Raw genomic sequence first — 286,013 nt, forward strand, 5'->3', positions numbered from 1 at the left:
CTATGCACACCCCCTTGTGCACCCCCCTGTGCACAGTCTGCACCTGCTGTGCAGATTCCAGCTCCCCACTGTGCACACCCCTGTACCCCCGTGCAAATCCTGCACCCCTCCTGTGCACAGCCCCTGCACCTCCCTTTTTCACATCCCTGCAACTCCTGTGCACAACGCTGCACTCTTGTGCACCCCTGCACCCCCCTGCCCCCTCCTTGTGCACCACCCGTGCACACCCCTGCACAGTCTGCACCCCCCATGCATCCCTTGCACCCCCCTGTGCACACTCCGTGTACACCCCTGCAACCCCTCTGCACACCCCTGCACTCTTGTGCACCCCTTGCACCCTGTCTGTTCAAACCCCTGCACCCCCCTGCACCCTCCTTGTGCACCCCCCGGGTACTCCCCTGCAACCCCTGTGCACCCCCTGTGCATACCCCGTGCACTCTGCACCCTCCCGTGCACTCCGTGCGCACCCCTGCACCGCCTTGGGCACACCCCTCCACCCTCTACTGCACCCTTGCACCCCCTTGTGCACTCCGTGCACCCCCTTGTGCACCCCTTGCATGCCTGTGCACACCCCTGCACGTCTCTTGTGCATCCCTTGCACCCTTGCTGTGCACACGTCTGCACCTCCCCTGCACCCTCCTTGTGCACACTCCGTTCACCCCCACCTCGCAACCCTGATGCACACCCCTACACCCTCTTGTGCACCCCTGCAGCCTCCTTGTGCGCACTCCGTGCACACCACTGCAACCCTTGTGCACCCCTGCAGCCTCCTTGTGCGCACTCCGTGCACACCACTGCAACCCTTGTGCACCCCTCTGTGCACACCCCTGTACCTCCCGTGCACATTCGGTGCACACCCCTGCACCCCCTTGTGCACACCCCTATGTACACCCCGTGCACACCTCGTGCGCACTCTGCACCCCCTGTGCACACCCCTTGCACCCCCTATGCACCCCCCTTGTGCACAACCTTGCACTCCCTTGTGCAAACCCTGCACACCCCTTGTGCACACCCCGTGCGCACACCCCGTGCATACTCTACACCGTCCCTGTGCACACACCGTGCACCCCCCTGCAACCCCTTGTGCAAACCCTGCACACCCCCCGTGCAAACCCCTGCATCTCCCGTGCACACCCCTTGCAGCCCCTGTGCACCCCTCTTGCGCCCCCCTTGCACACCCCGTGCACACCCCTGCAGCCCCTTGTGGAAACCCTGCACACCCCTTGCACCCTCTTGCACCCCCTTGCAATCCCGTTGCAACCCCTTGCACCCCCTGTGCACCCCTCTTGCGCCCCCCTTGCACACCCCGTGCACACCCCTGCAGCCCCTTGTGGAAACCCTCCACCCCCCTTGCACCCTCTTGCACCCCCTTGCACCCTCTTGCACCCCCTTGCAATCCCGTTGCAACCCCTTGCACACCCCCTTGCACACCACTGCACCCCCTTGCACACCCCTTGCAACCACCGTGCACCCCCTTGCACCCCCCTTGCACACCCCTGCACCCCCTTGCACACCCCTGCACCCCCTTGTAACCCCCGTGCACCCCCTTACACACCCCTTGCACACCCTTGCACCCCCTTACACACCCCTTGCACACAACTGCCCCCCCTTGCACACCCCTGCACCCCCTTGCATACCCCTGCCCCCCCTGCACACCCCTGCACTCCGTTGCACCCTGCTGCACCCCCGTGCACCCCCTTGCACCCCCGTGCACCCCCTTGCACACCCCTGCACCCCCTCGCGCTCCCCGCCGCCTCGCGCTCTGCCCAGGGCGCCCCCCAGCGGCCGCAGCGGGACCCGCCGCTCCGAGCGGGCGGGGCGGGGCGGGGCGGACACGCCCCCCCCGCCTCTCTCTCCCCTCCCGCCTCTCTATGGTGGCCGCTCTAGGCGGCTGGGAGGCCTCCGCCGCCGGCGGGGCGGGCCGTTGGCGGGGCGCGCGTCCCCTCAGCGGGGCGCTCCCGAGCCGCGCTCCGCCGCCTCTTTTTTTTCTCTTTTTTTTCCCTCCTCCTTTTCCCTTTTTTTTTTTCTTTCCCTCCCCTCTTCGAACTCGCTCCCCCTTTTCAGCCCCGTCCGCGCCTTCCCTCCGCCGCCTCCTTTCCTTCCCCGTTCCCCAGGGCCGGGACTCGGGACGCTGCTCGGCACCCGCCCGCGGCTGCCTGTGAGGAAAAGGCGGCCTCCCCCCCCCCCTTCCCCACACACCCCCGCTCCTCCCGCCGACCGGGACTCGCCCCGAACCGGGAGGGAGACGGTCGCTGCCCGCTCCTCCTCCTCCTCCTGCAGCGGGGGCCGCATCCTGCTGCCGGGGGGAGGGAATTGATGTGGAGACCCAGCGCAGCACCATGCAGCCCCCGCCGAGGAAGGTGAGGGTTCCCCGCCCCGGGGAGGGTGGGGGGGCGGCGGCGGAGGGGGGCTGGTTTGGGGTGAGTGGAGGGGGTGGGTTTGGGGGGGGCTGGGGGGTTATGGGGGGGGGGGTGTGGGGAGGGATGAGGGGACCTGGGGGCACGGGGGGGCAGCGGGGAGGGGGGCAGCAGGTTGGGCTGTGCAGTGGTGGAGTCTGGAGGCAGGTTTGGGGAGGGAGAGCGAGTGTTGGGAGGGAAGGGGGGTGGAGGGGGCTTGGGGAGGGTGGGCCGGCAAGGGGGGCAATGTCTGGGGTGGGGGGGGTGGAAACTGGACATGGGGGGGGTGGGTGAGGTCTGGAGGCAGGAGGGGGCACGGGGAAGAGCCGGTGGGGAAAGAGGTGCTGGGGGTGCAGCGGTTGGGCAGTGGGTGTTGGGGTGGCCATGGCTGGGGCACCCCCATACCCAGTGGAGGGTGTGCGAATGGAGGAGAGCAATGGCTGGGTAGGGCTGGAAGGGGGTCAATGGCTGCAGAGGTATTGAGGCGGTCTGTACCGGTTGTGGGGTTGTATTTTGGGGGCTCAGCTGCGTTCAGGTACTACGGTGGGTTGATACCAACAGCGATGGGTTGGTTGTCTCGGAGCAGAAGGTCACGTCTGGAGTTGATGCAAGGATGCAGGCTATCCCGGCATGTATCAGGAGCGTGGGCGAACAGGGGCAGCCAAAAATGTGCAACATATGTGTGATGGGAACAATCTGCAAATGCAGCGGGGAGGCTTTTTTGTGCCCGTGAGGTCCATGGGAATATGGGGTGCTTTGCATTAGGGGGGGGCTGGTGTGGGAAGAGACGTAAGAAGGGATGTAGATTTGGAAAAAAGGCTGTTCCTAGCGTGGCTTGTCTGTGTAGGCAGATTGTTATCTGGGAGACTTGAGCTGTAGTGGGGTCTTGAGCTACGTGTAAATACTGATACATGGAGATTTATTGGTTAGTTATTTTGAGGGTTGTATGCAGTGGTCGGTGTGTGGGGAGAAAGGTGGAGCTAGAGACGGAGAAGCGGGTCTCAGGATGGAGAGGCTGCTCCTTTCCAGGCACCGTGGATGGGAGTTTTGTGGTTTATGAGATGTGTGCGTGTTATATATTCTTCGCGATGCTGCCCGATGAGGGTGGTTTGGGCTGTAATCCTGTACAGCCTGATTGTCGTAGCTCGCCGTAGATGTTTGAGATTTCATATGCGATGTTGAGATGTCTGGGTGAGGAGAGGAGATTGCAGGGGTTTGCTGTGTGAGCTGTAGAATAGCGACTAGGAGAGATGGGGAGGGGAGGAAGACTTGAAGAGGGAGCGTAAACAGAAATCCCTTGTCATCCCCCGAGCTCCCCAGTAGCCCTGGCAGGCAGCTGCAGTGAGGATCTCTCCTTGGCTCATTCCTGCCTCTCGACCTCTTGTTTTGCGGCTGGACTCTGCTTTTGTTAAACAGTTCTTATTTCCCTTTTAGTTGGCATTTGGCAGCTTATTTATATTACATGTGTGTCATTCTTTGCCTATATTATTTCATTTGAGATTATTTCCATTACATGGGTCGTCTTGTGTGGGTTTGTTTATTTTCAGTAGGGTTTTTTTTCAAATACAGATAAAAACGAAAATGCTGAAAGTTCGTGTTAAAAATAGACACTTTTTCTGCTTAAAGTCAGGGGCATACATGTGATTTTTTTTTTTTTCCCCATATGTGAAAAACTTGTTTTTATATAATGTTGTGATTAAAGGGTGCTTGTTGCTGGGGGATTGTTTTCAGAGTTAAAATCAAGGAAGATCTTGCTAGCTGATGAGATCTAGATTTTTTTTTTTTGCTTGGCTAGTGAAGAAAAGGGAGATCTGTGTCTTCTTTCTCTCTGAATTTTTCATCTCTCTTCCCCCATTACAGTAACTGTTTGGCATTTCTGTCCTCATGAATGCATAATGTCTTCAGATACGCTGGCAATCATTTTTTAGGCCGATACATGGATTCCCTGTGATCACTAGAGGGCTTAAATGCCAAGACCTCTTGTTTTATAAAAACAAGAACAAAACAACCCCAAGGTTCCCTTCCAAAATCAAATCATTCCTGATACCTGTGCCAATGGTGCTACCTGCCCGTTATCAGGTGGGTTCCCAAACCATTGAAATTTTAGCTTCATGATCAGAAGGTTCAAAGAAAAATACAGTACAATACAAAATACAACACCGATACTAAAAAACGTAAGGCCAGCCTTCTGAAGCCTTTTATAGAGGGCTCTTTTGATCTGATGCACAATCAAAAACCAACTTGATGTTTAAGCTATCTTTAAATGATAGCAATTGTAGGACAGTTCAATAAATTTGAAAATTGTGTGACTTGCACTGAAGTGCTAAGTGTGTACACTATAATTTAATTTTTTTTCCTCTGTGGCCTGCTTTTTCTTTTTTGGTAGGCAAAACTCTTTTGTTGCACACAAGCTACCCTCCCAGGTTTTGGAATAAAATTGCACTGTTGTTAATGGTTGGGCATAAGCATGAGATTCTTGCCATGTGCCGCGTGAGCCTGCTGGGGTGACAGCACTTATTGAAATGAGCCTTTATGGATGTTGCGTAGGGTTAAACTGGACGCTTAACTCTGAATCTTCCACTGAAAGGTGCAATTTCAAAATAGATGAAGGACATGAATTGTTTTTTTTCTTGTTGAAATTTGACTTGAACTCTTCAGAAAACATATGTGGTCTGTGGTTTTTTTTGTAGGTGAAAGTTACACAAGAGCTAAAAAACATTCAGGTTGAGCAGATGACAAAACTTCAGGCCAAGCATCAGGCAGAATGTGAGCTACTTGAAGATATCAGGTAAGGTTACAGAAAGTGCTACCAAAATTCCTTTAAGATCCAGTTTTTGGAAGAACATTTGAGTTACAAAACTTCAGGAACTGACGATGGAATTTCCTCTTTGGATTTCCTGCTTTTAGGCTGTTAAAGTTTTGACACAGCTGGAAATTATAACTGGAGCTAACACAATGCAAAGCATTTTTTCTTCTCTTCAATGGGGGAAATGTTAAAAAAAAAAAAGTCACAAACAACATGCAGAAAGCATTGGTCTTTACAGCAATATTTCTCTATATAATAGACTAAGACTTTGATTTACCAGTTTCAAGAGGCTGCTAAAATTATTAAAATATTTTAAAACCACTGATGTCTCACTAGAGATAGCTTTGAACAGCACTTTTAAATTGATTGTATTTTTTATCAGAAACTTATGAGAAGGTATTTGCATTTATAATTTAAAACTCTACACAGGTTAAGATTAATAGGGAAAATCTGCATGACATCAATTGTGGGGGTTTTAGTATTAATTTTACCTAATGCGGTTGCTTCTCTCGAAGTTAAAAGTTTGCTTTTAACAAAATATGGTGGTAGGGGGTACCTGGCATTACATGGAGGGTTAATCATTCCATTTGGAGAGGATCAGTTTCTAAGATGGTTCTTCTGTAAAATACTCAGCAGTAAGTCCACTGCTGTCCTGCTCTTTTTGGCAGTGCGCAGTCCACCCGTTAATTATTTAAATGAGATCTCTTGCTTTATATTTGTATATAAAATGCAAATGTGGCAACTTTGACAGATGACATACTGTTTGTCTCACTCTCATGGTGTCCTCTCTTCATAAATCAGAATGTCGAGCCTTCGGCCTTCTCTCCCCTGTTTTTCTTCTGTGGGTGTTGAAACGCTTTTTTGTATGGGAAAGATCACAGCATTCATTTCCTTAGATTAAAATTAGCGGCTGTGCAGTGTTTAACTAGCAAACGCTGAGTAATAAGTAACAGGCTGATTGAAGGCATTTTTCCCCCTAGATAGAAGCTTATTTTTAAAACATCCAGACCAGGTACTGCTGCTCTAGTCCAGGCTTTGTGAGCATTTCCTATTTTTCAGGAGCTTATAATTACTTCCGTCTGTATTCTGCTGAAAGATGTCATAAGTGTTATTAGCCTGTGGATACGCAAACAGGAAAACATGTGAAAATGCTGACTTAAAATATTTTTCTTTAATGTAATTTAATTCCTACAGTTAATTTAATTTGTAAATGTTAATGTTACGGACTAAGAAGCTGTGTTAATATATTTAATTCACTAACACGGTCACTAAACATACACAGTCTCTGTTCAGCATTCTTGTTGCAAGCAATCTGCGTTTGCAGAATCGCTGTGTGGATTTACAGATTAAACATTCTTTAAACATGGAATGATGTGATAGGATATGACAGCTCCATCGTGTCAATAATTTGTTCAAATATCAGATAACAGAATAAGGGAGAAAAAGAGAATTTTTGCTTAAAAACGTTTGCTGGGAAAAAAAACTATCTTGGTTTGTGACGCAAAGGCCTTTTAATTGCATCTGGCTGTGAAGGAGGAACTGGGCTTTGAAGATGTGGTATCTGGATAACTGCGCCGGTCGGTGTGTGAGAAGTTGGCTGTCGACCTCGTCATCCCATTACTGGTGTATTTATGATTGTATTCAGGATATGCAGCCACCGTGATTCCGGAGTGTTCCAGAAAGCAACGCTCACTGGAACCACACACAGGATCTTTTTGTCTCTGGAACGAAGAGTTATTTTTATAGAAAGCACCCCGCTGTTATCCAAAAGTATTAAATTTTAACTGAATGCTGTTTGTTTATCAAGACTTGAGAGAGTGCGGGTCCTTTTGTAGCACTGTTGGAGCTTTCAGGCACTGCAAGAGCACAACTTCGTGCTCTTGTTTTATGCTGCTCTGAATTCTACAAACTTAACTGCTGCAGTGGCAACAAGAAACTCTGAATACGTGGTTTGCAAGCTGGTGATTAAGAACGCATATTTTAAAATGTTAAATTATTACAAATAATTACTGTGTTTGTTAGCATATAAATACAAGCATTCAAATAACATATGCAATACTTACAAACGGTAGTGTTTGTATAGGATTTAAAGCTCTTAATTACATTTTTTTATATTATTTCAGTTCAATTTCGTATACAACTAAAAAGAAGCAATACTAGGAAACGATCAGAAAGTTCTCTTATGAGTTCTAGCAGAATACATCATTGTCTAGTATATTAGCAGATGATTTTTGGCAGCCTACCAGATCGTGAGCATACTTGCCATTGCAATAGCTTTGATATCTTTATGCAAAACCGAGCACTGCTTTAAATATTTGTAGTTTGAAGGCTTAAACTATGTCATTTGGAGAGGATGAAGACTGAGCTACTGTTTATTTCAAACGGGATTTTTCTTGGTCAGGAGTGAGGTATATAGGTGTAACTACTTTTTGTCCGGCCCCTCTGAAGACGCTTAATCTCCTTGAGGGCTGTACATAAACAAGCCCACCATGTTTACTTAAATCTAAAATATGTCTTCTTTTTGAGTGATAATACAGTGTTTTGTATGCAAGGATGCAGATTCAGGTCCTGGAGGCCAGGAAGAAAAGGCAACGTGTTTTTTGCTTGTGGAAAGCATACCTGGGACTATGTGCTGATGGTTGAGTGGAAAGCTTTCCTGGGAGCTGGATGGCTTTTGACACAACGTAAAATTCTAATATCTGTTAAAAAAAAATCAAATATCCACTGCAGTCTAACAAACTGCATTTGTGTTTCTCCTCTCTGTGGGAGCTTAGTAGCAGTAAAGCTGGAGTATCTTTTTATGACTTGACAAGACTATAATAAAAAATGTATTTTGAAATGTGTTAGCAAATAGGTTTAAAAATACATTTCTGTGTTTATAATTCTATTTGGCTCTTCGTGTTACCTTTCTTCATACTTGGTGACTGGAGAATTTGTGGAACAAGTGATTCAGGATGCTTTTAGGATCATTGGCTCAGTTTTAGGCATGACATATGTTTATCTTCTGTAGCTCACTAAAGCTACCATATCCTTTCACATGGTAGATCTGTGCTGGCATTACTATAAAAAGATTGTCTTTCTGCAACTGTGATGGAGAAAGAGGTTTTTCCCCCGGAAAGGTAAACGTAGGCTTTGTTGCTGTGAACCAGAAATCCTTCAGAGTTTCTCTATGGCTAGAAATATTTCTTCACTCTATCCACACCTGGCTGCTTTTAGGCAGCAAGTTCCTTTTTTCCACCTCCCCACCCCTCCCTTTTTTTTTCTTCCCCAGGGGCCAAGTGGGTTATGAATGGCTGAATTTATCAGAGGTGTTGGCAATTTTCATATATTTTATTTTGGTTTTAAAGATTGCCTTATTTGATTGGTGGTGGTGAATAAGTCACACGTAGTGGTCTGAAATTGCCCTTAGTTTGCTGGGACGTAGGCATGCTTTCCTTTTGTGTGGGTGCACGTGTCTGCAAAATCGTGAAGAACTCTGTATGATCCACATCTTAATTCACCTGGGTATTTCTGTAACGTATTTGTATGCTCTAGACTTTATAAACTTGTTAGGTGATAGGTGCTTTACCTTGAATGTTATCTCAGTGCCTGCTTTTCAAAAGAACTTTATATACCTTTACGGTTTTTGCGAATGTATTCTAAAATGTCTTTTTTAAAACTTCTTTGCCTTCATGTTTTGCCAGAGAGAATGAGGTTGCGGTTACACGGCAGTTTTAATCTGTTCTAAAGTCTGGACTGCCAGGGCCAGCTCCGCTTGCCAACTATTTGTACTGTCTCCCTGTAGGAGCACAAGGATGGGTGAGCCATGTGGATTAGGGAACTCACCCACCTGAAATCAAACCTTCCTGGCTTTTCTCCCCAAAAGGGATAATTTTTGGATAAATCCATTCCCTGATCCCGCTTGCTGCATGGCTGCGCAAGTGCCGCTGCTAGTGTGAGAGGCGGGAGGAACGAGTACCCGCGGAAGGAGAGGAAAAGCAAGGCTGTGCAGTAGCAGCCCAGGTTCACGTGGGATTAAAGTCACCGTGGAACCACAGCCTGATGCTCCTGTAGAAGGCAGAGCTGCGGTTTAGTGAATTACAGAGCTGGGAAGGCCGCCTTCTTGAAGTCTTAGCTCATTTTCTGCTGTCTGGATGTGTTGATCTTATGTTGCTCTATCATTTTAAGTCAGTTGACTGTACAGGGTGTTGAAAATAGAGGTAAAGATGGCATGATTTCTGGCTGAGATGGAAGAGCAATACAATCCTTTCATTTGTTGGGTCCCAAGTTTAGTTTTTCATCATTTTCAACCTCCTTCTGGTTCTTTCACTTTTCTGTCCTTGTGGTTTCTCCCGCCTTACTTTTTCTTCTTATTTAAAATGTATTTTCATTGTTCAGTCTAGCATATATTGCAGTGTAATGTATCCTATAAATGAATATTTTTTTTCATAAAGCCACATTTCTTCTCTCACTCTGTTTCTTTGTCATTCCCCTTTCTCCTTCTGCTGCCTTGCCTTTGTGTGATATGTTCTGTCTTCCACCCTCTCTTCCAAAGCTCTGCCCTCTGAAGATCGCTTCTTCCTTCTAATTTGTCAACTTATTTTTTTTGTTTTTCCTCCCAAATACTTCACCTCTCCCCTAGTCCTTTCTTTATCCAATTTTGAGCTTGTGAATTTTAATTCATTCTTGGGTATCACCTCTGTTTCTGAGACGCTTTGGTATTTAACGTTCAGCAGTACCGCTTACGCCTGCTAGCTTTGTTAAGCCTCTGTGTTTATTTGCGAAGCGGGGAGATCTTCTTGTGGGTCTTCCTTAACAGCCTGAGCCCTTTCTGGTCTCGGCTGCTGTTGCCCTGTCAGCCGGGCTCTCACTTGCTTCTGCTCCACTGAGACGGGGCAGGTTGGATGTGGCATGTGTGGGTGAGGAAAGAAGGAACTTAACTGGGGATTTGTGTTTATGTGCCCGGTACGAGGCTTTGACGTCTCTAACTTGGTGTCTCATTCCTGTTATAACAAGCCTGAGTGAACAGTACAGATATTTAAAAAAAAAAAAAAGTAAAAGTATGAATGAATATGTATCTAGATAGCTAGTTGCTGCTAGTTTTAACATGTCATTTTATGTATTGAATTATGCTCCACTTAATAAAGTTGCATGTAACCTTTTGCAGTGAATATACTTTGTACTCTCCAGTGGAATTTGACTATGCTGCTGTAATCTCACTGATTATGTTGGTAGGTTCGCGATAAGGTTTTCGGCAACTTTGGCTGCGAGTCAAGTTACTGAAGTAGAAACTAACTGCAGTTCCAATTTTAAATACAGCGCATCTAATATAGCAGCTACAACGCAGATCACTTAACAGATACTGTGTTAGGGAGAAGCCTTGTCACAGTATGGATAGCGCTGCAGAAGGATCAGTAACTGGAAAAGAAAACTGTAAAAGGGTATGTATTTATATATGTATATAACCATGTATATTAGGATGCCATAGGAGATTCTGAAAAATTATGAGAAAGCTTTACTTTTCCTGGCCTGAGGCAAAGCGGTGGTGAGGAGTTTACCTTTCTTCCTGTTCTTTCTGCTCTCCAGCTGCAGGGAATGCAATTTGTTTGGATATTCTTGAACCCTGTATTGGGCTCCAGAGCATGTTTGCCTCTGGCTAGTGGGTATCTGATAAGGTAGTTTTTTTTTCCTTTTAAATTCCCTTTCAGAACTTTCTCTCTGCAGTTGCTGGGAGGTTTTCGTAAGGAGGTCATCTTTTTTTCCTTTATACTGCTCAGAAATTTGTCCTTCATTGCCACCTTTCCTTTTTCCTCCAAGGTCATTCACTGCATTCAGCAGCCGTGATGCTCGCCTCTGGTGTTCGTGGCTTTGTTTAAGTAGGAGCAGAGTGATTTTCTGTGCTTGCAGGTTCTGAATTCTGTAACCTGGCAAAGAGGAAGACAGCAGAAGAATTAGAAAAACTCATGAAAACTATGCATGGTCTTGTTTTAATCTGGGCTTGACGCACACTTGAAAATGCTTTCCTTGTGCAACTAGTCGATCTAGAGGCTTAATTTTTTTCTTTAAACCTTGCAGTTTTCTTAGGAGTTGATGACATTTTCTTTCCTCTTGGGCTGATCTTTCTCACCACTAGTGAGTATTCTGAGTTCATTTTTTATTTTTTTTTTTCAAGCTCTGTCCCCCCTGTTAGGGGACACGGCATAATTCTTTGCCCTAACGCTAAATATGCAGAAATTTCAGAAATTTTGAGAAAAGCTGGTGGTGTTACTTCTGAATAATATTCCATATAAAGACGCCACAGAATCTGTGGTCTGGGCATGTTACCTACAATTAGCCAGTCCTTTAATGAGATGCTCGCATTCTTGATGGAATTAAAATCTGGTGATGTTTTGACTGGAACTGTTTGAGGGAAGCTTGGAATGTACCTAAAAAAATGTTGCCTACTGGGTGTGGAAGTCCAAGTTTTGAGCGAAAAATAAATAAGTTTCAGTATAAACATAGCCACAGTGTAATGATTCAGGCCTATCTTGGCACAGTGAAATTGAGAAATGGACCACATTCCTTCCTTTTTTTTTTTTTTTTTAATCCCTGACATATAAAAAGTAATGGATCTCCTGTTTCAATATTTCTAAGTAGCTTTACAGTTTTTGGTTAACTGATGAAGGTTTGTTTTTGACGATTCTTTGGGGGATTTTTTTGTAGCAGAAGTAATAGTGTAAAAACCCAACAATCCGTTTCTCACATCAGAAAGAAAATTTTTTTTTCTCCACTTTAGCTTGAAGGTTTGCATTTGAATGAGCTTTTGTTTATTAAAGCAATTCCAGCGCATGCTCTGGAAGTCTGATTTTTCAGGGCTTGTGTTTCCTTAGAAGCTTTCAGGAGAAGTCAGGCTTGTTCCCTTAGCTGGTGAGCACTGTGCCTTTAGTACGCATTTGTCTTGGAAGACAGTAAAAAGATGATTCTGGTAATAAGTACAACACATGGATTCTTTGCCAAAGGTTGCATTTTCAGTTTTGACTCAGTGTCCCCTTTTTAAGAATGAATTCTTTAGTTTGCAGAAAGCTGTGTGGTTTTTTTTTTTTTTTCCTGAATTTTATCCAAGTATGGCCTTTCCTGGAGCTATCGTTTTTCACCCCAGTGTTACTTGACAGAGCTCTAGAAAAGCAGCAGTCGTGATGCAGTCCTGTCAAGTTGCCTTTGTTACGGATTTTTATGGTGGCATTTGCAAGGCATAGCTGAAAATCGACCAAGTTAGGTATGTATATTAGAATATATGGTACAGGAGAATTTTAAAGGAACAAAATGCTCTTCCTTTAATCCGCTTGATCAAACGCAAGCCTGATTCTGTGAGGAAGGCTTTCCCTTTGAGGCTCTAAGTATTTTTAATCCCAACACTTTCTTCCAAAACCCTGTATGTAAGGGGAATTGAAGACGTTCAGGACATACCACAAATGTCATGATAAGCTGTATTGGAAAGAGGAAGAGCATTCTTATCATTCCAGACACAATTAGTGTAGCCTGGCTTAATTTCCTATGGTGTTTTGTTTGTATTTGTTTCATCTTGTTTGGTGGGAAGAGGTTTATTTTGCAGGTTTTGCATCCTTTGCCAATAGTGCTTTTAGCATCTTTTGCAGACGGTGCTTTCAGCCTTTTTAGCGTAACCTACACAAAGACTTTTGTAAACAGTACCTGCTGTGGCTTGGGACATCGAGGCTGTTGATAGAGGCCACTCCACCCTTTTCATCTAGCTTCGTGGCTGAAGACACTATTTTTTCTTCCCCTCCCATCCGTGCCAGCTTTGTCTTTCCTCTGAAAGTTATTTTAGACATTCACAGGTGAACACGGAGATGTGCATCCGCTAGTAAAGCTGATTTCGTGTTAGTCCGGGTCATGGTCCATTATATTCTCTGTCTTGTGGGCACAGATTCTCGTCTCTTGCCTCTGCGAGAAGGGTGTGGTGAGAGCAGGAGACGGTATTACACCACCAGAACTGGCGTCGCTGAAGTGTTTTTGACCCTGTGTCAAACTGGCTCAGAACAAGTTCAGGTTTTGTCATGCTGAAAATACCCACTAGCACGCTGTGAGCGCTGATTCTGGGCAATGCCGATGTTTGTGCCACAGAACTGGAGTTAATCAGAAAGGAAAACCTTGTCCACGGTCCGTAATGCAAAGTGTCGCAGGTTGGTGTTTCTAAAAAATAATAAAAAAGAGAGTGCTTTTTATAGAAGCTGATATGAGTCGGAGAATCTGATGGTTGTTGCTGTATCTGAAGTGGCTTTCATGGTTTTACTAAAAGTTATAATTGGAACCTGTGTGTATTTTGTGTCTCGTAAAGGCTAGTTGCACTTTACCTGAAGGATGCTGAAGAATCTTTTTAGATGTGTACAGAATTTATGTTGCAGACCTGTTCGGCCAGTCTCCTGATGCTGCATTGTGTGAATTTCCTTTTAATATTTGAGTTTCTGCATTCGGATCAAGTCCGGCTTTGGAATCAAAAGAGAACGACTGGTCTCGTCTCCCGTCAGGAGACCTTGAAAACTTTGTGCCTTTTCAGTGCTAGCGAGTGGGAAGCTTGTCCTGCCAAATGAGGGAAATGATATTATCAGATTTACCTCATGTAAATGCTCTGCATAGGGAAGGCAGAGGTAAAAAGAGGGATTTTTATGGTTGTCGTCCCCCCCCAGATAGGGGCCGATGTAGCGTGGTTATCTTGACTGTAGAGAACTTAGTACCGCGTTACTTTGCTTGCCATCCCCAGCTGGGCGCTGAGATCAGCTTCTGCTCCTAGTGGACTCTTAACCTCGCTGTTATCTTGTATTACAGTTGGTGATTTTAGTTTTCTGATGAATATGCATCTGATTTTTTTTTGTCTTAGTACGGTCAGTGAGCTTGTTTAATCTTCTTAGTTGCTTACTGCAGTATGAAAGCGCACAAAAAAAAGTGTTCTGCGTTCGTATTTTTAAAAATGGGCTGTAAAAAAAGGGCAAAACCTAATCAAACCAAAGTTATTCCAGTCAAGTATTTGCAGTAAATGAAACTGGTTTATAATAGCTCAAAGTAGTGCTTTTCTGTTTGTTTTTTATAGTAGGTTTTAAAATTTTAATAACATTTTTCCAAAATGCATAGTAGGAATATGTTAAGTTAGAGGCTTTTCGTTGAATTAATGTTTGTAAGTGTTCGGTTGTGTTTATTTCAGAAATAAACACAATATTTCCAATTAATACTTGAGGAAAGAGTAAAAGTAACTAAAAAAAAAAAATGTATTGAAATCTAGGGTTTTTTTCCTGTGTGCTATTGTAAGTGTGTAGAGTCTATTCTTAGATTTTTAAAGTTGTTCTTAATGTTTGGAGATGTTCCTTGTAACAGTCTTTTGAGTTATTTTAAGTATTCCTTTCTTTGCGCCCGTGAGAATGCGGTTAGGTCCAATCTCCAGTGGCTACGAGAAGGTGGTTCACACACATCTCTATCCTCTTGTGCTTTCTCCAGCAAGCATCGTTTTAATGAGAAAGACAAAACGCGTCGGTGTCTAATTTTATGAGAAGAGCTCAGCCATGCAGAAGACTTTCGAAGATTTATGGTGGTAAAGCCACTAAGTATAGTTATTTCTAGCTTGTGTGCCAGATGCGAGCCAGTGTTAGTGAAGAAAATTTTGGCACTTGTGACCATGTTTAAACACGTACAATACCGACCATAAATAAGTTATTTTCTTGGCTCTGCTATATTCTGTATGCATATTCGGAGGGGAGAAAAAAAAAAAAGGAGGAGGTAAAAAACCAAACAAGCCACAATTTTTCTTGAGGGTGTGATATTCTAAGATGATCTTAGATCAAAAGTGCTTTTAAAGATGTTTGAATATAAGAAGAAATGAATTTGTATATTTTGTGAGACATTCCTGGCAATATTTGGAAAGGCTGGAAATTTGAGAAATTACTTAAAATTATTTTCTAAGGGTGTAAAAGGCGGAAGTACTTTGGCTTTAATTCAGAGTTTGAGAATGAGAGAGATGAAGGCCTGAAGTTCTAAAAAAAATGAAATAAAATTGACCCAAACATTTTTCGGACTTTTGGCAGCATCGTAAAATAGTTGTATTTTGATGTAATTGTGAATTTCTATCTTGAAACATTACCATATGTTAGGCTGCTGAATTTCTGTTAGTGTTTGATCTAAAAATCAACGTCTGTCCATCCTAAAACCAGGCAGAGACAGAGGAGAGGCTAGAATGACTTGTGAATTAAAAAAAAAAAATCCAGAAAAGCAATGATAGGCAGCATTACGGTGTCTTGATTTTTAGCAGCTGCCTTTCACGCTGTTGATGTCTACCCAGCCTGGTTTTAGCTTGCCTTATCTCTAAATGTACTTTGCTCATTTTCAGCTGTGTTGCCACTAGTGAAAAAGGGCGTAGATGGCAGCGGCTTTACATGTTATTTTAACGTGCTTGTTGTTTATGAAGTTTTCTTTCATGTTAATTGATTTTGTGTGATTGTTTCTCGTTATCTCTATGTGATCTAAGCTGACTAAATAAGAGGACAAGTAAATATAGCTGCCTAGTGACACCTAATTAGAAATAGGTCCTGCTTTTGAATTTCCTCTTTATCTTCTCATTCTTCCCTTGTTCTTCTCAGTGCTGTTAGTCCACATAGTTGTGTGAGAGACATAGTGCACAAGATCTGCTACAGTATTTATGTTTGGGGGAAACCAAGCCGTTTCTGGGAGTGCTAGCATTACTTTCAGGGTTCAGTTCCATCCGAATTACAAGAAGGAGAAGAAACACATTAAGAGAGGACCATCACAAGCTGTTTTTTAACATGAGTTGCAACAAAGTCCAGACCTTTGAACTTAATATTTCACCAGTTCCTGTGGTATTGGTGTAAGGTGATAAACTGAAGTTAATGCACTGTACCGGCAATACCAGAACACATAGGTGATTTTTAAAAATAGATGTGCCTCCGCTGGGGTGTCTAACCAGCGAGAATTTCAAACTCTGCCACACCTTTCTGTGCTGCAACTATTGCCTTGACAGAACCAGCTGTTTTCTACTTAGGTGAGGAAACTAAATTGCATACAGCAGTTGCTCTTGCTGCGTCCGTTTGATGTTATACCGCTCTCCGCTTGCACGTAGCACTGCTTTACAATTTGGCGTATGGGGGGTAACAGTTGTAGCTTGTCCTTCCTGATAGTAGATGGGAGGAAATAGTTGGGTGACCGGAATGATCTCTACCCCCCCGCCGAGTTCTGCGATGAAAGCTATTGAGGTGACTTGCGTTTCTTTAACGTGTGTAAGTCTGTATCTGGAAATATGTCCAGACAGGTTATTGGGGAGCAGATCTGGCTGGCTTTGCTCTCTAAATTGATAAAATGCAAGCTAACTGCAGTCCACAAGTTCATGGAATCATAGAACAACCCGGGTTGGAAGGGACCTCAACAGACCATCTGGTCCAGCCTTTTGTGGAAAAGGGAGCCTAGGTGAGATTGCCTAGCACCCTGTGCAATCGCGTCTTGGAAACCTCCAGCGCTGGGGACTCTACCACCTCCCTGGGGAGGTTGTTCCAGTGAGCGGTTGTTCTCCCTGTAAAAAATTACTTTCTTGCATCGAGATGAAACCTTTCCCAGTGCAACTTGTAGCGTTGCCCCTTGTCTTCTCCATGTGGCTCCTTGTGAAGAAAGGTTGTGTGACCATACTAGACAACAGGGAGTCAGAGAGGTGGGACCTTCTAGTTTAGGCTCAGTGGTAACACAGCCAGTAGCATTTATGCATTTTCAACTAGAGGACGATAAAACTCGGCGTTTTCTTCCCTCGCCTCCCTTCAGTGCTTCGGGAGGTGACAAGAGCGTTGAACGGGACTGTGTGTCTGGAGCAGAAGCAGTGTTGAAATAGCATCTCTGTAGAGCAAGGTGGTGTGGTGCATGAATGTGGGTTGTAAAAGCTGAATGCTGGGCATTTCAATACCTCGTAATAACAGAGAATTTAATTCTGTTTACTGAAACAACCCTTAGGTTGTTTAAAAACCTTTTGATACTAGAAGGTGTTTTTTCTCTTTCTCTATATAAAAGCAGCCAATAAATCTACTAGAGTTGATCTCTTTGAAATGTTGAGAATCCAATCAGGGAAGAAAATGCCTGTAGTGTGGTTTTTTGTGGTGTTTTTTTTAAGGGGGAGTTCTCTTTTTTCAGGTATGCCTAAGCAGGATAACAGAAAGGTGTGTGAATTTGTGAGCAAAACAACTCAGGGCTCATGATTTGATTTCCTCTCTGGATCTTTGAGCAATCTCATCTTTTCTTTGCAGTTAAAAGAACACTCAGATCTCAGTAGAGCAAACATATTAATGTTTTTGGGGTACTGAAGCATTTTATATAACTAATATCTTTGAGTCTGTTAGCGAGAGTTGTAAATATTCCTTGTATTCCACATTTTCCACCCAATAGTAGAAAAGAGATGAAAGAAAAGGAATTTCTGCAGTTTGTTTGAGCAGTTGCAGTCAGACGAGTCTGTATCTGCTTCTTAGCTATTTTCTGTGTGTTCCAAATATAAGTGGAGAGCTCAAAAGTGTAATGAGCTGGGAGGTGTTGAGTCTTTTGAATCGCTACCTCTGTATATAGGGAGAGACCTGGGAAGTGCACTAGTTCTCTTTGGGCATCCAATTTTTTCCCCGGGCTTGCTGTCTAAAAAGGCGCAGAAGCACTTGATACGATGCGGTGACCAGCGTGCAGGGTAGCATCTGCTTAAAAACTTCTGATCTATCAAGATGTATGCAGAGCTTAAATCATGTGTGTTATGTTCAAATAGGTTAAAACACCCCACCAAAACAAACAAAAATCAAACTTTAAATCTGTATTTGTATTAATCTATGTGAATGCAGATTTTGGTTAGTTACTATGAGCTGATCAGTTACGTAGAAAACAAAGAAGGTCATATACTCTGTTTTTTTCTAAGCATTTGAAGCTTAGGCTTTTCTGCTGTGGAAGGGAACGTAGCCTTTGTTATTACATGAGTCTTTCGTTTGTGAATCTGCAGAATTTTGATGCCAGTGTCCAAAGACTGGTTAAAGTTGGTGTTTCAGCTTGCCTATTGCTGGGGCAGAAACGACTTGACTTATCTCTAATGCCTGGGGAATTAAATCCTCTATGTTTCTATTGCTTCCGTAGCAGCTAGTGGACATTAGGTCCTCAAGAAATAGTATAAAAAAAATCTACGTATAGAGTTTGAGCATCTTCTAGTGTGTTGCTGAAGCCTGATAAAAGCGTTCTTTAATTCTTTCTTCTGCACGTGCTTCCCGTTAGCGCTCCCTTTTCTTTTAGTAAGAGGTGGCTGTCTTCGCTTTCATCTTTCCAAATGTGCAAGTAGGAGTGAAGGTATGTTTCTTTTCCTTGAAATCAAGGATGGTGATGTTGTTATTCCTGATTTCCTGGGGAGACTTGGACTTCTGACCAGTCGCGTCCTGTGTCCTGCAGCCAAGGTTTACCGTTACTGCAGAGCTCTGCTGCGTGAGAGGAATGCGGCTGTCGACAGTGGTCTTTGTTCTGGAGTTTGGGGTAGTCTTTTAAACACCCCGGGCCTAGATTGTGGAGCGCGTTGAGCTTTGATCTTCCCTGAAAAGTTCATTTTACTTAGCAGGGGTGCTTTGATGTTCTCGGCTTGCTGGAGCTGATTACTGCCAAGTCCTTCGCATGGAGGTGCACTGCAGTGCTGCTGTCCAGTTCATCACCGAGACCAGATCTTTTTCAGCCAAAGTGATGTTATTGTGAGTCCAGACGCATCCAACGCCCTTCTACTCTGAAGTGAGCAAATGGATCTCCCTGCTGTAGACATTCTTCTGTTGAAATTTTGAAAATTTGTTTCTTTCTAAATTTAGCAGGTTAGTTCAATATTATGCTCGCCGAGGGCTGGGCCCCGTTCTGTTGGCATAGCTAGCTGGGTGTTTGAAACGTGTTTTGCCTTATCTTCACCTAGCTGTGCTGGTGAACTGCCAGCGCAGAGGAAACCTGCATTAGCAACTGTGTTAGGGTTTTACTCTATCTTTTCATTCAGGAAAAACAGTCTAACTATATGATACTCCTGCTCCCCAAAAGTGCTGTTTTCATAAATGAATTTCCAATGTAGTTATATTAAAAACTGATTCTTAATTCCCAGTTAAGCACCTGAGCTGCATTTGCCCTTGGGGAAGATTATCCTGTGTTGGGTTTCCTGTTCCTTGTAGCAGCTGATGCTACTGCAGGTAGTAATGAAGATCAAGGAAAGCCAGTGGCAAGAAGAAAAGGCTTCTCGTACTCTTTCAGATCTCTTTTCCAGGAGGCTGGCTGGCAGTAGACTTAAGTTTCTGCTTTTTGGAAAAGGATGGGGTGTGTAGGAAATGATCAAAGCAGAAAAGACTGGTTGTACTCAAGAACCTTCCCAGGTGAAATGGGTAGAGGTAAGGAATGCCACCATTCCAGAAAAGGAGATAAGCTGAACTGAAAAAGAAACAATTCAAGGATATTGAGTGGTGGCAAGTGCCGTTAGTAAGAAAATACTAGGGTTCATTTTTTTTTTTTTTTCCCCTTTTCCTACTGAGGAGATGCTCTACCTACAGCACTTTAGCAGCCTCCACTCCTTTTCCCATTAGTTCAACAATAACACCGAATTCAGAAAGCATAATTCTGTTTCAGCGTCTCCCCTGTTGCTTCCTCTGAGCCCTGTCTGGCGCGGGGGTAACGTACATGAGCTGAATAGCAGGGAACCGAGCAACCTTTCCATTGCGTATCGGGAACAGGCAATTGCGGCGGTAGGGATGGTTGTTTTTCCGTAGTATGTGGACAGCAACCTGTAATAGCGATGCAGCATTGGATTATTCTGGCAGGGAAACGACAAGATGGTGGTGGGAAGAAGCATGCATTTTGCAGTTCTCGGTGACTGACGGATCTCATTCCTTCATCCAAGGTACGAGCAGGCTTAAATATCCTTTGAAGGAAAACTGTGAACAGTATTGTTTACAGAAAGCTATACGGTGAGCAGGAATGTGCTTTCTTGTTACGGCATCTGTGTGCAGAGCAGTGTATCCAGCTGTGGGTAAGCAGTTAGGTTGGTTCACCTGGCTTGTGGGGTGTCAACCATCCTTAAACACCTTAAACCCACTTGCTTTGGCAAAGCTATGAGACTTTGCACTGAAGTGGCTGAGGCGTGGGCACATTCCACGCCGACTCTTGGAGGTGCGGTAGTGTCTGGGAGAGGTGTGCAACAAATATCAGCTGTTCCTTAAACAACAACAGCTTTTTGTGAGGGTACAAGTGGGTTAGCACACAGAACAGTATGACTGGGGTGTAACTAGTGCGTGACAGTCGCCTTCACGCAGAGACACCTCATGAGCAGTATTTTACTGGCGAATGTGCTGAAGGTCTGCACGTTGCGTGAAAAGCAGAGATAAATTGTTTTCAGTTGCAGCTTGTTTTCTTGTTCTAAAACTTTATAAGGAATACTCCGAGAAATACCTACAGATATATTTTAGAAATTGGACCACGTGTTTGCAGTGAACTATTAAATTTTATTGACTTAAAAAATAACAGTACATGTACCATATTCTTATAAGAAAGGGCAATTCTGCTTTGGGGAAAAAACCATTATGGTAATTATTATTACTTGTGAAATGCATGAAAATACAGACTTTGACTTATGTCAATGTTAATGACAATGAAACCTTGTGAAGGGCATCATTTAAAAGTGAAGTACCTGTATTAAAAATATAGGTAACGAAAGGAGAAAAGTCTTTGTCATGAACCTGGTTGGCACTGTCAAGATTCCAAAAATGTGACAGGCGAGTAAGGTAAAAACTCTAAGGTGGTTGTTGCCTGCTACAAACATTGCGCAGATCCAGGGTGAAATAAGCTGCTTGAAGGATGAAATGTGTCTTGGCTTCTTCAGAGAGCTGTTAAGCAAATGGGGATCAAAGAAACTCCTCATATTCCCGTTTTCTAAAAACTCCTAGTAGACTGTCTGAATTATGCCAGTGTTTTTTTTCCTAAATAGGAAATATCTTGAATATGATGAATCAGGTTTGGGTAAGCTACAAAAAAGCCTTGTATTTGTCTAAATTGTATCTTTCACTCTTGTTTGCTTAGGTTCCCATTTAGAACAAAAAGTCCTTAGTGATCATTTTAAATACACTTAAGCTCTAAAACCAGTCTTCATATTTGTAGCTAATATATCTATAGCTAATATTATATATTTTTTTATATATATATATAATGCTATAAAGATGGTGCGCTTTTATTTTGAAGAGGGTGGATGAAATGTTCGCGCTCACCAGCAGCTTTCTGCTTGTTCTTTTTGTTTTCTTTTTTGTTCTACTGAAGGGAAAACTCTATTGTTTTAGTATTGTTTTGTGTCTGGATGTCATGTTTCTCTGATCACATGCTGGACTGCTAATACTTTTCTGAGACAAATTGCTGAAAGCATCGACTACGTTTGAGGTTACAAGAATTCTCTATATATAGTGACGGAATTGATTTTTTTTTGGCTCTGTTGCTAGTGGCAACTCATCCTAATCCCAAACTGTACAGTAATGTGATTTATGGTGAGTACATCACTCGCTGTTTAATGTCATCTGGAAATTTTTTCACTGTGCATTGCTAGAGGGTCATTGTTCAGGCACGAGGTAAAGATATTTCATGGTTTAAGAAAGAGTCGTTTGTAGTAGCTTGTGTGGATTAGAACATTTTAAATGATGAATAAAATCTTTGTTCAAAAGCATACTTAAAACTGAAACTTGGGAGAAAATTGCTTTGTCATTTTTGATAGGTTTATGAAGGAGAAGCTTCCGAGTAATTGGAAGCTTGTGCTGATAAAAATCACAAATATCTCCTGTGTAAACACCAGTTCGCTTGTGGGTTTGTACTAGCACACTAAGTAGTTTGCATAGATGTTAATGTTTTTGTTTAAATCAGGTAACTTTCACTGAGCGTCTTCCACAGACTGCATTAAAAAGCTTGTGTTATAAATGTTTGTTACAGATGTGTGTTATGCATGTTATAAAGAACACCTAAACTTGCACCCACTGGCCTATGCCGGTTGTGATGGACCTCTTAAGTGTCCTGGTCACAATGGTGACTTCGTAACATGTTGTATGGGGAAGCTGTAGATATTAAATACACCAGATAAACTACTGCGAGTAAGCAATTCACTCTGTAAAATACAAATGTGCTTTTTAGGGAGGGATATTTTTTAAGCAGCAGGAAATCGTTCATGTGTGAGAACTTCTAAGGTTGAGAAATTCAAAGTTAGACTGTCTGGATTTTGTGTTTCAAAGCAAGATCTTTATCTGCTCACTGTCCGTGGGCATGGAAGGCAAATTAGTTTTTTCCTCCTTTGAATTGAGTGGGGTTAGAGGAACAGTAGTGCCCTAGATTGCCAAAAATACAACAGTTGATCATTTTTTAAACCTGTCCGCCAATGCAGTGATTGAAAGGTAATGACAGAGCTGAGAGTCTTGAATTTTGTGATGGCGTGGGTGGCAGTACCCAACCGCTAAGAGCTTAGGGTCAGTTGGAGGGTTTCTATCTACAGAAGATAATGGAGGTTATTTGGCTTTCTTCTATTTACTAGAGACCTGTTTCGTAGTAAAATCGTTGAGAGAAATTCAGGCTTGTAAACACGCTGCCGCTTGTTTCTTGTATAGGAGGTTAAGCCTTCTCTGGGTCCAAGTCAGAATAAGCTTCTCCTGCATCCAGGAGAATGGTGCTGATGAAGAGCTGTCGCTGTCTTTAGAAACAGCTATACTTTGTGTCAGGGATGGGGCTGGGTGATAACCGAGCAGAGGCAGATCGTTTCCAGCTCTGCCTGTCTTCTAGGTTTTTCTAATTCCTCTGGGATCAATGCATAAAATATCTTTTTTTTTTTTTTTTTTTCTATTTCAGAGAGTTGCTTGGGGGGAGAGCAAGAGGATGATCTAGATAGGGAAAATTGTGTGTGAAAACTGTAGTAGGACAATTGTAGATGAATGCCAGCAGGAAAGGCAGGGGACTGCTTTTGCACAAATACACCACGCGCAACTTCGACTCCTTGATTTAGGAGGATCTTTGTTATACAGTTTGCTATATGCCGATTTGAGTTATAAGCAAATTTTCTGCAAATTGGTTGAAATATTTTCTGCTTTAATACCTCTGTTTACATTCAAGAGAATTTTCCTTTAGTGTAGTTTATCTCGGTTGCGAATAAGTGGATATTTAAAGAGTAAACATTCCAAAGGACAAATCGCAGCAAAGCTGCCTGAGGTGATTAGTTTTAGTGGCAGGAAAAGCGTACTTCTGATTGCGGCATCGAGATGCTGAATCGGATGCAGTTGGTGAGTTACTGTAAATCCTCTGTGTAGCAGAATAGGAGTAGAAAGATGCAGCAAGACTCCTCAGGGTGGTAAAATGTTCTGTAGTAGCTGAATCAACAAGGGATTACTGCGTGCTTGGCTATAAAAGGGACGGGGTGGATATTGTAGCTTTTATTTGCTTGGGGAAAACTACTGTTTGAAAATGGTGATCTGTGTTGTAGTAAGGAATTTATGGAGGAGAGAAGAGCTGTGATATGTTACAGGATGTTCGAGTTGTCAGTTCACACCTTTCTGCAGGAACTTATGAAGCTGTATTCAGGAGAGCTGACTATTTTAAGATTAAGACTAAAGAGGAGATAGTACAAAGAGTATGTATATTAAAATGACGTTTCAAAAAAGTACACTTTTTTTTCTTTTCATACTTGCCAGAGAACTGGACAAGTACACTGAGGTGAGTAGAAAAAGTAAGGGATGACTTGCCAACGAGCTGCACGAACAGTGCCCTACAGGGAGGATAGCTGAATTTCTTGACTGAGCAAGCAGAGAGTTTCTCGATGCTACAAATATTTGTGCTTTAAGAGTTGTAAAGATGTCCTTCACCCGTCTGCAGAGATCGGGCAGAGCTCGAGTTGATTCACAAGCAGGAGACGTCACTGGCTTCTCCTGGTGGGTCACAGAGCTTCATTGTGGGCAGAAGTTTAGGCTGTGGGTGACCTCGCGAGGGTGGTTTTGAGTTTGTTCTTCTGGCTCGCGTGCTTTCACAGCTGACGGGAACTTGGCCCACCCAGCAATGATCGTATTAGTGTGCTCTTGTTAAGACTCTTGGCCCGGAGGCCACATTCACACTGCGTTGAGATGCTTGTGGTATAAGAACTGCAAATTGTCCATACTTGTCGTGGGAGGAAGGCTGGTATTCGTAACTTGCTGTTAGGAGTCCTGTCCAGACTAGTGGCAGCAGCTTGGGCTTCTGTGACCACAAATTGACTTCAGGACCTAGAGACAGGCCATCGTGAGAGCAGAATTCAGCTTCTTCGTGTAGTTGGTGGGCAAAATCTCCTGCGAACCAGACAGGAAGGGGAAATATGCCTGGATTGATGGTTTTAGCTCAGTTTTTCTGAGGAAGACTTCCAGAAAGCTAAGGAGCAAACCATCCCGTTGTGTGGGAAGATCAGGGATTTCAGCAGAAGCCCCACAAAGCTGAGCAAGGAGCTAAAGGACAGCATACAACAAGTGAAAACGGCGGGCAGTAAAGGAGGAGTATTAAAGCTTTGCTTGGCTGCTGAAGGACAATATCAGTTGCACCTACAGCTGGTCAGGGACGTGAGGAGTAATAAAAAGGGTGCTACGAGAATGGTAGCAGCAAGACATTTTCAGAGGCAATGGGGAGACGGCCTAGCGATGGCTTCTAGGGAAAAGGCTGCAGTACTCAACATTTTTATTTTCTTCCCTCAGTCCTTGCAGGCGAAATCTTTACCTAGGCTTACGTGCTTAACATATCATTTGGAAAGACACTGCTCTGATATGAATGTTGATGAACATCTTTCTGCAAGACCTGGGGGAAAAATTGCACGTGTGTGTCTCTACGCAGCACTACATGGATGATGATCTTTTGCTAATGTATGAGGCAGCGAGTTTGGCTGGAGGTCAGACAAAAAAAGCCAACCTGAAATCTAAGCGGCAGAACTGTTTGGACAGTGCTATTAAATGCTCAACACAGTACAGTAACTTTATCTACAGTTTATTTAATAGGTGGTACAAAGTCTTCAGCGAGAAAGGCAATAGTAGTAGTGCTGATATTCAAACCTGACATGGAGGAGGAAGGGTATGCACTGAGGGATCTAGACTTTTGCTCCTTGATAAAGAAAATGCAATTCACCAGCATTTTTATCAGATAAATCTGGAAGGTAACAGTGCGCATATAAAATAGTCACCTTTCTAGGAAGAGATCGGTTTCACGCAGATGATATAAAATCATTGAACAAAAGAGAGTTTGTTATTTTTAAAACCGAACATAAAGGCTGTAACAGCATCTGGTGATTTTTTTTCTTGGAGTGGCTGAAAAGGAAGCTGAAGCCCTCTGTGGCAGTGGAGAGTACGGTCTTGAAAGAAATGGAAGTGACTTTCTGCTCGCTTACAACTTCTTGCTTTCTTCAGTTGCCTTTTTGCGAGAGCAAAGGCATGATGGCTACTCTTGGAGAGGCGACGTTGGTTTGACTGACATATAGGGATGTTTAAATTGAATCTGAGCAGGCAGAAAGTGACTGGAGGCAGTGCCCTCCCTGGTGAAGTATCTTTTGTTGCCAGTGACTTTCAGGTGGTCTGAGGGCGGAGAGAGTTGTAATAAAGGAGTTAATTCTTTTACATGTTCTGATTAAGGTGAAACTTTACCTTGGCCACGGGTGCTGAAAGAAGAACTTGATACCTTTTTGTCTAAAGAGCCTTTGAGCTGCTTCCTTGCGGGGATCTCTGTACCTCTGCCCTTTCCCCAGTGGATTCAGGGAGGAAATCTCCCATTAGCCTCCTTGGATAACAAAAACTTGCCACTCTGGTAGAGAATACTTAAAACAATTTGTCCGTATTTTCCCAAGACAGTTGAGCATGGCTCAGTTAGATCTGGAGCATCCAGATTGGAGCTGTTGGAGGTTCAGCCAGCTCAGAGGAGGTTGGAGGTTCAGGCCACGATCAGAGGAACGGTCAGATTTGAACCAGGTGTGCAGACCCACCTGTGACGCTTGGGGCATGCACCGTGCCTCTCCCTCCAAACCTTGCCGCTTTCCAAGTCACTTGCTTTGTTTTTTGTGGTGTATTTATGACCGTCTGTCAAAATAGAAGTTAAATTTGCATTATATTTAACAGATTTTAACTTTATTTGTGATGCTAGAACAATAGCAATAGTGAATGGACATGTTGGCACAAACTTGGTTTGAAAAAGCAGGCTGTTTGTTGTGATAAAAGCATTGCTGTAGAATTAAGGTTGCATGCTTTGTCCTAGGTGAGTTTTTCGATGCATAAGTAAAATATCATTAGCATTGTTCGGTGATCAATGTTGGCATGGTGGGGAAGTAGAATTTGTGCCAGGAAACATGTTATGGCTAGAAAAAAATAAACTAAACTGCACATGGTCACTTAATGCTACTTTCTCAAACTTTTGTAGGTAGGTGTGTCGAATACATTTCTTTTTTTGATGTTCATCACTGGATCAGTCTTTTGTGATCTTCATATACGTTATATACAAAAGGAGCACCCTAAAACAGAATGAAGAACCGGTGCTGTATGGATTTTTCAAGTTATACTTTCTTTATTTGAAAAGCAGGCAGGCTAATGACTTTGCAGCTGCGTAACTGTTAGGGCTGGCTGAAGGGGCAGGGAAATACACTGTTGAGGAGAGGAAAGAGGACTGCACTACTGTTTTCACTGGTAGCACAAAGCCTTAGCCAAAAATTGATGCTGGTATAATATCAGTTGTTTAAGAGTTCAGAATTCACTCTGTAGGGCCATTGAACCACGTCCACCGGACTGGTGTGGGGTTTCTGTTTTGCAGTAGATGTAATTTTGAAAGTGCTACAGCCGTCAACTTGCCTCAGCTTACCTTTAGCTGGGTGGTAAGGGAAAGAGGGGTCATTATCTTCTGCTACTTTTTCTTTTTTCCTGCAAATGCCATATTTGAACTTTACATAAACCTGAAGAAGCTTAAGGAGCTTTCCAGTTGTCTGTCAGATACTTGTGTTGAATCACAAAGCTGACAGTGATTTTTTTTTAGGTGCTCTAGGCAGTGAAACGGGTCTGTTACTGTATTGCAGGCAAGGCTGCTGCATTGCCTTAAGACGACAGCATTTGCTGTGTTCAGAGGAGTTTTGCTTGGAAAAGGGAAAGCCGATCTTTTGTGTAATCATGTGAACTCCCCAACCTACAGAAGTCTGTGAATTTGAAGCCGTGGGTACTTTGTGATGAAAATTGCTTCTGATCGTTCTGCCTCCGTTGTATGTAGTGTTTTAAATTGCCTCTTTGAAGTGGCGCGTTGCTCGCTCTTTTCTTTGAAGAACCGCACGTGAGCTTACCTGGTGGAAAGGAGCTAACAGGAGACCCCTTCTTACTAGAAGCATGTTTCTGATTTTAATAACCTGGGTTGTTGTGCTCTGGCTGCTGCTACGGCTTCTGAAGTCTGTATGTGGATAACTTTAGAAAATCAGTGCTTTTCTGTAAAAGAATTTTATCCTTCAGACACTCGGAATTTTATGCATATCATTTAAAATGCTTTGGTAGTGGTAATTCTGTTTAGTGTAAACAGAAAAACACAAAGAGGAGGCTATTACACGCAGCGTTTGAGAGTCTCGTCGTGATGAATGATTTCTGTAGATGAATTATTGCTCCAGGTATGTCGTCTTTGTCTCTGCTGGACATGGAAAGGGAATATTAATGCAGTCTGTCCCTGCGTATACGGGTGTTCCTGAAGTACCTAATTAGGCATGCAGCTGCTAGCGTGCTATGTTATCTCAGCATTTATTGCCAGCCGCTGGCCTAAACTGAGCTATGGTGATGATTTATGTTAGCTGACGTACTTTTGAATTCAGTTGTGCCTTTGTTAGTGACACACCTGTCCTTAAATTAAAAACCAGGTAAAAGCACTTGTTCAGTTGTATGATATTGATTCATTATGGTGCATTCTTCATGTTACTGGGGAAAGTGGGATGAGGTGAATTAAACCTCCAGATAAAGCGGTGAATTAAACCTCCAAACAAGAACGTCAGCATTCCTAAAGAAATCCTGCTTTCCCACAAGAGGGGAAAATGTTTTGGTCCCCTCCTTCCCCCCAAGTATTGCAGGATTGCTCCCCTTTTGATTTTGTAGTGGCAGCTGCAATTACAAAGAATGTTTTAATTCAATTATGACCATATCAAATGTAACTATCCATCTATTAAACATTAGCTGTTGTACCTTTGAAGTGTTAAGATGTTTCTTCTGGTATGCTGTGCCTTTTGCTTACAGATGCATGTGCTTCCAGTGAGGTTTCCCTTAGCATTGGCAAGACAGCGCAGCAGAGTTTGCTACTTGACGTAGCAGTTGGTGCAGCCGTTTTCAGGCTGCTGCTTCAGCGATCATCTTCTGGGCACTGCTGTTGGCTTGCTGCTGCTGGCTCCAGCAGACAGCTTCTCTTGGCTGTTTCCTGACAGGGGGCTACTTAAACCTTTTGTATTCGACAGACTGACCAGGGAGCAACTCTTTGACAGATGTGTAGAGAGTGGCTATATAGCTGCTAGCCTGGAGTACAGCGAACAGGTAGCAGATGGCACAGTGGGAACACAGGGTGGGCCAAAGACTCTGCTCAAGATGTGGAATTGCTTGAAAATGAGCAATGGTGGTGTTGGGAACATCAATGGGAGCAACTACCCCTGCACAACAGAGGTCTCAGCCCAGACAGCGGACGGGTTGTGCTGAGCTGACTTGATTCCTACTTGATATCTTGGGAGGTTTGGTGTTTGTTGGGGAGGTCGATCCAGGATACTGCAGAACAACTACAAAGGCTCATCCAGCGTGGGGACTGTTACCCCATGTGGGCTCCTAGGATGCTGCCAGAGGTGACCTGGAACGTGTAAATAGCGATGGCAGAACGCTGGGGACAAGTGTGAAGGGCAGGGGGGCCTTGGGGGTGTTCCTAATCCTGCCTATGAAGGTAAAGGGCTTGGGCAGGAGTGGACACATCCAGCAGGTCAGCACCTTGGCTGTGCAACGGATGTTGCAGAGAGGACTTTGGATCTTAGAAACATGAGAGCCTCATTGAAACAAGGGCTGCTGAGGAGGGATGGGATCCATCTGCCAAGGTGGGGCACCAGCACCTTTGCCAACAGCTAGACCTGGTGAGGAAGGCTGTAAAGTAGGTCTGCTAAGGGAGTTACCACAACCTGAAGCAAAGGCATTGGGTCTAATGAAGAAGTGTCTGGGGGACAGTGTCCTGGAAGAGGCCCTTCCCAGCCTGACTGGGGACCTGTCCCGGGTGCCTGTACGTGAGCCCGTGCAGCTGGGAAACAAACGGGAGGAACTGGAAATGCGTGTGCAGTTGCAGAGCTGTGAGCTGCTTGGGGCTACAGAGGTGTGGAGAGGTAGTTCACACTCTCTCATCTTTGCAAGGTTATGGCAGTCAGGAGAGGGTCCTGATGACTGGAAAAAGGCAAATGCCATACCCATTTTCAAAAACAGCTAAAAGGACGATCTGGGGAAGAGCAGTCTGGTCAGCTTTACCTTAGTTCCTGGGAAGATTATAGAGGAAAACCTCCTAGAAGCCATTTCCAAGGCTGCTTTTCCAAGAAGCCATTTCTTGAAGGGGCAAGAAGGTGATTGGGAGCAGCCAGCGTGGACTTACCAAGGGCAAATTGTGCCTGATTGCCTTCTGGGATAGCTGGCTACGTGGACAAAGTGACAGCAGGGTACGTTGGATGTGTTGACTTTAGTAGAGCCTTTGACACAGTTTCCCATAGTACCTTTGTAGCCACAGCAGGGACACACGGGCTGATAAGTGGCCAATAAAGTGGGTGGAAAATTGGCTGGACTTCCCAGCTCTGGGTGGTGGAGAGCAGTACAAAGTCCAGCTGGCAGCTGGCTGTCCCTCAGAGGTCAATACTGGATCAATGCTGTTTAATGACTTTAATAACAACCTGGGTGAGGGGATGGAACGTGCTCTCAGCGAGTTGATGAAGGGTATCAAATTGGGAGAGGACGGTTGATAGTGAGGCTGGAGGCAGGGCTGTGTTCAGAGGGAACTTGGCACATGGGAGAAATGGGTTGCCAGGAACCGTATGAATCATAGAATTGCGGAATGCTTTGGGATGGAAGGGACCTTTGAAGCCCATCCAGTCCCACCCCCTGCCATGGGCAGGGACATCTTCCACCAGATCAGGGTGCCCACAGCCCCGTCCAGCCTGGCCTTGGATGTTTCCAGGGATGGGGCATCTCCCACCTCTCTGGGCAACCTGGGCCAGTGTTTCACCACCCTCAGCGTGAAAAATGAAGGTCAACAAAAGTAAATGCCAAGTTGTGCCCCAGGGACACGCCGGCCTTGAGCAACAGGTCAGGCTGGGGCAGCTGGCTGGAAATTTCAATGCCATCTTGTACAGGAATATTTCAAGTGTGTGTAGTTCACCATCGGGGTTCCTCCCCTGTTGCTCACGTATTAGGATCTATTTCCATTGCTTAGAATAAATACATCTCATCACTGTAAAAGGCATTCTGGGTCTGTTTGTCAGTTAAGGGAGGCAGGGAATTGATATCTAACGCTGTATTTTAACTTGCCGCGTGCAGGTTTTTTCTTCAAAGGTAGACTGGGAGGATTTTTTCCTGCTAAGAGACTGTGCTCGTGCATGTGTTCACTGTTAGATAGGTGGTTTTTAGATCATTCAGCAGTGATTTTGGTTTGTCTCTTCCCTGAATGGGACAAAAAGAATGAACAAAGCCAGCAGTACAATTCTACTTTGATACATAATATAGGCTTTTGAGTTTTCTGGAGTTGCCCCCCCTTTTTTTTCTTTCATTTTTTTTTTTTTTTTTAATGAGAGCTGTCTATTTTAATATTACTAGGAAAGTTTTGGAGTGAGTGTATCCTTTCATCTTAAAAAAGAAAACCGATGTAGTATTAGTTTGGACATCATTGCACACTGAGTGTGCTAGCAGTGTCCATTGTAAGCACAAGTTGCAAAGTCTTTAATTTTGTGCTGGCATATGTTCTACAGGTCATGAATTATTCTTGATCTACTTCTTGTGAAGCTGGAAATTTTGGGCTATTTCATAATTCACTGATTCACCTCCTCGAGTGTTGGTGGATTGAGTCAGCTTAAAATCAGTTGCAACGTGCTCTACAATTCCTAAATAGATTTGCTTCAAGAGTTTTTTGATGGGATGAATTCATTTTTAAACTGAATTTCAAAATTGCCTTAATACCATATAAAATTAAAACAATGGAAAACCTTTAATTCCTCCACCTTTTTCTCCGTTCCTTTTCTCACTGTATTGGGGCTTTACAGATCTACTCTGTTGATCTGCAGCTGCATCACTTAATGTGGGTTTCACTTTTTGTCGACTTGGGGAGATCCGCAGTTGGTAAAGCAAAGAGAAAACGATACTTTATTATTTTGATTCTGTTAGGGATACAATAGCCTGTATAAAAAGGATTAAAAAAAAAAAAGGTTTGGGAGAGTTACCATCACCATGCGGCGTGTGCAGGTGTAATTTTTCCCCCCCTTCCTTTCGTCATCTTTCAGTTAAACGGCACTGAAAGTGTCAATTCTGTTGCTCTGTGTTCTGCTGATGGGGGAAATCCAGTCTCCGTAGGGCTGAGCACGTTATTTTCTCATTTGCTTCTCCTTGCTTTTGTTAGTGTAGCAGCTGGGGACTCTCTTAGGTCAAGGTCAGTTAAAACAGGTGCATTTCTTCAGTCTAACATTTTTGGATGTTTCGGATACGTTACTAATTTGTACATTTTCTGGTGCTTTGCTTCTAGTTGTATAAATTGTAAGGATTTTTTTTTTTTTCCATTAAAATTTCTAAACAATTTATCTGAAATGTCCATAGCCAAAAAATTGTATTAACACAAACAGCTAGGCAAGTTGTACCAATTTCCCAGTTAATGCATCTGGTTTTAGACCATTGTCGTGATCTGGTGGGGGGACTCGTTCCAAATGGGGTTCAGGCCCCTGCTTGGCTCATTGCTGAATTTCTCAGCCTTTAAATGGAAATACATTCACCTATGCAAATTTAGCCCCTTCTTTTATTCAAGAGACCTGTAGTAAAGTGTCTGTTCACATTTTTGCATAGCGCTCTACATGTAGTTAAATTAGCTTTTTAATATAGAGAGTAATTTGCTTTCTGATTTTCGGGGTGTCACTGTGTTTATTTTTACTGTGCAAGCTGCGACTTTCATCCTTAGATTTGTATGACTGGCTAATCTTCGCAAATAGAACATTGTTTTATATAACACTAATGTATATTTTAAAGTTAATATACTGATTTTTTCATGGAAGTGGGAGGTTTCGAAACTTCCAGCCCAAGTGGACATCCAAGTACCAGCTTGAGCCCGTCTGTTTCTCCCGACAGCTCTGTAGGAGAACTTCTAGGAAGTATCGTTCTCCACTGATCTGACTCCTTAGTTGACATTGTTACACTTATTGACGATGAAAAGTTAAAAATATACCTGAATATTTCATAACATCTGTTATCTTAAATTGATATGAGTCATTTAAATACCTAGCAGTTGCTGGAATTTGTGTTTGGAAATTTGCAGTGACAGTGAGGGTTTGGCACTAGTAAAAGCAGTATTGGGAAAGCGAGGATGACAGTGAGTGCAGTTTTCTTGCTCCCTTACAGTTCCACTGTTTCACAGAGCCCAAGGGAAGTTAGATCACACAACCTAATTTCTTTAATACAACAGATCATTATGTTTCATCCAGATCTTTTTTGTCACATAAAGTCATATGAATGAAGACCAAAGAATTTCCATCCTCAGGAAGCAAAGCGACCAGCTCATCCTCGTGGTGCACCTTGGAGTGTGTTACCCCAGGTCAGAAGCCTGGTGAGGAATGTAAGGAGGAGATGTAGGTGGGCGACGTCCTGCTACACAGCAGAAAAATCTCCACCCTCCTCCTCTAATATTCTTACTGGTTTTTAGTCTGACAAAGAAGTCCTTTCCAACCCCACATTTATTCCGTATTGTCCCAATGACAACTAATCATTTAGGAGCAACTGTTCTCTGACCTGTTTTCGACCAGACTTGGCCAACTGCTGACATTTCAAAGGAAGACAGCCCTTCTCGACGGAGCTTCTCTAGCTGTTTGTGCTTCGGAAAGAACATTCCTTCGTAATCCCTCCAGGATTAGGTTCATTCTAGTCACACGGAGCTGTAAGCCGCGGAAGGGGCTGTAGGCAGTAGCGTGCGAGGAAATGCTGTGGGTGGCTGGCATCGCCTCTCGATGTTAAATCATGTGTGCTGAAACCATTGAAATACTTCCCCGAGTGGGACTTTTCCTTTGGGCTTGCAGCAGTCTTCCCCAGCAGCAGGCTCTTTTAAAGAGAGGCGCCTGGTTGCACTCTGGACATGTAATAAAATAATGTTTCTTTTAAATGGCGGCTTCTTGTCCTGGTGGTGAGCGTAATTTTTTCTGGTTTTATTGGTTTTCTTTTTTTGGAGACTGAGTCAGGATTTTCCTGCAATGTGAGGATTGTGGCAAGTATCATACTTAAATGAAAAATGGTCTTATCTTGATTATATACACCAAATATCGTTGAATTTCTTTGTATTTATTCTTTCTCACTCTCTTTTTAAACTGTCAAAGACTTTAAATACTTTCAAATTACTTTTAGTGGGGCAAAGGGAATAAGCATATCCCATGAATTCGTTTGCAGCATGGAGATGATAGTTTTTGTTTCTGGGCAGTAATTCCTAAGTAAGACACTTTTTTGGGCGTGCAATTCTGGTGTTTCTTGCACTTAATTAATGGTTAATTTGAGAAAAAGATGTTATAGCAGATACTAATACATCCTAGTTTAAAGAAACCCGAAATAACGTTCCTGCTTTCTTGCAGACCCACTAATTCATTTCTTAAAAACTTCTCAGTAACAGTCAGAGCATTGTATTAGCTTACGAAACCAAATGTTTCCTAATACGAATGAAGTTGAAATTCCATCTTGAATGACAATTAGATCAAGAATATCCCAGCTTTGCACATAAAATCGAGACATACACATCAAAGCTTTCAGGTTTCTCAAGTTAAGAAACTATGATGCATTTGTTAGTCAGACTTTTTTTTTTTTTCCCCCCTGCTCAAAATAATTTTCTCCTGGGAAATTTGTCTACTTCAGTCTCATATTTCATCATGTTTTGTAATACATTTATGGTTGTCATAAAAGGATTCCTGTATAAACTATCCCGAGGTTAAAAACAGCTTTGTGTTTGACTAATGGAGGGAAATGCAGTCACAAAGCAGCAGAGAACACCAGCTTCAAGGAACGCAGATGGCTGATCCTGCCCGTCCTGCAGTACTTGCCACTTTCTTCATTCACCAAAACGTGGATCAAACACAAATTTAAGTATTGTGTAAATTGAATTACGTGCTGTCTTGCCAACGTTTTTGTTAAAACCCCATTTAAAATACAGAACAAAATCTAAACCAACTCTAAAATGTTTCTAACGTATGGAGCTGCTACTGTACAAAACGTTTTCTTCGTGCTGGAGCTTGTAGTCGTTCCAAGTCCAAGATTTCTGTCGGTTTTGCGAGTAAATTTGATTTGCATGGTATTTTGTAATTCTACACTAGGGCCAGTTGAATGCTTTTGTTTTTCTTCTCTAGTGTAAACCTTTTAATGTAGAAGGTTTTTAGGGGATACCTTAGGCTTCCAGCTTGTCACAATTACTGTTATGCAATTAGTTGAAGTGGAATTTGTTTTGTATGGGGGAAAAAACCTCGTGGTGAAATACACAGCTCCATATCCAGGTTTTGTGTAAACTGAGTATCCTTAACATTTAGCTCTGATTATATGTTTTCAAATAAGATTAGCTGAGAATTGGGAAATAACTGCCTTTGCCTAAAGTCTTCCCAGATTTACGTTTCAAAGACAGCTGCTTGTTTTCTTCACCTTTTCAATATTGATAACACATTTCAGTTATTCCTAGTAGTTATTTCTGCAATTATTTTTACTTTTTACTTATACTAAAAGAAAAGTAAGTTCCTGTAGAAGGATATTGTGGTTTTTTAGATGTTTGCTAAACTGACTGGGATATTGGACTTTGGAATGGGAGAGCCTAAAAGAAATTGTTTTGTAATATTAGATGAAATACTTTGAATAAATCTACTTTGTAAAGTAGATTTATTCATTTACAAGCATCTCAGACAACTCTACCTGTTCATATAGGGGAGTTCCGTATGGCACAGTCGTGCAGCCCTTTGTGCCCACCTGAGCTACACGGGGGGATTTAGGAAGACGGGATGTAATTATTGGAGTTGGAATACGGCCAGCTCTTCGGGGCTGTCATTAATCTGGAAAGAATTTTAAGCAATGACGATGCATTTAGACTTTTGTTTCCCATCCCGTTGGGGAGACTGCGCCTGTAACACCCTATCAGCGTGTGGACGCTCTTCATGGGTGAAATGGAGTGGACAGGAGTAGAAAGAGCCTGTTCAGAGCTCCTTTTGTTTGTGTTTATTGAGTTAACCTTATTATAGGATGTTCCTGAGGATTTTTTTTTTATTAACATGTCACCATAATTATTGTGTAACTAATGTAAATAGAATTAGATTTTCTTTTGCTGATGGCGTGGCCTTAAGCTTAGTAGTTTATAGTATAGCTTGAAGAAAATTACTCTGCTTTGGCTGTTCAAGGGATAAAGAGGGAATAGCTTAAGCTATTGAAGAGCGAGCCTTGACACATCTAGGTATTTGAAACATATATGTTTATTATATATATATTTGAAACTTATATATGTTTGTTATAATAGTGATAGCGTTCAAACCCTCTATTTTAAAATACGTTGAGATGGTACATCTTGAGCCGCTGCATGAGAGTACAGCGCTGGTACTGGTGTGAAACGGCAAGCTACGATTGGCACCGTTTGAGTTCAGTGGGTCTAATGTGTTATAGCTCCATGAATGGGTAAATCCGGATACTGCTGTGGGACAGCATGGTTTAAAGAGAGGCTGTCAGACTTGGGACTACAACTGTGAATCCGGTACGTTCAGTTGCTCTTGAGGAAACATGACTTTCCTTTTTTGTATTTTTTAATATCTTAAAAAAAAAAAAAAAAAAAAAAAAGTAAGTCTGTCTAGATGCATAAAACCAAATTCTGTTCTGTGCTACCAAATTCTTCCCCAGGCTATACCAGTGGAAAGCTGATGAGCCTTTAATGAAGTAAACTGCATTTGCACCGGTAGTCCAGGGAACTGAATTTATCCAATAAAACTTGGAAATTTGAACACCGCATATGTGAAGTCCACATGCGCTAGTTGCTAGGCTACTGATATACAGTTGTCAAACAATTTTGCTTTTTTGTTGCTCATTTAACTATAAAGACTGTCCAGCACAAAATCCTTTTAAATAAACTATTAAATTTATAATGTCCTGCTGTATATATTAATGGATTTTTTTGTTTTTCTCTTTCAGAGCGTTCAGTCAGAAAAGAGCTGCAATAGAGAAAGAATATGCACAGGTAGGTTCTGGAATAATTTTAATGTCTATGGCATTGTTCTCTTGAGGTAATTTATTGATTAGCAAGTTTTCCACAGTGTATGTTTTTTATCCTTTCCGTAATTCGTTTAGCATGAAAGTATCCGGTGGAAATTCCGCGTGAGAAAGTTTGGCCTATGCAGGACTTAGGCCCATTCTGTGTTTTTATGGACATTTTGACTTGAGGAAGTTTTTGGGTACAGAAGACATTTTTAACATTTTTTTCAAATTGTTATAAAGTCAATCAAGTCTTTGAGGTTTTCTCAGAAACTTGAGAAAAAAGTAAAATCAGGTCAATTAGAGGAGAGGAAACGTGTTCTGGCATACTCAGTCCAAAATAAATTTACATTCACATTCTTCAGTGAGAGCAGCTTCCCATTCATCTGAAATAAAAGCAGCCAGATTTGGCCTCATGCTTGTGATGGGGAGTGGAATGAATTTTGATTTGTCTGTGAGGAAGGAGGGAGGATTCATTTTTCTCCCTTATTCCAAAATTAGAAAGCATCTAATAAGGGGCAGCTGCCTGCTTAATTTACAGTAAAGGCTCTTGGAGCTTAAGTCCAAGTACAACAGATTAAAAAGACATTAATTTATTTTAAAATAGATTAAAGGTAGAATAAAATACAAGCGGGGGGAGCTCATGGAGCTCAATATACAATAAATACAACTGGAGATGTGCCTGACGTTACAGTTGTTGATGTTGGGGCGGTGACAGAAGTGAAATGTGAAAACACAAGCTGTCGCTAGGATGTTTCCAAATGCAGTTTGTAGGCTGTTGTGTTAAGCATCCTTTTAGTCATCGGTGCTGCATCACCCGCAAGCATACACAGAACAAATGTTTTCCGCGGGCCAGACTTTACTGTCGGTTTATGCAAGAGGATTTCTGTATACTTTGAAACTGCGATGTACACATTTTCTAGTCCTAGATTTTCTGCGTGTGGTCTCAGCCTGAAACTTCGCTAAAAACGCTTAGTAAATCAAAGGAAATTTGTACTGAATTTAATCCAAACGCTCACAATGGTGCTGTAAGGGTCTGCAGTGACGGGTGCTCCCATTCTTTCCTTGTACGTGAATTTACGTTAGCATACATTGATTACATCGGCAGTTGCACTTAATTTGATTAAATATAGCAATTTTTCAGGCAGAATCAATATATGCCTAATGAAACTTTGATTAAAAGTATGTATTCTTTAGCGATTTTTGCAATGACGTTGTAGAGAATTTAAGATGAATTCTTAATACATTTATGCGTTCTACCCTGGGAACATTTTTTATATGCGGAGGCACTTATAGCAGTCACTGCATTTAGGGAATCGTCTCGATAAGTTGGAAAAATAATTACGTTCTCAGATACAGAAGGCTCAGTCTTAACAACTGAGGCTTTCAGATACTTGCATTTAAAAAACCCCTCAACTTTCCAGCAATACAGCTGCGTCGTTTGAGATTCACTGAATGGCTGCTTACATGAATGAAGTCTTGTGGGATCGCTTCCTTGGGTTGCTGATAAGGGTGCAGTTCCAGAACAATGTTCCATGTTTCTTCTTGGGCCTGTAAAAGGATTTCTGGTTTTGAGATGGTAATAAAACTTCACATAAAGCCTTGTGGTGAGAGAAATTGTAATCAAAATAAATGTGAAGTCGTATTCATCGACAGTGGGAGATTCCTTTTAAACCAGTTATAAAGGGAACTGGAAATTCTCAGTAGTTAGTTTCTGAAGCAGGATTTCCAAGTCTTTCACAGATTCTGTCCAAATGCCTTTTGTCACCTGAGGGAACTCGGAATATTTTAACTTCTGACTTTTTTGGCAAGCTCAAAAAAAAAAAAAAGTGGAAGGGTGGACAGTGAAAATAAGTTTCCCAGAACTGAATGCTTTGTTGGTTTAAAAAGCTTGTATGCCGATGCACTGCCCTTGGGTGTCAAGTTTCTATACACAGAGTGCTTTTGTTTGGAGAAGGGGAACCTGTACAAATGCTACTGAAACACCATGGTTCGGTGTTTATAACTTATCCCTAATGGCATGGTAAGTGGCTTGAATGTGTGTATGTGATGAATTACAGGATCTGTGTGTAAATTGCCCTATGTCTTATTTTATCAAGGGATTTTTTACAGCCTCTTTTCACCACGTTGTACCTGTTGCCGTTGAAGCTTTTCTGAGCTGTTTTTCTGCTTATTGTCTGCCTCCAGTGGGTTCTTTACCGGCTTTTCTGGGCTGCGCCATGGTATGAATGGGAGAAGTATTTGACATATCGGCCCTAGTACTGCAGTTCCGCAGTCCTTTCTGGCTCTGGTGTGAATATACGCTAAGCTATTTCACTCGTATTTTCAGTACTGCATTATTTAATATACGCTTAAAGCTTACCTTAATATTCAGAATTGAGAGTATAGAAAGGCTCTCATTTCCCGTTAACGGTATTCCTAGTAATAGCATTTAAATTGCAATTTTGTATTATTAATCAAGGAGAATAGCTAATAATAATAAGCCAGCTGAAATCAGTGGCTAAGAGTACTCTTTTTTTTTTTTTTGGTGGAAGTAGAACTTGGTGAACGTGTGCTTTTGCTGCTACCTAGTAAAAAAGTGTTTTACCTAGCATGTTAAATAGGTAGAATGGGAAAAAAATTTTGAGATTGTAATTACATCTCTGCTGTACTTTCTATGATTATTTAACACCCTTAGCTTGACAGCAGTCTTGCCCAGTCTGTGTCACGTCCTGAGAGCACAGAGGCGACCTTCCTTGTCATGTTTTATGCTTTGTTTTGGCTCGATATTTAGCGATCGTTGTTCAGAGTAAAACGTGACTCCAGGCAATGGCGTATCTCTTCCAGTGTAAGTAACCTCAAAGAGCCTGAGCTGTGAAACGCGCTCCTCGTTTCAGTGCGTGCTAATTCACTTGCTCGCTGTAGTACCTACACTGAAGGCATCGATAACGTAGAAAAGAGGTAGGAAAGTCCATTCTGTGAGCTGCACAAGAGCTTTAAATTTGAACTGAGTTGCAAGTAGAAGTTTCTTTTCAGATTAAAAAAAAAAAAAAAAAAAGGCACGTTGTTAAATTAAACGTAAAATTAAATGTAAACGTTAAATTAAACCTACTTGTTACGGGTTTTTTTTCCTGTCTGTTTTTTCTGGAGGTCAGATTAACACTGAAGAGAGGTGTGTGCTCAGTAAAAACAGCCGTCTTATCTGTGATCTGGAGGGAGTGGACAGGTCACTTGGTGTCGATTGCTGCTTCTTGTTGCTTAGCTGGTCTGTGGCAATGGGAAACTTGAGACATTGAACACGTTTTAAAATATGGAGAAAAGGTATTATCATTTATATCCACACATTCCTGGTGGCAGCTGTGAGTGAAGTGCAAGCGCATCCTTTGGTGTTGTTCATCTAAATGCCAATAATGAGGAGAGGAGCCTTAAAATAAGACGAATGGCGAAGAAAAAAGCAGCCGCTGGTGGAGGGGAGAGCGGCGCGGTGAAGGCAAGAGGAAAGGTGGATGTAAGCAGATGGTATGATTGCCTTTCCCAGCTTCTCCTCGCCCCGTGGGTCTCACCAGACTTGAAAACACACTTCTTCCGAGACATCAGAATACGTGAATACCCGTTTTCTAGAAAAGTGATGAAAATGTGCAATATTCCAATAGCAATTTTTGTGTGTATGTAACGTGTGCATGTGTATACATTATTTATTATATGTGTGCTTTTATATATAAATATAATGTATAATTTATTTTATCTAAATAATATTTATGGGCTGCAGTGCCCAAATAGTTGCTTGATTTTTTTTCCTTACTGTATCGCTTTTCCATTGTTTAAAATCAGAAGATAGAAGCTGACCGTTTCTTTCACCATCTTCTGACAAGGCTGCTTTCCTTAAGATACAGTGGCCTTTTTAACAATTTTCCAGTGGATTAAAATTCCAAGTGTTACAATCGGAGATTTTCCCTCCATGTCTTACTAACTTGTGCTGTGGCTAACTTTTTTTTCCTTGCTGTTCTTTACCATGTAGTCCAACGCTTTGCAAATGTTAACTGATTTATCCTTGTACTGTGAAGACGGGAAAGGTGATAGTATTTCCCTAATAAGGAATTAGACAAATTGAGTGAATTTTAGCCAACATAATATGGGTCTTTTTGTTAGCATGGGAACTAGATCCCTGGTCTTTCAAATATTTTTTCTTTTACTTTTTTTTTAAACAGAAGCCTTTGGCAATTAATGCAACTTTTGCTTCAGCAATAGAATTCCAATAATTTTTCTTCCTTTGCCTTGTAAAGTGCTTTGAGGTTTATAGAGGAGGAGCCCTGTACAAGTATTTATTTGTAAAGTACCTGTGCTGGCATATGAGGAGGTAAGGTGTGCTTTAGTAGATTGCAGACAACTCTCTTGAAAATCATATTGCTCTGCTTGTAGTAAAAATAGAGTCTTTCAAGAAGAAAAAGTAAGGTGCTAGGTAAAGTACTTCTCTTTTGAAAATACATTGCTTTATTCCAGTGTTGCAGTATTAATGGTGGGAGCAGGAGGATGGCAGACACTAGACAGCAGCGGCAGCGTCTGTGAGGCTCGGGGAAGGTGCTAGAGAGCCCTGTAAATGCAATCACTTCAGCATTGAACGCAGGTTACCTGGATTGATTCAGAAATCCCACATGGCAAAATAACTGCAGCTTGGCAAACACAACCTTACAACAGGTTTGGAATAAAAAAAAAAAGTCAGGGTGAAACGAAGTCTTTGCTCTGACTCAGCAGCTAGCCAATGCCTGGGCTGTCCCTAAAATAAACTTGAGGTACCTGCCTTGAAGATCCGACAAGCAGCTTTCTATTAGGTCATTCCCTGTAGTCTGGACAGAATGTTTTGGTGGTGTTTTGTTTTTTTTTTTTTTCCCAGCCCAAAGGATACGGAAGGTTACTGTGGCCTTAGGGAGAGCAGGAAGAGATTGTAGACTTTAAGGGTGGGTCCCCGACTTGGGGACAAACAAGAAGCAGCCGTAGATTGACTGGTCAGTAGCCTGTTTTGTTCACCGATGAACTTAAATTATTTGTTTCTTCCTTTGAGGATGATATGAGATTCACCGCTGCAGTAAATCGCTAGAGTATTTGTGTAATATTTTAGTCATTTGTCTTGTTTTTGCCTTATGGCTGAAATCGATGACTTTTGTAATCAAGCAGTAATTTAAAAAATACCTGTGAAATTCACTTTCAGGTCACTTTAAGACTGAGGCATACTTTATCTTTTAGGGAATTCAGGGCTTTGACTTCTGTACTCCAGATCATGTGAGGAGGGGTTTAGTTAGTAATTAGTACACATACGGAAAGTAGTTTTTTCTCAGGCTTATCTTTTGAAGAAACTTGGCCGTCGTTCCACGGTTTCTCTGCAGAGAAACTTCCGCTTGTAGCAAGTGAGCAAGCTATGTAGAAATTTCCGTACTGGACAGTGAGATGAATGGTTGCTATATCTTGGAGGTACTCGATAGCAGTTAATGTGGAAGACAGCAAATTGCTTTGAAATCCGTCTATGTATTTATTGTATTTTCAAACTTTCTGTAGGAAACATGAGGAGAAATTCAGAGTGAAATCTTTTTCCATAAATGATCTCACTGCATGTCTGCAGGCGTTAGCTTTGTCATTGCTGTCTATTTTGAAAGACAGACAAAAAATTCTAAGAAAAAAACCCTTTAAATTTCTGCGTTTTCCTTATATAATCCTTCTCTTGAGATTTTCAGTATCTTTACTGTACTGTTTTAGATCTCTTTAGATCTCTTTAGAAAGCCACGTCCAGCCTGGCTCGCGCTGGCTGTGTGAAGTGATCCGGAGGCCTGAGATGGTCCCGTGTGCATTACGCAAGAGTATGTCTATAGGTTTGAGGTAGCTTCCTTCTGTTTTATCAATAGTATTGCATAACATTTTAATAATTTTTCAGTTGTTCTGAATATGAAGAACCACATATTTGTCCTCCGTCGCTGGGGAATGTTCTCCTCCCAAGCCAGAGCTGTGGCCTCACCGTCAGAGCCTGGAAGGAGACTTTCTGCAGGGCCTTTTTCCAGCTTCAGTTGTTTCCTGCAGTGGCTGCGTGAATATGGCACCTCTTTGACTTAGGAGAGTTCATTTCTTACCTGTACAGAGATAAAAGCTACTGAAACGTTATCATCCAAGGTCTGAATTGAATTTTCTGCCTTCCCCTTTGTAGGAATGTCTATAGGAAAAGTCAGCAGACCCACCGAAGCTTCGTGTGTAACTTTATTTTGGATGTTACTCCCTTAAGCCTTGATGGCACAGCTAGCTGGGGGAGGGGGAAAAGCCGTATGCAAAAACCTCCGGATCCAAATACAAAAATGCTGGAGCTATTCAGGCCTATTCCCGCACTGAATGATATTCCCGCATGGATACTTAGGGGCTGTGAGGCTCCTCTGTTTTTCCAGCTTTGGAGTCTTGCTCTGGTTGATCCCGTCTGTCGTAGAAAACCACCTCAGGCAGGTTTGTGTATAAACATGCCGTTCTGAAGACTTCTTCCTGCTTCATGAATAAAAATATGAAAAACGGAGCAGGTTTCTGGGAGGGGAAAAAAAGTGGAAAAAAGTGTGCTCTTCTATTAACCCTAGAAACTAGGGAGGACGCAGAGCCTTCAGAAGTAGCTGCTGCTTGCTGGGAGATGATGTCCTTGGCTGACATCCATGTCACCACTGGCACTTCAAGCACAGGCCAAGCTGTGAGAGTTCTCGCTTCCCAGCTCCAGCGGTCCTGCCTGGCGGCATCTCTTTCTCCAGAAGCACTTTACTGCACGCGTGCTTGATGCAAGCCTGAAGAACTGTATGAGAACACATTTTGTTTGAACTTTCCAGTTTACTGAGCAACTCGAATTCTTCTTTGTGTCTGTTTTGTCCTCTTGGTTAGTAACGCGTTTGCTGATTTTTGGTGTCTTTAGTTGATGAAAGCACAGAATACTAAGGGGGCCTTATGCAGGGGATGGAGGGCACCCTCAGTCAGTTCGCAGATGACACCCAGTCGGGTGGGAGCGTCGATCTGCTGGGGGGCAGGAGGCTCTGCAGAGGGCCCTGGCCAGGCCGGGGCGATGGGCCCAGGCCCCGGGGTGAGGGTCAGCAAGGCTCAGGGCCGGGTCCTGCCCTGGGGGCACAGCAACCCCAGGCACCGCTGCAGGCGTGGGGAGGAGCGGCTGGGAGCTGCCCGGCGGGAAAGGGCCTGGGGGTGCTGGTCGACAGCCACTGGACACGAGCCAGCAGGGTGCCCAGGTGGCCAAGAGGGCCAGTGGCACCCTGGTTTGTGTCAGGACCGGTGTGGCCAGCAGGAGCAGGGCAGGGATGGTCCCCCTGCGCTGGGCACTGGCGAGGCCGCCCCTCGAATGCTGTGCTCAGCGCTGGGCCCCACACCCCAAGGCGGCCATGGAGGGGCTGGAGCGTGGCCAGAGCAGGGCAGCGAGGCTGGGGCAGGGGCTGGAGCACAAGGCTGGGGAGGAGCGGCTGGGGGAGCTGGGGGGGCTCAGCCTGGAGAAGAGGAGGCTGAGGGGAGCCCTCATCGCTCTCTGCAACGGCCTGAAAGGAGGCTGGAGCCGGGGGGGTCGGTCTCTGCTCCCCAGGAACAAGCGCTGGGACGAGAGGGAACGGCCTCAAGCTGCGCCAGGGCAGGGTTGGGTTGGGTATTGGGAAAAACTTCTTCCCCCCAAGGGCTGTCAGGGCCTGGCCCAGGCTGCCCAGGGCAGGGGCTGAGTCCCCATCCCTGGGGGGATTTAAAAGCCGGGGAGATGTGGTGCTTGGGGCCATGGTTTAGTGGTGGCCTTGGCAGTGCTGGGTTAACGGTTGGACTCGATGATCTTAAGGGTCTTTTCCAACCTAAACGACTCTGTGATTCTGTGATTCTAGGTGCTGGGAAAACTCAACTGAGCATGGCCTAGATCAATGATTCCTTTGACAATTGTGTTTCAAAGTCTTATTGGTATCGAATGTTGTTTTTAAATTAAAATTTCATTAGGTGCTAAGACAAATGCTTCAGGAAAATGTGTTGCATCTGCCTCATTAATGCATAATAGATTAGCAGTCTTCACATACGGACCTATGACTCCATTCGCTATGCCACACTGACATATGAATCAAGTGGAAAAAATGGTTGGAAATGTTCAAGAGTGGGTCTCATGAAAATATTACTCGCTTTGTTTTTGCAAAAAGCAGAATCCGCTTGGTCCAAATGTTTATTAAATAGTGCTTTCTTACATGAGGAGGAGCATCTCCATGTACATTTATCTTGTCTTCTGATATTCCAGCAATTATAAAAATGGACGTCAGTGGGTCAAAAGTTTTCTCTTTTAAGATGTGAGTTTTATGGGTGTGTTGATTAGAAAGTCTTTTTCCTCATTAATGTCACACGTTCTCCATGGTACTACTGTGCTGGTTTGTGTTAAAACCTAAGCAAACTGCTGCTTTCCAAATAGAGAACATAGATCTTGATTGGGTTTGCTTTTTTAAATTCCATTTATAAACTTTTGGAGTAATTAATTTCTTTTAAAGAGCTGGAGAGAATTGTTGGATATCTTTGACACTTTCTCTGCTTATGCAACTTAAATCAGGTTAAAATCAGTGATCTATAAGGCATCCCCACATTTCAGTCCAAGAATTTAATAATCTGTGTTTGTCTAAATGAAAGTCTAAATAGTCGTCTTGCTGTGTGCTTTCATTTTCTGTTTAAAAAAATCCCCACCTCTTAAGTTAAGAACCTCCTTATGTTTTACTTTTAGAGGTGTCCTGCAATTAGTAATAGCTCTCAAATAATTCTTATGGAAGAAAATTTTCTACTGGGGAAAAAAAGTGTCTTTCGAGTGTCAGCTTGGCAAAATAAGTGTGGTTTGGTTTTGGCCTTTTTTTTTTTTTTTTTTTGTATTCTGTGCGATCATTTAGTTTATGATACTTCTGGATAATCCTTGGTGATCTCTAAAAGACCTTTGGATTCATTCAGTTAAGGTACAAAACTAAGAGGAAAACCTGTTTTTCAACCTGGATTATGAGACATATGTCTTTATTAATGAGTAATCACTCTAAATAAGTGTGTGTGTTCCTTGCCACTTTCCTGAAAAGGCTCCGATTTGGTGTGGAATGTGTGTACGCACGTGATTTCAGGTACAGCTGGAGTCTGGACCGTTTCGTTGGTTTGTCTTAAATCTCAACAGACTCTCTCTTAAAACTCGACAGACTTGCCGTTTTTCAGGAGAGGATCGGTACCGCTTCCTGGCCGCTGCCCGATGCGCAGATCATGCATATTGATGACCTGACTTGGGCCGTTACGCCACGATGCTGCATAAATACATCACCAGAACTTACTGGTTCCAGAAAGAAAACACCTGCTTGATATTACCTTTGTATTATATTCTCCTATAGTCGAACACCATTCAAAACACCAGGATATCAATAAGAGGTTGAAGAAAATGAAGTGTAGGACTTAGTAGCTATTCATGCCATTCTCTCCAACAAAGCATGGAGAATCAGTGGCCGTGAATGCTACAAAGACGTGATCTGCTCCATTTCATAAATGGTTAAGAGCACTATTGTGAATTTTAGAATAACTTGTAGAGACAAGTTTGACAAATCAGGTGTTATAATGGGATTATTGATACTATTCTGCACTTGTCACAGTTCAGCCTCTTAGTGCACGTTTCCCTTTTTACCGCAAAACAAGAAGCTCTTTAGAATTCTCTATATTAAATGTCCGTTTAACATTTAATATAATATCCTTTGCATGGAACAAAGACTATGGGTCTACGTGTGACATTCCAAACAATATTAGCGGTGACCTTCTCTTTTTATGTAGATTTTGTGTTCGTTTGTTTGCGTACTTTTTCTTCTCCAAGAAACACATGCCGGCACTGAAAGTGGGGAAGAAAGTCAGGTATCTGATTTAGGTCTTGTCTCACTGACTGTTCTGTTCTGTGAGATGAAAAATTAAAATGCCTTGTGCTGAAATAGTTGTCCATTTAGAAAGAATTTTAAAAGGCAGCCTTTTAAAAATGCTGAGCTATCTGCTACAGTTTTTATGGAATTTTTTAGGTTAAAATAATATTTCTCTAAGAACAGAGGTGGACTGTGAGCTTCTATTTTCAGTGAAAACATCTAGTTCCTTATAAAGGGGTTGCTAAGCTTAGAATTACGCTGTTTCTACAAAGAAAGCCCTTCATAAAGGAACTCCATTTTTTGCAGAACTGATGCAAGCAAATTTCTCTTAGCCTGCCTTTAGCCATTATTTTTCTTTCCAATTACTGCACTCGTAAGCATCCACTGCCTGGAATTTTGATACATGTTAAGTGCTCTACTTTTCAGATGAAAAACTTTATTCTTAAAAGCTGTGCATTTTCACTCGGTCTCTCAGTTTTGGTGAACCAGGCAGTGTGTCTTCCAGTCCGTGGAGTGATCTGTGAGCTGCTTCTGTGGCCATCACTGTTTTCTCTACTGTAGGTTGTCTGTGTTTGGTTTTTTTCTAACTGCATCAGCATTTCAGCTTTTTCCTAACACACTCAATCCGAGCAGTCATCCTTCCCAATATCTGCTTTTCTCTTTCCTGTGCTTTGAGAGGGCAGGCTAGTCACAACTCAAGGCTTTAAAAATAAACAAAGTGGAAACTTTGGGCCTCCGAAGTAGTAGCAACACCAGCACTGAGTCATAAGTCCGTACCAGCACTACGCTACCTAGGCTTTTCCACCTCTGTTTGGATTCCTTTTTCACGTGTGTCTGTTGACATACCTTGTCCTGGGTATACAAGAGGAAGGCTCTTCTTTATTTCCCTGCCTTCCATACCAGTATTCCTTATACACATCACACATTCATCTCAGAGTTATTTAAGTCTGGCTTTATGTTGCCCCCCTAATACAAATACTTTGTAATACTTTGTACCTGTTTCTTTTAAACCTTAGGAACGACTTGGGAGAAGGGAGTAGGATACACTTATGCAATATTTTGGAACATGTGAAAAATTACCACTAAGGCAAGGCATACGGTTTACAGTAAAAGAGCCTTCATCCTATTCTTTTTTTTTTTTTTTTTTTTTTTGAAAAAAAGAAAAAGATTATTCCAGCCGTGTTTTAATGGCCATTTGTTTCACCCTAGTTCTCATGCTCTTCCTTCCCTTGATCAAAACCTAACTCTTACATCCAAGGGGATGGGCAGCAGGATTATGCCTGCAGTGTTTCTGGGGTGCAGTAGAAGAGGAGATGGCCGAAGTGGGGAAAGACAAGGCAAAGTGAACGAGAAAAATGTGTTGGAACAAGGTGTCTGGGTGAGGTATGTTGTGAGAACGCTCCTGTGAAAAGCGGGGAGGGAGAGCAGGCAGCGGTGGTGGGTTCGGCAGTTCATGGGTCAGGAACGAAGGTGACGTCGCTGCCGTAGGTCATCTCTTTTTCAGTCACAGTCACGACTGCCTCTGCCTTTCCTGAGACCTTTGCTGAGTAATGGAGCTCTATGTCTACTCTTAATTTTAGAAACAGGATAATTTTGGGTGGAAGAGATTCCTGGAGGTTATCTGGTCCAACCTCCTGGTCATCGCTGGGCTAACTTTAAAGTTCAATGAGGTTGCTTAGGTCCTCATCCCTTTAAGTTTGGAAAATCTTGAAGCGTGGAGATTCCCAAGCCTCTGTGGGGCTGCTCCAGCATTCAGCAGCCCTCATGAAAAACGTGACTTCATTCTCACGGTTGTTTGCTAGCCCAGGCCCTACCCGTGCCACCTCTTTGCCCGCTGACCCCCCTCCCTTTTCACAGTCCCCTGGTAATGGCTGTGCCTCCCTTCCCACCCTTCGTTCTCTTCCTTGTTCTCGGCTTTGGGGCTGCTCTCGTTCCCTCAGGGGTGGGAAATGCATCCTGGTTTGCAAACCACCGCTGGGGATTTCTGTGCAGAGATCTACGAGTTGTCAATAAGCTTATGAATGCTCTGAATGTGGGTTGTTTGTTTTTTTTATCCCCAAAGCTTCTAGGCAAAAAAGCAAATATTTGGTGAATAAGCATCACCTATCATCCCTTCCTCATATTTTCTAACACACCACAGACAAGTCAAAAGCCATTTGTCTTTTAACTTTCTTCTGTCTTCTATTTGCATTTATGCACTTTCTCAGCCTGCATTTGTTCTGGAGCCATCGATTTAAAAAAAATCTGTTGTATTCCAACATAACGCTGCTCCTTTACCTAATGAGCACATTCTCTCTTACAATCAAAAGGCCATAATTTAGGGAAAAACAGCAGTCACTGAATTGCCTGAGAATGGTACTCTGGAGAGTGTAATTAAAATGAAAATGTTTGTTTAAAAAATAATCCATGCAGAAATAAAGGTATGTAGAGCTTCATTCTTTGTTTTATCCTGAAGTTCAGCTAGTTAATTCAGCTGATTAATTTTTCTGAAATTCAACTAGTTCAGCGGGTTTATAAATGTTAGGTAGCCAAAGGTAATTTATAAGAGCTGTTATTCCTTTCTTCTATAGGACTTAAAGAAATGTTTGATTCCACCTTCTGCACAGTAACTAGAGTGTTTTTGGACTATGTGTGACTCCACGTATATGAAGTAGTGATATTTCTGAGAAGTTATTCTTTCCGTATTTCTCAGATCATGTTACCTTAATTTTCCTGAGGATAAAGTCTCCATTGGTTAAAAAAAATAAATGAAAAGCTCATTTAACGCACTGTGCAATAGTTAAAGTACATACATTTGTATGTACACTGTAAAAATGCTTGAACATACTTCTACAGGAGCGGCCTCTCATCCTTGCAGTTCTAGAGCGGTCTCTGACCCCAGTGATCCAGGTTTTATGCTTGACACTTAACAGCTTATTAGATGGATGTAAGGTAAACTGGGCAGACCTTCTTGGCTGCTAAAGCTGTTTGTCTTAGACCAAGGATTACTTTAGAGCGTACAGTAGATGTGTTCTTAACTATTTTTAAAAACTATACTCCCTTCTTCCCCTTCGCAGCCTTGGAAGTTATGCTTTCAGACCTGTACAAGCCAGAAAGTGTTGACAGCTAAAAAGAAAAAAAGCAACCCAGAGAGAGAATGTTTAAGTCAAATCTACCGTAAATGACTATTCAGTATAAGACCCTACATACACAGTAGTAGACTTGTTCGGCTTCATACAGATAAAAGGCCTTTTATCAGCCAGTCCTGCCGACTCCCCCGAGGAAGAGGAGGGAGAAAGGAAACGTAAGGTTACGCAGGCCGGTGCAGGAGAAGAGTCCAAATGGCAGCTGCAGGGTAATAAAAGATGTGCTGCTCATCTGACAAATACGTGCTAGCAGCAGAGAAGTCCGTCTATATGATGCGGGCAAGTGAGCGTGTGCTGCCGTGGGTACGGCTTACTGCTTCGGGAAACGTCCAAGTAAATGGCTAGGATGTTTCTCGGACGTGTTGGGGAAAGGAGGCTTGTTCTTCATGTCCGCTCTGGAGCTACAACTGTCCAACCCTCTCATTGACGTCCATGCTTTATGATAAAGACACGGTGTATTTGTAAACTGTAGATGAGAAACTTTTACATCTTCTTATTCTTTACCAGTAATACGTAAGCTTTCCTGTACAAATAAAGCCGTTTGCCCATATTTAAAGGAACTACTGCAAAACATGGAACAAAAACTAGGTATTACATCAGCTTTTAGATCCTAGGGGATTATTTCTGGTAGTTTACCAAAAAATGGTTGTTCCCTCAAATATTATATATTTTCAGGCCTGTGTGGCCAGCAGCAAAACTCACCTCAGCTGGGTCATTCCCTTCCACATTGTTTTAGAAGAAATAGATAACAGTATCTTAAAAGCTTGGTGCTCTAGTTTTTTGTCGGTGCAGCTCCGACAATCTGTTGCTCTCCACAACGGCCTGAAAGGGGGCTGGAGCCGGGGGGGTCGGTCTCTGCTCCCCAGGAACAAGCGCTGGGACGAGAGGGAACGGCCTCAAGCTGCGCCAGGGCAGGGTTGGGTTGGGTATGGGGAAAAACTTCTTCCCCCAAAGGGCTGTCAGGGCCTGGCCCAGGCTGCCCAGGGCAGGGGCTGAGTCCCCATCCCTGGGGGGATTTAAAAGCCGGGGAGATGTGGTGCTTGGGGCCATGGTTTAGTGGTGGCCTTGGCAGTGCTGGGTTAACGGTTGGACTCGATGATCTGAAGGGTCTTTTCCACCCTAAACGACTCTGTGATTCTAAGATCTTAAAGATGCCAGTTTAGAACTGCTTTAAAAGAGTGGGTTTTTTTGTTGGTTTTTTTTTGTTTTTTGTTTTTGTTTTTTTAATACAAAGCCAACACTGATGAGGGAGCACTGATGAGGGAGCTGGATTCTGGAAGAAACACGTGGCCGGGTGTAAAGTCTGCGTCGATGATGTGCTCCCCTGTGGATCACAGTTTAGGAAACACCATTGGGGAACGTCCTGTGTTAGCGCTTCCAGTTTCTTCCCTCCACCATACCCGTTTCTGAACACAGTGTGGGTATTGTTTACTGGGTTGGCGACATCATTAAATTAATAATAATAATAATAATAATAATAAAACAAAAAACCCTGAAGTGTTTTCTAGAGCACTCCGTGAAATTTCAGTATAAGCCAACAGTTGTTTACTACTTAGGTGAAAGATTTTAGCCAAATCATGAAATTTTGGGCAGATAAATTCAACAAAACTGTTACTTGCCTTAGCTGTAAAAAACTGGGATAGAAGTAAGCGTGTGCTTGAAGTGCAACACTGAATTGAAGCCAAAATGGGGAAGAAATTTGTGTTATGGCATCCATTCTAATTCCATAGAATTCACGTACGCAGGTGAATCTCCTAATTACAAGTATGAAATAGTGAAAACATACTGCGCTTCAGCCTCTTGAATTTCAGTGAAAATGGTGTGGTGGTTATGTTCTTAATCTCTGAAACTGTTGCAACTTATTTTCGTTTAGTAGCGTTTATTGGTTTGTGTTCTATTAGTTGCAGCAGGGTACTTGAGAAACTGGATAGTATTTTTCAGTATTTTCCATGAAAAATAAAATTAGTCTGTGCAATTAGCTTTACATTGGGAGATTTCTGTGTATATTAAAATAAATTAACTGTGTACTTCTGTTATATTGAGCAAACATTTTAAGATACAGTTTGACTGGTAAGTTAGTGACATCGTCATCAGTAAACATGAATGTCACACCTGAAGTGGAAATCTAGTGTAAGTATAGAGCAGGAACAAATCCTTAACATTGATTTGCATTTTAATTTATATATATAAAACGTTCTTTTCAGTCACCAGAGTTGTTTTGATGATTGCAGGGGCTTATTCCTCCTATGCCTTCTTTAGCTTTTTAAACATTATTCTGTATATTCTGCTTGACAGATATTCTTACTGCTGTTCATTTCACTAGCAATATACTTAATACACCGCCTTTTGCAGTTTAAAGGGCAGTTTTGTCATATTTTCAACAAGAATAAAAGCATATTTCATACTGGTTGCAAACAGAAGCTAATTGAGTAGGAAGAAGCCTGCAGATTTATGAAAAAAAATCTCAGCACTGGTTTTCTTAGCTCTGATTGTGTACAAATGTGGCTCAAAGGTTTTTTTACCTTCACAAACCATAAAGAGGTAATTTAAAATAAAAAAAAAAAATAGTAAGGGCTGGTCACATTTTTTTGAGATGTGAAATTGTGAGCTACTAGGTTTCCTGGATTTATTTCTGGTCAGGATGCCAAGTACATCTGTGTTTGCTTTTTGATTGTCTATCCAAACAGGCTAGCGTGAAATTTGAATTTTTCCTATCAAATTATTTTTCTTCTGTTTACAGTAGTGTCTTGAAAGACATTTTCTGTCTGGTGGTGGTTTTCTGTTTTTGTTTTTCCTGATAATTTCTGTTCACTTAAGGTAGAGCAAAGCATCTGTATGAATGCCCTCCAGTAAATGTGGTCGGGGTGGGGTTCGTGAGTAGGATTACTTTTTCTGTGTGCTCATAAAGGTGTCGTCTTCTGGATAAGAAGGATAATACGCTATCTTCCTTGTTAAAAAGAGCTTTCAAGTATACAACTATTATGAAGTGTAATGACGATATAATTTTTTACTTAACTTTTATAAGACTATGATGAAAATTGAGGGGGAAAAGCAAACTTTTGGGTTGATGTGGCCATTTTTAGGCCTTTGGTTTTGAAAACATGGCCATTTTTACGCCATTTTTAGGCCTCTGGTTTTGAAAATATGCTGTAAATATGCACATGCTGCTGTTAGATGGATAGAAAAACAAAAAGAAGAAAGCTGAATAAATTCATCCAGGTTGTGGAGGCTATGACAGAACATGAATGGAAGCAGAATGGTGTACGCTCCTGTAAAACTGAGCTAAATCTTCCATAGAGAGGTTCAGATATGTAAAAGAAAAGAGTAAAGAAACATCTCTCTTTTGTAAGATCATCATTCACCTCTACTCTTACACCTAACGTCTGAGAAGTGAGGATATCCTACAACTGATCCTGCCATGTTCTGCTTCAGTTTTCTTTGCCACCGAGCTCGCCGCCATGACGGACTCATCGATTGCTCCTCCTGATCGGGAACAAAAGGTTTCATCCCAGTTGATGGCGAAGGGAAGGTTCTCAAGGGGATGTGAGGATCAGAGATCAAAAGTTCCTTTAAACACGGCTTTCCAGTTTATTCCATCATGTTGTGTGCTTTTAAACAAAAGACCTGGCATCAGCATGAAGATCTCTGTTCATCAGCTCTTTAACGCGTGCTCTCTCTTAAAAGGGGTTGTGTAGAGACAAACAGCTGAAATCTATCTGTTTATGTCTGATCATTCTTTTAACCTATAGATAGCATGTTAGATCTTGTATCTCCTCCATTGAGAAGGAAAAGCCCCCTCACAACAACCTTGACAGCAACAAAAAAAGCTCAGGAAATTTGAATCTAGGTGCAGACAACTTCTGGAAGGCCTCATGCAGAAGGCTTTTGGATGAGGACACCAGCATGAGTTCTTAGAAATATCTTTAAGAAATACCAAGACATCGCTAAAACTACGTGTCACTTTTTTCTTTCTTCCCCCCCCCCCCCCCCCCCCCCCCCCCCCGCAAAGAGACGTACCTCTTACCCAATGGCTGTTTCGGGGAATTTGATGCTGTGTGAGATCTGCCCTGTTCCCTTTTTCAATTTACAAAACCAAAATGGTGTTTCTTGATGGGAACCAGAAGGGCTCATCCAAGACATTGAGGAATTTAATAGTCAAAGAACTGAGTTGTGTAATTTTCATGTCGCTCTTTGAAGTAGCTCAAGATATTTTAAGATTTGAATGAAGGCTCTGCCTGATACGGTTTGTGCAAACGTGTCTAACTGGCTATTTTGGTACATACGTAGCTTCATGAAATGAGGAAATATATTTTTCATGTTTTGAAACTTGCTTTCTAGAATTAGGAGGCTGACAAGTTGAGATTGCACAGATCATCTACAAAAGTTGGCAAGGACTGTATGCCGCTTTGTTCTGTTGAAGAGTAGATTTAAATAAATCTATTGAAGATTATGAAGACTTGGGGAATTCAGCTGCCCTTTAATTTTCCTGGAAATTCTTGAAAGTAATATAAAATACAAAATATTAAATGGAATTGGATAGATCCTTCTTGTTTAACTTACTGTACTACAATGAAATATGCTTTCATGTAGCTTGCAGAGTTTTAAAAGTTTGCCCCCTTTTTTTTTTATTTTTTAAAATAAATTCATCTTCCTGGTACTGTAATATCTCTAGATAAGCATTTTTGCTCTGCATCACCAGTGCAAGACTTCACATAACAACAAAGGTATTTTTGCAGGTGTAAAAATCGGGGGGAGACAGAAGTCTTTATTTTTGGAAGGTGAAACTTCGAGCTGCTAGCAAATGTGAGGGCTTCATCACTACTGCAGAATTACCTTCTGGCATTGGTGCTCTTACTTTTGACATGGTCTCTATTCATCGCATCACCTTGCATTCATGCGGTGTACTCTTCAGCGAAGCCTTCAATCGCAGAGGAGCGTCGTGCAATTCTGTTCTTGCGGTAGGCTCCAGAGAGAAATAAAAAGGTCTGATTGCAAGGAGAAATCGTGGTACTTAACTAGCTGTTTTGATGCGCGGAGACTGCTTTGTAAAACCTAGAGTAAAGATGAGCATTTCAGTTCCTTCTCTTCCAGCCTTTTGTTTCTCTTGAGCTGTTTTTTTTCCTATGGCTGATGGCAGTGGAAAAACTGACACAGCGAAACCCTTTTTGATTGCCCATTTGAACATCTGTGAAGGAAGGGACAATAATGGCATCAGTCATCATAATAGATAAGGCATAAATTTTATGAGCATATTTTTTTCTAAATTTCAGTAAAAACACAAATTATATCTTCTTGTTCCTCTCTCTAATACTCCAAATGGCGAAAAACATTCGGATCAGTTGCTGTTGTCCTTCAGTGCTCCATCTCCTTTTCTTGTGGTTTAACCCCAGCTGGCAACCGCAGGGTTGCCCGTGATGCGTGCCACCGATGCCCTTTCCCTTGAACAGAAAAAGAGCTGAGGCCTTCGTTGGAGTGCGGGAGGAGGACCTCGGCTTGCTCAAACGTTTTTTGGGTCAGTCTGTCCACAGCTGAAACACGGGCACACATGGAGGGAGCGAGGTTATCTTCCTATTCCCGGAGATGTCTGGCCAGGCCATCTATAGTTGGTGCCTCCGTGTCTGTCCGGCTTGGTATCGCCAAGGGTGTGGGGGTGTGGGGTCGGTGCATTTCATACAATTTTTCACCACGTGGACCGCGTGATCCGTATTTTATCCGGGTCTTTGGATGCCTGGTTGTTACAGATCGCCTCCAGCACGGCTAATTCCCTCAGGTACGGGATGCCTCCCTCAGCGTTGGTCCGTTTGCTTTGGGAATTTGCAAGTTCTTCCTTGAAGGGACACCTGCCCTTCACACTTGGCAGGAGTCACCGCCAGAGACGGAGGACTCCTGCCTTTTTTCCAATCTCTTTGTCAATGACTGTATCCTTAGCAAGGGATCCCAGCCGCCGGGCTTCCTTACCCTCTAATTCCTGACTACTGGCCCCAATATCCCAGCATCGGAGTAACCAGCTGAGACTTAGCTCACGTGGTTGATGGCTAAAATCCTTTTGTGTCTCTCACAGCTCACTTAGGGATGGGAATCGGGTGGTTTCTGTCTCATCTATGATTTCAGTCTCTTCCTCCTCCTGTTCTTGTGACTGCTGTGCTGAACAGGCTGCTGCTTCTGCTGCTCCCTCTTAGGAGAAGCTTCTTCATCCCTTACTGGAATCATGGAAGTTACAGCTCACAGCCCTCCACTACTAGAATCATTGCATGACATTGAAAATTTGTCACCTGCCGGTTTTGGCAGCCGTATGCCGCCTGTCTCTGCTCTAAATGACCTGCTCATCGTGCCTGTTTCCCCGGTACTCTTTCACCAACCTTCCAAAGCAACTTAATATGAAATCCCTGATACCCTTCATGTTCTGGAGCCGCACAGACGTCACCTCAGGTTTTTTCAAAAGATGGAAGATGTTAGGACAAGCCTTGAAGAACACCTCAACGAGATGAGAGAATATGGAGAACCTATAGCCGTGTCAGTGACCCTGGTGGGGAGGCGGTGGGCTTTAGGCTTGTTTGCTTTAGGTTCCTGCCTATGTTCCCACTCTTACCTTGATTTTATTTTAGGGCATTCTTTACGGATGTACATCGTAGTCCACGTGCCAGCTTTCGGCTGGTCTTGATATCCAGCCAGTGTAAGATATTTTAGGTTGTCATTTTTTTCCACTTCAAATTTTAAGTGTATTTCTCTCTTTTCTTTCTTTCGATATTACTTCTGCATTGAAAGAGGTTTGTTGTTCTGCTGGAACTCCTGAGATTACAGCGCCTGCTGTTGTCGATGCAGCCTGCCTACGTGTCCTTTACTTTCACCCTGACTTCTGCTTGTTCCATCTGATGCCCTCAATTTATTGCAGAAAGAGAGAACAGTTAATTTCTATCGTCACTATATTGGTCATGATTTCATAAGCCAGCATCATTCTCCCGTCCCTTTGGTTGTCTGGTTTCCTACGAGAACCGGAGAGTCCAGGCTCCCTGAGCCGTTCCCAATGTGGCTGCTGATCTCTGCATTTTTACCATCCTTATTCCTTCTCCTTCTCCGACTCTTCTCTATTTCTTGGAGATGGGACAGAGGGAAAGACCACAACAGCACACAGACTTCTGAGATGGCACTCCATCTATTCCTGCAGCGAGGGCAATAATCTGCGTTATGTTCTTCCCTCCTGTCTTCCCTCCTATCGTTTTGGGTTTTTTTGACTGTTTATAGACGTTGATTTTTTTTCATGCACTTATCTGTTACAACCCCAAGATCTTGACCCTGCATGGAAATGGTTCACATTTTACATAGGAAACTAGGATGCTGGGTTTTTTTCCTTGTTTGCATCTTGTTACACGCTTTTGCCGCGACTGCTTAGTTCCTTTAAAAGCTTCTGGTGAGCGATCTGGGAGAGAAGGGTTGCTACTCTCTGTTAGTTAATTGAGCAATAGCTGTATCTTACTACTTGCTTTGCAAGCTTGTACGGTTTATCTAAGTTATTTTTTTTCCCCATGTGTCTCGGGCATTAAGAAGAAGTTAGGCAAAGAGCTTGTAAGGTAGAAATGTTGAAAACAACCAGAAATATTTTTCAGTTCCTAATATTTGTGCTCTTTTTGGTAAGCCACAGAGCTGAAGTGAGGCTTAACTTCCAAATTAAGATATTCAATGTAGCTCAATTTGAGTCACAGACTATAGCTAAAAATAAAATACTCTCTGGTTTACAAAAATTTCTTTTTACTAAAAGATGATGATGTTTTCTTCACTAAAATCATTTAGACTAAGCAAGCTGTAAAACTCTGCCAACTCCAAGCCTCACGGGGTTGTACGTAACAGGAATAAACGGAGATTTACTCTTTCAAACAATTTCTGATGTCGGGTTTGACAAAGTTTCTCCTTGATTATTCTTATGGTTTATCCGGGTTCGGGACTGTGAAATGCTTGATGATTCATGGCAGGATTAGGACGTGCTGAGGAAGCATCGCTGGAATTACGCCTTGCTGCGAGCACGCGTGTAGCCTGGCTGGCTGATGGTATCAGCCTGTGCGTTGGGCACTGTGGGATGCAGGAATAGCTCTACGTTAATTCCGTTGTTTAGATATGTTCAATGTTTTTTCTGATAATTTATGATTTTTCTGATATTATCTGCAGTTTTAAGTAGAAGCGTTCAACATGTTTTAAAAGTATCTTCCAGTAAAGACAGACAGGAGAACGTCTGAGGTTGGTCTGCTGTGCGTGCGTGTCCAACCCTGCTCATGTAGTATTGTCCATTTTCCCTTTATTTGAGTTAGGATTGAAAATACAGCGCCAGCTCTTCTGAAGGTATCGCCTGTCTCAGTTCTCTTTATTTTGCTCAGGCTTCTGATGGCGAAATTCACTTTGCCTTACCCGTTTTGGGAAGAGTCATCTGTTTTCCTCAGTGGGTTGGTGGCTGCTGCACTGAGAAATGGCCGGAGTGAGTTTCTCCGTAGGTGGTTCTGTGGGCTGGGTGATAAATGCCGCTGGACTCAGGTTATCGGAAAGGCCGGTAATTGGTTTGCTGAGGCTAAGATATGATTTCGGGTGTTTAAAACCATGACCAGAGGCTACTGATAGGATCAGAGATATTTTTCTACCATTTAGAAAAGACAAAGTAAATCCTCGAAGTAAAAAGAACTAGTGCATTCTTCAGCCAGCCACTTTTATCCCTTTATTATCCAAGAAGTGTTTACACACTCCATTGGTGTGTATCTCTGTACTGGATGTGTTTAATCAGCCTCTTTGAGCGCAGGAGATGTAGTTTAAATCAAAGATCCTTTTTTTTTCTTCCTTCTGATATCAGGCTTCAACGCAGGAATTGATAGCTTTGGCATTATTCTGGGAGAACTGCCTCTCTGCCGAAGAAAACGGGGTTCATTGCTTTGCCAAACGGTAAACTGAAATAAATAGCATTTGTACAGCATTAATGTACGCAATACTCCATTGATTTGGGGCTTTTACGATCTCAACTTTTTCTATATTTTAGACCTCTGAGTTTTGAAAGCAAACTGCACTGCCAGCTGTCTCTACACTCAACATCATACTGTCACCGGTTCTGTAAACACAATAGAAAACCAGTTTTATATTAAATTCCTTGCACTGCATAAATGGTCAATGGAGCTGGTAACCAGGTTGCTAAAAAATCAAAAGCAGAGTAGCTTTTAATTAAATATCATTTGGCAAGGTGCCCAGAAATTTCACTGTTGTGGGAGTGGAGAATGAAAAACAAAATGAAGAACTGCCACTGCTGCCTTTCAGGGTGTCTGGAAGATGTATTTGCCTGGACGTGCGGATACACTACCACATCCTAGCACTAATAAAAATACAAGTGCAGGGAGCAGCTACCATCTCAGGATGACCTTGTGTATGTGTTTTTCATAACCGCAGTACCAGTTGTGATCAAATTTCACAGAAGGCCATATTCGCAAAAGAATGGGGTACAAAAATAAATGCAGAAAAATCATGCATGTTTTTAGGACATTGTTGAAAGGTGAGAAGCAATTTAGTCCCATTAATTGCCCCTCATTTACATCAATATCCCATGATACCAGAATATTTTTTAATCATCCCTGCTTGCGTATGGACTTATTAAATCGTTCATATGCTGCTGCTGAGGTTGTTTTATGTATGTATGTATTTAGGTGGTGGTGGTGGTTGTTACAGTCTTTGTTTTTATGATGCTTGATTTATCTGAAAGCTTTTCCACAGCTGATTCAGTTTTTGGTCATCCCTGGGTTTTCTTGCCCACACACTGAATATCGCCGTGAGTGAGCATATGGTTTCAGTGAATCCTCTTTTGCTATATTCAATGTACAGTGTTGGGATTTCAGTCCCGTCTTGGGTAGATCTTCTCTGCCTTTAACCAGCACTATATTTGCTTTTAATTTCCAAATCTGCCCTTTCGTCTTTCTTTCTCAAACAAATTAGATTCTAATTTGGAAAACAGTGAGATATCATGTTTCTCAGGAATCATTTTTTCGTATTTCACATATGGTTTCATTCATTTTTGCCTCTTTATTATTGCCAGAATGTCTTTCTCAGTCGTCAAAGTACTAATATCCCTTATAGAGCAACCGAAATGATTTGTACAAAAGCTTACTTTCAATATTCATGGAAATATTTGATCTAGATCCCTGTGCTTTTCTTCTACACACGAGTGTTTTTCTGTCCTTTACCGCATTACAGTTCAGCTCCTTGTTTGTGAAGCTCTGAAGCGTCGTGCCCTTGTGTATTGCCTTGCCTCTGGTTTTAGTTTGCTTCTCTCAACCTCTTGACTATTTTGCCTTCGGTGGTACTGTGCTGTGCCCCTGAAACACTGCCTCATTTCTGCATCTGCCAGCTCACGACGCACTCTGATTACCCTGGGTATGGGTGGTTTTATCGCTGTGGTAAGCGGTTCCAGGTAGGAAATCTCCTTCCTTCTGTGTTTGTACAGCACTATGTAAATTTGCAACAATATATAAATGTTTTCTAATGACCCACTCCTGTAGAAGTTAATTAAGTCACATCAGAGCTGAATTTGACATCTTGCGTTCAGAAACACATGGTTTCTTTAAAGGAGTCAAAATGAAAAACGTGATAAAGGAAGGTTTGAGTGGAGAGATGAGACCAGACTGCAAATTTGAAGCTTGCCCTAGGCTAAATAGAAGGGTTTTTTTTAAAATCTATTATCTAGCAATGGTGATTTCAATATGAATGCGGTTCACTTTGGTTCTGATTCTGTTTCAGATCTTTTAAAAACAGATTTTGTTGGCTTTTCTTAGCAGAAATTTGTTCTTGATGCATTTGCTTCAAACAGGACTTCAGAAAGCCCATCTGCATTCTCCAGTCTCTATGTACAGTCCTCGCTGCTTTTTGGCTTCAAGCATTCATGTGAAGAGCATTTTTCTTTGCAGAAACTTTGAATTTTAGGCACACATTGGCCCGTGTGTAAAATACGGTCCCGAATGGAGTTAGTTTTATTTCTCTAAGTGATCTATTTAATTTCCCTGCTTTATCTCAGTTTTAAAGCTTTATTCACATCTTTGTGTCTGGGATTAATTTGACTTGGCACACTGCAATGTCTCTGTCTCCCAGGAGCAGCTGATTATTTACAATGAATTTCTTTTTCCTCTTCTCCCTATGGCTTGTAGCAAAGATTTTTCTCTACACAACTCCGAATAATACACAAAGAGCAAAAATATTTTAAGAATGAATAGCTGAGTTACCTGTAATGACTGGAACCTCAAACATGACTCACCTTGTAATGAGTCCAAAACTGTTATTTACCAAGACATCTTGGGTTTGCAGCAGAACCCTTTGAATAATGAATGGTGGCACTATCTGTATAGCTGTACAGAAAATATTGGGCTGGAGGCCTACAGTGAAACAAGGAGTTGACAAACATATGTTAATCATATGCTAAATCAATCATACGGGTTTTGTATGCCAAAAAAGGGGAAAGCGTGTTTTCTTTCCTCTCAAGTGTGTGTATAATAATGATGTGAATAAGAAGAAGTGGCTATTTGGATCTCATTTTCAATAGAGAATTTGTTATAATTTTTTATTAGCACTACCTTTTCTATTTTTTTTAAGTGCACTCTTATCTATTAATTTTTGGAAAACCTGAGGCTGTTGAGAGTGCCTGTAAGGGTCTGGGTGTCACTGGGCTGGGTGAACATCAGCTGGAGCAGGGGCACGTCCCGCGCCATGTCCTCTGCCGGTCCCTGGCTGCGTCCCTTCAGTCAAAGGGATTTGTCAGGTAATTGCAAAGGAGGATCGAGGGGAGCACCTGCGTGCCGGTCCCGTTACGGATGTGAGCCCGGCGATCCCGAGAGGGAGAGCACACGCAGCACCGCAGCAACTCCCGTGAGGTGGTTTCTGGTCGTGGATAAGGGAATTTTGGGTGGGAAAAAGGTGATGAGGAGAAGAGCGTGGATTGGACTCTTAGAGCAGGCTGGATTTGTTCCCCCTTTGGTAAACACTATTGTCTCTGTGAACCTATTTTTATATTCTAAATGCTTTTTGTCCCTCTGTCAACATATTTTCTGTATACCTAGGAAAAAAGATCAATAATAATTAATATATACAAACTACTAAATGAAAGATAGCGCAGAACTTTTAGTAAAATCCAGTTATGTATGGTCATATAATTACAGCTGGTAGTGGTATTCTCATATGCAAAAATTGTTCTAATATGCAGAGATAACCCCCAAAGCAATACAAATGCTGCCATGACCTGCAGGCATGCTTTAATTAAAATGGGAAACGTGTATATTTTTCTAGCCATGCTTGTGCTTGCCTTTTTAACTCTCTCTGAAATTCCTGATTATTTACATGAGCAAGTATATAGTTCAGTCTCAGAATAATCCCTGTCCTCTGAAGATTCAGTGAATTGCACATGACGGCGAACAAGAATTGATAACTCCGGGGGGAGTTTGCAGTAAATCAGGGCATGTTCCTAAGGCCACCGAAGGCTTCCTCTCTCACAGAATTACCTCCAGAGCTGAAGTTAGTGCTGGCATCAGCGAAACTAAGAGCAACCAAAAAAGTGTCAAGAACGAAGATCTACGATAAGCACAGATGGAAAGAGCCAGATACAGGAAAGAAAACAAAGGAGTTGGGGGGTGGAATTTTGTCTCTGGTGAAAGAAGAAATGAATGGTGAAGAGCTGTGGAACAGCATAAAAAATGAGATTATAGGAATGGCTGATCAAGTTTTGTGTTACCAGGCCAAGACAAAGAAATGGAGGTGGGTAAAGAATGAGGAGCTGCTGAGCTGGAAAGTGTTAGAAGTTGCAGGGGGGGGAAGAAAAAAAGAGATTCAAGAGATTGACCAGCTAGTTGGTGTTGAAAATGGGAATAGAGAAATGCCTGGGTAGGGGAAGAATGTTCAGAAGTGTGCGGAGAGAAACCTGAAATGCGTTTTATCGCAAGATAAGAGAACTCTGAAGTGGAACATTTGAATCGAAGATGTCAGTGCTGAAAGGCAAGTAATAATTGAGAACAAGCAAGCACACAAAAAGAAATGGGTGAAAGATATTTGGAAGATCGACAAGGCAGCCAGAAGCCAATAGGTAGACTGATCCTGGAGGAGCTTCCTACGAGAAAGAGCGAGAGAGACCAGGGGAGTTAATGGAAATGGAGAGCACTTGATAGCTTGGGAAAAAAGAATATAAATTCTAAGGAATGTCAAAATAATGGCGGAATAATTACAGACAGGCAGGAGACATGGTAAAGGCAGCGTGCGTATGGTGAACATAGGAGCAAGAGTCTTCACTCAATACTTGTATTTGTAAATTCTGTTGAATGAGGAAAAGTAGCAATAATATCAGTGATGGAAAGAGGATTTTATTAATCGCTTTAAAGCAATGGCACAAACTGCCAAGAAATTCTTTTGAATGGAAGGTCAGCATGAAGTCTTTCAGTTGTCAGGATCTGAATGGAGAAGAGGTAGTGATTGGGAACGGAAACAAACTTCCAGCAACTGGGAAAGCAAAGCATGTATGCTTTGGAAAGCTGGCTCAAGGATTAGGTGGTGTTGAGGTGAAGCAAAAAGAAGCATAAAAACCTAAGTTCTGAAAAGCTATGCTTTTAAAGGTAAAAAAAAATATCTTTGTATAGGAGGCAGCTTTTACCTTTACTAATTCAAATCAGCTGGGATAGGGGGAAAACCGGTGTGGCTTTACTTGAAGCGGAGGAGGTATTGGTCTTTAATCGCCAAATACGGATTATCCTTAACACTGCTCCTGTAAGTTATACTCAGCAAACTTTGAGGTGCAAACTATCACTGTAGCTCTGATTGCCATGTCTTGTTTTGGGAACGAGGGAAGATATTGATTTTATTTCATTTTTCATTTGAGCAAGGTTAACCAGACGATTATTTCTTCTTTTAGTCTCCTGATACCAGCTGTAGAAACCTGGTTCCTTTAGAATAGTAAGAGTAAAGAATAATAGCTAACTGAAGAAAAAAATAATGATTATTGACTCAAGTATCGCAACTTGCAGTGGTTGTCCGGCTCACACGAAACCAGTTACTGGAGTAAATCTCAATGGGATGCAGCTGGCTTGGCTCTGGTAGCTGGGGTGGATGGGGACTCTTCCCCTGCCTAACGCAGCCGCTCCTGTGCCCATCTGCAGCTGGGAAGGTTCAGCTGCGGAGCTGAATCCCCCACCTGTGTAAAAGTTAATGCTAATGGAGCAGGTTGTTTCTCTTAGCGCTTCTAGCCCATTAATGCTGCTCTGCATCCGTTTAATACCTGGTGCTTCATGGGAAGGGACAGTCATGCCCTTATAATTATAATTAGTCATGCCTTACTTATAATTAATAAAGTGCAGGCTGCTGGTTAGTTCCATCACGTTCGTTTGCCTACAGTCTTCTGTGTGTCCTGCTGGATCCTATAAGATCCAGTTATATAGGCAGAAGGATAGCTGAATTATTTAGATGGGTACTTAGGTGGAAAATTGATATTTGGGAGAGGTGACAAAGCATTTTATGTCGAAATGGGTGGTTTAAACCATGGGTTTTGAAGAGCTGTGTTTGAAAGACAAGAACCATCCTAGTACTTTTTAAGAATAAATTTTACGTGCCTTTAAGCTAGTGGTACAAGGTGCTGTATTTTAGTAAAACATGTTTAAATTAATAATCATCGAAGGGCTGAAGTGAAGCAAATGCATTGACTTAGATTTCACATTTGTTTTTGAATTACCCTCTGGTCGAGAAAAAAATCCTTCAATAACACGAAATCCGGACAAAATTCAGGCTCCCAGATAAGCAGGCGATCTGCTGCCCATCTTCTACGAACTTGCTGCTTGTTCTAGCAAAGCATCGCACGGCCCCACCGTTCACATGTAAGTGATGCAGTACAACTGAAGGAGAGTTACCATCTTTAAACTGCTTTGTCCCTCGGTAGAATACAAGGGAAAAAGGTAGAATAGCTGCGTATGACGAATACATTTCCTGGGCTCTGAACTCGGTGTCTGACCCCTGCTATCCGCGCTCCGGTATGGAAATCACGTTACCGTTATGATCATTTCAAGCATTTTTCAGCGAGAGAGAGAGCAGAAGACCGGCCTGGTAAGGGTATGTGTTGCTATCTCCCGTTCACATTCCCTCCCTTCTTTCTCTTGGTTTGTTTTCCACATGACTGGGAAACAATTGCTTCTTCCACATGGAGCCCTTCTCCCATTCCTGGGAAAATAGCAGGGAATAGGGAACATTTGCATAATCGTCTTTAGTGCTATTGTGGGCGGGCTTTGGATGCCGGCACGGAGTTGCAGACTGGCCACCTGTCCAGAACAAATGAACTTAGCTTTTGTATAACGTTATCTGGTTTTCCACAGTGTTATTTTTGTGTAATGAATAACTCGATTAAAATATTATAAAACCCCATCATTCAGTAAATGTTTGCGTTGGGTTTAAATCCCCCCTTTCAGGGGCGGGGGGGGAGAGAATTTCCTCTTTCTGTGTTAGCACAACTATATTTTCAAGCTGCCTCTGACATAGTTTTATAACTGCCTTTGTGAAATTATCCTCATGAATATTAATTAGGGGTGTGGGAAGAAAAAAACCCCAAACCTCAAAATGATTTGCATTCATCCTTGTATAAATGATAAATTAAGTGTTGTCTAATGTTTTCTAATGGTCCATTTCACCTATGTAAAACAATTAATGAAACAATTGAGTTCTTAGCGAAGGAAGAAGAGGCGGGCAGGGAAGGGTGCTGAGGACACTACGCTGCCAGTGCTTCCTCCCAAGAATCAAGCTTGTTCCCTTTACACATCTTTTAACTTCTGCATGTCTGAATGTTGTTTCTTGGTCTTTTCTACCCCTGTGACTAAAGACGCAGTAACCAATTTTAATTTCTGCCTTTAAGGAGAAAAATATAAAATATGTTCTTTGGTGTGGGTTTGGTGCTTTTGATAGCCCAGGTGTAGGAAGGACAAACTCTTGGTGCCACCTTTTATTGCACATCAACCTTTGCACCGAGAACGTCTCCGTACAGACAGATTGAGTTTCGATTGCTGCATTATGATAAAGGAGAACAAACCTTTCCAAGCTTTTTTGGGCAGTTTATACTGCATGTAAGATAAATCCGATAGCAAGATTCCCATATTGCTGTTTTTCACTTGTATCTTTTACTGCTGGGGTCTTTTGTCCATATTGAAAAACAATTGGCCAAGGCTTGGCTAAGTAATCGTTAGTAGAGAATAAAGCCAGACAGGGTTTTTTCTTCCTGTGCCTTTTTTTTCTTTCCAGTAGCAGTTCAAGGTAAGAGATGCATCGAGCCAATAGAACCTGATTATTTTAACTCTCTTTTTGAGCCCTTATTCAGTCCTCTGCAGTGTCCGTGGCATTTATGATTGCTGTTGGCTGGCAGTGGCTAAGTGGATGGGAGATTTCTGTCAATCATCAACTGCTCTTGCGATTACGTTCTTGAGACAAGACTTCCACCACGTCCATTTTACTACCTTGTTTTGCTGCTATCTTGTTCCTGATACACGTTTATCACCATGTGAGTGGGTATGGAGCTGCTGCTGCTCTTCTTTTTCCCTGAGTTAGCAATCATTTGGTAACACTTCCAATGAACGTTGCACGTTGCTATTTACAGGTTACGTGTATGTCAGTAACATCAGCGGTGCAGGTATTTGAATTATTGTGGACTTTGGTATGAAAACTGCATGGAAAGACGGGCTCATCCGTCCCTCAAGGAGCTGTTGGTCAGTAGTGCTGGTTTAAAGACAGCCAAGTGCGTCTGTCCGATCGCGTGTTTCTTTTTCTGAGAGAGAACACAAAAATCAAGCAATTGCTTGTTGCTATCAGGAAAAATAATTTCATGGCAGTGCAAGATGCTAGGCAGGAAAGAATAGGTATTTAACACCTGTAAATTCGGAAGACAAGAAGTTTCAAGCCAACACTTACGACTTCAGCAGTTAATGTTTTCACATATCTTTTGGTTTTGTCTGAGTGGATGATTTATTTCTGTATTTTAGAAAATGATGAATGCGGTTACTTACTATTACCCAGTAAAAAAAAAGAGCTGTTCTGTTTGATTTGCAAACCATGCTATAGTTTGCAAACCCTGAGTCATTAAATATGTGTTTCCTCTGCCTGAAATGTGTTGTTTAAAAACGAACAAACTAGTGAATTGGAAAATCTGTGCGTGTTGATGAATTGGACATTTTTTTTAATCTCGTGCTGTTTTTTCCTGCTTTGCCTCTCTCTTCCATAATAACTGGAAATCGAGTTTACTTTTTCTATTCTCATCCTCTGACTGAAGACGTGAAAGTTCCCTAATTCTTCGCTGAAGTTTCTGATTTACAGCCGTGGTTCAGAGCAGTGTTTATAGGAGCAGTTCTCCATATATGACTTAATTTGGGGGATTTAAAATCTGACTTTTCAGTGTAATCTGATTCCTTTCTCCATTACTTATTGATGAGGTTTCCTAGGTTTTCCAGTTGTCAGCTTGCTGATGTAGCTTCGAGATTTAGGATGTTATGTGAGTATGGGAATCTTACTCTTTGTTTTCTTATTAGGAGCCTGACCTCTGGTACCTCATTTTAACATTAGAGCGGACTCTTGTGAATAATGGTCTGTGTTGAAAGTGCATCCAGCTGGAATTGCGTCTTGGGATGTGGGGGTAGGGGGGACGGGAATCTTTGGACGCCATCATGAAGCAATTAGACAAGCTACTTAATAATTTATAGCTTGCTGCCTTAAGAGTTGTAAGCATTTTGACTGAAGAGGTTTTTGTTTAACCTTTCAGTGCTTTCTATGAACCCTATATTTAGGTTAGAAATGATTTTCCTTTGAAGAACAGTGGAGAATACAGAACCAGATGACTTTGTCATCTATTAATTAATGCTTTGTGCTGCTACCTAAATATAACAATTTTCTCAGATCCCTCAGAGCTGCAGTGTATTGTGAATACACAAAAACCTTTGTGAAGCAGAAAACGAACATAACAGTATTTTTTTGCAAATCTTGTCAGATACATTTGTTAAATTCCTTTCAGTTGAATTTGCTTGTAGCTTGGTGGCTTTTTTATATTCTATAACCTTAAATATTATATTAAACTAGGAAAAAAAAATAATACTGGGGAAGGGAGGAAAACAGTTGCATATCTGCTAGGTCATAATTTCAATATACTTGGTGTTTATATGAGTGATTTTTCTTACGAATTACATGGACCCCTTACAGCGAAATAATTTCTAGTAGTTTAATATTTAACAAAAGAAATACTGAGGTGCCCAACCTTTGCTACATCAAAGAAAGAAAAGCGCACCCGGGTTTTCGGGTGCAGGAGAATGAAGCGCTGTTAGACGGAGTTGTCTGAAGATGTGCAAAGGCGAAGGAGAACCAGAAATGCAGTCCAGAGCCCCTCGGACAAAATGCTGCCTGCAAACACTAGCTTCATTTTCATAAGTATACAAGTTTTTTCCATTGCTATGAATGTTATAAAATTAAAAAGTTAGGAGCAATTTCTAGTGATAGTCTCTTAAGCATTTGTCTAGCAAAGAAATATTTATAAAATGTATTGCTAGCGTTCTTGGATGTGACTCTTCCATCTCCAGCCGATGAGCAGCTGCTTTGCTCAGTTGAAATACGTCTGCTGTTTTTCTAACCTTGAAACCAGACAGACATTAGGAGACGTTTTGATGACCGTCTTCAGTAGCTGTTTCTTTGGCTTATTCCAGTTGTTGCAAGGCTATTATTCAAGATGTAGACCTGTATTTTCTTTCATATTGCTTTGAATTCAATTCTGAACAGCGGCATGGTTTCCAGAATTATAGCGCGGATTCACTTTTCCTTCCTTTATTCTGTCTGTTCGTGTTCTCCAATCAAACTCATCTCTTTTTTCCAAGGACTCTCCACTTTGCGGGAGCTGATCTCCATTGCACAGTCTCTTGCAATACCAGTGTTAAATTTTGGTGGTTTTTTTCCTAAAAACTTTCAACCTTCACATTTTAATTCTACCGGAGCTCCCTCCTCCCCACTTTAAGTGTGTTTAATAGCGCTCTTTGGCTAATATTATTTCTACTTTAAGGATTGGAGTGTGTCCATTTGAGTTGTGGTGTTTTTTTCTGAAGGTACTGAAATGCAAATATTCATATAAGAAATACTACCTTTGATGTACTGGTAGTCGTAGCATGACTGTGCTGGATGTAGTGCTGACGTTCATTGTTGTATGTATGGATAACTTAAAAGTCAACTCTAGGTAAAGAAATAGTGGAGCTCATGGTCAAGCTACCGTGCCGTAACCTGGTTCTGTGCGTCGGCCGAGCCTGGGCTACTCTTGGTTTGCTCGTGGCTGGCCCCGTTGGCTGCCCTGAGGGTTGGGTGCACCATTCTTCTGGAAGAAAGTTGTTGGTGGTGGTCAACGGCCGTGGTTGAAGCCGTGGTTGAAGCCGTTACCATTAACATCTTGCCATTTGCAGAATAAAATGCTCAACTGTGCTGCTTAGCGTAGGAAAGCCAGAGTTCCTCAGAGCTCAGCTCCAGCTGCCGATCACCGTATAGCTGCATTTGCCCTCAAGCAATGACTTTTTTAACACGTCTCCTGGATCAACAGTAGTGTTTGACTCTGCGCTGAATGAATCAGGTCTTGAATTTGTCACTGGTGAGACCATGGACACAGTTACTGCTGTTTATGTGGTGCATAGTAATCTTAATTTTATGGCTGTTTCATCATGATTATATCCTGAAAGTCTACTGAAATTTTTTTTTTAGCAGTGAAGGCACAGCCCGTGAAGGGGTTACCCAGTTCTGTTGGCCGCACCTTTGCAAATGCAGTTTTCCCCCTCCCTCCAGCTCATCTGCACCATCTTTGATAGGAACAATTTGTGGTTTTTTAAGCAGGCTTGTGCAAGGCTGTTCCTGTTGGACTGAAGTGGTGGTAGTTGCTAACGCTTAATCCTGGAAGTTGCAGATTTTTTTTTTATCCTTCTATCTTTTTAGATACAAGGATAGAAGTAGTACCTACTCATCTTTGCAAAGTGACAGTTGCTGCTAGGTACAAAAAATGCTAAATACTCATTAAGACATTACTTTGAGCACATAATAGCTGAACATATTGCAATACGAAATAGCACAGCTTCACATAACTGCTGTGTAATCTCAAATTATTTTAAGGTACTGATGTGCTGTGATCAGTGTTGTGTTGACTAATGTTGTCTCATTCTCTCCTGTGCTCAATTCATTTACATTAGATTAATCTTTGTATATATTTTTTGTCTTAAAATTTGAGGAGTTGTTACTATATTTGATTTTTGGAGGTTTTGGTCTCTGTATTTCCACCCTGCTGCTATGGAGTGCTGACCCATTGCGAGGGTACTGGTGTTCCCAGACACCACAGTCGTCTACGTGAAAGATCTACAGCAGTATGCATTTATCTCATTTAAATTGCTGATCTGAAAATATAATTAAGAACTTCCATTTATCATTGAAGCGAAACCTTATGATAAACTGGGTCGACAAAAAACCTGAGATGCTGTCTCTAATACTGGTGTGAGTGTCTGTGAAATACGAATCTGTTTCCGAGTAACTAATTTCAGTCCTGTACTCAGCTAATTTTACGTTAAAATATAGTATATTTGCTACCAGCATAGACTTTTAAATCTTCCATTTATGGTAATTTCAGACTTCTCTAATTTGTTTTATCGATACATGAGTAAACTCGGTGCTTGAGAGCTTGTCTTGTAACCATTAGTAAATATACAAATAAAAATATTAACTTTGCTCTGTTAAGAATAAACTTACTCTGAGCCCAAATAAGGTTGGCCCAGATAATCTCGGTATGGTTTTACTGCCATATTTCAGTCCTGCCCTTTTATTTTATTTTTGACATGACCTGGAAGCCGACTAGGGCATTTGCCATATCTGTTCTTTGAAAATAGCATAAGGAAGGTGTCACATGTCGAATTAGCACGACCCGTTCAGAAAGCAGAACAAATACCAACACAACAATTTCCAAAGGTTACAGACATTTTTCAGGCTTCCTTTTCCTACTTACTCTACTTCAAAATTACCCAAAAGGAAGAACTCTGAGGCTCTCTATGGTTTAATTTTCAGTACGGGAAAGCTTAATACAAACTACGCAAGGTCTGTTAAGGTTCTGACACAAGCTAAGGAAAGCCAGAAAGTGCCCGGTTGAGAGGAAACGTACCATATGCTTTCCAGTCCTTAGCTGCCAACCTCAACTCCTTCCCTATTGTGTTAGCGTGTTAGAGACCAGATGGTCCGCTTCCCCCGTCGCCGGGCATTTTCTGGCTTTTCTCAGTTGTACTGTTTGGCTGATAATACCAAGTCCATGAGTTTCACGTGTGAAAAATTATATATATATATATATATATAATATATATATGTGTGTGTGTATATATATATATATATATATATATATATATAAAGTTCCCGTGGGCAGACCTGTGCTTTGCAAACTTTGAGACTGAATAAATTTGTGTTGTAAATACCCAAAGACAAGCTCTCCTTCTCTTCTGGCTGGTTTTCACGAGTTTGTTTTCTGTGCAGAGATTAGCTTGATGATTTTTTTTTTTTTTTTTCCTAGATTGTTCCTGTTAAATTCTTTCTTAAATGAGCAGGAAGGAAATTTTTTTTTTATATGAATGAAGTCAAACTGAGTTGGACTTGGATGCTCTTGGCAGCTCTTATAAGAGCTGGCTTGCCTTATAACTTCAGAGAAAAAAATATTTTCTAATAGACTGTTTTTCCCCTTAGTGAGTGCTTTGGCACCTGTATCCAGGGCTGCGGAGGGGTTTTTTGCTGCAGATGTTTGAACACGAACACAACCTTTATCATCTCTGCAGCAGTTGCAATGGCCTGCTCTTCTGTCCTGTTAAAAAGATCTCTCTCTTTTTTGAAAGATACCCTGGATTCAAGGTACCAGGATACCTTGAGATACCATATTTACCCTTGGTAAACTTAAAATGTTAGTAAAGACAGTTTAAGGTTACTCAAACCTTACTTATAATTTTGCGTAGTCTGAATATCCATGGTCAAAGATTATATTGTGTCTCTGCTACTGTTTGATTTAAAAAGGACAAAATAAAACACAGTAAAACCCCTGAAATACATGCTAGTACTTTTAAAGGCCAGAATAAGGAATGTGGATGTCATCTCAAAATCTTCTTGCATGACCTGGGGGATATAAGAGGGCAGGCGTTCTAGGAAACTGCTTTGCACTAAGTAATATTACTGTTAAATTATATTCTGCTTCTACTCAGAGTTAATATGGAGTCTTAGAAAGGTGGGAAATTTTATGTTGTAAGGGCTCTCGGTAAGGGAAATACAAAGTCTGCGAACGCTGAAGATCACTGCTGCTTTTTGAGAGCTGGATGTGAGCTTTGGAGCCGCCTTGCTGGGGAATGCTGGTATCGGGGATCGCCTTTAGACCATGCTGAATTATTTGCAGTAGTGTTGGCACGGTACGTTCACCTGGGATCTTCTCACAGGAAGCTTTCTGCAGCTTCACAGGTAATACGGGTGTTGCTTACTTTTATTGCCTTATGGAAAAAAGCCCCCAAAGATTCTCAGTAAGCATTTTCATGGACCTTAAAGTGGATTTGTTTTAATTGCTTCCTTAAAAAAAAAAAAAATTCTATCAATCGATTTGCAGGGATAAAACAAGAGACATTGCAAAATACCGTGCAGCCTATGCGTTCAGACCTTTGCACAGTTGAATGTGAGTGTCTTTAGGGCAGACAGAGGAGAGAGCTGCCTGAAGCTGCAGAGAGCTGGGCAAGGGGCACGTGCAGCCCCGCTGCCTCTCCAGGACAGCTGGGCCTGCTGCTGCTGCCTCACCAAGAAGACTCAGGGCGTGCGGAGAAGCCGCCATCCCTTCTTATCACCATCAGCACGAGAGGAGCAGCAAGCTCAGTTCTCTAAGTTTGACTTTTATGTTCACCCCAGGAGCGTAAAATTCTATTTTGCCTTCAGCATTGGGAAATCTTGGCTCAACTCTTGTCATCTTGGGGTATGAATGTTGACAATTTCAGGCAAACGGTTAATTTCTCATCATTTGAAGTTGAACGCTGCCTTGGCACCTAGCGTTTCATGAACTGCATGTCAAGTACGTGATGTAGCAGTCCAGTGATAGTGGCTCAGATATTAACTGGAGTAGTAGACCGTGGGTTAAAGATTCTTGAGAATGTCATTTTTCATCTCGGCTCAGCTGAAAGATCGAAGAAGCTTCTCTTGGTGTTGAAAAATAGAAATTACAAAAATTTGAGCTGTCCCAGGTCATCAGTGGTGTGGTGCTCTGACTGATGCATAATAAAGGCTGAAGTTTGGAGTTCTGGGAAGGAAACAATACTTGCGTTTTGTTCTTGTTGGGAATTATCTTCCAAAATCTCTGGCCTGTGGAAGCAGAAGGTGAGATTTTTTCATTCTTAAAAGCCCATTAATCCAGTTATCAGCTCACATCAGCTTGCAGATCAGCTGTGATGAGCAGGCCAGTCCGAGACCAGAAAAACCTATCCTTGGCCACATTTCTCCTGAAATTATGTTTCTCGAGCTTCTTAGTTTCTTCTGTATTTCCCTGCAGGACACCATTGCATTCATTTTTATGTCCTTGCGTGAATATGGATTCTTCCGAAAAACCACTTAGGTGGCATTCCCCTCACTCGGAATGTATTTATTCTTCCTTTTCTCCACCACAACACATCATCTCCACTGAAATTATTGAGAGAGAGTTCAGCGGTCCCTTTTTGTGGGTCAATTTTCAAACTTCACTAACCAGCAGAAGAAAGTAGCTTTGGTGTCTGCTGACCTCGAATGTTGAAAGCAGTGTTAGATACGACTGGACTCATACTTACCTCCTCCTCAAGCTGGCTGATTAATCCAGCTGTTCTACTTAGGAAGTCTGAATCTTTGTTTTCCATAACTGGATCACGATGCCAAAGCTAATTTGCAGATGTAAGCATGCACGCTTTTCTTTCTGATTTCCAGAGAACAATTGGGTTGTTTGTTCAGCTGAAAGAGTTGACCAGCCGAGGTGAATCATCTTCATTTGTTTTTAAGAATTTGCAGATCTTTATGTCTCTTTGTCTCCTACACTTCAAATTCATAACAGTACTTTTAGTACATCCTCATTTGTTCAAAACAAACCAAAACTATCAGTCTAGAGATTAAATTTACTGGCCGAAGGAGCCTCTTGTAGTGTTTACACTACAATTAATTTTGTTACTGCTCTGTGCATAACTAGGCAAGCAGTGGCAAACCTTTCCTCCTCCTTGGCTCTTGTATTAGTTGGAAAAAAATAAGCTGGGGGAGTGGAGAAAGGGAAGCTGGTACCGAGCAAGACTTGGAAATGGCTGCTGTTGGACTGCTGAATTGGATAGGTTTGACCTTGTGCCTCCTCGCATCATTACATGTTATTGTATAAATTATGTGTGTTCATATTTAATGTCTATATTTTATAATAAACGTTGTAATTTGTCCTTATCAGGATACTCCTTTTCCAATGAGAACACGTGAAATACTCCCCAAACCTAAAAGGGGTCTGGCATCAAGGACACTTAGAGAAAATAAACATTTCTTGACGCAAACTGGGTCAGTGGGTTAGACCGTTGGTGGTGGCTGCGGGCAGGCTGAGGCGATGCGGTGCTGGGGCGGGCTGGGGGTACCAGCAACGCTTCCAACGCCTGAACGTAGAATTAGTTGATCTATTTTCCATGCGAGTATGTGTTTTCTGAGATACTGGAGGAAAAGGTGCTTTGCTCAATTAGCCCCAAACTACATAAGTTAATGAGTATATAGCTGTAGAAACAGACTGACTGTGCACAATCTTTATGGTGGTTATTATTATTATCATCATCATTATCATCATCATCATCTTGTATTAGAGGGTGTAAGATTTCAGCAGTGCTAAAAGTAGACTTTCAGGGTTTAGTGTTTAAAACGAATACTTGAAACAGAATGGACAAGAAATATTGGTTGAAAAAACCCACCAAGAAAACTGTGAAGCCTGAATAGCGATGAGAATGATTTCCAGAGTGAAATTTGTTCATGTAAGCTTTGCCAGACATACCAAATACCAAAATATACCAAATACCAAACCATACCAAATTCATTAAAAATACGGCATTGTATTTTCAGGCAGATTTTTGTGTTTTCCCCCTCAGTATGATGTACACATTGAAACTAATGCCAAAAACTGATTTATAAAATTTGAATACAAAAGATTACTGAATTGCAAGTTCCATATTCTGAAGATATAACAAGCTCAGAAGCTAATTACCAAATGCAAAATTAATTTTGACACTGTAGTGTGATAAACTTCAAAATAGTAACATTTTGGTTGTTATAAACAGATCAATAAATATTATGTGAAGCACAACAAATGTAATAGTTATCTGCCAGCTGTTTTAGGATGGAAAAAAAATAAGCTTTGTGCTACATAAAACATGGAGCTGGGTCAATGCTTTGTAATCATGTGAACCTTTAATTAAGAAGTTCCCACAGAATAGAAAACGCCGACCTGCTCGGTTGCGAAGGCACTTGGCATGAATAACACCGAGCAGCTTCAGAAACGGCTGGTAACTGCGCTTCGGAGGGTAACACAAACTCGGAGATGTTGTTTCCAACGCAGAAGAAAGCGATGTAGGATGTATTCCTCTGCAGATGGAGAACGGCAAGAAGTAATGTTTTGCAGTCTGTTTCTGGTGCAATAAAATACAGACTCTTTCAAGAAACGCTTATTAGAGATGAGCATTCTGATTCAGCAATTAAGAGCTCTAATAACTTGGAAGGAGTAGCTGCCAGAATCGTTTTGCAGTTCCTCACCTTACAGTGCTTATATATCCATGCCATTAAATGCTAGTATTTCCAGTTGTTACGCTTCTTCAAAATATTAAATATTCAAAAATTGAGTTCTCGTGAATGGCGTTATTTAAAAAAACAAACAAACATATTTATGGCTTATTTATAAATAAAAATGCAAAGTCAGACAACGATGATGAGAGAACTGTAAGTTTGCAGTCCCAGGCTCTGTGGCTGCCTTGGTGAAGTCTTAAATGCAATTTTCAGTAGCAGTCTGTCTCTGAAACAAGATAGAGAGGTCGCTAACCAGTCTTTGTTTTACTCCAACATTCCTATATGCTTTTTAGCTCTTTTAATACTTCACTGCTTTTTGAACTAGTTCAGAGTAACTTTAAAGCAGACAAATATATTAAGGTTACAAAGTGTGCTGGTTTGTGTGTACAGGGGACATTTTAGCAAAGTTGTTACCTTAAACTAGGCTAACTTGAGTTAGGATAAGAGATACCAAGTCTATATTCCTGCATCCCAACTCATAAGTAACTCCAGCTTGCCTATTCCTCTGTGTTCTTAATTTCTTCGAAACGTCGAAGAAACTTTGCCAAAGCATGCGAAATTCGGCTGTGCCGCCTGTTACCGAGGGCCAGTCATGCGAGTGAGTTGATCTGTAGTGCGGGGTGCTTGCCTGGGGGCCAAAAGTAGCTTTAACATGGAAACGGAATCTGTTGGGCTGGTATGGGGTTATTTGTCTGTGGTTTTTTAGAAAATACAATAACCTTTCAGATTCGAGAGATGAGTTGCGTGGCTTTATAAGCGAGTTTGGTGGCTGAGGTGCTGTTGCTGCTATTGATAAAGCCAGAGAACTGCTCTTGGCGTCGTTACACTCCTGTATTTATAGAAATACCTCTATATGATCGTCACTGAGGTTATCTACGGTGTTTATCCTTGTTGTTGATCTCAATAAATACTCTGTTTTGTCTTTATCCCAATATATATTTTTGCAACTTCTTCTGGCACTGTACTCAATATTTTCTAGCTGACCATTAATATTAATTTATATCAGTGGCAGCTACTGAATTAGAGGTGTTTTCAAGAACAATTCTTAATATGTTTTGGCTTACACTGAAAGACACTGTCATGCTTAACTTGTGTCTGCCATGCTCTTTTGTGTTAATATCTGCGGGGGCTTTTTTTTAATAAGTATATCAGATAACTTGCCTATTGCTGTACATTTATTTTCTTTAATTTGTAGCTGCTGGTTCTTTGGTGGGTTTCAGCTGTATTTGAGAATATAAATATTTAATTTTAACAGATATTATCCCCTTCTCTGTCTCCTGTCCCAAGTCTCCTAAACTGTTGCTCTTAATTGTATGCTCTTTCCATATACATCTGTTTTCTTTAACTAAACTGAAGATTAATACATTTAATTTAGGTAAGGTTCATACGCTGCTTAGTTCATAATTCTGCATTTTATTAATAGTCTCAAACAGTGACTGCAGTTATTAGAATATTTTCATCTTTCTGTGATACTGCACTTGCAGACTTTTAAAGTTGGTTTTAATTTGAACTTCCCATTTATTTAATTCCTGAAACTCTGTATTTCACCATGTCGGAATTCAGCTATGTGTGTTTTATAACCTTGTGATCAAGTGGAAGTAAAATTGGACTGTGGCATTTTCCTTAACCGAACTTCCTCAGTGAACATACTGCTTTGGTGTCATACGTGTTTTTCAAGTTTTCTTAAAATCCCCTCTCCTGCAGTCTCTGTAAATCTCTTCATTTTGAAGAGTCTGTTTTTATTGTCGCTTAATCTGTCTGTTGTGGGTGACTGATCTAGTATGTAATTTTATCAGCCTATTTTCAGGTAATTTCCAGCCTGTGTTTTCAATTTACGCTTTCTTTTTGTATCTTTCTACGCTTTAGTGTAATCACGTAAGAAAATCTATACATTCTGTAATGTTATATTCTACCGTGGCTTACTCGCTATGTTTTTAGTGTCCCATCCAGCATCCCAGTGTTTTTATTCTTGTACAGTTCTCTTCTTTCGCTTAATTTTTCTGCGCATCTGCATGAATTGGGCATCCTTTCGGCTCCCAGAAAATCGCTACGGAATTGATTCAACCATTAAGTCGCTTCAAAAAACACATTGAGCTTGCGGTGTGAGGATGTGCTTCTCCTGTTTTCAATCACTCCTCTGCCATCAAGCACTAAGTGCTATTTTGAAAGCAAAAGTTTTGATTTTCAGGTTCCTTTACAAACCAGGCTTAGAGCCAGGGTCAGCTGGCAACATTGCTTGGCCAGTCTCCTCCAAAAAGGGTTTGGTTAGTTTATTAATATGTATTTTTTTTCTTTTTTGGGGGGGGTAAAGGTTATTAATATGTATTTTTTTTCTTTTTTTGGCGGGGTAAAGAAAGCATTTCCCTTTTTAGAAGGAAAAAATTACAAGTATTGCCCATGACAGATTGAAGTTGTTGAAGGCAGGAGGCCCGCGTGAATGGGTTAGCAAATCTGGGAGGGTACAAAGCTATATTAACCTTTTTGCTACTTTCTTTAACAAATGTCTTGAATCAGAAACTGGTTTCAGCGGTGGTGTTGAAAGCGCTCATGCGGGGCTGTTCGCTGGTGCAGATCGATGCTGTTAGAGCTGTGTCACTCAAAGGATGATAAGGTTTTTCTCTCTCAGATTCTTCCATCTGGCAGGTGAACTAGTTAACATCGATTTTTAATCCCTAGTTCAGTCTTTGCCTCCGAGATCCTGTCCCGATTCCTGTTTTGTAGAGGAGTGGTTGCCGCATTATTCTCCAGGCAAAAATACTGTAGAAGATGAAATTGTTGCCATCCTCCATCAGCCACCCAAGATCTGAATTAGAGGAAAATTGGAATTTAAAACTACACTAAGTCCTCACACATTACAAAACTGGGAACTGCCAGGTTATGGTCTCACTCAGCAAAACAGAACTTGTGGAGATCATTATGGGGAAGGTGAGAATCTGAGCAGCTGTTGCTTTTTTTTTTTTTTTGGTCCTAACTGGGGCTTTGCTTTTTCCCCAGCACCAGATTGTGATCCTTGTCCTTCTGTCTCTCCACCACCACGGGGCTGCCACGTGGGCGGGGGGAAGGAGGCGATCGGCGTTTCAGGGGTCCGTAGAGTCAATTTTGTACTTGTTGCAAGTGATATTGCTCAGCAGTTCAAACAGAAAGTTGCGCGGAGAAGAAAAATACCTCTACCTGACGGCAGCGCTAGTTCAAACCCCGCATCAAATGCCTTCAAAGTCGTATTAAATATCACCTCTTTGTGCTTTTGGCTTATATCCCTTAAAAGGGCAGAAAATGCTGGTGAGGAAGCGATACAGATCTCTCCCACCTCTTCCTTCACAGGCAGTGCTTGCTCAGGTAAGGTTTGTGCAAACGGCTTGTTTGAGACAGAGGAAGGATGTGGCATTCGTTTCACAGAGAGCAGGGGAGACTGGCGGGTCCGGTACGTGTGAAAGTAGTTCCTCTTTTGAGTGAGTGATACAACTGCTTCTCTACCGTCACTCTTACACGTGGTATTTGGATTATATTTTGCATAGGTGAAGCTGCTTAACATCCAAACATTCATTTAAACATTCAAGACCAGGCTGGATGGGGCTCTGAGCACCCTGATCTGGTTGAAGATGTCCCTGCTCGTGGCAGGAGGGTTGGACTAGGTGACCTTTAAAGGTTCCTTCCAACCCAAACCCTTCTGTGATTCTGTGCTGTGTCCTGAGAAACATCACTTTGAATTAACGCTAGCAATCAGACCTGTAAATGGAGAAAAACAGATGTTTAGCCATGACTTCATTCTCTTCAGTCTTTTAATACCAGTTTTATATGGCCTGCACCTCAAAACTTAGAGCAAGGGAATCTTTATGAATCATATCTTTTGTGCCTCCTTGATTCCCAACTGTTCTGGAGCTCTGAGAAGATCCTGAATAATTGAAACAGTTCTGAGCGGCTGCGCGAGGTGCAGGAGCCCGCCGTGGCTGCGGGCGGCGGAGCTGGTAGCACTTCTCCGCTGGCGCCTGAGCACCTTCCTCCCAAACGCTGGTGGAGAAGGGGGTTTTGGAAGAAACTGCGCCCTTCCTCTGTATCGGGGGTTAGTTTCTGGTGCTGACACTTCTCACCTCTGCTTCGTGGGGTCTGAAGGTAAAATAGCTTCCATCCACAGATGCTGGGTTCTGCAGGCCTTTCTGTTGCAGTGTGGCACCTGATTTCTAACACTTGCTGACGGAAAGCACGTTCATCTGGCAAAAACTCATCATTCTCTATGCCGAACGTTCATGGAATACCAAATGCATTTCAGAGGCACTGTCCTTAACGTCTGGATGTGCTAGTCAAGGTCCAGAGTTGCTAAAAGTTTACCTGAAAGAATAAAATGAACTCAGCCAAAAATTGTATTGTCTACTGCAGTAGGACAGAAAAGAGATCTACTTTATAAGAAACTATGTAAAGCAATGGTGCCCCATTCAGTAATACTGTACAGGGCTTTGGTTTATCTATTAGGAGTGGGGATTTGCTCCAGAAACACAGACTTTTGAACTAAGAGGCAAACAAATTTCCTCTCCAGAGCTGTTAATCTGCCTTCAGCTACACAGAAAAGTGATGTGGTGGGAATCTTCTGGATTCTTTTAATATAATCTAAGGCTCTGCCCTTTCCTGAGGTTTTCTAACAGTTTCATAGGGACTTTAAGAAAGCTAGCTATGAAAAAGGACTCTGTATTTAGGTTTATGAAGAACAGCTTCACAATCTAGAAAAAGTTATTGCAAGTATAGGGAGGAGTGATGATATATGGTCTAAACACAAACCACTTACATTTTGAAGATGAAAAAAAATTTTAGCAGTTTCCCAAATCTCAAACTCAAAGCCTGGGGGGTAATTCTGTTCAAGCCGCTTCTGTCGGTGTCTCGGAGAGATGGGGGGTGTCTGCGTGGCGTGTTGTACCTGCCCGTGGGTTGTGGAGCTAAAAATTGCTGCGTCTGTGAGAAGAGAGTCCCTACGCTTGAAGCTGCCTCTCCGTACCAGTCAGGCAACCCTACAGTGGATTCAGTAGAGAAAACGTGTTGAAATACTCACTGGATGGTGCAATAAGACAATTTTGCATCAAAGTAGACAATTTTTAGGAGTAATTTAGCAAAAAGCCTTAAAGATAACCTGGAATGTTTCTGGCAATGTCTCTCTAGCTTAGCAATTTAAAATACATAATGTAGTGTCCTGGTTTTGGCTGGGATAGAGTTAATTTTCTTCCTAGTAGCGGGTATAGTGCTGTGGTTTGGATTTAGGATGAGAATAATGTCGATCACGCACTGATGGTTTAGTTGTTGCTCAGCCGTGCTTACGCCAGTCAAGGACTTTCCAGCTTCCCCTGCTCTGCCCGGTGCCCAAGGAGCTGGGAGGGGGCACGGCCAGGCCAGCTGGCCCAGACTGGCCCAAGGGCTATTCCATACCCTGTGGTGTCATGCCCAGTATGCAAACTGGGGGAAGCTGGCCGGGGGGGGGCAGTGATCGCTGCTTGGGGACGGGCTGGGCATCGGTCAGCGGGTGGTGAGCAGTTGCATCACTTGTTTTTCCTGGGGTTTGTTCCTCTTTTTTTGTTTGTTTTTGTTTTGTTTTCCTTTTCACTACAAAATATTATTCTAATTATTATTCTAATATTTTATTTTATTTCAATTATTAAACTTTTCTCATCTCAGCCCACGGGTTTTCTCACTTTTGCCCTTCCGATTCTCTCCCCCATCCCACCGGGGCGGGGGGATGAGCGAGCGGCTGCGTGGTGCTTAGTTGCCGACGGGGGTTAAACTACGACATGTAGAAAGTGAAAATAATTTATACAGATGAACGCTTAGCTTGGAGGTTGTAACTGGTTTTATTCTAGCTTGTAGCTTGCTCAGAGTTGGAAAGGTCTGCAGTTTAGTTATGGAGACGGTGCCACATCATGAAGATGACCGTTATTTTTTTGAATGCCTAAAATTTGGAAGCCAAAGACAGGAGAACTTGGTGAAAAAGCAAACAGTTTGAAGTTTAGTAAAGTATAATTTTATTACTTAAAATTTGTTGAACGAATCTGTCAGGATACTCTCAGTAACAGAGATACACGGATAAAGAAACTTCCAACATTTGGTTTTTGCCAAGTGAAGGAGAGCGCTGGGGGTAGATTGGCTCATATTAATCCCTGGGTTATATATCTCTCTTGGCCTGATGAAAGATCAGGAATATAATCGGTTAGAGAATATTTTGATGAATAAATCTGAATTGGCTCTAGGTCCGGTCAGCTTGGCTGCAGAGGATTTAGCTTCAGATAATTTCCCATCTTCAAGCTGCGAGCGTTGTCTTTGAAAACTTGGAAGCCTTTGAAGAAAGGGGCAAACTTAGTGGCAGGTTTTATTTCAAAGGAGTGCCAAGGGGGGAAGAGTTAAGTGAAATATCATGCAGGTTAGTTTAAATTCCTAGAAAAGCATTGCAGCAACAAATAGAAGTGTTAAGAAAAACCGCTTAACACCAGTTTGGTATAATTGTTTGACTTCTTTTTTGCTGTTACAGGGTAACAGGTCTGTAAATAGAGAAGGTGCTAGGTGTCTTGGCTTTAGGAGCTTATTGATTCTTTCATGTGGTGGCCTAAAATGCCTGCAAGGGAAATGTGGTCTGGGTAAAATGACAAAACCGTGATGAGAAACATTTGGAAAATCATGTAGATATCAAATAGTTCTTTGTTAAAATGAATGAGGTTTCTTAGGGCCTCTCCTTAATCGGGTAGTAGTCAGCGTTATCATTGATAGCTGGAGGATGGATAGGATGTATGCTTATTAAATTTACTGATACTGACTCAGGATGGGGCGGCAGGTGAGGCTGCCAACAGTATTGAAGTTCAAAATCAGCCCGGAAAATCGGTGTACTGGCCTTCAAGTGTTGGCTGCTGCGTTTTAAGGAAGATTTGGACCAACTGGAGAGAGACCAGAGGAGAGCCGTGAAGATCATCAAGGGCAAAGAAAGTAAGCAGGTTACAAATCAAGACTGAAAAATTCAGGTTTGAATGAAGAGGCACACGTTTACTCTAAAGCATTAAGTCGTGAACCACTAAAAAGAGTGTTGTAATTTTTTGGTTTATCCACTGTATAGCATGCTGCAAATTGCGGTACATGATATTAAGCACATTAGAGTAAAATCAGTTAGGGATTGGGATAAGACTCCCCAATCTTTCCCGAGCGGTCTTCACCGGTGTAGGATCATTCCTCCTCGAAGCTGGGGGACTGTCATGTAGGTGGCCTTTTGCCTTTCCTTTCTGCAGGATCTCCCAGCTCCTCCTCCTACCAGTGAATAAGCAATTCTTGGGAGTTTGTTTTATTTTTTTAATCTCTCTTATGGATTGAATACAGAAAAGAACGCTAAACTCCAGGAACAAGATGTTTTGGAAAGAATTAACAGGCTTCCAGTGAAGTAACGATTTTAACTCTTAACTTTAACTTAACAAAAGAGCAAAACCCACGAAGGATAAGAGATTTGACATTTCCTTTGCTAAACCTGATTGCAGGAGTGCCCTGGAGTGATATTTAACTGCTGTAAATTAATTTTCAGCTTTCCCCTTTGTTTTCCTTTGCCTTCTTGTCATGCTTCAAATATCAAAAAATGAGAAATGGAGCAGCTTGGAAAGAGATTGAGAAGGAAAGAATGAAACTCCGTGGTTTCTGGAACTGGAATCGTCTAATGGTAGGAAGGGAGACGCCATCTCCAGGAAGGAGAAGCAACATGATCAGCGATGCAGCTTCGCATTAGCTAACCAGCCTTTCATAGTGTTTCTGTGGAGTTTTACAATTGATGCTGCAGGCACACGGAAACCTCTTTTATCGATCGTTTAACTGTTTTAAAGGCAATGCAGATAAACAGTCCCGGCCTAGTTTTGATCTGCGCCTTTTAGAAAGTATTAGGATGTGCTGTAGAAGTCCATGTGCTGCCTGCTATGTGGTTTGTTTTCATTTTTATTTGTGCTGCGGCAGCGCTTTAGTCACGGTCTCGTTGCCTAAGGCCCTGGGTAAGCTCCGAGCAAAGTAATTGTGTTTGACAGTGTTTTTGTCGTCAGCTTATAATGTAAATTGGACCAAGTCATATCCTGCATGGAACCCCTGGATTGAGTCCGGAGTTCATTCTCATTAAATCATTAAAGGTTTTTATTGAATCTAGCTCTAGTAAATAAAATACCACTTTAAATAATTGCTGCGAAGGCTTAATAACTATCTTGGAATTTAATATTGAGACTAAATTGTTCTTCTGTATTCAGGAGCTGGAGTCCTCACCACGCAGACTGCATTGCGTTTTCCGCGCCCACGTGTTCTCTTCTCCCTGTCCAAATGTTGTGAAGAGATTGGCAACAGCGTAAAATATGTTTCAAGTTACTCTTCAAGCTTGTGAAAAAAACATCTGTATGATTGATAAAGTTGTCGACAAAATTTTTGGCACTAAGCATCTCGCTGTTTCAGTGAGTCAGACTCATTTTGCTAGCTGAAGTCATGTTACTGATTCAAGAAAAGAATCTGAGAGCATCGGGGAAGCGTGAGCATCTGAAATGTCTTTTTTGGATGCATCTAATTTTTTTCGTTTTTGTAGTAGAAGCATTCTTCAAAAAGTAGAAGTTTCACGTAGCTCAGTTGTGTGTGGGTTTGTTCTTCTCTTTTTGGAGGACTCTCTGTATATGCCAGTTTCTCTTCATTCTCAGCCAATCTTTCCTACAACTAAAAAAGCGATTTTAAAAATATCGGATATCAGTCAAACTGCTGTTTTTAAAACGGCAAGAAAGTCTTAATGTAACTCTCAATTTTCTTTTTGAACAACCAGTAGTACTGAAATAAAACAGAATTTTCCGTCTCAGATGCGACTCACAATAATAATGGTCCAACATTACAGAACTTTTTTTTCATTTAAAAATAAAACAAAGCTCTCTTGCGCATAAGCAATGGATGGGGCTGATAGTAAGAATTTATACATAATAAAATAATTACTTTTTCTTGCTGCTATTGGAGAGCCTTAATTTGCAGGTGTTGAATAGCACAACTGGCTTCCAGACTTCTGCGAATCGGGAGTAACCTCACTCCTCTCAGAGAAGACGTCAAGTAAAGAGAGAGATGCGAAAGACCTCTCCCTTGTGGAGTGTTTGCCTGCCAGAAGAGTACTTAGTAAACAGAATAATGCCATTTAGTAAAGCAAATAATGTCAGAACGCTGCTGCTGCGGCACATAATGCGTAGGCAGCGATCTCGAGGATCAGTCGAGCAAATTGCCGTGCACGCATCCGTGGGGGGAAAATAAAAAAGCAGCATTTTTTGTCGCTTGGCAGCCATGAGTGCTTGGAAAAGTTGCTCTTCAAATTAGAAAAATAGTGTGTTAACATCATGTAGTAGCTAATGAATATTAAACATACAGGACATCATCTTCCCAACTCGGACTTGGCTTCAGGTAGGGACTCTCCCCTTTTCTCCTGCTTTAATTCGCCTTTGCATCTTCTCCGTCGCTGCGGTTTCAGCGTCGCACCACCGCTGCAAAGGGCATGGCCGGAGGAAGCTTTTCATTCGCAGGCTTGTTACAGCAGCTGCTGGCCATACGCCCTCCTCGCCTGCCAGCCTCAGGTTTAGCGGGGTGCCCAAGGCCTTACCTTCTGGCCGCGCTTCTTCCACCGCCCGCTTGCTTTTTCCCCGCTCGGAGGGATTATTTGGGCCATTTGCTTACAGCCTATCTCGGAGTTCCTTGGAGCGCTGAATATTGGAGGTGACTCAGACGACAGTATTTCTCCATCCTTCTCAATTCAAAGTTCCTTTTTCCTGAAACAATAAGACAGCGTAGATTTATTTGTAGGAATAAAAGTTATAAGGGGTTGGTTGCTGGATTCTGCTCTGATAAAGAGAAAGGATCAAAATGATGCAAGATATTGCAACCACCTAAGTGAAAAAGAGCACTGAATTAGTCCTGTTGATAGATATTTTCTAAACCTCAGTGTTACATCAGCTAGTGTCTGCCGTGCTTTCTGCAATCAATAATAGGTTTTAGGGGACCTGGCTGTCATCAGCACCTCTCAATTATGGCAGATAAAGATCTTAGGACTGCTTTGAAAAGCATTGTTAATATGTCTTTTTAAAAGCCACATACTTTTCTATCAATGATCTTTTAATTTGGGACTTCTTTCTCTTTACTTTTCTGTCGGTAATTACTTACTTTCTGTTAATATTATAGCAAATATTTTTTTTTCCTCCCCCAGTGTCTGTCACAACCGGCCTTATTAGAAAATACCAATAAATAGACTTGAGGTGAGATCTGGTAACAGGGAACATCAGCTAGGAGCTGCGGCACTGGGAAATATTAATTTGAGCGTACATGAAACTGTGCTGATTTTTTGATGGTCTTTCCGTTCAGCAGAATTTCATTTCTAGGTGTTGATTCCTCAGATGATTGATTAGCACAATTTTATGTCCCATCCATCCGTTAGGCAGATTTGCAAGCAGTCGAAGTACCCACGAACGCGTAATATTAACGTGTTTGTAGCATAGCGATACAACGTGCGTTTTGATGGAGGGGGAGGAAGGGAAAACCAAGACATGGAGGAAGGATACGTGTCGCCTTCAGATGAGTTAAAATTCGATTTACGTGACAGCCCATCCGTTTACACTATTTTATATTTAAAATATAAATCTTTCTAAATCCCGCTTAATGAGGTGATAACACACACAAGCGGAGTCACCAAGTACATTTCTTTCGACAAAGGGTGAGCAGAGGTTGCACGGTGCTTGCAGGGGATTTCAGACATTTTTGACCTTTCATGTCAATAATTATTGATTAAAAGTAGTGTACTTTAAAACAAATCAATTGTTATTACCATTCAAAAATAATTAACTGAACTTGTATTCAAATTCAGTGCTCTAGACCTTAGCGTGAAGTGGAAAAATTAAATCAAAACCCCTTCTTGTTTCACAGCTATCGGAGAGCAGACTGTTATTGTAGTTTTGGTGAACTCTACGGTTTTCCATATTCATAGTCAAAATTGTTTTAGCGTTTCTTCCAATATCACATGTTTTGAAGGCAGGCCCGTGCCTTTGAGCACAGCAGGACACAGGGCTCACGAGCCGCGCGGCGGCTGGGGACGCCGATACACCGACCTCGCAGCATTGCTCCTCCCGAACCCCGTTTTAAGTCGCGACGCTCCGACTGCCTGTAGCCCAACGAGACTGAGAGGAAGGAGAGGTTTTACGGATTTCACGCAACTTTGGATGGGGATTTACGTTGTAATTTTGATAGCGCCTTTACTCCATCCCTTTCTCTAAAGTTCCTTTTAAATAAATACTAAGGAAATGTGTCGTCAAACAGTATTGAAATCAGGAGAACATTCTGCACGGGCTTCTGTTCTTGCCTCTCTACAAATTGATTCTTGCATTTAAATATCGTTGTCTCAAGCCCGTTAAATGTGATTGATGTGCACCTTCAGGGAAGAAACGAGCACGCTCCTAGGCTGCGGGCGAAGTCGGGCGATGCCAAAGGTTAAACCATCAGTTGACTTCCCCGCTTGAGCCCAACAGTGGTATTCTTTGTTCCGGTCCAGCAAAACAAGAAGTGTTATTGAGAACAGAACAAGGAGGATCTCATACAAAAAAACCTTACATTCAGCCTAAAGTTTAAGAAAGCAAACCTACTGTGCTGGTCTAATTAAAAACCATACGTTCGCCGACAGCAGTTCGGTATGAAATGCCAACGCGTGGTTCATCCGTTTTCATGAGCAAATAGTAAATGATCAGTCATCTTCACTACGCCGCTGGCGCCCTCTCTTCTGTGTTTCATTGGTTTCGGCGGTGAGCTTGTTCAGTTGGGAAACAAATGGTTAATCACGCTAGTTTTGCTGATTTGCTGACATCAGTAATAGTGTTTCTGTGTGCAAAAATGGCTTTCTTTATCCCTGCCGTGACCTTTTTGCGTCTTTAATTCTGGCACAGCTTGTCCCCAACTGCCAGCGAGATTTTTTTGTGGTTAGTTTTGTGTTTGCGAACGTTTGTTCGCATCTTGGGGCAGATCTTGTAGGTGGAGTCTGACACAGGTGGGATGGAAACATGAAAACAGCACCAGGTGGGGGGACCTAATAGAGCTCCAAATCTCCTCATAAATTGCTCTGCCAGAGTTAAAGGAAATGTTATTTTTCCTTTTATCTGGGGTTTTTAACAGCTACCTAATGCAACTTGTGCATCTTTAAAAAAAATTGAAGAAACTGCAGTGGAAATGTAAGAATTTCTAGTTACAGGCATAACTTTTACCTGGGAAAAGAATTGCTGACTGTATGCGTGAACAGGGATGTTCACGTCTTTCATGTTCCATGGTGAGATATCGACGTGGAATTTGAAAATGATCCTTAACCGAGCAAAAAGCGCAATGGAAATCAGGGAGGGTAACTTGGGAAGACGTGGAAGCTCAGAATGGGAAACAGCAGCTCTCAGCAATTGGCTTCACAAGGACTATGAGCGTAAACCCGGCTGTAAGCATCGTTAGCACCAAAAAGTGGTACCCGGCTCAGGAGATCGGTTCGGAGCAGTTGGACTCCAGGGTGGAATAGATACATTTAATATGAGGGAGCGTAAGTTTTCTACTAATGATGTATGAGCAACAATTAACATTTTTCTATGTGAAAGCATCGATCGGATTGTAAGCTCAGTAATAAATTTTTAGCCTGAAATGGGCTGGTAAGACAAGAATGAAACCTGGTCGTGCTTTTTGAGATACTTCTGATACTTGTCTCTACGAGAACTTCAAGGCTGTCTTAGCAGGTGATAGCATCTTAAATACGGTATGGAAAATGGAAACAAATGATACTGCGCCGTGCCTCTCGGTGAGCGGGTGGGATGCAGAGGTGTCTCACCCCAGGCTTTTCCTCAGGATGAACTCTTCTGGACGGCATCTCTGGGGCTGATGTTCTTAGCTGGAAAGGGAATTTCAACCCAGGTCTCCCACTTTGCTAAATAGACTTTTACACAAAAGCTGGGGAGTGCTTCTCCAGTGATGGTTCTTCTGAAGAAGCAGGAACGCTGCTCAGTGTTCATAAACTCACGGAGTTGGATAATATACATCCTCTTTTCCGTTTGTTGGTACTCAATTTATAAGCGATACGCGCTGCTAAACGGGATTACAAACCGAAGGAGGGGCTGCCGCGACGGCGACTCCCCCTCCCTTGCCTTGTTTACAAATGAAATGTTGCTGCTCTCCGAGCTTGAATATGAAAATGTTATCGATTTTCTGAGACCACGCAAAGTGAAACGCAGAGACTAAAGAGCGTCGTTAACATTAATAATGAAAAATGAACTGCATTTTTCAGTCTCTAGTCTGTTGTAATCCTCTGAGTAAAGGCCTGATGCTGTGAGCAATAGAGCATCTTCAGGTCACTGGTGACGGTGCAACCTTGAATGATCAAAGCTTGGCCATTTCAGTTTGGGCACATAGATGACCAGATATTTCATCGCTTCTCAGACCCCCCTGTCCTCATTCAGTTAAATAAAAATTTGGATTCTTATAGCAGTGACAAATCGAGACATTTTACTTGCAGTATCCCTGCCTCTGATGCTGCCCCACGCTGCTCAAACATCTTCCGTGCTGTTGGTCTCGCGGGGGTTAGTCACGTGCAGAAGTGTTTCCAGAGCTGTGGTGTGCATGTGTAGATCTCAGCTAGAGTCCCTCTGATTTAAAATACCGACATGAAACTCGTTAATTGTTCTCAACAGAAACTAAAGTCAAACAAAAATATAAAAAGTGAGAAAAATAACAGTCTTGCACTGTAGTAGTTTGCTAATACTATTGATTGATTGCTTCTTTATATGTCGGGGTATCATTTGTCTGATAGAAGAGGTCATGAAAATAACATTTTTGCTTCTATTTTTACCTTTTTTTTTTCCCTTCTTTTAACAGAGCATTCAGAAGCTGGCTAGCCAATACTTAAAGAAGGACTGGCTTGGATTAAAAGCTGATGAACGAAATGATTATAGGTAATTTAACAGTTGGATATCTCAAAATAGCTGTCTTGATAATTTCAATTTGTGTAATTATTTTACTCAAAAATGAAACACTGCTCTTCTCCAGTTAAAGTTGTTTTTTTCTTTATTGTCGAGTATTGCCAGTTAAAAACAAAGCTTTGTTTTCCCCTGAAATTCTGAGATTAGTCTTAAATAGATGTTTATTACTTGAATAATTTAGGAAGGTTGGAAAAGCAAAATGGCATGACAGGACAACAACTGTAATTGTGCACCCTGTTTGGGTATTAATGCTTGTATCTGAATATATATTCTGAATATATATCTTTTAGTAAATAGGTTTAAGGTTAGAGTAATAAGCGTGCGGATTTCTTTATAGGAAAAGACAGCAACAAATTTCTTTTTAGGAGGCCATTCTTCATGAAGATCACATCTGACAGCAAGGAGGAGGCAAAGCCAGAAACAGTTGTTTACAAAACTGAGTTTCATTAACATGAAAGGTGGATCATAACATGAAAACAGAAATGACTCAGCTGCTGAAAGCCTCCCGCCTTTGAATAGTACCTCCTAAACATTTTGAAAAAGTTTTAAGATAATTTATTTTAATGTGTTCTTTGTATTCTGACAAGTCTTATTTCAAACAGGAAGAAATTGTGGACAGATTTGTGTTTTGGCCTTTCGGTGCCTTCACACCACTTGTGTGTCTAAGCAGAAATAAACTGAATTATCAGTCTTAAGTGCATATAAAATGCTCCCATAACACACAGACCCCTCCTACTGCAGTTTGCTCCCCACTCGGCAAGTCTTTCGTGCCGTCAGATACACCTTCTCCCCCCGCTCTCCCTGCTTCACCTTCTCCTTCTGACTTGGGCACTTCTCAGCTTTTGTGGTGAATTATCGGGGCCCTGCAAAGCTCACTGCACAGCTACGGTTGTTGTCTTTGGCCTGTTAACGCATGATGAGGAAACTACAGGTAGCTGAGGCAAAATTGATGAGCAAGCTGTAGCTATTTGCTTGATTGCAAGATGCCCAAAACCACAAAATCCATGATCTTATCAAAAATGGTCAACATCTGATCTGGCTTTGGCTGCTGGGTTCTGTAGGGGCTGTTCCGTTGGAGCAACGGGTTCAGCTGAAAGCATCTGCCAAAAAATTGAATCACAAAACAGGGACAGGAGGGAAAATTTTTACTTTTAGTAAAACTTCAGTTAAAATTTTTGTTAAAAGTGCAGATATTTTCTAGGTCAGTGTGAAGGATTGTGCTTTAGCTTTATTTTTAAAAGCAATCCTTGGAAGAATGTGTGCTGCTGTTATGTAAACCAACCCGTCCTTTCAGTGTAACGCCTGGCCTCCCTTCCTGCCTTCCCACAACCTCTCTGTGTTTCATTATTTTAGGAGCATGTACTCAGTTTGGAAATCACTTTTAGAAGGCACGATGCAAGTGGCCCAATCCCGCCTCAATATCTGTGAGAACTATAAAAACTTAATTTCTGAACCAGCCCGGACTGTACGGTGCTTTAAGGAACAGCAGTTGAAGAAGGTATTTGTGCTTTAATAAGTTCTTTAAACTTTTGTCATTTTTATGTAGAAAATAATGGTTATTAGAAATCTTTTAGTATGGCGCTTATAAAATACATGTGTACTTTTCAGTCTCTTCCTATGCATGTTGTTATAGAAGTAAATAGGCAGCTTTTTGAAGATCTGAGCTATGTTATCTGAAATTAAAGTTGCTTGGAAAAGAGCTTTAAAAAGTGATGCACAGTTGGTCAAAACTGTCTCTGCAAATATAACATCACGCTGGGGCAATTACATTGAATTGGTTTTGCGGTGACATTTGCAAAGCGGGTTTTGTTAGGATAGGTTCTGATTTTAAGAAAAAGCACATCTTAAACCTGAAGGAATGACTTGTGCAATCTTCAAGATGTAGAATGCAGGTTATCCAGCCACCTCCTGTAAAGGTATCACAAATAAGTATTCCAAAAGCTGCTATCATTGATCTATTAATCCATGCAAAGGAAACAGGGTAGATCAAGGAAAAAAGTAAGCTTGACTTTCATTTAATTGATTGTTACATTTTAAAGTCATTTATGTCTTAAGAGGTCTCTATCATACCTCTTAATACAGGATGTGTTTCAAATACAATGCAATGTTCCATCTCGTTCCATAAGGCAGTAAGATGCATTTTAAAAATACAGTGATGTGTATTTATATAAAGCTAAGACTCTTCATATTTTAATTATTTTGTGTTTGTCTTCTGCGGATTTTGCTGCAGCAAGGAAAAAGCCTCCTGTTCTAAAGAGTGAGCGTAGTTTACAAAAGGTCACTACTGCACCAAACATAAATTTTTGGAAGTTTTCAAGAACGATCTTTTGAAATACTTGCTGTGTGGCTTGGCCGAAACATAACATAAGGAGGGAAATAGAAATGCTGGTGGAACGCCCTTTGCAAGTGTCTCAGGTATTAGTTGGTAGTTGTAAATATTCCTCCCGTACATTGTCATCGAGCATTTATTAACGTCGCCTCTGGGTTTCGTTTGAGGTAGGCTGAACGATCCGTTCAAGGTAAAAGACAAAAAAAACCCCCAAACCACACACCATTTCAGTTTCGTTTGCTGAAAAGTGACGACAGCTAACTGTAACTTACTTACTTATGTGTTCTAGAGTAGTATTTTGTAGAATATTTGGCTACAAACTTTTAAATAGATGTTAGTGTAACATGAGCTCTCAGTTTCGGAACAGATTATTATACAGCTCTTAGAAGCATGTGCAAAATCTGTTTTTCTGGAGGGAAAATTAGCTTTATTAATGTTGTTTTATTGTCCTGTGGAATTTTATTTTTCTGTGAAGCTTTCGAACCAATGCTGTAGCAATTTTATAGTATCCTTACTGAGAAAATAATCTCCAGTTTTATTCTTCTGCAAGTGCTGCTGGTTCAGTGTTCATGAGTCAGCAGTGGAAGTGGGGACCACTTCTTTAAATTTATATAAATGATAGAGGTTCCTTTTTTCCTGCACCTTTGAATTAGCAGAAAAGGTTATTAATTATCAGGACAGTACTTCTGGTTCAAAATATTCTAACAGCGATAGGCTTTTCCTACAATGTGGAATAACCATCCACTTGGTGGTATTAATTTTCCTCCATGACAAATTTATTGTTTTATACAGTGCAGTCTCTCACCCTTTCCTTTGGATTTCCAAACAGATAAATAATATATTGAGCTGACCTCCATCCAGACAAAAGCTTAGCAAAATTGAAGTTCAGAGTCAGTAAAGTAGTTGTAACGTTACACTGGAATGCCCATGTAAAATCGAGTTTCTGTTAGAAGCAGCGTCTCCTTCCGAGGCTGCAGTAGGTATTGAGTTGCTCTTGATGAGATGTCAGGCCTGGCAGCCTGACCCCGGTGCCGGGGAAGGTCATGGAGCACATCATCCTGAGTGCCATCACGCGGCGCGTGCGGGACAGCCGGGGGATCGGGCCCAGGCCGCGTGGGTTCGTGAAGGGCAGGTCCAGCGTGACCAACCTGATCTCCTTCTGTGACAAGGTGACCCGCTTGTTGGGTGAGCGAAAGGCTGTGGATGTTGCCTATCTGCACTTTAGCAAAGCCTTTGACACCGTTTCCCACAGCATTCTCCTGCAGAAACGGGCTGCTCAGGGCTTGGATGGGTGTACGCTTCGCTGGGTAAAAAACTGGCTGGATGGTCGGGCCCAAAGAGTTGTGGTGAATGGAGTTAAATCCAGTTGGTGAGGAGTCACGAGTGGTGTTCCCCAGGGCTCAGTGCTGGGGCCAGCTCTGTTTAATATCTTTATCAATGATTTGCACGAGGGGATCGAGGGCAGCCTCAGCCAGTTTGCAGGGGACACCCATTTGGGTGGGAGCGTTGATCTGCTGGGGGGCAGGAGGCTCTGCAGAGGGCCCTGGCCAGGCCGGGGCGATGGGCCCAGGCCCCGGGGTGAGGGGCAACAAGGCTGAGTGCTGGGTCCTGCCCTGGGGGCACAGCAACCCCAGGCACCGCTGCAGGCGTGGGGAGGAGCGGCTGGGAGCTGCCCGGCGGGAAAGGGCCTGGGGGTGCTGGTCGACAGCGGCTGGACATGAGCCAGCAGGGTGCCCAGGTGGCCAAGAGGGCCAGTGGCACCCTGGCTTGTGTCAGGACCGGTGTGGCCAGCAGGAGCAGGGCAGGGATGGTGCCCCTGCGCTGGGCACTGGTGAGGCCGCCCCTCGAATGCTGTGCTCAGCGCTGGGCCCCGCACCCCAAGGCGGCCATGGAGGGGCTGGAGCGTGGCCAGAGCAGGGCAGCGAGGCTGGGGCAGGGGCTGGGGCACAAGGCTGGGGAGGAGCGGCTGGGGGAGCTGGGGGGGCTCAGCCTGGAGAAGAGGAGGCTGAGGGGAGCCCTCATCGCTCTCTGCAACGGCCTGAAAGGAGGCTGGAGCCGGGGGGGGGCTCAACTCGGTACCATATTGAAACTTCATTTTTGTGACCTGTTAGTTTAATACTAAGCTGGAACAGTTTCAGAAAACCTCATTGTAATTTGCTGAAAAATATTGCTAAATCGCAAGGTGACTCTGGAGCAGGGGTAATGAATATGTCTCCTGTAGACCACGTCTGACCTCTTAAGAAAACTGATCCCTGTCCCTCGCTCAGCAGCTCTTGGATGCAGACGAGAGGGCCGTTATCTTTCCCCAGGGACCTTGTAAGCTTATGCCATAAGTGATGTGTGGTTTGGTGTGTTGGCCTTGGAAGAGAAGGCAGAGAGCTGCAGCGTACGTTCATCAGGTATCTGCAGGAAAGATGATGTGGCCACCACTGCAGATGTTTGCACGGATCTGTATGAGAAGACTGAAAGGCAAATAGAATAAAATGGCTCTGCATGGAGGCACCGCAACAAGAAACCATCTCTGTCAGCTCTCTGAAACAGCTTTTTACATACAACCAGTGTCTACCCAGCCCCGAACCCCTAAATGGCATCCAGTCTCCTGACAATTTTTTATTCTTCAGAGATGCAAAAGCAAGATTATTTAATGCTTTTAAAATGATCGTGTTAACAACTGGGGTTATTTGATATTTTAATTTTTTGATGCCGGCAGGAGACTTCAGGGATCAAAATACCGATTGATGTAGCAAAACCCCAGTCGTTTTGAAATGATTCTAGGTCTCTGTCAGCTGTCCAATATATACAGATTTTTCTGCCTTTCATTTTTCTATCATACACTCGGAGGTCTTTAAAAAAGCCAATCCTGCCCTCCGCTGCTCCCCAAACCACCCACCACGAGGCTTACCTTATGGAGCCCATTGCTTTATTGGTCTGCACACATCAAATACTGGTTTTAGTGTGAACTTACATGAATTTCTATGTACTTTATAGCCGGAAAGGTATTTGACATTTTAGTGAGAGCAGAATTGTGTGGTGAGAAGACAAGCAGTTTCTGTTGACTGAAACAAAAAGTGTCTTCTTTACAGGTGGCTGGATATTATTTTCAACAATTGTTGAATACGGTGAAATTAAAGTCAAGTTGTTGGATTAGGTCACCTTATTAGGCTTGCAATGCTTGTAAAGGAGGTTACCTGCGTTAATAATTAGTGTAATGCAAATCCGTAGGTGTTTAGGAGGGTTGTTCAGTAAGGGGACAACCTGTGGCTCCTTCAATGGGAGAAGTCTTGCATGCGATAAGGATGTGAGAAGAGGTGGGACCTTGGGTCGGGTCTTCGAAGGACAAAAAGGCAAATTGAAAGGCAGACTGGTTTCCTGAAGCTAGCTTGAGGCTCTGCCTCGAAGTGTTGCCTGGAGCCCTCATTGACCACCTCTAGTCTATAATATCTATAATTAAATATAAATGCATTGAACTACGATTCTTATATGTACTTAAGCTAGTTTGGGTAAAAGAAAATCTTTACGAATCTCTTTGAAAGGTAGTATAATTCTAGACGTTGATACTGCACATTTGTTAAGTAGATCCTTTCTGCTTAATATAGATCCTTTCCCACAAATATTTTTTGAAGCTGATAAGATGTTTGGAGAATTGCTGAACATTTTAGTAGTTGTGGGTTAACCACGGTCAGCAGCGTAACCCCACGCAGCCGCTCGCTCACTCCCCTCCGGCGGGACGGGGGAGAGAATCAGAAGGGTAAAAGTGCGAAAACTTGTGGGTTAGATAAAGACAGTTTAATAGGGAAAGCAAAATAAAGAATTCATTCCCTCCTTCCCATCGGCAGGCAGGTGCTCAGCCATCTCCAGGAAAGCAGGGCTCCATCACGCGTAACGGTGACTTGGGAGGAGAGAGGCCGTAGCTCCCAACGTCCCTCTTTCCTCCTTCTTCCCCCAGCTTTTATTGCTGAGCACGACGGTGTCTGGCGTGGGATACCCCTTCGGTCGGATGGGGTCGGCTGCCCCCGCCGTGTCCCCTCCAGCCTCTTGGGCACCCCCAGCCCGCCCGCTGAGAAACAGAAAAGGCCTTGCCGCTGTGGAAGCACTGCTCAGCCATAGCTCAGACAGCCCTCTCTCGTAAACCCAGTTTTGGTCACAAATCCAAAACATAGCACCGTACCAGCTACTACACAGAAAATGAACGCGCTCCCAGCCAAAACCAGTACAGTAATTTCCCCGCTATTCCTTTGAATATTACTGTTTGATATTAAAATGTGCGTCGTAACGCTGGTTGGGTCGTACGGAAAACGGATGGAATTATTTTCACTCCTTGACGAGCTCGCTATGCTTTTTAAGCCTCTAAGTTTTCTTTGTGAATGACACTGATTTCTGATATAAGCCTATTTGTTGGAAAGCTCTCGAAATAATTTAAGAAAAATGAGCTCTTAAAATAATGTTTATCAAAAATAAAGAATTAAAATAATAAAATAATAAAGCAAATAATGTTTATCAATGTTCTTGTTGCTGTTGTGTTTTACATGGTAGCTTTTGCCTTATGTTTTAAATTTTAGAGAAGGAAAGATTAATCATTTTTTGTATCACCTCCAGTAGATTGCCTTTGGATTTTTCCCAGTTGTATTCCATTTATTTCAACTAATTACCTCATCCAAAGCTTTCAGAACTTTTATGTTTAATTTGCACGTTATTGTTGAATTTGAATAGTTAAAGAGCAGCAGAGAGAAAGAAAGAAATACGGTTTTATGTTCTGATCAGCTTTAAAAGAAAGGCATGAATAATTGACCAGGAGTGACTTGGAGGCTGTGGTGTTCCATATAAAATGTAATAAAGAGCAGTAAAATGATGATGATAGCATTATTTGGATGCAAAAAACATTAATGTTTTGTTTCCTGAATGCTTTTTTTCAGTGCGTGGACCAATTGACAAGGATCCAAGCTGAATTACAAGAGACAGTAAAAGATTTAGCTAAAGGCAAAAAGAAATATTTTGAGACTGAACAGATGGCTCAAGCAGTGCGGGAGAAAGCTGATATTGAGGCCAAGTATGTTTTTATAATAGCATATGTATAAATAATTGCATGCGTATAAAGCAGATTTGTACGTGTATTAGTTTTTACACTTGATATTATTTTAGAAGAAAGATAATTGCTTTCGATGAGCTTGTGCCAATTTTTTTTTCTTCGCGTGTATATACATTTTTGTAACCATTTCAAGCATGCTACTACCCTGGTAGTAAAGTATAACTTATTTCGGCTGGTTTCTTTAGGAAGGAAGTAAAACTAGCTGCTTTAATTTGACACGTTCAAAGGACAGTGTGTGAGCTGGCTTGCTTTTTGATGTTAAAGGCTGCTTACTTCATTTCTCCCTGCAGATCTCGAATTTGGTATCAGTCCGTTTGGAGGGGGAGAGGGGATGGGACACTCTTCTGTTTTTGAAGATACATTTTTGAGGCTTTAGGTGTTATGCTCCTTGACACCCTAAAGAGGTTGAAAGCAAGTAACTCACATGTTTCCAGTTTGGAGTTTGGCTTGTCTCATGGGAGTTTGCCTCACCCTTTTTGGCAAATTTATTTTTTTTATTTTTAAAAATTACTCAGAATTATTCTCAGGGAATGAAACGAAGTTATGGTTTCATTAAAGAATTTTTCTGTGTTTCACTTTGAGGGCTGGATGATGAAAAGAAGAACTTTAATAAGATTACCTAGAGTACCTGGAGAAAGTAAAAAAACCCAAACAAACAAACAAGAAAACCAACCAAAAACTTGAGCTTGGGAATTTTGGGACAGATTCATACTGCAGTATTGTTCAGATTACAATAGCTATTTACTTGATTTTGCTTTCTTATTTACTTTTTAAATAATTTTCTTTCAAATAGCTAATAAAGTACTTCTCTGATTTCTCTTTCATGAGTCCAAACGTGAAAATCAGACCAATTCTGCTTTTAAAAATATGTGCGCATACACGGGTACCCCTCCAGCTTCCTGGAACGTATTTACTAGTGATTTTGCGTTAATATTCCTTCAGATGACCAACAGTTCAAATTTATAGCACTTTGTGTCTGGAGGGCTAACTCGAAATCCATCAAACACCAGAATCATTCGAATTGCAGCTGCCACCCAATTTCCCTCTCATGATGTATTTAAGTTTTGTTCCAACATCAGGATAAGCTGTGCAAAAGATTTCAGAACATGCAATGAAGATACTATATGACGTGAGCATACTTTGTGATATTTTCCTTGATCCTTAAGCTTGACTTAAAACTATGCAAATGAAAATTTAGGCATAAAAAGTTACTTAAATTCAAATCTTCCAGACGTGAAGTGCACTGGCCTGTTTATCCTATACTTTTATAGAAATGGTATAAGACAGTAACGGCTTCTGTTAATTTCTGTTTCAGGTCCAAACTTAGTCTTTTTCAGTCAAGAATAAGCTTGCAGAAGGCAAGCGTAAAGGTGAGTATAAGAAAAGCTCATGTTTTGCTGCTGATTTCATGAGGCGTATGACCAAAATTGTCCGGAATCCAGAGATGACTGACATTTCGGAAGGTATATTGTTAGAACAAGTGATGAGATGAGAGCAGACTCTTTTGGCAGTCAAAAGTGCAGGATTACATGTGACCAAATTCACAAGGAGATTTTTTCTAGTGGGAGTTACAACTGTTCTTTGAAGACCACAAGTGAAATTTAAACTGCCCGAGAGAAAAATACATTAGAAATCCCCTTACCATTAACAAAACTATTAAGCTATTAATCCCTTAAAATTTTGACTATATTAATTACATATTTATGCATATTAATTTACTATTAACACATGTTTGGTCATTTAACTTCTCATTAGTACCTATCTTTTAACTTCCGTTTCTTGTTGTAGTTAAAAGCCCGACGATCCGAGTGTAATTCCAAGGCTATCCACGCAAGGAATGATTATCTTCTCACTTTAGCAGCTGCTAATGCGCATCAAGATCGCTATTATCAAACAGACTTAGTAAACATTATGAAGGTAAGGAAGCTAATTTATGTGCGGGAGTTGGGAAGTGTGAAAATCTGGAAAGGAAAATGGGTGATGTACGAAATCTTGGGTTGCTTTGCGACAGCAATGTTGACTTTTCCAATGTGCTGCAATGGATGAGAGTGCAGTGCTGTAGACAGATCCTGCAACAGTGTGCAGGGTACTTGGTACCGATTATCAATCCCCAAAGCTAAGCAGTTAAAGAATTTATTTTTTAATTTGCTTTTTTCTGAAAAACTCACTTGGATAAAGGAATCAAGCTTGTAAAACTAAGACCTGTATTTTCCTGTTGTAGTCGACCTTGAGTAAGCTGGGGATTTTTTGGTAGCATATCCCATGATCCTTTTTTGTATCCAATTATCTGATCAGAACATTTCTTGATGGTATGATTAATGAAAATATAACCATTAAATATCTTAGTTTCAAACGATGAGTTTTAGAGAACAGCAAATCAGCATTGCTGTACTCACCCGTGGCAGCTTGCCAAATCAAGCTAAGAGCAGATACTTGAGCTCATAGGAAATGACATACTTAAAAAGTTCAAATACGATTGCTCACAGTTTGGCTTTTTTTTTTTTAATATCATCCTAGAATTACTTAAATGTACACTATTCCTGTAACTTAGTTTCGGATAAATGGTAAAATCACCTATTTAAAGCTAATTCATGCTTTATGTAAGTGCATTTCATGTATTGACATTTTCAAAGTTTATTTAAATTTGCTATCTACAAACTATTTCCAGGTCATGCAATCAGGCATGGCAACTTAGAAGTCTGTAATTTGCCTTTAAAATTGCTTTATTGAAGAACTATCACTGTATTGTAACAAATCACTATATTATCAGTGTGCTTTTGCATACTGGAAAAAAAAATATTGATCTGAAATGCAGGTAACCGAAGTAGAAAATGAGAGCGCCAAACGAGGCCTCCGAGGGATTCTTATATGTAATTCTATTATATCTTGACTAAGTTAACCGCTCCTATGGCAATATGTGCGTGCCTCTTTGAGTAAATCACGGAATCATGGAACACCAGGTTGGAAGGGACCGTGAGGATCATCTGGTCCAACCTTTCCAGCACAATCTAGACGAGGTGGCCCAGCACCACATCCAGCTGAGTCTTAAATGTGTTCAGCGTAGCAGAGTCAACCCCTTCCCTGGGGAGATTATTCCCATGATTGACTGTTCTCATGGTGAAAAATTTACCTCTCGTGTCCCATTGGAATCTCCCTGGGAGTAACTTGTACCCGTTACCCCTTGTCCTCACCATGGGACTCCTTGTAAAAAGGGAGTCTCCGTCTGCTTTGTAGCTCCCCTTTAAGCACTGGCACGTGGTGATGAGAGCACCTCTAAGCCTCCTTTTCTCAAGGCTGACCAAGCCCAGCTCTCAGCCTGTCCCCACACGGCGGCTGCCCAGAGCCTGGATCATCTTGGTGGCCCTTCTCTGGACCCCTCCAGCCCGTCCACATCTTGTTTGTATAGCGGGGACCAGAACTGTGCACAGGATTCCAGGTGTGGCCTGACAAGCGCCGAGTAGAGAGCAATCACAACTTCTTTATCTCTGCTGGTGATGCCCTTTTTGTTGCAACCCAGCCTCCTCTTGGCCTTCTTGGCCGCAGCAGCACCCTGCTCACCCATATTGAGCCTCCTGTCCACCCGGACCCCCAGCGTCTGTTATAAATTCATCGCTGTGCCTCATGTCTGACTTCTGGAAGGCCAAATCTGGGTATCTCAGAGGCAATGCAGGGCTGACAGTCCTTGAGGCAACAAGCCTGTCTTTCCTCTGTGTGTGTGTGCACGTGCGGTTGTGCTTTTCTATTAGTAAAACATGAATATTTGTGCTGACTAAATGTTTAGTACATGGAAATGGTTATAAAGTAAGTATTTCTGTATAATACCGGAGATAAAATTATTAATTGACGCTTACATAAGATAATGCCATACTTACATGCATGGTTGGCTGTCATCAGTTAATGCTCTTACTTGGAAGTAATGCCAGAAGCAAATCTAATACGTTCAGAAGAAAACAAACAAAACAGTCATTTGAAATACTGAAAATATGAGCAGATAGCCCAGCTAGAATTGTGGCTGGCTCTGGTGGGCTGTGGCTGCTCTAGTCTCGGGGCATTGTAACATAAACCCTGCAAAGGGATTCTCGCTTCCTCGTACGCCTGGCTACATTTTGTGTGTATTGCAGAGTAAGCACGTAGGGAGCTAGGCAGGATCGTCAGCTCTTTGCGTTTCCATAAACATTTATGTCTTCTGGATTGCGCAAGCTGTCTGTACTGTGAAGTTAGAAACCTGCGGATACCCCAGGAATGTGGTTTTTTTTTTTTATAAGTTGCAATAAAACAGCAAATGAAATACCGTTGAATCATTTTTCAAAGGCTGAAAAACACAATAATGGAAAACAAAGTCATGCTGGTGCCGCTCCTCCGCGTGTGTGCTGCTGTCCGTAGATGTTCTGCTTCCACAGGGTCCGGTTGCTAAAGCCGCTGCTGATCTGTGGTGGTTTCTTTACCCAGCTACTGGGCTCCCTCTTACCCAGTCCTTTCTTTTGTAGAACTTGTTTTGAAGCTTTTTCAAAGTGAACCTTTTTTGATATGGAAATCTCTCTGTGCAGCCTATTCTGCTATATAAGTAATTGTGGTTTACTGAAAACCGAAGTTGCAAGTACTTTCATAAAGCCAAATTACTTTGGAAGGAGAGGACAACATTCAGGATTCTTTTTCTGCATCTCTCAGATGTTTATAGTAGTCGAACCTCCTTGCGTGGTAAACAACTGTGTTCTTAATGAAACTCTGTAAATTTGGGGTTTTTGCACTGTTGTTCATGAGCAAAAAATACGTGGGAGCACAGCCACATGTCCTTGCAGCAGGGTCATGCAGGGAGCAAGGGAGAGAATAAGTCAACAGCAAGGTCTCAAATTGAAATGGCTACTGAATGCATTTTAAAAGAGCGGGGAAGACCCTCAGGAAAATCAAGTGTATCACTGGGCTCCAACTGCATTCATCCAAGAGCTCTAATGTAAATTCAAACGTGAAACTGCTTGAATATTAACAACAGTGTGTGATCTGGTGCTAAAACCCACCTCAGTGCCAACAGAAAGCAACAAGTGTGTCCCAGCCTTTGAAAAGGGCTCCAGGAAGGGGCCCCGTGAATTCGGGATGAGGAAATCCGACTTCCCGACCAGGCAGGCTGATAAAACAAGTGCGGTGATGAATGGAGCCAGTTCACACGTGGATAGATGTGCTACGGTGGGAATAATCAACATGATTTTTGGAAGAGGGAAAGCGTCCTGCAAAAAGAGATCTTTAAGCAGTCAGTAAGCCTGGGGATAAGGGTGATTCATCTGATTTAATGTCTCGAACGTGCCAGGAGCTCTCAACAAACTTCCCACTCAGTCTCTGCTTACGTAAAAGAACAATGTTGTTACAGGTAGGGCAGTGAGGGTTTTCTCATAGATTAATAACTGATGAAGAGATACAGAAGATGTGGGATTAAAGTAAATACTTGTGTTTTATAAGGGAAGGAAATTTGCTGACAAGGTCCTGGTTTCTCTCTTACCTGTCTCCTCCTCCTGAAATGCGTGTGGGAACCATGCTGTTTAACATACTGAGAAAATGATTATTTTATTTAGCATAATGATTTAACATAAACAATATGGAGAAGGAACCGAAGAGAGAGGTGATGATTTGAAGGTGAAGAATCATTCAGTCTAAGCAAATGTAAAGCTTATGACCCACAAGTGTAGTAAGATCTTGACAGTTTTGGTTGACCAGGCAAGAAAATAGCCTGTGAAATTCATGTTAAAAAGAGAAGAGCAGTCAGTTGGGAGAAAATTGCTGCCTACAGAATGAAGAACTCTGGATAGCCATGATCATTTATGAAGGATACTACAACTGGAAAATGGAGTGAAGGATAGAGCAATGGAGACTTTGTCTGTTAAATGTTTCTAAGCCTTCCTCTAGGTAACATCACTGGGGAAGGAGGCATTTTGAAAGGGTATTAAAACCCTTTCTAGGCAGCAGAGTTCCTGTTTGAACAGGCTGAATGGCTGCGTGACCTACTATATGTTACAGGCTATAATACAGTCGTAGTGCTAAATTAAACGTATTCATTTATGTGCTGAGATTAACATTCCAAAAATGCATCTTTTATCTTAATATGAGTAAGTCCTTAGGTATTCCTGTAGTGGTGGCCACCTTGCCATCTGTAAGCGTTACTCCATTTAGCTGCGATTGGGCCGATTTCACCTTCTTCTGTTTGAACTCTGCAAGGCTGTCCGCGTTTCTACATCACATCAAGTTTCTCCTTAAACTGTTCAGATTTTATCTGTCCTGCAGCACTTTTGGATTGGCTGCCTTCTTGCAGACACACAGCTTCTTTTCTTGGTTCTCTCTTGACCAAGACTCTCAACGACAGAACTGAGCGTTCCTGAAAAATTCACTTCTCGTACCAGCTGCCCCATTTGAAAGCAAAACTGGAAGACTGACTTCTGTAAGGAGCGAGTGGGAGTGTTGAGTGGAATCAGTAGCATCTCAAACATCACAGGACTTGTTCAGTCATTTAGTGTCTGCTCTTTCAGGAAGAGTTCTGCAAATTGCTGATTATCTCTGCTCTCTAGACCAGGTGAGATTCCTGTAACCCAGACCATCTGTACTGTGAGATACGACTGTAGTACCAGTTTCATTAGTTTGTTTGAAATCAGGTTTATCACCTCACCTTTTCATTGGGGCAGCTATTTTTGTATGTGGCAGAGATGTACATTTTAAATTATTGTCAGGCTGGTTTTCAGAGTTATCCATGCCTCGAGGACATGGTTTAGTGGTGGCCTTGGCAGTGCTGGGTTAACGGTTGGACTCGATGGTCTTAAGGGTCTTTTCCAACCTTAACGATTCCATGATTCTATGATTCTATGGTTCAGTAACCTGTAGATAAATCTTTTATCTAAATAATACTTCAGACTATTACTTGTTTAATATAGTAACCATCAGACTTGAAAAACAAACTACCCTACCTCCCGACCTTCAAAATCTCCCTGCTCCTCAGCTTAACTCTCAGTTTTACAACAGAGCCATTAGAAATCATGGGGAAAGTGGGAAAAAAAGTAATTTTGTTCTGTTTTTAAAGGCAGGTCTTACATATCCTTTGTCTAGAACCGTTGTTTTAAATGGCATTTAGGTATAAAATGATGGCTGCTTGGTACTGCTCCTTTGGAGTGCATCAGTATGGATTTCACCAAAGAGTGGAAGCTTTCCGTGTTTCTCTAGTTATGTTACCCAAAGATGATAAAAACTTTAGAAATGGAAAAAGCCGTGAAGAAATTTCAGCTGATACTTGGCTATATTACTGTGTAAGAAAGTAAAACTTGCGCTTATTTACAAATGTTTCAGAGACTGTTTTTGTTTGTGTCCACCATAAACAATTTCGGGGTTTTAGTTTGAATGGGGTTATTGCTTCCAGAATGAGAGTTGTACCGTGTGGTTTTTCTTGGTGAGAGAGTCGTCGGCCTCGGCTCGTTTGAAGCCGGGGTTGGCTTGGCTGGAACACAACCAGTCTCTGGCCATGAAACGCTGCCTGCCGCTGCCTTTGGGTTTGAGTCGTAGTGTAGCGCGCTCTGAAACCATCGCTTGGGACCATCTGCTTCTGCAGGCAGCGCTCGCTTTCCTACCAGGCTTGAAACTTGGACCTCAACTTGTATACATTGATAAAGAGTGGCTTCAAATAAATAAGCTGATTTGGCTGTCTGTTGCTATCTCTTTTCTCCTTGTATTAAATTACCTTTTATTTCAATTTGCTAAAACCTAGGTCTTCCTTAGTGACATTTGATCCAAAGGTGGCAATTTGTGTGACTTTCTTAAAGGCTTTCGTGCACATTTAACCAAGTTGTAATTTTATAATTATGCCTTCAGTTTTATAGTACCCAGCTGTCAAGAACTCTCTCGCTACACACATCCCTTGAGTCCTGCTTAGTGAAGAGGGCAAACCGGTGAAGTTTATTATAGGATGTGTACATCAAAGCTGGGTCGTTGCATCCTGTGCAAGCTGAACTGAACGCAGACGGGTAACGTTAATGCATACCTTGGCATGCCGACAGCCTAGGCAATAGCATGGTCGTCAGTGGTTTATAAGCAATAAAATCCAATAAAAGTTCATACCATCGTTAAGAGAAAGGAGGGGTGGTGGTATTTTTGCAGTAACGGTGCTGGTTTTTGCTGGCACAAGGTGTTTGCGAAACTGTTGTCGGGAAGGTGTAGCGTGTGTTGGGCTTAGGTTCCTCCGTGCTCGGAAGAGGCCCGTGTTGGTTTTGTTCCTTGTATCTGACTCGGAAGGGCTGCTGTCGTGCTGTCCTGTGACAAGTGAATCACAAATACACGTCGGGGCCTTATGTAGTTTTCTGTAACAGGCAACAAATTGACGTTTTCAGCGGCAGGATTCCAGGTGACGTACAGCTTCTGATAATTTTCAGTAGTTCAGAATATGTTACTTTATTTTGCAACGTTTTTATCCAGAGAGGAAAAAATTGTTCACTCTGCTGTGTTTGTGGCTGTGAAAGCCATCACACACAAAACAGGGATGCTCGGAAAGAAAATACAAAATGCTTCCAGCATTTTTAAAAGAATCGAGAATTGTTTCTACAGTGCCATCCTAGTTTACCAATTACACCACTAAATAAGGGGCAAAATCCTTCTAGACCTCCCTTTAGAAAAGATTTGAATCCTATTGCCTTTTTCTGTGTCTGTCCTCTATGTCCAGAATTTACATCTGGCTGTAACAAAGTTATGCCACAGCCCTGAGCTTTGCATTTCAAGCTCTGTAGTGAAATTTAAAAAAAAAAAAAAAAAAAAAAAAAAAAAAGCAGAGACTGAAGTGTCATAATGTTTTATTCTTTGCCGGTTTCCTGACGAGCTGCTTAGGAACAGTTGCCATCGCCGGATCGCTAAGGTGCAGCCTGCAAACCTCAGCGTAAGTTGGCTGCCTGGTGCTCAGGCGTCTGCGGAAGTTTAAGCTGAGATCAGAAGGAAGTGTAAGACGAGGGTTGGAGTCAATTCAGGGCTCGTTTGATACCTGTCCTTTTAGAAACTTTATTACTACTTCATTCCCTTTCTTACTGCTCTACTCTTAACTCCCCCGTAAGTTCCTCTCACGAACCACCTCAGACTAAGACTTTATAAAGCAACTTATAATGAGGAAATGTTGATCTAAAAAAAAAGTGGGGGGGCGTCATGAACATTTTAAATAATTCTTGGATTATTTTTAGTAGAAAGGGAGAACTAAAACTTAAATTGATTTCAAAGTCTAGACATTTACAGATGACGTGAGCGTCACCTCAGCAGTTTATTCCGTTACAGCCTGTGGAAGGTGGGTGCACATGCGTGCGTGCGAGTCACGGGGCTCAGGCCTGTCTCGTCTGAGCTTCGCACGAACCAAGGTCTTTGACACAATGTAAAATATTTTAATGAAGTATTTTATTTTGTTTCTCTGGTATGTTTTCAAAATCTGTTGCTCTCGAGCGTTTCCCTTTCAATGCTTGTATTTCAAAGTTGAAATCTTGAATGAAAATCTGCCTTAAGATTTCGAAGGTATTTTATAGAGCTAGGTCATCAGTGGAGCTTCATGGGTGATGCCAAGCATAAAGTCACCTTTGTAGCTAAGCACTCTTTAAGGATCCTGAATGGTACTGTAGGGTATAACAAAACAAAACAAAACAAAACAAAAAGAAACCCCACTAAACAATTTGCAGTCAAGTGTGATCTTAATGTTGGGGAACTGTTTACAAATAGTGATGCATTTTTTATGAACAACGAAAAAGGAGGTAGCAAACAGTAGCAGCAGTATTTCTAGATAAAACTCGCTGGTTTTGGTTTGTTTTGGTTTTTTTTTAAATTTATTTCATATTGTACCTAATGTGGTCTCTGGTGTTTGAGGACTGCATTAGAGGAATAGTGTCAAAAGCTAGTGTGCTTTGCTATTTTTTTGTCTTTGTGGTTTCAGTAAGGTTTTTTATGTTGTTGTAAGTATCAGTCATCTTTTCTGTTTCTTCTGTACTTTCCAGTTTGCTTGACATGAGGAAGTGCAGTTGTATAATTTGGCTCGTGTTCTTGATCAGAGTTCTTGTGGTGATGTGGCAGGTTTAAATAGAAACTTCATGTTACATAATTTCCCTGGAACAGAACTTTACGTACGCATGGGTGATGATACTGAGACATGTTCCAGCATCGCTTTTTTAATTCGAGAGATCCGTTTTTAAAACTACAGGGGATGTTTACCTTTTTCACATCTTTGCCCGTTTTTAAGCGCTGTTAAAGGGTTCTGAGAGAGGAAGAGATCTGTCTGGCTTCTGAGGAATGAGCTGGCCGTCATGAGGACTAATGTGAGTAGTGGTTGAGCCATTGCAAGGGAGCGCCAAGAGTGAGGATAGTACCTGGAGCCCGTGGTGAAGAAGGAGACACTGAGAGAAGTGGCTTTGCTCAGCCTAAGAAAAGAAAGGGAGATGCTAACAGTCTTAATGATCTACAGCTACCTAGTGGGGAGTGTACGGAGAATCATAGAATCATGGAATCGTTAAGGTTGGAAAAGACCCTTCAGATCATCGAGTCCAACCGTTAACCCAGCACTGCCAAGGCCACCACTAAACCACGTCCTTGAGCACCACATCTGCCCGTTCTTTAAATACCTCTAGGGATGGGGACTCAGCCTGGGCAGCCTGGTCCAATGCTTGACCACCCTTTCAGGGAAGAAGTTTTTCCTAACATCCAACCTAACCCTGCCCTGGCGCAGCTTGAGGCCGTTCCCTCTCATCCCATCGCTTGTTCCTGGGGAGAAGAGACCGACCCCCACCTCGCTACAACCTCCTTTCAGGCAGTTGTAGAGAGCAAGAAGACTGAGCCAGGCTTTTTTTCTTTTGAAGGTGATGGCATGGTGGGCAGGGAACAAATTGGAACACGGGAAATTCTGATTAAATACCAGGAAAAAGTTTTGCCATGAAGGTGGTCAAACAGAAACGGGGGCTCGGGGAAGGAAGGAACGTCGTACTCTGGTGACGCTCAAAGCTTGACTGGGCACAGCTTTGAGCAACCTGCTCTGTTTGGCCCTGCTCTGAGCCAAGGCTGGACCAATATCTCCCTTTCAACCTAAATTATTCTATGATTCTGTGAAATAACATTTTCTGTTAAGAGGATCCTGCTTGGGAACGCCTAACATCCAGTATCTGGTGTTTTTTTTTTTTTTTTTTTGCCATTAACTGGAATAACTCTGTGAACCAACAGTGCTAGAATATTCATGTTTTGCTGACCCCTGTTTTCTCTTTGTTAGAGTTGTGGGGAGTTTTTGTGAAGCTGAGCTGACATCTGTGTTTTCAGCATCGTCATCCACCGCTTTTACTGAACACTTTTAACGATCATTTAAAACAAAAGTAAATACAGACTCCAAACATGACTTGCACAAATGAGATTCAGCTGAAGCTGGCAGTGTTTATAAAAATGACCCACGATTGAGGACTTGGTGGGTTTCAGTTAAGAACTTGATTTATGCCCAGAAATTGCTAGGTTGGGTATGGCAGACGGTTCTGTCCTCTGGTGACTCTATTTGACTTGAAAAATAAGTTGACATGTTAGCTGAAGGTCTTAAGTTGTCTCAGGAATGTTATCCTAGCAGTGGCTGGCCGGTGTGTGTCCTGTATAAATAAAAGGTTAACATTTGCATGAGTGCATATTTCTGTTGACTCCAGAACAAGCAGAACCAACCTTATCGCTGTAAGAAATCCTGTTACGTACACGTTATTGTTTTATGCTTTTTCGAATGATTTAGAAGCACCCAGGGAATTACTTTTCTAAAATGGAGATGCTGTCCTAAATGAAAAAATAGCATTAAGATAAAATAATTTTGAAGTCGCTGGAGGTTTTCATTTTCTTCTGTAAATCTCTTTTATTAATTCAGTACTAGCTATTCTTTTAAGATCCTGTAATACTCCCTTTAAAATGTAGAGGGAATTTATGTAAGTGAAAGAACTATTGTTTCACTTCCCGTTCTTGTCAGCTGCAAGCCACAAATATTTTGTAATTACAATTAAGCCAGCCCTAGATTGCGTTATCTACAGTATCAGATGGGCACAGGAACTTTCCTTTACCGACGGTCGATGAGTGTGCGTCGCTTTCTCATGTTCGTTCCTGTGAATGGAGGATGAGTGAAGGGAGGCCGTTGCCCAACACATGATACCAGCGTTCGCGAAGGTGCTCGTTGCAGGCTTCCCCGTAGCTGCTGCCGCGCCGTTTTCCCTTCCAGGGACATCGGTCTGTGTGCATGCATGCAGATAAAACCTCGGGGAAATTAATTCCTTTAATAAGGCCTTGTTTGTAGTGTGATTATGCGTCCGTGTGAATTGTTGAATAATTAATACAAAATTCTGCTCTCCCATTTCGGCTTTTTCTTAAATGCTCATATATCACGCTTCCCAGTTGATACCTAAGCGCTGCTTTGGCGAACTTTAGCTCCTTCATAGTCTATTGAATCTGTGCTAACTACAGTTTTGAGCATTTATATTCCGGCTGACTGTGAGTAAACATTTACAGGGAAGTGAAAAGAGGCTTCCCACCAGAAAGACAACCACTTCTGCTGGTAATTTTGGCAAAATCACAAGCAAGGGAAGTTTAGATGGCCTTAACACTAGCTGTGGTAGCATCTAATATTTTCAATTTCAAAGCCACCGCTCGCACCCTGAAAGATCCCATTAATCATCACGCAGCCTTTCCAGGCCACCTCGAGACAAAAGAGTGGCTCTGAATCACAACTATTTCTGTTGTACGGTTGAAAAAACGGAGCGATGGTCACGTTGGCCTGATGACAGTCAGCTCTGTCTCACCTCGTGTTTTAACCACAAGTCAATTCCCTGTTTAAACATTTGGTCCAAAAAGGCTGTTTATTTCCAGGGGGCTGAGTATTTCTTCCACGGGTGGGGAGCCTATAGCGAAAGACAGCATAGCAAAGCCTCAGATATAAATCAGGGCAACTTACTTAACTATCTTAAAACAATAATCGTTTTTCATGGGATAATAAAACTATTTCTTGATAATGCTTCTGACTTGTCAGCGAGTTTTCTGTTGGCATTTTGACAGAAATAACTTTACAAAAGGGTCAATTGCGAAAAAATGTAGTGTGATTTTACAGATGCTCATGAAAGGTATTTCCTGGAGGTTACGTAGAAGCAGCCAGGGATGTATTTATAGGAGAAGGTTAACAGGAGGCTGGGGTCATCGGAGCAGTGAGTGGGAGCGACTTGGGAGGGACTAAAGAGAAATAATCAGTGATGAAGGTTGAGCGCAATGCAGCAGAGCAAGGAAAATGACTGGAAAGCCAAAAAAATCCAAAATCGCTGCTAGGAGAGGGCACAAGGAAAGCAGTGCAAGGGTTAAGGTCGGGAAGGAGGTACTTAACAGGAATCCGGGCGGTCTTCTTGAGAAATCTAGTTAACAGAAAACTTCAAAACATTTCTTTTTTTTTGGCTTCTAAAGATTTTATGTAGAAACCCTTTAGGATTTGGATCGGGCTTCAAGATTTTTCTGTCAAATGTCATAAAACTACCCATTTTGAACAGGAAATGAAACTTTGCCCTCTTGTTTCAAAGCCGCGCTGTAATACAATAAGAACGGTTCCCGAAATACTTGGCTCCGCCAGAAAGCAGCCTGCATGCCTTCGAGCCGCTCCGCAGCTAGCGCCGAGAGAGACCCGAGCTCAGGAAGCACCTGGTGCGCTCCGGCGGGGAGGCAGGTGGGGCCGCGCCGAGACGCGGTAACCAGAAACATGCGACATTCCTCTTTTAGAAGTCATGGAGACAGACATCCCGAATGGATCGTTCACGGGGTTTTGTTCGGTTGGGGTTTTTGTTTTTAGCAACTCCGGATTCACTTGAAGAATTGAAGACTGAAGGGAAGGGATACGTTTTTCCTCAGCATTTTTATCTGCTATTACTTACAACCACCCAACGTTTCAGTGAGCTACCTGGAATTTACACATATTGACACTATGTGAAAAGCTCACGTTCTGTTTTTAAAATTGAACGCGTGTGCACAGGTTTTGTCCTGTTAAATGAGATATTAAACTATAAATGTTATCGACGCTGTGGACTAATAGTATGTGTAAGTTGAATGGCAGTCTGTAGGACTTCTCTGTACGAGAAACGAGCTGTCCTGTGCCCCCAGAGTGGTTATTTAGGACCAATGTGATAATGCAGTTGGTACTGAAAATGTTCAGATGCTCCGTTCGATGGTTCGAAGTGAAATCCAAAGGTTTCTGTGAATAACTGCTGCTTCATCAAAAATGAAATATCTAGTTGTCTCGCTGTCTTGCTAGATATCTCATTTTTGATAAAACTTAGCCAATATAGGCTGCAAATTGAAAGGGCTCATCTGGATGCATTGGAGCTGGTTTTAATCCTCTACCAAAGCCTCTAGGAATGGTAGAAAAATTTTTAAAAGTCTTTGAAGCACGGTCTTGCTATAGATTTTGTTGTCTTCAAGGAACAGGGAAAGCAGTTTAGAAGAAGGCAAACCATGTCATAATGACCGTCTTTTGATGGAGACTGTGAGGACTGATGCAGCGTCTTGTACGTCAACGGCAGGAGAAAACATTTCTGAGTGACTTAACTTATGGATGAGGTAGAGGAATTGTAAGGAGATAAGACCCAAAATAGCACAAGCCCACTAAGTGTAAGATGGAAAACATCACACTCAATTTGAAGCGTAATTAAATCCTAAAAAAAGTTATTGGAAAAATGGCTTCTAATCTATTATTTTTTTTGCATCTCGATGTCACCCCAGAGAGAGGCAAACCTGGTCAGAGTTTGTACAGACTTGAGAAGGGTTACATAGGGTACGGCTGTCAAATTGTGAGATGCTTGTTATTCTTTTGCCTTCAAAAGCTTTGCTTCTCTGTTCCATCATGAGTCCATTCGGTGACGGTGGAGGTGTTTGCTGGATGTCATGGCCTGCCTGGACGATGCCTGTTCGAGCTGTATTTTTGGCATGCTCACTAGAAAACTTTCTTGCCTTGGGATCCCTTCCTGCAGCTGAATTCGGGGCTCGTGCTTGTGAGCCTTTACGGGTGCCGTGGCTTGCAGCGCACGCTCAAAAGGCAACACACGACATTGGGTTTCGGCGCCTTTCGAGAGGTCAGTAAATAGCTCAGGGCTGTCAGTGGGGTGTGCAGCTGGTATCCAGAGAGAGAACTGTTCCTTCACCGTGAGCCGCTCTGAAAGGAAATGAATGGAGCTGATCCGTGCGCCATTGGAATTAGGCCCCAGAAGGGCAGTGGGAGGCAAGAAATTCCTATGTAGCATTTACAGATTGCTAGGGAGAGAATTGATTGGAAAGCTGGCCAAAAAGCTCGGTCAAGGGAGGAGGAGGAAGGGGAATCCTGCAGTATGGTTTGTCCGTCTACCTGCCAGTTTTCATACAGAAAAAAAAAAAAATTCCTGTTCAAGTTGTCATCTCTGCTAAAAAGGCTTTATAGCTAGGATAAAGCCCGTTGTCGTGGAAGGGAAGCAAATATTCCCTACCGGGAGATTCATTAGATCCGTGATCCTGGACAACTTGACTGGCTGGAACACTGTAGTCCATCTGAACCAGGATATTATTTTGTAATGTTTAGCAAATTACTGAAGCACTAGGGTAACTACTCATAGGATTTGCGTGCTAATTAAAAGAAATAAGGTCTCGCTGGTATACCCAGTGTTGCTCATCGTTATGGGAAGAACCTTTTCAGTGGGGCTGATCCATCCCTGTCTGCTGTGTGTGCACTCGCGTCCCCCTTGGCAGCAGCATCGTCCAGAAGCATCAGGCAGCACCTTTCAGTTGGTACCTTTTAAAAATCTTAATGGATTTCAAAAACTTCAGGAAAGGTTAAATGCGTAGGTTCAAGGGCTTTAATCTCGCGTAACTCAAAGTTATGGGAGCTGAAAATGATCTAAAGATACTGGAAGAAAATTTGTTTGAAAGAATCGTGACAATATCCTGATTTTTGGGTGCCTGAATTTATTTGGAGAAGCTACTTTTGACTGAAGTATAAAACCAGGTATGTGGAGATAGGTAGAAATCAGTTTTCTAGTTCAAACTGAAGAATATGAAAATAAAATGTTTAAACTGCTCTATTAATCAAATTGTTCAGTTTTATATTAGACTTTAGCTATAATGTTTTCATTTAATAGATGAGAATTCAATGTAATAAAAGAGAAATTAAAAAAGATATGGAGTCCTAGAAAAAGGTGGATAGAAAGAAGACGGCAAACCGGAGTGAGAAGCATCTTTTTTCTAAGTAAAATCTTCAGAAGTATTTGTGACTGTGTGTATACGCAAATAATTTAACAAGTTCTAATAGTTGACCCACTTCTGTCATGCTTCACTCTTCTCAATTCATTCAGTTGGATTATTATAGTGTATTTTTATGGTATGCATATGTGATTGCAGGTACGAATCCCTATATAAATTCTGTGCATCGACAGTCACGTTTAGCACAGACCCTGCTGCCTAGTTGGGTCGAGAAACCCCGTTTCAAATTTAAAAGGGGATATCAGAGACAGCGTTCATCGAATTAACGTTGGTGAAAGTCTCAATTTATTTAGGAGCAAAGACTGGGTATTAAAGATCGCCTTGTATCAAGGAAATCCTGAGCCCACCAGATTCTTGGGACATCTCTTCCTATGTGATTTAAACATTGCTTGTTCTAGTCTGGCCACGTAGTGTCGTTAGGACATCAGTAGTATTGTGAAATTAAGTAGTTTTTAAAAAGGTTTGAGCGTTAATCATAGAGTGTGCAGCACTGCTGAAGTAAGTTGGAAAAGAAGCTTACTTTAATGCAATTACGTTCATCAAATGATGTTATGAGAGTAAAATACATTTAGGTGTTTCCAATCAGGCCGTGCTTAAGAAGTTATTTAATGAAAAGATAGTTTAACGCCACCGGATCCCATTTCGTTCACTTTTCTGTTGATTTTTGTTACCCGTCGCTGTTGTGTATCAAATAGTAGAAGCTTACAAAATACTGTCAGCTTCTGGAGAAGATGGTACAACCAGTGAACCCGTCGATACTTGCTTAGGAATATGGCTTGTAACGGGATTTTTGTGCCAGGCTTTGTGTTGGGGTGGGGGGATCTGTTTAAAAGGGAGAAACCTTTCACAGTATTTGTAATTACAGATTTCAAACTAAAATTATCTTTCTCCTCACCCGCTGGTGCTTATAAGGAGGGCATGCATAAATTGTTAGCACGATTCCCCTGGGAATAAATGAGAATGGACTACTAAAAGTAATAAAGCATAATTGGCACGTGGAATTCCCGGGCGATATTTGGGAAACAGGAATTAATCTGCACTGCAGCTGCTATACCTTTGGCATACCCCTATGGTGTTTTTTCCTTTGTTGTTTGAGATCATTTCTTTCATTGTTCTATGATTCTATAATTATTACAGTAATCACAGTACTGTGACTCTGAGCCATTTTCCTTTTAAGACCATGGAGCTCGTTTGTGTTGATTACAAAAATTCCTAAAAATAGTTTCACTTGGTTTGGTTCTTAAATTTTAGTATGGCCGGTAAAGAGTATTTAGTAATCCGTTAGTACTGAGTGCCTTTTCAGGAACATAGGGTTTGCTATATGAAATACTCTCTGTCATACTGTTTAATTAATTTTTTTAATTTAATTAATTTAATTAATTTTTTAATTTAATTAATTCATACTGTTTAATTAATTGACATTTGAATATAAAATGTAAAAATTGCATTTTAATTTGAGTCGGAAAATGTCTCCATTATCCTGGAAAGACCCCTTGGGTTGTGGATTCGACGGTGCAATGTTACATTTGTAGGACTGTGTCAAACTGCAGGTTGTGTCTCTTTGGCATGGTAAGAATCTGAAATGCTCAGTAATAGATAAAATTTATTGACGTTTTTAATATTGCAATATGGCTATCACTAAACTTCGAAGAACATCTTTTGAAAAGCCTGTTTGCGGAGTAGTTTGCTGGAAGTGACAGGTAACTTTAAACCCAGGCACAGAAAAAAAAACCCATATGGAAGTGATAAATCCAAATAGCAATTGGGAACAACAGCCTGTGTTGGAGCAGAAAAGTTTTTGTTCAACAGATTTGTTTGAAGAAGTAAACGAAAAGCACACTGGACAAAAAAATTAACTGCTGTTAAAATGATAATATAGAGGCTGAATCAACTGAACGAAAACTAAAAAGAGGAATGGCAAAATAGAAACGTTAACAAAATGGAAGGATGCAAAAGAGAAAATAAAAGCTCATGAGGAATGCGTATGATAAGTATCCGACTTATTTTTACACTTTCTTATGCATTTTACCTGCCAAAGGAGTATTTTTAGGTATTAAGAAACATGGGATCTGGTATAAAAAGCATTTTCACATGCACATTTGTGTCAATTGAAGGTTTCTGTTCCTTAGTCTGTACTGTTGTGGAACACAGAAGATGTTGAGACTAATCCAGAAGAGCTAGTGTGTCTGAGTCAGGGATGTTTCAGCTACAGTATGAGGCTTATATGGAGACCTGCTGGTAAATCCACTCCTTTGACACAGTGGAAGTCTGCGATACGGGGAAATCTCAAGAGCTTTCTTGGAGATGGGTCTGTGTTTGTGTGTGATTAAACCCTGCAGGAGCTAAGAATCGTCATGGTTCTGGCCCATTCTCAAGCAAAGTACGTTTCTTTAACCTACCTTCCAAATTAGGTAAAAATATATATATATTTTAAACTGAGCAACAGAATAATTCATTTTTGGGTGCATTTTCCTACCGAAGAAAAAATAAGAAAGCCAGCTGCGGTTGTTAGACACAGCCCACGCTGCACTGCTGTTCAGCAGTTGTTACGATGGTGGTGATGTGGTCGGCGTAAGAACCCTTGAACAGCAGAAATCAATGGCAAAATGCTGAACGATTTAAATATACATTTTTCCGCGTGAAGGAAGCCAAGTGTTATTGGCAGGAACGGTATAGAGTACTCCTCAGATACGAAGATAACGTGACGGTGACAGTCTGCCACAAAGCCGCCTTCTGAGCGTGGGATTCGAGCCAGCAATATTTTTTTCCCCCCAAGAACGAGGAAGTGCAGAAGCAAAGACGAACGCGCCAGTGCAATTTCTTGCAATTTGGTCATGTCAGAAGAAGGATCTCCGTGGGATTTATCCCCGTGCTATGAAAAAAAAAAAAGCGAAATAAGTCCAAGAAGCCTGTGGAGATGACACTTAAAAACTCTAGGGAAAAGTAGGTGTATTTCTAGATTATAGAAAACCTGTTTTCATCGTCCAGGTTTTTTTAAGCTTTATACAGTAGAATTTTTGAAGATCTGATTTTTCCATTCTTACAGCAATCTTACATCAGGGTATTCCCACTGATTTAAGTGGAGTTATTCTTGAACCCTGAAGTGTTCATTTAATGCTGTCTTCATCAGGTAACTCTCATGGCTGTCTGCCATGAAAAAGGATTATTTCCAAAGGGGCAAAGAATCATTTCCAAAGAAATGAAGAATTTCCAAAGGAGATTTCCTTCGGCGCCTGTGTTCACCTACCAGACCCTCACCATTAAATGTGACAACTACAGGGCAGTGCCATCAGATCTGTGGAGGCAAATCTAGAAGGAGTACTTAATCCTATCATGAATTTTGCTTATTTTAAAGGGACTTTGGGTTGCGGGAGGGTGATGGGCATCTGTTGGCGGCCGTTCCACGTTTTTTCTGTGCTCAGAGTAGACTTCAGTGCACCAGCAACAAAGGTTTTGTCATGAAAAACAATGACCCTGCCTAAATTGTAAAGGAACAAAACGGTGTGCGGAACAATCATCAAGTGACTAATGCGACCGAACAAAGAACTTGCAAACAAGCCCAAAACTATTGACACGAGAAAATACAAAGCTCTGGGGTAAGGGAAAGTGCAAAGCGTGTTTCTGAGCAGGGAGCTGAAAGGCAAGCAAACAGAAGTCAGGGCACTTGCTGTCTTCTAGTGTTTATTGTTCCCATATTTGCCACGATGAAAGCTCCTTCTCCAGGTTGGGGGAAAAGAGGAGGAAACTAAGACCGCTTCTGCAACCTTTGTTGATTTAAATAGACCCTTTAAGGTTTTGCAGCCTTTTCATCCTGTTCTCTTCCTACCTTTTGGTCTGCTTTTTTTTTTTTTTTTATTTCCATTCGTTCCCGCATTTTTCTATCACGTCTCCGCTCCTGAGCGGTATGGGCACATCCCTGGAATATCTTCCGCTTCCTCGCTCACAGCCGGCCGTTTCAGAACGTGCTTCTGAAGAACATGCAGTCGCGCAGGATGTTGATTTAAGAAAAAGAAAATGAAAACAAACAGGAGAAGCTAATTAGCTTGACAGCAACACTACAGCGAGACAGTTATAAAAATTCCTTAAAATGATTTTGTGTGAAACTGCAAGAAGGAGTAGAAGCCGGAGAGGTGGCAGAGGACCTTTCTGTAGGGACTCCTGAGTTATTGGGCCAAACCCTTCGTCATCTCAAGGGGGTAGGAACAGGTTGGTGGCTGAGGAGGTAGAAGAGTTGGCTCCAAGTGCAGTAAAGGCTAGCAAAGTAAAAAATGTCTGCAAGTTACTGCCCTTTTTGTCTGTTTTGGCTGATACTTTGTGTCTGACGGTGCTCGACATTCAAAGAAACTACATTGCTGCGGGAGCCGAGGACAACTGAGGTGGTCAGGACGCTTGGCTGTCCACCTCTGCTTTAGGGTTGGTATCTACTGAAATGCTTCCAGAGTGGAGCTGAAGCTGCTGTGTTACAGAGGAAGCAATCAAAAGCAGTTTTAATTGGGAAATTCAAGTGAAAGTAGTGTGGCTTTGCTGCAGTATTTAACTTTTACAAAGTGTTGAAGGGACCAGCGTGAGCAGATCAACAATATTCTGCACAGGAATGCACACATTGGGTAAGGAACAAATGCTGGTGCAACCCTGTTGTTATTTAGAGAGCTTTTTTCCCTGTTCACATCCCAGGTAGCTGCATGGCAGCCGTCGTCTAAGAAAACCCAAAAGTTTCAGTCCCATCCACCTTTTTACACTTGCCTCTTTGGAACTGGTCCCAGCTTTCGTCGCTCTGCATTTTGAGAGGCAGCTGCCTGCCCCAAATTCAACAGAGGCCTTCCTCGCTCTGTCCAGATGTGTCTTCTTTAGGATAGTTGTCTTTCCCTTTTGTGGGACCCCACTAAATTCCAGATGTTCACAGGCAGAACTGGCTAGCGTTACTTCACCAAGAATGGGTTGGATCCGGACCTCGCTATAAAGCAGGCTTATCCCTACAGCAGCTTGGGATGTGCAGGATCATCCTGGGATACAGATGGTTTTATGGCCTTAGCTTAGCGCTGTTCTGCATTGGAGGCAAAGTGTGGGGCTGTACTGCTGCGTAACTTGAAATTCTGATTTTACAGCTAAGCTTAGGTGGTCTTTTCTCCTTGTAAGCTGACAAAAGCCAGCACAAACTTTTTGATCCAGAGAAGAGGGTAGGTTTTTATCATCAGCTTTTCGTAGCAGCTTTCTCTCCTTGCACATATGGTTTAGCAGAAAAAGAGGGTTTTCATCAAGGCAAGCCTGTGAAGGGCAGGCCAGGCAGCAAGCTTCCAGTCATTTTTAAGTCAGACTTCAGACTTGGGTATCGTGATCGGTGCAGACAGTTGTTCCTACAGGACGGCAATGACTGAGAAATGCAGAAGCTGACACTGGTTTTGTGTCAGCAGATAGACGGTTGCTGCAGGCATGCTGTTCAGGGACGCTGCTCTTGCTTTGATCTCGGGTTTGTTGGTAATTTATATATAGAAGTGGTGTTTTGTTGACAAATACTCAGACCTGGTTTGCTTTCATGTTAGGATGTTTTGATGGAGAAGAAGGGTGTTTCAGCAGTGACAAGTACTGCAGCGATGGAAGCATTTAAAAAGAAAAAGGCTTAGAGAAAGCAAGCTCCTCTTCTGTACTAGGAGAAGTTGATGTCTAGAATAAATTACTACCAGGAATCAGCATTTTTAAGGGAAAATCACTGTGGAATGTAACTGTTAACTGAAAAGGATGGGTTTTCCTGACCTTCCTTCCTTTCTCTCCCAATGTCCTTGGGAAATGCTGTTCTGTATCACTGATCCGAATACTGCTGAGTTCGACAAAGGCAGCCGATTCAAGCTGTTGACTTTATTACTTCTGAGTTTTAGACGAGTTTTTAAAATTCGCTATCCTTCACTGTCAAATAATCCGAGATCCCTTGCCGCACTTGCGATAAAATAGATATGAACTACTTCTGTTTTTAACCGCTCGGAGACCCAGAAGGATGCTTAAGCTAATGTCTAGTAATAGTATAGTAATAATAATATGGTAATAATAATATAGTAATAACTCCTGTTAACAATTGTACCACTCCTTTTGAGATTCCTTTTTCTATTCTGAGGTATTGCATATAAAAGTTAAACCACTTGGAGTCTCATTTACCAAAATCATTCAACTGAAACTTCCCAGACTGCACCATCCGTGAGATCGCCCTGTTTATTTAATGGATTATGGGCATAAGTTTTAAACACAAACACTCAAAAAGCTTCACTCAGCATGCGTGTTATGTAATTTATTTTTTTTTTTAATGTTAAGTAAGAAGAAGTTTGGAGTAGTGTTACAGAAATTACAGGATGAAAAATAAGAGTCCCTGTTCTTAATGCGTTACAGGTTGTTTCCAAAACAAAACAGATCCGGGATAGATAAAACAGGATTTCCAATGCAAATGAGAATAGGGTGGTATAAGAATTTAGTTTTTATTTTTAATAAACTACCTAAAAGAGAGAGAAGGCATCTGTGAGATGGATCTCCCTTTTTATTTGAGGGGTTTGCTTTCATTACTAAAGAGGAAAATATGTCACATTACCGTGATGGCGTACCATTGCCTTCATAGAAAAGTTATCACCCCACAAACACAATGATTTTTGTTCAGTTCATTTAAAACTTTTCCTTATCTCTTCATTTTCAGACCGTAGTCTGGGTGGGGCAGGGTCAGGTCTAATTTTGGTCCCTTACCTCCACCCATGTAAGGAAATCCTTTGCCTTCAACATCAGCGATATTGTTTCCGGCAAAGGGGCGGCAGCTTACGAAGCATTTGTCAAGGCTTTTAACGCTCAGCAGAGGCAAAATTAGCCCAGGTAAACTGCTGAGTTACGATAACTCCCAAAAGGTTGGCTGTTTGCAAGTGAAAACTTCATTTCATCCCCAGCGATCGTGTCAGCGAAAGAGTGGGGTTCCAGTGAGGGTTAGGGAGTTCAAAAATCCATAAAAATACAAGTGCTTGCATTTAAAAATATAAAATTATTTCCAGGCAGTGATGATTCAGATGAGACTAGTGTAAATTAGTCAGTGAAAACCCACGGGGCTTTACAAGTGTGATTTAATTGTGGTTTTTTAACTTGGTGCTGTACGGTCCAGGTTTTGGTGCCTGGTGGATTCAGATCACTAAATGAGAGGTTTAATGCGAACAGTTGAGTTTAAACTGTAAAAATATTATGCAAAGCTTCAACATGGCTTAGCAGTTTATGCGCAAGACAAACATGAATACAGTAACAGAATAGTTCAAAAATAAATGAGATAAAATGGAAGACCTGCCCTTGCTGCCTTTGCACGACTCTGGTCTGCGCTGCGTGTGGGTCAAATAATTCCCACTTTTTCTTTGGGATTTGAGAAGGAATGAGTCTTTTAAAATAAAAAATGCGTAGTAGTTTAGCTTGTTCTCCGTCTTCTGCAAGAAATGGAAATGGTAGTTTTTAAATGGGGTATGACTGAGACCTGTAAATGTCCTAGTGAAGAGACCTCGAAGCAAGTTACGTGAATGAACACGGTACGTTCAACGCGGCGTCTTTTCTACACCGTGCGTTTTCATCTTAGGTTAAGAACAACATCCCAAAGGCAACCGCATGCACTAGCAATATCTAAAATAGGTTTTTTTACATCTTTGCTTTTGAGGAAATCTTTATAGAATGTAGAATGATTAAAGCTAGCACATACGAGTTAGAAGAGAGGTTAGTTCCTAAAACGTTTCATGTAATCTCTTGAATGAAAAAAGAAAAACCTCCTCAAAATGATGATCTAAATTGGGGCTGAAATGTTGTTCCTGGGAAAACCATGCTAGGTTATACTTGAAACTTTATCTTGAACTCAGAAGAATGTTCTTGCCCCCCCCCCCCCCCGTATGTCATTTTATTGATTTGAATTAATGTATAGGATTTCTTATAAAAACACACTTGAATCTGGTTGTGTATCCATTGCCTTTGTTAACAGTTTCAGTTTTTGTCAGTCCCCATTTCAGCCATTATCTGCTAAAGCTTGGACTCAGGCGGGGACGTAGTTTTCTACACTTAGTATGACAATTTCACTGTAAAGAAATCATTTCTTAAAAAACACTGACTTTTTTCTGTCCTTGGAAATGATAATTCTGTGGTACTTAACTTCATTTTATCTTAGTTCTGATGTCAGATTTGTTAAAAAAATATCTTGATTTCCTTTTGAGGTTGGAAGAAGACAGGTTTTTCAGCCTGATTGTACTACAGTAAGTGATTTAGTAATCTTTTGAGATTCAGAAAGAGAACAAAAGCCATTGTAGTGAAATAATGCGTGTTGGGTTTTTTTGATTTTTTTTTTTTTCCCCAGTTTCCTCTTCAAGTTGCATGATCAGAAATTTCGAAAAGAGTTTTTATTTCAAACCTAAATTGTGACGTTCGGTGGTTTGGGTCAGAGCTCTTGTAAGTAAATGAGATTCAGATTAGGTATTCTAAAGTCCCACATGAATGTTAATTTATAGCATATCGTTCAGCAAGTCAAATCTTTTGTTTTAATATTAACATAGCCAGCTTGATATAACAATTACCATTTTATAGAATGACTAGATACACGATCATTGAAAGCAATTTGTAACCAACCAGCTCTCTGATCCTGTAACTGATGGGATCGTCACTTTTTCTGTGCGCCAGTGGGTTTTTAGCACGTGTTGGAGCTGCGCGCTCGGCCGGGGTTTACTTGGCTGACAAATGTGCCTGTCTTGTATTGCGCTGACTTTAATAACTTCAATTCTGGCAGCTCTCATCGGTATTTAAGAACTTCATCATATTGAAACCGCTTTTAATTAATGAAAGGAAAAAGGCTGTAATGCAGTTTTCACATGCTGACAGATTTGTATGCTTCCTAATGTTTTGCCACGCTTTTCTTTGATGTTCTTTCTTAGATATCTTTCTTGTGTATCTCTATATCACATTGGGGGGGTAGTCTGGCATTTTAGCACAAACCTTCAGGGCCGTGCTCATTGCAAGAGGAGCAGGGAAATAATAAAAGTTAATATTTAAATATAAAGTTAATATTTAAATATTTAAATATCTTTTTATATTCCTAGAACTACAGAATACAGCTGCAGATGCATTAATTCCTAATGCTCGGTAGTTCATAGTTGCAGAGAATAAACACGTGTTGAGATGGGCTTCGTCTCACCCAGCTGTCTGTGACCACCGTGTCGCCGTGTCTATCTAAGCTAATTGTCCCGGCGCTATTTACGGTCAGTGAAGAGGAACAGGCACTTAGCATGCTGCGTTTCATCTGACCTATTTTAGCCATCTATCTTAGAGGGAGATGAATCACACCCCAGCAGTACCAACTTCTCTCCGTTGACTCTAAAAAGGACCTGGAGTGACAAACTCCGACGTAGATGTCTGCACTGTAGAAGTCTTTAAGTTAAATGACATGAACCCCTCCTGCTGGGTTTAACATAAAAAGAACATATGGGCTTGATATGAAAGCGGGGGGGCGAGCTCTGAAATACTCCTTTATAGCATACTGGAATGATAAAATCACAGCTGCTTTGCAAACTGAGCATTTATAATTGCTTTACCAAGTTTAAACTATTTATTTACATTTATTAGCAGAGTTGCGCTGCAGCCCGCGGTTTGATCTGAAAAGCTTTAGGAACAGATACGAGCGATCATAAAAATCTGCAAGTTCCGTTTTTGGGGAGTTTCAGGTTTGTCACGGTCGTGCAGCACTTCTCCCCAGAGCACAACCCGTCTTGGCAATTTTATACATCATTTGTATTCTCTGAAAGCGCAAGGCAGACCTGCGCTGGGGCCTGTACGTATTCCATGTGAAAATAAATGCCCTTGAAATGGGATGGCGCTCGTATAACCATGATCCTGAGGGCTCATCCCTTTGGTGTTATAAAAGCACACGAAGTGTTAAAATCCTCGTGCTAACCTAGGACTGTGCCTTAGGAACCAAATACGCATTGCAAGATGAATTCCGGTAAAGCTGTGCCGATACCAGGAGAGGCAAGGATTGAGGCTGCATCCGTGTATCGCTGTAGGTTTTTATGGATTTGCGGTAGGGAATTTCCTGACCTCTTTGTCAAATGGACATCCCAGCCATGAGCTCACATTATATAATTATTTTAATAAGATTTCTTTTTTAAAAAACGATGCTTAACAGCGTATTTGGTAGAGCTGACATCGCTTGTGAGAGCCTGGAGAAGTTAACCTCTAGCTCTTTCCCCGCCGTAGGGTGGCCTGAGGGAGCCGGGGGCCTCCAGAGGCTGCCCCGGCTGCTGACCCCGGAGGCCGGCCCTTGGAGGGAGCCGGCCACGCTGGCGGGCCTGAAAGAAATTCCCGTGTTTTCTGATGGCCGGGGCTTCTGCACTGGCAAGTCGGAGGCAGGTTTAACGTCTAAGGGTGAAGAAAAAAATCCGCCTGTGCTAGGAGCGTCTTTACACTTGGTAGGTGGAGGATGAAGAAAACAGTTCAGTATGAAGTGGATTTTAGATATGCAATTCTGGACACGAGAATTCCAGTAGCACAATTTTATTATTTTCCTTAAAGCATCCTTCACTAAGGATGTCCGTCTGTTAAGTTTTAATTTCATCTGGTGTGTGCTGATGGCGGGAAGATCGCTTCTGCTGTTCGTCGTCCGTTCTGGGTGATTTGTGGCTGCCTTACGCGTCTCTGTTAACCCCCTCTTAAACGCTGGGCTTGATTTTGCTGGGGCAGAAACTATTTCGTAAGACTTCCACAATTTCACCTCCCCCCCCGCCCCCCCGCCCCGACTTTTCGAAATGATTTAAATAGTCAAATGCAATTTTATATAGAAATGCATTCTTGAATTTGATGAGATCTGGTGTACGCTATTTCAATGAAGATACTGTTTAAATGGATACCTGTGAAATTTGGTATATTTAAATATATGTTATTAATATGTATATTATTAATTATATCTATAGAAAATATATACTTATATATACATATACACACATATAATATTTTTATATATTTATTATATATATTTATATATTATATACATTTATTTATATATATATTTATATATATATATATATATATATAAAAAGAGAAGGGCTAAAGTCGAGGAGCAAGAGTAAACTTACCCTCGACACAAAAATCTCAAAGAGGAAATAAAACACCTCAACACCTACACAAGGACGGGAGAGGAAAAAATTTATATATATATGTGTGTATATATATATAAAAAATATATATAATATATATTTAAATATATCCAGAGTCCAATGTTTAAATGAAATTGTCAGTCACTTGCAAAGTCGTACATGTTTAATACAGAACTTACGTTAAACCTACGTGTAACCTAGGCCACGCGATGCAATTTTATGGCTCTGGTTACAACAGGACTTGTGAGTTTAAACTTTGCTGTCATCCTCTGGTAACGACTGAGTTTATGGTACGTTTTTGTTATGTATTTGGTATTTCTGTGCACAAAAGAGAGAGATGGTGCTTACGTGCAATGGCAGCTCTGGATCAGCAGTTTTTAATAAGCGAATAGCTGCATATCTGAAGGTGTTGGGTGTCTCGGTGCTGTCGTTCGGAGCGGGGTGCGGGGACTTGACCCGTGCTCTGGCCGCTCCAAGCCCCGTAGCCTTGCAGTGACTGGGTCCCTCTCCTGACATGGGCGACATCTCCCTGAGCGTAGTCCCTCAGGCAGCCCTGACCGCCCAGTTGTGCTATGGCCGTATGGCACAACTGGATGGCAATCCCTGACCGGAGCGGGAGATCGGTGCGGTGCTCTGTGGTGCCATCTAATGGAAATAAAGCACTGTCCTTCCTCCTTGTCCAAAATGGGAGATGGCCACCTGTCACTCTCCAGGCTAATAATTATAGGTGAATACGCGGTAAAAGACATCCTGTGAGCATCTTGCAAATCTAAACGTATTAATAAAATCATATACAAAAGTACACGTTCCTTTTCTTACTTTCTTTCTTAATTTTCTCAAATTCTTTCCCTCATACAGGCTCTTGATGGAAATATATATGATCACCTTAAGGATTATTTAATGGCATTCAGCAGGACTGAACTAGAGACATGCCAAGCTGTACAAAACACATTCCAGTTTTTACTGGAGACTTCCAGCAGGGTGAGTTTTTACTGAATGAGCCTTTGTAACTGAATACTTACAGCGTATATAAGCTCCCAGGCTTAAGATTTGCTTCCAAAATAATGACAAAACTGAATGGTTATTATTTTTGGTTACTCCTGAGCGGTATTAAGTTAAAAGAAACTAGACAGTTTTCCTGGGGTGAATTTTTCCTATTGCCACCCAGATTGCGTTCTCATGAGTGCATTTACACAGTGCCAGATCTTCAGAGAAGAGCAGTCAAGAGATGTTCAGTTGTACTCCCTCTGCGTGTTTGGAAAGAGAAATTGCACCTGAGTTCTGCACTGGGTAATCTGGAACGGCATTAGTCATCCAGCACAGTAAAGCCCTGTGAAACTGTTTGGATCATTTCTTAATAATTGACTGTCAGCTTAAAAACCAAAATATTACGGCGTTTTCTCCTTTGAATTAAGAATGGCAAATACAGAAAACAAATTAGAGTCTTGTCATAGACGTGGTTGACTTGCTCTGTCGAGCAACCAGAATCAGGAATACGTGATCACTTCCAGGATAATTTTGATACTTAAATAATTCATCTGCTGGGCTAAAAAAAAAAAAAAAAAAAAAAAAATTGCCAGTGAGCTCAAACGAGCTGCTTTGTTGCAGTCATAATATTCCTTTATACATAATATTCCTTTATACATATACCTTAACCACCCGCACAGAAACAGAGCTCGTTTATGCAGGGACTTAGGTAGAAACAACGTATTTAACACGTTCCTTATTCACCTGCAAGCATGCTAACTCGCAGCTTGTTAGATATAAAGTGAGCGGATTGAAAATTGGCTTTGCGCTACCTTGTCTTTGAATTTACTTGGCAGCAACTGTAAAGATAATGAAAATACCATTTTATCTTCTGTTGGAAAAGGACTTTCAATAATTTACCTTGGTGTGTATCATTCAGGTTGGCTTAAAATACCTTCCCCCAAAATGCTGGTTTTGTGTCTTTTAACTAAACATGCTTATATGTAGTGTCTACATATTTGTAATTAATTTCTCCATGTTGTGTTCAGTGCTGTGATCACGTATGTTTGTGTGCGCTGAGCTTGTGATGGCTTGTGTTAGCAAGCCTCTGTGTGGCCAGAAGCCTGCAGGTCTGGCTTGTTTTCTACAGTAACGTCATGTCGTATGTTTGAGGAAAATTGTTCTGTTTCTGCTTTACTAAGTTAGTACAATGCCTGGAGAATGAACAAAAATGTAAATACAGCTGTCAGGCCTGAACAGGATTTTTACAACTGGTTTATAGCTCGTCAGCACCAATTTTCTTGAAGTTCAAGAATGCAGAGAAGAAAAATTTGGATCACGTTACTACTGAAAACGTGTGTCTTGCTCTGAAATGCTAAACGCATTAATCAGTGGCTTATTCCACGGATACAGGCTTTGCTCATCCTTTCTGTTGAACTTGAAGCAATTCCTGTAGGTCCACGTTGCAGGAATCGGCTCAAAAAGGAGAGGTGAATCCGGACTGGAAACTCTATAGCAAAAGCTATGCATGTGTTTCAAAAGTAGCTTGAGTGTTAAACATGTAACAAATTTGTTAGCAATTTAGTAATTTGGAATAAAAACCAGCTTGCTACCAAAGCAAAGATTTAAATATTTATTGTGGTTTTTTAGTACTTCACCTGTTCTTTGTTAGTTTGAAGTACAAGATCACAAGCTTGCCAAGCTACGTTGAGAAGACACTTCAGATCGTCAGTAGAAATGCTTTCGTTTTTCCATCTGAACTATAGTTCTGTTTACAGGGTGGAATTAAATTACATTTGCCTCAGAACGAGCCAAGTTGCTTCCCAGAAGTGCCTGCTTGCCTCCTGAACGTCGGAGAGCCGGAGGTGGCTGCTTCGGATGGGCAGGGCTGTGCTGAAGGCAGCTGCTCAGGAGGCTGCCGGTCACCTCCTGCTGATGCAGATTGAGGGAAACATCTCAAAACAAAGTTTTCTGTACAAAATGAAGGGTTTTCACAGTTTGTCGTAGCACCGTTTGTTGTTTCTGCTAGATTGGGTGACCCATGTCATCCCTCTGGCATGCCCAGGAAATATTGCCCTCTGAGCATATGAAAATGCAATTTAACTTCCTTTTCATTTGAACAGTCTTATTCAAGACTTCTTGCACTTCTCTTTTGGAAAAAATCTGATTTTCTTTGGAACATTTTCTGAAATTCCATTCGCTGTTTTGAATAACATTTCTGTGATGTTTCTGGTAAGAAGCTTCACCAACCTAGAGCAAATAATTTCATTTATGCACGTCTCTGACTATGCTTTCTTTCTGCATATGGTATATATTTAACATTTTATTTCAAGTCTGTTTTAACATGTCAACTGACATTGACTTCATAAAGAAACTGCGTGAGAACATTGATTTAATTTCTGAATAACAGGAAATCTGTTCAGAGGAGTTGCTGCTTAATCCTGAGAATACTGCGTTGCTTAGGAGTCTTTTTATTTTCTTTTCAACGATTGCCAACTGCATGGTGCAAAATGCTCCGGGGTGTTGGTTTGCTGGACTTGCGGACTCTCCCAAGTCTCACGTTATGACAACAGTCGTTCTCATTCGTCACTGTCGTTGCTTTGAGGGAAAATGTCTTAAAAGTGCTGTTGTTAAAGATGGGGTTTGTTCTTTGAAGAACTGAGTTGCTTTTGAGTTGGAGGTCTGCAGCGAAAGCTGATTGCATTAAAATAACTGTATATATTTTCATGCCCTCCGTGGACACTTTGGGGTTTTTTTCTAATTGAAGTTGGTTTAAAATAGTTTCGCGTGTTTGGCGTGGCACGGAGCGGCGTGCCTTGGGCAGTGTTCACGCGTGTCTACAGGACGGTGTGAAGACGGGAGCTGTTTAACACGAATGCTCTCGATGGCGCGGCCGGTGCTGAGCATCCTCTGAAGCTGCAGCTCATTCCTCCTGTAGTATTTTCCAAATTTCTGTTTATGGCAATTCCTAATACGCCCTCCCTGTGTGCCTTCTCTGTATGTTTTCTGCGCATTTGAATGTGTTTACGTTCAACTGCTCAAATTGATGCAGTAATTATGTACTTTACTGTTTTAAATGAGTGCATTATTGGCCCTGGAGGACTATTTACTTTCTTTAACTGAAGATTAATTTTTTACAGTTCAGTATTTCGGTAACACAAGCATCAACATTTTGATGCATTAGAGAAGATGTTGTGTTTACCATTGTATATACGGCGTAATCAGAATTCTCGGTCATACACAATGCTGCTGCCATTTCTGGATAAATACCATCTTTATTATACGCTTCTGTACATTTAAATCCTCGGTTTGGTAGTAGATTTTTATAATTTCAGGCTGCTATTTATGCGTTTTCATCAATTGAAGCAGTGAATACTCTCTAGAGTTCTTCAACCAGTGATGCTATTTTTTCATATTGCAATCACTGACTTTTTCTTCATAAATATGTGTAAATTGTGACATAAGAGATTTGTTTAGGGATACGTATCGTGCTATCTGAAATGTATCATTAAACAAATTTAGTAGCTGAATTAGTTTTGGTTCAGCAAAATGCAAGCTATGAGAGTTTTCTCTGAAAGCAATTTAATATGAAGAGATGAATTTTGCAACTGATTTTGTATGCATTATTCCAAATAGTCTTTTCAGCTCCTGCAACTAATAATTTTGTGTAAAAATAAGACATTTCAGCTTAAGAAGGAACTGTGTACAAGAAATTATCCCCAAGAGGAGAGAAAAATATTTCTGGTAGTGACACCACATACTGTATACTCGACAGTTGGCTTTTTTCCCCTCGTTTTGCCTTTGTGGGATTTTTTGTGGGTTAATGGTGGGTACTTTTTAGCTCTTTGCTGTCCCGTGTGTGTCCTACCGGTCACTTCTGAATAACGTGGGGACGGCCCAGAATCAGGTCCTGGATTGCCTTTTGTTGCATTCCCGGTTCTGTCTCCCTTTGAAATAGTGTACTAATTTTACTGTCGCATGTTTTTAAGTTTGCAAAAGAACGGATCTAAGTGGCATTTGTTATTTTCTCAGGTGGTGCGGGATTACAATCTCCAGCTGTTTTTACAGGAGAACTCTGTGTTTCACAAACCGCAGCCTTTCCAGTTCCAACCAAGTGACAGTGACACTGTAAGAACCCCGCTGAATTCCTTGATTTATTTGTTCTTGCTCTATTTTTACGAACGTTGTTATAAATGGGTAAGAGAATAGTGCTCACGGGTATCCTAGTCTGCCTTAACCTCATGCTGTATTTTTGGAAAAGCAAGGGAAAGTGGCCTGATTCCGCCAGCTCTGCTTGCAGTAGGTGGGTAATCATAACAAAAGCATCAGAATGGCTCAACGTCATCCACAGAAGAGCAGAATCTTTTTGATTTCCAGGTTGTGACTAGCAGTCCTGTGTTTCTCTGCTTTCAGCCTAATTCTTACTACGTTCTGTTAGCTTTTTATCGTGCTGCTGAGGTTCTCATAATAGTCGCTAATACTGGGCTGCAACATGTGTGATGCTATGCCAAATAAAGTGTCCGTATAGCTCTAAATTATTTAATGAATATTTATACATACATGCAAGAAGTTATTGCTTTAGAAAGAATATTGTTAAAACATTGCATTGCAAAATAATCTCGGAAAATATTATTTCGGTGCATATGTTGCTTCCAAAGCAATCATTAATGACACTAAAGCTGAGTAAATCAGAGTATGCAAATACATTTCCAAAGAGCACTTTAAAAACAGTGGATTGCTGATGTCCCACCAACATTATTAACGTTATTTTAAGAAATAACAGTTTAGAATAAGTCTAGATCTTTAAAAAAGTTAACCTCGTGCAGCTTTTTATTACTTGAATTCATTACTAAACTGATTTGGAGAGAAATGCCTTGATCTCCAGTTCAGGTGATTAAATTCAAGAACGCTGTGAATAGATACGCAAGAGGGATTTTTCCAGACATACTAACATCTGTAACACCGTTTGCTTTGTCTTTCTGTTTTAACAACCTGTGATTTTGATTTTTTTCCCCCCACCTTCTTTGTATAGAGCCAGTTATTCACGTAAAGTTTTTGGTTGTTCTTAATACAGTGAGCAGAATCTTTCTAACTGTTTTTGCCCTGCCTTTCTAACCTTTGCTGCTGTGTGTTTTCATCCTTGTGCAATCTCCGCACCTAGAGTTTTAATGCAGTTCAGCTGGTGGATATTGAGCCCTCACCTGTCAGTGCTATGAGAATGACGATAGCAGAGGTATATGACAGTATTTACGATCAGCCTTTGGCGTTTGTGTCGTTATCGGTACGCATGTGGCTCGGGATGCTGAATTTACACTCCCTGGAAAGGTGGCAACAGAATGCATAATATATATATATATATAAAATGAAAAAAAAAAAAAGCTTTTTCCACGATGAGATTTAAGTTAAAGAAGGAAAAAGCGATTTAACTCTGTTATTTGTGGGGATCAGCTTCGCGCTTATCTTTTGCACTTGCACAACATTAGTAATTGATATTCTAATCTTTTGGGGGCATGAATTAAAATTTCACAGCTCAAGATAGTGATGTGTATAATTGGTTACTTCTCTAATGTGAATGGGGAAGCTTGTATAACAACTGGAGGCTATTAGTACGCACTGATGAAATGCAGTCCCATTACTAATTTAATTTTGTTCTTTTTCCAGAGGGCTATCCCCATGTAAAACAGCACTGTAATTCACTCTTATTAAACTCTTCAACGTTAAAAATTACATGATTCTTTGCCACGGCGCTTGTGTGGTCTGACAGAGTACATGCGCCCTGCCTGTACTGCTGAACTTCAGGAGCTTTTTAGAAGGCAACGAGTGGGTCGTCCCTGCCTAAAGCTGTCTCCGTACCTCAGCTGCAGTGACTCCTTTACTCAGCTAACCCCCTTGGGCTGTGGAAGGACCGCAGTTCTTCCTTGCGCTGCATTTTTTGAGCTTCTAGCTGCTTAGGCTGCAACCGGTTTTCACAAAAATAAATGAATTATGCAGGCTTCTTCATGATCCGTAGACTTATGCTCAGCTGCCAGGATCCTACCTGGGCACTCGCAGGTTACACATTCACCATCTTTAATCAATAAGTACAAGAGAATGAGGGCTTTTGCTCAGGCTTTTGAATTTGTCAGAACTTGTATGTTTTCTAATTAATCGAACGGCATTTAATTGAAGAACAATTATCAAGCATTCTTTTGCCACGTATTCTCTTTGTAGATGATCTGCAGAGATTTATCAGTTGGCTTTTCGTTTTTGTGGGTTATGCATGATAATTTTCACACCGAAGACTAACACTGAAAGAAATATAAGTAGAGTGATTAATACATCTAATCAAATATTTAATATTAACCTTTTCCAAGAACAAAGTATGGCCTCTCTTCAGACTAAATACCTGATACGCTGTGGCTTGGGTCCAAGTTTGGAGCATTTAAATATTACTGGAATGAAATTGTGAATATTGCAGGGAAGAAGAATGTTATAAACAATGTGGATGTGGAGCTCAGCTGTAGGAAAAGCTCTGAATGCTTTCATAAAGTCTGGTTTTACCTGGTCCGTCTCAAAATTTTGTTTTATGAGGGGAGAGCTGTTGCCGAAGAATAACGTAGAATGGATTGCCATGCAATCCTTGAGTCGGGTACAAAGCCCACGGCGCAATTTCCTTTCAAAATACTCTCAACGTGCACAGTCAGAGCCTCCAAAAGAGACTGCTGCTAAGAAGGGTAACTATGAAATGGTTTTCCATCCATTTTCAGGATTTTTTGTTTCCCCAACATCACACTAACACTGGCTGAAACGTAGACTCTCGAGTGTCCACAAAGAGAAGCCCACTACAAAACATTTTACATCAATCAGCTGGTTTCCATTATCTAAAAAAATTGTTTGGAGCTTAACTTCCCACATTTGTTCATGTTACTAAATTATTTAGATTTTTTCAGTGTCTTGGTTAATTTTGACTGACATAAATTCATTTTTTTAAAAGAGGAAGTTTTAAAAATTTTTTAAAACAATTTTCCTTTAAGGCAATGGTTTGTTTTAAAAGTATTCAGTAAGAAATCGTTGATAAATTCCCAACCAGCTTTAATCCTTTCAATAAATGAATTCACAGAATGGATTGGGCCTTTACCAACAGCAAGATGGAAAAAATAGAAATGTCTTTTGAAATACCTTTAGCCTCACAAGAAAATCCAGTCAGCACAGGCTGACCTTACACGGAGGCTGCTACTGTTTTCAGTGCAGTGACAGTTTAATCACCAAACATCCTCCCGCGAGGCAAACGATATTTATTAAGTCGGCAGAAATCTATTGCGTTGAAAACATACCGTCCCCGTGCCTCGCAGATAAGCCCTAGCCATAAGGACAGGGCAAAATATAAAGGAAATTAGCCAGCTTTTCTCTCTTTCCTGTTTGGAAAAGGTTCTTTTTCCTTGAACCGCCTGTTATCACGTGAGAAAATGGGCCAGGCGGCAAAAAGCACGGCCGTAGTGCGGGAGGGTGGCGGCAACAAAAAGCTGACGCTGCACTTTTGAGGTCTTTTTCCTGTTTTTGACGTACGTGTTGCCTGTGAGTCTCCCCTGTACATTACTGATGCCGTCGTTTTCTTTGAGCACGTAAGTAAAAATGTAGCCAAATCTTATTTGTATGACAGCTTATCGACACGACAAAAATAGATTTTTCTCACTGTAATTTGCAGAAAAACAACATCTCGGTAAGATCAGTGGAAAGTTCTGGAGTTTCGCCCCTCGGTACTTGGATGTACAAGTTTATGGATAGATTGTGAGAATAGGGAGGAATTTCACTATCGTACGCAGAACAATGTCTTGAATTTCTGAGCAGTTTATGTTAAGCTGTATAATATAAGTTGTATAGGCCATACTTACCAAAGGACATCATTCTTGGTTGTGGCGAGGCACGTCTGCTCAGCTCCGCAAGCGCTCAGGGGTTTGGAAGTAGACAGAAATTACTGTGTAAATGGGAGTGAGGGCTCTACTTTGTCAGACTTTACTTTTAGCAGGATTCTGTGCATGCGTACAGAGGCAGAGGTATTTACACATTTCAGCATTTACTCTTGAATTTATTTAAATATTTAAAATGTATTTAAAACTTATTTAGTATTCAATATGTTTAAATATTTTAAAATTCCTTAGTTTTCTAAATAACGTTATATTCTATTTTTATAATTATTGAATATAAATATTTGAAGTTTGATATAAATACTTAAACACAAAAATGTTCATTAAATATAAACTGCTAGTAAAAAATAACAACTTGGGTAAGTAAGCCCAAACTAAACAAGAATACGCTACTTTTTCTGTATTTAGAGTAGTCTGTTCTTTAATACCAGAACAAAGTGATTGTTTTTAACTCTTACTTTTCTGAAGCTAAATGCGCCAAAAAAAGTTATGATTGAATTTTGTCAAAGTCTAAAGCATTAGGAGTTACTGCCGAGGAGAAGGACAGGCGTTCAGAGAAGGAAACGTGGGCAAGTGGGAGTGTGTGTGGCCACCATGACTAAAACCGATTTTACTTAATCCCCCCACCTCAGTCATGGTTACAATAAGGTCTGAGACATAATACTGGTATTTGAGGTTGATATTGAGCGTTTAATTGGAAGGAAGGGGAAAGTCCACACCCTAGCGTTACTGGCTGTCTTATCCAGGGTTGAATTTTGACATCATTTCTGACTTAAGTATAATGAGCTAAAATTGGCTCACTACCTAATTGATTTTATTTGAATTTCGAGAGAATGCTGCTAGCAATCTTTTTTTTACAGTCAGGAAACACCGTTTAAGGAAAGCTCTGAATAATTTCTAACGGTGAGACTAGAGAGGAGAAGTCCTGCTCTAAAGAAGTGGCCACTTAACAAATAGATCTTTGTTTATATTGCATGGAAAATACCCATGAAATGAACTTCTCTGTGTCAAAGTTGATTCAAAAAGTACTCTTTTTTTCCTTTGGTTGCCTAACGAGAGCAATTTTTCTATATTTCTAGTTGTAATAGAATGCACTATAGATTTTTGGAAAAGTTGGATGTGAATGCAGCTGCTGCGATAGCTGAGGCAAATAAGAATAATTATGAGGGTGAGAATGGAAATACACCAACAAAAATATACTGCACTCTAATATCAAAATTAATTTCAGTGAGAAGATTAAATACTTGTAAAAATAAATAAGATTAAAATAAAAAAAATATTTGTGGCTTTTAATTTCTGCTATATAACAGAAGTGCTTAATACAAAAACATCAGGCACTAGGAACAGCAAAGTTGTATTAATCGCTGACATTTAACAAAAAACAGTACTTTTAACATTCTAGTCTTTCAAAATAAAAAAAAAAAAAACAGAGCTGGGAAAAAACAGAGCTACCACCTTTAGAGTAACCCTATCCTAACAGGTCTGGCATCAGCTGCTGCCACAGTCTGGGTGCACAGTGTGTTTCAGAGGAGATTTCTAGCTAATGGCCATTTGGAGGTTAGTTGTGAGCCCCCAAAATAATGATTGAACCAGAATTTAAAAATAAGCAACCCCCTAAAAACCAACTGGATAAATTATTTCATACATATGGCAGTACCACTGTTCCTTTCGTGGGTGCTTTTAGTGAGGAGAGTTACGGTTACAGCAGATGCCAGACAATAGCTTCAATATTTGTTGGGATTTAAATATTTTGGTATAGAAAAAAAATTCTAATTTACTAAATAAAATATTGAGTAAAAACCCACGCGATGGTGGTAGGACTATTTTTCAGCCCAGATGGTGTCAAAAAGTCCCCGGATCCCCTTTCTCTGTTCAGATATCCCAGAACCATCTTTCTTGTGATAAGTTTAAATGTAATTATTTTCTTTACTCCCTGCCTGGTAGGATGTTCCTAATCCTTCTGCCCCCCCAGCACTCACCGGTGCAAGAAGAGATGTTAATTTATTAGATTAAAAAGCAGAATGTGGTTACACAATGCAGCAATGGTCGGGTGGTTTGTTTTATGCTTTATCATACCATATGTACAGAGGTTTGTGTAACCTATTAATAGTGGACATAGCTCCTTTTTTATTCTTCTGATCAGAAAAAAAACCACCCTGTATGTGAATAATCTTTATTTTTAAAGACGGGGGGAGTCCTGTTTATAACACTGAAAATGTACTGAAATGCAAGTCAGTCCTAGCTCCCTCTTGGCCAAACTAAAATTAAATTAGTTCTACAATAATAGACTAAACTGAGCACCAAACTTGACTCACGATTTTCCTACAACTGCTGTGTTTAGCTGTCAGTTGTGTGAAGAATGTCATGCATATCCCGTCCTCCTCCCCAGAAGTGTTGATCATAAGGTTGAGCTTGCTTTTCAGCACTGGCATGGTAACCTCTTCTTTTCAGCTCTTTAAAAGAAACGGCTATGATTTTAGGTGTGTTTTGTGTTGGTGATTTGCATGCAGTAGATGTTTACTACTTTTTTCCTTTGTTGAAGCGAACTTTTTTAGTCTTCAGCTACAAAAATAAGGAGCTTTTAGGCTTGAGAGCCAACTTTTCTGCTCTTAAAACTGTACGTGTGCCATCTGCATCCAGATATAACTGTGTAAATAAGAGAATGCAGTCCCTGTCAGAAGGCAATTCTGCACCTGCAACAACATTTCAGACAAAAATGGAGAAGCGACATGTGTCTACAGACTAAATGCATTTGTTAATTTAAGAAACAGCATTGCTAGCCTCTAAGCTCTTTAGCTGGTTGGAGTCATCTAGTACTTTCTGTTGGTTTACTGATTGAATTTTTAGCACTAAACACTGCTTTCACTGTAATCCAAACCCTGAGAGAACAGCAGAATGTCCATCTATGTTTAGCTCAGGTTTTTTGGCTCTTCTTTTCATTCCTTGGCCATGGTAAGTGGTTTTGGTTTCCCTCTTTTTTGCAAGAGGTTAAACTGAGTCATTGGATGTCTTGCCACCACCAAGTTCCAGTCCTGAAAACACTTAAGCAAGAGCTTAATTTAGTAAATCAGGTTTGGACCGGACACTTCAGTTCCCTACACTTTTGATTTTTATGCCTATAGCAGATAAATCTCTGGTTTAGCTCCTTTCTTCCTACCTGCTTAAACGGCAAAGGGTTTTTCTTTCTTACTTGATACACCCCTCTGGCCTGTCCTTACCTGAGGATACAGACTGCTCCAGTCACCCTTGAAGTCCTCCTGAAGCATATACCCTTCCATGCCAGTCAGCTTGCTGCTGCTCCTCTGCTGCTAAACGCCTTCACAGCCTTCTTAAGTGCCAGCAGCTTGGTTTTTCACAGGTCAGGTGAAGTCCCTGCCTGTGATACCGGCTCCGTTTATTCAGGAAACCTTCCAGGTCCTGGTGGGTTTGAAACCTTTCTCCTTGCGCTGTCTTCTCGGCCGAGTAGTCAGACCGTGCATCTCCACTGCTCTCCCTGGTCTCGTGCGGCTTAGGAGTCCCTGTTGTCAGCTTCTTCCCCAGGAGTCTAAATTTTGCCTCTAGGTCTTGTCTCCTGCCTTTGCCTATATTTTTGGTATCCACACAGACCACAGCTCTAGGTTTCTCCCCAACTCTTTTTATTACCCCATTTTTATGTTGTTTATTTTTAGACCTTTAAGCAAGGGTGAGGTCTGCTTGGATACCATACTGCTTTATGAATAACTAGTATAGCCACTCTGATCCAATAACAATTCATTTCTTTTTTAGTATGCCCTCAGGAGTAGCCACAAAGTTTGTATTCATTTTTCTGGTCAAGTATTTCCGATAAATAGATTAAAAACCAAAATCACACTTGGGATAATGCAGAAGGTTATCAAGCGACTGAAAAGAAGTCTGTCGTCTTTGTTAATGAAAATGAGATGCTGAGTAGGAGCAAGACCGACGGGAACACTGAAAATTCCTTGTGAGGTGTTTTGTAGGGGAGAGGCAATATCAAATGATTCTGCTCAGATTTGCAGGTGTTAAGACTCAGCTGGAAGCTGTGGAAGAAGCTGTACAAAAATGCTTACTCCAATAAGCCGGGAAAAAACTGAGGTCAAATATTATCTTAAGGATTGGATGCCTAAATGAGTCCGTGTGTTTGTCCTCTTTATGTTTTGCCATGACCTAGTGGAGTAGCTTAATGAAGGTAATTAAATGGCACCCTGGCTTGTATCAGGACTGGTGTGGCCAGCAGGAGCAGGGCAGGGATGGTGCCCCTGCGCTGGGCACTGGTGAGGCCGCCCCTCGAATGCTGTGCTCAGCGCTGGGCCCCGCACCCCAAGGCGGCCATGGAGGGGCTGGAGCGTGGCCAGAGCAGGGCAGCGAGGCTGGGGCAGGGGCTGGAGCACAAGGCTGGGGAGGAGCAGCTGGGGGGGCTGGGGGGGCTCAGCCTGGAGAAGAGGAGGCTGAGGGGAGCCCTCCTCGCTCTCTGCAACGGCCTGAAAGGAGGCTGGAGCCGGGGGGGTCGGTCTCTGCTCCCCAGGAACAAGCGATGGGACGAGAGGGAACGGCCTCAAGCTGCGCCAGGGCAGGGTTGGGTTGGGTATGGGGAAAAACTTCTTCCCCGAAAGGGCTGTCAGGGCCTGGCCCAGGCTGCCCAGGGCAGGGGCTGAGTCCCCATCCCTGGGGGGATTTAAAAGCCGGGGAGATGTGGGGCTTGGGGCCATGGTTTAGTGGTGGCCTTGGCAGTGCTGGGTTAACGGTTGGACTCGATGATCTGAAGGGTCTTTTCCAACCTTAAGGATTCTGTGATTCTATGTTTGTTTCTGGCTCTGAGCTAAAGTATCTTGACATCTTACACTGGATTGTAAAAGCCTCTTGGGTATTTTTTTGGTCACTGTGAGCAACACAGGGGTCCTACCTCCCCTCTGCCCCTCTTTTGATGTCTATGAGTATGCCTTAAGTCTATACTACGTCTAGTATGCCTTAAGGCATTCTGTAGGGACAAGGTGAAGCACTGCAAGCTTCTTGGCTGAGTTACATCTTCTTGAAATAGAGGCAGAAAGCGGCCCAGAAGCCTGAAGATACATTTCAGAGCCCTGTGGTGGGAGCGTGTGCGTGTGTGCCTGCAGGGGTTGTCTTCCTTTCCCTCGCTTGCCTCTACTGTTGGAAATCATCTCCTTCACAACCCCTTGAATCCACGACCCCCAGCTCTCTCGTAATAAGAAGATGAGTAAGAATAAAGGCCAGATTCAATTCCGATGAAAAGGAGCTTAGCTTAACAAAATAACAAGCTGAACCAATTTTTGCCTCATTTTCAATTAAATCCTCTGATAGTATGTTAGCATAAGTTAGTATTATTGCCTCTCCCATGAGGGCAGTGTAATCTAAAGGCATAAAAATCTTGCTTTCAAAATCACTTTGGTTTGCTTCCCAGTCTCTCTTGATTTTACTCCAGTCTATACCAAATGCTGGTATTAAAATTGTCTTCCTTCCTTGACACAAATCGTACCACTTTGCCTGCTGAAATACCTGATAACACCATCTCTTCTTCTGCATCAGCTTCTCATCTAGCCTGAAAAGAACTCCTTGTCTTTCTGCTCTCTTACCCTTGTCCTGCTGGCTAACCTTGAATTTCTCCTTCCTAAACAACTTTTGCATACTTGTGGGACCTCCTCTAGTTTCAAACCACACCCGATGGAGAAGATCCATGTCTTTTGTCATAGAGTTGAGAGAGAGAGAAATTCATGGAACGGTCATTTCTTTAACGCGTGCATACACAGCCTCGATTTGTTTTGAGCAGCCCTAAGCATGCTCTCTCTTCTTGAGTTCATAAGGGGATTTTTTTCAGTTGATCTCAAAGGTTGTGCAAGATTATATCAGCCCAGAGAGGACTTGTGATACAAAGGAGCGCAGGGTGGCTCTGGATTGCAGCGGCTGTCTCGGTAGTGAGACGTGCGTGAGTCAGCAAGTCATCCAGGAAGAGGAGTTGTTCTTCAGGATCCCCTTTGGAGCATTGATTAACTTAAAGTGGAGAAACCACGGAAATGTATGCTGTAAGAATCCCTTCTGTTGTGCCAGGAGCACACCCCGGGAAGGTGGGGTGAATATAATGTCTTCTCACAGCTAATTTTACTGAGTATGAGACTGGCTCAGAAAAAAAAAATCATAGAATCACAGACTGGTTGAGATTGGAAGGGACCTCGGGAGGTCATCTGGTCCAGAGTCAGTTGCCCAGGACCATGCCCAGGTGGCATTTGAGTATCTGCAAGGCTGGAGACTCCACAGCCTCTCTGGACAAGCTGTGCCAGTGGAAAAGGTGTTTCCCAATGTTCAGAGGGAACCTTCTGTACCTCTGGTCCTGGCACTGGGCACCCTGGGAAGAGCCTGGCTCCGTCCTCTTTGCACCTTCCCTTCACATCCATGTGTATCTACATTGGTGAGATCCCTCTGACCCTTCTCTTCTCCAGGCTGAACAGTCCCAGCTCTCTCAGCCTTTCTTCATAGGTGCTCCAGCCTCTTCATCATCTTCGTGGCCCTTTGTTCGACTCTCTGCAACTTAATCATTATTAAGTTACTTATCCTTACACAGTATAGGCGCAGTAAATCTGTACAGAATACCCACAAAGAGAGAAGGAATATCAGGAAACCTACTTTAGTGAAAAGATAGCGACTGATTTGCATCCTAAACACTGAGATATATATGTAAATGCAGAGAGTAGTTGCTGTAGCAGTAATGGAAATTATAGAAAGATTGGGAATGATTTCTGTAGCTAAATGCTGGGAAGTCTGTCTTCAGAGTTTCAAATGGGTTCTGTTCAATCTGTGGACAATAGAGAACTACTTTGTCTTGCTTTAGTTGGCATTTCTTGCGTGGGAGAAATTATTTTTTTGGTTACTGACACAATAAATGCAAGCATAAGATGAAACAATATCAAAAAATATTATTTGAAATTTGAGTTACTGTTTTGTAGACAATTTTTTCTTTTGAGCAGAAATGGCTGTGCTGTTGTAAAATATTTGATGGCATTATGATTTGATCACGAATTACAAAGAATGAGCCTAAATGGCCAATTGGATCACAGTTAACCTTTCATCTTTGCTTCCTATAATGCATGTTTATTTTAGAAATTGGTTGACTTCCTTGGCTAGTTATTCTTCGTCTCTTTGATATAAAGTATGGTTGAAATAGTGTCTCAGTTTTATTCATCGTGAATGTCTTTCATTGCAGTAGAACTGTGTCTGGTATTCAGTGTCCTGCTGATTTTCCCGAGACAGTGAGTTGTGACTTCTTTTGAACTTTGATTTGCTTTCGTAGTTGGCTTTCCACAACACGGTACCATCACAAAGTTCATAAGGAAGAGAGTTGGTTTTGTTGAATCTTTCTTGTTTTGTATGAAACAAGATCCCAGGCTGATAAACGTAATATAAGGTTATCCTATAACTAAGTATCATCGTATCTAGAGAGGTCTATGTCATGACTCATTCTCTTGTTGTTTTCTGTTCCAGAGTCGACAACTGGAATCGGAAACTGGAACGACTGAAGAGCACAGCCTCAACAAGGAGGCTCGGAAATGGGCTACCCGGGTAGCCCGTGAGCACAAAAACATCATCCACAGTCAACGGGTAGGTTAGCAAAACTTCTGTTTACAAATTTCATTTGTGGCAGCTTCCCCACTGCATGAAAAGAGGAGCTGCTGCGAGCACCCAGGAAGTATTTTTGTCCTGTTGTCTCTCCGGGCAACCTGCCGTTTTCATCTTATCCTTTCTTGGCATGGTACACTCAAACTGCCAGGTTAGCAGCTCCTCAGACTTTCTGGTTCATTGATACGTTTTGTTATTCCCGTATAAATCTGAACTTACAGCTTCTACTTTACCGCAAATGACTTACAGACCTACCTCTATCCTACACAGCGTCCTTCTGTTCAAACTGAAGTTTCAGGGGTCCTCTTACCTCCACTCTATCATGTATATATTACCATAGAAAAAAATGTGTTCATTTGCATTTCAAAAGTCTTTTCAACACTAGGGAAATCCATGAGTAATGTGCACTTAAACCTAACGTGAAGAAACAAAATTAAATTTATTTCTACATATGTGGCTCAACATAGAAGGACCTGGGGCTGTATTTGGGCGTCCTAACGGGCTTCAGGTAGCTGTGTTTTGGAATGCAGCTGGGACTGCTTAGGCGTGAGAATAAAGTCAGTAGAAATGCATCCCTTGGGTCACCAAGTTCCTTAAACATCTGTGGCAAGGCTCTCATGCTAACTTGCATAGACTACATTAAATTCAGTTAAAGAGGATGTGTATATACTACAATATCTGTAATATTGTATAATATCCGATGAACTTCAGCCCAGAAAGTGGGGGACCTGGCTTCTCGCTCCACTTTAGTCTGTTTGAGCCATTCCTCAAACTACCCAGGGGGATGCATGAAGCAAGAAGCAAGACCAAAGTAGGTGTTTACCCTCTGACCTGTCTTCTGCTGAACCTGGGTCACTCTGCAGCAAAACCCAGAAGGTGCAGCACCAGGCGGAAGGTATTAGCAGAGTCTGGAACCAAAACGTGATGGGAAAAAGTCTCCTCAGAGGAAGGAGGGAGCATCCTGGATTCTGGTCCTAGCACCCGATGCTCCTTCTGCTCTTTCTCCAAAGGCTGTTTAACACAAAATGCATGAACAGTCACTGAACTGGTCACGGATTTGCAGATAACTGGTGACAATTTGTGCGATCACATGCTTGAGTTATTTTTCATTTGCATCTGTACAGTCAACATACGTGTACGTGAAGCTAAGAAACTGTCTTGGCTTCCCCTACAGCAGGGCTGCCATTCGCAACTTCTCACTCCATGTTTAAGATGCTCTTTTTCAACCTGACGTAAAGGTGGAGCAACTTACCCATTTTAAATTTGTAAATATCAACATATGGATGAGTTGATTCATGCCACATATCATGGTTTCATGACGATGTTGAAACATTCCCCTAAGTGGAATTTCCGTGTGAAATACTGTGCTTTTAAATGGTGTTTTGCCTTGGTCATTGTCTTTTTTCCTGGAATTGGCTATTGTCGGTCAAGCCAGCATCTAATCAAACAATAATTTCCCTGACTTGTCATAAATATTTATCCTGTAAGTGGCTTGCTAGCATTTACTACAGCTGTGGTGTACTTTCCTATTTCTGACAGACACTTGAAGAGCTCGAATGCCATGGGCCTGTGATGTCTGAGCAAACCCGAGCAGAACTAGAGCAGAAAATAGATGAAGCAAGAGAGAGTATTCGCAAGGCTGAGGTAAGAAGGAAGTTATTTTGGCATGTTCAGCTTCCTAGCACAGAAGGATTTATGTTACGGCTATTGAACTTTGTTTGTGGACATGTAAGCTTTTAGCATCAAAAATCAGGGAATTTTAAGATGTCGGTTTTTTCCTTGATTTCATACTTCTCAAATCACTGAATCAACTTAATGAAAGACTTGAGTTTAGAAGAATAATATTAAAAAAAAATTCCTGATGAAGAGTGATTAAACTTGCTGTGTTTTCTGCTATTGTGCAAAGGTCAAGAATCTCTGTGTTTAGGGGCTTTGTCTGAAACAGAGAAAAAACAATCTCAAGTTTACTGGTTTCCTTCTGTTTGAAGGAATGAATACCAGAAAATGGTAATCATATCTCTCTCTTCATGCTTTTTGGCTTCTAGAAGTAACTGCCACACGCTGATGTGCCTTCTGTTCTGGTATGTTTTGAGATACGTATTAATTTGTAATGTCAATGAGAATACATTTGAAATAATCTTTATATCTCTTTCTACTTTTACTCTGAGGTGCTTTTGAAAAGGTTACAGAGGTTTATGAGACCTGTTCCGGGTTAAGAAAGACTCGTGAAAAGTTAAACTAGCTTCATACTTGACTGCCAGTGATGGGTTGGTAAAAGTTAACTGTTTTCATGGCCAGTGATTCAAAAAACCTATTGCAAGCAACAGGAACTAATCTTTAGTTTTTGGCTGAGTGGGTTGCTTAATTAAAACTGTAGAGCAAACGTAATTATTTCAGTTAAGTGCTTCTCATACTGCTAGATATTCAGAGTACCTGATGTAATTAGGAATGTGATTTACAGTTCAAGAGGTTAGAAAATACAGAGTAAAATTATTCCTCCTACTGGTGTGATAAATGTTAGCCTCTCTTTAAACCAAATCCAGAATATGCTCTTCTAACAGAAAGTATTTTAAAATGCAATAGTGTTTTATTTTGAGTAAACTATTTCAAACAGACTATACTCCAAGTACTTCAACGTATATATAGTTAATGATTAAATATGCAAAGGACAGAGAGCGTGAGAATGAAAGATAAAAGCAGCAGCAGCAAGAAAGAAAAATCAAGGTAAGAAGTTGCAGAGGAGAAGGTTCTCTCCCAAAAATGGTATAAAAGGTACAAATGAAATCAGTCTGGAATTTAAGTGATTGCAAGCGTTAAGAATGCATAATTAACAGAACCCGATCAATCGGCGGGAACTGCGCAAAGAGCTAACATGTATCCTTGGGGGAGGCGGCGGAGAGAACAACTGACAGGAGTATTTTTGATTTGTTAAATTCTGGAAAGTTAGAATTTTAAAAGTGCGTGCTGCCATAGTAATGGCTAAGGGGAATCTCCACAGTAGAAATCAGGCCGCGGTCCCGTACGAACGGTACAGGAGCACAGCGGCAGGGACAGCACGCCACTTACTGCCTATGCAGATGCAGCACCGAAGAAATTTAAGAGGACAGGAGGACTTTTGCCCAGCAGAAGGTTGCCTTTTCTGAGAGAATTAGCTACAAGAGCTTGGGACAAAATTGCCAGTTTCCTTGGCCACAGCCACAGAATATAACTGAGGATAAAAGGAAAGTGCCAAGAAGTGGAAGGTTTATATATTAAAAGAAACAAAAGAGCGGTAAGATCAGAAATAAACCTTGTAGTGTGCTGGAGAAGGCAGAGGTCTTCTCCAAAAGCAGAGGGATGGATGGAGCTCCATTGGGAAACGTACTGGGCAAGAAGTGCATGGCCAGGAAGGTGATTCATTAAAGCAATGAAGGGGGAAAAAATCGCATGCAATTCTCAGATTGCTCGTAATGAGGAGCAAATGCAGAGTGATATATGTGCATCCTTATGAACACCAAACAGCACTCCAAAGAGGCAGAGAACAGGAATAATTTTCTCTGAGAGATGTGTTTTACAGTACTTGGTAGAAAGCTAATATAGAGAAACAATGTTCCATGGTTTTCCAGTGCTAGCCGGTGCGTTGTAGTTAAACCATCCCTTATCTTTCTAATATTTAACACGTGTTCCGTTTTACAACAGAAAACGGTGAAAATGCCAAGTACTTGTGTCTAAGAAGACTCAGTGGCTGGGTGATTTTCACTGATTTTCTTCCTTTTGATGCAAGTTTTCTACTGTGCATTTCAAAGATTTGAAGTTGAGGTTTTGAGTGGTAGGTGTGTTTGTGACTTTTATATATTGCCACATAAGTCAGTTATGGTATAGAATTTTTTTAAGAGAAGCTAGTAAGTGAATTCAGTAAGCTGTTTTACTTTTACTTAGGGATGGCCTTTTCTTTTAGCTTCAACCCTTATTAGTCCCCACTCCTCTAAGTGGCACTATTAATTAATTTCAGGACCATTAATTAGATAAGATTTTTGCGCACATACGATCCGTAGAAGAATAAACCACGTAAGCTTTGAGTAAAAATGTTTTCTTTCGTAATGAAATTTTAATTCTTTTCAGTATGTGAAAACCAAACGTTTGCAGCATTCCTGCATGTTTAACTGCAACTGAGTTAAGTTGGAATTGCTGATGGTTGGCTAGGGGAATGGTGTTTGCACAAAAAGTTACAGTCGCGTATGGAGGCTGTAGGGGAGCGTGGAACTGCCCTGTCCCTGTCCCAGTGCCTTTGGGTCAAGGAGCTGCGACTGGTAAGTACAGCAAAGCAGAGAGACCCCTGGTTTAGCTCAGCGCTTCGCGGAGGTCCTTCTCAGGGAAGCGTGTGGGGAGAGAAGGGTGTCCGGAGGGCTGGCAGGGGCCAGCCATCGTCAGCGGAAGGACCTGGCTTAGGAAGCAGAAAGAGTTTTCAGCCTTCCGTGTTATTCCAAAAAAGAGGACTTGGAAAGTGGACAAAGAAAGATCTCTTCTCCCCAGTAACGAGTGATAGGACGAGAGGGAACGGCCTCAAGCTGCGCCAGGGGAGGTTTAGGTTGGATATTAGGAAAAACTTCTTCACCGAAAGGGTGGTCAAGCATTGGCACAGGCTGCCCAGGGCAGTGGTTGAGTCTCCATCCCTGGAGGTATTTAAAGAACGGATAGACGTGGTGCTCGAGGGCATGGTTTAACGATGGACTTGGCAGTGACAGGTTAACGGTTGGACTCGATGATCTTAAGGGTCTTTTCCAACCTTGACGATTCTATGATTTCACAGGCTTTGTTTCTTTTTTGTGAAAGTCAGTTTGATGTATGTAATTTATAAAGTAAAACAGAAAAAAAAAAGGTCCCCAAAACACGCAAGGAACTGTTTATTGGATTTACATTTGCGGCTGTTACTGAAGGCATGGTATTTTGCAGTTGCCTGACACCGTACAGGGCTGCACCCTGTGTGACCAGCCCAAAGTGATTTGCCCTTTAACACCAGTCAGTTCGTTATCACCTTGGCACGTTAAATCTGCCCATCCACAAAACTTTGTGGATACTGCTGTGATTACAGCTGGAAGAGTAACGTGTTCTGGTGGCACGTCTGAAAGTGTTTGATGGTAACGCGTGGATTTGATTTTCTTAAAAAAAAAAACAGTTTTGTTGGGAAGGTATCAATGCAACTTGGCTTGCAACTGCAACAAGTATTGGTTTGTTGCCGTGATGGTCAAGTCTCAGACGTGGAAAACTTCTATTTATTCTAATGGAGTAAAGCAGGTAGAGGATGGTACATCTAGAAGATGACGAGGGTTGCAGGGTATGAATTTCGTAACCTTGAGATAATTTCCTCAAGTCAATGGTTGCATCAGCCTGCAATACCTATAGAGCAGCATGCGGAGGAGTTACCGTTTCTAAACGACCGTGTGTACGGCGAGTAATTTGGAGACACGGACGCTTTGCTGAATGTTGTTTGTAGCTCGCATGCATCTGCGTCTGTACGTACACACGCTTTCTCTCCTCTTGCGGTGTGTCAGACAGCGTGTACCCTCGTTCCTCATTCCAGAGACGTTCTTCCCTTCTTCCTTCTGTTTCTTTGTGTTTCTCTCTTGAAATGCGTTCGATTTTTGTTTCCTTTCTGGATTAGCGTGTCTGTTGTTCTGTCTCGTTTTGACCTTGACCTGCTCTTCGGTGCTTTTCCCTTTGCAAATCTACCCTCTTCCTCCTCTTTCTTCATCATTTCTGACGGGGAAGGTAACTTCACAAGCGCGTTGGGATTAAATTTTGCTTTTCTTCTGCCAAAGCTATTTTGGTCATCGCAAGACACTTCCACTTGCGTGTTTCTCCCTGGGAAATTTTACATTCTTGACACATCTCTCTAGTGCCGGCCTGCTTAACTATCAGAAGACAAACCAGTCTCCGTGTGCCATCTAATGCAACGTGAGCTGAGTCAGAACCTTGTAGAGATGATACATATTGGGAACGTCGTTTCTCCAGGGAGTATTGTGCGTAGACGTATCCATCTCATTGCCCTCTTCCTCAGACACCCTGAATCCTTTGAAATCCAGCAACTGAGAGGAACTGAGGAACTGTACCGTACATTTAACATACGTATTTTCTGACAAGCACGATGGGTGCGGAAGCAGGCACAATTTGAAGGTACAGCAAAGAAATATAGTAAAAGTCCACGTACAACCAAGACATACTGAAGAAATCTATGCTTTTGTCTTCTGCAAGATGTAGTGCCTGAACATAAAACCTTCGATTGGCACATTCACAGCTCAGTGGGTTATTTTTGATCTTTTTCTCCCTGAGACAGAAGGTATTTTTCCTTGTGATGTTTCAGGGAGCAGACTCCTTGATTAAAGTTTGGGTAAAATATGGCTCACACCAGAGCACTCCTGTACAATTGATACATGCCAGATGATATACAATGACTGTAGTTGATAACCAGAGCCCATATTTTCTTCTTAAAAATGGAAAGTTTCTGTTTCATTAAAGGTTTTTTGTTTGTTTTGCTCAACTGTTTTTAAAGGAGATTTTAGAATATGTCTGATAATACCTCTGGGACTGGCAGAGCGCTAAAATGGACTGTGGTTAATGCTACACCGTAGTTTAGATGCAGAGGAACTCCGTCCTTGTCAAAACAGCATTTAAGCACTGCTGCATCAAGGCTGGATTTCGATGAAGGCAAGCACTGAGAGCAGAGGGTGCTTGTCTAAATTGAAGGTGGCACAATTCAAGCATCACCTGTAGAGGAGGTCAACACCTTTGAAATTCAGTAATTTGAGAAAATAAATTATCCTTGTAGCTCCTTTGCGCTTACTCAACCAACTCAGGTGACTGAACTAGAACTTTGGTATTTTCAGCTTTCATTTTGGTGACAACAGCAAGGAAGGTTGCTGGGCGTCTTACGGCTGTTAGTTCAGCCACTTGGGTACATCTGATTTGCCTTAAAATAGCTTTTCATTTCTTCACTGCCTGTGTCTCTTTATCTTTAAACTATTGGAGACAAAAATTTGCTGTCTCCACTGATCTGTGTTGCAGAAATAAGGGAAACGTTGAAGCTATTTTCTTCGTTTCTCTAGTCCTTCTTTCAGCCTGCATCCTGGACCCTGAGGCTGGGCTACTTGAATTCCTCCTCTCATCTTATTTCGTCTCTGTCAGACTAAAGACTCCGATGCTTCGGTAGCCTGGTGTGAGTCTCGCCGAGCAGCATAGTTGGTCCCAGGGCTGACATAATTTTTCTCAACGATGATGGGAGATGTCCCATTTGGGCTCAGGTCTATGCCCAACGAAGGTCTTGGGGCCGCTACAGCAATTAATCCTATTTCCACTTAATTATAGGGGGATGCATTTTGGCTCATCATTAGGATATCTACAACTCTCAAGAGAGTATTTGTACCAGATAAGATTTGATTAAGACTCATTATGGTGCTGTTTACTTCGTTTGATTAGTTCAGCAGCTTAGGTCCATTTTTAATTGTAAATGGAGGGCTGTTTTCTCCCTCCCCTTATATTTGGCTATGAATATTTATTACTGTGCTGTGCTAACACTTGCGTTTGCTGGCTGGGCTCCTGTTCTATCTTAGGATCTAATCTATTAATCGTATGCTGCGTGTGGTCCTACTGCATCTCAAGTAGACGTAGCTACGTTTCAGCCTGTTGTTATTTGTGTGTTCTTGCAGTTGAACCTTTCAACTGCAAGAGCGGTGTCATTCTCTGCTCATAAGAAATGTGAGAAAAGCTAATTCCATACGCTTCACTAAAATAAAAGAAATGGAATAAGGCTACCAACCCCCCAAAAAGTTGAATTTGTAAAATGTCACTTGCTGCCATCTATGGCTTTGCTCAGGAAACATATGCTCGGGAGAGCTGTGCTGAGTAAACAGATTGCCTTCTCGGTGTGAGGTTTGTAGGAGCTGTCTGTCTTTCCGGCTAGGCAGAATGAGGACTAGCCCGGAAAAATGCCGCCGACATCCACAGACCAGGAATTTTGAACTTTTTCGGTGAGAAGCAGTGTAGTGAGGACATCTGCAGAGCTGAGAACGTTGTCGTTGAGCAGAGCATCATCAGAGCCCTGAAGCTGTGTTATGGTATTATGAAGATGTACAAAGTCTTAGTGCTTTATCGGCTGTATCCAAACATTTAATCATTCTCACTGCAGTGTTGTAAAAATTATACTGTCGTATTTGAGAATTTTTATCTTGAATTAATACTTTTTGGTAATTATTTTTCAGAGACTTCCTGTAAGTGAGAAATTTGGAGAGCATGCAGTATGCTCAGATCCTGCTTTAAATATTTCACAGTATATGTTTTGGACAAACTTGCCCGTTCTGGTGTGAGCAATGAGAAAAGAAGTCTTTAGAAGACTGGGGTATATGAATTCACGATAATAACAAAGGATTTCTTTTCATTAGCGGTCATTTAACAGAGGAAGGTATTTTGTGGGATGAAGGGGCAGGAAGAAACATGATGTTTTGAAGGTAATGATGAAATACAGTTGTAAAGATGCCTGGAAGGATATAGTCAACTGAAGAGCCATATTTGCTCTCTGTATATCTTAAAGATCCCTGTGTACTGTAAAGGCTAGATATCCTAATATATGGAAACAAATGGGTAAGTCATTTTGAAAATACCCTACAAATAATAATCATCATGACTTTAAATGTTGCTGAGTTGAAGAATAATTGCTGTACGACATCAGGCAGTAGGCTGTCTCTCAGATCTTATTGGTAAAGGGATCAGGGATTAGTCTGGGCTACAAGAATATTAATGCTGCTTGTTTTGTAGATTTTCTTTTTGTCTTTTTTTTAGTCAGTTCTTTTGAAAGGTGGATCCCACTGAAAATCCAGCCTGGTTCCTTAAACCTGTCGTTTGAAAGCGGTGTCATTTCATAAAGTCGTTCAGGTTAGGGGCTTCGGGGGTCTCTAGTCGAGCCGCTGCTTAAATCTTACTGAATCTTTTGACTATGAAATGTATACCACAGCTTTCACTGTATTAAGGACCAGTATTCACTACCAGGACTGCAGAGAAACGTGTTAATGAAGGTTTGCATACATACGTTTTATATACATTTCATTTTCTGCTTACAGAATGTGGGTGACTTCCATTCAGTCCCATTACCAGTACCCTGGGAACAACTTCTTAAACCCTACAAAATGCTTCGCTACTGCTCTCATCTGCTCTCCCTCTCCTTCCCCACCAACTGCTTTCCCTGTTTAGGAATCTCTAATGTTTTTATATGCCTGAGCTTTGGAAAACATCGGGCTGGAGCTACGCAGCTGGGCTCTTCTCCATGAATAGCTTCGCCTCTGGTTTCTTAACCTTGGCATTCACGCTTGAGCCACGTTATCTGTGTCAGTGTTTCATTTCCCGGTTGCTTCACCCCGACACTCTCGTTTGATTTAACTCCATCCCGAATATTTAGCATATAAATTGACTTAACTCTGCTGTAATACCTGTAGAAACTTCCTGCCCATCCTCCCACTTCAAAAAACCCCACTCGATGTTGCGTTGAAAAATGTCATTTATTAGCTGGTTCCCTAGCTGGTGCAGAACAAGGATTGGGTTTGGGGTTTTTGGTCCCGGCCGGGTGAATTCACAGGGGCTGGTGGTTCCAGGGCTCGCCGCAGTCGCTCTGCCGCAAGCAGTGGCTGAGCTTCGCCTGGAGCCAGGTAGCAAGAGTAATTTTTTTTGGCTGCAGGGAAGACAAAAGGAAACCCGGGTTAGAGCAGAAAGGATCTCTCTCTGACCTGTTTTTTATAAATCCTTGGCATCAGATGGTCTTACAGTCCTGCAGACAAATGCTGTACAGCTAAAATGACTGATAGACTCCCCTTTCAAGGCTGAGCTCAAGTTTGTGCCTCAGGGATCAAAATGTTAGGTGAGTCATGTTGGATAGGATTTGGTTTTCGATTGGGGTGGTTTTGGCGTAGCTAACTATCCACCCCAGACATCAACGGGCCAGTGGAAGTTGAGCTTCACAGATTATTCGCTCACGCATCCCTACTTTAATAGCCCTGGACTGCGATTTAAAACTGATTTGCTGGGGAGGGCTTACGCTGGGTTTTGAGAAATTCGTGGCATTCCAGTACTTGTTTGTACTGTACTCACAGTTACTTGTACCTATCACTGTGCAAGTAATTCCGCTGGCCCAAAATGTAAACGATACAGTATTTCTCATTAAAAGAATGATTTCATTTTCATACTTCTTTAATTTAAAAAGCCTAGAATTTAAACAAAAATTACTCTAAATGGGAAAAATAATGTCTTTTCAACCTTTCCATGTTATTTTCTTCTCAGCTAAAACAATTTGCCAAATGAGACTCACTAACGATTTTGTTCCTGCCACTAGAAAAAGATGGCAGTGGAATAAAATATTTCTCGCAAAAGATGGTTTAGGTCTACTTGTAATCCTCATTTAATCTGATTTTAATGTCTGAACATGCTCGTAAGTATAACCTGTGTCTAAAATAAAGGATTCTGAATTCTTTAGGAGAAAAAATAAGGGCTTGCGGGGGGGTTCAGGTGGCTTTGGTACAGGGAATGTACTGCAGGGAGAGCAGCACTCTCCGGTGGGCAGGGGACGCGGTCTTGTTCTGCGCCCTGAAAAATCGCGGAAAATAAAGCATCCCTACTGTCTAGAAACTCCATTCAAAACTGAGCTTAACCAAATTATTTAAGGGGCCACAGTAGATCAGCTTTGCTGGATTTCTGTGTTTGCTTTTTACCCCAACACTTTTATAAATGACTTTAAAAGCCTTGTAACCAAGGTGTTTGTGGGATGTAAATGAACACTTGGTTTCTTATAGGCCCTTTTCTTTCTGGGAACAGAGAACAGCTATGTAATGTATTCGTGCTGGTTTTAATTTTCATTACTTCCAAAGCAGTTGTTTATCTTCATCTTGTGCAAGCTGTAGGTCTAAAGCCTTCGCTTAATTAAGACTGGAACAGTAAATAAACAAAAGCATTCCTTCTTCCATGTAGAGCAATGATAGGTATGTGAGAAATAGATAACAATATTTATATTTTAAAAAAACTTTGGGGTTTTTTCCTTTCATCTTCTTATAACCTACCATCAGCTAAGGCAAAAGAACAGCTCAGAGAAGCAGGAACCACCCAGAACACTGTTTGTCAACTTTGTGGGTGGCTGCCGGTTTTTAAATCAGTGTAAAGATATCTCAGTCCTTAGCTATTAAATAGTAATGGGTAAATAGTAATAATTGTAAATAGCAATTCCACTATCAAATAGGGAAATATTTGTCCTACAGTGAGACTTAATGAAATTTGGGCAGCACCCAGATTTCAGAGCGAGTGCTGGATTCCAGCATTCCTGTGCTTTCGAAACCCAGCTGCCTTCCTGGCGATACTCGGTGTTGCTGGGAACGTAAGTGGTTACTTGATTGAAAAGATTTTCAAGTCTGTGAGCTTCTGTCAGCGGAGGTCACCAAGTCAGGGAGTACGGCACGTGCGTCCGCTGGAGTCCGTTTTGTTGAGAGGGGCAATTTAAAGCCTTGTTTGGTTTTTCATTTGAAATAGGTGATCTTTTTGAGGGAAGAAGGCTTTGAGAGCTAGCGCAGCCTTTTTTTAAGGGTATCGTAGTCTGGTGCGGTTTCGCAGCGTAATGCAAAGCTGTGATTTGTCAGCAAGTACACCACGTCTCTTCCTATTTCAATGCATCGCCTTCTGACTACCTTCCCACATCTGAAACGGAAAGAGAAGACGGGGCAAGCTGAACTTGCAGCCTTTGTGCAAGGTGGGTCCCTCCTGGAAGAAGTCAGGACTCCAGCTTGCAGAATCCTCACCCGCCAAAGGGAAGAGCCTACCCTGCGCCTGGGTACACAGACAGAAAAGCTTGTTACGTGACTTGATGCTGGTGAAAACACCAGTATTTCCTCTGGCTGATCCCTTGTTTCCCTCTTAACATTTTGTTCTGGCATAATGAAAGCATCAAACCCCAGCTAATTTAGACATAGTGATACTTGAATGAAGTGCTTGTATTTTTAAATATGTAGCTGTTCCTGTGTGAGAAGCAGAATAAAGTTATACTACTGTCTGGTATTTTATTTTTTTTTCATATAGGTAGGAAGCTGTTAACCCTGGTCTACCAGTATAATTATTTAGGTAAAAATATATATGTATGCTTGTAAATAGCGTTATACATCTTTCAAGTGCAGGCCTGACCTATTACTGTAAGTACTTTTATGGCTTGTCTGCAGTGGAATGAAACTCAAAACATTTGTGGTTTGGAACAAACATTTGTTGAATATTAAGACTACTATGTGTAAATAGAGTGGGGTAACTCGATTGGATTTGCTGGGCACCTTGAATTAAAAACTCTTGTCTGACCCTTAGCAAGTGCAGTCAAGGATCTTGGAGCAGCTTGTTTATTTGAGCTAACGAGTTTGTACAAACAACATGGTTTCCAGCAGACTGAGTACTAATAGGAACTACCAATGTTTATAGCATGCCTAGACTGATGTTTGTTGCTGTTGCAGAACTCAAGCTAATTGGAAGTTGCGTCAGGAGGTGAGCCAGCAAAACAACCAGGCCGATCGTTTCCTAGGCGGCTTTTGTTGAAGGCATACGGAAAGTCCTCGTAATATAATGTCAGAATATAAAGACAAATTGGGGGATAGCTACTTTACTCCACAAGTATATATATATATACACATGAAGGCACCTTAGCTCAGTAACGTGATAAAACGGGGAGTTTCTCATTAACAAGCTAAAGCCAATAACTTGCACTGACGTGCATTGAGTCAATCTATCCCACTTTCAAAAATAGCAATAAAAGGAGGATGTGTCCACCGAAGCCGCTAAGCCAGCCGTGCCCTTCCACAGTCACAAATCAACCCCGTACGAATCCGTTGCCTTTCACTAGGTCGTCCTCGCGCCACGGATGTCTGATCGCCGGGCTCATGTGCGGCCGCCGAGGCTGGAGCTGACCACGCTCCAGCAGCATGCGAGCAGGTCGATCGCGGGTGTGGGAGCATCCAAATAAGAGGCAGGGTCGGCGCCCATCTTCACTGGGTGCTGTAGAGCCGCTCATCTCCCCTTCTTTCAAAGCAGATGGGGTTAGAAAGTGGGTTTGTTCAAAATCTTGAATGCTTATTAACAGGAGAGGTGCAGAAATCGGCATCCCGGGATTTAGCTTTTTTGGTGTAACCCTTCTGCGCTAACATCTTTGGTTTGAAAGTGTGTTCTCTGTTTAGCTTGATACAGTGAGAAATCCACTTCTCAATTTGATAAGTGCTCCTAAAACAAATTTTTCCAAAGAAAAGGTTAATGATTAATTAAAATTATTGTTTCCATGTTCTTACAGCTTTAAAATATCCAAATTAATATAAGTAGGGGCAAAAGGAAAAAAAACTAAGTGAGAGAGATTGCCTTTCTAAGACCAATAAAGGGATAAAATGCCTACTCCGTTCACCCCCGGCACTCAAAATCGCACCGTCTAACACTTCTGATTTCAGACCTTCTCACAGGTTCTGCTTTTGTAAATATTTACAAAGTTCAGGTTGGGGCTTGGGCCGTACAAACTCACAAGGTTTTCAGAAGATGCTTGATGCCGCAACTGAATGGAAAGGATCTGCCTTTCAAATGGAGATGCTGCCGCGTGGATCGATCTTTGGACTTTTTATTCTTTTTAAATCGGTATTTTCTGAATCTTGGCTGAAGTAGTGGGATGCATATGAATATATTTTACTTCTTTCCTCATTTTCTCGGCTATATGAGCAGTATTGACAGTACATGTTAATCATTCACCTGAAGACCGCTTGCACAGAGAAGTGGAAGCTTCACTTGGCTAAGCGTCTCTGGCTTTTCCCGTGGGAAATACTTCTCAAACTTGTCCGATCCTTCAGTCCCCATACCTAATTACGTGGGAGAGCGCGTGCGTGCGGCTGGACCCATATGACGATGGCTAATTTGTTTTACTTTTTTTTATCTTTGTACGGTACCTCCATGATTTTACAACTCTTAACGCCTAATGATGTAGTGTAGAGAAATACAGGCCTGGTATGGCAGCAGAGAAGTGGAGAGACAGGGTGCGGGGTAGAGCAATACCTGCGTGGGGTGACACGAAATGTGGCACAGGCTTGGCATTCAAGACCGAGAGCTATAAGCAACTCATCAACAGTCAGTTAAAGAAATGCAGACCCGGGGCTGGACAAAACTGGATTTAGGTGTAACAGTGAATAAAGACATAGTATTTCACATACCAAAAGGGCACCATATGCAGTAAATTTGTATGTCACTTAAAGCTGCAGACCCATGAGGAACGAGCAAATATGTAAATACATGTTAGCAAGCATATAAAAAAAAAAAAAACGCAGGTAGATTCTACACTGAGGATGAAGAAAGCATCAAGATGAACATCATATTTCTCCCCATGAAGGACTCTAGATGCTGACAAGTCTGCATTGCACCTCCAACACCCTCAACAGCAGAGTGGCCTTTCAGTGCTTAAAGGGGGCTGATAAGAAAGATGGGGACAGACTTTATAGCAGGGCCTGTAGCGACAGGACAAGGGGGGATGGTTTTAAACTAAAAGAGGGGAGATTCAGACTGGATAGAAGGAAGAAATGTTTCACGCTGAGGGTGGTGAGACACTGGCCCAGGTTGCCCAGAGAGGTGGGAGATGCCCCATCCCTGGAAACATCCAAGGCCAGGCTGGACGGGGCTGTGAGCACCCTGATCTGGTGGAAGATGTCCCTGCCCATGGCAGGGGTGGGACTGGGTGGGCTTTGAAGGTCCCTTCCCACCCAAACCCTTCTGTGATTCTATGACGATACATTTCACGTAATAAATTCTACTCTAACAACTGATCTGTTTTTTAAAAATCACATTTCTTCTAATCGGAATTAAAAATAATCTCTCTCAAAAGGAGTTTCATTGTTTGAAAGAGATTTAAAGTCACCTTCGCGATTATTTTAAAATGAAAATGGGCCCTTGTTTGGGGGTTCAGCGGAATTAAAGTTATAGTCTTTTATTTTCTGACTTATCTTCTTAATAGAAAGATAATAGTAAAGTGCCAGCAGCATGTCAAAAAGAAGAAAAATACCAGTATCCTTTCGGCTCAACACAAAATTTTGTATATAGTAAGGATATTCGTAAGAGAGAGAAAAATCTATGTAGCATCAGTTGGCATTTTAATTCCCTGTACATATATTCTTACATAGTCTACTGTGCTTCAGCCGCTACAGAAAAAGTAACATCCCTCTAATTTTTGCTTAGACCCATCTATTTTTGCTGCTTTTGCTTGGTTTCCCGGTGCCGCTGGTCACTCGATCTGTCGGTACAGGCAGTGATGCTGAAGTGTGGGGCTTGTGATCCCTGCGGAAGGGGCTGGCAGGGCGAGAGGGGAGATGAAACTTTGCTGCTTGCACACAACTTGCTAAGGATGAACGATGCCGCCAGGGGAAAGGCAGCAAAACCTCCCGGCCGGTTCGGTGGGTTTCTGCTGCCGCCACCATCGGTGACTCGGCGAAGGAGCTTTGGTAAATCACTTGGGTTTCGTTCCTCTGATGAGCAACGGGATGATGAGGATAGGGCTGGACTGGACATAAATACCCTTGATTTTCTTCCTAGGTTTGCCCCCCACTTCTTGATGCGATCTCTAAAATTCTGCTTCGCTTTTCTTGAAATTCTGAATTCCGCTTTTCTTGAAATTCTGAATTTCTTCATGCTACTCTTTCCCATTCGTTCTGTTTAGGTTGTTAAATAATTTGGATCAGGGTGGTGGTTTGCCATGAATTTGTTAAAGCCTTGGCTCCGTCGGCCAGAAAGCATGCCAGGATGCTGAAGTGAACCCAGCTGTCAGAAAACCTAAATTTTCATTCTGTTCTAAAGACAAAAATCACGAAAGTGTTTGTTGAAGTGTATTTAATTTTGGAATTATTAAGATATTCTCTCCATAACAAATAAGCTTCCTGTGATCTCTGGCAAGTGCTGATGGAAAATAACCTCATTTTTAGGGGGTTGGGGGGTTTGTGTGTGCGTATCGCATCGGATTTATTTCTGTATCGCATTCAGTTTAGTCACCAGCCCGAGGGTATCCAGGCTCCGCAGGCCAGGAGTATCTCTGATTTTAAAAATACTGTGAGGCGCTGGGTTTTGTCTGGGTTTTTGCACTTTGAAAATAATCTAAACTAACTGACCACTAGAATATATTAATAGAAAGTTAGCGTAAACTAATAGATGTTATTTTAAAAACCCCAACTTGTGAAATTGGCTGTGCCTGTAGTTTTACATCTCTAGAAAACCATTCCCCGTCTCTTGGCTCACACCGCATTCCTGCAGGCAAGGAAATGAAGAACTGGACTCGTTTCCGCGTGGAGCGGCTTTCGGAGCCGCCTGAGTAGTTTGCAGATCAGGAAATAACACGTTTGAATCGTGGCAAGGAGTGCAATGCGATCTTGAAAGAACTCTGACTTGTGCGTGTTTATTTCCTCAGATAATTAAGCTGAAAGCAGAAGCCCGTCTCGATCTGTTGAAGCAGATCGGTGTGTCCGTGGATACGTGGCTAAAAAGCGCGATGAACCAAGTGATGGAGGAACTGGAAAACGAACGCTGGGCCAGCCTGCCTTCGGTGACCAACAACGGCTCTTCACACCTGGTACGGCTTCCAACCTCTAAAACTCACTTCATCTCCACGTCGCTCTTTCCTGTAGCGACTCCTAACGTAATATTGAATATAAACCAGAATTGATAATATTTGGTTGGTAGCTAACTGGAAAAATCTCATATCTTTACATGGCTGAAGCACGTGTCTCAATTTCAGGCAAAAAAAAAACCCAAACCAAACCAAAAAAAAAAAGGATTTCTGGGTTCGGTTGCTGAGTTTACTTTAGATTGATTTTTCTGACCTTGGATAAGTGCCATAACATTTATTTGCCATCTCCTGAAAAGAAAAATGTCTGCGTGTTTCTTTGAAGTTTCCTTAACAGTTTACGATGTTATCTGAGATGCTTGGATGCAAGGCTATATTTTTCCAAACGTTTCAAAAAAATGTAGACTCTACATCGTCTCTTCAGGAGTTGTTTACGTGCAGATCGCAGTGAAAGTCATCAAGAAAGGAAAGCCCGTTTTCCTAATTGATTTGGGTATTTGAGATGAAAATTTGATTAGTGAAAAAGCAGTGGAAGGCTTTGGAAAAGAGGCTGTCTGTTCTGTGAGCAGGGTTAGATGCTTCCCTCAAAGATTTGTCATCGATTTAGATGTTACCGCTATTCACCTGCAAGTTACTGCCCTGTTACTTGAGATACGTTAAATATTTGACTTATTCTTTATGAATAACTAGTTTCATTAAAGTTAATTTGGAACAGACCACAAACCTGGTCACTACTGCATTTCATCCAGAGAGCTGGTAACTTTTTCAATTGCCTGAATATGTCTTGCTGTGTCCGAAGTCACGCTTAATCTTTTAAAAATTTCATCCAATATACCCCAAATTGACCTAAAAAGCAACTTGGGTGAATGGAAGACTGGTAATGATTTTTTTCCTCAGTAGTACGTAAGACTGATTGTGTTCGTAATTCTATAGCTGGTTTGCAAAATAGGCCAGAGACATCTCCCATCTGTTTAGCTTGGAAGAAAGCACATTTTTATGTAATTCAAGAAAGAAAAAAAAGCAAACTCTCATTTCTCTCCCCCCTGAAGAACGATATGTTTCGAAAAAAAGAGCGGTAGCTGAATCAAACAGCTGCCTGAACCCAGAAACCCTGTTCAGCAAACAGGGACTGCTAACAGAGCTCATATTATCTTTTTTTTTAATTCCCCTACATGGCCTGCGATGCTGAGCTGTCACCTTTGGCAGCAAAACTAAGCAATCTGTTGCTCTTCACCAGGAACCAGCTAAAATAAAATTCCTGAAGGTTTAGTCAGTTCGCCTGAAACAAATTTTACATTTTCTGTGCGTGTTTATGTATTTAATATTTAACAAAATTCAGAGGCTTTTCTGAAGTCTTGGTTTGCATGTGGATACTTCCCTAGCTATAGTCTTCATACACTATTGAAATTACAATTGCAATTAAAATTACTTAGTTCACACTTTCTTTTTAATCTTAAATGCTTTGGACAGCCAGAATATATCTTCCGTATAACAAAACTTTGAGGGGGAATGGGAATGTGGTTTTTCGTTGCATTGCAAATGATTTGGAGCGTGGCTTGCTTTCGCTGACCACCTAAGGGAAACGAAATCTCCATTTCAGCAAGTTTATGGTATCTACGCACAAAAAATCCTGTTCGTTCCCATGTTTCTTCATGCTTTGCTGCTGCTTTGTTGTTTTCTTGGTAATGGTGGCAAACCCTCTGAGAGAAAGGGGGTTTTGGATGTGCAGCTATTTTCATCTATGTCAACTTTAGTTCAAGAAAGTGAGCGAGCGCGGAATGGAGTCTCAGCAAACCCGGAGACTCCTGAATCCACTCTTTGCTTTCTTCAGGGTGTTAGGATGTTTCTTGTAGGATGTTAAACACGGAGCTCAGACACAGTGACAGTGCTCTGTAGTGCTTTATTCCCGTGGTTAGTAGTATAATGCGAGATTAAAGTTGGAGTATGCAGATCCAAGCTTCAGCCTTCCCAAACCCCAAAGGAGTTCTTGTGCTGAGCTTCACTTCAGATCCTTTCTAGCCAGGATGGATGAGGATACGTTACATAGCTGTGTTTAACAGTGTTTTTTCCCTTTCTTCTTGTACTCCACCTCCTTAACCTCCCATTGTGCATGCTGGATTCCGCCCAAGGCCTTGTTCTCTGCCTCATCAGCCATGCCAACGGTTGGCCCTGGAGCCAAACCCCGTGCTAGTCCCTGGCGAGCCAGCAGATGCCACAGCGTGGGAGGTTAAACTCTGATTCTTATTTTCCCCTTTTACGCTTACATACGGTCCCGTATAAAAAACGATGCTGTTGACCTTGGCAGGCCAGATGAGGACAGCCCATAGATGGAATTCTTAGAACTGTTACCGAAATTACGTTGCTTGCAATTCACAGAAGAATTACGGCGGCGTGTAACAGGCAGCACCGTCACTGCGTCCTTGATGAGCGGGCAGCGTTTAATGTTCAGAAGCCAGCTATCTGCCGTCCTTATGGCCTGCACACCTTTGCTCTTTGTGTTGGTATTGGTCATGACATAATTTGTTCAACAACACTCCCGATATATTTTCTTTTAAAAAGCTAAAAAGAAGAAAGCAGCATCGATGGCTTGATATCACTGTACGTATTTAACCAATAATATAATGAGCTGAAGGAGTTAATATCCCATCACTTATCCAGTTGGCTGACTTTCTGATATAATGATGAAATGCATAATCCTGGGAGGGAATACCTTTTTCCCCCAGTGTACATGCCCAAAAAAGTTAATCATCATTTTGAATTTTAATTGTCATCTGGAAAACGTAGGCAATGCTACTCTTACATATTAACGTTGTTGGGAAACCTTTCTGCTGCCTACCACAAATGTGATTTATTCAGAAAAGGACGAGAGACTAACGTCTTCATGGGGTTTGTGTTTTGTTTTCTGTTCGCTGGGACTTGAAGCTGTACAGTCACAAGAAACATGAGTACAGTAGAAGTACGGTATTGCAGTTAGAAATAAAGTTTGCATTTGATACATTTACGGTGAACGTGAAAATAGGTGCTTTTAACTGTAAAGGGATGTAGCATCTTATAACTGTAAAAGCTTATAGCGTCTTTCAACTCTTAGGTTACGGGTTTGTATTCAAGCCTGATTGCCATCTGATACCGGCAACCTGTGCGAAACAAATTGTGGCTGCAGTCCCTAAATGCGTGTATTGCAAACTGCCTCTGCCTGAGCGAAGCCTTCGGGTGCTCCGGCAGACCGCTCTGTTAGGGAACGGGCACGAGATTTCAGCCTGGTTTAGCTCCTACGGGTCACACATCCAGATCGGACTGGAGGTGGTTTGGTATAAATGGGTTCTCTGTCCTTGCCAGGGTCTCTGCCTTTCCGAGGATACGTAAAAAAAGGGCTTTTGGTATATTTTTTTGGTATCGAATCTCTTTTTGTGTAGGACATGCAATAAAACAAGATATATATTTGCATACCATTTTTCATATGTATAACCAAGCTATCTTGTCACCTTCTTACCTGCATTTATTCTTATGTTTGCTCTCGGTGTAATGGTGGCTGATGTATTTATCCTTTGCTTCTGCTGTCTTTCATTACCGGAGTCCGCAGAAAGACGAGCTTTATGAAACAAACCGCCAAGTTTTCTGTATCATTAATGCTGTTTTCCCTCTGTGTGCCTACATTGCAAATGATTCCATTCAAGGAGCTTGAGCAGCCCACACACTGAAAATTAAAATGTATTTTTCCCCCTCGTGTTAGAAAACCAGGACCAGATGTTTTACTAACAAGTCTTTCTAGACATGATACACTAATTTCCATGACATACGGCTGTCAGCTGAATGTCAGCTGTGGCTGCTGGGACATAGACCATGCACAGCAAAAGGCAGTTAAAAACTAGAGGGGGAAACCTTAAATGTGCCGTACTTTGTAGCTGGCTGTTAATACACCGAAGCGTTAGATAGGTAGGACAGCGATTTTTTTGTTACCGCAACATCCGTGAACGCGTTTAAGTAGCAATGGATGCAAACTGCACTTGAATGAAAACGAGTGCGAAAAAATAATATGAATTACAAGGACGTAGTCTAGAAATCATAACGTAAAAATTAATCTAAGGCAGAAAATCACAAAGCTTTGTGCTCTTCTGCTCCAGGTCTGGAAGAGCAAAGATGTTACGGAGCAGAGGTACGGAGGCGGCTGGTGTAGGGAGCCCGCACAGCTCCCTTCGCTTTTTGGTCTCAGCCTAACTCTCTGTTGATCTGTCAGCCTTTTAGTTTTCATGAGGAATACCAAATTCACTCCCAAATTAAAAGGAATAAATAAAGGGAAGATGGCAAATACATAACAGTGTTGCCTTTGATTCAAAGGACTTGCCTGTTTTCACATGAGATAAAGTGTTTATTCAAAATTTAAGCCAGGCAGAAGGCCAAAGCACAGCTCATGTCAGCGTTGCCCAAACTACATTTATAGAAACTTGCATTTTTCCAGTGTATTGACTTCAGTTTTTATTTAAACTTCTATAGCTAGTTTTTAATCATCATCCTTTCTCTAAGGATTTTTTTTTTTCCCCATAAACTGCAACAAATCTATTGTGCAGAATACACCAGCTGGGAGGATGATTTTTTAAAGATTTTTTTCAAGGATATGTATTTCCACTGCAGTTTCATTTTATAACTCGTGGTCGCAGTTACATTAATCTTTTAATAGCATAAATTCTCAGTGAGTGACTCTTTTTTCCATTAAACTGTTTGCTATGCCTCTGAAACGGCATCTCCAAAGTAGATCAGTCACTGTTTCACAGCGTGTATAAAATAGATAGCTGTCCACCGTTGAGCTGGAGCTCCCAAAATCTTCTACGGTTCTTTTTAAAGTCCAGGGGCCTGTGCTTGCATGAAGAAATACAGCTGAGTGAAGCAAAGATGTAATTTGGTGACAGCTCTTACTCTTCTGCTTCCCTGTATTTCTTTTGTTTGACGACTGCTTTCCTGATGTTATTTGGGAATCCTGTTGCCTATTATGTAGTCAGTGGTTTTTTTGTCCAGTTTCAAGAATCATAAGGAGCAAAAAAAACCAGACTGAAGAATATTGATCAATTCATTTTTATTGTTATTTCTTCACTTACTTCTAGTTGATGGTATAACGCCAAATTTAATTTGTTTTAACAGATTAATGCTGATGCGGAAAAGGAAGAAGGTGAAGAGTTTGAAGACAGCATGGATGTTTTTGATGACAGTAGTTCTAGTCCTTCTGGTACTCTAAGAAATTATCCTCTCACCTGCAAAGTTGTTTATTCTTATAAGGTTTGTGATGATTTTTTTTTAAATTTGATTAGAAAAATGAATAGTGCAACAAACAAATAATAGATGTCACTGTTCTGTGGGAGTCTGAGGTAGAATGTCAGCATTTGGCTCTGTAATGGTGCACATTAAATATCTCCAACGTCTAGCGGTAACAAACTGCAGCAGTGCAAAATTCATGATGTTGCGAAACAGATTTATGCTGCAGTTCAGCAGAGTACTGAAGTCCGTGCATGAACTGAAGTATGTCACACCAACCCCAGGCACCGCTGCAGGCGTGGGGAGGAGCGGCTGGGAGCTGCCCGGCGGGAAAGGGCCTGGGGGTGCTGGTCGACAGCCGCTGGACATGAGCCAGCAGGGTGCCCAGGTGGCCAAGAGGGCCAGTGGCACCCTGGCTTGTGTCAGGACCGGTGTGGCCAGCAGGAGCAGGGCAGGGATGGTCCCCCTGCGCTGGGCACTGGTGAGGCCGCCCCTCGAATGCTGTGCTCAGCGCTGGGCCCCGCACCCCAAGGCGGCCATGGAGGGGCTGGAGCGTGGCCAGAGCAGGGCAGCGAGGCTGGGGCAGGGGCTGGAGCCCAAGGCTGGGGAGGAGCGGCTGGGGGAGCTGGGGGGGCTCAGCCTGGAGAAGAGGAGGCTGAGGGGAGCCCTCATCGCTCTCTGCAAGGGCCTGAAAGGAGGCTGGAGCCGGGGGGGTCGGTCTCTGCTCCCCAGGAACAAGCGCTGGGACGAGAGGGAACGGCCTCAAGCTGCGCCAGGGCAGGGTTGGGTTGGGTATGGGGAAAAACTTCTTCCCCCAAAGGGCTGTCAGGGCCTGGCCCAGGCTGCCCAGGGCAGGGGCTGAGTCCCCATCCCTGGGGGGATTTAAAAGCCGGGGAGATGTGGGGCTTGGGGCCATGGTTTAGTGGTGGCCTTGGCAGTGCTGGGTTAACGGTTGGACTCGATGATCTTAAGGGTCTTTTCCAACCTTAACGATTCTGTGATTCTATGATTCTATGTGGAGATGTCCCTGCTTGGCTTCAAGGAGACGAGTTGCCATTAGAGGCTGTTGTAATTTCTGTTGCTGAGCTGCTGTGGCTGTATTAGAAGTGCCTTCTCCGCATTAGGCACGCTCGTATGCTGTGCAACAAAGCTCTTCTTTGTACTAGGATCGTGAAACCACCATTCATGAGTTAAAGCTGTGCTGACAAACTGCATTCACGCTCTTTACTTCTGCTAGCACTGCTAGGTCAGTTGTAAATCACACCGCTGCGGTAGCCGGAGCCAGTGGCAGGCTTAGTCTTAGGGTGCGGAGTAATTAGGGTCTCAAAAGTAGATAGGGTTCGACGCACTGGGTGGTATTCAGGGTGCTTCCGTCTATCCTCTTGAGTGAAAAAGGGTCTTGTGAAGGTCCGTAGGTGTACAGAAGTACCCTTATTAATATGTTTTAAAGTGTGCTACATCATAAAATTTTCAGTTTTTTAAAAAACAGTAAGTTTTAATAAAAGTCTGGATGAGAATGTTCTTTCCACAGCCTGTCCTATGCACCCGAAAACACTTTTATTTTCTAATCTTCCTGTTATATACTTCAGGCTTCTCAGCCAGATGAACTGACCATAGAGGAACATGAGGTACTGGAGGTTATTGAAGACGGAGATATGGAAGACTGGGTAAAGGTACCATGTTTCCGCAATTGTTTTCTTTTCACTATTACTTTTAGAAATAGAACTTGGGACGGGAGAAAGTATTTGAATTCTTTTCAGAGTGATATGCAAAAGCAGAGCATCTTTTCTGTCGTTTACTTACAGGCACGGAATAAAGCGGGTCAAGTGGGTTACGTGCCAGAGAAGTACCTGCAGTTCCCCACCTCCAGCAGCCTGCTGAGCATGCTGCAGTCCCTCGCGGCACTGGATAGTCGATCACACACCTCAAATAACTCCACTGAGGCCGACTTAGTCTCAGGCACCCTGAATGGAGACTCCAGTGGTAAATACCAATAAATAAATAAAGAGTATATTAAGCTTGTTCTCGAAAGCATTCCGCCTGTCGAGTTTGGATGTTGCACGTGAGAATTTCTCGTATTTGACCTGTATCTGAGTACAACCGTTCTCAGTAATTCTCTCATATCACATCTGCATAATTTACCTGGCTATCTCATAGAGTTGAGGTTAACTAAAATTAAGGAAAACTAAAATAATTTGACTCGGCAATTTTAGAATCACAGAATCATTTAGGTTGGAAAGGACCTTTAATATCACCAAATCCAACCATAAAAGTATGTATAGTACTTATTATGTTTTTTAAGCTCATGCCAATTACACTTTTTTTTTTTCCTCTTCCGTTCTTCAGTCTGTTTTGTAAAAGCACTTTATGATTACGAGGGCCAGACAGATGATGAGCTGTCCTTCCCGGAAGGAGCGATCATCCGCATCTTGAACAAGGAAAATCAAGATGACGATGGCTTTTGGGAAGGAGAATTCAATGGACGCGTCGGGGTGTTCCCATCAGTGTTAGTTGAAGAGCTTACGGCCTCAGAAAATGGAGAGACTCAGTGGATTGGAGATATTCAGGTACGTAAAAAGGTAAAGAGTTGCGGTGCTACCTTGCACGTACGATATTAGTTTGTGATTTTGCAAGGCTGCAAAGATCTGCTGCTTCTTTAGGGGAAAAAAAAAAAAAGAACCAATTTAAGAAGAAAAAAAACCCTTTTAGTTTCTTACCCAGCCTAATAATTATCAACTGATATATTTTGGCAAATGTAACAGATTTGTGCATAAAGGAAAGTACTCGGGTAGAAAGGAAATGAACCAAAGGAGAAAATTCACAGCCTACTTCCTGTAATTAATTTATGGCATAGACTGAGACATCAAACAGAACCTGGCAAAAGGAGAATTACAGGCTCTCTCAGCCCTAATTTAATGTTTTCATACTTAAATCTGTTCTGTATCCTCTCAGTGTTTGAAGGGCAGAATACTGCTGAATATTGTATTACAGTAATTTTTGCAAAAATGTCCTCATTTCGGTATAGTTCTGTAATCCTTATATCATACTAGAGAATCAGACACGTTCTCATGTGTAATTGTGGTGCTAGAAACTGGACTTCCATGTTCCCTACAAAGTAATTTCTCCATTATTTTTATTCGTTGATTTGAGAAGACCGTGAAAACTTAGCGTTTAAATGATATATATGCAATCGAGTTGGGATAACACTCATGATCTTAACGCTTTTGTGTGAATATATGTGGAGAGGCACACTTGGCCAAATGGCTTTTGAAATAACCTTCAAAAAGTCTGTCTAAATTATCTGGGAGAGGATGAAAATTTCTGCTCAGTGGCAACCTGTGATTTAAAAAAAAATATATAATCACTGTTTGATATCTTGGCTTTCCTTCCCAAACGTACCTGACAGCACTTTTGACAGATAGTTTTTCTCCAGATGAAAGTTCCTAGCGTACTGATGCGTCAGGGAACTTCACTGTACCTCGGTGTGCACATAAAAACCATCGAGGAGTAAGGCTTTCGCTCTTTTTAACACAGGTATCCCCGACTCCGAAGCCTAATAACGCCCTTCCACCGCTGCCGCTGTATGACCAGCCTCCCACTAGTCCCTACCACAGTCCGGATAAAAGAGGTTCTCAGTACTTCCCCAGATCACCGTCAACTAACGGTAAGAAATTTTGTGATAGGGAAAGAAACATTTCAGCTAAATGCTTAATTTCGCTTGGTCACATTTCGGGAGGGGGAGAAAATAAAGCTTTTTTTGCAACATTAAGTTAATTCAGCAATACTGAGCGGCTTGTTTGTGATGGGTTGTTGCTTACTCTTTCAGAAAACAGCTTCAGTTCAGAGTCCCCTGGATTCTCACAGCCTCCGCGAATTCCTCCTGAAAATTCATATGGCAAACTGCGACCTGTAAGTCAAAACCAAATACCGTTGTTTTTATTGATGCTACAAAGTTTGTAAGGCCAAGTCTAGGTAAATGGGGATAGGTATGTTCAAAGCAGGGTGGTGATACAGCACCTGATGATTTGGCTCTCTGTGTTCTGCAAAGCCAATTACTATGTATAAAAACGCGGTTTCTCAGCTGAATACTGCGAGGAAAGGTCTGTTCGCTCCCCTTTGATAACACCATAGATGTGTCAAAAAGCTACAGAACATGAGAGCTATTTGAGATTAAGCCAACACTAGAAGAAAACAAAGCTGCGCTTGTTTGAACAGCAGGTCACTGCGTTTAAAGATGACCTTGAATCTTATCCCTCCCCTATCCTTCATCTAACCTGCCCTTCTGTATCTGCCTTCGTAGATGTAATACCTGCACGTCTCTGTGCGAGGCATATGAATCACGAAATCTAACCTGGGAGGAAATTACATCTATAATGGTAGTAAAATAGATGTTAGTCGATAAACTTGTACTGCCTTTTCAGGCGTTGGGAGGTTATTTCTGTTCTTGCCAGATGTAATAACCCCTAAAGAGGACTCAAAAAGAGGTGGCGAATAAATGCCAGAACAGTTTAATCGTGTGATTTGTACAGTTGCTCCTTCTCAGAGGTTGTGTTGCCAGCCACGCTGTGTGCCAGCAGACAAATCTGCTTGCCAGCAGTTTGATGCAGTATGCGGTCCTTGGGACTCCATTGCATTTCGGGTTAAACTGACTTCCGAACCCCTTGATTTGAGGGGTTTGGATTAAAAATTCTTAATGATAAGGTCTATGTATTTTGTGATGTCTTTGCTGCCTAGAAAGAGAGATTTTGCCAGAAAGGGAAAGGAAGAATTTAATCACTTAGAACTTGCAAAATCCATCTCCTAGGATTAACTTTGAAATGAAGTCTTGGGGGTTTCAAAGTCCTAACCCAAATCATATTAAGATGTAACATTTGTGTTTTCCTGGCATTCTCAATGAATGAGGTTGCAGAAAAAGAGCATTTCTGGATATTCAAAAATTATATTCTGAATATTCGAGTAGTCAGTGAGTTAGCCTTATTCATTGACAAGCACAAGGCAGAGACAGGACTGCATCGTTAAGTTTTTAAGTATTGAACAGAGAAGTTTCACGCTATCTTATTCCCTTGTCAAAAGACACTGATTCAGCTTTTCCATGTTGTAGATTTATATTTACTTCATGAGTTTCTCGCAACTGACTGACTTTTCAAGATACTGTTACAGTGTCATGCCTTAATGAAAAGGATTTCTCTTAGTATGGCGTTTTAAATATGCCTGGTTTGAAAATACTGTGCAGTTTGTTCTGGTATTGCTCCACAATTCATGTTTTCCATAGCAAGTCACTGGTGTATTCTGAAATCATGTGATAAAAACCCTGCATCAAATGCTGTTAAGATGTCTCTATCAGGAGCAATAATAACTTTACTGATGTGGCAGAGTGCAAAAATAGCACCAGATTTCAGGTGTATATTGTTCGGGTGAGCGATTGATTAAATACGAGGAAGCTGCTTAGATGCAACGAGGGATTCTCCTAGTTCCCAGTCCACAGAAGTTCCAGGCAAGATTTCAGCATTTGATGTAAAGTCCAAAGTCCGTCCCAGGTTTAGGTACCGGATTATCCCTGGGTACACCAGACCAGATCGGTTATTTCCCTCGGTATGTTTGCACTGCCGTGATTGCTGGTCATCCTGGAGAAGAATCACCTGAGAGTGGTGACTCTCTACAACCAGGAGCCTTGATGGTTTAACTGGAGACTGCTGGACCCGAATTCAGCTGGTTACTCACTGTAGTTCTGTTGATCTTCTTATATGATCTGTACATTTACATCATCTTGAGGTATAAGCCCAAAGTTGCCGTTTTAGTCTGTAAAAGTTCTGAAATTTTGAGTTTTCTGATAGTTACAGGCTGGTTCTGGCTGTTTCAGGTGCGAGCAGCTCCACCACCCCCTACACAGCATCATCGCCGGACGACAGAGAAGATAGAGGACGTGGAAATTACTCTGGTGTAATGGTCGGACTAGTTAAGTAGTAGTGCTACAATCAAGACCAAACGCGGTATTTGGTCAATCTCGTTTTTAGGCACCTTTGCATGATGAAGACTTTTAATAGAGCAAGAGATAGGGAGGATTTTATGTGGCAGTGACATGGTGGATTCCTTCCCACAGTCATGACTATTTTGTGCCTTTTTTTGTTCGTTTTGATTTATAGACATCATTCTTCCTCTCTTAGCACAAACCGAGACGGGCCAAACAGCGAGCAGAGGGTTGCCTTGGAGCAGGTTTCTCTCTTGGCTGAAGACGGTCAATTTTTATACGGAGGCTGAGGAAAGAGCCTCGTTCATGCAACTTAGTCATAGCATACCGCGACCACGTGCATTAGTACAGTATATTACTGTTGCCATAGGAATGTGTTAAAGATTGTCAATTCTTCAAGTAGCATTACTTGTCTGATTAGGTATTAATCAGATCTTGCGGAATGAAAAAGGGAACTGAAAAATAAGTATAAGGAGAGGCTGGCTCCTCTTGAATCCCCTTGCAGAAAGGAAGAAACAGGAAAAGAATCTTATAGATAAGGAAAACTGATGCAGATCATATGGCGTTAATTACATTAATGCACACCTCTTCAATAATTAACAGTTAAACGGAACTAAATGTTCTTTGTATTAATATTTATGCAGTACATTTAGTAATAGAGTAATATGGAGGTGCTGAATTAGTAGCAACATCTTGTTCCATAGCATAAACCAACTGGTAGAAAAGTAAGTGAGATTTTGTCTAGATCTGGAAATTGAGCTTCATTTTTTTCTTAGCAGATTTTGGGGGCTTTGGTTGTTTGTTTTTTTTTAAAAGTATTTGGGTCACTCTTATCCCAGTTATTGCCGTGTACTTTATTATCCAACGTTAGCAGTATATCTTTGTCATCAAAACATCTGGCTAGAGTTAGAAGTTACATTTAGAGTATTTACATGCATTATTTAGTTTTTGCATTGGATGGTCCTGTAGCATTGTCCCATGCGAAGCCCGGGAACCAGCCAAAGCCGGAGAGCCGGGAGAAGCTCCGGCTTCTGCGAAGCCTTCAGACCGCCTTTGTGGGCAAGCCCACGGTCTCAAATCACTCTTAGGCAAGAAACAGAGAGTAAAAGAATTTCAAAACTCATTTTCAGTCGGACATCTCTGAAAAGGAAACTTTTTTTGTTGTTGTTTGAACGGAAAGGGCAGAGGATATTCCGAGGTTTAACATGGAGAGAAATGGTCAGAGGAAAGGGAAAAACTGGATGAAAACAGGTTTTTCTTTGTGTGCTTACTAAATTATTTTCGGCCGTCTCCATCAGATCAACGCTTCAGTTAAAAGGCATCACAAGGTTGTGTTTTCTGAGCTGTTATATGGGTTCTGTTGAATGCGCTCTTATGTCTTCATTTTTTTTTCTAAGCCAGTAAGTTTTCTACCTTTAGTTTACTAACAAGGGCTATTTTTTTGAGGCTGCATTTACAAAAAAAAAAAAAAAAATCATCTAACAAGATTTTATCATAAACTTTGCACATACTTGTAAATCCCAACCCAGGCTGGGTCTCCGAGACATTCGTGTTTGCCAGTCTCCTTTCCCAGTGGGATCTTGAACCAAGAGTGGGGCTGTTGGAAGAAAACAATTCACGGATCGGTTAGGAAATCGGTGACTCTCCAATGAAGTCTTTTCCATATTTTTCATTCTTTTGCACCTCTTGTCCTGTTGATCTGTTTGAGGTCTTTTTATGTGTTTATCAAACTTATTCTTAAGTTTAAAAAAAAAAAAAAGTTTTTAAAACAGAGTTAACTGTTTGCAAAAATTTTGAAAGCTTCACAATGCAGAAGAAAAGCAAGTATTGCCATAATGTTCACGTTCAATTTCTTTGGCCAGTTTTTCTGTGTCCTTCATACCTGGACTTTCAAAATTCAGAAAGTGTTATTTAAAGTCTCTTTAGTTGTATTTTAAAATATTTTCTGTAAGAGCTGCTAATTTTATTTAAAAAAAAAAAAAGAAGAAAAGTTGTAAAAATATGCCTCCTTTTTAACTATGATTTCTTCATACAGGGCATGTATTCGACGTATCATCGTGTACAGCGTCAGTACACTGAAAGCATAGGTGCAAATGCTTTCTTTATATTGGCTGTAAAAAGTTTGTATTTATTATGTATAAAAAGTTGAATAATAAAAAAGTGGAACTAAATCCGTGACGTTGCCTTGGTACGGACACCGCTATGCCTGTGGCAAAACGTCGTTTGATTTGGGCGTAGATCTGTGACTGAGGGCGAACCTGACGTTTGGGGATAAAAATGTAAATTTTCTTGGGTATCGTTTTTAAGGTTTCTGCTTTTACGCAGAAATTCGAATCTCCTGCTCAGGAAAACACTTACGCGCATACTTAAAGCGATCTTTCAATATCGCTTTAAGGTCGTATTTGTATGAGGAGCAAAATTATGCCAAAAATGGAGAGCCAGTAACAAAGCTCCAGTTATCAAAATAATCGCTTAATAGCCTTTGCGCAATTAGGGTAATTGCACAAAGAAAGCAAGGGAGAGGGATTGATAATAACTCTTCAGTGTGATAGTCCTGTTGATTTGCCTGGTTGTGTGAGGAGCATTTCCACTGCCTCCCAAACCTCTCGAGCTTTAGGATCCCTTTATGCTCCGGGTTTCCCCGTTCCATTCCCTTACCGGCGCTGGGAAGCCACCGGCCGGTGGCCAGCTCCTTCCTTGGCTGGCTGCAGTTTCTCGAAGGCGAGTGCTTTCTGCGTTAGGTGCCGAGTGATACCTGAGCTCTGCCCGCTCATCTCCTCCCCGGTTTTGCTTTCAGCTCTTTGGCGTCGAGACCGGTTTCCCCCGTTTGAACACAGCGCGCTGCAGTCGGGCTCCAGCGCCATCGGCCGCTGGGCATCGCGGCGGCGTTGGGTTCGATCTTTAATCTTTCATTTCCACTGTTCACACAGAACGGTTACACAGGCTTTCATCATTTTTCCCCTGAGCTCCTGCAGCCTCTTCCTTTGAGAAATCCCATCTTCCCCTGCTTTTTATATGCATTCACGGTGCTCCTCCAAAAATCATTGTCCTCGCTTGCTGCTTTGACCGCTTTGTCCTTTTCTTTTAGCTTCTTCCTCGTTGCATCTCTCCTTTCCTTGCTGCACCACACACAAACACCTTTGCTTGCGATTCTTTTCACCGTCAGTATCGCTTATAGATAATGTTAATCCTCAAATCCACCGGTGATGCCGCTTTTCATTTCTTCCATTTTTTAACAGCCCGCCTTCATGCCTCTACTTTTTCTCCTTCCCCCTTCCTTAAAAGCTGCGCTGTGACAAAACAAACCCAGCAGATAATGCCCGTTCAGCAGGTGTGCTGTGATTGCATCGGGCTGGCGTTAACACCAGCATAACTTATTTCCATGAAAATCTCTTCACCCTGAAGTGCTTTCCCACCTGAGCGGCAGGCCCCCGGTGCCGCCGTTTCCCTGCAAGCGGGAGATGGCTGCGGTTTTAGCAGCACGCAGCAGCCGTTAAGAGGCAAAAGAAGGTGCTGAGTAAAAACAAAGGCTCCGTGGTTATATATTCTGCTTGGGATATTTAGAGGGGCAATATGTGTTGGTCGACAGCCGCTGAACATGAGCCAGCAGGGTGCCCAGGTGGCCAAGAGGGCCAGTGGCACCCTGGCTTGTGTCAGGACCGGTGTGGCCAGCAGGAGCAGGGCAGGGATGGTCCCCCTGTGCTGGGCACTGGTGAGGCCGCCCCTCGAATGCTGTGCTCAGCGCTGGGCCCCGCACCCCAAGGCGGCCATGGAGGGGCTGGAGCGTGGCCAGAGCAGGGCAGCGAGGCTGGGGCAGGGGCTGGAGCACAAGGCTGGGGAGGAGCGGCTGGGGGAGCTGGGGGGGCTCAGCCTGGAGAAGAGGAGGCTGAGGGGAGCCCTCATCGCTCTCTGCAACGGCCTGAAAGGAGGCTGGAGCCGGGGGGGTCGGTCTCTGCTCCCCAGGAACAAGCGATGGGACGAGAGGGAACGGCCTCAAGCTGCGCCAGGGCAGGGTTGGGTTGGGTATGGGGAAAAACTTCTTCCCCCAAAGGGCTGTCAGGGCCTGGCCCAGGCTGCCCAGGGCAGGGGCTGAGTCCCCATCCCTGGGGGGATTTAAAAGCCGGGGAGATGTGGGGCTTGGGGCCATGGTTTAGTGGTGGCCTTGGCAGTGCTGGGTTAACGGTTGGACTCGATGATCTTAAGGGTCTTTTCCAACCTTAATGATTCTGTGATGCTATGTGGAACTTGCCCAGCGCAGCGGCTGAAGTGTTGGTCTCTGGAGGTCGGCAGCAGGCCCCTCGCTGTCTCCGTTGGAGCCGGGGTTTCCTCTGACGGCTCTGGTTCCCAGATTTTCAAACAGGATAATGAGACTGAGACTGGACAGAAGCGATAGGGGTAAATGGTGTAATGTACCTTACTACAAATTAATTGTGCCAGGGCTTCTTTTTGTTTGTTTCACAGGAATAGTAAAAGAAACCCGGGCATGTGGGCGAGTTCTCTTTCCCATGTAGCACAAGTATCTCTCACTGTTAGCAGTAATTAAAAAGGAGAACAAAACCCCCACCCTCCTCTCCAAATAAAGGACCTTTTGCTTCTCTGCCTATAACATGGAGGACTGGCTACTCTGCAACTTGCACTTTCTTCCTTCTTGCTCTTCCAGCAAGGTCCCTGTAATGAATAACCTGCAAACCTCAGCACGGCCGAGGCAGGGGGAGCAGGAGATCTGCCTTCATCCGCCTTTCCTTGTGCCCAGCCTCCCAGGAAGCCTGGGAGGGGGGATGCTGCTGCCGGGGAAGGAGCCCTGTCTCCCCACATCTTCTCCGTTTGCAGATCCGCTGCCCTACGTAAAAATGATGGGAGGGATGGGGGGAAGTACGCTGTCCCCGTCTGTCCTCCGTCGGGCTGGCTGTCTTCAAGAGGTGAGCTCGGGCGTATTGAGACCTCGGTTCAAGGATGGAGAAAATGAGGGATAAAAGGAGAGAAAACTTAACTGAAGTCAGGGATGCAGCAAATGAGCCAATAAAAAAATGCAGCTGGGAAAATGCTGACGTGCTTACTATACCAAGTAGTTTCCTACTCCAGGCATTAGCCAGCGGGATTGAGGATTCCAGATCTGGTAGAAGGATCGCTGTAGCAAGTGAGCCTCTGCATTGCAGGTCATTTCATCCAGAAAATAAAAGCACTGCAGTGATTCCGGGGCCGGACTGGGGAAGGCAAGAAATCTCTGTGGTTAGCAGAGTTGAACTGGAACAGACGGCAGCCGTGCGGTGAATAACCACCCCTCTGCTCGCAGCAAGGCGAGGAGGATGATAACGGGTTTGCTTAAGTACCAGTGCAGTCGCTCACCATTTCAACACGGCAGCGTTTGCGTGCGGAGTCGGTACAATCGTATTACAGCTGTACTTCCCTACGCAAGCTGGAGAAAAGCGGCAGGCAGAGGCGGCAGCAGGTCGCCAGGCTGTCGTTTCGCATGCTGGAATGCGCTCTACATCCCAAGGGAAACCTCAGCCCTCCCCGCCCCGCTCAAAAATACACCCTGGAATTACTTTTATCTGTAGGAGATCATGATTTAGTTTATATCACATACCGCAGGCCCAGCGGGGGATAAAACTGAGACGGGCTGAGTGAAAAAAGCTATCTCCTAGTAAATTATTAAAACTATTTCTTCTGTACAGCCATCGCCAAGTTTTCTGTCTGAATGTATGGCGCTGCTTTGAAAGCTGATGAGGCTGTCGTCTGGAAAAGGATCGCAGGATCGCAGATCGGTTGAGGTTGGGAGGGACCTCTGGAGGTCATCTGGTCCTGAGCCGCTTGCCCAGGACCGTGCCCAGAGGTATTTGAATATCTGCAAGGATGGAGACTCCACAGCCTCTCTGGGCAACCTGTGCCAGTGCTCGGTCACCCTCGCAGGGAAAAGGTGTCTCCTGATGTTCAGAGGGAACCGTCTGTGCCTCCGGTCCTGGCACTGGGCACCCTGGGAAGAGCCTGGCTCCGTCCTCTTAGAATCATAGAATCGTTAAGGTTGGAAAAGACCCTTCAGATCATCGAGTCCAACCGTTAACCCAGCACTGCCAAGGCCACCACTAAACCATGGCCCCAAGCACCACATCTCCCCGGCTTTTAAATCCCCCCAGGGATGGGGACTCAGCCCCTGCCCTGGGCAGCCTGGGCCAGGCCCTGACAGCCCTTTGGGGGAAGAAGTTTTTCCCCGTACCCAACCCAACCCTGCCCTGGCGCAGCTTGAGGCCGTTCCCTCTCGTCCCATCGCTTGTTCCTGGGGAGCAGAGACCGACCCCCCCGGCTCCAGCCTCCTTTCAGGCCGTTGCAGAGAGCGAGGAGGGCTCCCCTCAGCCTCCTCTTCTCCAGGCTGAGCCCCCCCAGCTCCCCCAGCCGCTCCTCCCCAGCCTTGTGCTCCAGCCCCTGCCCCAGCCTCGCTGCCCTGCTCTGGCCACGCTCCAGCCCCTCCATGGCCGCCTTGGGGTGCGGGGCCCAGCGCTGAGCACAGCATTCGAGGGGCGGCCTCACCAGTGCCCAGCGCAGGGGCACCATCCCTGCCCTGCTCCTGCTGGCCACACCGTTCCTGACACAAGCCAGGATGCCACTGGCCCTCTTGGCCACCTGGGCACCCTGCTGGCTCATGTCCAGCGGCTGTCGACCAGCACCCCCAGGCCCTTTCCCGCCGGGCAGCTCCCAGCCGCTCCTCCCCACGCCTGCAGCGGTGCCTGGGGTTGCTGTGCCCCCAGGGCAGGACCCGGCCCTGAGCCTTGCTGCCCCTCACCCCGGGGCCTGGGCCCATCGCCCCGGCCTGGCCAGGGCCCTCTGCAGAGCCTCCTGCCCCCCAGCAGACCAACGCTCCCGCCCGACTGGGTGTCCCCTGCAAACTGGCTGAGGGTGCCCCCCATCCCCTCGTCCCGATCAGCGATGAAGATGTTGAACAGGACCGGCCCCAGCACCGAGCCCTGGGGACACCACTGGTGACCGGCCGCCAACTGGATTTGACTCCATTCACCACCACGCTCTGGGCTCGGCCGCCAGCCAGTTTTTAACCCAGCGCAGAGTGCACTTATCCAGGCCGTGAGCAGCCAGCTTCTCCAGGAGAATGCTGCGGGAGACCGTGTCAAAGGCCTTACTGAAGTCCATGTAGACAACATCCACAGCCCTCCCCTCATCCACCAAGCGGGTCAGCCGCTTGGCACCCTCCCTTCAGGTACTTACAGACATTGATGAGATCTCCCTCAGCCCTCTCTTCTCCAGCCTGAAAATTTCTTTCGCTGTACTTCTCTGTGTGCACCCCCTGCGAAGAAGAGATTTAAATCGGCCAGAAACCTTTCAGAAAGCGAGCGCCGTGGACGTCGTGTTGTCTGTGGATCCCAGATTGCTGGTCTGGAGTCGCGTGGGTCCGACACGGAGCAGCTCCGTGCAGTCGCCACAGGGACTCAGAAATCGGGTTACCGGATCGAGGCTTCAGATTGTACCTCCTGAATGAGCCATAAAGAGCAATGTTCTGACGCGGCCTTGTTTCTGTTCCCAAAAACGCTTCGGAAAAAAACACGTACTGTAGAGACTGGCTGCTTTGTATGTTGGGAATGGCTTGCGGAGGCTTTCAGATCCCGAGTCCAGACCCCATCACCAGCGAACGAGGTACGATGCGGTGCCTGCCAGCTCAGTTTGCAGCCCGATCTCGTTCCTCCTCCTTTTCCCATTTCAAGTTTGCTCCCCGCAATCAATTTTCCAGCCTCTTGGCCTATCGCGAACGTGTTAAGCAGCGATTCTTCCGGCACTTTGTTTAAAACCCTCTTTTGCTGTCTTCTGAATTTCACAGCTGGTATCTGAAGGGGGCACGGTGGAGGAAACGGGCCCGGCGATCTCCATCTCCATCTCGCTCTATTGAGCAGCCATCGCCTCTCGTGAAAGCTCTCACTGCTCCTGTCCCCGCTGCTTGACAGCCTGGGCGGTGGCCAAGGATTAAACGGGCTTCACAGAAGGCTTTGGATTCCCTTACATCATTTCACCCAACAAAAACGTAAGCACGTGAAAATCTCTTACATATTCTCCTGGGTCATGTGGTGTTTGCTGTGAAGAACAGGAGCGATGGTTAAGCTTGCCTTTTTCGTGCTTCATCTTCGCTACGGAAGTGTAGAATCATAGAATCACAGAATCGTTAAGGTTGGAAAAGACCCTTAAGACCATCGAGTCCAACCGTTAACCCAGCGCTGCCAAGGCCACCACTAAACCATGGCCCCAAGCACCACATCTCCCCGGCTTTTAAATCCCCCCAGGGATGGGGACTCAGCCCCTGCCCTGGGCAGCCTGGGCCAGGCCCTGACAGCCCTTTGGGGGACGAAGTTTTTCCCAATATCCAGCCTAAGCAGCTGTTCAACCCCGCATCTGCCCGCCGAGCTCCACAGATGGTTTCCCCAGCTACTCCAGTTCTTCTCGCACCTAAACAGATCATTTCAGCCAAAAACGCACTTGGGTGCAGAGCAAGGCCGTGCAGGTACCCGCAGATGGAGAAGACTCCAGGTCCTCTTCTGGGTGCTTACTGGGAGAGAGCGTGCTGCGCAGGCTTGGATCGCCAATACGCCTGTGCGTCTTCACCCGGCTGAGAACACATCTGGAAATAACACGGTTAAAATCCGACCCGCGGGATTTTGCTGTGTGAGAACGTACTGTTTTACCTTGCCTTCTGAATTTGCGGTGAGGACAGAAACAAAATCAACCGGATGCTTTGGAAGAGGTTGGGCTGACGGAGCAGCGTTACTGATCGGCACGAAAGCGGTCGCGGCTGTGGCGTGAGCGAGAGGAACGAGGAACGGGCCTGGTCGGGGAAGCGGCGGTTGCGGTCAAGGATTGGATTGAGGAGCTGGGAGCTCAGTTCTGCCCCCCGCTCCGACGGCAGCCTCCCTGGACAAATTCTCCGTGCCTCTGTGTCATGTGTGCAGAGCAGTGCCGGCACCAGCTGAAGATATATCTTTACAAAGATTTATCTTTACAAAGATTTATCTTTACGAAGATGTATCTTTACAAAGATAAATCCGTGCATGATCGAGCTGGGTGATGAAGTACCCTTCGATTTTGAAATTGGTTTTATTCTGCTCCTGAATTTTTACCTTTTTTTTTTTTTTAATGTAGTGGGTTTGGTTTAGGTTTTTCTTTTTTAATGCAGATTGAGGAGCAATTGCTGTGAGGTATGCTTCTGCTTTGGTGTAATTAGTTTTGTCTGCTGTAATTGCTTCTCCTTTTTCCATTGTTTATTGAAAGACGAATGAATTCCCAGGTCTAGTTGCATTGGGAATGCTGACAGCGGCTTTTTTAAATCCCATAGCACAGCTATTTGTCTTTTTTACTCAGCTGAATCCTGCAGAGTGGGCCAAATTCGGCTTCACCTCTGTGTCCCGGGCAAATTACGACACTAATTAATTTTTCTAAAAGGCTGGGGCCTCCTTCCTGCTTAAGAGCGGGGACTGGTGAAATGAGGGCGCTCGGTCTGCAGGCATCGAGCGGGGATGGAAAACAGCAGCGACCTCCGATGAACTTGCTGAGTGAACATGCATGAAGAGACGTGAGAGGCCAATCATTTAAAAGTAAGGTTTTTAAAAAATATATTCATTTCAGGTCCTCCTTCGTAGGAATATCTTGGTTTCTGAGAAGTGAGGTGCGATTGCGTTGTGCGGTTTTCTGTTCGCGCTCCCTTGCTTTATCGCCGCAGGCATTGCTGTGGAGCGAGCAGCGTTGATTTTAAAACAGAATTGGGATTTTTCTTGGGAATGAGATGACAGAAATGATCGCTGCTCCTTAAGAAGGAGGAAGGGCTGCTCCGCGTGGCAGCAGGGGAAGAGACAGAGGGGACTGTGGCCGAAGAACGCGCGCCGTTCCCGAGAACACCGGTAACGGCGGGAGACGACAGGCGGGGCGGCGGAGGAGGGCTGCTCGGCAGCGCTCAACCAGCCGGCACGTTCAGAAGAGAAAGGCTCTGCAGAGGGAAGCTCTTTTTGGCAGAGCTTTGGAAGGGAGACAGAATCACAGAATCGTCAAGGTTGGAAAAGACCCTTAAGATCATCGAGTCCAACCGTTAACCCAGCACTGCCAAGGCCACCACTGAACCATGTCCTCGAGCACCACGTCTATCCATCCTTTAAATCCCTCCAGGGATGGAGACTCAACCACTTAAGAGGGAAGCAGCGAGCACTTGGACTTCCCAGGGACGTCGGTGAAAGGATCCGTGCGCTCCTCTTGGGGTGCTTGAGCCAGCAGAGCTGAGACTAAGCCAGATAATAATCACTTGTTAAGGCGTGAAAGCGGCAGGAGGCTTTCTGAGGCCACGGTTCGGTGACAAGAGTAAATCCAGCTTTAGGGCACCTTGTGCTAATTCAAGAACGCCGTGGCCCCGTATGATGGAGCGCTGATCCAGATAAACTCCCTCTGCCAGCTCGGATGTGTCCCGAATGCTTTGACAGATTAAGTTCTGTAGGAGCAGGCCGGGTTTTATCAGTCTGTGTCGCTCTAACATGCCAAATCGGGTTTTGCACGTCCCCTTGCCGGCAGCGCGGCGAGGGAAGGCTGGCCTGGGCTCGGTGCTGGAGGCTGTGGCTGGTTCAGCAGCGACGAACCCGTCTGGTTCAGCTTTGTCTTGGGGGACACTGCGCAGGGTCTTGTTTCTGAAACAACAAAGCAAACTGGGAAAACCATTAAAATTTTTTCTAATGAAGCAGATTTCATTAGGAAATGCTGGTTTGGCAAAACCTTTTAAAAATCTGTAGCGGTAGCTAAACCAGAACGCCTCACTGCTTCAGTCAGTTGCGTGGAAATTTGGGAGAGGAGTGCCCCAAACCCTGGTGAGCGTTGCTGGGAAGTTGTGTCTCCCCGCAGATCTGAGGCTTGCAACCCCCCAGGTCCCCACCGATGCTGCTGTCCCCCTGGGGACTCCCGGTCCCTCCTAGCAGGGTCAAGGAACACGGCAGCGGCAGAAGCCCACGAACAGCACGTAGAGACAAGGACCAGCCGTCTGCAGAGCCAAGAAGCCCTCGGTGCCTCGTTGGGCTTCCCTGCCAGTAACGGGGACTTCTCCCTCACCAAGGGCCTCTTTTGAGTCATGGCATCCAGGATTCACTCCGTCTGCCTCCGGTTTTTCCAAAAGAAGTGGGGTTTTTTTTGCCAGAGTTTTCACAGAAATTTAATTCCAAATATTAAACTTTATAAATATGTATTTTTGACGTGTTAGACTTCCGAGCAGAACAGAAATGCCACGTTTCGAGCATCCCCCTGGTGAAAAGCCTGCACAGATCCGAAGCAGGAGCCCGCTGCAGTGCAGGACACAGCCCCAGGAGCTGCGTGGTTTTAAGACTGAACGAGGGAGCGCCGAACTCTTCGCTCGGAGTGACATTTGAGGGACTGCAGCGGAGGCGAGAGGTGGCTGGACCGAGAGGTACATCAGTAAATCTGTTCTGACCTCCTTTAACCCAGCTCTCGTCTCTCAAATGTCTCGCACCAGTCGGCTTTTGATTGCCGTCGCCTTTGCAAGGCCAGGTCTCCCTGCGCCATCAATCAGCGCTGCTTCCCTCAACCGACGTTGCCGCATCCCGGCTCTTGCAGTAGAGAGCCACGCTGGGTGGGAGCAGACCGAATGCCAGGCAGCCCGTGTTCCTGGAAAGGAAACCCGCGTCGCAGCCGATTCTCAGCCTACCGCAAATTCTTGTCGAGGTCGGCGCAAATTGTTACCCGAGGACGCTGGCAGGGTGCGAGTGTTCGCGGGTAACAAGGGGGATCTCGTCTTAATTCATGGCAGAGCTGTTGGGACTAAGAGCGGGGAACTGCTGCCGTGGCTTTTGAAACGATCTGACTGAGCTAAGCCGAGGACGAGGAGACGATTTATTGATTTGAAGGCCTGGCCAGACGTAGATGGAGATAATTCTCGGATGGTAGGGGTATTATTCCTACAGAAAAGCAGGCTTGGTAAATACTTTTCATTTATTTATTAGCCCCTGCAATACAGTTGTGTTGTATTGCGGCTTGAATGTTTTATTTAGAGTTGTGAATAGCTGAGATACTGAAAACAAGAGCTTTCTGGATGGCAGTCAGCTGATATTTTTGCTGAAACTGCTCGTTTTCTAAAGCAAATAGCCACTCAAACTGCTAACGCTGGTTTGAGCTCACCCTTTCTTTAAAGCTATTTTTAAAAGATAAAAAAAAAAAAGGTGTTAAGTTTGCGGCTCTGCTTTCGCATTCCAGTCAGGTGGCTTTTCGCTCTTCATGGGTCTTTTGCAAGCCGGCTTCCGAGGACTCTGGTTAATGTCCTAGAAAATAACCTTGTGCTTAGACTAACAGCCGTTTTATCAGTGCTGCTCTCTTGCTGTTTCTTGGGGGGGGAGAATTGTCTGCGGGAGCAGGGCAAAGCAACAACCAGGTTATTGCCAGGCCGCTCGCCAACAGCTCCCGCTCTGCTGCCGCACCGCCGGTCCCGAGCCCGAAGCCTTGCTGCCCGCCGCCGCTGCCCGACCCGGGGCTGTCGCCGAGCCGGCGGGCTGGCAAACCACGAGTTACACGGATCCGACGGACGGAGGGTGAAGGACGGGCTCGGACCCCGAGCCTCAGCTGGCGATGGGACCTCGGGGAGCGTTTTGCCCCATTAGCGCTCAGTCTGTCCTCTTGCCAGCGGCCATTAGAAGGAACCGCAGGATGGAGGTCAGCCAGCGCCGGATCAGAAAGCCTCCCCGAGGAGCCCTGGTGTTGGATTACAGCACGGATGCTGCCTCTTTGATGCCTTCATCTTCATTCTCTGCATTGCAAAGTAGTTTTGCTTCCCCTGGCCTAAACAGCGAGGCGACACAGCTGAAATCTTTTGGGGCGCAGCCCTGGGACCAAGGGCGTGGAGACCTGTCTTTTAGAGCACAAGTCTTATGAGGAGCGGCTGGGGGAGCTGGGGGGGCTCAGCCTGGAGAAGAGGAGGCTGAGGGGAGCCCTCATCGCTCTCTGCAACGGCCTGAAAGGAGGCTGGAGCCGGGGGGGTCGGTCTCTGCTCCCCAGGAACAAGCGCTGGGACGAGAGGGAACGGCCTCAAGCTGCGCCAGGGCAGGGTTGGGGTGGGTATGGGGAAAAACTTCTTCCCCCAAAGGGCTGCCAGGCCCTGGCCCAGGCTGCCCAGGGCAGGGGCTGAGTCCCCATCCCTGGGGGGATTTAAAAGCCAGGGAGATGTGGGGCTTGGGGCCATGGTTTAGTGGTGGCCTTGGCAGCGCTGGGTTAATGGTTGGACTCGATGATCTGAAGGGTCTTTTCCAACCTTAACGATTCTGTGATTCTGTGATTCTGCTGACGCCCGCTGCGGCCTTGTCAAGTCGCTCCACCGGTACTTGCCTCCGGTTCCCTCAAAATGCGTTGTGGGTGTCATCCTCCCGGACGGACGGCTGCACGGAGAAGTGCCAGGTCTTGGAGACAGAGCAAACGTTGCTGATTCCTGGCCCTTTCAGGCCTTGCTGTTACTGGAATCTTTCACCATCAGCTTTGCTGTCGTTCGCCGTATCACCGTCAGGCTGGGATGAGCACTGCTCCTCTCTCGTCCCCCCAAGCAGGGAAAATCCTACATCCTCCAAATCCCCAGGGTCCCATAAAAACCCCCAAAATCTCCATCACTCCACAACACGACACATTTCACATTCTTAAGCAGCACGTCCTCTGGAAGGCGGCTGCGTGCCTGCTCCAGAGACGAGCGCAGCGTTGAGCGTAGGTGTTTCATGTCATAGAGAGCCCGAACTGGCGGTTAAATGGTTTGAGTTTGGCCAACTTCATGTCACCCAGCTTCAGTGTCTGCTGTCTGATGGCCTCGTTATAGGCAGGCTGTTGATACGGCTGTAGTTTTATTCGGGGCTCTGTCACTCGACCGTCATAGTGTGAAAATTGAGAAGGTTTTTGTGAGTCTGTGGCCAGCGAGGATTTCACAGACGCGAGCGCGGCGGGGTGCTACGCTGCAGCCCCGGCCCGGCGGCTGCTGCAGAAGCTGCCTGTGGAGGGCTGCAGGCTGCAGCACAGCAGGTAAAGGAGGGAAGGATTGGACCAGACCCTATGGCACCTATAGCAGCGCTGCCGGGTCCACAGCCACCGTTTGATCGTGGCCACAGCCGGGGTTGCCTGAACGTCACCGAGGGCAGCTACGCGGGAGGAAGCCAGGTGGAGAAACCCGCTGGATCCCGCGCTCCTCGGAGAAGCAGCTCTGCAGGGCTGTGCCAACCGCTTTGTTTTGCACTAAAAAGAGAAAAAAAAAGAAGCCAGTTAAACCACTCCGAACCTGATATTCACGCTCCCACCTGATGCCTGCGGTAGCGATGGGGTTCACGTTGGCACGGACGCCCCTGAGCCGCCTGCCGCGGCTCTGCTCGCCGGTGCCATGCGCTGAGCCCAGAACCGGGGCGGGCTCGTGATCCATCGCCAAGGGACGCAGCGCCAGCGTGGGATGTCCGCGGGCGTCCTGCGATTCTCCCGTTGGAGCTGGGGCCAGCGCTGGCATTTTCCATTACCAGAAGCATGGGCGAGGGAAGGTATTTAAAAAGTGTATTTATAAAGCTGTGCTCTTACGCACCGTTTCCCAAACTTTGGGTGGAGAACAGCAGAGACGGGGATTTGCGTTAGGCCGTATGGCTGCTGGCAGTTAGGAACAACCGGAGCACGATTCCTGTTTGGGAGAAAAAGGGGGTAATATGGGCTGGCTGATGGCGGTCGGTGCTGGGGTGCACGTGGGGAGCGAAACACCGGTGCGGTGGATAAGGCACCCGTGTCCTCTCCTCCGCTGAAACGCTGCTGTTCCGTGTGTGCTCTTCTCTTGCCCGTCCCCTTTCACGACAGTGAAATAAGTGACATTTCCATCGTAGGATAACATTTCTGTCGTAGGAGGGTGTGGAAAACACCGTGCTACCGCTCAGAGCCCAGGGCAGAGAGACCTGCGTGCCCGCAAGTGCATCGGAGACATCAGCCACCCGTTCCTCTCCACCCCTGCGCAAGAGGGCAGGCGCTCGTGTGCAGCACCCGGCGATCCCAGCACCGTGCCTGGGCCTCTGGACCCTTAGGAAATGTTTGCTGGCAGGAGGGAAAGCTCCTCGGCAGTCAGCCTCCGACGCGGCACGACGTCTTTGTGAAAAAATACAAAAGGGGTGTAATTTTCTGGCGCTGTATTTCTCCTGCTGTCATTATTGCTTTTAATCACCTCATTGCCTAGCACAGAAAGGAGCCTGAGGCTGCAGGTAGCGGCACAGTGGGGAGAAGGCACATCGAGGTTTCAGGCTGTGTTTTTTCACGCCGTGCCGTGGGGCATTAGCATTGCTTCCCTCAAGGACTGGCTTCCTAGCAGAAAATCAAAAGCCGCATGAAGAGGTAGCGGGAGAAACACAGCGGCAGCAGGGAGAGCCCTCATCGGCTCGGCACCGCCGCGGCTGAGATCTCCATCAGCTGGAGAGGCTTTGTCCAGGCGAGGTAAGGAGGCAGGACCGTCCCTCGGGGCAGCAGCCCCGCGCTCCGGACGACACCGGTGAGAGCAGGCACCGCGTGCTGCCGAGGGCTAGGGCAAAAAGCAGCGGCAGCGGCAGTGGCTGGGAGCTGCCTGGTGGAAAAGGGCCTGGGGGTGCTGGTCGACAGCCGCTGGACACGAGCCAGCAGGGTGCCCAGGTGGCCAAGAGGGCCAGTGGCACCCTGGCTTGTGTCAGGACCGGTGTGGCCAGCAGGAGCAGGGCAGGGATGGTCCCCCTGCGCTGGGCACTGGTGAGGCCGCCCCTCGAATGCTGTGCTCAGCGCTGGGCCCCGCACCCCAAGGCGGCCATGGAGGGGCTGGAGCGTGGCCAGAGCAGGGCAGCGAGGCTGGGGCAGGGGCTGGAGCACAAGGCTGGGGAGGAGCGGCTGGGGGAGCTGGGGGGGCTCAGCCTGGAGAAGAGGAGGCTGAGGGGAGCCCTCATCGCTCTCTGCAACGGCCTGAAAGGAGGCTGGAGCCGGGGGGGTCGGTCTCTGCTCCCCAGGAACAAGCGATGGGACGAGAGGGAACGGCCTCAAGCTGCGCCAGGGCAGGGTTGGGTTGGGTATGGGAAAAACTTCTTCCCCCAAAGGGCTGTCAGGGCCTGGCCCAGGCTGCCCAGGGCAGGGGCTGAGTCCCCATCCCTGGGGGGATTTAAAAGCCAGGGAGATGTGGGGCTTGGGGCCATGGTTTAGTGGTGGCCTTGGCAGCGCTGGGTTAACGGTTGGACTCGATGATCTTGAGGGTCTTTTCCACCCTAAGCGATTCTGTGATTCTGTGAACCGAGGAGTCTGAAACTTGGCACCTCGGCACTTTCCCACTCTCCACTTTTTTCAGTATAAAGCAGCAAAAATGCCTCCTGCGGGATCCGTGCCGGCCTGGGGTGTGGAGCCCCTGTGCTGTTCCTCGTTCGCAGGCCAGAAGAGAAAAAGCAACCCCCTTTTTCCCTGCTTTCTCCCCACACTGAGTGCACGCTCCGGGTGTGCACACCCACGTCCGTCTCGACGGAGCCCTGAGCTCTCCTGGGCTCTCCGCGTCCTCCCGTGTCACATAACCACGGCGAGCGGTTAAACCGCGAGCTGCCGTTTCGGGGGGCGCATGGGAGAGGTAATGGCCTTTGCCACCAGCCTTATCTCCGTGCGTCTGATATAGATGCACCCATAAATCATCGTAAAACACGGTGCGCAGGGGAAAACGGCCGCCTCCTGCCCTCTGCTTATTTCCTGGAGCTTGAAAGCTGATTAAGAATCACTTAGTTAAGCTGATGGGTTTCAAGTGATACTACCAGGGCAAAGCGCTCGCCTCGAAATGCCCATTAAAGTTTCGATTTACGTACCTTGCACAGAGCCGTAGGGCCGGGGCGCGAGCTGCTGGAATGACCTCTGTTAGCAGCCGGTCAGTTCATTAAATAGTAAAGAGCCGAACAATTTCCAGCTAAATAGCAGACCGAGCGTCCTTATTTCATTTCCTCGTTTTAAAGGAAGTATAAATTATTTACTAATGTGCTTAAAGTCCCTTAAGCGAATCCAGGCAGCGAAGCAAAACCTTGTTTACCAAGGCAGATGCCCAAAGGAAAGCGTCAGAGCGATGGACCCGTTTGTGAACAGCCGCTAAAACGCTGCCAACAACTTATCGGGGTTAACGGAGGGAATGGGCCAGGGTTGCGATCGAGTCAGGCTGGCGGGTTGGACTTCTGCGTTTCGGTAACGGCTCGGCGATGGCTGCGATTTACAGATGAAGTCCAGAAAATTTCTGGTGCAGAATTTTGACTTTTTCCCATTTGTAAGTTCAGGGGTTTTGTTTTTGAAGCCTTGTCGCTTGAAAACTTTCACCACGTTCTCACACGTGTGTGAAGTCTCCTCCTGGAGATTCACGCCCACGTTTCCAGAGCCGTATTTCACCAGACCACGGTTATTCCTCCTTAGCGTAGACCTGAGCTGTTTCTGCCCCTTTCAATCCTGCTCTTGGGTTCCTTTAGCCGGCTGCAGGGAAGGAGACGGGACTGGGGCAGCCGAATGCTATCTCTCCTGGAAATACAGCACCCTTTCCCCTCCCTGTGCTACAGGATTGCTCCACCTTCCACTGCCGGACTTAGTCCCCCGTGGTCTTGCCAAGCCAAGAAACACTAAGTCCTCCTGGGTGTGAAATGTTTACAAACAGCCCGTAAACGTGGCCCTGACTCCCGCTCCTCCCGCTCGTGTTTCCACTCCATCTCGCCCCGCTCCGACGGCTTCCTCGGGCTGCTCCGCGCGGGAAGGGGGCTCGCCGGAGCAGGGCCGGGGCTCCCCGTGAGGCACCCGCCTCCACGGGGCAGGACACGTTTCTCAGGAACTTTTCCAGAGCTGCCGGAGAGTTGTGAGTAACGCGGTGAGGGGATTTTTAACAAACAGGGCAATTCAACTCCATGGTAGCAGCTGCTCCAACTGCAGCAATAAACGATAATACTCCGGCTCTTGCAATAAAACTCCCATCTGAGTGAGACTTTACAAATGCTTTACAACTGGTGCTTGCAATTCATCATATCTCTGCTTTCCAGGACCTGTCTCTGTTCATTTAATGCAAACTATCTCATCTTCTCCATCGGTTTTATTTTCCACAGCTACTTGCTGGGAAAATTCCTTAACTCTGTGGTGCGTCGGATGAAATTGCCACTTGTAGGGATGGCGATTGGGATGGTTTTCTTTTCTAGGCCTCCGGGTCCTGTCCAAAAGGGCGGTGGGATGTAGGTTTAACTTGGAGCATTGACCTTGGGCTCGTTTCTTGGTGTCGCCTGGGAGCTTTGGATGGGGGCTAGGCTCTCGGGAGCGTGGGGCAGGCAGCCTGTCCCTCTGAGGACGGCGATGGCCCGGTTTGGGGCCCGCTCACAGGCCACGTGGAGACAGCAGCATCCTACGGACACGAGGTTGCGTAGGTGCCTCAGGCTGGTGGGTCTCGTGCCCTGTCCTGGCACCCGGCCCTCGTCCCGGCTGGGCAGAACAAGGCTGAATTATGCATCTGAACAGATATTCCTCCAAGGAGGTCTTTCGGATTGCTCGTGCTCAAATTACTCTGTTTCAGGGGAACGGCTCCTTTCGCAACGAAACACTCCGTGAGAAGGCTGCTTGGCAGGCTCCGTTAGGGAGGCGAAGAGAGCTTCTGCCCTTGGCTTCTTCTGTACGCGATCCTGCCTCCCTCCTCTGGTCCCGGCGGCACTGGGCTGCCGCGACGCAGCTCCCGGCCCGCAGCGGGGCCTCGGCTTGGCCTGAGGTTCCTGCTCCGTTTCCCATAGCAGACGTTCTCCCTTGGGACCACCCCTTCCTCGCCGCTGAGAAACGTGGTCGGGAGCTGACTGGCGTAATTCCTTTTTTTAATTTTCCTCCTTTAAAAGTTTTGGTTTGTAATAAAAAGTTTGGTCCTGTAATAGTGACCATCCGAGATCTTGCTGCTGGGGGCAGCTTTTTCCTTGTAGAGGCCATCTTGGTCCTCCGCAGCTCCTCCTTGCCGTTCCCCAGGCCCGCGGGTGACTGGGGTCTGGTGAGCCCTGTACTGGCCCTCGGGCCGGCCTAGCAGGTCCAGGAGCGTCCGCCCTGACAGCGCAGGGTTGTAGTACCCCGTCCCGCTGGGCAACAGCCAGCCCCGGGGAGCCCGTCCGTTCGAGACCATCTATCGGCCTCAGTCGATAAATTTGTATCCAGATGGATCCTTCCAAGCCCTTTCCTTTATCACCGGCTCCATCCCCGCAGCTGCAAGCTCAGCTGCTGTGAAAGGGGTGATTTTAGGGGCAGGGGTGCCATCCCTCCAACACCCCAAAAAGCTTTTGGGGGAAGGGGATACCTCCTCAGAGGCAGAGGTTGGAAGAGAGTCCGTAGCGAGGACTCGCTCTCGAGGGGCTCTTTTGGGGTCTGCCGCGGATGGAGGCAAGGTCTCTGCTGAGGCTGTCGAAATCCCCCCGTAGCGTGGCCCCAAGGACTGTGCCACAGCGTGGTTTTGCAGGGAGAGGAATGGGAAGAAACGGGCTCCCGAGGCACAGCCAGAGAGGTGCCGGGGACCCAGCTCGTAACCCGAAATCCCGCAGGTGTCTGAGCACGGGGGGTCACAGGGACGAGGTTTTACCTCGCCTCCCTGTCGCGAAATTCAGTTTGCATCTCGCTCCGTGAGCGCAGGTGGAAGAGGCCGGCTGGGGCCGCGGCTGCCCCGTGCCGCCGGGGAATGGCGGCCTCGGCGCAGTGGGAAGGGGCAGGCCCCGTGCTTCTGCCCTACCGATCCGTCCGGGTGCGGTTTTGATGACCCCAAGGCTGTTCCCTGATGCTTTTTCGCAGAGCCAGCACGGTCCTTGGCTGCCTGCAGGATCTCCCTGCAGCACCGGCCTTGTTTTGCTGCGTGAAAGCAGCAGCAGCAGCAATGGCAGCTGGGGACATTTGTTCCCAATGCCACCTTTCGCCATCGCCCAAGGAAAGCACGGGGTATCCCAAAATCCAGCGTGCCTGCGAGCTGGGAAAGCCACCGGCTGTCCTGGCCCCTTCACTGCGAAGGGCTGCCAGCCCCTCCTGGATGCTCTGAACAGGAGCCAGGTTCCTGGGGAGAAAACGCGGGGATGCGGGCTTAATTGAGCCTGTTCAATGGCCTTCGGCTGCCATAAACCATGTCGCTGTCTGGGCAATGAAAGGAGCTGGGGGGAGGCAGGACAGCTCCCGATTTCCGAACCTGCTCCAAGCCGGCTTCCCCTGCAGCGAGGAAACCTGCCGCTAACCCCCCGGCACCTGCGATGGGCCCTCGGCGGGGGCACGGGGGTCCTGGCGCCGCCAAACGCCACGTCCCGGGGTAACATCCCTCCCGTCCATCCCCTGCCTTTGCTCCTGCCCGTGGCTGCGAAAGGGAAGCCGTTTTGCAAGCGCAAGAGGCGATCCGAGTGCTGCGGGGGCTGCGGCGGGGGTTTAATGCCAGTTGGGGGCAGGCGGGATGTCAAGGGTGCCCACCCTGTGCCTGGGAGCCAGGGTCATGACCGGAGCCGGAGCCGGTGGCCGCATCGTCGTGGTGGCCTACGGGGAATAAGCCCAGGTCCTCAGCAGTGGAGCGAGGTTGTGGGGTTTACGGATAGTCCCGGGCCTGATCCAGATTTGAGCTCTCCAGGGTGAGGGATGCGGGCACGTCACGGCTTTTCCGGGCTGCTGCCAGCCTCCATGTCGGGAGGGACGGAGCAGAGGTGAATCCATCCTCGTTTGGCTGCAAACGGCGTCTCGGAGCATCACCACCTATCCCTGGGAGCCGCGCTGGCTGGCTTGGGCTGCGGATGGGGACGGCTGGAGCTGAGGGAGGAATCCCACGTTGCTATTTGTGGAAGGGACTGAAATGTTCCCGGCTGTGAAGGCCACGGCTCGGAGCCCGCTGGCTTAGCCAGGCCACGCCTGGGGGGAAAGGGGACATTCCCTTGCTGCCTAACGCCACCGAGGGCCCTGGTTTGTACCAGGGTGCAGCTTGACCCCGGCTCCGGTTGTCAATGCTGACCCTGAAATGCTGACACAACACATAGTTTCTCCTTAATAGGGCATGGAAAAGGCAATGCACGTCAGGGCCAGGCTTTTTGCTAATGTTGTGCCTTTCCCTGGCTATATATGATCCAGAAATACATTGGTTGAGCCCCTCCTGGGTAAACTCAGCCTAAAAAAAAGATGATCTTGGGCAGATACTTCCTGCTCTGGAAGTATTATGGTCCCAAACTGGAAACCAGCAAACAGAGTGGGTTTTGTGCGGGTTAGGAGAGTCTTTCCTTAAAAATTGTTTGAGACCCTGGTTAATAGGGTCTTGGGCTCGGATCCCTGCACGGAGACATCCTCAGCTCCTGGCCGCTGCTCCAAAGCCAGTGTCTGATGGGCTGGCGTTCCCCTGGGGTGAGGACCTCAAACGCAGATGTCCCCTCAGCTTGGCACGGTGCTGGGACCGTGGGTTCCCCAAGTGCCACCCCGAACCCGCCCGCCTTCCTGGGCTTTTGAGCAAGATGTTCCTGCCTGGCCCCATCCCCATCCCCTTGCTGCAATTTGCTGCCCTCTCCTTCGTCCTCACAGGCTGCTGTGGAGCGGGGCTGGAGCGGGGAAAGGAGCAGGGCTTTAAATAACCTCCCCCAAAATATATCTGTGTTTGTGTTGGATGGTTTCTGGGAGCTGGTTGACAGCCGGGCTCCAGAAACAGCGGGATGGGCCAGGGAGGGGAGGAGGAAGGGGCAGGGGTGAGGGAAGAAAGAGGGGAGCTCCTCTAAGGCTCTTTGCTGCCGGGGAAAACGCGATACCGCACCATGCTGGGAGAAAAAAGGAAAGCTTTCCTCGGAGCTGAGGTTTCTCCTGCTCAGCTCGTGTCTCAGCGATGGGCTGGGGAAAGGGCACACGGGCACTCACGCTTGTTTGTGTCCAGCGCAGAAACGCCGTGTTGGTCCGTCCCATGGTCCATCCAGACGGATTAGGGGTGCTCAAGGTACATCCCTGGCCTGTTGGCTTTAGTATCTCCTCATAAGGTGGCTTCCCCGTCCCCTTTTCCTACCTGCTTTAAATCCTGGGCACCATCCTGAACTCCCCCGCAGCTCTGCCCCAGCTCCCTGCAGCCCGGCGGCTCCTCTGGAGGACGAGGCTGGGTGCGTCCCTCCGAGGGGTCGGTGCAGAAAGCACGGCACGGGGCAACCTGCAGGCTTAGATGGGGGCACAGAAATCAGGGTGCCTTACGCCCAGGCCAATTCGTTGCAGAGACAGGCTTGGATGAAGCGTTGGTGACGATTTATACGGCGCTAGGAAGGGACCAGCACCTCTTCTGCCATCTGGACGTGAGCTGGCTTTGTCTCATTGTGTCCGGGGATGCAGATGGAGAGGAGCACCAGGAGCTCATGGAGTTGCCTAAGCAGGTATTTCCATCCGCACTACCTCAGCCCAGTCCAAGCCCTGGGCCCCCGGTGCCCCCCAAATCCACCTGTAGTCAACCTGGCTGCAGCCTGGCCACAGCCTCAGTCCCTGGGGGAGAGATCGGGAAGAGATCGATGGAGCTGTGGCTCCTAATTTTGGCCAAGAGGAGGTCCCCAGTGAGAACAGCACTGCTGGAGTCCATGGACAGTAACTGGAACTCGAGCAACACGGAGATGACCGGAGAGAGGGTGTTTTGGCAGCCCGAGAGCGAGGGGAGAGAGCGGGAGCAGAGGACAGCGGGCACAACCGGAGCAGGAAAGGGGGACGGGCGTGAGGGACAGCCTGTCCTGCTGTGTCCCTTCTCTCTGGAGAGATCATCGCTCTCTGCAGAGGGTGGGGAGAGAGGTGGAAGGGTGGAGGGTGAGGGACAGCCAAGCTCGGACAGGCCCAGGGAGAGGGGAAGGGGTTGGGTGAGGGCAGGGCGCGATGGCTGGACGCACCGGGAGTGAGAGGACGGTGTTTGGTGACGACAAGAGGGGACACGTCCCGCACCGGCAGCTGTCCTTGCCAAGGGGACCGAGGGCTGCTCCGGACGGGCTCCGTCTCGCCGATGTCCCCATCATCCCTCAAATCCTGGACAAATGAATCCCTGGGGAAGAGGGAGGAGGGAGGTGAGGAGAGACACGAAGCTTTTCCCACCCTGGAAACCGTCTCCACTGACATCTAGTGGCAAATTGTCCTTTCCCTGGTAGGGAGGAGAGCTGGCTCCTCCAGGCGCTGCTGCCTCCCCGCTGCTCCCCACGGGCCACGCGTTTGAAGGAGAGGCGTTTCACCAGCGCTGTACTGGTCATACTGGTATTCCCTGCATGGTTTGCCTCTCAATGAGGCAGCAAAGCGGTGCCGAAAAACACGGGCCCCAAAACACCGTCGTTGGTGCAGTGATGCCGTGAACGGGGCCGTGGCGGGGTTTGGCCCAGGCGTCAGCACGGGCCAAACCTCAGCGGGGGTCTGGATGCGGCCACCCTGAGCCTAAACAGCCGGGCGAGGGCCGGGCCACGTCAGGCACCCTCACTCACGCTGCCAAGGCGGCAAAGGTCCCGCTCTGCTCCGTCCTCCCTTCGCGGGCTGGTCCCAGCTCCAGAGCAGAGGTGCCTTCTCCACCTCGCCGTTCCCAGAGCGATGCCGATTGCTGCCCGCCAGCTTTACGGGGACCTGATCTTTGCTCATCAACTTCTGCACGAGCTGAGCAGTCCAAACCCGAAAACGGAGGCGGTGTGGGAGGTGGCTGCCAGGCAGACCAGCCTGTGGCAATGCCTCTTGGCGAGGACACGGGGGCCACCAACCTTCTAATTTCGAACCACCACTGGCCCTAACCTGCAATCCACTACTGTCAGCTACCTACAAACAAGGGAGCAGCCGTGCTGGCTCAGAAGAAATCTAGTCCAGAGGTTCATTCTGTAGTCAAAAGCCCAAAGAAAACTCAAAATACGACAAACTGGGGCCAGTGCTATTCAGTATCTTCATCAATGACACAGACAGCGGGATCGAGCGCACCCTCAGCAGGTTTGCAGATGACACCAAGCTGAGCGGTGCGGGTGCCAGGCCTGAGGGACGGGATGGCATCCAGAGGGACCTGGACAAGCTCGAGAAGTGGGCCCAGGTGAACCTCGTGAGGTTCAACAAGGCCAAGGGCAGGGTCCTGCACCTGGGTGGGGGCAACCCCCGGTGTCAGCACAGGCTGGGGGATGAAGGGGTTGAGAGCAGCCCTGAGGAGAAGGACTTGGGGGTGCTGGGGGATGGAAAGCTGGCCATGAGCCGGCAATGTGCGCTGGCAGCCCAGCAAGCCAAGCATCTCCTGGGCTGCATCCCCCGCAGCGTGGGCAGCGGGGCGAGGGAGGGGATTCTGCCCCTCTGCCCCGCTCTGGGGAGACCCCCCTGGAGCCCCGCGTCCAGCTCGGGGGTCCTCAGCACGGGAAGGACATGGAGCTGTGGGAGCGGGGCCAGGGGAGGCCCCAGCGATGGTCCGAGGGTGGCCCAGCTCTGCTGTGAGGCCAGGCTGAGAGCTGGGGGGGTTCAGCCTGGGGAGGAGGAGGCTGCGGGCAGAGCTGATTGCGGCCTTTCAATACTTAAATAGAAAAATAAGAAAGACGGGGACAGGCTTTTTAGCAGGGCCTGTAGCGACAGGACAAGGGGGGATGGTTTTAAACTGAAAGAGGGGAGATTCAGACTGGATAGAAGGAAGAAATGTTTCACGCTGAGGGTGGTGAGACACTGGCCCAGGTTGCCCAGAGAGGTGGGAGATGCCCCATCCCTGGAAACATCCAAGGCCAGGCTGGACGGGGCTGTGAGCACCCTGATCTGGTGGAAGATGTCCCTGCCCATGGCAGGGGTGGGACTGGATGGGCTTTAAAGGTCCCTTCCCACCCAAACCCTTCTGTGATTCTACGAAACCTGTTTGCAGCAAACACCCAGCTCCCGCTGCCTTCATCTGCTCTTCTTGGGAGGATGGCGGTCAGACCCTGCCCATCCTCTCAAAGCTTGTGTGGGTTGGTAGGTCTCAACCACATTTTATCTTCCCCAGGTTGAGTCCCAGCCTGCAGAGCTTACTTCACGCAGAGGTGCTCCCAGACCTGTAAGCATCCCTGCTGCCCTGCTCTGACCTTCTCCCGGGTCCCTTTTGGAGACAGAGGATCAGGTGTACCCAGGGAATGATTTACAGAGCCACGAAATGATGCTCTCCCATTTCTTCTTTCTTTTTTGATAATTCTAACATTTAATTTCTTCTTTTGTTGCGCAGACCCCTGCAGCATCCGTGTAAGGAGGAGAGCTGTGCAATGCCCCTGCCTTTGCCCATGGCCGCTCGGTTTCTGTAGAGCCTCGGGCAAGGCTTTCCAAGAGAAGCCTTAGGGGAAGCCACGCAGCTCATTTCAACCTTTTTTGCCCTTATCCCCCTGCCTCCTGGCTCCCTTCTGGGCGGTTTGCGAGGCAGGACTTCCCTTCGCTGACTCTTCCCAAACAGACCATATTTACCCGCTAGCGTGCAGGTATTTTCAGGTATCAATTCTACCCATTAGTATTATTTCTAACTGAAATGGCACAACCAAACCCCTGTAAACCCCTACAATCCCTAAACCATTTAAAAAGAAAAAAAAAAAATTGCCACTTTCCCCGTCTTTGACCACCCCAGAAGTTTCAGGTGAGAAATCCCATCCTGCTGTTAGTAATTTAACCCAGTGCCCAGACTGCAGAGGTGATGATACCAGTATAGAAGGAAAAAAAAACCCCCACAGATCTGCCCTGGAGCCACAGCTCTCCTATTTACTGCATCAGTTGTCTTCCAGCCAGGCGTAGGGACCACAGCTCTGTTGCTCCAGATGCTGCACACGTGTGGTAGGAAAGGCCTGCAATAGCTTTAAGTTTACCGTTAGATCATCCATATTTACAGTTAACTGTGGATAGTTAATAGCTATTGTTAAAATTTACATAAAGCAGCAAATTACTGGATGACAGTACAGCATCCTCTGGCAGCAACGGCTGCTGATGTTTTCCTGGAAATAACCCGTCTGTGATTTTCACACCTTTTTCCTTGTGGGTGTTTCCTTCATCTCTGACTGCCTAGAAAAAAAGGCGAAAACGCCAGAAGCAGCCTGTTAGGAGAGGGGCTCCGCTGCTCCCCTCACCTCCCCGCGGCCCTGGAGCTGGGCTCCCTTCACGCCTGGGGTGGCCGGCCACAGTGCTGTGAGGGGGGGGGGCCTCTTTACCGCCCAAGCGGGCCTCCAGGGTGAATTATCACGCTGCTACCTCCTGTGCCCGTTTATACCGGTTTTATAGCCGTTTTAATGCCGGCTGTGGGCGTTCACAGCGGCCTGGCAGGGTGGAAAAAACCCACTGACAGCGATAGGGTTAAACCTCCCCAACATGGCGGCGCGTCGGCGCACCGGGAAGACTACATTTCCCATCGGCCCCCGCCCGCCAGACCACGTGATGTCCCCGGCCCAATGGGGAGCGGCGGAAGGCAGATATAGCCCTCCCTCCAGGGCCCGCTCCCTCCTTTCCGCCGGGCGGCGCGGCTCAAGATGGCGGTGCAGATCTCCAAGAAGCGCAAGGTGAGAGCGGCGGCCCGGCTCGCCGCGGCCGCGGGGCGCCTCCATATCGGCGGTGTCGCGCCGAGGGCGGCCTCGGGTTTCGCCGGGGCGGGGCGGAGACGAGGGGATGGCGGCGGATGCGGGAGGATGGAGGCGGATGCGGCTCGGCGGCCCGGCGGGGAACATGGCGGCGGGAGGCCGGGGTGAGGGAGGGCGCGGGGGGCCGCAGCCCTGCGTGGGGCTTGCACAGGGCTCGGGGCTTGTGTGCGCAGGGAAGGCAGGCTGAGGTCGTGCTGAGGGGCGCGGAGCGGTGCTGGAAGCTGATGAACTAGCTTGGTTTTTCCTTTTTTTTAGTGGAATGAGTTTGGGTTCAGTGACTCCGTGCTGCTGTGGGTCGGAGGGGCCGGGAGGGTGCAGGGCTCTGCCTGCCTTGGAGAGGGAGGGAGGCTTGGGGCCTGTGCACTGTCAGGGTGGAAGCGGGGCTGCTGAAGGGATGTGACCTCTGTAACTATTTTAGATAAATTCATACCAAATCACAGTACCACCGCAAGACATAGCGAGCTATGATTTCAGCACGAAGCGTGGCTGTGGCCAGGTGTGGATCAAGCAGTGGTGTAGGCTCCTGCTAGAAGTGAATCGTCTCTGGCAACTTCAGGGGAGATGCTTTTATTTCTCCCCACTGCTGTTTTCTCTCCGCGAGGGGAGAGGCTGCCAGTCTGCAGGATGGTCCCAGGGATGAATTGCACCCAAACTCAGAATGTGAAGATCTTGTGTTCAGGCTGAGCGCTTGAACAGAGCTTGACTTGGTCCGTTTGTTTTGTTTTTTGTTTTTTTTTTTTTTTTTCAGTTTGTCGCTGACGGTATCTTCAAAGCTGAGCTGAATGAGTTTCTGACTCGTGAGCTGGCTGAAGATGGGTACTCCGGAGTTGAAGTCCGGGTCACTCCAACCAGGACTGAGATTATCATACTGGCCACCAGGTAACTGAGATGCTGCTCTTGACTCATAGGTGCTGTGCAAGGCTGTAAGGGATGCTGCTGCAGGCTGAAGCTTAAAGTGGTAAATATTATTACAGGAAGCTACTTGGGAAGGAGATCCTGAAGTGATCTTTAGTGATACAGCAGTGTTACAACCCCTGAACTAAGTTAGATGCTCAGTCTGGAAGCTCTTTGGGATATTTACAGGCTCAGACCTGGAGACACTTTCCTCAGTTGTACTGTATTTTTTTTTTTCCAGAACTCAGAATGTCCTGGGTGAGAAGGGGCGCCGCATCCGGGAGCTGACGGCTGTCGTGCAGAAGAGGTTTGGATTCCCTGAGGGAAGCGTTGAGGTAAAAACTGTCTCGGTTAAAACAGTAGTAAGGGGGTTGTGCAGGTAGCTTTCTGCATGCGCTGGATGGTGTCAGCTGAAAGGCGGTTTGACTTGAAGATAACTTAGGGCGTGTTTTACCCGTTCTCACAAAACACTCTTGCACTGAAATACAAAATGCTTTGCTGTTTATGGTATTTTGAGTGCTGTCACTTCGGCTGGTTTCATCTTATTTCCCAACAAGGAGGATGCAGATAAAACTTCTTAAACTTGTCTGTAAATGTTTTAGAGAGAATGTTGCTGTCCCAATATTGAGGTGAGAAGCTAATCTAACAGCATAATGATTGGCATTTGTATGTTACCATTACCCTTATTGAATTCATAATGTTTCTGTCCTTATAAAGGAACTGTTTCGGTGCAGAAGGATCTTTGAGATTTTTGAGTATGATACCGTAATGAAATAGACAGTAAAGTGACACACCAGTAATTGCCTGTCTTTTAATGTTTGAAATCTCGTTTCCTTGCTTGTGCTTTCCTCTAAAAGAAATTAGAGGTGGCAGGGGGAATGTGTGGTGCTCACATTTATTCCGGCTTGGCTGGTGCTGCTGGATCACGTTATACGTTGAAGGTTGCTGGTTATCTCCAGCAAATACTTAAACGTACTGAATGGCACAAACCCTCACAGAGCACATCGTGATTTGTCAGCTCTAGGAAGACCGTGTGCATGGTTTTGAATGTCTGCTTCTTCTGAGGTATCAGACTTTGGTCTCTTGGAGATGTTAGCTTTAATACACCTCACCCTCCCAGCTTTCCAAAATCAAACCTTTTCGTAGGTTTCATTTTCATACTTAAGCAGATTTACGTAACTGGTGTGTTGTAAAAACTGTCTTGTGCAGAGTTCTCGTGATTGTCTGATACTTGTGATACTCGTGATACTTCTCTCCAGTGATACATAATGTTTTGGGGCTGTTTGAAGCAGCAGCTCTTTGACACCGCACCATGGATGTTTTAATGCTCTCCTGACTTTGAGTGGGCTGTCATCAGTGTGTCTCGGCTCTGCCAGGAGTAGGAGAAAGGCATCAAAGGAGTTACGGGAGTGTAGTGTCCGAGGATAAAGCTGCTGCACGTAAATGGGGAAGGACCAACTGAACTAGGTGTACAGGATGGGGCATAGAGTAGTATAAAGCTCTTGTGCTCTGTTAAATTAAAAGTGTCTTGAAATACAGCCCTGTTTCTGAGTTTACTTCTTTTCCTTTGTAGCTCTATGCCGAGAAGGTGGCCACGAGAGGTCTGTGTGCAATCGCTCAGGCCGAGTCCCTGCGGTACAAGCTTCTGGGAGGTTTAGCAGTGCGTCGGTGAGTAGAGCGAGTTGACTGGGATGGCACAGTCAGGAAGTGTGGGATTCAAATACCATTAAAAAAACCCCTCCTTGCCAACTTGTCTTCAGTTCGAAAATTTAACGTAGTAATGGTGCACTTGGAGAGGGCAGCTTGTAGTTTTGATAATTCTGCCATATGGAAGCTTTTTGTGTAGTAGACAGTTACTTTTGATAGTAATTACTAGATAATGTATTTCAGACATAGAAGTTGAAGTCTTAGAGTACATCAGATGTCAAGTTGTCCGACTGGTGCACATAAAGCTTGCGTTTATTTCTTTGTGAATAAATGCGTGGAGGAGTGAAACACAATTTCAAGCCTTGTGGCTGAATTGCAGTTCAGGTGACAGTGGCCTTGCTTCTCGGATCCCTTCGGTGACGATAAGATGACGAGTCAGAAGCGGGTGGCTCTTACTGCGGTACCTCCGCGGTGTCACGTTCTGTGATGCTGCGCGTGGTTCTTCAGCAGGAGCATCCTGTCATCGCTGAATGAGTTAGAGGCATTTGTCTGAGAAGGGATGGGGAGCCGCGCTCCTGGCGTGGGTGCGTTGGCCACCTGCAGCTGTGGAGCTGCTTTTGTGTTGCAAAGAATGTGTGCTTGTCCCTGTGTCCACAATCTTACAAGGACTGTAAGTCACAAGAGTTTTGTTAGGCTGGGTTTGACAGTACTAAAACGGCGTGAAGATTTTTGCTGCTTTGTGTAGCATTGGCAGAGCTTTGGTTGCACGGGTGTGCGTTCGAAAGGGTTTTTACAAACAATAGTTGAAGTGTGATTGTGCTTGAAATTGGTGTAAAATGCCTCCGCAGAGCCACGTGGATTTGGCAGAGTGGGAATAACGCTGTGGCCGTTGCTGCTCTCTCCCCGCAGAGCCTGCTATGGTGTCCTCCGCTTCATCATGGAGAGCGGCGCCAAGGGTTGTGAGGTGGTTGTGTCCGGCAAACTCAGAGGTCAGCGTGCCAAGTCCATGAAGTTTGTGGATGGCTTGATGATCCACAGCGGAGACCCGGTGAATTACTACGTCGACACAGCCGTGCGTCACGTCCTTCTCCGGCAAGGTGAGCGGCTGGGATGCAGATCCCTTCGCAGCTCTCTTCGTTCCTTCTCGCGGTGCTTGGGAGCCAGAAGTTCCCAACTCCTGGTGTCCCGTGCCTGCAGGTTGGAGGTTTTCCTCTGTCCCCTGTGGGGTGGTAACTCACGTGATTTTGATACACCACTGATCTTGCAGAGTGGTTCGATTGTGCTCCCGCTAGTTGTTCTGACTCTGAAAATACCTTGTTTTCTTGGGCTTTTGCAACTACGCTCTCACTGTGGAGTTTTGCACATTACATCTGAAGTAGAACTTTATTTGCATGTGTGTTATGGGAATGGGAAATGAAGAAGGGGCCTTCAGCAGATAACAGAATTGTGTGTAGTCATCCCAGGTCATCCGCTTTTCTAGTGGTGGGGATTGAATGTTTCCAGTTGAGAACGTGGCTTTAGATTGGCCCGATATTCTCCCTTGTGTCCTGTGGCCTCCGAGGTTGGTAGCAAAACAACTTACAAACGAAATGCATATTGACTGAGTTTGAGTTGCTGGCAGTTTGGATTCTGGCTTTCTTGGCTCCCAGGGGGAGGCAGACAGAACACGGGTGCTACAAAACCCATGAAAAAGCAAGTGTCGGACAGTTTTCCCCCGTAGCTGTGCCCTGGCAAGTCTTCCCAGCTAAACCAGCCGAGCCTGCTTACACTTGTCCTTTCCCCTGGTAAAACACAAATGACTTCTGCATCTTAATTGGCTTTGGGTTACTTAATTGCAGACCACCTGATGTAGGGATACTAGCATAGACAAAGCTATTCTCCACCTTCCCTTCGGTGATGATACGATGACGAGTCAGAAGGGATGTCCTTGTGTCACCGCAGCCTGTTCAGTGCCACGTTCTGTGGTGCTGTGCTAAGGCTGCCTTGGGCAGGATGTCCTATTCATTGGATGATTTAGAGGCATTTGTCTGAGAAGGGATGCAAAAAAGCAGTGCAATTTCCCTGGAAAATTAGCCGAGTTATCCTAAGACAGGGTATAAAAACCACGGCATGACTTAAGGGTGTAGCACGTTTTCATCAGAGTCGCAGGCTGCAGTTAGCAAAGGCAATGAATTGGATAAAGGTAAACACGCTGATATAAATTCACAGTAACTAGATTACTAAGCCATAGCACGTTTGTGTTAGCTTGCATCTTCGGTGTTGTCAGGAGGTGTTTTTGATGCAGGTAGCATGTTCTGTAACCTTTGAGCTTGTCACTACTGGATGCGTGCTTGATGTTTTGTGTCGAATGAATGTGTCTGTGTTATCCTGTCACTCTTTGCAGGAGTGCTGGGGATCAAAGTAAAGATTATGTTGCCCTGGGACCCAAGTGGAAAGATTGGCCCCAAAAAGCCTCTGCCAGACCACGTCAGCATTGTGGAACCCAAAGAAGAGATCTTGCCCACCACCCCCATTTCAGAGCAGAAAGGTGGCAAACCAGAGCAGCCAGCCATGCCTCAGCCGGTTCCCACTGCCTGAGGGGTAAGTGCCCGCGAGCGGTGGGAGGTGGCTTTGGGGAGGATTAGTGCGGAAAAGGTGTCGTGTCACCAAAAAAAGCTGTCAGGTAGCTGGGGTGCTGGGAGGAAAAGCTGCTGCGTTGTACCAGGCGCAGCGATCAGCTGGGCTGGGTTTAGAGCATTGCCCTGGATGGAGGGGGCATGGTTTAAGGCACGCTGCAAAGCAGCTAAGCGCACCCTTCAGTGAAGATGAGATGACGAGTCTGAAAGGGGATATCCTTGTCCAAGTGCCCTGGTTCCTGTTGTGTTCTACAGCATGGATTTGGGGACCTTGGGTCACAATTTGAGTGACTTAGAGGCATTTGTCTGAGAAGGGTTCAGTGCCTTGGATGTTTTCACATGGTACCAGCTGCTACCAGCGTGCCGTTGACAGCACAGGGTATATATTCCTGATACGCTTCTCCCTTACGGGATCCAGTTTGGGATAGACTTAGAAGCCAGTAGCGTTAAGCACAATGTGTAGGCTCGTTTCATAAGTAAATACTCAAGGTTTGAAATCCCGTCTCCCGGAATGAGTAGCTTCTAAGACAGAAACTGATAGCTTGAAGTTGTCTGAGACCTGCTCTGGGTTGTTCCCAGTGAAACCGTGCAACTTGCGGCTTTTACAAGTTTTGCTCGCTTTCTCTGCTCAGAGCAGCAGGAGGCACAGGGCTGAAGGCCTCTTCCAGAAGATGACTTAGCTGCTGGTGCAGGCCAGGCTGTGGTGTTCTCTGACTGAAGCTGCCCTTGTGTGAACAGGGAGCGTTCAGGGAGTTTGCAGGGCCGCAGTGAACCAAGGGAATCTGCCTGGCAAGGTCCGCTCCTGTGCGGAAAAGGGGGATCGTTGGCTAAAATGCAAGACGTGAGAGATGTTGTTTGATGTGAACTCTTGGAGCCTGTTTGTTTGTTCTGTGTTTTGGGTAGGAGAATGGTTACGGGAAATGGTTTGCCACCATCTCACTCAGTATTTTGTTTTTCGTTGTAGGGTTTGTAACATCTGCAACCAGAAGCTTGACTGTCCTGAAAACGTCTGTTAATAAAATCACAAAAGACAGTGTTTGTGGAGGTGCTTTTTTTTTTTTTTTTGCAAGATGTATTCCCGGAAAGCCTTGCTCCCGCCTTTGGTATGGAAGGAATTCTGTTGCATTTCTTCCAGCTTCTGTTACCCTTTTGGAGTGAAGTTACCAGATCCTGATCTAAACAAAGTGGGGACAAAATGCTGATTTCTAGGTAGAACTGGAGCAGCAATCCAGGGCTTAGAGGGTCACGACTAACACTCCATGAACTGGAGTAGTACTGGTAACTCTTCACTTATCTACCAGCCCCTTTCTCCGAGGTTTCCAGCAGAGGGAGCTTTTTTAGCCATGTCCAAAGCAGTTGCAGTAGTTTATACCTTTCTGGCTTCAACTGAAGTGTTACTATATTCTACCAAATGCTTTTTTCACCTCTGTACATTCATTTCCCTTGACATTGAAAAGATAATTGTGTGACTTTCAAGGCTATAGACGGTATAGGAACATTAAAGCTCCTGTTAGGGTCAGGTAACCTTAGTTGGTGGAGATGTGGGGTGAGATAAACTCCTGAGTAGGTATTTATGCATTAGTTAGGGGAAAAAAAAAAAAGTGTACAATCTGTATTTCAAACCTTCTGTCCTAAGCTTTGAAATGGAAATACACTTAAGCAATTAGGGAGAAAACTTGTCTTCCTTTGAGGCCTGAGCAGACAGTCCATTAATTTATCACTGTGTTAATGACTGGCTTTAATGAGCTGCAGGGTAACATAGGTGGATCCTGAAGTTGGTAATAGATGACGAGGCTACTTATGCTATTGAAATGTGTGGTCTGTAGGCAGGGACGTGTTTTCACTTCTGTTCCGTTGCTGTATGAGTTCCTTTTGATGCTGTTCTTGTCTGCTGCCGTCAAGCTAAAGCCCCGTAGCTGGAGCAGTGAGGCTGAGCATTTGGTTAAGTTTCAGGCAGAGATTCTAGTTCTGTCAGCTCCTTTCCCAGTGTGTTTTCCAAAATCTGGTTCAGCAATGGGAAGAGACTGTTACGCACATCATAAGAGATCATGTTGTGCGCAGGATCAAGGCTTTGTTTTCAGATTTTGAGAAATTCAGAACCTCTTCGTTGCGCTAAAAATTGTACAAAAAATTGTGCGAAATTTGCCGCTTAGGAATAGCTTTTACATCCAGGTTTCCATTTTCAGGAAGCTTCTCTGCAGGAGCTGGGCAGGTAACTTAGGAACTGGAATTTCAGACTGCCGGTGTCAGGAACCGATCTGTCTGCCAGCGTGTGTGGATGTGTGAGCCTCAGCCTTCCTCTTCCCAGCTTCCCTGGCAGGCCTCCTGGAAACCCGGCCCGGCGGGGTGCTGCCTGGGAAGCTGGTTAAGTCTGTCAGAGACAGATGTGCCTTCTCAGGGTGTCAGAGAACGAGTCTGATTTCAGGCTGCTGTGCACATCTTTCAGTGGAAAGCTTTAAAAAGAAGATATTACACGTTAAGTGTTGGAGTAAGTAATACCAACATGATTTTCTTGATTGTTTTTTTAACATGAATTTGAATTTTGAAAAAAAACTCCAAAAAAGTTGGACCAGCTTTGTCACTTTGTAGGAGCAAGGAATGTGAAAAGAAGTAGAAGGGTGACACACAGTGTCACAAGCCTTGCATCTTCTATCGAAATTCTTAAAAGTCCCTATATAGTAGATGATGGGAATTTCTCCTGCCGTCCTCCAGTGAGAGCTGGTTTTCCTGGAGATCACTCAGCTCTCTCGCTGGTTTGGAGTCCTCCAACCCAGTCCCGCAGCCTGTTAACCTCACAGTGCTGATCACTGGTAGAAACGAGATGTTTAGTTGCTTGTGTGTAAGATCAAGAGATGAGCCAGCAGTGTGTTTTCAGAGTGGTGTTGCTGTCTCTCTCTTGCTGCTTCCATCGTGTTGTGAGAAGTTGAGGACAACATCGAGGATTCTCCAGTAATGGTCGAGGTTTGCGTGTGTGAACTGAATACCTTTCTACAGCGCGTTGGTTGGAGTATACCACCACCGTGAGCTGTTGGAAGAAGCCGCTAAATGAGAGGTAGGGGACTTGTTCAGTTGTGTCTTGAGGGTGCTGTCTTCCCTAGGATGAAAAATGAGTATTTAAAGCTGCTTGCAAGACGAGCTGCGGGTAGGACAGGCTCAGGAGCTCTGGAAAGCTTTTAACTTCCTTGCAGTATCGCTGTTCCAGGTTGATGCTGTTCCTGGGCTGCCACGGTTCGTGTTGGAGATGGCCGCTGTAATTTTCTGCAGCGAGAGACTGATCTGGCAAGCATATGGTGCTTTTTCAGTCTGTGAAGAGCTCCGTGCGGATGCGTGTGCCTGCCCATCCCAGATACGTGCTATTCTGGCACAGGGAAAAGGGGAGATGTCTGTAGCTTTAGTTTTGCTTCTGTCCGAGTGGCAGAAGGTTGCATGCTTGAATGGAGAGCAGGTTAATCCGTTTCCAGCAGCGGAAGGACGTGGGCCAGCAGGGTCTGACGCTGCTGGATTTTCCAAGACTTCGCTGTGTTCCCGCAGCGATGGTGCAGGTTCTTGTGGTTCGTTATTTATCTCCACTGGATCCCAGCTGGAGAAGCTTTGGGTTGTGGGGTCAGGAAGGCTGGTCCCTGTGGCTAACAGCTCCGTTTTATTCCTACGCTGCCGTATTTTCTCTTTAACTGAGCCATTTGCTGCTCCGTTAAATGTCAGAGCAGGGGAGGGCAGTAGGTCCTCTTATCTTTGAAGCACTAAAGATGCTGGATGCTTGCACTTTCAGGAGAAAGATGTTAAAGTGAAAAGCCAGGCTGCTAATAGTGTTCCTTTCCCATGACATCTGTGTTGTTGACGTTCGCGTGGTGTTATTAAATGTAATTCTGGCCCACAACTACCAGATTAAGAAAGGTGTATTGGATTTAAGGATGGCAAGGAACCTCTCTAAGCTCTTTTAAGAGTATTTTTATCTCCACCCAAACCCTGCAAGCGACTGTGGCTGCCCGAGGTTCATTGAAAAAGTTTTATTGCAAAATTATACAACTGTCATTGTGTGGTACAAGGACAAAGAAAGCCATCAGACGCCTGCATCCACATGATGCAAATTATTCACAATATCCCACAGTGTGTTCTCGCCTTGCCCACCCCTTTTACCCACCCCCCATCCTCCGTAACGTGCTACAGCGTGTGGGTTTCAGTGCGCCGATTCACCGGGTAGCGTCTAGCATACACACTGGGCTTTATCCAGGCTTCCTGTGCATTTGGGTAAATCCTCGTGGATTGCCTCCTGCCTCCCAACGCGGTGGGGAAAGCACCTGGGAGTATGATCTGGGAAGAGGAGAGGGACAAGATCTCCCGTTCTGGCCGGTTTGGATAGGAGTTAGGGCAGATGAGATTTTGCGTAACCTTGCAAACCTGGAGAAGGCACGGTCGGGGCAAACTTGGAGGCCCAAGCTGCTGTATTTTTGCCTGTAGGAAACACCTAAGAAGAGACGTTGTAGTTGTAACTGAATAAATAAGTGGAAATAGTCCCGTGTATGGTCTGAAAAAATGCAGTGTTGGGCTTCTGTGTAGCGACCTGACAGCAAGCACATCGGCAGGGAAATGAGAACACAGAAAAGCAAGGCAACCACTGTCCTTGCTGGTTTCAAATAACTGGCACTTGGGTTGTGATGCAGATTTCTCTCATTTCAAATAATTTTGTCTTTACTCGCTTTGCGATGTCTCTCAGTGCGTAGCAAGGCTTACCTGACACGTGCTTCAATGCTCATGGGATCATATCAGTTACTTCTTTAAATAGTATTAACCTGATGATATCCCTTAAAGAGAAGAAGATAGGAATAGCCTCCAAGTCGAGGCTGGAGCAGGCTGTGAAACTTGCTAACTATCAGACATAAATACGAGTGTAACTATAAATACATTTGTTTTTCAGCGTGCCCTTATCCAGGTCAGCCAACAGGGAGCTAAAGTATCATGGAGGAGAGGAGCTTCAGAAAAGGGTCATTAGGAAGTCAGGTAATGACAGCTCTGAAGTTTTGTATTTAAAGGAGAAAGTGGAAGCGACCCTGACCCACCTCCCTGTGCGAAGGCAGCAGTCGTCCCTTGGCCTGCTACAGGAGCAGACGGGTACCAGCCCTGCTCATAACTGGGAGAAGCTTCGCAGTGGTAACTGTCTCTTTCCCAGCCCCGTGTGCTGATGCAGAAGCACCAAGAGAAGTGGAGTTGCTCTGTCTGCCTGGTACAGGATGGTTCATGCCAGATGGTGGCCCAAGAGCCCCCTTGGTGATCCCCAGAGGGGTGGAGCACGGCCATTTCTGTCCTGCAAGAGTGCTGAAGGAACCTCAGGTTTCTCTTTCTAGAAGCCCATCTGCTTTTCGGCCTCTCTGCTGACACCCCTAAGCCACTTACTTCTCTGTGAAGTGTTGAGCAAAGCTGCACTTGGCTTTGCAGTGAGTGTTCTAGCTGATGACCTGCTGTGGTTGAAGCACCGAGCAGACATCCCGAGCAGGGTTAGGCAGGACAGAAGGGTGCAACTCCAGACAATCTCCGTTCTTAAATGCTGTCACGGTCCTGCTCTGTTCCCAGGGCCGCGGAGGGGGCTGGACTGCAGAATTGGCCCTTCGTGCTCTGTTCTGTACCACTGAAGATAGAAGAGAGAAGCAAGGAACAACTGCAAAGCAACCAGAGCAGCTCTGGTGTGGTGCCACATAGCATCCAAGTGGGAGAAGAGTTAAGTGGCAGAGCTAGATGTGCGGAAGCTTTTGAGATGGAAGGGTGGGGGGCTCGTGCCTTTGCAGGGCTGATGGTGACAGCAAGGTACTTAGCAGGAGGCTTAACTCCAGTGCAGGGAGGAGCTAGGCATCAGCCCAGCCATCTCAGCTGAGCGTGCCAGTTCCCTTCCACTCCTGGTGACCCTCTTGTGCCAGGCTCCCCTGTTCCTCTCTGGAGGTGGGTTTGTGCAATAAGTATTTTGGGGTGAGGTAAAGTGTATGCTGGTTTCTCATCACAATGCACCCTGGTCTGAATAGCACCCATAGTTCGAGAAGGATACAAAATAGTGTTTCCCCTTTTTTGAAATCCCCCACTAAAAAACACACAAACCAAAGCTCTGGGAAAAAAAAAAAAACAACCTAACTACAACTCATCACGCATCTTGTCCCCTTTGGGCCTTACGAGCCTGCCGATGAAGAGAATGGAGTTGGTTTTACTGTCCTTGATCATGAAGATGAAGGGGTGGTCGGCATAGAAGAGCTTGGGGTTCCTCATCTCCTCTCGGCCGTAGATGTCGGCATCGTAGGGGTTCCCGTCCGTGTCCCATTCAAGAGCAGCGGCGTGGAAGACGTTGGACAGGTAAAGGTCTTTCTTGCCGGAGATCTTTGACAAGTCAGCCTTGGTTTTGTCAATGGCTTCCGTCAGGCCCAGATCAGCCAAGTGTTTCTAGGAGGAGAAAAGAGGTCAGCAACCCTCCCGGAGATGACACAGTGCAATCCTTTACGGCCACGGTTAGACTAGCCGCTGGAAAAAGGACGACAGGCGCAGATAACCCATCATCCCACTGTCTTCTCTCCCACCCCAAAGAACTGAGAGGCCCAACTGTTTTCTTTAAGGACCTCCTTTACCTGAAGGTCGTGGCTGACTTCCAGGACAACTTTAGGCAGTGAGATGGCCACTGATCTCTTCTTCATCTTGCCAGCCCAGGTCTTTAGCTGCTCCCTGTTCAGCAGTTTCTCAACCCTCTCCAGAGGCTCCACGTGGTTTGGCATGATAAAGATCATGCTGGAGAGCTTGTGAGCAAGTGGCATCTCTACCACCTGGAGCTTTTCTGCCTCATCATCATAGTAATTGTAGAGACCTTGAAATCAGAAGCAGGAAACGGTGAGATGTGGAGCAGAGGCAAAGCTACCCACAACCTTGCGAATTCACCCCGCGCTTCCCCTGACGAGCAAGGGAAGCCAGTCTGAACACTGTTTTGGGAACTGGCCCAGCGTTATTGGAGCTGGCAACAGCTCAAAACTGCGGCTCTCATTTGCGTGATGAGCTGGGATTTATTCCTAACGGCCAAGCCACCCAAGAGCAAACATGGATTCTCTCTGCTCACCGAGAGATTGAATCGGAACAAGCACGGTCTGCTTTGTTCTCTCTCACTCATTGACCATGAGGGAAAAACAATCTTGGAAGCAGCTGGTGGAAAAGTGGGTAACAGAACAACGGTGAGCGTAACTCCAGTTGGTCTTGACGTGGGGTTTGCAACGTACCTGTGCGATGCATCATGGGAACTCCCACAGTGTAGGAACGGGTCACCATGAAGCCACGGTTGTCCACCATCTTATGATGGAACTTCTCATCCCAGTGAGCTACAGGAGAGAGAAATTTCGCTGGTAAGAAAAGGGAATGGGAGGTAATTTCGCGCACAGTTCCTAACTACTCGCTCTGAAAGAGGGCATGCCTCCCACGGACCTAGGATTTGTTCACCTTCCCGTTTGGGCTGCTATGTATTGGCTCGGGCTAGGTTTTGGGTCACTCGTATCAAGAATTGAAGGTAGAACTTACGCTTGAAGAACATGGCATTGACGATGAGGGCCCCATCAGTTTTCTCAACATCTTTCGTGACCTCTGGGAGTTTCCCATCCGTGGTCTGGGCTGCCCACTCGTTAATGGATTTCAGGGCGCTCCTCTTGTCTCGGAAGTTGATCTTGGAGTGCTCGTAGTTGTAGTGTTTCTTGCTGTTCTTCACAAAGTCATCGGCGAAGTTGATGGAGGCAGGGCCGTACAAGCGGTTGCCGATCTTCCAGGTGACGTTGCGGGCTGTGCTGTTGCTGACCTCGTTCAGGAGCTCGGACAACCCGCTGTGCACGTAGTCGTCGTTCAGTTTGTCTGCGCTGAGCACTGCCTTGGCTTGGGAGGCGGTTGTGGCCTTGCCCCCGAGGGACACGAGGCCGAGGGAAGAGGCCACGACCACGGGGGACAGCAGGATGTTCTCCATGTTCTTGTCTTTCGCCATGGCGTGGTAGAGGTTGAAGGCCAGCGTCGTGCTGCGGTCAGCCAGCGTCGTTGCCTTGTCGCTCAGCTTCCTGTCCTCCGAGGGCACGGCTGCAGCGAGGCCGCAGAGAGCAAGCACCGGAATAATCCACATGGCTTCAGCAGCACCCAACACCTCTGAGGACCTGCTGGGCAAAAAGAGCTCACCGTCAGCAGGATTCAAACCCTTCCTGGAGCGTTCAGAGACCCCGGGGGCTCTTCCAGTGAAACCCGCTGCAGTGATAGGCAGAGCATCTGCCTCAACGCTTCACTTGGGGTACAACAATCCCAAGTCCACGCTGGGCTTTTCCCTGAGCAACACTTAACCTTCAAGAGCCCAGGTTGCACGCTGGCATGCAGAGCCTGTGCATTTTGAATGAAAGCTTCCTTTTTAAGCAACTTTACTCTATTACTATATGTTCATGTACAGTAAATGATTTAAGGAGGGGTCAGGGAAGGCAAGCAACAGCTATTTCTGTCCCCAGATCAGCAGGTCAAACCTCTGCCCTGGTCAGGAATAGCTAAAACCGGGATGTTTCTGCTGTCCAAGGGCCGTGTAGCGCAATGTTGCCCGTCGATGTGGGCCCTATCGCGGTCAGCGTACCGCAGGGATCGTCCTCTCTGGGGACCTCAGCTTGGTACCCAGATGCTCAGCTTTCCAGACACTAGATGGAGCACATGAGCTTCCCCCAAGCCAAGTCAGAGGGGCCCTTTGAGAAGATCCAACGTTGTCTGGTCAGCTCTGTCCGACTTATTTCTGTCTGTACAGCCTTGCCAGGGAGGTACCGGTACGGAGGAAGGTGGTGGACCCCTCCTTTCCCCCAGCAGAGCCCCTTCCCAATATGTTCGTGCATTAGGTAGATGCATCTCATCTCAACGTAGGTGCACCCATCCCCAGGCAGGGCTCTGAGCTACTAGCTTCGCTAAATCTGCAGACTGACCAGTCCTAAATGCTGTGCCTGACCGCTCTTCGGAGCTCATCCCGCCTGCCTCCGAGCCTATAACCTGTCCCCAGACCTTCCCTCCCTCCTGCCTTCACGCTGCTCGCAGCAAACCTTCCTGATGGCAGATCCCCAGGGCTTAAATTCCACCTCCACGCCCAAAGCGAGCTTTTCCTCGACAGGCTGTATCATGCCCAAGGCTACGGTGGAGTTGCGTTCCTCGGTCCTCTCCTCCCGCCCTGCTCCTGGCCAGCCTCGGAGGCCGCTCCTTGCGCGCGGAGACGAGAGAGGGCTGCAGCGGGGCAGCTTCAGGGTTAAAGCAGAGAGAGCAGGAAGCGAAGGGCCCGCTGGGATTACATATGGAAGGAAACACGCACATAGCCCGAAGCAAAGAGCCTGCGCAGTTGCACCAGGGACCCTTTGCCAGAGTGGGAATTACGTAGCCTCAGAGAGGGAAGCAATTTGTATCCTAAAATCCTTTTGGGATTGAGCCTTCCGTTGAAAGGAAGGGCCATCCTGGCTACCTAAGAGCAAAGACTTGTGCAACAGGCTCAAAACTGCCCCAAACTGCACTTTTAGACAGCATCGGGTGCGGCAAGCATTTAAAATCTGAGGGTTTTTCTTTTTTTTTAATTCCCTTTTATTTCTAAAGATACCTTGAAACTCTTTCATAGTGAGGTCAACGTTTGCCTTTTTCATTCTGAAAGAAAACAGATACATGGAGTAGTTGTCTTGCAAGCAACGGGCGGCCCACGCCGCTTACATCCTCAGCTTAAAAAAGGTTCATTACTTCAGCGACTGGCGAGAAATTTGGCCGGGTGCGCTGGGCTGCCACGAGTGACGCCGCCCGCGGCGGCGAGACAGAGAAATTTTGCCCATCCTTGGATTATGGCTGAGATTACTGGTGAATTCATAACCCGGGGTGTAAATAGAGGGAATATGGGGGAACGCGCAGCTGATAACGTCCTCTCTTGTGTTTGTACGGCCCAGCCCTGCAAGGGGACGCCCCCACGCCAACGTGGCATCCTGCAGACCTCCTCGGGGCTGTTGGGGACCCGCTCTCCTGGCAGGATTTGGAGGTCCCATCGCCTACGACAGCCGGCCGGAGGCATGCAACCCTTCAAGGACTGGCTTTCTCCCGTGACCGAGACAAAGCGGCAGGACGGAGGCATGCAAGCAAAAGGCCCTTTCCATGTCAGCGGAGGGACGTGAGACTTTGTTACGGCAGGCAGAAGGACAGGGTTAGTCACTCCCGTCGCAGGGAGGCTGTAGTGAGAGCTCTTCCTCCTGCGCTGGGCTGGTGCCCAGGGTCCCGGAGGCTCCCAGGCTGGGCAGGAGCAAGGGGCTGGAGGCTTTCTCCAGCCAGAGCTGCTCCGGGACCGCTTGGACCAAACTGGTGCTTCCCGTATCCCCCTCTTCTCTTTCTTCACCCCTTGAAATTTTCTCCTGGGGTGCAAACCCAGGGTGCAGCTTCGCTGCAACCATCTCTAGCAAAGTGGAGGTGGGCGGGGGGGGGGTGTTTTAATGTCTTTTCTCCAAAACCAGAGCCAGCTTGTTTGTACCCTACACGTATCCCCAGTCCCACCCCAATGCAACCGACCCCCCATGCAACCCCTTTCCTCCATGCAACCCCCCCATGCAACCCCCTTTCCCCCTATGCACCCCCTCTCTCCCCGTGCACCCTCATTCCCCCCCTTGCAATCCCCCCCCCCCCCCCCGACTTCCCTGCCCTATGGGGCCAGCCAGGAGCATGCAGGACCCCAAAATAACACCCGGCCTGCTGCAATCTCAGCTTGGCCACATCCCTGCCTGGCAGCGGCTGCCCGGGACCCCCCCTTACCTGCGGCGGGGCGGTGCGGGGCTGGGATGCAGCTTTGCTCGGCTCCCCTGTGCACCTCGCTGTCCCGCGGAGGGGGTATATAAGGGGCTGGGGAGAAACTTCTGGAAAGTTGGGAGAAAACCTCTTAAAAATGCCTGGGGAGGGAGAGGAAGGGGAGGATCCGAAAAAAGCTCTCCCGGCCTCCCGCCAATGGCAGGGAACGGCCGGCCCTGCTGCTGCTGCAAGGGGGGGTCCGGCGGGGCTGGGGGGACGCGTGGTCCCTCCTTCTGCCTCTGCCTGCCCCCAGCAGCCTTCCCGCAGGGTTACGGGAGGCTCTCCCAAGCCAAAACGGGGCTTTTTGCATTTTTACAGGGCTCTGGTTCATCTCCTTTCCCCCCGCTCCTGGCACCTCTTGAGGCTGGGTAGTTGTTGGTGCATGAGGTGGGCGATTGATTTATTTTTTTCTGGGGTGTCCTCCTCCATGAAGTCAGGGGTGTTGCAGAGGGCTTCAGCCACAACCCGAGCAGTCGCAGGCAGCAAAGGTTTAACATCTGCACCAGGTTCGAGCCACATCTTGCCATCTGAGATGCCCCCCTGTTTGATGATGCCCAAGAGGACCTGCATGCGCTCTGCAGGGACCTGATGGCCAAGCTACAGGCAGCTGGAGGATTTCATCCTATTGCTGTATCCCCCAGACGCTGTTTTTCCATCCGTCTCCCCACCTGCACTGACACCCACCTCTCCTTCTCCCCAGCAGCTGGGCCGATGGAGCGGTGAACCTCTTACCCGTCACATCTTCCATACTTCCAAATTTCCCCCCTGCACCGCAGGCGTGAGATGAGCAGGTCGGTTGGGGTCTGTTCTTCATCGTAGCATAACACGGTGGCGAAATCCTCATGTCTTACACAGTTTAGAAAGGCGTTATGGCAGCAAATATTCGCAGCCCCAGAGTAATGTTGGAGGAGTTAAATGCTGCCCAGTGCCAGACTGCCTGGCTGAGAGCATTTGCAGCAAAGAGAGAAGTTTCTGCGCTGAGTCACGGGTATTGAACGCTGCTTGGTTTCAACCCTGTCACATTTTAAGTGGGCATGGGATTTTTTTTAATGGCAGTCTGGGATATAGTGATATTCTAGGTACCACCCAGTAATTAGGCACCATCCTCATTGATGGGTACCACATTAGCAGGAGGATGCTGCGTCCTTGTGTTGTTTAACTGAGGTCTCTGTCTTCCCTTGCTTCTAATCGCCATGGAATTTCATTTTTCCCCCCTTACTAATGCTGGTTTTGGCTCTGCAAGTTCCTCCGCTTCTCTCACAGGACAGGGGTCTCAGCAGGTTGCTACCTACCTCTCGTCGCTATAGTTGAAAACAGCATCTGGTTTAGTCTCCTGGCTTTGAATATTCTGCCCAGAGACCTGGGCCATCGTCTTGCAAGCGCCTTGCACTGGGATCATCTCTTCTTTACGCTATCCATACCCCCACACAGCATCAGTCCACTAATTCCAGAAGATGGCATCAAAAAGTGACATTTTTCTTCTGTCTAAGCCGTTCGGATGATGCCATGTGAGTAGATGCTCCACACCTCAAATGAGGGGAGGTCTTTGAGCCCTCCCTGTACAAAATTTTCCACCAGCTGCAATAAACCAGCTCCCCAGAGCCCTAATAGCAAAACAAAACCTGTGTTCCTACCATGATTTCTCTCACAGCACGGTTTGCAGCAACAAGACCTTGATAACAGCGGTAGGAGATAACGGGAGGTTTGTGCTGGTCACTGGGTGTTTGCTTCTGGCTGTGAGAAGGTTTGTGCCATTCCTCCATTCCCAATAATATTTATTATGGCTGAACTGATCCACGCGGTGTCATTGGCACAAAAGCTGTTACGGGGAGAAGTGCCAAGGGGTCTCACTCACCGGGCGACCTTTTGGGTGCCAAGCGTGAAGTCATTTCAGATCCCTGAAGGCTCCTGGCTTCGTGTGATTTATTTTTTTTTTTTTTTTCTTTTTCAGTGGCGTGTGTGGAGAAAGAAATACCTGAACAAAACACGTTTCCAGCTGACATCTTCCCGGGGCATTTTGCATTCAAGCAGGTACCTTACGCTGCAGTCTTTAATGATGATGTGCCTGAATGGTCCTAATGGCCTCACAGCGGTGACGTTGGGAGATCAGCTTCCTTCTGGGAGGGATTCAGTGGGAGAGAGAGGCTTGAAGTACCTTGAGCATCATATTTTTGTGTACCCTAGTATATATTTGGAGTAGTTTTCTTGGCTTTGTGTCTGCATAAATGGTCAGAATGTGGCCCCAGGGTTTTTATAGCACAATCTTGCTTTATTACTACGTTGCCGTAGTAAAAAATGAATTTGCTGATAGCAAGCAGTCAAGACACAGGTGAAAAGTTGCTGGTCTGTACCAGCAGCACGTACCAGCTGAGAAATGAGAAAAGCTCCTTTAAACTTCCAGTGTCAGCCGGTTTTCTCTGCCAAGCTCTGAATTGCTCCACCTTCAAACCCTTCTGTGTAATTACTTCCCATGTAAGATTTTCTTTTTCTTCCTAGGGAAATTTAAAATAAACTCTAAAACTTTTAATCTCGATCTCTTTCAATGCCTCCCAGCACCAAACTCCTTTGACCCAAGTGCAGGGCTCTGTGCTTCAGTCCTTTTAAATGGCTTTGCCTCAGTAAGGGGAATTTGGAGTTGAATAAAAATAGTTCTTTGTGTTAGAGGACAGGCAGCCCAGCATAAAGATATTTCACATTTTGGCCTGAGTTTTAAATGTATATTCCCCCTATTCCTGCTGTCGCTAACTGACCCACACTCCTAATTCCTCCCCCCAGACAACACAATCCTCGGTGCGTTGCTCTAAGACAGCCACGATAAATCTACAGGAGTTCAGGACGTGAATACGCAGAAAATGAGTAAATTCTACCAAAATGTCAGCAAACAGCTTAGTCTGGACCGTGAACATATTTTTCAGGGTAGAAGTGCAAGGAACTGGGCTGATCTGCATTGCAGGGGGAGATTTCTGTTGCCATCGAGTGATTTCCAAGCGCAGTTGGACTTTGCAGGCGCTCTGGCCAGCGCTCCCTGCCCCCACAGTGCCACGTAGGAGATCCTACAGCAGTGGGATGCGGGGAGAGGAGCGGGAAGGGGGAGCGATACTGGGAGTTGCCTTCTTCCGTCCTCTCTGCTCCTGTAATGAGAGGGCCCAGCTGCCAAAAGACACATCCACTTCTCCAGCACAACTCCTCCCCTCCAGCCGCCCGGCTTTGAAACGCACTTGCGCCTAAGGCAAAACTCGCCTTTCTTTTGTCGCGAGTTATTTCAAGTGCGGTTATGCTCCCTGGGGAGCCTTTGGGTTTAGGAGGTTGCAGATCTACTGAGCTAGAACATAATTTAATTAAAAAAAAAAAACCAACAAAACAGTTTGTGATATGGGTCTGATCCTCCACAGCCCAACAAACCAGACGGAGATTTGCAGCCTGTTGTTGCAGTGCCTGGGGGAGCTGCTGGGGTGGAGGAGAGCGAAATCCGACTGGTACTGGGAGTCCTACACCCAGCCCCGCGGTAAACAACCCCTGCCCAGCCGTAAAACATCTGGACTGATGCTGTCGTGGTCGGTTGGCTTGTCTTATTTAAAGCAGTGTTACTGATTCCCTTGATTATATATTAAAGGAGCACTTTTTTTCTACAAGAGCAAACGCTGCAGCCTAACAGGCTCTTTGGACAGAACTTTTTAAATATAAACTCCAGCAGCTTTGCACATTCGCCCTTTCCTGTAGGCTACAGTGACCCAGGAGACTGACCCTTGTTTTCCCGTATCCGCGACAGGATCTGTCATCTCCTAAGCTGCCACGAACCAGTGCCGGTGCAGGATTTCTGCTTTCCAGGATCAAGCATGGGCTGTAGCAAGGCTCGCAAGGAAGGCAGCTTGTAGAGCGGAGATACTTAGTCCCTTCTTGTAACTCTTGGCTTTAATGGGGCAGGGGATTAAAGCTGTTCACCAGACCCCACAGTTGAGAGCGTGGAGCTAGGTGGAAGCTAGCCCGAGATAATTTTAAAACAGATCCCAGGCAGTCCTTTTTCATGCAGTTGCATCCACAGGAGGCAGATGGGATCTAATCCAAAAGGATTAGACAAATTAAATTAATTAGTTCCAGAAGTAGATGCTAATGGGATGTACGCTGAACATCCCTAATCCAGCAGGTCTGGGTGCTGGGGTGGCACAAGCGCAATGGACCACAGGCGAGGGGCAGCAAAGGTGATACTGCTCCTCTTTGCAGCCTCCACCTGGGATGCCTCTGGTCTTCCTGCAGAGGATGTGACAGGCCTGGGAGACTCCTTGATACAGGCAAATTCCCAAATTTGCACGTCCCCGCTGTGTCCCCCATCCTGGTGACAGCGTTATCCCACCTGCCTGCAAGGGTGAGACAAAGGCAGCGCTGATGTGAATGCTGCCCTGCCTCGCCACTGCTTCTCCTGCCCGCATCTGCTGGGCATCGCTTTCTTACCTAATGAGCAGGAATGGAGAGAGAAGGTGAACCAGCCTTAAAGAAATCCTCCCTAGGTCACCTTCTCAAATCAGTTCAGCCCTCCCCAGACCATTTCTCAATCCCAGAAGCAGCATTATCACCGCTTCGTCTGGGATTGCAGAGGAACTTGCACGTGTCTCAGTTTCATCAGCCAAAATCTCTCCCCAAACCAGAGCAAACGCGTCTGGATGGAGCTTGGAAGCAGCCGTGGCTGATGGAGGGATCCAGCCTGAGGTCGTCTCCCAGAGCCATGTGAGGAGCCACAGGGGCCAGGGCCGGCGGCGACCAGTATGACTCCAGGCTCAGGTGAGTTCCCAGTAGCCCTCAAACACCATGGCTTCATCTCTAGGCAAATCAAATGTGTGTTGGATGAGGGGTTCCGCATCCTGAGCTAATCGGAGCTCTGGGTACCCACACGCAAAGGCTTTGGGGGGATTCTGCTTCTCTGCTCGGCTCAGGGGCAAGTTCAGGATCGGTGTTTTAATTTTCCACTTGCAACATCCTCCTCTGTCACTTTGAACTCATTCATGCAGCTCAAGGCATCGGAGCGATGGCTTTGCAGGCAGCGATGTCTCGGGCTCGGGCAGAATCGCAGCCCTTTTCCCCCTCTCTGGCTTGCACCCGTGCCCGGGTCCCGGTTTGGCTGGAGCTGGAAGGGACCAGCTTTGTCTGAACAGACAGCACACAAAGGATGGCAGTGAAGCTGAAAGGCTGAGCGTCCCGTGGTTCTGTGCCCTGGCCTGTCTGGTCTGCAGCAGTGGCGAGCCAAACTCATCTCTGCTGGCCTGCTGCGCCCGGAGCTGGGGATGCCGGCCCCTGGCTTTCTGGGAGGTCACAGGCTGGGTTTATATCCCCTAACGGTGCAAATTCAGCCTATGGATGCACACATCCTCTGCAAAGCACCGGTCAGCTTTTGCTTCTTCAGCAGATGTGATAGAGGAGAAAAAGGAAAAGGAAAAAAACTGTGATTGCCCTGGAGGGGAGGGAATTCTCCATCCGTGGCATCACGCAGGTATGCCGTGATGCACGAACAAGGAATGACAGGCTAGCGAGGCCCCAGCTGCAGCTTTCCCACAGGGCATAGAGGAGGGAGACTGCCTTGATCCCAGTTTGTAATCCCTGTTTAATACTCCCAGAGAAAAGTTCAAAATCCACAGGGTCTCCTGCCAACGCGTCGAGGCGGGGGGAAATTCCTCCGGTGCTTTCGGGTGGAAAGAATGGCATCTGCATGGCCTCGGCGGAGGTCCAGCACGGGTGACAGCAGGTCAGATCGCAAACCCCTGCATCCCGTACCTTCCCGGGAGCTGGGCTGTGGAGGGAGGAGATGGGGTCCGTGTGGGCAGCCGCAGCTCGGGGGGCAGGAATTTGCCGTCCCTGGGCTGCAAGCTGGGAGGACCCACGTGGCCGTCGGGTGCTCTTTTTACACTGATACAGGAGCTCTGCTTTGGGGTCGTGGCAAACCAACGGGACTCGGGACTCCGGGGTGCCCTTTCCAGGCTGGCTGGATGAGCTGCCTTGGACTGGTGATATGCATTCCTCACCCTTCTGCCTCGCAGTGACTGGGACCATCTGGATCCACCCGAAAGTTAACCAAAAGAAAAAGAAAGCGGTTCATTTTTCAGCCACGTCAGCCCCACAAACGCCAGGGCCATCTCAGGGGCAGGCTGCGAGAGCAGGGCGAGACCAGTGATTCGGGATGCCGTAGCTTCAGTTTCCCCACTGAGGAGCCCGAGGTGGGCAGCAAGGAATGTGCCATTTCCACTTTCTGACCCTTTATTACAAAATATGAGCAGAGAAGGCCCAGGAACGGGGAGGTCGGTCTGCTCAGAGCTGTGCAGGGAGTGGGGGCTGCGAGGGGGGATCTCCGATGTCTCGTTAAAAGCTGAATTCCCATCCGCTGCAACGGTAAAGCTCCTCCTTGTCTGCCTGGCTGCCTGTTTTCAAGAAGCATATGGGAACTTAAAAGGTTTGAGCTCTCTGCCTCTCCTTTAGGTTTGGTTTGAAGCTGTCAGAAAGCTGAGAGGAGGCGCAGACCCACATGCCCTCCCCCCGCAGCGCAGCAACGTTTCAGGCCTCTTCTAAGGAAATGGGATGTAAAAGGAAACCATTTATTCTGGAACCAGCTGAGGGAACAGAAACGCCCCTAAAACCGACCCTTGCTTGGAGAGAGATCCTCCGCCAGCCAATCTTCTGCTTCCAGCACAGAGCTGCGCTGGGGCGGGCAGCGGGGCAGGTTCAGCGTGTGCACGCGTGTCCACGCGTGTGCATGCCCGCTTGTGTGTAGGCGCGCAAGTTACACAACTGCCTGGCTCACCCGCCTTACCGCTGTCCCTCAGAGTGGCTTGGTTGGTGGAAATCGGGTCCCCAACGAGCCGAGCTACAAAACTCTGCTGGTGACGCCGATGGGATCGGGGGGCCGAATGCAGGACAGGGCTGGGGCTGGTGATTTTGCTGCCTTGTGGACTTTGGGGTGCTCGACGCAGCAGTTTTAAGGTGGGAAAGGAGGAGGGGAGAGATCTAAGGAAAGACGCGCTGGGCTCGGCACCCCGCTGCACCGGGCAGTGGTCCAGCAGGAGCAAACAGCAGGTCCCATTTCTCCTGGCCCACGTGCTGCGGGTATGTAAGCAAAGGGATGCTTAGGAAGGGGCTTGGCAGCCTCTTCGTCTTTTCCGCTCTTACAGAGGCAACAGAAAAACTGCCCAGAGAGATACAACAGGAGAAGGGGCTTCATCCTTCCCAGGGTCCAGGGACCACGGGCTCTTGGTTGCCCCAGCTGTGGTGACCACCCACGTGGGAGGCAAATGTCACACCGCTCGGGTCCCGTCGCGTAGGTCCAAATGGGGTCGGGGAGCGTAACCCTCGCGGCAGTTTGGGATGCGTCCGCAAAAGGCCAAGCCCAGTCTCCAAGGCAAGGGGACCGGCTGGTGGAGGACGCCTCGATGAGAACAGAGATGAGGTATTTGAGGGTTTCTTTGCTCTCTGTGTCGTAAGAGTGGTTGAGCTCAAGTGAAAGTTGAACTTAATTTGGCCTTTTCCGAGCTTTTTAGTGCTTTTTGCAACTTCAGTGCCACTTCTGATGTCATTTCGCAGCGCGTGGTAGACACATAGTGTCACACGTAATGTTTAATACATTTAACCATGTATTTCTCTCTCTCTGAAGCTTCCTATATCCCAGAATACTCGTTCTGTATGCAGGATCCGTAGAAAAAGGGACGTCTTTCGTACATCCCCATGCGTCAAAAACCACGCACTATGCTTAACTTAACTCCTCCTGCCTGTTTAAAACATGCCAGCAGAGAACTGCAGTGCGTATTTCCTAGCTACTGTATAGATTTTCAGCGACAACTTGGCAGCAGAGAGGTGGCAGGCAGGATTTCTGGAAAATTCAAGGAGCCCACATGATGCAACCCTGATGCATTCTTGCAGAGCGACGTCTGCTAGTGTGCTCTTTAGAAGGGGCCGCTAGCATTTTGCTCCAGATGTTAACGGGCTGCATCCACACATTAAAGACTTTTCCAGGGTCTGTCCTGCCGGAGCAGCGGGGTTTGTGCTGCTGATACCGCAGAGCCACATTCATGCGTCAGGGAGCATTATGTTAATTTTAGAAGCAAAAGCCACTGTTAGATTTCCATTTTCCTTCTTTTATAACTTGCAGGGAGGGAAGTTGTCGATCGTCCAATGACCTTTTCTCTATTTCCCATTCTAGAATTAACCACAGCTGCTGCAATCTTCACTAAAAGCACAAATAAATATATCCAGCCCTTGCAAACGTTTCTTCTTGCTTCTTCCTCTCCGGTCACCCTCTGGCCATCGGACACAGCAAGGCTTGCAGGGTTTGAGCTGCGCGTGTGGCTGAGTCTTGTTCCTCTCGGTTGGTGTCCTCGCCACCGGGAACCTGAAGGCTTTGGCAGGTAACTGGGATGGGACAGAGCGGATGGAAATGCCTTTTGGCTGCTCCTATAGCTGAATTGGCTACTGTGGGCATCGGCAGCAGTTTGGCCACTGCAGGTAAATATACCCTGGCCTTTGACTCTCTCCGACATCGTTGCGCAGACCAGAGGTTATATTCGTTCGGAACATGCTGAGGAAGATGTGATGACCCCTGTATTGCTAACAGAAGTGTTTAACCTAGGAAGTTTTTTTTCCTGGTCTTCCCAAATGGGTCTAGAAACTCACAGAAGTGTTTAGCTGTGGGAATAGTCAGGCACTCAGGAGATGTCTGTGGCTGCGTTACTGCAGTAAGAATAGCAAATACGGCTGCTGGAGCAGGGGAAGCCCTGGAGCTGTTCAATGGGAGATGGCCGTGGTGATGCAGGGCTCGGCATCTGCGAGCTGAGTCACACAAGGGAAGATCTGACTCATCCCGTATGAAGAGCTGCATCTGCAGATGTCCGGACATTTTATGAAATTGAGCAAGGCTGATTGTCCTGGCTTAAAAGTTGGGGAAACTGAGGCACGGAGAGCAAATCTGGGTCAGAACCAGAAGCCAGGCATCCTGCGCCATGAGTTCTGTACCAGTTTTACTGGTTTGTGCTGCATTCCTTCTCCAAAAGGATGCTGAGTAGTTTCTAGGGAGTCACGGAGGCATCTTCTCGCTCCCTGGACAGATGATCTGCCTGGAGGGCTGGTACCCCGGGATGCTGAGCTGCGCCTAAGCAAGGCTGAGCCCCCAGCTCAAATCTCATCCAACAGAGACAGATCTCATGGCCAGGCAGGCTGCCCCGTCCTCACAGCCACAGAGCAGCCCGCTGTGTCCTTGTCTTCTCTCCCACCTTCTGGGCAGTCCGTCATAAACCCCAGGCAGGAACAGGCTCTTGCTTTGTGTTTTTGTAGCCCCCAGCACCACGGGACCGTGATCGATGACCCTTCTCCCGTGCGGATGCCCAAATTTTGCTTTAAGCAAGGAGCTGTTTGTTTCCCGCAGCAGGAGGAGATGCACAAACTGCCTCTCTTTTCACCTCCAGCTACCGGGCAGCCCAAAGGCAGCACCGTTCGCGCTCTTGGCCCAACACGCAGCCAATTAAACATTTCTTGCATAGCACCCAGGGTTTGACAGGCTGTTTCCAACACTGGAGGAGGCATCGGCGCTGATGAACTTGGTTTTGCACACAGGGTCTCTTGTTCAGCGTGGGGCAGAGGTGGTTGGGCAAGCGTGGGAGAGGTGGGGTAGGAGGACTGGATGAATGAGGACCGTTGTTTCACTCTAGATTACCTTCAGGGGGCTGCTGGATGTTTACCAGCCATGCACAGATGGCTTGGATTCAGTCTTTCAAAATAATTTGCACTTCTGGACTCCTGGCTTTGATGACAAGGCCTGTATCCCCCTGTGATAACTCCTGGGTTGGTACCCAGGGGGGTGGTGTGGTTAGAAAGACGTGTGTGAATCGAAGCCCTTACAGATGCCCTTCTCCTCTCCTGCGTGGATCTGGCTCAGCCCCATCCAGCTGGGATTTATTTCAAGCTCGTTTGCTGTCCGAACATAGTGCAGCAGCAGCAAAGAATGAAAGGCAGCTCCTGAGCTTTGAATAGTTCAGGTTGTGGAGCAAGGGCTGCAGTTTATTTAAAGGGAAACACTCAAATCCTAAACTTCCAAGGCGACAGGTATCGCTTGGAGATGGTACTGCCCAGCTGTGGTTACTGTTGGCTGCAGTTTCCAATGGCAAAGCTGTGTGCTGGGCATGCAGCATCATGGAGAAATTGTAATTTGTACGTTGTACAAATTGTGAACAAGTCAAATTTGCTTCCAGGTGGAGACAGCTGGAAGATCTCCAGATCCAAAATCCCAGTTTCTGTTCAAGCCCATAAACGGTTCCTGCCCCAGCGGCCTCCTTTGGTGCCGTCTCTGCGGGCCGTAACCCACCTAACAAGCGTTCCCTGCGCGGCCCTCTTCTAGGAGAACTCCCCGCACCTCCTCAGGCACAGCATCCACGTGCGACATCCCAGCGGCGTGGGAATCGGTTTTCTCAGTGAACTCGCTTGTGATGAGGGGTTCGCAGAGTGAAATGCAGAACGGTTGGTGTCTCCTGCTCACCTCGATTCCTGAACACCCTCCAAAGCCACATTTCCAGGTGTGATTTCACATTTTTTTTTTCAGGAATCCCCTGTAAGCATCCCTTTGTCTCCAGTTTTTCTTCCTGCTTGCTTTTAGTGTTCAACTTTTGAAGTTTTTTTTTTTAACCCTTTCCCATTCTCTGTCTGGACACAGTGACAGGAGTTAGGGAAAAGCCATTTCTTCATCCCTTCGATGGACCCTGTGCCTCTGCTTTGAGCGTGTGTCTGTGGTGGGACTCCTATTGTGCACCGCCCGCATGGCAGCTAGCGGGGGGTAATTCACAGGGAGGACACATTGGGCTGTGGCTTCCACTTTGGTTAACAGATCCAAAGGTCTCAGCATCTTTCAAGCATCTAAATTAAATGCGTGGGTCTCTCCCAAGAGACGGGAACCTCGAGAGATTAATCTAGGTCCCTCTTGCGACTGTGGAGGAAGCCTAAGATCAGGTCTTGTGTTAGAGTACACGTAGACCCTCTTTCTAGGCTTGACCTCCAGCTGCTAATCCTCCTCCAGGCTGGATTATGTTTTTCCCCTGTGATGGTGCATCTTGGGATGTCTGGAATCCGGGAGCATTGTACAGCCGGAGAATTCATATCGCACCAAGCCTGGTGGGATTGCCTGCCCAAGGGGCTGCCCTATTCCTTCCCCCTTATCCCCACTCCACCTTCGCCCTTCTTCGCACCACGTCATGTTCATGCAAATCCAGGGGTAATCTGCTTGTGAGCTGATTTGGTGGTGAATTGTTCAGTTGTTACTGGTGCTAGGAAGTGCAGGCAGATGCCTGCGTTGCCTGTATATCTTAACAGCCGGTGGGTGGGTCTCGATTTTCCTATGGCATCACCATCGAGTGAGCTAATCGGTGACGTCAGGATTGGAGGCAGCCTGGGCTGCAGTGATCATGCACTGGTGGAGTTCGCAGTCCTGAGGGATATGGGTGCAGGCTGCCCCGGGCAGTCGTGGAGTCCCCATCCCTGGGGGGATTTAAAAGCCGGGGAGATGTGGTGCTTGGGGCCATGGTTTAGTGGTGGACTTGGCAGCGCTGGGTTAACGGTTGGACTCGATGATCTGAAGGGTCTTTTCCAACCTTAACGATTCTGTGATTCAGCCTGGAGAAGAGAAGGCTGCGGGGAGACCTTATTGCAGCCTTTCAGTTCTTAAAGGGGGCCTACAAGAAAGATGGGGACAGACTTTCTAGCAAGGCCTGCTGCGATAGGACGAGGGGTGATGGTTTTAAACTAAAAGAGGGGAGATTCAGACTGGATATAAGGAAGAAATTTTTTACAATGAGGGTGGTGAGACACTGGCCCAGGTTGCCCAGAGAGGTGGGAGATGCCCCATCCCTGGAAACATCCAAGGCCAGGCTGGACGGGGCTGTGAGCACCCTGATCTGGTTGAAGATGTCCTTGCTCATGGCCAGGGGGCTGGACTAGGTGACCTTTAAAGGTCCCTTCCAACCCAAACCCTTCTGTGATTCTGTGATTCTACAATCATGCAATCACCCTGGGAAGCGGGCAGCAGAGTCCAGAGCATTTAGAAACCCAGGACAGAAACATCTGGATTTTCCCCTGTTAAAAAAATTGCGGAGAGTGCTTTTGGGTGCCAGAGTTGGTCTTGGTGCTGGGAAGGTCTCCTGTGTTTGATTCATTCGGTGGGCACCACAGAGAATTGAGTTGTAATTGGGATGTGCCGTTCAAAGAAGCAAGTTTGGATCTCAAGTGGAGCGAGAGGTAAACGTGGATGCAGCAGGGAGAAGAGGCGAAAAGAGCAGTGCCTGAGAGCTGGTGGCTCGTGTTTGCAGTCTACTCTTACCGTGTTGGTGGAAAGCTCTTAGCCCAACCTCATAAAAACAAAGGCAAACTGATGTGTGCAGCACCCACGTGCCTCGGACGCCGCCGATGTGGTCACCAAGGTCACAAAATCGGGTCTGGAGCAAGAGTCTCATGAGAGTCTCTGGTGATGAGCAGCCAGAGGCTGGCAAGTATCGGATGCTGGGTATGGATGAAGCTGGTTTCTCATCCCTCCTCTGCAAACCAGGGAGACACCCCGGTGCGGTAAGTTTTAGCGGTCTCACTGGTGGTGGAGGTATCTGGAAGTATGACCCTACACAACTCACGTGGCTTTCAAAACGAGATGTCAGGTGTTTCATCAAATCTCCTTTCATTGCTGGGGTTATTTATCCTACACGCCCGTGGTGGGAAGAATTACCTGCTGGAAATGGCTCTCTGTTGACGGTGGAGGAGCTGCACAAACCTCCTGCGATGTTACAGGTGCAGCTTTGGCGGGAGTGGAGTTTTTGTCCCAAGGCTAACTCCAGGAGATCAAATTCATTGTTCGTTTGGGAGAAATCAAGTCAGAAGGGGCAATTTTCTAGCCAAAAGGGAAATCCACCACACTTAATTTGAAGGGAACATTTTGTTTCTTTTTGGTTTCGCTATTCTTCTGAAGGGCCAAATGTAGCCTCAAATATCATTTTCAGGCAAAGAAAATTAAAACAAATTAAAGACATCGTAACAAACTGCTTAGCTGGTTTTCTCCCATTTTTCAAACACCCCCCAAATTCAGAAATACCTTCAGTCACTGACGGCACCTGTCTTGATGAATTAACTATGTAACAACGATTTTCTCCCTAATTCCAGCTAATAGAATAATTGGATCTGCTGGAGGCAAGTTCATAAAATGTGGGATGCATAATGAATCCGAGTCACCACGTACCTTCGAATCAAGCGATTGAGCGCTGCCTCAGGTCTCCATCCCTGGAGGTATTTAAAGAACGGATGGATGTGGTGCTCGAGGCCATGGTTTAGTGATGGACTTGGCAGTGATAGGGTAACGGTTGGACTCGATGATCTTAAGGGTCTTTTCCAACCTTAACGATTCTATGGTTCTATGGTTCTATGAAGCTTTCCTGATGGCAGGTTGAGCCACAGCGTTTGCAGAAAGGTCTGTGGTCACTGCGTGGAAGGGGCTGTGAAGTGGCAGGGGGGTCACCGGGCGGCAGGGTGGGGAGGCACCTGAAAAACCCTGCAGGAACCGGCTTGGGCATCACAGGGTTGATGTAGCCTTGGTGCAAATAAATCTTCATGGACGTGGGGTTTCAAAGAAGCACTAGACATTACAGCACCATGTCCTCCAGCAGGTCCTGTAGGACCTCATCACCTGCGTTTTCCTGTTAGCTGGAGAACCTCAGCCGTCTTGCTTCGGATAAACAGAAAATTGTGTGCCTCGATGTCACCCCTGCTTCCCTGGGCTGGCACGGTCACTGTCCTGAGGGATGAGACCAAGGCGAAAACCTCCCCCAGCCTTGACTGCTAGCAGGGTTTCTCTTGCCTGCCCAAGCCCCAGTCCCATGCCCCGAGTCCTGCACTGGGAATACGCTTCGGGCTGCCTGTGGCCGTGGCTGACAGCTTCCCATGCTTCAGAAAGTGCCAGAAAACCACAAGAAAGAGCACAGTCCCTGTGCTGCTGTCTCTGAGCTGATCCCTGGTGGAGCTGATGCCTACCCTTGGGAGAACAGTTATATTTAGGAGGACCTTCAGGGCTGTAAGCGTTAGTGAAGGATATGGAAAAGGTTGCACCAAAGCAAGACACCATTGGAAGCAGATGGATTTAAAAATCGTAGAGATGGGCTGGGTGGGATTCAGTAGCTAACAGAGCGATGGAGCACACAGACCACAGCAGCGTGCTGCAGGATTAATTCAGAGCCTGTTCCTATGCGGGTGGGGAGACACCGGCCCTGGGCACGACTTTTCCCTTCAGAGACCCCCCCCACGCCCACGGCACCGCTGCCTCTGCCCCGGGGGTTCCCCACCGAGCAGCACCCAGCCACGGCTCCCACCCGCCTCCACGATGTCCCCTCCCTGGGGCGCACCGGGTCCCAGCTAAACCCATCCAGTGCCCCTCTCTGCGGAGCTGGGGGCTGCCGGGGCCCCAGGGCTTGTCCCCCCGGGGGGCTCCCCCCCCCCGGCTGCCGGGAGCCCGGAGCCCTGCTGCTGCCCCGGGCTGCGGGAGCCCCGCTCATCCCAACCCCCGGCCCTGCCACGGTCCCGGGGCTCCCCCCGCTGCCCAGCTCCTGCACCGTGCCTCGGTCTCCAGCCTTCCCCAGGGGCCCCAGCCCGCGGCCCTGCGGCATGGGGACCCTGGGACCAAGGAGGACGAGCCGGGCACTTGGTCTCCCCCGCACAACCCCTGCGTGCCCCGCAGCTGCCGGTGGCACAGGGCTCGCTGGCTGCACCGCCTGCAGAGCGCGGCGGGCAACAGCTCCGAGGGCAAGACCGCAGAGCCTCCGTTCGCAGGGAAGAGCTGTCGCTCCTCCGCTTGCCGTGGGAACGATGCTCTTCCAGGTCGGTCCTCCCCGGTGCGAGGAGGGGAGCAGATCAAAGAGCCGGCCGGAGCCAGGCCGCAGACGGGGTTTGACCTTCCTGGTGCGGGAACCGGAGCTCTGGGGCCCGTGGATGCGCCCTGGACCCTTCCTGGCCCTGGCATCGTTCTGCAGGGGGGCTGGTAGTGCTCCCACCCAGGGCTTTCTGCCTCGGCTCCTGGCCAAGGGCTGCCTGCAGAGTCCTGAGCAGCCCCCACTGTGTCACCCTCTCCGGTGGCTGTCACCAGAGACCCGGCACGAAGCGTTCACAGACCTGATGAAGTTCTTACATGGGCTTCTTCTTCTCCATTATGGGTGCTGTAGCCCAGCAAATGCAGCGTTTCCACTGCTAGGGCCAGGCTGCAGGTTTTGTGCTGGGTTTGTAGGACCTCGGGAGTAGGGTTGCCAGTCCTGCTTTGTCTTAACTTGTCTTGAGCTGCCTGAAGCTTAGTTTATTCCTTGATTTAGTTGTAACTGCATTTTTTTTTCATAGCCAAGTGGCTATGACCAATTTACTTCTGCTTGTCTTCATCTCCTGTAACCAAAGTTTCATATGGACATTAGGAGCAAGCAGTTTATCTGTGCGGACTGAAATATTTGTGCCTCTCCTGTATTGGTGCAGGGTGGAAGAACAGAGGCACGATGTGACAGCAGAGGTCCTGAGCAGGGGGACGCAGGGTGGGAGCGGCCACGGGCTGGTGCAGGAGCCCCCGGGGCTCTTTCTGGGTGCAGCACGGGCCAGCGGCACCATAAGGGATCTGTATTTTCCAAGCCAAGCGCAGTGACAAGGCTGGTTGGGGCCAGGAGGGAAAAAAATGAAGCAAAAAGACAGATGCATGCACCATGTTTCACAAGGAGCATTTTCTTTTCCTTACTTCTTGACAGGACCATCCTCTGCCCTCGCATCCTCGTCTTGGCTTTCTCCTTTCTGGCTGATTCCTGAAGCTCGGCTCGGCTCAATGCTCGTTGCATTGACTCTGCAAATGCTTGCAGGGTCTCGGTGATGGAAGAGGGCTCTCGGCATCCCTGGGGTAGCCAGCCCAGTGGTAATGTATTCTTGGTGGCCAGAACAGCTCATGGCATTTATATAGTTGCCAGCAGATGTTTCTGCTGACGTTGGAGAGGAGCCTGGCGGGAGGAGGAACAGGCACTGATTTTGCAGGGCCCTGGCTTTGCCTGCGTGGAAACACCATTCCCATTTGACAGCGTGGGACTGCTGTGCTCGCCGAGGTTAATCTCCCAGCCACGCCTGCTCATAGCACCCACAGCACTCCCCCCGTGACTCCCCGATGTGCTGCTCGGTTGGCGCGGGGTGTTGCATAGTTAAGGGGACATTTTGGGGACAAGGCGTGCTGCTGGCCTTCCCAGGAGGGGACAGCCAGCCCTGTGACTCCCCAGCACGAGGGATGCTAAAGCAAGCTGGGCACTCACCCAGCCTCTACGCGCTCTGGCAGGGTGACACTATCGATCGGGGGCAACCATGGCCCTGGGGGGCTAATGCCGCTCCGATGATATGGGTTTGGGGGTGTGGGAAAACAGGGGGGCTGCAGTCCTTCCCCCTGCAAGCGCTGGCCCCGAGCTGATGGGAACTTGAAAGGATATTTTCCCCCAGCAGTGTTAAGGCTTCTGCTGCAAATTGTGTGCTGTGATGTATCTGGGAGACTCTCAGAACCCACCCAAGTTGTGAGCAGGGGGTAATCCGCCTGGCTGCAGTACCCCTGGCTATAATATCAGTTTATTTTGGGGGTAATGGGGTGAATTTCCATGAATTAGGATTACTTCTACCCAGCATCTAGCAGAGGGGGGCACAGACATGAGTGATGGGGGATCTGCATTTGTCTTCTCTCCTGATTCACCCTGGTAAGAAAGACACTCAGACTCCGCAAAGTATTGTTTAAAATGTGATTTATTAGAGTTAACACTAGAAAGAAGGAGATGATAGTATAGATAATCCCACGCCCCTTCAGATGCTGAGGACCCCAAGCTGTGCAGCACCGAATGGGTGCCCGATCGGCACGCAGCACGCCGGGAGATCCCACATGTCTTTTCAGGTTTCATTTTCAAAGCTTTGGTCCATGCTGCTGTTCTGCTAGAGGGCAGAGAGAGGGAGTCCTTCTCCTTCTCTCTGAAGCAGCTGCAGGATCCTCTTCTCTTGAAGAGGGTTCTCCAGGCTGCCCAAGTCCCAGTTGCCGTGAGGCCTATCTGAATCCTTCTTCTCTTTCCCATGCAGGGAGGGAAAGAGAGGCAGGGAGCAGCCGGGATCTGCAGGAGAGCGTTGCAGGAAGAGCGTAGGAGAGGAGGGACTCGGAGCAGTGCTCTGACATAAAATCATAGAATCATAGAGTCACAGAATGGTTTGGGTTGGAAGGGACCTTAGAGATCATTTAGTTCCAATCCCCTGCCATGGGCAGGGACACCGTCCACTAGATCAGGGTGCTCAAAGCCCCGTCCAACCTGGCCTTGAAAGGGAACATAACTTATTTCCACGGTCCTTGACCATTATCAAAAGCACAGGGGCTTCGTGCTGGGTCCCTGGTGACAGCCACCGGAGAGGGTGACACAGCGGGGGCTGCTCAGGACCCTGCAGGCAGCCCTTGGCCAGGAGCCGAGGCAGAAAGCCCTGGGTGGGAGCACTACCAGCCCCCCTGCAGAACGATGCCAGGGCCAGGAAGGGTCCAGGGCGCATCCACGGGCCCCAGAGCTCCGGTTCCCGCACCAGGAAGGTCAAACCGCGTCTGCGGCCTGGCTCCGGCCGGCTCTTTGATCTGCTCCCCTCCTCGCACCGGGGAGGACCGACCTGGAAGAGCATCGTTCCCACGGCAAGCGGAGGAGCGACAGCTCTTCCCTGCGAACGGAGGCTCTGCGGTCTTGCCCTCGGAGCTGTTGCCCGCCGCGCTCTGCAGGCGGTGCAGCCAGCGAGCCCTGCGCCACCGGCAGCTGCGGGGCACGCAGGGGTTGTGCGGGGGAGACCAAGTGCCCGGCTCGTCCTCCTTGGTCCCAGGGTCCCCATGCCGCAGGGCCGCGGGCTGGGGCCCCTGGGGAAGGCTGGAGACCGAGGCACGGTGCAGGAGCTGGGCAGCGGGGGGAGCCCCGGGACCGTGGCAGGGCCGGGGGTTGGGATGAGCGGGGCTCCCGCAGCCCGGGGCAGCAGCAGGGCTCCGGGCTCCCGGCAGCCGGGGGGGGGGAGCCCCCCGGGGGGACAAGCCCTGGGGCCCCGGCAGCCCCCAGCTCCGCAGAGAGGGGCACTGGATGGGTTTAGCTGGGACCCGGTGCGCCCCAGGGAGGGGACATCGTGGAGGCGGGTGGGAGCCGTGGCTGGGTGCTGCTCGGTGGGGAACCCCCGGGGCAGAGGCAGCGGTGCCGTGGGCGTGGGGGGGGTCTCTGAAGGGAAAAGTCGTGCCCAGGGCCGGTGTCTCCCCACCCGCATAGGAACAGGCTCTGAATTAATCCTGCAGCGCGCTGCTGTGGTCTGTGTGCTCCATCGCTCTGTTAGCTACTGAATCCCACCCAGCCCATCTCCTCCGTCTCTACGATTTTTAATCCATCTATGTCCAATGCTCGCTCTCTTCCCACCTTGAAGCCCTTTTCTATAATCTTTACTGGAGGAAGAAACCCCCCGTAGAGCCAGGGGCAGCCCCTTGGGGAGCTGCAGGGCCAATCCTGCAGTCACAGAACCCCTTTAACACCCAGTGTCAGAGCCAACATGGAGCTCAGAGCATCTCTGAGTGATACGAAGAGAAGGAAAGGCCACATCCCACCACGTCCCATGTCACGGGTGGCTCAGGGTATGCACAATTTAAGCCCTGGTGTCAGGATGATGGTGTTGGTAGTATCTGCTGTGCGCTGTTTTTATCCTACTCTGGATTGTCGATCCTTTTGGGTGGTAAAATCAAGGTCCAGGCATCTTCTGGGTATCACAACATGCTTCGAAATCGGTGGTTATATTGGAAGAGGGACGCGCTGCCCTCCCTTGCTGGAGCTGTTAGTCACTACTCCATGAGGTGCCAGATCTCTTGCTTCTGGGGCAGGTCTGTGTGTCCTTGCAGGACATCCCAGGGTGCACAGCCCAACCCAAGCAGCAAGCAATACCTTTAGCAGGGGATGGGAAGGGCTGGCTTCCTACAAGGCACTAGCAACCAGAAAATAAAAAGGGCTGGAGCCATCAGAGAGGGCTTGCAGGGGTACGCTTGTGGTCTCCCACTCAGGTCTGATCCAAAACTGCAGCCTCACATCAAACGCCAACCAGAAAGGGGGGGTTTTAGCTTGTAGGGAAGTGTTTTATTTTCTTTAATTAGTTCGATCTGAACTGGATGGAGACCAAACATTTTCTCAATTGCCAACGAGCCCTGAGCCGTGCAGTGCATGATTGGAGCTGACGGCCTCAGCGGTGTTGGTGCAAATGCCAGCAAAACCTACCGATCGACCTGAAAAACCCCTGCAGATCTGACATGAAACATTTCACGCTCAGGGAATGGACATTTTAAATGAAATATCAGGAAGAGTTCCCGCTCAGATCCTCTCCTCTCCTGACTTTGCAATTGCCAGTGGTTAGGAAAATCCCTGCAGAGTAACTCAGAGCTGCTCGAACAGCCCCTTGCATTGGAATAACCAACTGAAGCAATAAGTTTTACCCTATATATATCCAGGAAAGAGCAATTAGAGCCTGTCATGATTCTTACAGCCTGTCTGTGATGATTTACCAGGCATCTGAGTGCCTATGCACACATCTCCGGGTGCCTCACGCTTGCCTTTCTTAAGGACACGGTGCTTCCCGCAGGGATCTGCTGAATGAAGGGGGAATTAAAGGCATATGTTATTCACTGACACGGTTCATCAACAGGCCGGCTTCCCGAAGAGCAACAGCTCAGGGTCTCACCTTCGAGGAGGATCTCCTTTATCACGGCGTGGCAGCTCGCCCGGGGAAAGCCAACGCTTCACCCCGCCTCGGAGACAGCTGTGATTTATTCCGGAGCCGGATTTCTGCTTCTATGCAACGGGATGGTGAGACATGGGGTCGGAGAGATGAGCCAGGCTGCGTCAAGGAGGCAGGGAGGTGGTTTCACACTTCCAACATCTCTCCCGTAACCACTCCAACGTTGCATCCCCAACCCAACCTGGAGGGCAGGTCCCAGCCCCGCTGGGGCTTTGCCTTCCCGAAGGAACCCCCGTGCTTTTCTCCCGCTGCCCAGAGCTCATTGCACAGCACAGCCCTTCCGCTGACCTCTGCGCAGAGGACGAGTAGGGTGCACGTAGGGATGTTCGATCAGCTCCGTTTCATGCCTGGATACGTGCTTGCCACCCACCCTGCAAACCTCTCCGCAACCGCAGCCTGTTTCGCCTGGGGAGTCTTGTTCCACCTCTAAACCCTATGGCCTTTTGCTTGCAAACACTTTATTTCCATCCTCTTGGCTCCCATCTCTGTCCTATAAATGGAAAGGCTTAGACAGACACTGCTGCACATTTAGGGCTGTGTGACCACGAGATTTACTGAAGCAAACCCAGTCAGCTGATCTAGCCCGGCACACTCATTAAAGGAATTATTTTCCACTGACATTCAATCTGTGTCTGCACAGGGTGGGGGGAAAAAAAAGGGCGAGCTGGTACGTTTTGCATAACTGGTGAATGAAAAGCCAGCGTCCCAGGAGATGGGGGCGCGTCTCTGCCATGCCTATATCACTATCTGCTATACTCTTTATCAGGGAGTGTAGTGATAGGATGAGGGGTAACAGTTATAAACTGAAGGAGGGTAGATTTAGATTAGATATTAGGAAGAAATTCTTTACTCTGAGGGTGGTGAGGCGCTGGCACAGGTTGCCCAGAGAAGCTGTGGATGCCCCATCCCTGGAAGTCTTCAAGGCCGGGTTGGATGGGGCTTTGAGCAACCTGGTCTAGTGGAAGATGTCCCTGCCCGTGGCAGGGGGTTGGACTTGATGATTTTTAAGGTCCTTTCCAACCCAAATCATTCTGTGATGCTATCTGCAGCCTTTTCTCCTGGGTAGAGTCAGATGGACTGGGACTATGAAGACCTCTCTTTATTCCCATAGGAAATTCTCTTCTGAGCAGCCAGAAGAGTAGAAAGAGAGAAAGCTTCTCAAAGCAGAGCTGAGGATCAGTACCATGACAGAACATGATGGAACCAATTCTGAACACAAGTTAAAAATTGTGGTGAAACACTGGCCCAGGTTGCCCAGAGACGTGGTAGATGCCCCGTCCTTGGAAACATTCAAGGCGAAGCTGGATGGAGCTCTGAGCAACCTGATCCAGTTGACGATGTCCCTGCCCATGGCAGGGGGGATGGACTGGATGGCCTTTAAAGGTCCCTTCCATCCCAAACCCTTCTGTGATTCTATGGAGGGAGGCCCTACCCTGTGCTGTGTAATACTTTCTAATGTTTAAACACCTTTTCCCTCTAGGAGACCAAAGGACTTGTTGTTATACCCTGAACAGGGTTTGCATAGGATGCGACCAGCTCGGGGGTGCAGCACAGCCACCGCACCAGCTGTGATGATGGGAAGGGATGGCACAAGCCTGGCAGAGCAGAGGAGGCCATGCCCTTGTCCAGCAGGGTTAGATGCCATCAAGGGCTGGAGTAACGCACTTGCCAGTGTGCACGTCCCATGCTGGGGATGGACACCAGCCCCATCAGTTCTGAGCTCGTCTGGAGGACATGAGGAGGAGATGGCTGCGGGACTCTGGCTGATCACGGGATGTTCAAGTGTGTGATGCTGCATGAGCAAAGGCAAACGAGATCCCCAGATGCATCTGGAAGGGTGTTTTCAGCAGATCAGAGAAGGGTTAGAGCCGCGGCACAGACCCTTTGGGACACCTCCTCCTGCTCAGCCACTTTGCTGGCGGCACCGAGAGACCAGCCCAAATCCTTGGAGGGACCAAACTCCCGCTGCTCCCAATGACTGTCAGAGACTGATTTGCACATCCAGGGAGTCTGACAGAGCAGGAATGTGAATTCAAGCATCCAGCGCCCAATCTAGTGCTCTAAAAGCTCAGCCATCCTCTCCCCTGACCTGCCAGTCCCACGCTGTCCCTACAGAGCTCTCTGCCAGCAGCGCTGCCCATGAAGGCTCATCTCCATGTACCATTCTTGGGTTGAATCTACGCTGAGTTGGCCAGCTGTAATCTGCAGGCTTAAACTACATAACCCAAATTGCATCAGAGGCAATTCCAGGCTGCAGCCTCCACTCCTGGGCTCCTGAGGCCTCTTAGCACCAGGCTTTTAATTGGGAATATTTAACACAGGCCTGTGGAGATTGTGGGTCACTCACCAGGGTGCACTGGAGACCAGCCTTCGGCCCTTTGGACCTTGGATGCCATCTCCAGAACCCAGGTGTTTTGCCCACGCTTGTCCTCTGTATTATTGCCATTTTTCTATTAGGTTGGAAAGGGGGACAGAAGAGGGTCAAAGCTCTCCATGGTGTCGTGGATGTCTTCTCCACCTGCAGAGCTCTACTCTAGAGGAGTATTGCTAAAAAGATGTCACGAAAAACTCCTCTTTTATGGCAGCCTAAAAGGTCCGAGCAGTGCAGGCCTCCTGAATTTTTGCTGCTCTGAAATCAAACTCAGCTCCAAGTATGTTTTCATATCACGGTGAGGAAAACACTGCTTTCTGCCTTGCTCCATTGCATCCCTTGGTGCAAGACCCCCTTTTTCTCAAGCCAGGCTGCTATTCCTCCTGGTATGTTCTCGTAGCTGTGTGTCTTTTTAAACCAGAGACAGGTTCAAGCCCCAAAGGACCTGCAGAAGCTCCGGTGACTAGATTTTCATCTCTGTGATGGATCAACCTAGAGATACATTTGAGCAAGGCAGAGATTTGAATTTGGTACTGAGATTCCTAATTGGGTCAGATGCTGGCTTCACATACAGGCTGCTGAATCTAAAGCTCTTTCATAAAATGCACGGCTTACACTGAAAAGAAAGCCCAGCTGGGCATGTAGCAGATGCGTTCTTGGGTTCAGTTCATAGCTTCTTGAGCTCAGAGCTGTTTCAGCCCTCTTTTAATTGCCCCAAGTGGATGGGTTATTTTGGGTTGACTCTACGCTGAGTTGGCCAACCGTAATCCGCAGCCTGAAACTCTATAACTTTCATAAAGAGTATTTCTAAGGGAATGGGGAAATACTAATGCCATTGTACCAGGCCCTACTAAAGTTCACTTGAAATGCCGTGTAAGGTTCCTGCAGTTTGGATCAAGAAAAATCAAGTCAACCTGGAGCGAGTGCTGTTGAACAGTGATGGGTTCTTCAAGATATGGCAGGTTTGGAGAGGAGACTTGCTGGATACCAGGCAAAGAAGATGGTGTTGATGTGAAAAAAAGGTCAGCATCATCCTGGGATGCGAGACTGCAAACAGTCTGCCTTCTGTTGTCTGCCTTGGAGAGCCTTTGGCTGGTGAGCTGTATGCAGCCTCGTGCAGAGGTCAAAACAGGGGGGGGCAATGAGAGACTTTTGGAAAAAAAAAAGATGGGAGAGACTGGCAATCAGGAAAATGCAACTGCTGGGGAAAGATGGATTGAAATGGGATTTTTAGCCAGAAGAAACCAAGTGGAGACATAAAATGGCCTTCAAATACATGGAAAAACTGATACAAAGAGGAAAGGAATAAACTTTTCCATGCTCAGGATGCATAGGAGGAGATGTTACAGGCTTAAATCCTACCAATTAAGGTCAGACATAAGGGAAAAATTATAAGGTTGAAGAGAGAGGAGGCTGGAGAGGGCTTGCAGTTCCCATCGCTGGAAGTCTTCAAGTACATGGTAGATAAATTCCTGGGGCAAGGGATGTCTCGGTGGCTTTTTGAGGGCTCTGTGATTCCAAGTGCAAACAATTGTTTAGTCTAGGAAAACAAAGGATGAGACATCACTGCCTATAAATATGTAGGGAGTCTGGAGAGGTAGTAGTAAACACACTGGGGAGAAAAAAAAAGTGACTTTGAGACAACTTTGGGACAGTGTGGACTAGCCGGGGTGATGGCTAGGCAGGAGGAGGACTCTGAGCATCGGAAGGTCCCGTTCATGGCAGCAGGGATCTTCTCTGCCTCCCAAAGTGGGGAACTGAGAAAGCCAGACTCACTCAAGGAGGAACTCGGCAGTCTCTGGGGAGGTTACGTGCCCCGGTGCAACTGAGGACTGTACCCAGGTTTCCAAATTCCTGTTGGGCCCTTCATGGAGCTCAGTGAAAAAATCTGATGAAACCATGGAAGGCCCTGAATTTTGTATGGTTTCAACATAGCTCAGGCTTGCTGCAACCATGGGTAGATGCATGTGGAAGGTGTCTCCTAGTGAGCATAACCCTCAAGCATTAGAATAGAATAGTTCAGTTGTAAGGGACATACAACGATCATCTAGTCCAACTGCCTGACCATTTCAGGGCTAACCAAAAGTTAAAGCGTATTATTAAGGGCATTGCCCAAATGCCGTTAGTAAGTCAGACGTGTCCTAGCCAGCACAAGCTGTGACTGGGGCTGCAAACATCTGGCCCAGCTCAGACAGGAGCATCCAGCTGCAGGTGGCTGCTATGTGCCTGTATGTTGGTGACCTCTCTGGTATTTTGCTGCAAATGAGGTCTACATCTGGACTCATTCCTTCCATCTTCAGCTTTCCAAGATCTCCTTTCAGGCTCTGCACCTTATGCTCCCCTTGAGAAATCAAGGCTTGCCCCCGAGGCTACCCTAGACCTACATCAGCTCTGTAAATCATGCAGGGTTGGATTTATTGCTGTGGCGTGGTGAGCTGAAGGTCTTGTATCCCATTAGCAGCTGCTGCAGCATCGGTATTGGCAGCTCCTACCGACACGGGCTGCAGGACTGGGGTGTGCTCTGCAGGCACAGCAAGAGGCAGGTCCTGCTCTTGTGGGATTTCTGCTTGTCTCGAAGGAGAAGTGGAGGCAGAGGGGGAGTGACTGCAGCTTACCCAGATGAGGGACGTGGTTATCCCATGAGTCACGGGCTACCTGGTAGTGTAGTCATCCCTGGATGTCTCCTTAGCACATGGCTGGACCTGTCTGTGCATACACAGCTAATCTGAGCTTGCAAATAGACCCAAGGCTTCCTGGGAAGGTTGAGGTCCTTCACCGTGCCTTGCCCAGCCCTGCCGACCACGAAAGCCCTGGCTGCACCTAGGGACCATCCCCGGGACAATTTGCACATGTGACGTCTTTCTCTTGATGACCAGTCCTCCAACCCTCGTGATGGGGCAGCTCTCCCCACTCCTTCAGTATTTCACCTCTCCTCCTTTCCAAAACACGCATTGGGCAGCTGGGAGAGAGCGGAGACCTTGGGAGCCTCTCGGACGCGTCCCTGCACAGCTGCTGACAGTTGGGGCCAGAGGAGGTCTCTGCTTCTTGGCTGCTCTTGACAGCTGCCTTCACCCCTGCGACTCCTCCTTGTTGCTTTCCGGGGGACGGCTGAAAATCTCCAGGCGGAGAGAGGGGCTGGAGCGCTCCCACGGAGGGGACAGGGTGAGATGGAAATTCCTGCTGGGGATGAGTCACGCTCCGCGTGCATGACTACGCCTGGAAAAAGCCACCACTGGCAACTGCTTCCCATCCTGCTGCCGCGCTGGGGGGGGAAAAAGGGCTCGCCGGTTCCTTTGGGATCACATTTTTTTTGGCTTGCTTTGTTTTAACAGGGATGCATGGCAGGGCTGAGCATTGACTGGGAGGATGCAACTCCTTCTCCTGCGCATCAGCCTCTGCCCCGGCATCACGCCAAAGCGCCTGCTGGCATTTACGCTGTGGGGTCAGGAGAAGGAAAGAGGGAAAGGATCTCTTTGGGGGAGCCAGGCTGGTGTAAGATTGCTTCCCCAGGCAGGAGTATTCCTGCTGTGCTCAGTGCATTTCCAAGGGGCCACCCACGGGCAACCTCAGCGCCTCCGGTCCCCGGTTTAGGGGTAGGACTGTTGCATGGGAGCGAGCTGTCGGTGCTGTGGAAACTGCTGTATACACGCTCCCAGCCTCCAGACATTTCTAGCCTAAACACAGAAGTGAGGGGGAGCCACCAACATGGTTGTTTTTTGGTGGTTTGTTTTTTTTTTTTTTTTTTTTCCCCAAAATGGTTTTCTTCAGAAAATGCTAATTGGTGGAGCTCGCCCTTGCATGCACGTCTGTGAGCCTGTATGGTGCTTACCAGGTTTCAACACATTTCCATTAGGAAAAGGCTTTATGTTTTTTTCTGCACTAAGATAAGGGGAGAATTTTTAGGCTGGAGTTTCACCCAGGTCAGGGAGGAGCAGCAGAGCCGGGAATCAAATCCCAAATGACTACCCAATTCCTAACCAGTAAGGCACAAAGCATCGGGTGACTTTTTCTATTTTATCCACATCCCTTGTTTTTTTTTTTTTTTTTGTCCTCAAACAACTGCACAAGTGCCCAAACCCCAGCACTTCACAGGATAAAAAGAACATTTTCCTTCCCAGCTCCCGGAGAGACACTACCCCATTTTACAGGCACAGCACCCAAACTGTTTGCTCACAGGCACCGATGGCCAGGCACAAAGGTTTAGCTGTGCTGCCGGGGCTGGGAGCATCCTCAGGGCCTGGATGCAGCGCTCGGTGCTATGCTGTACCAGTGCCATAACAGAGCAAGGTCTGGATCCGCACCAGACCCCTCTGCCTCCTTACCCTTGCAGTGACCCCCTCTCCAACCCTCTGGGTTTTTCCCTATCAGCTCTTCCTCCGTTTCACATTTGCTCTTGTGGCATTTTGCCTCGAAATCAAGCAAAACTCACTCCACCTCCCTGCATTCGTGCTGTTACTGCCAGCTGTGGGAAGCAATCGTACCGCTGCCTTTACTTCTGTTTCCCACTCTGTTTAGCATTAAATTTTCTGAAAGATCCTCCTGCACAGGGGTCTTCTTCTGAGCACCGAACCATTGCATGCACTTTGTAGGAAACATCCCCTGCTCGTGCGTCTCAGCAAAGCCAAAACGCTCCTGCCTAAAAAATTATTTGTCAATCATCAGGCAATACCGGAGGTGTTTTAGGCAGAGGGGGAGCAGCATTTAACCAGCTTTGAGTGGGGGCTTTGGTTCTGCGATGGAGCTGCAGAGCATAATCCGTGCTTAACTTTGCTGGGGTGCAGGCTTCATGCATTGGGAAAATAATAAAGCACCTCCCAGGCTGAATCTCTGGCTGATGGCTGGAATTTGAGGAAATCCTGCGAGTTTCTAATCTTAGGCTGCTTTTCCTGGGTAGTTTATTCCTTTAAATAGAAAGGCTTAAACGAGATTGACTCCTGCAATCCTTCTGCTCTGGACTAGCCTGTAATCTGTAGGGACCAGCAACGGGCATTGGTGCTGCATTGCACATCCTTCTTGCTTCTGCTGCGAAGGGAAAACGAGGCTGAGGTGGCCTCACGTTCTGCTTCTCTGCCCCATCCAACCCACTTTTGCAGCCCATTTCAGACGCGCTTGATGGGCAGTAGCAGCCTCCAACCTTTGTGAAACTGGGCAGGCGGAGAGAAGTGATAAATGATCCATGGGGAAAAGGCTTGAATATGAACACAACTCTTTATGAGGCGCTAGAGAATCCACACGGCAGAAAGCCTCTATGGCCACAGCCTGTCCTGGGTTTGACTCAGTTGTACCAGGTACCCAGAGCATCCCTCCCTCTAAAAATAGTTCAAGGACATCTAAAACACGATGTGCTACTAAACCCACGGTGGAAGAATGCTCAAGAGATGCTGTTGAAAGGATGGTTATACCTGGGTAAATCTGGAGGCCTCTCCTCCAGGTGAGACACTTTGGAGCTCCTAATTGGGTCATTAATTCAGAAGAGCATAATTAACAGAGTGATTTAACCAGGCATGAAAGCCAAAGGCAGAAAGGTCGCTAAGTGGCTAGAAATGCTGCTGAAGAAATGCCACTGGGCCAGCTGGTGTTGGCAGCCCAGGTTTGGTGCTGAGCGGGTGATGTGGTGGTACCACCTGGAGACCTGTCCCAGCTCCAGACCTCCCCCCTCGGAACGGCAGGGAAAGGACCCTGCTGTCTGCTGTTGCTTGTGTCCAAACCTCTCCCAGGTTTCTCCTGGGCTGTTTGAAGCCCACGTGAAATGGGAAAGGAGGGAGTAGGTGGCAAAAGCAGGTCACGGAGCAGATGGGTGATGGATCCGTTGCTGGGGCTCCCCCAGATCCATGGCCCCAGGCCATGCACAGCCAACTGCCAGACCATCACCCAGGACTAACGGAGCAGAAAACCCCAACGTTGTGCTGTAAATGAAGGAGATAGATACAGCCCTGGTCGTGGAGACACGCGAGAGCAGGTGCATCTCTGTGAGATGTGGCAGGGCTGGTCACACTGGGCAAGAAGAGGTCCTTGAGGCTGCAGCCACTTCTGGGGTGAAGTGCCTCACTGACCAGCAGTGCCCAGCCACGCTGCATCCCTGTCTTTTGCAAATGGTGTCTGTCTGTCCATGCAAGAAGTGTGGCAGACACCTGGATCACAACTGCACCAAGACACCCTCCTCACGGGATCTTTCGGGTGAAATACCTGGGATGCTTTCTAAAGCTTATTTGTTTGGTCTGGAGGGGAACATCTTGTTCATCTGCTCTGACTCACGTACGAAACAGGCCGCGACAACTTGCAATGGCACGAGGGACTATCTTTTTTAGGATGACCGTCTGTATATCTGTTTCAGGATGACCATCTACATTGCAGGTCTCCAGCAGAGCAGTCCGCCTCATCCCTGGTGAGTGAATGCAGGTTTCTCCGTAATTTTCCAGTAGGATTTGCAGTGGGTAGTCACAGACCTGAGAGCTTGGCAGCCTTTTCAGTGGTGCTGTTTGCTGCAGAAACCACTTATTTTTATCCTTGTATGGAATAATCATCTCCTGATGTCTGTGCTGAGATCTGTGACACGTGCAGCCGAGCTCCCTAACTTGACAAGGTCTGTGCCACCACCCATCGCAGATCCCAAAGCGAGACACCAACCCTGGCTTTACCCATCCTCTTCCTCAGATCTGCAAATCCTTCTCTCTAAACCTATCCCTGGCCCTTCTCCTCAGCCAGAAGAGCATGTCCTGGAGAGCAGGTCCCACTGCGTGTTGGCTGATGGTTGGCAAACCGTTCCCATGCTGGGCAGCAACTCCCAGACCAGATCGCCTTCTCTCTGTACATCCCTGTCCAGAAGAGTCCTTGCGCTGCCCTGGCTTCCCCACCCTGCTGATGTGTCTGCAATGCCCTCTGACGTGTCCTCAAGGCACCGGGAAGGGCGAATGGAGCATTTTCCTTCTCCCACCACCCTGTCTTGGAGTGCGTGGGAAGTCCGACGCTGCTGGGAGATGGTGATGAGTCAGTGTTGGCACACGCTGAGTCGCTGCAGGGAGATGCCAGAGAGGAGCGGGGGATGCCCAGCATAAATGTCCCAGGAAGATCTATCTGAAAAATATTCCTATTAATGAAACCCACTGAGCTATCAAGGACAGGTCACCACCTTGTAGGGTTACTTCTAGCAGGGCCACCATGGACTAGAAGTGTCACCCCTTGAGGAAAGGTTATTGCCTGGCCCTGCCTCCACCTGAATCCTTTCAGATGGTCCACAGCTCATCATTCCGGAGGTGTGCGCCGCATCCCTAACCCATGGCTGCCCTTGCAGACCTGTCCTGCCACATGCAAAGGGGTGCCTCTTGGTAGCTCCATCACACCAAGTCTGGGGAACCACACCATCCAACATGCCGTACAGGCAGGGAGGCTGTGGAGAAATGACTGGCAAGTCCACAAAGCAGGGCTTTTGGGTTGTCTTTTGAGTATAACTAATTCCCAGTCCCCGCACTGATGCAGTTTGTATCATTGTTGTTTGTTTTTTTTTTTTTTTAGGTAAAGATGCTTCTGAGCACGTGTGATGGCTACAGGCATGGATTAGCTCAGGACTTCATCCCTGATGCTCAAAGCAGGTTTAAGATTTAAAGGTGAGAGTTACAGCATGGGCAGGTCCTCCGTGCTGGACACCCTTGCTGAAACCCCCCCCCAGACACCTGAATATCATCGGTCCCTCGATGAACAGCACAGAGTACACCAGAGGATGCTTTAAATATACGTCCCCAAATCACCCTCTCTCTTGCCAAGTGCTTGCTGGCTGTAGGGACGCTCCTCACAGCCAGTCTGAAGGAGTCCTGGTTATTTTTATCAAGCCCTTGATATCCTCTCTCCTATCTTTCAGCTGTAAAATGGGAAAAAACCAAGCCCCTAAGATGATGACAGGTTCAGGACGGACAGTGAGGGGGACCTTTCCCTCCACAGGTACGGTGGGAGCTCATCTGCAACACAGCAGAGCCAGACCTTCCTCCCGAAGATCTTCCTCCCTTCAGCCTATCCGGGAGTTAACCTATTTGCTTTCTCATATGTGGCTTCCTTTCTCTTCATCCTCTCCTCCTCCTGCAAAGCAGTCCACACAGGTACAAATGCCAAAGAGATTTAGGTTGACTTTTTTGCTCTTGTCAAAGTCCAATACTCCTCTCAGGTTCCCTGGTCTGGCTAACTTCAGTAAGAGAAGGAGGTAGCCCTGGCTTTAGATTTTTCACCTCCATTCCCAGCTTGAGTGGGATAAATTTCCAGGTCAAGAAGAGCTGGAAGAACCATCCCAGGAGTTTTTGGTCTCAAGGTCTCTGCTAGGACCTGCCTTTAACATGAAATGAATTTTCTGTGCTTGCTCGGAGCAGAGGCCAAGCAGGGAGTGAGGCCAGAAAAACAGGGGGTCATGTTGGAGTTTCTTTTTTTCTTCACTTAACTCTGCAATAAAAATATATCTCAAGCTTGTTTTGGGACTAACAAGAAAAAATTCGTCTTGATGGGAACCATCTGTGGCCGGGAGATGCCGGCTGCTCTCTGCTTTCCACCCAGCACGCAGACACTGTTATTTGGGGTGTGTTCCTCTCCCAAATATTATTCCTCTCATCCCTATGCTGGTCGGAGGAATCCCAACTATTTAAGGAGGCTTTTCTCTCTGGATGGGCCCTGCGTTAAAAAGCAGCAGCAGCTCATTACACCTATATAACATAATATTTGCTTTCCTCATTACAACACTGCTGCCCAGCACAGCTTGCTGGTGGCTGCTGGTCTCGCTAGCGTAAATACTGGAAGCCTCTTTGTTGTAACCTTTCCACCCCAGACGTTACCTCATCTTCAAAGCAAATATCTTCATGGCCTTTCCGATTTGTCCTGCAAACCAGGAGGGGAAATCTGCCCCAAGGAGCGGAGACGCCCTTGCTCCGCATCCGCTGTGCTGCTGAAAATGAGTGCCATGGTGTAGAGGACCGCAGTGATTGCTGGGGTGGCTGCTAACCCCACATGGGGCTTGGGGTGTCTGCCAGTGAAATGCAACCACTTCTGGGTTGGAGGATTGGCAACGAGAGGATAAAAAGGTGTGTTCACAGCATCAGAAATGCCAGAGAGCCTTTGAAGCAGGAAAAAGCCTCCTAGACCAGGAAGAGAAGGGGAAACTTAGGATGAAACCAGCAGAAGACAGGGCAGGTCTGGTCCTGGGAGGAAAGGAGGAGAGGCTGAATAAGTTTCTCTGCTCTGCCCATGCTTCTGGCAGATGAGGAGGCTGCCCGGCTGAGATGCCTCCTCCCTGGATCGGCTCTTGGCAGGTTGAGCAGGAAGCTGGAAGCGAGACGAGACCGACAGGTTCTCCATGCTGCTGGGGCTGCAAGAGCCTCTCGGACGGCAGCTACAGACCTGACCCGGGATCCACCCTCTGCTGAAGAGCGAGATGCCAAGCTGAGCTAGCTAGGCATGAAATGGGCCAAAATGAGCACTTTAGGGACTTCTACAAACCTGGTTCGAAGAAGGATTTTTTGGGTGGGCCTTACTAGCCGTGACATCTTCACAGTGAGTCCAGACCTTGCTTGGGAGATGGTTTGGACTCATTTGCACAAGCTATGGCAGGACGCGTAGGTCTTGCCTACAGTGCCCTCCTGCTTGTCCCTTGAGGGCAACCTGCTGCATTGAACGTGGGGACTCCTGAGTTATTTTAATCTACCAGGACTGAATTAGATCACATCTCCTACATGGAGCCCAGCATGAGCTGGTTGGAGAGAAGGATGCTGCTCCCACATCACTGCCTCCTTCCCACTGGGGCTGGCACAAAGCATCCCAGTGTCACGGGCACTGGTGGATTTTGCTGTCCAGGGGATGAATGCAAAATGCTTTCCATCTTTGAGGCTAGCAAAATCCATCTATAAGACACGGGCTTGTCCCCGCAGCCGGGGGTGCAGCCCATGCTCCCACCTCAGGAATGCGGGATGCTCTGATGCTGCTTTGCCCAGCCCTGCTGTGACCACGGGCTGGGAATAGTCATCGCTGCCCTCGCCGGCTGGCCAGCCCTACCCACCCTGCCTGTCTTGCATCCCTGGGGATTTGTATGATAATTGCTGAAACTCCTTTGGATTTCATCCTGCCCTGGCACCGCAGGACCCCAGGGACAAGGAGCCCTTGCAGCTAAGTGTGGCTCAGCCCTGGCCCAACCAGTGCCCCCAGTTCAATGGGACTATTTTGCTGCTGGTGACTGTGAGGAGGTAGCAGGAGCTCTGCCAGCACAGCTTGGGTTGCAGAAGTGAAATCCTTGCTGTGTCCAGGCCCTTTGCCTCCTCCTGCTATTTCACACCCTGCTTTGATTTCATCTAGGAGAGCACAGATGCTGCCTAAGGACTCTGGGCTCAAACGCAGAGATAAACCCGTGCGGGTAGCGAGTGTGGTACATTAGTGACACAAATGGAGCGGCGAGGCATCGGGAAGAGCTGTGTGGTCTCAGTTCTTAACGCGGAGCTAGAAATCTCCTGGGAAAAGGTTTCATGGAGGATTTGGGGCCAGAGATCTTGAGCTGCTCCACGAAAGGACAGGCACCACACAGGCAATTCTGCCCTTTGACTCACCTCCGGCTATTTTAAGGCGCTGGTGCTGTCTCCATGCACATGTCCTCCCGGGCAGCTGCACAGGGTCTTGCTCACTCTTACTCCTGAGTCACCGTTGTCCGGTTCCCACCGCGCAAGCTCTGAGTCCTCCCTGGCTCTGACACACAAACCCGGCGTCCAGCGCCGCAGTTACGCTCAGACTAGTTTTGCATGATGAGAGGTGACCCCCTTCATCCATCCCCGTGTTTATCCTTCCTGTGCGAACTGATTAATTGGCTTTATGGTTAACACTCTTTGCAGTAGGCTCTAACACTCTGCTGCAGAAGAGGAATCATAGAATCACAGAATCGTTAAGGTTGGAAAAGACCCTTAAGATCATCGAGTCCAACCGTTAACCCAGCACTGCCAAGGCCACCACTAAACCATGGCCCCAAGCCCCACATCTCCCCGGCTTTTAAATCCCCCCAGGGATGGGGACTCAGCCCCTGCCCTGGGCAGCCTGGGCCAGGCCCTGACAGCCCTTTGGGGGAAGAAGTTTTTCCCCATACCCAACCCAACCCTGCCCTGGCGCAGCTTGAGGCCGTTCCCTCTCGTCCCATCGCTTGTTCCTGGGGAGCAGAGACCGACCCCCCCGGCTCCAGCCTCCTTTCAGGCCGTTGCAGAGAGCGATGAGGGCTCCCCTCAGCCTCCTCTTCTCCAGGCTGAGCCCCCCCAGCTCCCCCAGCCGCTCCTCCCCAGCCTTGTGCTCCAGCCCCTGCCCCAGCCTCGCTGCCCTGCTCTGGCCACGCTCCAGCCCCTCCATGGCCGCCGTGGGGTGCGGGGCCCAGCGCTGAGCACAGCATTCGAGGGGCGGCCTCACCAGTGCCCAGCGCAGGGGGACCATCACCTCCCTGCTCCTGCTGGCCACGCCATTCCTGAAACAAGCCAGGATGCCACTGGCCCTCTTGGCCACCTGGGCACACTGCTGGCTCGTGTTCAGGCGGCTGTCAGGAGAGTGGTCCTGCTTTACTAGTGGTGTTTTTTGGTGTGTTGAACCTTTCAAGTGCACCCAACCTTCAGGCAACATCAGCTCTGACGCTGACCACTCCGCTCTGCTTAAAGTCCTCTCCATGAGCCCAGGCGACCCAAATGCTGGCTAGCAGCAGTGGTGCTCTGCAAGGAGGACTCATCTTTCCAAGATCTTATATTAAAGCCCTGATGGGTCAAATATGCCCCAAAATGCCAATCTGACTTCAGCAGAGGAGTATGTTTGTGCATAGTTACTGCTGCTTGGACAGCTGAACTCAGATGCAGCCCACAGGTGCTGTATTTCGCCCATCAAAAAGCAATTTACAGGTTAAATTTGTATAAATCAGAACAACATCATGTAGAACCACATTATATTGTAGCAGGAAGAAAATATGTTGCTTCTTTATTAGAAAGGGAGGGAAATGGATTCACGTAGCATTTTTCAGACAATGAGGTTTTGAACTCCGGGGGTTTAATTTCGGCATTGTTTGTGCAAACACGCTCCATCACGGACAGACTTAGCCAGAGGCTGTGATGGGTCTTTCATCCCAGCCTGCAGATAAAGCCCCTGTTATGGGGTCACCGAACAGAGACCTTCAAACCCCGCGTCTCCGTCCGAGAAAACTCCGGGATGGAGATAACCAGAAAACCGATGTTCCCCTTTGCCTCGCCGAATAAGAGAGGCTTTGTTCAGGGATACAGATCATGTCTGTGGCAGAGCCGCTTGCAAGAGATTTTATTTCAGCTACCTGCGACGAAGCTATGAGAAGAATTTGGTAGGTTCCTCTTGGTCTGAAGAAACGGAGAGATATCACCCAAAGGTGGTGTTTAATATTAACTGGACCAGTGCACATCTATGAAAGATTTGATTGTGTGCCTATCTGTGTTTGTATATAAACATCACCTCTAAAGTCATATTAACATGGCGAAAGCCTTGCACAGGCTGGAGCGGGTGAAAGTCCTTCTGGAGGGAGCTGTAGCGATGATCGTTTTTGTCAATAAAGATAGATTTCTGTGTTGGCACAGGGAACGTAAGCCATGAGCCCAGACCTTCCCGTGCTCGGTGGCGTGCAGGCACAGAACAAAGATCATCGAAAAGCCTCTGATTAATGTTTCGGTTAAGAGAAAACGAGGGGCGGGCGGGCAGGGAGCAGAAGGAAACAATGCAGCCCTGTTTGCACGGGGAAGCTGGCGAGCGGCTCTTCGGAGGATGCTGGGGTTTGCTTTCCAGGATGGATGTGATGGGAGCTCCTCCAGCAAAACCCACCGTGATTTCAATGCAAGCAAGGTTTGGCCCCCCTCCCCTGAGGGGAGCCCTCATCGCTCTGCAACGGCCTGAAAGGAGGCTGGAGCCGGGGGGGTCGGTCTCTGCTCCCCAGGAACAAGCGATGGGACGAGAGGGAACGGCCTCAAGCTGCGCCAGGGCAGGGTTGGGTTGGGTATGGGGAAAAACTTCTTCCCCCAAAGGGCTGTCAGGCCCTGGCCCAGGCTGCCCAGGGCAGGGGCTGAGTCCCCATCCCTGGAGGGATTTAAAAGCCGGGGAGACGTGGTGCCTGGGGACATGGTTTAGTGGTGGCCTTGGCAGCGCTGGGTTAACGGTTGGACTCGATGATCTGAAGGGTCTTTTCCAACCTTAATGATTCTATGATTCTATGATTCATACTCATCCTCTCTGACTCTTCGGGCCAGATGGTATCAGAGGCATCTTTGGCAGATCTCCTTCTCACAAGGGCAGGGAAAGCTTGCTTCACACGATGACAAATGTATCTCTCTCCTTGCTGTTTCAGCCACATTTGTTTATTAAGTGGACTGCATCTAGGATGTAGAAAATGCTGTTAGACACATTCATTTTGACTCATTAGTTCAGAGACGGCTTTACCTACGTTCCCTGAAGTTCTCACAATATATCTAAACACAGTCTGGCGGTGGGTGGATAGCTATTCCCACCTACAGCTAAATGCACGTTTCAAAAAAGGAGTTGCAGGCTTGAAATTGTCTCGTTTGCCACCAATTACATATTCAGGACTGGATTTTCCTCCCTTAGACTACCTTCATTCAGGGAATCACCAGAAAGTGAGGAGGATGCTGGTTTAATGGCTTTAAAAAAGGGAGGAAAAGGACCGTTGGTAGTGCCTAGATGTTCCCTTCCAGGAGCAAAGAGCTTCAATATCATCTTAATTCGTCCCTTTTCATATACGATTTTGTGTATAACCATCTCGGAGTGGTCTGGCTGTGTCCTCCTGACCCTTCAGCACCAAGAGCGGAGCAGCAGGACCAAAGACCTGTCCCATCCATACACTTATCATCTGCGTAATGCTGGTTTGTGTGGCTAGAAGGGAGGAAAGGAGATGGAATCTGCTCCTTGGTACCAGGAGGATGCACAGACAGGTCTTGGGATTGCTGTGCATCGCATCCCAGCGATGAGTGCTGCCGGCTGGGTCAGCGTGCTCAGTCACTTTGGTTTTCTGTCCCCTAGAGAAGATGCCTCCCTCCTCCAAACATCTTCATGCGGACACCAGATGTACTCTTTCTGCTAACAACATGTGGCTGTAGTCAACAGGCACAAGTTTCGTGAGCGAGGCCAGCTGCAGACCATAGGCGGATGGGGAGTGAGACGTCTGGTCTGAGTCCCTGCCCCTCAGCTGAGCTGGAAGGGGAGCCACTAGTCCAGACTTAAATCCAGATCTCTGTTTCACTGCTCCACTAATTGAACACAGCCATGAATGTCTCTGGCACTTGTAGACCTATGGTAATGAAGGCCGATGTGCAGGTCAATGTGGGATTTTGTACTAATGCATGTCTTTTTTTCCCCCTGTAACAGACCTGGATTTATCCTGAGCCTCAGCCTGAAAGCAGGAGCTTAGCATTACAGAGAGGTTCATTACTTCCAATTATGTGTACTTAATGTGGGAAAAAATGCCAACAAATAAAAGTTCGAAAGCTTGGGATACAAGACTGAGACTTGCCATCAACTCAGTTGTGGATACCCTTTGTGGCCATGGCTGTCCTTGCCAATTAAGAGGTCTGCACAAGATCGTGCCCCACTTCCCACCTCACCTCCATCCAGGAGGCTGTGGATAGACTGATCAGACCCACGTTTCTCCAAGCAGGCTCTCTGAAGGGCTGTGGTGCCAGTCCAGGAGCTGTTTGCATAAGACATTGCTATAGGGCAACGTTCTTTAGGGCTTCAGAGGGAAAGCGGGGCAGAGGGTGCTCGTCCTCCCGAGAAACCTCGATGGAGACAGACATCCCTGACCTTGCCATTGGACCACCATCACCACAAAGACTCCTCCTGGCTCCTCCAGATCTTCTCATCTTTTGACTACCAACCTCTCCCCCTCCTCCAGCCTTGTATTGCCTCTTTGCGCACCCTGAAGACAATTGATGCTTCCTGCAACTCACTCTTCGGACTTCGCCAGCTTTATCCTTACTCTGGTTGGAAAGTAAAGCTGCTTCTTCTGAGTTTACAGAGTCACTCATTGAGAAAGTTTATACTTTGCTCCCGAGGAATCGATTTTGAGGACGGCGGTGGAGAGGCTGTCCGCAGGGGGAGATGGGGCTGTGATAGCTAACGGCATGATCAAACGCTGGTTAACCTTTGCCCAGGTGTACTCCGCTTGCCTATTCAAGGGCTCGACTGCACCTTTCGGATATGGAAGAAGAGGAAATACCTCGTGTGACCGACCTGATAATACACCTTATATCATATTCTGCATTTATTTTTATAGAACAGCCTATATTTAAATACCGTCCCTGCAGCGGAGGAGCACCTAGTTTGCAATAAAGACATCAAATAGGGAGACTTCTGCTTCTGTTCATCCCTTTCCCCAGTCATTTCTCCTAACAGCTAAAAAAAAATAAATCCTCATTTGTCTTCTCAATTGACTTTGTTGTTGACTTCCAGCCACTCAGTCTGTGTGAAGATGTGCTCAGGGCTAATTTTGTACTGATGACACGCCACAAAGTATTTTATTCTGACAGTGGGGAAGGGATGCAGGGTGCTGACTGTAATTCTCTCTTCCAGGCTGTGCCAGGACAAAATTAGTCCCATTTTTTTTTTTTCTTTTGCACAACTCTTTGGGCCATCAATATGGTCACAGTGTCTCCCCCACTCTGGAAGACTTCAGTGCAGTGATTAGGGGAGACTGAGGGCTTCTGGGACCTGATTTACCTACCGAGATAATCCGTGCCAGTGACTTTCCTTCTATTTAAGTACATTCATCTTACCTCCTGACAGGGTTGTGGGGCTGCTGGTTAACCTACCACAGAGCAGGCAAACACAGCTATTGTGCAAACAGGCAAAGTGTTTCCTGACTTAGTGGACGAATGATATCTTTGTCTCTAGTTGCTGGGTAACATCAAACATTCACATATTCGCCCTCAGTGATCTCTTCAGGGCTCACAAGGCCACCACTGCTCCTGCTGCAGGGATGGATACCTTGCCCAGGCTTGTTGGAGCAGACCGATGAGAAAAAAAAGGTGAAGGAGAGGTTAAAATACAGAGGATGTAATAGCAAAATAGCTCTGCAAGTTCTCCCTGTAAATCTTATTATGGAAAAATAATTGTGCCTAAGGGGACACTTGCAATCAACACCCTCCTTACACTTATTAGAGGCACAAAGGCCTCGGAGAAAGAGTTAGGAAAAAGCACCTTAATGAAAATATTCGCAGCACAAACACAGGAAAGCGCAGATCTCCCTCCTGTTTGCCCTGCATTCCCCGAGTATTTGCATGGGCAAAACAATAGCGTGTGCCTTACCACGCTTCCTTCCCCTCGCCCGGGGCTGGTCGGATGCTGTGGGCTTCGGGGCAGCAGCGACGGGGATTTACCTCCCGCCGGCTTCGCTGCCATGCGCAGGCAGGCAGACAGACAGACAGACAGACATGTCTTGGCTCGCTTCCTGCCAGATGTCTTCTAGATAAATTTGGCCTTGCTTTTTTCATGCTTCATTTTCCTCCTCTACAAAAAGGAGACAGTATCGCAAATCTCCAAGCCTTGCTCAGTGCTGTCCATCCAGATGTGGCATCGGTTACACAGTCAATTAATCAGATGTTCCTTGCTCTTCCCCAAAAAGCTAGCCATGGAGGGATCTGCTGTGCTTCCACCATACCCTGTCTTGTTTCCCAAACCTTCCCACCCCTGACCACAGCAGCAAATGCAAAAAAAGCACATCCAAAGATGCTCTGACATCGGGGAGGAACAAGACACCAAAAAAAGATCCTCGGCTGGGTGATCAGAAGGGCTCAGACAAGTGTTTCTCCAGCAAAGACTTCCCTCCCATGAGCTTGGAAGGAGGAAAAGAGGATTTTCCTCTAGCTACAGAGGAGATGAAAACACAGTTTTGCTTGGAGGAGGGTGATGCTCTGGATAAGGACTGTTCACCCCCTTCCCTCTGCTCCCACTCCCGCAGGAAACTGCAGCATCTCCTTCACCGTCCCCCCATCTGAAATACCGAAGCGCCGGCTCCTCTAAGACTTTGCACATGATGCTCTTCTGCGTCGCCAGATCTCCAGTCTCATATTTCCCTGCCAGAAAACAAAAATTTCCCTTCTGGACCAATTTCTCCCTTCCATAAGCGTACAACGAAACGCTTTCAGGATGTGGTGTGAAATCTGCCCACGCCTGAAACTCGCCCCTGGTTTAACGCATCGGCGCCGAGCCGGGTCCTAATGGAGCAGCTTAAAAAGTGATCACACGCTGTGAAGTGTCACTGGCATAAAAAGGGTTTTCATGAGGGTTTTATAGGTGCATCGTTTTGAAATGAATGTGGTTGGGGATATACGGTGAGGAATGAGCACAGCAGAAATCCTAGCCATGCCGAAGGGAGGGATGTAAAATAGCTTTGAGCATTCAAGGCTCTAAGCATGGGATAAGGAGCTTTTAAATCTGAAAACAACTTTCCCAGTCCCAAACTGCATCTATTTTCCTAGAAGCTGACTCGAAATTCATATGAAATTTCCTTCCATCGGCTGCCCCGTGACTTTTTTTTTGACATTGCATGGCCTTTAGCAGCCAAAGTGCTGCTAGCAGCGGGGAAAGACAGGCTTTCTGCTCTTCATTCCTCTCTTCACAGCTGCTTGGAGGTGGCTTGAAAAGGAACCCTTCCCCAACCCTGCATCCCGGCTGGAGCCTCTGCCGGATTCAACTGGCCAAGTCGGAGAAATATTCTGAAAATGTGCAAACTCCGATTCTTTTCGGAGGCATTTTGCTCAGCAAATGGATGCTAAAAAGCAAATGACTGGCTGACGTTAGGAGCAGCTGCAGTGTTTCTGGAACCTCATGAGTTAGAAGAATATTTTCTCCCGGTGCCAGAAGAAAATATTTTTCCCTTGATCTTACAAATGGCTGAACTGTTTCTGCTGAAATTAAAAGGAGACCATCCCTAGGCAGACACCCAAGCATGTAAAATTTCATCCCCCGTGTTTAAAGTCTGGCAAAGTCACAAGGACCTACGGTCACGACTTTGTTATGTGCCTCGAAATATCCGCGTCTGTCCCGTACCCCCCTGCACGTCCGCCCTCGAGCCTGTGGGAAAACACAGCCTAAAGCTCTTCAATGGACCCAGCAACCAGGTGGCGAATAAAATGCTCCCACGGAATATATTTTCCTCAGGATTTAAGATAATCACAGGTCTGAGGGTCTGCTGATTTTGAAATGCCTGCCGTCAGCAGTACTGTAAGGAAAAGCGTTTGGCAAACAGCTACCAGGACCGCTGCCGGCGCTGCCTGCAACGCTGCCTGTAATGCAACCCCGCGTCTCTTCTGCTGAGGCTGGGGATCGTCACTTTGGATCAGACTTTATATTCTGATTTTTCGCCTCCAGTCTTTTCCTGCAGGTGAGGTTTCCTTGCTGGTGGGTGCAGCTTCTTGGGTTATTTCTACACCTCTTAGCAAAAGAGAGACTGTTGCTAGCGAGCTATCGGCTTTGTCTGTCTCGGTAAAGATGAGCCTGGCATCTGTCTCGCACTTGCTTGTTATTTTGATAGCACATCCCCTCCTTTTGCACCGTTTGGCCCATGCACTCCTCCAGGGCTGGCTCTGAGCGTGGGCCAAAATGGTGGAAAACGGCCAGTTTGCAGAAAGAAAGGGATCCCTTGCTCTCAGGTGAGTATTTTGCCACCTTGCATCAAGAAGGGCAAAAAAGTCACGCCAAGGATACAGTTCGGTTTTGTCCACGGTGCTGGGCAGCCCTGGATGTCCTTCTCGCCCTGATGCACCCGTGCTGGTGCAGTGTGAACAGAACAAGTCCTGAGCATGGTGTAGACACATCAAAACATTCATCCTTTCCCCAAACTGCTGCAACTTGAGGACCCTGTGCCAGGATTCCCGTAGCACGTAGATCAGGTCCGGGGGGCTTATCCGTGGTGCACCTACATGGATGTAATGTAAAGCCAAGTGGAGGTGATGAAAGTGGATGGAAAAATAAACGATGGGTGGGTTGGAAAGGGCACATTTACAGGAGCAGGAGAAATCAGGAGGCTGCGAAGCCCAAACCTGTACCTGACCCTTTTCATCCTCCTCCATCCACGCAGGTGGGAACACCCCACTGCGCAAAACATCTCTCCTCGCAGGCTTTGAGACATGATTGCCTTCAATATAAGTATCCAAGAAATAGAAATATGAAAGATGTATTTTCCTTTGTGACCACTCCGCTCCCTGCTGCCAAGCGGGGATTTACTGGTGCCCAGTTAACAGCAGCCTGGGGCATATAGGGCCATATATGGTGGTCAAGGGTGGTCAGGCATTGGCACAGGCTGCCCAGGGAAGTGGTTGAGTCTCCATCCCTGGAGGTATTTAAAGGATGGATAGCCATGGTGCTCGAGGACATGGTTTAGTGATGGACTTGGCAGTGCTGGGTTAACGGTTGGACTCGATGATCTTAAGGGTCTTTTCCGACCTTGACGATTCTGTGATTCTATGATATATTTGCTCTAACTCGCAGAGTTTTTCCAGGTTAGCTTTTTATTTTAGCTACACCCCGTGTAGGTGTGTATGTACGTTCTGCTCCCCAGGGTGGGCAATCTCCAGACATCCTGGTTCAGAGGACGAAGACGGAGGTGATGTGCGATGAAGATGTGTGATGAAGCCGGGCGTTTGCAGCCCTTTTGGGGCTCAGCGTTTCCAAACCCCATGGTACAGTGCCAAGCCCCCCACGGCTTTCCCAGCCCCTCGGCGCTCCCAGGGTGGAAGTTTGGGGCAGCACCATGGCGGGACAAGGTTCTTCCTTTGCCAGGGGTGCCCCCAACCATTCCCTTGGCAGGGGACCCCCCAAACCTGCACCCTCGGGGCACCCCACCGCGGAGGGGTTTGCTCACAGCCGGGCGCATCCCAGCGGGGACACCCCAAAAAGACAGGCTACAAACCTTTGGGTGCAGCCTGCCTCCTCCTCCTCTTCTTCTTCTTCTTCTTCTTCTTCTTCTTCTTCTTCCTCCTCCCGTCGCTGCCGCCGCTGCCCGGGGCGGAGCCGCCCGCCCCAGCCCCCGCCCCGCTCCCGGGAGCGGGCGGCGGAGCCGAGCCGAGCCGCGCCGGGCTGCGGGGACGGGGACGGGGACGGGGACACGGTGGTGCCACCTCCCTGCCTCCCTGCCGACCCTTCGCTCTCCCCATCCCACCCTCTGCCAGGGGACGGCCTCGCTGCCGGTGGGGAGCATCGCTCGGCGGGGCAGGGGTCCCCCCTCCTCCCTCGGGGCTTGGCGACCTGGAGGATCTCCCAGTGGCAGCAAGGTAAAGGGTTGGACTGGTTGGACTGGGAGGAAGGGGTGGCCTTTTACATCCCCCCTCACCCCCCCTGCCTGCCCGGCGAGGGGGGTGCAGGGTTCCCCGTGGGGGGGGGGGGTGATGATGAGCCGGGGGGGTGTTTGCCGTGTGCCAGATATGCTGGGTTTGACCCCCAAAAGATGCTCTATTGTCCAAAAAAGGCATTTCTTTCCCCAAAAGGTATCTCCTTACCCAAAAGGTGTTTCTTTGCCCTCCACGCCCCTCAAAACGGTGTATGCCCTCCCCCCCCATGGTGGCTTACCTGGCCGGGAGCATCCCAAGCAAAGTTGGGAGGTGAGGGGATGCTCCCATGCGGTGGGGCTCATGGGTGGCCACCCACCTGGGGAGAGGTCCCGGGGTACCCCCTCGGGTCTTCCAGGTTGCCAAGGCGTGGATCTGGCCATCCCCTTTCTCTCCTTTAGGCCATACTTGTTTTACAGGTAACGCTTCATTTTTATACACCGCTCTCAAAATCATGGCATCTGCAGTGTCCCGCGGCCCCGGGGCTTTACACCGGGGTTGTCCGGCGCCGTAAAATCCTGAAGCAGCAAAATCCCAGAGGGATTGATTGCTGCTTGCCCAGCTGGAGGAGCACCCAAGCCCTGAGGATGCGATAGGGATGTCCGGGATGGCTCCTGGGGACATCAACCCAGAGCAAAGCCCCGTGTTAAGGACCCCAAATTTCTTACCAGCACTGAGCGGAGAGGGTGAAAAAGGGTGAATGTAGAGGGTACTATTTTATCTTGATGCTTGGCAAAGAAATTGCTCGGAAAAAGGACTAATTCAGGAAAAAGAGGGAAAAAAATTATCTCATTGCTGTTTTATGGAAGCTCTCTCCCAAGTCCTGTGTATTCACCGCCTAGAAAACTGGGCGTTGAGGAGTTGCAGTCGAAATGTGAGCCTTCCTCTGGAAAAGGTCTGTTGTAGCAATTCCTGATGTTGAAGCTGTGAAATTTCACCCCTGGCGAGATGGAAATGGGGATTCTTCAGCCAGAAAAAACCTGGCTTTGTCAAACTCGCCATGCTTTGGCTTTTTAGGGGTGGGTCCGTACAGCCACTATTATTACTTGTAATCGTGTTGGCTTAAGGGTTATTTTGGGGCTGGAAAGGGATTACGGATAGATGATCGGAATAGCCATGCCCGTGCTGGATGTGAAATTAAAAAAAAATTGAATTATGGTTCTCTTTGCTGGCTCTTTGTCCCTGTATGAAGGAAAACGAGCGCTTGCTCAGTAAGCCCATACAGGTTTTTCTCCGTTAGAAAGTTGTGCTGTGCATGGAGAACGTTAAACCCGACTGTGCCGTTCGGATGCTGTATTCTCCTCGGGGTGTTCCCAGCTGCCACGAAATTTAGACTGTTGCTTATTAGCGAGCAAAAGTTAGACCGGTGCTTATTCTTACAGAGCTTTTTTGGGTTTGGATCAGAGAGTGATGCAGGATAAATGCGTTCTACCTTCTTTCCTTCTTATAAATTGCTAGCTTGCACTTGGCAGGTGTGGCTGAGGAAAAGCTGAAGTAAATGGATTTCCTGCCTTGCATTTTGTCTGGCACGTCTATGTTCCCCAGTCATCGGATTGCTACGCAAAGTGGTCCATTAATATATTATACAGCCTTTATCCACCTGAGCAGTGATGTACCCTGAATCCTTAAAGCCTGCTATTTTAACAGATTTTCCTCCGTCAAGACTTGAAACGTCTTCACGCCGACATCCCAGCAATATTTAGCTGCAGAATATTTCTCTGTGATTTAGGAGGTGCTTCTTCAGTGGCAAATATAAGCTCTGCTTTGAGGCAGAGTTAATTTTAGAGTGGGTGTCTCTGTCAAGCTGTACTTTTTCTATTAAATAAGCATGTTCTGCACGTTACGCTCTTCCCTGCGCTGGGTTCTGTACTTGAAGGCGAAGCATGACTGATGTTTGTCTTGTGCGTTGACGACGAGCAGCGCAAAGAAAATGAGTTCTGGTTCGATCAATTTATTTGGTGTCGAGTTGTAGATTCAGAAACTGCTGGCTTGGAATTAATGTTAAAAGGTTTAGTTTTTGCAAGGCAACAAATTGCTTTTATGAACCAGGAAGGTTATAATGAGATACTGAACCAGCTGCAAGGTCCAGGGACTATTTATTGCACTTTTATCCATAAACAGCCATGCATATTTGATCTCAAGTAACTGCATTAAAATTGCTATAGTGTTTCACACTGCTCAGTGCCAAAATCAGTATATTTAGGGTTTTTTGTTGTTTTTTTTTTTTTAATGTGTGGGTTACAGTAACTCGCGGGTGCAAATAGCGTTGTAGGTTGAGGTCAGGGTGCTGGTAGCAGATGGCTCATTCACCCTGTTGTTTGCTTAGAGGCACTTTGATGCTCACAGGTGGTGGAAGTTAGATCTGGGTCCCCTTTTAACAGACACACCTGCAGGGAATATTGTCCTTTAACTTGCTTTGTAGGTCTTCCTGAGGGTGAAGATAAAAGGGTACGGTTGCACCTTTGAAACACTCACGGCGTTGCTGCCATGCAGCTACGGGCTTGCGCGTGAAGGTGGGTTTATTGCTAACATTAAGAGAGTCGGGGTTAGATGTGGATGGGCACTTAGGGCTCCTCCTGAGAGCAGCTTTCCTACAAACATGGGGGGATAGGAACATGCTTTCCTTGGAGACTGAGATGCTGGTTTGAAACTCCTTTTTCTTGAGAAGATGCACCTGGAGAGGCTGTGCTCCCGTCTAAAAGCCCTGTAGTGAGATGTTTTGCACCTTCTTGCTGATATTGAGATGAAGTGATGGGATCCACCTGGCAGCCACTTGGCTGTGGCCATAAAGAGGCTTTGTTAGGCTGCAACAGCTGATAATTATGCTTCAAGGAGACCAAATGGTGGTAGTTCACCCTTGTGCAGCAGAATAGCAAGTGCTGTCGGTGTGAGGAGACTGTAGCTGCTTTGGGCTTCGCTGGTACCAACTGTAGCCGTCGTGGGGTGAGTGGTCTCTCGGCTTCTCCGCTTGTAGCGGGGTGTTTGCTCAGGGCTGTTGCTCCCCAAGATGATTGTACTGAGCTGGGTGTGAAGCTGAGCAGATTCTTCTGCTCAGGAGAGGGCAGTGTCACACCAACGAGCTGCTCTCCCTCAACCATGCTAAAATACGCATGGAGATGACAACCTTTGCCCACCCAGGGGTCCAGGAGGGTTTTGCAAGGGCGCAATATCCAGTGTATGTGTGGGACCCAGGCACCTCATTCCCTGTCCCTTCTTCCCCAGGCAAAATATTCCCCTTCCAGCTCCACTCCCTGCTGGCTTTCCCCGACCCTGAGTACTCTGCCGCTGTTTAACAGACCTTTGTAGGAATATTCTAAGCATGATGCTGGGAAAAGGGATTTAAAAGGCTGTTTATAGCAGTTGCCTTTGCCTGCCAGCCCCTCTATAAACAGTGATTAGATACAGCTACTTTAATGCATGTCTTGACTTTAAAAAAAAAAAAAAGCTGTACACTGGTGTCTGGTTTTGCTGCTTTTTCCTCTTTAGCTAACCACTGTGTTCTCCCCACTTCCTCCAAAAATACCCACAGATACTGGCAGGACAACGGCCTGAATATTTGGTTAAATAGCCTGTCATTGCTCAATAACCTGAAAAAAGCCTTATTTTTATATGTAATTAAATATTTGTATAAGATTTCTGCCAAGGAGTGGTTTCAAGGTACAGAGTGTTCCCCTGAAGGGTATTCAAACAAGGACCTTCTTGGGTGGCAACTGGAAATTTTTCCGTGCTCGTGCCTATCTCGGAGCATCGCGTGTTTTCGCATACTGAATCCATTACACGTTGTGATTGAGCTCTGTCTCTTTTGCCCGCCTGGTCTTTGGGCGGGATCAGCTTTATGGAAAACGGTTCTTTTGTGAATATTTTTTTGCACTGATTTTTTTTTCCCCCCCCCCATGGCTCTTGATCCAGGTATTGCTGAAATGGGCTGGTATTTATTTTTTTCTGCTGGATGAAGGGTGGGATGAGGATAGGAGGGAGGCAAATAGCACCTTGCTTAGGGTGATACACAAATCTGGGCATCAGCTCCGTCACCGAGCTCCCGCATCTGTGCAGAGTCCCGCTGGCAGCTAATCTCTTCCTTGGAAATAGCTCGTACTGGTTTTAACGTAATTCCTTAGTCATGACAAAATTGAATCCTCCTGCTCTCTAACCACCGCGTCCTTCGCTCGGGCTGCTCGGGAGCTGGGCTTTCTGCGGGGCTTTGCCTGGTGCTTGGGGTCCAGATTGCTGGATCCTGGAGGACTTTGGAGGTGATGGACTGTGAGTTTATGCTCTTCTTTTCTGGGAATGCTCAAAAGGATCTGTTTCACTTCCAGATTTACCATGTGGCACTGTGCTAAAGCAGCTTTTATCTTGCTCTTTCCCCCTTAAAGGAAGCTTGCCTTTAATTTTTAATTTTATTATTTTTTTTAAAATCCTGCCATTTCTCTTAAAACTCTGCCGTAACTTGTACAATCTCTTTATAAATGTCTGGTCTCTGCATTTTGCTTCCCTTCCCCCCGCCTTGGTGAGCTGAAACGAAACTTCTCCCTCCCCCAGCCTGAGGTTAGATGCACAGTGCAGAAATATTCTGGTCGTCCGCTGTTTTTAGCTGCGCCGAGTTTCAGGCTCGCGTTTGCACAGGTTGCTCAGGGAAAGCATCTTGCATCTGACTTAAATAGCACAAGGTGAAGACCAGAATTTCCTTTCATAGGTATTTTGGGTGTAACACTTAAAAAGATGTAATGGACTGGCTGTACCCTTCAATGTCTGAGCGTTCTTCTGAGGCACTCTATTAGATTAGATCTTGGGCCACTTAACTCATATTGATGAATCTCTTGAGTTGACAGTCAGCTAATCATAAATCAAATTGCTCGAGTCTAAAATCAAGTCAACGGTCCAGTTGTCTACTGCAGAATTGCAGCATAAAACAAATTAAATGGATTAAATTTTCAGACTTGGAGATGGCTACAGCCTCGTGGCTTGTGGTTGGGACTTGGTACCCAAAGGTCATGGGGTGGCGGGGTGATGCACCGAGTGCTCCATGAGGTTTTTGGGCAGTAGGTCTAATCCTGGAGCAGGTCAGTTAGGAGCTTGGAGAGGATTTGAGGCTCCTTGTCCTGCTGAATTTCCCAAGACCTTCCCATGAGGGCAGAAACCTGGTGTTAAGGGGCAGCCTTGGCCCTTCCAAGGTGTCCCTTGTGTGTGACCCCATCTGAAACCCATGGGCTGACTGAGGAGCTCTTTTCTGAGCAAAACTTTGGAGGATGGTGGTAAAGCTGGGATATATTCAGGACCGTGCCTCAGGTCCCCTTGCTGTGCCCAGTGCTTTTCCATCACGCTGCCAAGGGGCAAAGTGGGGCTGGGGGCTTCCCAGGTGATGCTAACTGGAGCTGCTACTGGTGCCCAAACCCTGTCTCTGAGATGGAGAGAGAGAGGGCTTAGGCTTGTTTACAGGGATTTACCACGGTGGTGAAGTCACTCGGTGATACTTGGGTGGATTTTGTTGTGTGTGTGTGTTTTTTGGGTTTGGTTATTTTTTTTTGCCAAGAGGTAATTAATGCTTTCCTTGGGATTAAAATATTTCCTGCGTGTCTCAGCTGTTGATGTAGGAAGGAGTCATCCAACCCTTTGACCTTTCTTGGAGACAAAAAAGGCTTTTTGCAGAAGGTAAGAAGTATATCTTCCAAACCAGTGTGTCTTTTTCTTACCCAACTACTTTCTTGTATAAAAAAGCCCCAGAAAGAAGTTTCTTGAGGCTGTCAAGTGGGTGATGTTTTGTAGGCAGTCGCCTGATACAGCAGTGATTATGTTTGCAGGTATTGTGGGAATTTTGGTGTCAATCTACCTACTAATTATTCATGCATCTTGTCGATGAGACTTTAAACTGTCAGTCAAACCTATTGCAGTTTGAAATCCAGCAAACAGGCAGTGCTTGTATCCTGGCCTGGGTGTCCAGGTAGAAATCCAGCTGTGTGGTTTGCTCCATTTCTCTCAAGCTTTTTGGGTTGTGATTTCTCCATCCATGGCCGTGAGCTGGCTGCTTGAGCTTAGATATCTGCATGGTAATAACGGGTAAATAGTCCCTGTAATCTGTGGATGGTTTTGGGCTTGTTAGGAGCCCTGGAGTTCATCAAGCCAAGAGGTAAGGCGAGACCTATGGCTTCTCAAAATGTTTATTTTTAGATGCATTCCTGTTCACATGCAAATGATGTTTATCATAAAGCATTGCTCTGTGCTTATTACGCTGAACTTGTAAGCCCTGTTTTCCAGCTTTTACACAGATATCAAAATGCCTGCCAAAAATATATATATATGTATATATATATATATTGCTGTCTCATTTCTCCCTATGCTCATGAGCTGGGTCCTATGAGCTCCCGAGCCACTTGCTATGTTGCATTTGATGCTCTGTAAATGTATAGTGGTGGGTGGCTCTTATTTTAGGGGTGGGTTACCCCCCTGCTTGGGCTTTGGCATTACCTTCAAAAGTTGCTGGTATCTGACAGCCTGCAAGCTTCTTGCAGTTGTGCTTGTCGTCTTCTCTGTTTCTGCTCCTGCCTGAAGCCTGGAGGCAGAATCCGTGTTAAAAATGAAGCAGTTAAACTCGTATTTAGCTCCGAGTTAATCACTGAAATGCCGAGTTCTTGCAGTCCTCATTAAAAGCCTAATTTAAAGTGCAAGGTTGACAGCTCAGCTGGAGATAGTTTCCCTTATCACAAGTGTTTCCTAATCTGTCTCCTTTGCGTAAGGATGTTTTTTTGTTTGAATCTCCAGGCTCTTGCTCTTGGAGAGCTATACACTAAAGGAATGCCGTGTACTTGTGGGTAAGACAGCTGTATATGTTAAAATGTTAATGTGATGGAGTAATTGTGCTCTGGTGTCTCTTACGCTCTCAGGCAAGCCTTTGTGCCCCGCAAGGTCACGCCGCTGCGTAGATGCGCATTCCTGAAACGCAAACTGTGCCAGTTCTCCTTAGTTTTGCTTTGCAAGGAAAAATAAAGCTGCTTGTGGGATTCTAGCGATAGAACCGCTGTCCCTGAGAACATGGGCAGGAGTGGTGCGGCTGAAGGCCAGCACCCGAGGAAGCCTCCATCCTTGCCTTTGTACCCAGGCAAGTACCAGCCCTGCAACGTGCTGTGGTTTTGGCTCCGGTCTTGAGCTTGCATGGGGAGTAACATGGATAACGAGGAGCTCGAAGCTTGCTCTGCAGACCTCTGAAGCTGGAGTCTTTGTGCCTTTGGTGCAAACCATTCCTGACAAACCCCTCTGAGGAGGGTGGGCATCTCTCCTGCTGTTGTAGGACAGGAGGAGGCAGGAAACCTGTTCAGCTTCCTAGATGTTCTCAATGGGGCCAACACAAACAACCTGGGAGCCTTTAAAAAAAAAAAAAGAATGGTCCACCCAGAGCACCTTGCATTTGGTGACTAGAATTTAGCATCTACCAGACTTTTTCTTCTGCTGTATTTAAGGCAAAAGTCTTTAACTGAAGCAAGCTGGAAGTTGTGAGCTTTGTCTGAAGCGAGATGGACATATCTGGTAACGCAGCTCCATTAACTCGATGTAGCCTGGAAAATTGTTCTCCCTGTTGAAGGGTGAAGATGCTGGGGAGAAGGTGAGCAGTGCCACCACGGTGGAGGCAACCAGCACAGGGAACCTGGATGCGATGCTGTCCTTGCTGTACCCCAGAGTCCTGCAAAGCCATCATGCCTGCTGGCACCTGTGGCACTTGGGGACATGCTTAGTACTTGCTCGGGGGGGTGGCACTGGCTGATATCTTTCTTTGGGCAGTGAAGATGACCACAAAGAAGCTGTTAAATAGTCTATTTTTAAGGCACAAAAAAACATGGCAGGAGTTCACGCAACCACCTACCATGGCTCAATGGGTACCAGTGCCTGACCCCACGTGGACTAATGAAGGGGACAGGGGATCCCAGCACAGGGCAGAGCACCCTGCCAGCAACTGGGGGAACTGGGAGCCTTTTACTGTGTTTTTTTTTGTCTCTCCAGGGGAGATTAAAATGCGTGGCCTCTAGCTAGGAGCTGTCAGAGCTCTTGGGGCAATATGCCTACCTAGATCAAATCTGAACATACCTATTTGTCTCCCCCAAAAGAACAGCATGGGGGGCAAGCTGCTGATCTTGAATGCAAGGCTGATTCATTCAGTTTTGGTTTTCCAGCCTTCAAAACCTTCTCTGTGCTGCTCCTGCACCGGATCTGTAATGCAACTCCACCAACAGTTGCTGCACATTGGAAATGCTGTTTATTAGGGGTCACCTCCGCGGAGGTGTTGCAAACAGCTTGCCTGCTGCAGTCCATCTGCCAGGCTGGGAAAGCTTTGGTGCACGCTGATCTCAAACCATGCTTGGCTGAATACTGACATACTGGGAAGCCTTAATGATGTTAGTGACCTGCCCCAGTGTCACCCGGAGAGGGGTGATAAATGCCTTGGCTGGTCGATGGGCCCTTCTGGTAGGGGGTGAGGGGTGTGGGGAGAGAGGTCGGCTGGTTAATAGCAAGGCTGGATTTGAGCCCGTGACCTGAAGGTAAAGGTTCCTGCTGTGCTGTAAAATCCCTCATGGTTTTTATCGTCTTGATGTGCTAAAAGCCACCGTTTACAGTGGGAATGTGATTAGTTAGCAGGAACGAAGCCTGTGAGTTTATTGTGAAGCTGTAACCTGATGTCCAGACTTTCTTAGAGGTGTCCTGTAGTGAACAATTATAGATCCACCTCTAAGAGCAAAATCAGCTTAAACTGAGAGGGTCCTCTATATTTCTAAAAGTGTCAGCTTATAATGTTAAAACCCTTCTATCATGAGAGTCCTTAAATCCAAGTTTCTGGGGTAATAGTCTGGTTAGTCTGGTTGTACATAGTGCTGTATTGGACCCATGAGGCCATCACTTATGCTCTCTTGGCTTCTTGCCCCCAGCTTTGGGAAAATACTGGCTTTTTCCCTATTTTCCGGAACTTTGTAGCTCAGCTGCATGTTTCCTGGAGGGATGCATCTAGACCACTGGCTTAAGGTCTGGAGTCTGCTCTGCTCCTCTCCTTGAGCAGTTTGTGGGTTGGATATAGGGCTGTCCTTGCTGGGGGCTGTGGAGCTTGTCAGGGTACGTGGGGTGAGGAGCAGGGAGCCCCTGAGGTCACGAGCTTGGGCAGACGGGGTCAAAAGATGATGTGTCCACTTGTATTTCTGCACCTTCCCTTCCCGAGCATTACGTGCTTCTCTCTGTCTCTCCTGATATTTGCAATAGTGATAAGAAAGGCTCTGTAACAAGTGTGCTCTGTGGCAGATAAAACTTACTGTGCGCAAGAGCTCTTCCAGCTGAGAGCTTATCAGCACTATTAAAACTTTAACAACCAGCAAAGCTTGAGAGATGTGGGTGTTTCGGGTCCTTCCGTATGGAAATGTTCAGCAAGGAACCGTGCTGGAAGTGCTACTACTCTGTAAGTCCCTCTCAAATGTCTTTTTTTTTTTTTTTTAATAAAGTGGACAATTTGGGGAATGAGGCTTGTAAACTGGTCAGGCATGCATCTAAAATGCAGCCAGCTAATTACTGTGCTGTATGTTTGTGCATGTAATGAGCTGGTTGATGCTTAATGAAGGTGGTAGCTGGTCTCAATGTGGACTGAATTAAATTGAGGGATCTAGCTTCTTGCATCTAGCCAGGCTGCTCTTTGCTTGGAGAAAGAGGTCCTGGTGCTTTTGTGCCACTATTGAACACTAGTGCAGGGAGGACAGTTCTCCCAGCTTCACTTGATGCTCTTTCAGGGTTCTGACCTCTGCAAGGATGGCAAAAACATGGGTTGAAGCTGGTAAAGGGTACAGTGGTGTAGACCTGGTCCAGGAATCACCTGGCTCCCACCTTGATTTGGAAGTGCATGATTCCCAGGAGCTCCCATGTGTTGCTGAAATGCACTGAGATGAGCAGGGAAGCTGCCGCAGTCGGAGTGTGGGCATGTCTTGTTCTTCTCAGACTTGGGCAGCTGACTCCACGCTCATGTAGACATCTCCATCCTCTCGGGATCTGCAACCTGGAGCCTTCTCCAGTGGGTAGGTGCCCACAGCTTCTCTCTAAAAACAAGAATAGGGTTTATTCTCTTGTGCTAAACTCCCCAAGAGGGAGACGTGGTGATATCTATTTTACAGGAGAGTGGCGTGATCAGAACAACTGCTTAGAAATTTCCTTTGGTGTGATCAGAACAACTGCTTAGAAATGCCCTTTTCCATTTTGGGATGAGGAAATGAAAATGTTCATCTCCAGCCTCTGCAAAAGCTCCTTTCCCAGGAGGGATGGAGCCTGGAGGTTGAAACCGGACAGCCAAGAACAAGTCAAGGACCTGGAAAGGGAACCTGTTTCTTTGGCTGCTCCTACTAGGAAGCGGAGCCATGGTGGGAAGGTACTTTCCTTGTTGCTTCCCTGTTTTCCATGATTCCTGCCGAAATACTGTAAATGTACAGAAAGTCATGGGAAAGGAGAGTCAAACCCGAGGTTCACCTGCTGTTGGTCCTTCTAGGTTGACGTCCTCTTGCATGCAGTGTCCCCTCTGTTGTGAACACAGGACAAATCAGTCCTGGTTGTTATGTGTGTTAGGCTGTCCCTTTTGAAGGCTTTATTTTTATCCCAGTTTTAGAATAACTTTATTTCCTTTTCTGATGTGCTGGAAAGGGTTTCCCAAAGGGTGGCATAGGTGGTGCATGAAGAAGGCTGTTTTGAACAAACTGGTGGCATGGCAGGAGATGGAGGAGGGAGGGAGCGAGCTGGGACTTGGCAAGATTGATGCTTGCTATGGTATGGTGGCAGAAATATGCCTGCCTTCTGCAAATCCACGCTCCAGGGTTCAGCTGGCTGAGCCAGGGTTGGTCCAAGGAACATCAGCCCTGGGTGTGCTGCAGAGAGTCTGAGCTGTTGGAAGAGATGGCTTTTGACGAAAGTGGGAGCAAGCGCTCGTTGCTCTTGCACGCTGCTGCGCACAAGGTCAGCGTGACCGTCTGGTTCCCAAATTGGGCAGTCGGGTTCACTTTTTCAGCAAACGCTTGCTGCTGCTCAGCTGTGTAATCAGCTAATGGGATTTAACACAGCATCCAGTGTTTCTAACTTGGCTTTGTGGTAGCAACCTAATCCAAAAAAAGCCAGAGTTAAAATAAATGGAAATGTGAGTTCCTGGGGCTATCCAATTCCAGTACCTCGTGTAGCAAAGCCATCTGATTTCTACCAGAATTGATACACTAATCATTATATCTGAATTGACTGAAAATGCTGTAAAGCTGGGGAGAAAGAGCATCTATTGGTACTTATTATAGCTCAAACACCTTATGCTTATGGCAGTGTCTCCTGTGAAATGTCTCATTTAAATACGGCAGTCAGAAAATGCAAACCAGCCTTTTTCATTAAGGGAAGGTGGCTGCAGTGATTTCAAATCCTCTTTTTATCTTGAGAGCTGCTAACTGGATCCCTGACCCATCTCATACTTTTAAGAAGAGGTTTTCTGCTTCAAGTTGGAAGTGAAATACAACCGTGGTGGAGCCTGGGGTTAGATCTAAGAGGAAGAGAAAATAAGCCAGTGGTGGTAGGAGGAGGCACCAAGCATAGCTTAAATCATGTTACATGTGTACCGTCTCATGTCTAACCTTTCAGGTTCTGGAATAAAATCTGGACCTCAGCCTAATTTATTTGTTCATGTGGCTTTTTTCCAACCCTTTATTAGGCTTCCTAAGATAATTATTTACAAAGGCTTCTGGAGTCCCAGGAAGAGCATCTGGTGGAGAGGAAAGCTCTTGTCTGAGTGTTGCTGTTTCATGGGAGTTGCCTGGTGCTTGGTCAAGAAGCTGGACTTCACATCCCCCTTGTATCACATTTTTCACATGCCTCAGCTCAGCTACTGTTGTCTTCTGCTGGCTGCTTTTTGCCTGGCTGCCCTAAAACTTATTGCTGTGTTTCAGCATTGCCTGAAGCTGATGAGATGTTCTGCTCCTGCACTGGCCATTTTTGATGACGGATCCCATATGTTTGATTACAAAAGGCTGGCTTTTTTTGGAAGGAAAGGTATGAGATAAATATTGCCTGAAACACTTGTGGCTGTCAGCTCTACTGAGCCAGCTCTTGGACAAGGGTGTGAGTAAAACCCTGTTATGTCTCATGCACCATCAGTTTTAATGCTTGCTAAATGGCAGAGCTGTTGAGAAAAAGCATTGGGCTGAGGCAATGTAGCTGGTATTAAAAAAAATAAATATAGCTGCAAGTGGCTGAGCTTTGAAATAAATTATGCTGTGGCTGTTTGGTGAGTGGATATATAGGGACTGCTGAGGTGTCTGGATTCCCTCCAGGGCTCATTGCCAGGTGAGAGATTTGGGAATTTGGGAAGGCAGCAGCTACCTGCCTGTGGGGAACGTCTTGTGTCCCAGTAGTAATAAATCTTCTCCTTGCCATGAAACATGAGGGCTGTATTTAAATAATTGTCTTGTTCTCGAGTTGAAACCAACTACAGAGTTTGATCTTCTAACTCTTTTTCATGTTGTAAATGATGGGCAAAGTAGGGTTTGCCGCTTCTCTTGCTTTCGTGGAAGAACTGTAAAGTGCTGAAAGATATTGGTGTCCTGGTGGCATAGGCTTGGTGAAGACCTTTGTGCCATGGCCATCCTGGAGCTCTCAGGTGCTTGAGGTCTGCTCAAGCTGATGTGTTTTGCTCCTGGAGTGCTTTGGTTGTGTCCTGTCACACTTCAGCTCAGGCAGAAAGTGCCTATGTTTAAGAAACTCTTGTTTGTTTGGTTTTGTTGTGTTTTTTTAATAGAATCACAGAATGGTTTGGGTTGGAAGGGACCTTAAAGATCATCTGGTTCCAACCCCCTGCCATGGGCAGAGACACCTTCCACTAGACCAGGTTGCTCAAAGCCCCATCCAGCCTGGCCTTGAACACTTCCAATGATGGGGCATCCACAGCTTCTCTGGGCAACCTGTGCCAGCGCCTCACCACCCTCATAGTTTTTTGGGTTGTTTTTTTGTTTGTTTTCTTTTTTCTTTCCTCTTCTTGGAAGTTACTTTGCAGAGCAAGAGAGTTTGACTGGAAGGATGAGCAGGACTTGCCTGAATGCACTATCCGGCAAAAATGGTTTGGCTTTGATTTCCCTTATTCCCCTCCTGAAAGCTTTCTCCTGTGCAGCTTGAGTCATGCTGGGTTTTAGGGCAAGTGTTTGCTTTGAGCCTCATGGGATCATAGGAAGCAGAACTTCACCCCTCGAGTGTAGGTGGCTGGTGTCCCATGTCAGTCTGTGTCCCTGTTGGATGCTTTCTGACTGTGAGATGTGGTCACCTTGGCTTGCATGGGCCCCACGGAGTAAATGGCAGCAGGGAGTGACTGGTTGTCCCTGGGCTCTTGGGGGCTGGTGGGCCTCTTCCATGCCTAACCAGGAGAGCTTGAGTGGATGCACGGTGCATCATCAGTTAGCAGTGAAGGAGAAAGCAGAAACATTGGTTGGTCTGTCCAGAGCTGGCTGCTTCTGCTACAGCTTCAGGGATGCTGCCTGGTGGGTCGGAGGTCTCACTTCTACCTGGGAGCCTGTCCCACAGTGGTTCACCTCAGCGATGCTGTGGGCAGCCTGAAGTCCCAAGTGGAAATCTTTCTTCTCCCTCAGCCATGCAAGAGATGTTTGCTTGCAGGAACTGATGAACTCTGGGATCTTCCTCTCCAGCAAGATGAAGGCATCTGAAAACTATGATCTCGAGATAAGAGGGCTTAGTTCTTCCTTGTGCCATCTACCTCCTGTTTCACCCTGGGAACACTGAAGGACAGAGCTTTTTATCCTGTCTTTTAATTTAAGAAACACTTGAGCTGTTGGTTATTTGCCCTCAGATACTACGTGGTAACCATGAAGTCTTGGGTTGATGCTCTGATGATGACTCTGAAGGAGGGATGTCTGAGGCATTGGGTGATGATTAGGGCTCATCCATCTGCTTTATGCAGACATCCTCAGTGGTTTTGGTCACAGAGATAAGTGTCTTTTCTAGTTCTGTGACCGCAAAATAAAGTGGGGCAGGATGAGGATGTGAAGACTTGGATACTGTAGAAAGGCAGGTAGATATGTAGATTTTTTTGCTTCCTTAATATATATTCCCATGAATCCAACTTCCTTGGGTGCTGGTCGTTGGCTAATTGTGCTTCTGACACAACTGCTCTGCAGACATGTCTGATGGTGTCAAAAATGAATGGTTTTATGTGAGGAGTCAGGTGTGTGTTTTCCAGTATGCTTGCAACCAGGTCTGGACATACCTGGGATGGGAGAGGCACCAGAAAGACCTGGTGTGAGCCACCTTTGAGGTTTGCCTTTTGGGAGGTCAAGATGTGTGTCCTCAGTTGAAGATTGGTGTTAGTAGCCTGTATAAACCACCTGCAGGATCGGTGGTACCACAGGAGTATTGGTGAATTGCTCTCCTACGTTCACCCAGTAAACAAGCTGTCGAGCAGTCGTATGTCAAGGAAAGAGGCTCGTTCCTGGAAAGCACCTCTCCTTAGGTGCGCTGCTCAGCCTTTTCCCACTGTGACACTTAGTTTGAGCTTGTAAATTCAACTTTTCAGATCCCTGCTCTAACAAGTGGGAATACAACTCCAGTGATGCATCCAGAGTATTTTTAGCAGGTTGACTGGAGGGAGGGCGACAGCCCCTCCGGCAGAGTTGCAGCTCACCGTTGGCAGCATTTCAAACGCACTGTGGGTGCCTTTTTGGGTGCAGACAGATGCCACCCTCAACCACGCAGCATCCCATTTTCTCTCTGTCGGGGGTGAGATGCTTAAACCAAATGTACCTGAGTATCTGCACCACTGAGCTTGTGGTGAAGCTGGGATTCAAAGCCTTGTCCTGCAATCCCTGTCCCCAAATGCTTTGTGTGCGCGCTCTGCAGGTATGCTTTCCTCTTGCAGTGGGTAAAAACGTTTTCCAAGAGCTGTCACAGAGAGCTTGAAGGTGGTGGTTGAGCTATGCTGCAGAAGGAGCTGGGTGGCCTCTGTGGGGAGGGAGGTGACTTGATGAAGGCTTGACTTTGGTGATGGGCTGGAATGGGTAGGGTGTGCAACACGTGCATGAAGGTGGTGAGACATGCGTGAGGGGTGGGATTTTTGAGGGGTGGTGCCGGCTGAGATGTGAGACAGGGTCTGGAAAATGCTGTGTGGGAGACTTTGCCTGGCTCTGACATTTTAGTATATAGTTTTTGCTCCGTTACAATAATAGCCTCAGTGTAACGTCACTGTTTCACATGAGCAGCAGGTCTGCTGGAGGAAATGGAGTATGTGGGATGGGACAAGAAAAGGGAATCTGCAATAATTTTCCTTCTTCCCTTTTCCTTTCGAACAGTTTTTCTCCAGTGCAATAGCCAAATGATGAACACCTAGTTTGTGATTGTATCCCCTCCCCCCCCCCCCCCAGTGATGGATACCATAAATACTTTCAGCTTTGGACACAACCTGCCAAAAATAGCTGGGAGCTCTATGGGGGCTGGTTCTTGGCGAAGGGCTGTGCTCGCTTTATCTCGAGCATGCCAATGGGCTGAGTTCACAGAGCATCTTTGGAGCCAGCGGGGCGTGAAGGTGGTAATGGGAAAACCTTCCTGCTGCGGCGGCAGTGACACGGGGACTGTTTGATCGCCTTGTGGGGTGCTCACCATGGTGCGTTTTGCAGCTAGAAACCATTGCCCGAGCATTGCTGCTTTTCATCCCAATGGCGGAGTACTTTTTGTTACTCTGGGGTTGTACTGAGAACATAAAATCATTTAGGTTGGAAAAGACCCTTAAGATCATCGAGTCCAACCGTTAACCCAGCACTGCCAAGGCCACCACTAAACCATGGCCCCAAGCACCACATCTCCCCGGCTTTTAAATCCCCCCAGGGATGGGGACTCAGCCCCTGCCCTGGGCAGCCTGGGCCAGGCCCTGACAGCCCTTTGGGGGAAGAAGTTTTTCCCCATACCCAACCCAACCCTGCCCTGGCGCAGCTTGAGGCCGTTCCCTCTCGTCCCATCGCTTGTTCCTGGGGAGCAGAGACCGACCCCCCCGGCTCCAGCCTCCTTTCAGGCCGTTGCAGAGAGTGATGAGGGCTCCCCTCAGCCTCCTCTTCTCCAGGCTGAGCACCCCCAGCTCCCTCGTAACGAAGGCCTTCAAACGCAGGCAGCCCCCTGCGAAAGCAGCTTGTAATGGTTTAGAAGTGTAGAGGAGGCATCTATCTCATAACTGTGGATCAGCTGGGGTGGGAGTAAAATCCCAGTCTTATGGGTCTGATTACAGGACTCTGAGCTATCTTTAGTTGCTTTTTCCCCGAGAGGTGTTCGCACATGGCGCAGAAGTGTCTGGCAGCTGAACCTGTCTCTGCTGCACCCCCACCAGCCTGGTTTAGAGAGATTCCGTGGGTTGCTCTGTGAATAATTTGGGAGTGGGGCAGCAGGGAATGTGTTGGCTCCTCGCGTTCGATATGGAAATGGCACTTTTCACATGTGGGGGTGGTAATAAATGGGGAATGTTGCTGGAGGTGATGAGCATGGGAGGTCTGTTTAGCTCTGGAGGCTCAGCTTTCCCCTGGTGTTCTCAGGCTGATCTTAAGGTTGATGTTAAACTGTAAAGCATCGTTTTCATGGTGCTTATTCACACGAAATAACCTCCCCACTGGGCGTGGGAACAGCATGGGGGTTGCTTCAAATGGCATGGCTTAGTTTCTCCAAATATTGTTGGCAAAAAGCATGGTTTTTCAGACTGAACGTGGGTCGTCTTAGGACAGCTTATGAGTTGTTACTGGGTAAAACATGGAATAAAGTGAAAACTGATTTAATCAGCTGAGAGTTTGAGGTTGCTCTGTACCCTCATCCTGACCAACACTGGCAAGTCCGATTTTTGCTGAGCAGGGGCTGCAAACCCGGTGAGTCCCCACGGCTTAGCAGAAGCAGCACAATACCTGTTGTTGTGGAATACAATGTGAAGCTAATGGGTGGGGTGAGATGGAGGTGGGGGGCTGTTGAGGGAATATTCAGAGTCCCTAAAGTATTTGGTCCAGCCACAGCAAAAAGTGAGAAGAAACTAAATCTGCTCCAAGACATCATCTTCCAAAGGGCTTCCTTGTGATGTGAGTTCATTTGCTGGCAAGTTGGGGACAGGAGTGGGATTTGTGTGCTATGAGGTGTGGGCAGCTTTGTATGTCACTCAAACTTGTGGTTTTCTGGCAATATAGGGACTTGCATTGCTGGTACATCAAGATCCTGACCTTAATGGAGATCCTTCATCCCTTGCAGTGTAAGGCATGATGCTTTGATGCCTCTCATAGCCTCTGCTGAACAGTGTTTTTGGCACCTGTACTTAGGTATATGTTCCTATGAATGCTTGATGGTGATGAGTAACTGAGGAGTAACTTCCAGTCTCCTTTGTGAAATATCCCTGTGAAGCTCAGTGGCCTTTAACACGTGGAGGGGAGAGCAAGGCAAGCTGCTCTCTGGAAAGATTTGTTACTGATGCCTCTGGCCATCAGCTGGGACTTCTGGGTGAAATTGGGACCAGCCTGGAGGCTCCAACCATGTTGGTATGTGGCATGGCTCAGGTGTGCGGGTTGTGGGTCTGAAATCACTTCTGACATGGCATGGGCTTTGTTCAGACCCCGTTTCTTCTTATTTTCCTCTGATCCTGCAGCCCTTGGAGAAGGAAATAAGTGGTCTGCTGGAAGAAGGACTCTGGTCCATGAAGACTTTTGGCTTCTCTCAGAAAATGCTTGTGGCTTTCAAAGCACAAGCCTGGTGGTGGTTTTGCTGTCAGCAGACTTGCGCCCTTGATTTCTCCACGGATGCTGAGAAAGGGCTGGATTCCTTGTAAAATCCTTTTCCATGCAAGTCACCGGCTGCATGGGTGCAGATGCACAGCAGTTATTTCCTTCATCTTTTTACATGATGCTGCTTTATGCCGTATTTTACCCGTCCAGGGACAGACCTCCTGTCCGTGTTGTCTCTCTGGCAAACACACAGTTTGCCCATCACGTGCATACTGCACTGGGGAAGGAATATCTTGCTACTTAAGAGGGAACCAAACCTTGCAGAGACATTTATCCATGCAGGACCGTACCCTGAGCATGATGCTGCACAGCTCACAGACCATAGCCAGTTTATGGGAGGGTGGCCGCCGAAATGAGGCGGTTGCTGAAAACAAGGTTAGAAATTTCAGTGGTTATTTGGGCTTGAAAGAACTGAGTGTGCAACAAAACTTCCCGTGCGGTGTTTGCCTGGTCGAGTGGGGCTGAGGAAGATGCTGGTGAGTGAGTGGTGTTGCTGGCCCCGTTCCTGCCTGCTGCTGTAATGGTGACAATATCACATTGCATCCAACCTGTCACTAAGTGCAATGACTCTGCAGTCAGTTACTGGCCTCCTGGTGCTAGTTTTGGCAATGGGGTAACTTGGCTTGACTGCCTTTATTTATAGAGCGCAAATGGATTTGTTACCCAATAGCTAGATGGCTCATAATTATACCGTTGAAGAAAATCACACTTCTTAGTTCCTGCCTGCAAACCTGCTTTCTTGCTGTTTGGCTTTCTCTGTTCCTCCAGCTCGCTAATACTTTCACGCAGCCTCTCTGCTTGGAAGACTACAGACGGTGCTCGAGTCTTTTTAATCCTGTTTCTTGTTGGATGCAAAGATCAGTGCTGCTGTGGCTTTTGCTTTCCTCGCCCTGGATATTGGCTGTGCTCTGTAGCACCTCTGGAAAGGTTTTAATTTTTTTAATAGTAGTTAAAATTAAAACAAGCAATAAACTGAATTACGTATAGGTGGGATGCTTGTCTGACTCTGATGTAACTTATGAAACTTCAGTATAGCAAAAAATGGCTTCAGAAAGAGCCATCTCCTCCTGAGATTGCATTTTCCTCTTTACTCCAGACTGTAAGACTCCCATTTACTGATGCTATGCATAGAGTTGGACTTGCTGCATTAGTCTGGGCACTTAAATAGCACAAAGATATTGCCTTGCACCCAGCCCAGAATAAACCCTGAGCAAATGTGGGCACCGATTTTGGCATCGCACACCTCTCCGCTCCCAGTGCGGGAGAGCTGTGCTGGGAGGCAGGGCAGCAAAGTCACAGGTACTTAGTAGAGCGACCACAGAGGAATCTTTATCTTGGTGGAAACAGATGGAGTTTGACTTTGTGTCAATTATGAGCCTAGAATAACTCAATTTTACGGCAGAGGAAGTGGAAAGGTACAATGCTGCCACAGCCTGGATGCTGACAAGCAGGAATTGAGCTCGGAGAAGAGCCATGCCTGGCACGTACGCGGATTATTTCCACACTTGAGAAGCTTGGCCACCAGAAGGAAGCTGCACTTGTCATGTTTTCTACAGGCCTCCACTTGGGAAGATGCTAAGCAGGGCATTGTAAAGCATCTTCTTGAACTGCAACCTGGTGACGGGTCCCATAGCTGAAGGCTTCTCTTGGAGAAGGGATGTCACAGCTAGTGTATGAGTGAGGATCTAAGGGATAAGAGCCTTAAGAGGTCCCCTCTTCCCCTGTCATTTGCTCGCTATTCATGCACAACACTTGGCCAGTTGTGTATTTGGGAATGAGTATGGAAGCGGAACAGATTTCACGTGGTTTCTTTGCTTTTTGGTTTTTCTGCAGAGCTTGTGCGTTCTGCTTGCCATCATGTGTTTTGGACAAGGAGGTGCTGGGGTGCTCAGCCAGTCACTACTGGCTCTACTCAGCCGCTGTGTACCACTTCCCCCATGATTTCCCATCTTTCCCCTTCTCTGTGCTTGACGCACAAAAGTTGATTTTTGCGGAAAGGTCAGAGCTGGGCTTTGCAGAGCACCATCGTGTCCAGGGCTTCCAGCAGTCACCCAGACTCCAGCGGTCTTCAGAGGTCTCGGCTTTGTGCCTGGATGAAGGTACACAGTGCTTTGGGTCACGGTTAGCTAGTGGCAATCCATCCACTTGATGGTATCATCGCCAAAAAAGCTGCCTGGTGCTATACATCAAAGAGCATTTCAAAAGGAGCTTCTACATTGGCCTCTCATCCTCTTTGGGGTGAGATGCAGGACCCTGTGAGTGTTGCGGGTCTCCTGGTAGGTTCAGGTTTCTATAGCTTCTGGCCTCCATAAGCTGCTCCTTAAACTGTTGAAGAGCTGCTGTATCTCTTCCACAAGCCTCCGTGGGAAGGCTGGATACGATCCTAGCACTTTTCCCCCAGTGTGTGGCGTAGAGCTGCTCACCAGCTTTGCGTTAGTGGCTTGCTGAGGTCTCCAGCTAAATTAGTATGGCTAGCTAAATGAATGCCTGTGCAATGACCTCCCGTCCCCTAAAATGGAAAACAAAACTCTGGAGCTACCCTAGGGAAGGAACTACCCGTGGGAGGGAAGGAGGCAGCATGCTGCAGCCATCCTCTGGGCTAGCAAAGGTATTCGTGAAGGCATTGAACTGAACGCTTACCCTGGTCTGCAGCCTTTGGGGTGACTTAGACACCAGAAAAACCGCAGCTTCAAAACTTGCCTCCCTCAAGCCTCTTGCCAAAGCCTTTATTTTATTTATCAACTGGTCGTACTCAGCTGGGGATGGATTAAATTCAGCCAAGGCTGAATTTCTGCTCCCTGAGCTGGGTGTATCTCTGCTTTGCACCCCTTTCCTTAGCAGTCCTTGTTCTTCCTTGAGTGGGGAGCAAATATCTGAAGAGGCTCTTGAAGCTGTGGGCTGGAGAGTCTTGCAGAGGACGTCTGTTCAAATAGCAGTATCGCAATGTAATTTTCTCACAGCCCTGCACATGGATGCTCCTGCCTGTCCCAACCTGTATTTGTGGTGCTGAGCACAGCTCAGCTCCCTGCGGTCTGTGGATGGCTTATTGGCCAGGTCAAAAGGGGTGGAGGGGGTGAAATAAAGGCATGACTTGAACTTTGCTACCACATGTAGCTGTCTCATAAATGCCCCTTAATATGTTGCAACTAACTTATTAAACCCTGGTCTCTTGCCTCAGCAAGTGTGGGCCTCTCCTAAGCAATAATTAAAGTTTAACCCCAGTAGTCCTTGCTAATGTTTGCTTTTTGCTTTAGAGGAAGGAAATGTGATCCTAATCTTTAGACCAAATGGCATCTGTACTTCTATTGACAAAAGTAAATTTGTAATGTGCTTAATGAAGCCTAAAAAGATGTTTCAGACAATGGGCAGAAAATATCTGCCTTTTAAAAACTTTCACCTCCCAAAGTTATTGCAAGACTTCCTTAATGAAGTGTTGTGTTTTTTTTTTTTTTTATCCTTTGAGCTTTTAGAGGAGAAAATACCTTTGGAAAGCAGGTGTCAGAGTTGAATTGCATGCTTCTTCCCTTAGCATTTGGGTTGAAAGTGTTCCCTAGAAACCGGTCTCTGGCTCTGTGGGAGATACCAGTGAAAAGCTGCAGGTCAAAGAAGTGGTGAGAATTTCAGAAATTTGACTTTGCTTTTCAGACTTTGGTTTTCAGCCTCTCTAACCTGAGACCTGGGGAGTGTGTGCGTATGGGAAGCTGGTTGCTATAATGGGATTCTTAAATTCTTCTTCTAGAAGTCACCATTGTCACAAAACTCTAACTCGGAGTGGTGGATGTTGGAGAACAGCTTCCCTGGCAGGTCTGTTGCTCCCATCTTTGGGTTGTGTGTGTGGTGCAGGAATAGCTTATAAATAAAACTGCCTGTTGGTAACTGGGGGTGGAGGAGGGAGGTCTCATGGCTGTGTACCCCATGACTTAAAAGACCAAGTTAATGTCAAGCCAAATGTGAGCTGACAAGATCCCTTTTTTTAAAAGGTGAGTGGTTTTGTTGCTGCCTTAATGTGCAGGGGATCAAACCCAGGGTTGCCAGAGCACCTTCCTCCTCTTGCCTGGCTCCTCGTGTCTCGAGGCGTGTGAAACACCATGGGCAGCTGGATGGATGCCCCTGGTTTAAGAGAAAATAAAAGTGGAATTAAGCAAAGGGCCCATGAAAGCAGTCCTCTTGGTCCTCAGCCCTGGTGGGATGCCATGCTGTAGTTGCTCTGGCCAGATACGGGGTAAAATGGGGGATTATCTAGGACCTAGGAGAAGGTGGTAACATGGCTGATAGCTGTCTGAAGGAACAAGAAGACCAAAAGGGAATATAATTGTTTTCTAGTGGGCTTTTGCACTTCTAGTTTTGGGCTGAAATCTTGGAGAGCTAGGGAAAACAAGAGGAAGGATTTTTATCTTCATTTGGAGATAAAGTGGCTTAGGTTCAGTAGCAGGACATGTTTCCATTAGTAGTGATGTGCTGGGGCACGGCTGTGGGGCCTCAACGCTCCAGGCTTTGAGAGCCGCTTGGACAAGCTTTGTGCATGACTGACAAATTAATCTCCTATGCAGAGGTGGGAATCAAGTTGGGTGACATCTCAAGGGTTTTCCCAGCACCGTGCATCACACACATCCCTGCCAAGACAGCCTAGATAAGACCGCTCAGCTGGTCCTTGTCAGTGCCCTTTCCTCTGCTTGGTGGAAAGCTCATTTCCAGGGCATCTATAGGAACTTGTGAGAAGATATTATTGAGGAAGGAGCGGTGTCTGACCTCATATTGCTGCTGTAGCATTGAAGCACAGAGATATTTGTAGGAAAAAGCTTAAAGATAATGGGGCATGTGAACAATAAGCAGACATGTCCAGTTTCCTTTGGGAAGAGTGCAAAGATGTGATGTTTCTAGCACTAAAAAAGCAGGCGGAGGAGAGTGCTTTGGAGCTCTTGCAGCATTTGAGATCGATTAAAGTCTGAGCGTGTAAATGCTTTGACTCTGCCAGCCATCATGGGGAGGTGGTTTCTTTAACAATCAGTTAAAGATTGCCCCAACCTGTACTTTGAGGGACCAGGAATGGTCCAACGTAGTGAAGCTGCACTCCTGGATGCTGGGGTAGGACAGAGAGCTGAGATCCGACGGTGGGTCCTTACCGCTGTTAGCAGCGAAGGGCAGAGTAGCTGTGGTGGGATTAGCACTAAATGCCGTGCACAGAAGGGTGGTTTGAGGCTTCAGATGTTTTGAACTTCTCATATTTGAAGGAGAAGGTATGGTAAGGTCTTTGCTGAGACAGTGTCAGTGAAAAAACCCCAAATGCATGGTTATTGCGTGATTGTTATGTGCTAATAGGATTTAATTTCTGCAAAGCTTTTGATGAGAGGAAAAAAGTACCTCAAAGGACCACAGGTATTTTGGGAAAGGCTTAAGTGGAATAAAATTCAGCTGTGATCATGTTACTGCAGGGAGGCCTGGGAGTTAACTGAGCTGGAGCAATAAGTTTTACTGTTGCTAAATAGGATGTGCACAGCCCTGTTTCTCCTGCCTCTGCAGATGTTCCCAGGCTCTTCCCTGTTGGATAGAGGGAGATCTTTTCCATGAAAAGGGGGGAAAGGCAAGGGATGTGTTGGGTCTGCAGGCTTTCCCAGGAAAGCTCCTGAAAAGCTTGCAGATGTCCCGCTACCCTGGGCTGGATTTGAATTTGCGACCCAGTGGTGAGCTGCTGCATTTTGCTCCTATTTCCTTGCGCCGTCAGGGCTCTTGGGAGCTATCGAGCAGTGCAGTGAAAGCATGGCCCCGTTGTCCTGTGGCCTGTTTTGCTGGGGGAGGTGGAATAAGGAGCTCGGTTCAGGCTTTGTGAATTTGAGGGGAAGGGGAGCGTGGAAGGCTTCCTTCCTGGGGAAGAGGGCTGGTAACGCAGCTTGGGAAAAATCAGACAAAACAGCTTCTCTTCCCTTCTGGCTTGGAGGGGGTATGTAATGTCAAGGTAACCCTGAGACTTCCCAAAGGCTATGGGATTTTCTTTTTCTTTTTTTTATTTTTTTTGGGGGGTGGTGGGGCTGGGGGATTGGTTTATATGCTTTATTGTTAAATCTCTCAAACAATGCTGCTTCCCCTTCCTTGGAGCAATTGTTCCCTGTGCGGCTGACTCTTCCTTCCTCTTCCTCTCCATCGTGGGAAGCGCTCTCCTGATGAGGTATGGGCTCAACTTTAGTCTCTGGTTTACCTTCCTTTGTCCTCCTCAGGTCTCTCTAATTCTTGTTTAATTTCTGCCAGGATCCTTGTCACAGGGTCCACAAAACCAGCTGTTCTAGTGCTGATGAAGAGAATTAACTGTCAAAGCAGCTTCTACTTCCCAGAGATATGGGGCTGCAAAGTCTAACAGGCTTCATAGTACCACTAGATTTCCTCCCTGAAGTTGATGTAGCCTCCCTTTGGGAGGGATGCTTTCTTCCTTAAGGAAAAGCTGGTCTCTTTGTGATCAGCCTCATCTCTCAAAGCTTTTCAAATGTATCCATTTTGGAGGGCAAGACTTGATTTTTTTTTTTTTTTTTTTTTTTTAATTTTTGCATCTACAGTGCCCAAGAATCCCTTGCTTCCTTATGTCTGGCCTTGCATCTTCTCTTCCAGGACCAGACTCAGAGGAGAAAAGGTGAAGCCAAACTAGACAGTGGGTCTGAGCTGCTGTCAGCCACATCGCTAAATGGAGACAGGCACCCACGTCTTCATTTGGGGCAGGGGAAGAAGAAAATAGCGGAGATGGTGTCTATCTCAGACCAGCCAGTATCTTGCAAATAACTTGATGAAATGCTAAAGCCCTGTGAATCTCTGCTTCTGAAGTATATCAATCCCCTATACCATCTGCTATACCAAAAATTAGTAGCCTTGCCTTGAATACTACTGATAAGGAAGACATGGGCCTGTTGGAGTGGGTCCAGAGGAGGCCACAAAAATGGTCAGAGGGCTGGAACAGCTCTGCTATGAGGAAAGGCTGAGAGAGTTGGGGTGGTTCAGCCTGGAGAAGAGAGGGCTGCAGGGAGACCTTATTGTGGCCTTTCAGTACTTAAAGGGGGCTTATAAGGAAGGTGGGGACAGACTTTTTAGCAGGGCCTGTTGCGATAGGACAAGGGGTGATGGTTTTAAACTAAAAGAGGGGAGATTCAGACTAGATATAGGAAGAAATTTTTTACAAGGAGGGTGGTGAAACCCTGGCCCAGGTTGCTCAGAGAGGTGGTAGATGCCCCATCCCTGGAAACATTCAAGGTCAGGTTGGATGGTGCTGTGAGCATCCTGATCTGGTTCAAGATGCCTATGGCAGGGGGGTTGGACTAGATGACCTTTAAAGGTCCCTTCTAATCCAAACCATTCTACGATAAAATTGGATTTGTTCTGCAAGAGCATTTCCAAGGAAAAGCTATCACAAATCAGGCCTTGACAGAGCAGCATGAGAAAGCAGCTCATCTGTTCAGTAAGCCTTCACTGTGGGCGCATGGATTGACTTGGACCTGGGCAATTCGTGCTGTGCCATATGCAGAAATAATAAGCCCTTGGATATTACCGGCTTAAGGACATAAGTAACCACCTGATTATGCAGTTATTTTGCTATGGCCTACTTCTTTTTCAAAATATCCCCTAGACTCCATGAGACTGCAGATAAGAACTTCCAGGTCCTTTCAGCATTTATCAGAAGAGCTTCCTGCAGAGAGCTGTTGGTGATTTATGCCAGGGAGGAAGAGGAAAGGCAGCTGGTGTGACTGTTTCGTGATAGGCTTTGGATTGCTTAGCTCATGGAGTGAGCTAGGAAAGGCAGCAGCAAACTGGTGGGTTTTGTCCTCTCCTGTTAGGTGGAAATCACATGGTCTAATTAAGCAACAGCAGTTCTTGATAATATGTTTTAAGGGATTATATCATGCTTTAGCAGAATGGGGCATGCTGCCAGAGCACATTCATCCTGTTGATAAGGCCAACACCCACTGTAAACACTGTTATTAACAGTCTGAGCCTGTGTAAGATGCTCTAATGGAAAGCTGTAACTTGAGAATAAGCAAGAAGCTCAGAGAAGCCCAGGGTGGGTATTTAAAACCTTGCTCCCTTGGGCAGTGGTAAACTACCTTCTTGCATAGGGTACATAATTAATTTTATGGAGAGAAGCGAACCTAAATCCTTTCAGCCTCAACTTCTATATGATGGAATGATATAGTTGGGTTTCAAAGACTGTCCTGGTGCCCAGGGTCTGTCCTGGGGCATGAGGATGGTGTTGATCTGTCGTTTTGTGTGTAGATTTTGGAGCAGGAACCCTTGACCTTGTGCAGTTCATAGCTTGCTTTGTGCTCCCATTCATCAGTTTGCAGAACAGCAATAAAATGCTGCAGCTACAAGACCCGTTCTAGCAAGTTGGTGCATAAGCACTTTTTCTAGCAAATGAGAGCCTTGGGGTTGGAATTTAGGAGGAAGAAGAAACTGAAAAGTGAGAGCACATCTGCACTTCACTGCTAAGAATTACTAGTGTAGGGGAGGAGGGAATGTTGTCTCCCTGGAGTACAAAGCTGATGAGCATCTGAAAACTTTCCACTTGGCAGAGCTGGAGATGAAGTTATTTGGTGGGGTGGGTGACTGTTCCACTCTCCAGAGCAGGGAAGGTGTATGTAGATGATTTAGTCCAGCTCTGCTGCAGAAACTCATCTTCATGGGACCGGTTACTGCCGTAGTTATGGTTTTGGATAGGAGCTTCTCTTGGAAAGCTCCGATGTATGTATTCCCACTTGAACTGGAGGCTTTCTGCGGTGGAGGCTTGCACAGTTGGATGCTCTGCAGGAGCGCGGTCCTCTAAGGAAAACACCTCATGCAGCAACGTGGATGATGAGGCCAATTTTTCTGGAAATTGCGTTAGTATCTGGCTTGGATCCTACAGAGATTTCGATTCTAGGACACGTGGTGAGAACTGTGACTGTGAGAGCTGTAACAAATAATCAGCCAAATCTGGGGATTTAACACCACCTTCTACTTTCAGTACAGTTCAGAGGGTAAGTCTGGGTTCCAGTTGTCACTGGAAGGCTCCAACTTTGCCCAGGAATGTGAAATTCAAGTTTTCTGGCTTCAGTGGCCTTACTAATGGTTTGGCTGAGTTGTTTCTAGATCACTTTGATCTCCTGGTTGCCCTTACAAAGCCAATGCAGCTGATGAAAAATGGGGAGGAGGGAAGTGACTTTTCCATTGTTAATGCAAGAATCCTCCAAAAACCAAATGTGGCAGAGCAGTGGTCTAGTGCATACGTTAACTCCGTATTTGTGGAGTCATCAGTTCTAATATTTCTAAATGGATTTTTTTTGAGTTAATTTGAAATGATTGTCTTTAACCTCCTTCCTCCACACATAACAAGGGGGGACCAGAAATGCCAAGGCATTGGGCAGTCCAGGTAGGGTGGAACCTGACCTAAATATGACTAGTTTAATTTCTTTAGAAAAGCAAATTGAAAGGTTACAGGGGTGTGAATATGTTGCCTGGCCTTAATGTGACTTTCTGTATGAGTGGAGGACAAGACACCAGAGTACTTCAGGCTGCAGAGATAAGTGTTGAAACTCTTGTATGAACTGCAGTGGTTTCCCACCTCCCATCATGTTTTTCATGTGTCCCAGGTTGTGGCCAAGCTCACTACCAAGCACCCTGGAGTCTGGAAATGGTGAGGAGATTTTTGCTTGCAGGAGGTGTTGATGGATGGATGCTACATAGGCCAGGCTGTGAGGAGGCAAGAGCACCTCGAAGTCCTTCTGGGTCTACAGGAATGGAAACTACCTCCCAGCAGATGTTTTGCCCACAAAAATATTGGGCTAAATCTTATTGTGGAAGTACTACAGAGCAAATCTGACACTTGCTCTGGCCAGGGTCGCTCTTCCCCCCCACCTTTTTTTGGGGTGCTTGCCTAACTGGCCATGGGTACCATGAGGTGCCAGATGACAGCCTTCCTCCATGTGCAGGACTGGAGGTTGTTTGGTGTCTTAAACAATTGAAACCAATGCAAATTCTCACTCTGGCCTCTCCTGTGAGCTGTTAGTTAGGCATCCATTGTTGGTCCTATTTACTATATTTAAAAAAAAAATAATCCTTTTTGTACCCTTCTCAAAGCACGTGGAGATTAGGAATTGCAAGTAATCCTCTGAAATGATTATTGACTGAGAATTGCTTGGAAATGATGCTGTTTGCTGACTTGACAGATAAGACCCTGAAGCAGTGCAGTCTAAGCTGTACCTAAGCATCTGTCCTTGCCATATCACAGTCACTGCGAGGCTTTACCTGCATCTGCAGTGGTCGAAAGCCAGATGTATTTTTAGACAATGTTTAAATAGACATTGTCCAAACTGTTTAATGCTGTCTCATGGGGACAGGAGCGGTTGCACAGAGGACTTTTCTCTTGTACTGAGAGCTCATTTGGGCATTGCGGGAAGCACAGAGGGGATGCTGATGCAGTGGGAACTGGGATTGCGGTGGCTGCAGCACCTAAATGCTACCCCTGATGCTGCTGAGCAAAACTGAGGTTGTTCTCTCTGATTCCTTATTGCTGCTTTTAATTAAAAAAAAAAAAAAAAAAAAATCAAAGTGAGGAGATACGTAGGAAGCGGGGAGTCTGTCTTTAGCAGGGGCCCAAACACAGAAGTGCTGACCTGGTGCTGGCCAGGCTGGAGGATCTGGGGCTCAAGACACCTCTTGGTTGACTTGTTCTGGGAGGTGGGTTCAGATGTCCCCTTCCCTCCTCTTGGGAGGTGAGAATGCGTTCTCCAGGGCATCCCTTGCTGATGAGGAGGGCAGAAGTTTCGGGAGAAGTCTTGTAGAGACCAACTGGGGGACTCTTCTAAGCACTGCACATACAGTTCTGCTTTTGTGCAAGGAATAACATCGCTGGCTCATCTAGAAATGTCAAGTAAGTCCCCGAGACAAGCTCCCGTGTAATCTGCAGCAGCCCTTAGATTGCTGGAGCCTGTTTTGAATCAGAAATGCTCCACGGATACAGCTGGAGTAGTGTTGTTTTTCTGAAGTGCTGATCTGCTTCCTTCCTTTCCAATTCCTCAAAAGAAAACAAGTCAGTTGATTTAGGCACCGGAATACGCTGCTGACTCTGCAAAAGTTGTTTGCTCTTCTCTTTTGTCCTTTTTTCCTAGCTGAATTGCCCTGCAGTTTAGGCCCCGGGGAAGGTACTTCTGGAAAGTCTTCAATGCAAAGCTGATCCAGAGGCATAGAAAAGAGCAGAGGAACAGAGTCGATGCTTAAAGATATGCTGTCATCAGATATACATTTTCAGCCTCAACGCTTGTTGCTTGGAGACCTCTTGCATTGTGTAAAACTTATATCCCTGTTTAAATACAACAGGTGACTGGTGTTTTTTTTTTTTAACAATAGGTCTTGGTGGAATTTGCTCTTAAAAGCGTATGCCCCTTGAAAGTCTCCCCAGTGTCCTGTCATAGAACCATTTAGGTTGGAAAAGACCCTTAGATCATCGAGATCTATGCCAAGTTTTGCAGGTGAGCTGTCTGGTGACCATCACTTCGAGTGTTGGACCTGCTACTCTTGGTGGAACCACTCTGTGAAGACCACAGGAGGCTCTTTGCCTCCTGGGTGAGTTTTGGGTTCCTGTACGCTGCCACGTCTCTGTGGTTTGGTCCCTAGACAGACCATGTGCAAAGGCAGCAGCCTTAGCTTGGTACTACAGAAAGCCATGGAGGATCTTAGTGTCGTGTCCCTTGGGATAGAGACCGTGAACGGCATGGATGGGCAGGTTTGTGCTGCTGCTGTGAGGGTGGCTTCAGCTCCTGTTCAGCCTGACCTTGGTCGTCTGAATCACCCCGTTTAATCCCTTACTTATTCAAAATCGGTGTCAACAGAGACCGTCTAAGCAGAGATTAGCGGCGGATGAATGAGGCTGCCTGCAAAAGTGTGGAGAGAAAATTGAAGTTTTTCTAGACCTAAAAATTACCCCCAAATTCTCATTTTATTTTTTTAGCTTTGTGTTCTGAAGCAGTTACTGGAGAGCTGCCTCAAGGGCTGTAGTGCAAAGGGCTACCTAATGCAAGGGCTCCTTCATCCCTAAGTAAAACCATCCCAGTTGTCTGCTGGCCTCCTGCAGCATGCTGGCACAAGCCGGCTGCCTTGGAGGGGACAGCTGTGGGGTGGCCCAGCCGCTGGTGTTGCTCTGGCTGATCTGCACTAATGCACTGTTTGTAGAGTCGAGCCTGTTTTGCTAATAATAGGCAGCTTTGTGGGAGATAAGCACCAGACTGACCTTATCTGTGCCCATCACATTTGGCCTGAGGGGAGCTTATTAGCTTGTGTTTCATACCGAGCTGTGGGGGGGGGGGAAATAAGGAGGGGAAAATACAGGTTTTTAAACTATCAGAGGAGCTGTTGGAAGGGAAGGGCTGGTTAAAGAAACCCCCAGATGAGCATGGTGTAGCTGGAAGCACCACTGAAATGTGGTGGTGGCACAATTCCTGTCCCCCTGGGACTTTCCCACCCCTTTAGCATGGGTGACAGTGACATGGCATGTGCCCTGCTCCAGCCCAACTCCCTGCATCTCCTGGGACCTTCAGCAAGAAATGAATCTCTCTGCTTTGGGGCTGTATTGGCCAAAATGGAGGATAACTAAACCCCTTGTCTCTTAGGCTGCTCTGCATCAGGGACCGCACCGTAGGGTGCAGGAGCCCCGTTTATTTTAAGCAGGAATGGGCTGCTGGTCCTGCATGTTTTTCCTACATTGATCCCCATGAGATGAGCAGGAGTCCCTGTGTGGCACAGGTGGAGGGATGGAGGAGCAAAAACTGTTTTCTTGTGCAGCATGAGCCTCTGTGCGTCTGTGTGACTGCACACTAAAACCTGGTACTTGGAAATGCTGTGCATAGGCAGTTCTTTGGCCCCTTTATGGGGAAGAGCTGATGCTCAGCATCCAAAATGAGTACCCAAAACTAGAGGCTGGCATTGAATTCTCATTAACGCCAGCTCACTACACCTGAGGTCATCTGCTCTTCTAAGTGCTTACAGTTTAAAAAGCAGTCTAGAAATCCTGACTCTGCTTCATGTGCTCTTTCAGTGTCTGTGCCTTCTGGATATGAATTTAGCATGAAACAGTACTTTTCAGATGTTTCAAAAGCTGCCTACAGAAATACTGGGAGGAAAGCTAACGTGAGGGTAAACTTTCTGGGAGATGGGAGAGTGTTTGTTTCTGCCCTTCCTTTGGTGGAAAGGCTCAGAGTGTGTTGGTAAAGCTGTGTGTCGGTTTTATTAACTAGGAGAGTCAAGATGTCTCCTGGGCTGGTGGGATCTACTCTTGTCCTCTCCCAGGCATTTGGATAAAGAAAAACATTTGGGAAGATTACAGCAAGGAAAGACACTAATGAATATTCATCAGGAATGACAGCTTTATTCCTTGGTGTACTTGCATTTCTGTTATCTTCTTATGCCTCTGTTTATTCCTGGAGCAGCAGAAGGTCACAGTGACATGTACTAAGATGCCAGCGTTGTCTGTCTTGGTCACACAGTGGCAGTCCTTGTGGGCTGTTGACTGGGGAGTCCTTCGTTGCTAAATACCGCTGTGACAGCAGTGGTGCCTTTGTGGCAGAGGAAATTTTGGAAGTGTTTAAGGGCCTTGTTCTGGTGCTTCTTGTGAGAGTGAACCACCAGCTTCTGTGGATGCTGTGGACTGGTGTTGGTCCAGGGATGCCTGTGAAAGCATTGATCTGCATTTCTCAAGGCGTTTCTTGGATGCTTGGGCTGACAAGATGCTTTAATCCTTGTCTGTTATTAGTGGTAGAAGCTCTGTGAGCTCTTAGCATGGAGGAGCTTTTTTTAACCCTGTGAATGGAAAAAGTGGGGGTAGAAATACAGAGTGCAAAGTAAAGGTGGTGTCATGCTTGATGTCATCTGCTGCCCCAAATTGGGAGGATGGTGGGAAGGCGCTGCAATGGCTTGACAAGAGGCTGTATGTGTGCAACCACGCCACATGGCTGACTGGTTCCCCAGAGCACCGGCTGAGCTGTAAATGCCTGACGTCAAGTTACGGGTCAGGCGAGGGCACTGTTTACATCCTGTAATTAACATCTGTGCAGTTAATCACCGGGGCTGGCAGACCTGGAGACGCTGGGTTGGAGTCGTGCTCTCCGTTGTGGTTGGATCCCTGTCGCAGAGATGACAGGAGGCTAATAACAAAGATGTGTTGACTTGGCCTGTCTGTGCTAATTTATCCCCCTCCCCCCTCCAGCATATGTTTGCAGCGTATAAATCAACATCTTTATAAATCAGTGCTTTGACTTTAATTTCTTCCTCCTTTTTTGGCCTCTTGGAAAACAAGGTTTGTGCAACTGTGCAGTTTTTTTTAACACATGAACCTGTGGGGCAGATTAAAGAAAACTTAGTGAAGGCACAGCCTTGAACACAGCATTTCTGTGCAAGCCGGTGCTCGGTGGGACATCAGAGCTGCTCACAGGAAGCCAAGCTGAGACCTTGGTAGGTTGCACAACCATTTCTTTGACTCTTGGAGACTTGAGTATCTTAATTACTGTTTGGTGCAACTGAAAATCTAGTATTTGGCAGATAACTGTGTTCTGAAATATGTTAATAGCTTGCTGGAGTGATTAAGCTTGCAAAGAAGGAAATGTTTGTGAGGTATTGATTCCCCCTCCCACTA

General features: G+C 45.8%; 3 protein-coding genes and 1 long non-coding RNA gene across 5 annotated transcripts; 3 read left to right on the forward strand and 1 right to left on the reverse strand.

Annotated features, from left to right (window-relative positions):
- The first annotated feature begins 2,133 nt into the window (after positions 1-2,133).
- Positions 2,134-170,732, forward strand: FCHSD2 (FCH and double SH3 domains 2). Its single transcript, XM_082337653.1, has 20 exons — positions 2,134-2,360; positions 5,087-5,184; positions 36,609-36,654; positions 89,377-89,453; positions 90,834-90,978; positions 96,723-96,856; positions 98,211-98,265; positions 98,684-98,812; positions 125,128-125,250; positions 129,268-129,363; positions 140,628-140,744; positions 142,302-142,406; positions 157,216-157,377; positions 162,505-162,639; positions 164,205-164,288; positions 164,421-164,598; positions 164,962-165,182; positions 166,150-166,279; positions 166,442-166,524; positions 168,476-170,732. The coding sequence occupies exons 1-20, from the start codon at positions 2,340-2,342 to the stop codon at positions 168,557-168,559; spliced, it is 2,223 nt and encodes a 740-aa protein (XP_082193779.1). The 5' UTR covers positions 2,134-2,339; the 3' UTR covers positions 168,560-170,732.
- Positions 170,733-194,960: 24,228 nt separating this feature from the next.
- Positions 194,961-201,309, forward strand: RPS3 (ribosomal protein S3). Its single transcript, XM_082332013.1, has 7 exons — positions 194,961-195,039; positions 195,866-195,996; positions 196,253-196,346; positions 197,585-197,679; positions 198,568-198,755; positions 200,042-200,238; positions 201,238-201,309. Exons 1-6 carry the CDS (start codon positions 195,010-195,012, stop codon positions 200,233-200,235), a joined length of 732 nt encoding a protein of 243 aa, XP_082188139.1. The 5' UTR covers positions 194,961-195,009; the 3' UTR covers positions 200,236-200,238; positions 201,238-201,309.
- A 2,955-nt stretch (positions 201,310-204,264) lies between these two features.
- On the reverse strand, positions 204,265-211,179 carry SERPINH1 (serpin family H member 1). Of its 2 annotated transcripts, none has more exons than XM_082331990.1 (5): positions 211,056-211,179; positions 207,807-208,420; positions 207,512-207,610; positions 206,876-207,108; positions 204,265-206,693 (listed from the first exon to the last, which is right to left on the reverse strand). In XM_082331990.1, exons 2-5 carry the CDS (start codon positions 208,387-208,389, stop codon positions 206,391-206,393), a joined length of 1,218 nt encoding a protein of 405 aa, XP_082188116.1. In that variant the 5' UTR covers positions 208,390-208,420; positions 211,056-211,179; the 3' UTR covers positions 204,265-206,390. The 2 variants fall into 2 exon arrangements, with proteins under 2 accessions (XP_082188116.1, XP_082188117.1); XM_082331991.1 differs by lacking the exon at positions 211,056-211,179 and adding an exon at positions 209,330-210,189.
- A 706-nt stretch (positions 211,180-211,885) lies between these two features.
- LOC309600017 lies at positions 211,886-222,466 on the forward strand. The gene is made up of 5 exons (XR_014230399.1): positions 211,886-212,596; positions 212,740-212,832; positions 213,040-213,119; positions 214,481-215,864; positions 221,306-222,466. It is a non-coding gene; the product is annotated as an uncharacterized lncRNA (long non-coding RNA).
- Positions 222,467-286,013: the final 63,547 nt, after the last annotated feature.

Source organism: Platalea leucorodia, assembly GCF_965183815.1.
Source record: "Platalea leucorodia genome assembly, chromosome: 2".
Taxonomy (NCBI): domain Eukaryota; kingdom Metazoa; phylum Chordata; class Aves; order Pelecaniformes; family Threskiornithidae; genus Platalea; species Platalea leucorodia.

Excerpts from the sequence above, each read along its gene's own strand:
- RPS3 (XM_082332013.1), top strand. The coding sequence starts at position 195,010 with ATGGCGGTGCAGATCTCCAAGAAGCGCAAG. Across the intron at positions 195,997-196,252 it reads ATTATCATACTGGCCACCAG|AACTCAGAATGTCCTGGGTG; the intron begins GTAACTGAGATG and ends TTTTTTTTCCAG. Across the intron at positions 196,347-197,584 it reads TCCCTGAGGGAAGCGTTGAG|CTCTATGCCGAGAAGGTGGC; the intron begins GTAAAAACTGTC and ends TTTCCTTTGTAG.
- FCHSD2 (XM_082337653.1), top strand. The coding sequence starts at position 2,340 with ATGCAGCCCCCGCCGAGGAAG. Across the intron at positions 90,979-96,722 it reads AGGAACAGCAGTTGAAGAAG|TGCGTGGACCAATTGACAAG; the intron begins GTATTTGTGCTT and ends GCTTTTTTTCAG. Across the intron at positions 162,640-164,204 it reads AAGTTGTTTATTCTTATAAG|GCTTCTCAGCCAGATGAACT; the intron begins GTTTGTGATGAT and ends TATATACTTCAG.
- SERPINH1 (XM_082331990.1), bottom strand. The coding sequence starts at position 208,389 with ATGTGGATTATTCCGGTGCTTGCTCTCTGCGGCCTCGCTGCAGCCGTG. Across the intron at positions 207,611-207,806 it reads CAATGCCATGTTCTTCAAGC|CTCACTGGGATGAGAAGTTC; the intron begins GTAAGTTCTACC and ends TCTCTCCTGTAG. Across the intron at positions 206,694-206,875 it reads AAGTCAGCCACGACCTTCAG|AAACACTTGGCTGATCTGGG; the intron begins GTAAAGGAGGTC and ends TTCTCCTCCTAG.